The sequence below is a fragment of the Grus americana genome, chromosome 8 (assembly GCF_028858705.1).
Source record: "Grus americana isolate bGruAme1 chromosome 8, bGruAme1.mat, whole genome shotgun sequence".
Lineage (NCBI taxonomy): Eukaryota > Metazoa > Chordata > Aves > Gruiformes > Gruidae > Grus > Grus americana.
The window spans coordinates 19,322,117-19,560,568 of NC_072859.1; the positions used below are offsets into that span (position 1 = coordinate 19,322,117).

The 238,452-nt window shown below is 39.8% G+C and overlaps 3 protein-coding genes and 1 long non-coding RNA gene across 5 annotated transcripts in view; 1 reads left to right on the forward strand and 3 right to left on the reverse strand.

Annotated features, from left to right (window-relative positions):
- LMO4 (LIM domain only 4) overlaps nucleotides 1-10,077 on the reverse strand; it is a 15,674-nt gene extending 5,597 nt beyond the window's left edge. Inside the window, exons 1-2 of one of the 2 annotated variants that reach the window (XM_054833856.1) lie at nucleotides 9,366-10,060; nucleotides 6,825-7,063 (exon numbers count right to left, since the gene is read on the reverse strand). In XM_054833856.1, the coding sequence (XP_054689831.1) occupies nucleotides 6,825-7,060 (236 nt within the window). In that variant the 5' untranslated portion in view covers nucleotides 7,061-7,063; nucleotides 9,366-10,060. Of the gene's footprint in view, nucleotides 1-6,824; nucleotides 7,064-9,365 lie in introns of both variants that reach the window. The other variant, XM_054833855.1, reaches the window with a different exon arrangement.
- Nucleotides 10,078-39,632: 29,555 nt separating this feature from the next.
- On the reverse strand, nucleotides 39,633-81,857 carry LOC129209452 (uncharacterized). The gene is made up of 7 exons (XR_008578082.1): nucleotides 81,752-81,857; nucleotides 78,228-78,374; nucleotides 77,117-77,357; nucleotides 70,943-71,100; nucleotides 42,547-42,801; nucleotides 42,205-42,297; nucleotides 39,633-41,412 (listed from the first exon to the last, which is right to left on the reverse strand). It is a non-coding gene; the product is annotated as an uncharacterized LOC129209452 (long non-coding RNA).
- Nucleotides 81,858-109,434: 27,577 nt separating this feature from the next.
- On the reverse strand, nucleotides 109,435-192,733 carry HS2ST1 (heparan sulfate 2-O-sulfotransferase 1). Its single transcript, XM_054833874.1, has 7 exons — nucleotides 192,255-192,733; nucleotides 130,451-130,689; nucleotides 123,867-123,952; nucleotides 120,166-120,304; nucleotides 116,498-116,595; nucleotides 115,094-115,251; nucleotides 109,435-114,061 (listed from the first exon to the last, which is right to left on the reverse strand). The coding sequence occupies exons 1-7, from the start codon at nucleotides 192,376-192,378 to the stop codon at nucleotides 113,835-113,837; spliced, it is 1,071 nt and encodes a 356-aa protein (XP_054689849.1). The 5' UTR covers nucleotides 192,379-192,733; the 3' UTR covers nucleotides 109,435-113,834.
- A 533-nt stretch (nucleotides 192,734-193,266) lies between these two features.
- On the forward strand, nucleotides 193,267-221,059 carry SELENOF (selenoprotein F). Its single transcript, XM_054833875.1, has 5 exons — nucleotides 193,267-193,427; nucleotides 196,303-196,470; nucleotides 209,552-209,615; nucleotides 217,664-217,713; nucleotides 220,064-221,059. The coding sequence occupies exons 1-5, from the start codon at nucleotides 193,359-193,361 to the stop codon at nucleotides 220,193-220,195; spliced, it is 483 nt and encodes a 160-aa protein (XP_054689850.1). The 5' UTR covers nucleotides 193,267-193,358; the 3' UTR covers nucleotides 220,196-221,059.
- Nucleotides 221,060-238,452: the final 17,393 nt, after the last annotated feature.

Below are 238,452 nucleotides of genomic sequence, written 5' to 3' on the forward strand. Positions count from 1 at the left end.
TCACAATATGAAAAAGTATATTTTTGTGTAACAACTGGTAGCTTCACCCCACCTCGGATGTGGTTACACAGGATTTAATCAGAAATATTGACTTACACCTCTAGAAACACAAACAATTCTGTACGACACACATTTTATCAGATTACTGGGTTCATCATAAAAAGAAGATACAATTCATGACTGGAGTTTAAATGCATTGTGTCCTTGAAATTATATGAAGAACTCTTTTGTACTTTAATCATATCTTGAGATATGAGTCATCAAAAGGGTTAAGAGGATTTGATTGTATATCTAAGAAGACATCATGCTCGGTGTATTGAAACTCCAGTAAACCTCCATCAGTGCAGAGTTTCCATTAGAAACTCTCTGCTATCCAGGTTGATATATAATGTGTATGGGTTAACCTTTTCAATCATGGTGTCAACACTTTAGATTTGCCTCTGCTCATCTCTTTCATCCTAACCTTCTCTCTCTCTTGATAATGAAATGCTTGCTCCAACTTCCCTCTATCTGCTCCTGAGTCCACAATTTAGATTACTTCATCTCTGCTAGCAACAAACTGAATGAAATTTCGATTTGAGCAGAAAGTAATTTACCGGGATCTGGACCCATTTGTCATCATATCTCTCTGGGTGTTTGCTGTATCACTGCAGTTTTCCTATGCAATCAAATGAGACCACAACATCTGCCATTGGGGGGGGGCACACACAGCGGGGGGAGGGGGGAACAGGCAGAAGAGTGGTGAAGAAAAATATATACATAATTCTTCAAATCCGTTTAAAGGCACAATGCATCGATTCAAAATATAATACAATAATGACTATTGAGTTCTACTTTTACAGGCCGCGTTAGCTGGAATTAGAAAACCTTTATTTGCTTTTGCACGCCTCTCTAATATACACAAATATTTATAAAGACTACCACAATCATTTCGCAGTAAAAAAGGAAACTGAACTAGCTGGCAGGGTCACAGACCCACTTTTCTGCACGATGTAAAACATAGTAATAGGATTTACAAATTAGCGTATTGGTGTCATAATAAATATTAATATTTGCATCTCCTTCCTGTCCAAATAAAGTCATAAAATTCTGTTTGTGTCAACCTAGGAGACACATTACAACAGAATACCCGTAATCTGAATGATTGCAGTGTGCCTCTGTATAAAAATAATTGCTTTGAATTTTCAGAATCTGAGCTTGCAGAGGAGGCTTGTCATGTTCAAACTACTAATTTGCTGTCGCCACTTTATTGAAAATAGCCTGTAAGTTGTTATTAAATGTATCGACTGAACGACAGAGAGAGTAGTAAAACTGCCCCTTAAGATGGCTTTTAATAGGAAGCTGAGAAACAAATTTTGCAGCAGCATCGATTTGAAGAGTTCAATCAAAACTCCATTTCAAAACTAATTAGTCTGAGATCCACGACACATTGACACGTTCTTGCAGAATCACAGTGGTTACAAAGGGAAAGCTGAACTAATACATTGTCAGGACCTCCATCCAAAGGGACTAAACTATCTGGAAACTAAGGGTCCATTATTAGGGCATCTTCTAATTCAGGACCAGTTCCGAGTAGTTATGTGATGTATCGAGGTTACTTCCAAAGCTTTACGATATGCATTTTGCTTCCTCCATTGTTACTAGTAATGAAGTTGGCCCGTAGAAAAGGTGCAGGGGAAGCACTGCACAAGGAGGCAGCGAGGCACTGTTACATTTCTAGAGCAAAGATCCAAAAATCCAGGATAAGGGGGTGGCACAAGGGCACTGCTGGGTAGGGTGGAGGCAGAAAGGCAAAGATGAATAGACGACGTTACTTGGCCGGCAGAATCTGAACCTGGAGAGCAGTCTCTCGCAACCCCCCACCGTACAATTGCACCACCCAACTGAAAACACAGCTTTCGGAGTACTGAGCTCATTGTACTACTTGTCTTCATTAAGCATTCGTTATACGATTCTCGCCGACTAGAAGTGGTCGTACACCTTGCAATGTCTGTGAATTCTAATAAATGGAGTCAAACTAATCCAGAGGCTTTCCACACATCTTAGGTTTTTCCCTAAGCGTGTTCCCAGAACAATTCTGTTCTGGGAAGTCACTTCAGCTGAATCTTCTGCTAAAATTCCTAAAAATTACTTGCAAAATCAAAACACCCTTCCGCTGCTTTGTATTATTTACCAGGAAAATTAAGCTTATTTTTCCTTCTCTACTGTTATGAATGGTTTTGTTCTGTAATACCATTAACAGGAAAAAAGGTTTATCTTTTAAAAAAAAATGTTATTCCTCCTTACCAGTAAAAGGAAGCCTTCCACGGAAACTATTCTTTACGAAAAAAGTTGCTTCACATGGTTTCTGAGAGGCTGGAGAGCTAATTATCTAACCAGGGGGACTGTCCCGGACAGTATTTGATTTAAAAGGCTTGAGGCTTTAGGTGCTCAATTAAGTAGCTATCGGTCTCAGACTGGACTTTAATGGGCTCTTTTCTCTTTAACTGCAGCAACGGGTAGAGATACCCCAGGTCAGGCTAATTAAAGCCAGGGGACTCTTTAATTGTGATGACAGAATTGGTTTCAGTTTCCTCTTTGGGTCCTCAGTCCAAGAAGGTCATTAATATTTCAACATTTGGGCAATGCAATCAATCACAAACATCAGGAGGTTCCCTATACGGACAAGGCAGCTCTTCTACATTTAGCAGCATTTTACTGGGCCACCTTAAATTAACTACTGTGTGGTTCCAGCATAGCATTCCCCACACCCCCAAACACACAACCGCTCCTATTTTTTAATTTTTTTTCAGAACTTTCACAAGAGTGGGAATGAAGGCAGCAAGAAATCTTTTCAGCCCAGTTTCCCACCTGGCTGCTCAAAATTCAGTATCAGCAGAAACACATCTCTAGCAACTTATACTAACAAAATAAGGTTCCAGTTGTTTCCTAAATTGTGGAGATAGATTTAAGTGCTCCCATTCTTGCGTAACACAGCGCACGTTTCTGCCCACAAACGTATATCCGAGCCCTAGCAAAGAGAAATGCACATCCAGACCTACTGATCCAGAAGTGATTGGTGTTTCTGTACATTCCCTATATCTAAATTCTGCACCAGCTATATTAAATGTAACAAAGAAAGGCAACACAGAAATTATGCCTGGAGCCAAGTCCATTAAAGGTACTTCAGAATAACTAGAGACCAAGCACCTTAAAAGCACCAGAAGCTATTGATACTTAAAAGGGGGGCTGTGCATAATGGCAAGTGCTGCATTAGAGAAGGGGAAGAAAAAAAAAATACCAGGCAAATTACGCTTGGTTAATTCAGAGTAACAGATCTGCCCCCAAGTGAATTGGAGGCCTTGAATTAATTCTGTTATGACAAATCAAGATAAACGTTCCCCCTAAATTGCATGCGATTTAATTAATTTTTGAGATCCTGGTGGTTTTTTTTTCCTAGCTAATAGTTCACATGCTCCTGTGCTGTCATTGTGCTTGAGTGGGCAGACTTCAAAGTGATATTAAATAACCAACTATTAGATTTACCTAGCACGTCCTATTGGAAAAGTGCCATTTAATTACCTAGCCTGTTCAATTAAAGGGACAGCATTCCCTGAATATAGCAGCTTGCCGCTGATTACCAGGGAAATGAACTGGCTGCCCGGCGGCCCCCTCCCCGGCGCGGCGCACACTGCGGCTGCGGGCGGGCAAGGCGCCCCGCGGCCGGGGTCCGGCGCGGCCCCACGCACCCCCCGCGGAAGGGGCCGGGCGGGCTGCGCCCGCGCCGCGAGGAGCGGGTGCCCGGGGAGGGGAGGGGCCGCGGGCGCTGCCCCTTTAAGAGGCGCCTGGGCAGCCTCCCCCCCCCCTTCCCTTTCCCTTCCCCACCACTCCCCGCTCTCTCTTAGAGGCCAATTTTGTTAATTAAATGTTTTGTTTGCGACGCGGCTCTCATTCATTTCGGACACGTCATTCCGAGCAGATCTAAGCCAGGGACCAGATCTCATTAGATAAAACCTATCAGAACTAAGAGAAAATGGAGGAGACACTAATTAAAGCTTTTAATTGTGCGGGTTCGCTGCCACGCTGCTGCTTTATCTGGCATCTTAAGGTTGGGAGGGCTGCGCTCGGCTCCCCTCCCTGCAAGCGCGCTGCTGGCGGTGGGGAGGGAGGGGAAGGGACTGGGATTTTTGCCTCCCTCTCTTTTCCCAGGAACCTTGGCTTTCAATGAAAGCTACTGCTGTAGCTCTACGGCTAATTTGTCGTTGTTTTTTTTCTTGGGGGGGGGGGAGGGAGGGAGGGAAAGAGGAGTGTTGTGTTGTTTAAACAGCAACAAAAAAACCCCACCACATACAACCTCAGGCGGTTAAAAAGCTCGTTAATAAATGGTCCCGTGGTCTTGGCCCGGAGGAGTCAAGTCCCTTTCACCTGGCGCCTGCCGGGCTGATCAATCCCCTTTCTCATTTTGTTAGTTGTGTCTAGCATGGCCCGCAACTCCGATAAAGAACTGTGCCCATGGCTCCTGCCTGGGGAAGGGAATATGCTGCCGCAAAAGCCCTACAGAAAATTAAGGGGGGGGAGGATGGCAGAGGGGAACCGGAGAGACTCGCTGCCACACGGGTGGCATCGCCTCCACAACCAAATGAGGCCACTTCACGCAAGAGAAGGGCGAGGACCTTGCTCATGCCAGCACGACCTACGTGGAAGCCTGCGAAGTCCATTTCCAGTGGGAAAGCTCCAAGTTAAGTCAGCCCTCACAGGGCCAGGCCGTCCTACCCCACCTTGAGTGTACGGTGTCCAGTTCAAGTTTCAGCAAGCATCTGTCAGAGTTATTTTTGCAAGTCAAATTACACAGATCTAAAGAGAAGTCAGGCGATAGAACAAGGAGATCAATTCAAAACTGTCATCTGATAAAGCATCCTATTCATAATCGCCTACATTAAAATAAACGAGTATTAATTTTTGGCAACACAAAACCAGAGGACTGCGATAAGCTTGCCTGAACTTGCCTCTGGGACACAGTGGACGCATCTTCTCTTTTTAATTAGTAGTAATCAGACATGAGGGTTTGTTTGATGGTGTTGGTCGAGTGATGAATCTGTACTATTCAGTGCATCTTAACAGTAGTGTCAATTTTTCCACTTCAAACGAGACTCTTTCCCTAACACCGTTCTGCTCTATTTAATTACAATTCTGCCAGGCTTAGGCTTGTTGCTTAGAACGATGACTGAAAAGCACCATTAAAAACCCCCCATGTACTGATTTTCTAGCATTTCTCTCTAAAAATAACCCCAAAACTAGCAAAGCTAAGGCTCTGATTCCTCAAAGATACTGAGAGCTGCATTTCATCTACTTAACTGACCGAAGATGCAGCCATGTCTTGGGACAGAGGCTGCACTATCGGCAGTAACCAAGTCTTAACTCCCTCCTTTTTAGACTAAGGAGATCTCCATGCATATGCACATATTCAGTACAGTCCTAATCTTCTCAAATGGAAGTCAAGTTTTACAACATAAGCAAACCTGTAACATTTGGTGGCTGGTGGGTTTGGTTTTGTTGTTTGGTTTTGGGTTTTTTTCAGAAAGGAAGAAAAAAAGTGGAACTTTTTAGCCATCAGGGAGAAGGAAAAACCTGGGTTAACTCTTGACATTTACTGTAAATGAGGAGCCAGAAGCATCTAAACAAAACACAATTTGTTTTAACTAAGCATTTCTGTTATGCCAGGAAGGTATGGGGCTTTTTGTGGTTTTTTTTTTTTAATTACTGAATGTTGAAATAGAACACCTCCTCGAAGCATTCATGTGCATCAGTCTATCAAACCATTTACTCAAATTAAATGTGTAATCCTTCAAAATGCCTCCTTTTAAATTAATGAGTTTAAGTAGCTTGAGTTCACCTGAAAAGATCGTATGGGCACCTGACCTCATGAATTCTTTCTATTAATTATATTGGAAACTCATTGGAAGGGATACTCTGTGTAATCTTACTGTACCCCAACAGATGCGAGATTAGTAAGGCTTAGTTCCCCCTACCCAAATCTGTGGCATTTAAAGCAAACAGCTTCAAAAAAGAAAGAGGTAAGAAATAAAGGGCAAGAACATATCCCTCCTATCCCCTGCATTTTCTACACTGCAAGTTAAGAAAAATACTGGCTCAAAGCTTCTCTGCAACAAGGCAAAGACAAATATTATACCACTGTTTTGGGCTGTAAGTAAAATCGGTGGCCCTCCAACTGATGGTTAATCAGCTCTTTCACAAGAAGAACAGAGAATGAGTCATTCTGTTTCCACTCAAAGGAGTTTAAAGGTGCTTATGTAAATATCATAATTAATCAGATACTAAAGGCAGGCATTTCATTATTTAGCACCTCTGCCACAGCCTTATTTAAGCCCTACGATTTTAACATTTACTGTTCAGATATGCACACTTCTCCTTCAACACTACAACAAAGCAGATTAATTTAGCCTCTCTGATTGCTGTTTATTTTTAGTTAGGACTTGTTTTGTGCTGACAAACCACTTTAAAGTTACAGTCGTCGTTCCGCCCCCCCTCCCACCCAACTCTTCCCTCCACTTGGCAGTCGCAACTGCGCCCTGGGCTAGGCGCTAACATCCGCACCCGCACGTCTCTCCTTCCTAATGAAGGAGCGATCCTGAGCCAGTCCACCCCTCCACCCCGCACCACGGGCGCCCGCCGTCTGCCCGCCAGAAATAAAGGGCAAAAAAGAAAGGAAAAAGGAAAAAAAAAAAAAAAGGCAGGAGGACAGGGGGAAGTGGTCCCCGCCAGCCTGGCCATCGCCTGGCCATCGCCGTGGCGAGGACGGCCACAGCGTGCCGCCGGCGCCTCACCTGATGTAGTCGTTTCTGCAGAGGATCATGCCACTCTTGGTGTAGCAGGAGGTGCCGATGTCCCCCAGCTGGGCCTGGCAGCAGGAGCACTTGAGGCAGCGGCTATGCCAGTAGCTGTCCATGGCGTAGAGCAGGAAGCGGTCGGCAATTTTCCCCCCGCAGCCGGCGCACCTCTTCCACGAGAGGGAGCCCGCCGTCACCGGGGGCGGCTGCGAGCTGCCGCCGGGGTTCACCATGGCCTGCGCGGAGAGAGGGGCGGAGGCGGGTCAGGGACGGGCCGGCGGCGCGGCGCACCCCGCCCGCCTCCCGCCTGGCCCGCGGCGGGGCCAGCGCCGCTCCCGGGCCCTGGCGGGGGTACGGCCGGGCCGGGGGGGACACGGGGCAGGCCCGGGGCCGCGCAGCTGGCGGGGGAGCGGCGAGCGTGGGGGGCAGAGGGAGCGCACCCCGCCGCACCTCCACCCCCCCCGGCTCCGGGCTTGTGCAGCTGCAGCTCACAAGTCAGGAACAGTCCCGGGGTTTGTTTTGCTTATGAAAAGAAAAAAAAGTGTGTGAAGAGTGAAGAAAAAAAAAAAAAAAGTTGTGAAACTGGTTTTTCAGTCTAGGAGAGACTCTGCAGGCTCGGGGCGGTAACGAGGGGCTCAGGACCGGCCGTCCAGACCTCGGGATTTTGGGGGTATTTGTTTTATTTTGGAGACATAAAAACAGCCAGAGAAAACACTCCAGACTGAGGACACTGGCCCGAATAATAGATCACTGAACTTTAGGACGCCTGTTAACTTCCTACACAAACATACTCAACTTTTGTCTCGCTAATCTGCCCTTGATCAGCAGTTTAAATGCTAAAGCTTTGTTACTAACAAAAAAAAAGTTTACCGACCATAGGAAAGCAGCAGAATAATGAAGTGCACCGCTCCGGCTGGAGTTACTCTGGCCGCCCCCAAAACTGCTACTGAGGGCATTTTTCACTTTCTGATAAATGCTTTATTCAAGCAGGACAACCGAGAGGTAATATAGGAATCAATTCATAAAGCTTACTCTAAACCGATTAATTTGTTGCCTTCAATCCAGAGTCCAATAAACTCCCGGTGTTCCTCTAGTCACTTATACTATAAAAAGCTCAAGTTATTTACTGCCAATTAAGCAGCATGTTTTGTCTTTGTCCTTTGTAAGCCGTATGTGCTCATGCCGAGGCATCTGGCTATCTGCTAAGGACCTTCAGACTGATACCTCCAGAGCAGCGAGGACGAACTTTTCCTGCCACTGGCCCAACTCGGCTGCAGGAGGAGAACTGAGGCCGATTTTAAACACACATTTCCTCAGAAAGACTACCTGGAGGTATGTCCAGTGACCGCACAATAAACCAGAAGAACTGCACCAATTAAGCTGTAACAAAAACCCCGAGACTTTGGAAAGAAAACCACTCTAAAAGCCATTAGCATTGCATTTATCCGAACGCATCATATACCTTTATGTAAATTGATTTCTGATGCATTTGTTCAAGGAATTGCCTTTTGTTACAGTTTCCAGCTACAGCCTAAATGAATCTGCATTTCCTGCTCCGAGTCTTTAAAACCGTTTCCCTACGCTTTAAATCACTTCGGATTTCTTAAAAGAAAAAGACTCCATGCCACCACCTTAGCCCGTCTTTGTCGAAGGCAAATATATATAAATATAAAATGGGAAACGTTACACTGAGAAAACCATCCAGTAACCCCATTAAGCTAAAGCTCTTAAGGACAAGCAATACCTTAATGCTGATTAAATCTAAAAAGATGAATCAAGAGGACTGACCAGAAAGTGACTCCCTTGATAACTAAGGACGGGCCCTCATCAAGTTTCATTTAGAGTTGGGGGGAAAAAAGCTTTTAACTTAAATAGGCTTACTCTAGTAATTACACAGCTAAGCAATTTAGGTCCTGGGATAGGAGTCAGTGAAACAGAAAGCAGAGCTGGAAGCTAGAGGCAAAATACCCCCCCCCCTTTTAACAGCGTCTCTGGTGTTTTTTTAATGGAGACCAAGGGAGGGACAAGCAGAGAGCTGGCAATTTGTAGTACAAAAATGGATGCTTAATTCATGTCTTGGTTTTAATTAGGTGATTCACCGGATTTCTCCTGGATTGAAACAAAAGACCGTGTGGGGGGCAGGAAGGGAATTGAAGAGAGAAATAGAGAGCTCACTTTGATCTTTTCTGCCACTGTTTCAGAATAGTGTTTACTACGGGGGAAGCGGGTGCCCCAGCCCCCCCCCCCCCCCACACACACCGTCCCCTCCATTCACAGCCGAGGCAGGCAGAGCCCTTTCCCGGCGGCAGCTGGAAAGGGGGGAAAGGAAAGCCGCCCCGAGCGGCAGCCGCCGCCAGGCTTTGTACGCGGGGGCCGCGACAATGCCCGGGGCCCGCGGCTCCCCCGCGCCCGGGGCGCCCCGCTCCGCGTCCCTCCGCCGCGGCGGGCAGCACGGGACGGCGGCAGGGCAGGGGGCGCGGGCATGCAACTGCACACACGTACGCTGGAAAATAAGGGATAATTACTGGCACTTCTTACCTGCTTCCCCTCTATATTGCAAAAGGCCGGGGAGCAACGTCGCTCGGGGTGCCTGAGGTGGTCTCCTTGCAAAGAAACAAACACAGCGCTCGCCCTCTTTCTGGCTTTCGGGAGCGCTGGAGGGAGCCCCCCGCCCGGTAAGGGGCAGCCCAGGCTGGAAAAATATAGATATTTCTATGAGAGGCGTCTGCCTGGGTCCTTCCTCCAGCTCCCGCTTCCCGGGAGGGGAGCTGCAGAGCTCAGTCCCTGCCGCTGAGCTGCACACGCAGGGCGCCGCCACTCGCTGCTGCAATCGCCGGGTAAGTTTGGCAATGTGGCTTCACTTTGTACCGCTTCCCCCCCCGCCCCCCCACCTCCGCCCCCTTCTCTGGGCTGTGGCGGCTCCCGAGCCTCCCGCGGCGTGGAGCCGGCCGGCCGCGGCCCGCCGAAGCGCCTCAGAGGAGAGGGCGAGAGGCGGCGAGTTTGAGCGGGGCCGGGCGCGGAGCTGCTGCCGGGGATCCTGCGGCGGCGCTGGCAGGACGCGGGAGGAGGCCCCTCTGCCTGCGTGAGTGTGTGAGTGCGTGTGTGAATGCGTGTGTCCCTGCGCGCGCGCGCGTGTGTGTGTGTGTGTGTGTGTGTGCGTGCGTGTACTCCCCACTGCCCCTCACACATGTGTTACTGACAGAGCAGAATCCCAACTACACTCCGGCTCGGCTCCGCCGTCAGCCCGCCGCAGCCAATCCGCCTCCGGCTTGTTCAGGCGGAATAATAAAACCTACCAATCCCCGAGAAGACAAAGGAATGAGTGAAAGGGGAGGAAATAAAAAAAAAAAAAAAAAAAGAGAGAAAGGGAGGGGGCGAGGAGGAGGAGGGAAATGGAGAGGAAGGAGGGAGTCAGGTGGGCAGCGGTGGCCGCGCCGCCCGCCCGCCCGCAGAGGAGAGGCGCGCGCGCGCGCGGCCGTTAGGGCGCCGCCCGCCCCGTTCCGCTCGCGGCCACCAGTTGAGAAACTTGGCGGCGAGGGGCCGTCCCGGCTGCTCCTAAATCGGCCGCCGCCGAGGACAGGCCCGCTCCGCCCGGGCGGCTGCGTCCGTCAGAGCCCTTCCCGGGTGCTGGGCGCTTCCCCCGCCGCCGCGGCCCCGCCGGGCCGAGGCGGAGGCGCTGAGGGGAAGTGCGGCCTCGCGGCTGCGGGCGCCGGTCCTTGCCGCTCTCCAGGCGCCCCCCGCGCTGCCTGCGGGCCTCGTCCTGCCCAGGGCGGGCTGGCACTCGGGCCCCGTGCTGGGGCGGGGAGGAGGCTGTGAGGGACGTGCCTGGCTCGCCCCTCGGGTGGAGGGGGCCGTGTGGAGCCGCCGACTTTTAAAAATTCCCCCGGTGAACACGTCGGGGAGCGGTGCTTAGGGATCCGCGTCCGGATACGGCCCGCTATTATTAGCACCCTGTAAAGGTTTAAAAGGGTTAAACTGCCGCAGTTGGCTGGCAGTTAGCAGCACGGCTTGTCATTTGAGAAGACAACTGCATTTCTGAGGAAGAAGCCCAAGGATGATAGCAAATCAGAAGATGTAGTACTCAGTAGGGACGCTTAAATTTCGGGAAAAAAACCCCAAACCAACCAGTATTAATTGCACATTTTTGAGGCCTAAACGCAGCACGGAGGATGAGGAAAAGTACAGCACCATATAGCTAAAAAAAGTCCCTCGAAATAACAAAAGTGTCTGTAAATGTGCCGTAGTTAGTGGGTGTTATCCCCATGAACGGTTACTCCTGCAAGCGGTGGGGGTTTGCCCAACTGCTGGAATAGGCTCTTGCCTCGTATTGTCTCGTACAGGGCATACGCGGGCCTGTCACACAGCATACGCAAACACACTTCACCAAGCGAACCACGGCTAAAGAGTCAGATAAATGATACATTTCCAGGGTCTGTGAAAGAACAGAAAAACTTCATAATACGAGTTTCTCGATTCCAGACTGCTGACGTAAGTAGCAGCCAATGCAGTGAGGACAGTGGGACTGGCTAGTCAGGCGCCGCTGCAACTGCAGCAAGGCACGGACAGCGGCCCTGTGTGTGCACAGGCTAACGCTGACCTGCGCCACAGGAGAGGGCAGGACAGGGCCTGGCACCGCCTGAGGGGGGTACAGTCAATTGCTGTTGTCAAATAAATATTTAGTAATGGCGGAGTGACTGAATTACGAGTTTGCGTGCGTCCACTGTCTCTCCCTTGTCCAAGGCAACAAAGTATTTAAACCTGTTCCTGCTGGCGGCTAACGTAGAAGCGGTGTACCCGCACAGGCATACAACACTTCAGCCGGGAGTACTTACAAATCAGTGCATTGGTACAAAAATGTGGACAGACTTCCCTCTGACAGGCCGACTGGTAAATCTGGTCTCGGGAATCCCACACAGCCCAGGTGTGCTTTAACCACATCGCCACCTGTGGGCCTCCGTCGTGTCTGCATCCCCGGCCTTGGACCACAGACATGTGCACCCAGGAACAGGTTAAAAATTAAGGAAAAAATGCCTAGCTAGGAAAAAATGTACTTGGGAAAACATAGGATATCGTAGATAGGTTTTGTTTTTAATTATATAGCAAATAAAATGTTAAATTTTAATGGCACCAGAGGTATGATTTAAATGCAGGAGAAAAGTCTATTTCTGTCTCTCCGTAGACTGGGATATGTTCAGAGCCTCTGCATAAAGTGAATTGGGAGCTTGTGGAAAGCTTCTGTGAGGAAAGGGGGGGTAGGACCAGTGTTGTGGTTAAAAGTAATGTATTTTTTTAGCATAGGTCTATGAAATATATCATCTGGATGTAATCTCCATGTACATTTAAACATACTCAGCAGTTTTAGATTTGTTATTTAGGATCTAGTACAATTTAAAACACGTAAAGTAACAAGGCATGCTACAGATAATCAACAGTCACTGTTATTCTAGCTCTCTGACAGCTAAGAGCACAAGAATAGAGCAAATGCCAGGCTAAAATAAAATCTAAGTTGTCTAATTATCTAAGTCTGTAATGGCTGGAAGCTACCAAATTCAGACTCTGGAAGAGCCATCAGGACCTCTCCTGATTGGAAGAGATATTCTACCAAGAAACTCTGCCATAGGCATTAAAATGTTTACTAGTCTTAAAACTGGTAGTGATATGAAAAATGGGAATTACCTTCTCAAGGAGCAGAGTTTTAAATGGCTTAATGACGTCTTCCAAATACCATTACAATGTTCATATCTTTTTCTGAAATCTGATCTTCACTAATTTTTGTGATTAATTTTAACAGAGGAAACCTTAACTGAGAGCATTTTGCAGAGCAATATTTTTCTAATTTTTCTTTTGTGCAGCATCTGCTGTTGCTGTGCTGTCATCTTCGTTATGTTTTTCATTGTCTATGTGCCATAATGTAATTAGTTAGTTCAACATCATCTGTGCTATTAGATGAGATGTTTCTATGGTAAGTTAACATAGTTCTGTGTAATTGGTAGATTTCAGCAGTAGGCATGAATGTATCCATCAACTTTAGGTCGATTTGAGTCCGCAAGATTTAAATTCACTTGGCATACGTTATCCTCAAAGACTGTTAATTTTGGCTGAATGGGTAAAAAAACACAATGCAGAAGAAAATCTGGCTGCTTATATCACGGTACTGTTGGAGTCAGGGAAAGGAAAGCATAAAATTGCTGGCTTAGTAGTTGCAATCTGAATGTCTGGAAAATGTTACAGCTTGTGATCCAAATCATTCTTAAACCTAGACATGCCTGTAAGATAGCAGGTAGTCCAGAATTCATGAGGGTTATCTGTCCATTCATGAAAGGAGTCTTGGTTCTCTCCCTAAATACTGCATTCCTATGGGACCTTGACTGTCTCTTTCTTTTCTCATTAGAGGGAAATGTTGAGGCTGCTGCTTTGTCTTGAGATCTTCCATGCTGCACTTTGCTAGTCCTTGTGTCTTGCGAGCTACACCTTTTGAACAAACAATTAGACTTTTAAAGCAAACCCTCTGACCCCAGTCTCTTTGGAAACAGTGATGAAAAATCAACTTTAAAGTAACGCATCCTTTTACTGCCATAGGAATTTCTGGTTTAGGGCCTCAAACAATTTAAAAATGTGACTGGATTAAGTGTTTAAGTCAGATATTCAATGATACAGGAGAGTACGCATCCTGGCAGAAGCCCGGAAGAATCCTGGATGGCTTTACTCTCAGCATTCTTTTCCAAGCAGTAGACTGTACTGTTTGCCCCAAAGAGCAAGATAATTCACTTTTAGAAATATGTGTATAGATTTTGACTTGCTTATAAATACATGAGTAACTTTATTTACAGGAACCCAGAACCATGGAAGGTAATTAGTAAGCACGGTTTGCTTGGGTAAGGGCTTGCAAGACCCTTTTATCATCACTGTATCCATAACTTAGGACAGGAGCCAAATAATATAAATGTCAGTAATTATAGATATATATTTATATTAACAATGAAGTCCACTTTAGGAAGAGCTAAGGCTATATTTGTAATGACCTCATATGGCTAAAATTACGTTCACTAATTTGTTCTGTGCACATTCCTGTTGGAAGAATTGATATATTACCACAAACCATCAATAGCAGAAAGTCCTGGAAGTGAGTTCTGTGACTAAAGTCAAAGACATCAGAGTTTGAAATTATATGTAATTTATGTTTTAAATTAAAAGTCTCTAGAGGCCACTAGAATCTGCATATGTAATAATAAGTTCACAACATAAAACAATCTCATAAGTCCAATAAAAGAAGGCGCTTTTTAAGCAAATCACTTAAAATTCTTTTGATATTCTTAAACGTATACTGACAATTGATTTTTGTGATGACATTTGTAGAGTGATATTTTGTCACAAATATAAACATGAATAGAGTATTTCTATGATTCTGATGTTACCATCTTTTACAAGAAAAAAAACCCCAAACTTTGACAAATACTTAAAAATATAAACTCATATGGAACTTACCCTTTGAAGTAAAAATGTTTTCCTCACAGATACTTTTATAGAACTTGTCTTAACATGTTGCCTCTATTCAATAGTCACCATAACAAATGGTCAGATTAGAAGACGGGACAGCACAATTTGGTGCTGTTTGAAGGCCCAAATTATAGATCAAAGTAGCTGCTGAGCTACTTTAAATTTACAGAACAAAAAAGATCAACTGGAAAGGAATTTAAAAGAAACCCTAAATCTGACTAATTCAACTGACCAAAATGCTCTTACCTAATGCAGAGGTACATGGTCATAACACCATCATTTATGCTTCTGAACATACATCATATTTTATAACAGTATGGTTTTCTTAGATCACTGTCACTTCTTTTCAGTCAGAATTCAGTTCAAAAAATTTCAGCAGAGAAAGTAAATTTGTCTTCTTTCCCCTCTGAGGTAAGACATCATTGAAACATATTAAATGTTTTCTACTCAGAGCTGCCTATTTTTTTCTTGTAGCCATTTTTTAAATTTCCTTTGTCAAAGGAACATTTTTTTGAAGAACATAGCTGCACTTTGGTATGATTTCTGAGAACAGTCCTGTGCAGAATTTAGTAAAAACAATGTTCTGTAATAATGTGTTACAATGAAAAATGAAAACTTAACTCTAGTCTGTATTATTTAATTAATCAGCCAAGTAAGTTTAAATATGCAGAAGAAATTAGTATTTTGCCCAAGTGAATAAACAGCATGTTTAATATTTTTTGATGGTGTTGTCCACACATAATATCTTTATAATTGCATTGAAATAATTTTCAAAGGTGTGTGTCCAGAAGCAGATCCTATGTCATTAGAATATCTGCCTGTTATGCGTGTATCCAGGAAATGAGTTATTTACTGTAGCTCATTGCCATGGAGGAGTACGTCTGATATCCTTGTGAAGTTCCCATAACCTCTGAATGATGCTGTAATTTACAGAAATGTCCGTGACTGATCTTTACACCTATTTTGCACCTATCCGCAGAGAAGACCCTTGTGATATCTGGCTTGGGCTATAGTAAGCCAATGGAGAAACATCTGCTCGAGCCGTTTTCGCTGTAGGTCTTCAGGGGAAGTCCGCAACCTAGAGTTTCAGAGGATTTTGCTGTATGATACTTCATCGATGGGAAGGCATAGTTTTAGCTAATACATCTAGATGTTTGTGGTGACTGTTTCTGATGGAAATTTGACATTAGCCAGTGTTTCAGATAGCTGAGAGAAGGCAAGGTGCGGCCTCAGAACTGAAGCACACACATTACAGGGATCTCCTGTTGAAGTTGTCTTTTTAATTTAAGGACTAGCAGCACAGTATGAGAAAATGGAGGGTTACAAAAATAAAGAGGAAGAGCAGCCTGGTGACTTGTGTCTGGCAGAAATGCCTCTATCATATTTGATTTGAAATTTACATAGATGCCAGTAGTTATGACACAACTGTCACTCTAAGTTCACTTAACTGGACATTAAACAATAATGATAAACAATCAGAATGACAGTTCTCCTTCTATTCTGCAGTGAGGTTCTTCATATCTCAATTCTGCAACATTCCTTCTGTTCACTCCGCCAGACAAATGTGCTTCTGTTATTATGATTTCTCTGTTTGACTCAACGCAGCCTTGCTTTCAGGAAGAGTTTCTAAGCTTTCTATCCAGTTTTTTAGTCATACCATTTATCAAAGCAAGAGTTTCTTGGTAACAGTTTTTACCATTAACTCTTTAATAGTTACTTTGCTGATGTAATCCATTATTTAAAAACATTTTCTTGCATAAGAATATTACATTATTTTTCATACAAAAATATAGCCCTCTACTTTTTTTAAGTTGTTTTTCAGAACTGGAGCGACTGCTATACTCCATGACCATAACTCTTTTTATCATTCTACTATGATTCAGTAGCTTTTGCTGTCTTATAAACAATCTTACAATTAAGAGCTAATGTTAATGGAATAGATTGTTGTCATAGGATAATGGTTTCCTGCTGCTAGATAAATGCTGTGGCAATGCTAGGACATTTATTGAAAGTAATAGTGAAGACAAAGCTAAGAGATTTATTTTTAAAGCAGGTGCCATGGATCCAGTGACACCATTCTGTTACAATTGTTTTATTTCTATTTCACTAAAAGACTGATGAAGATGGAAGCATTTTGCCTGATGTATGCAAGTGCAGCAAAGTGACACTGGCTCATTTCACTGTTACTGAATAAGCTGCATTGCACTTGGCTCAGGAAGAGATTTATTGTGCAGCTCATCCAATCAGAAAACAGTTTATCCATTAACTACAGCTTTAAAATATGTTGTATTTCTATGAACAAGATGGGGCTTGATGCTTTCTTTCACAGAAGCAGTTAGGCACAGTTCACAGAAAAGGAGGAAAGCAAGGTCCTACAGTGCTTGTTCTGCCAGTCCATCTAGAAGCCCCCTCTCCTCTGTGCCACAGGGATGACAGGCTGGGGAGGGTCAACCTGTCCATGTTCCCCTCCTCCTGCATCAATGGTTCCTTGTCTCCATTCTTCTGCATTGGAGGGTGTTGCCTCAGCATTAGCAGAGCAGAAATGGCAGCATTGTTCTTACCAGCACTGCTGTGCAGGGGGTGGAGAGGAAAGTTTTCAACTCGTTTAGTGTTTCCTCTCTCTTCGAGTTCACAGCATCTTGAGGTTTTGGAAAATATGCCTTCTTCCTTTTCCATGACTGTTAAAATTGGTCACCCCCCAAATCCTCCAGCAGAGAACTGTGAAAAGCAGAGCTTGTAAATCTTCCTAGGCTTTCTATCTGCTCTTGTGGAATTGCAATAAAACACCTTGATTACCTCAAGTATCCAGCTCCTACAGAATTGGAGCTGATTGTCAGGAAGTGCATGGGATCCATTCAATTCAACAAGCTTTCTCTGGACAGGTATGCCCCAGTTACCTGATTTAGGCCCCAACAGGTCTTTTCAATTGTAGAGCAGCTATTCCAAGTGGCAGTGTTGTAGTTACGACAGCTTAAGAATATCCCACAAATAATAAAAAATATGATCACTTCCCACAAACTCTCATCATTCCAAAGCATCTTTAAAGTTATGTTGTAAAACAGCATAATGACTTTATATGACCATAAAGTCCCTGCTAGGATTTCCCTAAGAAACCAACTAATTTTATTATTAAGGCCCAAAGACCTTGACATCAAACCAGCAATTCACTGTCCCAAGCACTTATTCTCTGTAGCTGCTCACAGCACAGCTCTGAATTAACTTCTAAGACCAGAGCTTGAAGGCAGTAAACAACTTTAACCTTTTCTTGACCCCAGACACATCTTACAAACAGGAGTTCAGTAAATGCATGAATTTCATTTTAACCCACATGCAGACATTGTAAGAATTAATTCGTTCTTCATTTTCTGAGTTTTAAGGAAAAAAATTATGCTAATAAACCGGCAAGTGTTAGACCACTCGTGCCAAAGAGCCATCAGCTAAGCCTAGCCTCTGCTGAGCCTGGCTCTTTATGAAAGACAAGCATCAGAGAGAACATCATAGAGAAAAGCAGAAATGGGAGACACCTGTAATCCTGACAGAATGCATCCTGGCAGCTGTGAGGTCCGTCAGGTCATCTGAAGAGCACACAGGCTACAGAGCTCCAGCGAATACATACTGTTCCAACTGGATCTGTGTAGCAGCAGTGTATCAGACTTGATCTTCTAATGCTTGTGCCTTCCAGCATCAGTCTCCTATCCAAAGTTCAGGATTCACAGGAAAGTTCTAGGAGATGGAGAATTTTCACATCTTTAAAGCACTGGAGTCGTTTACCTAAGTACCTTTAAGGATGTGACTGTAAGTATTGTAAAGTCCTATGATTTTCTCAAAATATTTGGTGTATCTATGTAAAGTTCCAACTCTGGAACCATGGTCTTTATGCAAATCTGCTTTCAACATTTTTAATAGGAATTTTGAGTCTTACTGGTTAGGTAAAAACGTTAACTCTTACAGATGAACCAGAAACAAATAAAAAGATTTTCTTGCCATTTAGTATTTTATTTAAAAATTGATTCTTCATTTGATCTAATAAATAGTGAGGAGTTGTGATTTCTGAATTTTTGGGATTGCCAGTACGGTAACCAAATGTCCTATCACTGTATATTGAATCTGCTCAAGGAATCCTCCTCAATTCAAGGAATTATTAAAACTATTTTGTCAGTAGGCTTCTCTATATTGCACAGGACTGCACACAATCAATCAATATTTAACTTCCATACCGCATATTACTCCCACAAAGGGCCAGAATTCCCCATGTCAGTTATCCTATCTTAAAGTGAATCCCCAGCCTCTCACAGCTCTTTTAAGTAAGGCGGCTATGTATATCCCGCCTGGATCTGGCCCAGATGCTTTATTTCTATTGCATGAGATGATTAATTATGTGGTTTCTTTCTGTTTGTCTGATAGACAGTGGGGTAAGAGAGTGATGTTTGCTTAGTGCACTATTATTAAAAAGCTGCTTTTGATAGCCCTGAACAGGCTTGAGTTGCGTGCTACAACTAATCATAAAGCTGCTTACTTGGAAATGTAATGCTTGTTAATACTATATTGTACTTTTATAAGTAAACTCATTTTTGATTGGCTAGAGTTTAACTATAATCAGTAATTAAGGGTCAGCCATCCAGTAAACTCATTAGTTTACACCAATTACATTTGGTATAGTAACTAATGATTTCAAGGATCAAGCCATTTATTTCTAAGCTTTCAAAGTATAATTATTGTGTAAATCAGATAGAGTGTAAATCTTTTCCATACGTTTTGGTTGGTAATTGAGAAATAAAATGGTTTCCAAATGTATTCTCTGTCCAGTTTTTGTTCTGCAGTAGATCTCTCTGGGGACTCTTTAAAATATATGGAAAAGGTGATGTCAACAGAAGTGTACGCTGGGCAAACTGAAACAGGATTAATTAATAGAGATGAAAGAGAAAAGCCAGCCCCTTGCAAATCGTGGTCCAGGCCTCAACTTGGACATCACACCTTAAATGACAGTTTACAATCCTAAGCATGAGTCACACAGATTGACAAGTATTCAAAATAGAAGAGAATTAAAAATCCTTTATGTTTAATGTATAAAGGCCTTTCCAATATGCAGTCTTTAAGATGGTGTAATCTCTGGAGCATTTTGCTTTGAAGTTTAATATGTAGTTCCTCACATCCACATAACATTTTCAACACGTTAAACAAATTAGTCTCTGGTTACAGAGTTTGTAGACATTTACAAGTTGCCGTTTAACTAAATTTAATATGTGCCAGCAAAGTTGCTCATGCACTTGTTCATTTAGAAAAATGCACTTTTGGAAAGATTAATAAATAAACCAGCCTTTCCTATCCCTCAACTTTGGTGTTTATTTGAAAGCAATCTACTTTAAAAAGACATTAATATGCCTAGAATTATTATTAGAATAATTGCTTTTACTCTTCTCGGAACACACATTTTTTCTCATTTCCCTTCAGCACAGACAGCTTTCGACTCGGATATAAACTTCCTATTATTATTCCCCACTCCCCACCCCAAAAATGAAGAATAGGAATTATACACTTTTCACTAAGGAATAATTAATTTGTCTCAAGTATTAGAACAGAGAATTGTAGAATGACTTTGAATGGTAGTCTCTAAGGAGTAGCATTGTTTGTTCTCTTCGGTCTTTAATGAGCTTTAGTAAATGGCCAGGAAAAATTACGTTCTTTCTGTAATATGAGAGAAGCGAAGAATGAAGGAAGCTATAGAACCCCAAGGAGAAAAGGGAGCAGCCACACACACACAGAGAGAGAGAGAGAGAGCCCTCTGTACCACATCACTTCCATTGGTTAGTGTTCTCCTTTGGAACTGAGCACTAGCGCTCCAGTTTTTCCATTACAGTTAAAAAATATAATGTCCTTAATATTTTTGTAGGAGAGAAAATTCCTGGATGTCTCCCACATACTGACAGTTTCTGGCTTATGTTGGGGGACAACTGCCTATAGCTGAGCTCTGGAAGTCATTCTGGCTTCCTCTCCTTTGGCACTGATTTTGTCTTTTAAGATTCTTTGGTCTATTTCTGTGGTATTTCCACCTTTAAAAGCAATTTCCCTTATAGTGTCCTAACCTGCTGTCCTGTCTTTTAACAGACTGCTTTTCCCTCCACCCCATATTCATTGTCACTCCTGTCCAGAATGGTAACTGATGCAGCAGTAGCAGGTACTTGTTTCAGCTCAGGATACAGACCTGTCACCATGGATAACAGAGTGTGTTCAGGATCACCTTTCCTTTTTTTTCCCTTCCTCTAGCCTCCAGATATGTCCTCAGTACCTGTTACCATAATGCGTCAGTAGTGCTGAGGCAGCTGCCATTGCTGTTCTGGGGTATGAGGGGAGCTGAGCAGCAGCCAGGTGAGAACAGCACAGTCTAAAAGGATCATGTGGAACAGGGGCTCTCTCCAATCCATCCCGTTGAAGCTGCTCCAGCTTGTATGGAATAATTAAATATTAACTGGATTGCCATGTGCGCTTGCTCTCAAAGCATTACCGAGAGCAAGAAACCTGGGTTCTGTTACCCCCTTCCAGGGAATACTTCCATACTTTGCATTAAGTATTTATTGGGGCAGGCCCTGGTGTACATGGTTTCCCCACCCAGGTGAGTGTCTCCACTACAAGGCTGACAAGTCAAGTGCAAGCTTCCCACTCAGAGAAAGAACTCGGGTCACGCTCCTTACAGAACAGTGATAATCTCTGGGGTAGGGTGCTAATTCAGGGGGCAAGAGATTCAAGTTCAAATTGCCTTAGGCGGAGGCTGAATACAAGTCTCCTGTATCTTGGCTAAATTGCACCAGCCAGGATACTGAACCACAAAAGCTTGGGAGAGGAAGGGCACAGGGGCAAGGAGGAAAGACGTGCAGAAGGCGGCAGCGCTATCTGTCATTATTCTGTGAGAAAAACCTGGCACAGGTGTCCAGTTCCTAGAAAGCAGCAGAGCAAGCATGGTAAGTAGGTAAAGTAACGCATGGTGTTACAACACCTTAGTCTGATCGTGGCTCTGGATCATGGGAGGTGCTCTCATGGCAGACATCAGATTGCTGAGTTCAGGGTCACGAGGTATGTGAAGGGAGATGATGAAAGTGGGGAGAGCTGCCTGGACCCATCCCAGACATTTAGGGAAAAGATAAAAGTAAAAAGCTGCTGCCAAGGTAGAAATGATTTCTCTGTATCATGGGCCCTCTTCAGTGCAATTGTTAGAGAAGGATAAATGGAGAAAGATGGTTGAAAGACAGATAGGAGACGGTGAGGACAGGACTAGTAAGTGAGGCAGCAATGTTGGAAAGCAGACAAAGAGGAAGAAACATAAGAAAGCAACAGGAGGATTGGACAAAGGAAAAGGAAAAACCATGACTGACCAAGACACTTTACCTCTCATTGCCTCAATCTTCTGGCAATAAAATAACAACAGTAAGAGAATCACAGAGCATTTCAGTGACTTTGAAGTCCATAAGTATTTAGGAGACATTTAAGTGTCATGTTGATCACGATTATGTTAAAAAGAAGGCAGGAAAATTTAAGAGAATGTTCTGAGAAGTCTGAAGCACTGCTATCAGAAAGAAAAAAGGAACAGAACTTACGTGCTTAATTTCATATGTGTAACTGAGTATTAAAATCCACACTGAAGCACACGTATGCTTTTTAATAGTAGAAAAGATTGGGCCTATTTCAGACCAGTAAGAACACATGGTTTAAGGCACACAGCTGCTCTTTCTTCAGTAACAACCTACTGTGACTCCTATAATTTATTCCTCCCAAGATTCATTTGAACATCTGCAGTATCATTATTTGAGTTTGTTATACTATTAGCTTTAAAATTTTATAAGCCATACAGTAGGATAGGTGACAAGTTGAAAAGTTAAGGAGGGTTAATTTAGAAGTTTGAAAGCAAAGCTATTTTTGAGTTATACAAGTGCAAAAAAGCAACTTAATCCAAACCTCCATGGTTACATTTAAATAACTTAGAAACTGCTCAAAGGATTTTCTTCAAACTTCATTCAAGACAAATCCCTCTGGGCTAAGACCAAGCATGAGAATTTAACTCAAAAGGTGATTGTTGTCTAAAGGGAGTTTTTTCCTCCCCCCTCCCCGCCCCACCTTTTTGCTTGTTTTGTTTTTAATGTTCTGAAAAAAATAGACAGCACTGAAAAATAAGGGTCTGGAGTGTAACTGTTTCATTTCCATTTTATCATTATAATAAGATTTTATTTATTTTTAATTAAAACCAGACCCCCTGCTTTGCCTTTAGCCATTACCAGCAGTCTTAGTACCCACCTCTAGTAGGCATTTCATAATGCTGTAACTGGGTGGCTCAACAGAGAAGTATCAAGCTGTACTCTCAGCCCCATCTGCAGCTTCTTTGCATGCCTCAGCAGCTCACTGCAGCTATAATACTACCCTAAATGGACAACTGAGGATTCCCCTTAACAGGAAGTCTTTGGAGAGCAGACAATCAGCAGCTCTATAACACTCTTTCCCTTGCTTCCCATCCCCAGTTCATAGGAGGTGAAGCATACTCTATACCTGTAGGCTGACCTAAACTATATTTTGATTTCTCACCAGTCTGGGATTTAGAAAGCAGAAAGGTAGCTGATAGTCATGCTTTTCTCAGCTCACTGTTAACTTGGTGCATCTGGCAACCTCATTCATTCTTCCTCTTTACAGTTGAGACCAAGGGACTCACCTCCTAGTCGTGTAGCTGTAGGAACCCCTATACAAGAAGAACCTGAACAACAGAAGTGGAAATGTCTATTTTATTTCTCAAAGTCCTTGAAGCCAGTCGTCTTTAATAGCAGCATCATGAGTCTTGGTAGCCTGATTATCTTGATTTTTAAAAAAAAAAAAAAAAAGATACAGTGGATTCCCCCCCCCCCCCCTTCATTTCAACTCTTTCCCACATTTTGTTTTCTACAAATTGTCCTAGGGCAGACAGCCTTTCCCTCCACCTTCTATCCAGGCTTGTTTCTGATTCTCTGGCAGCACCCCCCACAGTTACTCACTCGTTTGTTTGTTTGTTTCACCATTTGCAACTTTTGCCCCCTCCAAAGAGCTGGCTTGCCCAGGGAAATTACAGTAACTTATTTAATTTCAAATGCATTCAGAAAGGCATTTGAATTGTTCCTTTTCATTTAGAGCAGCATCCAAATTTGGAACTTGTGAAAAAATGAAGGGTAAGGTTTGGAATATATTTGCTGAAATAATTCACCACATTTAACTCAGGCAACTCAGACACATGCGGAAACAGCTTCCCTTGCCTATCTTCCATATACATGACCTGGATTAAAAGCTGCTTTGGGCAAGGGCCAACTCATTGTTTGTGGCCCTAACACAATGTGGCTTGCAAGCTGTGGCAATACTGTAATACCTAGGGATTTGTTTCAGGAGACCCTGATCTTGGAAACAAAATACATGTTTCCTGATGACTGCTAACACTGAACAGTGGGAAGTATAGCTGAAAAGGGCATAGAGAGGAACATCAGGAATCCAAAGGCTTAGGTTCAGCTCTTATTTGTTTTAGTTTTGGGGAAATCTACTGTGGCAAAAGAGAGGCCTTAAAGTTGGTATTGAGATGTGGTAGCTTACAGAGGGATAAGCAGCTCCTGAAGGCTCCCTGCTGTACCACCATACAGGAGCAAGCAAATTCTGGCAAACACTGAAAAAATGGAGAAAAATTTTAAAAATATATCACAATATTTAAATAATCAGAAAGCTTTTCCATTCATAAATGTCCCATCTGCTCTCCACCACCAAACTTCTGGGGTATCATTTTTCAGTCAGCACTTGGCACTCAGCACTTTAAGCTGTCTGCTGCTATCTCATTCATACAGCTTTTTCATTGCAGGTCAATATTATCTGACTAGGTTCAGATTAAATCTTAATACACTGTTCATCTAGAAAACTCCAACTCCAAGCGCATTGAAAAATGGCAAACATAAATGGTGCAGTTTCCATCAACGATGACGTACTAAAGTGTATCCCAAAGGGAAGAGTGGAAGGAAAAAGAGGAATGTGAAGTTACAGTCACAAAAAAGAATGCCCTTTTCAGCTGAGATTTTATGTAAGAGTGAGAACGAACATGGCAAAGAGAAGAAAGCTCTGTCTCTTCACTGCTAGTTCTGTAGCAAAGAAGATTTTCACATCGGCCATGGGAAAACTAGGCAGAGAAATAGCAGATCTGAATATTGTAAAGGAAGATGTGAAATGAGGAAGAGTTCAGTGCAGTTCAAGGATGGCAAAGTTTAATGAAGGCAAATGGAAAATAAGAGCTGAAACTGAAAGCGATGAGCTGAAGGAACCTAGTATGAAGACACAAGTTTAATTAATAAAGACAGGCAGAGCAAGCTGAACAGAAAAGACTCATTTAAAATGTCAAAATATATCTTTAGTTGTGGCCACTAAGGTAAAAATAAAGACAAGGTATGTAGAAAAAGCATAAAAGTTGAGAGGTGCAAGATTGGGTTCAAGGATGGGAGTGCTGAGAAAAACCTGAGACTGCAGAGAAGCTCTGAGAGATAGCAGCAGTCTTTAGTGCTTGTTGCTGCCTTCCAAGTACCCAACGTACCGTTCCATTAGCAAAAGAGATCACAAATTACCTCCTAATCTGTTTAAGCTAAGTCAGCCAGATTCATGTCACCTGGTGATGAACATGGATATGAGCTAACCAGGCTGGCTTTACTTGTAGTGCATTAGGGAATGCTTGCTTAGCCTCTTCTGATGGCAAAGCTATGGGGAAGGACCAGGGGCAAGCAGCAAAACATGGTGTAGTTTTCAGCTAGTAAATGGTGGTTAGGCACTGGGGAGGAAATTCGTTTGGTCTAGAAGAACATGTGAACATGTAAGACTGGAATCAATCCAGACATGTGGAAGGATGCAAATTTCTTAAGGTTGAAAAAGACTCAAGGCAAAAGTTATCATCAGCAATACCAAGTGCAAGAAAAGTTCATCTCTCTCCATCTCACTGATATGAGTAAGGAACACTTTCAATATCTTTGCAAGGATAATCTCTGCAGAGGTGTATCTGTGTGCTTGGGAGAAGTAACAGTTACTGGCTGGTTAGTAACACGAACATAACAGAAGAGACTCATGATTTTACTGTCTCTGGTCCAATAGAAAACTGTAATCTATGCTACTTAAGCTTCATATACTCAGCATTTGCAAATGCCAAGTAATCAAAATTTTTACCAACATAAAAGTGAGCAAAGTTGAAGAGCAACTGCACATAAGGGATCACTAGAACAATATACAGTGGCTTTCACTTCAGGGTAATAGCTTAATACCCATGTTCCTTTAGGGACTTGCATCAAGTGAATTGGTACTGTTAGGAAGCACATCAAAAACTGAGCCTGTGTACCATTAATTTACTTCTATTATCCAGAGTGGTTCTGTTCTCCAAGGCAGGTAGATCATGGGAAGTTTGTTTTGCTTCAGCTATTGCTATAACAACTCAAAGAGAGGGAATAAGAATTTTGCTTCTAAAAGTGGATACATTTTAGAAATATTAAAATAATGTCTTAAACTGAAACATGGAAATATCCTTGGTAGCCCCCTCTGTGGCGCTCCCTGTAATTATAGCTGAGAATAATCACAAATCAGCTTTTTGTAAGAGAGAAGCCACCCCTTCTATATTTTTAGAGGGATTGCAGCTCTGAAACCTTTGCAATTACTTTTATATCTATCTTCTATGTTATCATTTAGATTGAGGGTTTTAATATCTGATTCAGTAGGCCTTATGTTGTTTAGTTCTCCACCATTTATCTCCTTATTTTGGGTGCCTGTCATCCACATTTCTGCAAAGTTCAGCTGAAACCATTAGCGCCCTGTTCATGTTACTGGTACTTTGTATTGCAAATATTAAGAAGTAGAATTTGCAGTCCAAGTCATTCATAGAACATCCTTATACAGCACATAATTTGCCAACAGCTAAATTAATCTTGCTTCACAATGTGAGGCTGTGTACATGTGGTTTGTGATACAAAAGGCTCCAGTGAAATCAATGGTATAGGCATCATATTAACTCAGACCCAGCTTTTTCAGGTCCATGAAGCTTAGTCATGTGCCTGTTAATTTAGAACTCAAATGTAAGCAAGAATCTCAGCTCTCCTTTTTGAACAGTGTGAAGTTTCAATCCAATTTACCTTGCGTAGATGAAAACATAAATCAGTAGCTGGTCTCCACTGCACATACTAATTTAATGAGCTGGGGATTTGACCACATGCGTATATACACTCTGGGAACCTGAAGACCTTTCCTTCCATACTGCATTTGGTTTGGATGCATGCCAAAGAACTATCTACAAGCTAAATGGAGAAGGGAAAGGCACCAGGGTCTAGAGCAAGGGTGTAAGCCACAGCTCAAGGGTCAAGCGCCATCCATACCCTCCAACTGATGAGCAGCTAAAGAAATGCATGTGCTGCTGCAAGCAGCACCACAGCCCAGACAGCAGCCCCAAACATGTCCCAGCACAGTGTCTGGGGTCACCGCTGCTCAGCTGGAAGGGCTTCTCCACCCCTTCCCTCAGGAGGGAATCCAGTGCAACACAGATGATCTCCTGGAAGAAAGGTCCAAGAAGAGGGTGACACAAAAGCGTCCTCACACCTAGCTTTTGGCTCATTGCCTGGTGTACTACAAAACAAAGCACATTTGGGTGTTTTGTCTAGTAGGTCTTAAAAAAGGTGTGTAATGACAAGTCTGTCAGAATGCAAAATGAAGCTGATAATAAAAAGACAGAGGATAAACACTCATGCACAACCATCAAGTGTTCTTTGGCACCATTCACATTGCATGACTTTTGTTGATCTGACAAGACTGTGACCTGAAATAGACTTCAAAACAGCAGTGTCTCCTCAACTTCTGTCTCCACTTTGCCTTGTCCGAAAGACCATTGACGCAAAGGGATGAAGCCTTGTGCTTATCATTCTGTGTGAGTTCATTCATAAACAGCTCCCTTCTGCTAAACTAGTCTAAACCAATTCTCTTCATACACTTGTCCAGGCAACAGCACATCAAATCCCAGGTGGTTGTTTCAGTTGTGCAAAATAGTGAAAACACACTTCTTCGGGCAGATGTTCTTGAGCAGGGAATCTCAGAAACATGACTACCAATGCCAGGTGTCTTTGGCTTCACAGAGGAGGTTGAGGTAAAACTCAGATAAAGCAGAATAAAGGTAATGAATAGGGGTGGGGTATTGATAAAGAAAATGCTGCTGGAACATTAATTCATCATTCTACAAAAGCAGAGATTGCAAGACACATTCAGATAGCACTACTACTGGTCACCTCTAGTTAGACTCTTCCCTATCTACTTCCAGAAGAATTAAATCTAGGCCAGATTTTGCTTAGGTGCCAAAGGAGAAAGGAAATTATATTAACCATCTCTGTGAATCTGAACAACAGAATTAGTAACGATCTTTACACTTGAAATTTGTTTTACAAGTGTGTTTAGTTTAGCTTATCAGATGAAGCTTATTAAAATAATAAAAAATCAGAAGTCCTGTGATGTGAGAACAAGTTACATTGAGAGTGAAAAGTCAGCACATCCCCAGCCTGTGGGATGGGAGGGCCATCTGCTATCAACATTTAGGAAACATACTTTGGGTGGAAAGTTTCCTTGCAGCCTCAGGCTTTGTTATAGTAACTGAGTTTAGCTCTTAAGCTCTTGTTCTGTCTGTAACTCTAGTTCAGAGCACCTCAAATCCAGGCCTTGCGGAGGGCCCTAGTATACTGTCTTCTAAAAGGGGGTTGTCATGGTTTAACCTGGCAGGCAGCTAAAACCACACAGCTGTTCACTCACACCCCCCAGTGGGATGGAGGAGACAATCTAAACAAATCAGGTAAAACTCATGGGTTGAGATAAAGACAGTTTAATAGGACAGAAAAGGGAGATGATGATAATAATAGACAAAAATACAAAACAAGTGATGCACAGCACAATTGCTCACCACCCGGAACCAATACTCGGCTAGTTCCTGAGCTGCTCACCTCCTGGGCAACTCCCTCAGTTTTATACTGAGCATGACATCATATGGTATGGAATATCCCCTTGGTCAGTTTGGGTCAGCTGCTCTGGCTGTGCCCCCTCCCAGCTTCTTGGGTGTCCCCAACCTTCTCGTTGGCAGAGCAGTATAAGAAGCTGAAAAGTCCTTGACTGCTTGGCAACAACTAAAAAATCAGTGTGTTATCAACATTATTCTCATACTAAATACAAAACACAGCACTATACCAGATGCTAGTAAGAAACCAGGACAGTGTAGTCCTCTATGCTGGGGTCTCTTGGTGGAGTTATGCTGAAATCAGAAGAACTTTGCACAGATGCAGGAATCCCTGCTGTCAGGTCCCTGATCACAGTATAAATAAAGCTTGTCCAGAAAACACACCCAGGTTTTTTTTCCTGGAAGAAAAGCCAGCAGAAACAATTTGATTATATTTCTTTCCCTCTCTCTTAGCTATAGAGGAGTGTCATTTATTTTTGCATATTTTCATTATGCAAAGTCACATTGGACCCAACAGTGCAAGTATCTCCTTCATTCTGCTAGTGTTTAGCTTCTTATTAGAAATGTTATCAGAAGGTAAACACTACGCACAGGAAGGTTTGCTGTGGAGTAACGAGGTTTTAATACCATATCATGCCATGTTGACAACTCAGAAATGTTTTAACAGGTTAAAACTATTTTTGGTTGTTACAAAGAAGCTGAAAGGAAAAGCGTTCCCTCAAGCTGACAACATACATTTTATACAGAAAGAGACAAGATATGAGACCATGAAAATTGCACAGACACAAATATTTGAGATGTAACTGAGAGGCAGAAAAATATATTAAAATGATCATTGATTGAGCAACATGGAAAGAATTCTCTCAGCAGGAAAAAAACAGATTTTCACAGGTCTCTGAGAAAGCACAACAGGCGCCATTTTTGTGACAATACTTAACACTGCCACCTGAAATTTCAAAGCCCCTTCTGGATATTGATGACAGTCTTTTTTGATATAGCTATTATTGCTTTTTTTTACAGACAGAGAAACCGGGTTTCCAGAATGACTGAGAGACTTTCCTAAGATCAAACAGTAAGTCAGGGACAAAGGCAGAAACAGTCTAGTTCTCCCCAATCTTATTCTCAATCTACCCCATTAACAGATTGTACAGCCATGTGGGGTGAGGCAACACGAGGTTGGGGCCCTGCAGATTCGTGCAGGCCCCAGATTAAGATGGGGCAGGCCAGTGCTGCAACCTCACCAGCCCTCCCGCAGTGCCGGTAAATGGAGGACACTGACAGGATATATGCACGTGCAAGTGTTTAAATTCTTGTTGCTGGGGTCTACAGGAAAGCCTACAATAGACATTTTGCCTTGGGATGTTTTCTCTACCCTATTGCAGAAAAGCAATAACAATATGTGCTACTCTGAGGGCTCTTTCTCTGCTTAACCAGCCACTTTATTATTATCCAGCTTCCCTCAGCATACACCCTTTCTCCCAACAAGCCCGATCTGCTCCAAAGAGCAAAACTCAGGTCTCAGGCAGGGGTTGTCAACACATGCTTTTCACTTGCCTGAGCTGCGCCATCCTCACCAGCAGCCCCGTGGCCCAGCCTGTGGTGCTGGAGGCATGCAGGGCAAAAAGGTTTTCAGGGGTGCTGGCCATCCATGTCCCCAGCAGAAAGCAGTCGGATGAAGCTTGGAAAGCCCGGCCTTTTTATTCTCCGGAATTAAGACTTTGATTAGCTGCTGGCACAAGACCAAAAGTCCGTCTGAGATGCTTTAGACAACCCATCTGCGCTCAGTTTGGGAGTCTGAGGAGCGCGCGCAGTGGCCCACTCCTCACGGGTGCCAGGCGAACACAAGGGGCAAGGCAGGGGGTGAGGGGCTGGGTGGAGAGGAGCACTCGCTGGCCCCACACTCAGGAGGAGCACCTCACCTCCACACCCACACCCAAACACCTCACAGGGAGCCCTTCAGGCCACCCCAGGCCTATCTGCCAGATGGCCTGGCCCAGCCCGTGGTCACAGGCTGGGTCCTGGCAGCCCTGGGGGGTCACAGGCTGGGTCCTGGCAGCCCCCACAGATGGGCTGGAGCCTGGCCTCCGCTGCTTCCGCAGCCGCTGGGGCAGGGCCCACACCCAGCCATGGCCACAAGGCCCTTCCCTCCCCTCTCCCTCCCTCCCCAAAGCCCCATGGTCCTTCATGAGTCCCCGCACCTTGTGATAAATTTCATAATTATTCAGCCCTTACTACCAACACCAAAATTCATCACTCAAAGCAAATTAGTCGAGATTCATTAGAATAAGACATCTAGTAGGCACATGTACTTTATTAGCCTCTTACACCAATAGTTTTAATTAGGTACATATTTCACAGCTCTAGAGCTACTCGAGTGAAGGGCTGCTTTTATCTCTTTTATTTACAGTAACAAGCTATCAAACAAATACCACCATAATTAAACTCAGATTAAAAAAAAACAAAGCTATTTTTAAATTTTTATTAACAGTGACCAACTCAAGCCTCAGGTTTGGTAAACTTGGGATATTTAATTAATGAACAAAATACCCTGCAGCCAGGCAGGACATCAGGGCAGGGCCGCAGCAGCCCTTTCCCCTGCCCCTGGCCTGGCAGGCCCTTCCTCCATGTCACCTTCAGGTAGGGAGGAGAGCTCTCCCTCAGATACCGTCATGATGAGAAAAGTGATTAAAATCCAGAACATTTCTAAATTATTAATGAGAAATTTAAATGATGTTATAAAAGAGGGAAATACAGGCGAAAATGTTACACATTCATGGAATTTTTACTCATGCATAATAATAAGTTGAAAACACTTTAGTTCTAATACTTCCTAAATTAAAGGGCGGGAGGGGGGAACACGATGCGTTTCTCGGGCCCGCCCGCCCGCGTCGTGCGCCACTCGGCGATCAAGGGCGCCACCTGCCGGGCGCCGCGGCGAACCGCGCCCGCCGCCACCGCCTGGCGCAGGGCCGCCGGCTAGCGGGGCCGCTACGGGGAGGGGGCCCTGCCGAGGCGGTGGGCTCTGCTCCAGCCCGGGGGGTGGCGGGGACCCTGCCCGAGCCCGAAGGGCCTTGGGCCGTCGTCGCTGGGGGCAGCGGACGTGGCTGTCGGGAGTCCCACTGCAGGGTGGGCGGCGGGGCTGTGGTGTTACTCCGGCCACCTTACAGTGTCACTTGCTTTCTCAAGTACAGTGTAAAGACAGGTTTTTAACTTTACAGGTGTTAACAAAGCCTACTTGCTTGGAGACAGCGCTGTGTCTGCATACTCCTAACGGCTTTGTCAACCTCCTGGGGCTAGTGCTGCTCTATGCTGTAAATTTGTTAAAAAAATAATATTGCAGGGAATAATCATGTGAAAAGAGCCCCCTTCTGCCCTGTGTACCCGAGTCCGACTTGCACCCTGGGCAGCAGAGCAGGCTGCTGCCACCACTTGTGTCCACCAGCCCCACATGCCCGGCCCGAGGGCCTGTTTGCAGCCATCTAAAACCCCATGAGCCGCTTGCTTGTGGGTTTGCAGCCTTGTGAGTAACGGGCTGTCGGTACCAAGAGAACAAAAAGTTTCCCCAGGTCAAAGCTGCAAGCGGCATGTACCTCCATAGCTATGTTTTTGTCTAAATCTTTATGCAGTCTTTTCTGTAAAGACTTTCCACGCTATCTCTCTAGACTCCCTGTACCTAAGTGCTGTTTGTGTGATCCATAGTCACACAATACTTGAGTGTCCCATCTCTAAGGCCCTATTTAAGGTTTTACATGATCAGGCAGTCATTCATATCATCTGTCACAAATTCCAGGCATCATTTTTCCTCTCTCATGGCAGGGGAAGCAACGTGCAAGCCCACAAAAGTAGCAGTCACTGGAACACAACCTCAGCCACAAAATCTCTTGGACCTGCATGTCTCTCCAGTTGAATTCCTCAGGGACATCCTGTACTTCCAGGTGCCTTTCAGTCCGATAAAGCTGCTTTTGGTAGCTCTGCAAAGGAGAGAGCCACCATCTCATTACAGTGGCAGCAAATAAGGCAAGAACAATTCCAGGCCATTCTGGACTGTAAGGTCTATACAAATGCTGCAAGTCCTGCTGAATACTAACTGGCAGCTAGCAGCAATTACTGAGTAATGGGCTCTCCACATGCCCCTTTACTTAATAAGCAGACATGGCCTGCACTCACTTTTGGAGCTCAGTTGTCTCTGGTTGTAACACCAACTGAATGCTTTGCAGTGGGCTAGCCTCGCAGTGACTAAAGCTCAGATCGTTATAGCGAAGTCTCAACCAAAAGAAACTGCCACACTCTTCTCAATTGGAGCAGATGAAATAAAGGCTCTTGGACACAGTTCCTACCTAGGAGCCTGCCAGAGCCTAACAACTGCAACATGCTGTGATTCTAAAATAGATGCGTCATGGAGAGATACCCCGGCTAATTCTTAGGGAGGTAAATTTGCCTGGGCAAAACTCTTTGTTAGCACAGTATTATTTCTTCCACTGTCCAGCCTTTCCAGTCCATTTCTCCGTGGCACCGCACAGAGCACATTCACTATCATGAGCCACAGATGGCAGCCATGGTCCCTCTGGAGAAAGCAGTGACATTCAGATCAGAAACAAAAATTTGTGCTTCCTTTCCTCTTTGCTTCCTATGAAATCTTCGCTGATCATATTCTCATTATTCCTTTGCCTGGACAGCACTACCTAAAATTTTCGCTGAATTTTGGGTGCATTTTCTGTCACAGGAGAACTCATTCCCTGTCTTTAGCTAGATGGAAATGCGAACACAGTTTCACTGAATGCTCTTGAGTTCCACATATTTTCCCTAGATCTTCAAAGGAATATACTGACCAGAAGATAACAGAGAAGATCCATGTGAAATCATGGTGCAAAAAGAAGTTACTGCCAAATAATCCCAAAGCATCTGAGATAGTTTCCACAAAGAAAGCAGCAGGGACTCCTAAAACACAGTTCCCATACATCCTTATTAGGAATGTGACACCATTACTTTCACAGCTAACACTATGAAAGGCTGCTGAAATGTTCAAAGGAACTTTGGTAGGTTTATTTTTCTCTTTGGAAAACAAAAGTTATCACTACAGGCCTTATAAAAAGTAAGAAACTTTCACAGTCTTAAGTCTCTACAGGCAGCAATTACATGCAAAATGTCATCCGTAGTTTATATCCTTTAACTCTTTTACATTTTTGACACTGGGAGGAGGGCATTTGTAGCCACGTAGTTAACATCAGATTAATATTTAATACAATCAGCTGCATGATTGCAAGGCTGTGACTGAGATTTTTACATGCATGTATGTCATTTAATTCAAACCCATGGTTTATGCAGCAGCCATGGTTTGCACCCCACGTATTATAGATTATCTGACAGTATTTTAGACAACGAGATATCTCTGTGTGTGCCGGAAGAGAGAAACCAGCCACTGTATTGAAGGCCAACTGAAGTTTTAGATGCCCCAAAAGGCACATTAAATTCCAACTTCATGGGTTTATTACTGTACACTAAACTGATGTGGCCATCTTTATCTCAAATTAGTTTCCTCCTAATTTTGTATATACATGTGCAACACAGTGAAGTAAGGATGGCTGTTCCATACTCCTTCCCCTTCATGTATTTTGGTTCTATGCCTTGACATCCTGTTAAATGTAGTTACCAGGACAGAATTTCCTCCAGTGTTAGTTTTAAAGTGCATGTGGGAGGTGGGAAGAGAACCCATTGACTGCATGAGTTCATTGTGTGAACCAGGCAGTAAATACAGATGTGGAACTCCATATTCATGCCTCAGCACGGGTATCTCTTCAGTGTCGCACCTGCAGGTATTTATATGATCGCACACTGAAATAAATGCAGCGTGTGTGGGTGTGTAGAGCTGCACCTGTACATATAATAAGACATTGAAAGAAATCCACTAAGTTTTTTTGCAATCCCACTTGACAAGGTTCTTGTACGTTTTGTCCTGCATGTTCAATAGCCTTATCCCTGCTGCTGAATCTTTCTCTGGACTGCCCTATGTACCCATCTCCCTCCCTCATCCCAGAAAGAAAACCTCCTACTTTGTCACTGCTTTCATTCTAAAGACCAAATCCTGTGAACCATCTGCCTGCACAACTTCTGCTGAGCTTAAAGTTGCTGGAATTGAAACTGGGCGCAGAAGGCAATTTGCACACCCTTTGGGTCTGCTTATTTGCCTGCTTCATGAAGATCATATGGGCTTTCCCTACAAGTCCCTATAAGACTCCCTGACTGGCAAGTCCTGCTCTGGCACAGAAATATTATACATGCTGGGATTGGTTTTGAGAGCCCTCTTTCAGCCAGTGAAAGGACACAAACCTAAAACCTCATGGTTTATGTGCAGTGTAGAACCTAGTACTTAGTATATTAAAACTACTATTACATCAGTCAAAGAGCACAAGGAACACAAGCACGTGTTCTCCATGTTTTTCAGAGGAGGAAACAGAGCTAAGGTATCCAAGTAAATTGCCCAAGTAAGTATCAAACATTAGGCTAAATTTTGGAACATCCCTACTTACCTGGCATTTCAAGCTGTGAAGTAATTTAAAGCTCCTTAAGACTGGATAATTGCCTGCCAGGATGGGTAGGCATCTCATCATCAGTGGTAACATAGAGTACAAGAGAAAACACAGAGAAAATTAAACCATTATTGCTATGCAGAAGTTCCGTAACCACTGGATGTTGACTTAGAAACATTTGGACTTTGTGATGTAATTCAACCGCACTATAAAGACATGAAGTCTGTGTATCTGTACATTTTTTAAGGAAACAGGAATAGTAAGAAATATAAGTTAATCTTTCACACTTTACAACCAGACTCGGCATTTCCTAATGGCAACTGCAGAAGGAGAAAGTACTGCCTAGACTTTAGGCCAAGGGACTGTGAGTAGAGAAAAGAATTCCCCTCTGATTTGTGCTTGTAACTGGTTAAATCAGTCAATCATTCCATGCCTTAGTTAAAACACATCTATGTCACAGCTATGATAATATCTCAAAATATTTCCTTTTACCAAAAAAGAGGTCTCCTTGTCGCCCAGTGGCAGATTCTGTTTTCCCTTCCCTTCTGATGGATGCTTTGGCGAAAGAGAGATTTGTTTTATGACATTTACTCTGTTTGTTGTGCTGACATCACAGAGTCAATGAGAACAAGTATTTATACTTCTGTTATGCCTTCATTGAGCTGAACAAGGTGTTCAACAGGACATTTTAATTATAATCCCACTTCTAACAGTGTGAGTAAAGGTGTTTAAAAAACACAATCAAGCATGAAATAGAACAGTAAACATGCCATTTCAATTACAAAATTATGTATAAGCACATCCTTGCACAGCACAACATTTGAAGACTGTGAGAAATGCTAAAATCCTATCTGCAACCCTGAGAGGTTTTGTGCATGGGGTTGAAGGAGCCAAAATGCTCTCTCCTTGCACTCTTTGTGCACTCACACTGAATTTTTGAGTCCAGAAACTCACAAAGTCTCAAACTGACAATTTTTGTACAGATTTCCATGAAGGAAAAGTAGCCATGAGCTTTTTTTTTTGTGTGTGTTGCAGTGCCATGTCAGACATTTGTTCTGTTTGGGGACCTCTTTTCTACTTCCTGGCCCAATGGTGCTGAAACTGAAAAGCAAACACACTGGCAGATCCTTGCGTTGTTACCCACCACCATCTACCTGTACCGGTACAAACTGCTCTCCACCAGGAATGCAATGGAGCAAATACTATACCATGTTTATAGATACATGTGAGACACCAGAAACTCCCGGACATCTGTGGCCTCTCTGGGCACAGCAGGGTATTGAGCTGCCCTGTGAAGTACTCTAAGTCCTCCGGGCTGCCAGGAGGGAGAATGTCATCCCTCACTCAACACCACTATACTGTGGACTTCACCAAGTCCCTGGTTCAGAGAGCTGATGCAATACATTGTTTTACAGCGGACACTCTGGGGAACATATTGAACTCCAAAGTTGCACCCTGGAAACACCAGTGGAGCTGCCTTCCCATTGCGGAGACACTCCAGGAGCTTCTGAGCAAGTAAATGATGCCTCAATTTGGCAAAGTCCACCCTCTTTCCAGTGAATCAATACACACTGCTTAAAATAATACAACAGAAGCTTGACAGTTATGACAGACTGCTGTAACTCAGGGCTTTTGGCATTGTAGCCAAAAGGGAACATTGGTGCTTCCTGTGGTTAGGGATGGGGACGGGACAGGGAGGCCTGCTCTGTCCGTGTAGGTGCAAGTGTGCACGGAAAGGGCAGCTGAGATGGGCAGGTGGTGGTTGGGGGCAGACTCACCAGCTTTTGTGCAGCCAGATGGGAATGTGGACACTGATAGGTAGGACTTTCCCCTGTCCTTCAGGCAAACTCTTCTCTCCAAAGCAGCAACACAACGCCCACCTGCTTCTCCAGAACTCTGGAAGCACAAATAAAGCAAGCAGTGAGGCCACAATCACTTTGCTGCCCTAAATAATTGCCTGCTTGGCCAATCTGTAGAGCCAGCTCTGATGAGCACGTATCAGAAAGACCTGGGCACAGCGCTGTCCCAGCAAGCAAAAATGAAACCTTTTTTTTCTGCACGTGATGCCACTGGGCACTCTGGGAGTAGGTGGCAATGCCGTGAATATTGTTACCAAAGCATGGCCCAACTACCCCAGCTTATCCTCTGCAGGCCCTGGGGAGACAGTTTCTCCACACAGCTCCAGAGAGGAGAAAATTGGAACAACTCGCATTTCTGCCATGCAGATTAGACTTGAACTAATGCTGGATGCATTAACTTCCCAAAGACATCTGGAGATCATAATGTAAAATCTGGTGCTATCTCATGATCTGGACTATTATCTTTTCCAGAAACTGTAGTGTTCTTTTTTTTTAATGGTAATTAGTCGTCTTCTAGAAAATCTGACCTGGAAATTACTCTGTTATTTGATTTGAAATTAATAACTTTCTCAAGAATTTTATAGTCACTTAGATGAACCTGTAAATACAGTGGATAATTAGGTGAAGTATATAAGAATCAGTATTTAATAATCTGCCAAATATACATGTAAAAGCATCTAATTGAGAAGAAACTATATTGGCATCTGTAGGTATTTAATAGCACAGACAGCATTAAAAGTTTGACTGCTATCCCTTTTTTGAAATACAATTTGTTACTCTTTCACTAGCCTTTCAGAGCTGAAGGAAAAACTCGGCATATTTTTTCCATTTCTGGAAGAACCTGTCTTTCTTAAAATGCCAGAGCACCTCATTAGTGGAAGCCTCGGTTAGCTTGTAGATAGCTAGCAGAGGTGTTTTGTTGTGCTTGTTTCCACTTCGTTTTTCCCCGCTATTATGAGTAAGTAGAAGTAAAAGCATAGTTTTCATTGCCTTTAATGGGAGCAGAATCTGCTTTTACTTCATAGCTATTTTCCATTCTTCTCCTGGCACTACACAGAAACGCATGTGAGGTGAGACGCGGCAGTGAGGTGACTTGGCGGTGAGGGTTCCAAAAGCCAATGCTAGATGCAGATAACATATTTTTGACTAGTTATGCACATTTACAGGCCCTAAGAGAAATTTAAGAGAAGCACATTTAACATCTCTGTACTCAAGCAAATCAGCAAATGGGGCAAGGCTGTGAAGTTCATTTATACTAGAAGAAATGAACATGACACCTACCTGATTCCTGCATCTTCTCCTTGAATGTACCACTTTTGTTACAGGAAAGCCATGCTGCTTTTGCTGTCTTTCAGAACTGCTGGAGCCAGTTCAGGTTCTCCTCAGCTTCTGGATAAATCAGGTTCCAGCCTCTACAATTGAACAGCTCCACAGAAGGCTCTCCATGGGTTTCTCACTACCAGATATAACTCAGGGCATAAATAGAAATTGGGATCATAACTAGTTAGTCCTGAATAGTTATGAGAGGTAATGATGCCTGGGAAGGAAAACATGTCATCCAATGAAGAGAACATAATTTTCAGGGTCAGTTTTAGAAAGCCGTATGGTTTTATCTGTACATTCAACACAGAAGCAAGCATGGAGCTTGGCATTTGAAAGGTCAGATTTTAAATTGAAGCCATTTCTCAAATATCTTCCTTTGCAACGAGAAGCAGAAACAGCCTAGGCGAAGACTTAGTTTGCCTCCCGGCTCCCTGTCTGGCTCCCTTGTGCAATTTCAGAACAGTCTCAGGGCTGGTCTATATGTGCCTGCGTCCAGTAGGCGTTTGTTTCTCTTCCCCAGGCACGAGCATGCCCAGGGGATAAAGCCTGTGCAGGAGGAATTCCTGACCACAGCTGCTGGGCATTGCTGAGCCCCACAGCCTGAGCCATGGCCTCTGCAGCCACCCGCCAGGCCATGTGCACTGCTTCAGGGCTGGGCACCTGGAGCACCAGCCAAGCTTACAGATGGAGAGGGAGCGGAGAGCGGTGACACCAGCTCATCAGCAGGCCCAATGGTTGTCAGGACCGTGCAGGCACGAAGGCAAAGGAGAGTGAAAAGGAGATAGCTGAGAGATGATTGTACTTTGCAGAGTACAGCCACAACAGGAGCTGTAATCACAGAGAAAACAGAGTGTCTGTCTGAAACACTATTTCTGCTTTATTGTGTAAATACAGGAACTATGACTTCATGTCTCACACTTCAAGAGACATACTCTCAGGCTTATTTTCTTCCATATCAGAGCTCTAAGAAATCCAAAATGTGTCTCTCTCTTTCCATTCTGGCTCGAGGTTAATCTCTAGAAACAAGTAATGTAACATTTCCATCTATCTTTTCTACTCTTTTGGCGGTTTTAATTATACTAATATGCTATGACAATTTAAACAAGACACATCTCAGCTTCTGGCCTGCTCTGTAATGGTTCAGCTGCTACATGTGCTCCAGCATATTTTGCTCAGACAGGCTGCTGCTGGAGGCAGGGGGGAGGCAGAATAGCGCCCTTCTGTCATGAGAGGTTTCATTGCACTGATCATTGTATGTTTGACAGATTCTTTGTCAATGTCAAGTGTCTTTTGTGGTTAAGCCCAGTAAAGCTAAAACAAAAGGTCTCCTAGATATTAGATATATAGTGACATTACGGAATTCACTTGGAGGCAGTAATTTTTTGTCAGCCTATGAAAGAAAAATAGAGCTAATGGGAAAACAAAAGGAAGATGCTGGCCTGCCTTTTTAGCTATTTTTGTTTATGTCAGACATTATGATTGACATCTGGCCCAGAACACCCCTTCAACCATTGAGGCTGGTGTCATGAAAAAGAACAAAGAGAAATTGCCAACCAAGAAAACACTACTGGCTCAGAAAGCACTGCTTTTTGTTTGTTTTCTTTTAAGTGTTTCATTTTCAGTAATCAGTATCATTACACAAAAGTAATTCACCCACATGTGCCCCACACTTACTAATTGGACTTTTAAGTTTCCTGCGTGTTTGCTTTCTTCCTGCCTGCTTGAATGGCACCAGAGTGCTGGTTTGGGTGGATGACAGTCTGTCATAACAGTGATGTTTGAGGTTAGTGAAAACTGACATGAAAAATACAATCCACTGGCCTTTAACTGAAATAGCAGCTCTGTTTTTTGTGGAGTTGGCAGGCAGCATTTTCAGACCCCTTTCACGGTGAAGGCAGTTACAACATGTTTTTCTCTGTATCAAGCAGTTCCATCATGAAGTACATTATCTACGTCTGTTGTCATATCAGGATATTGCAGTTTGCTGTTTCTTGTGTGGGCACTTCTCTTGAACAAGTGCCCTAAAAGGGTTAAGGGAATTTCATGGTCATCCTCCAGGGCCAGGTCAATTACAAAGCTTTAAAATTTGTTTAAGAGTGATTTTTGGGAAATACCAGTGACCAGAATAGGTCCTGCAGACACACAACACCAAGGAGTCTTTGTCACCAGTGTTCTGCAAGTGCTGTAGAACTTCAGATACTTGGTCAAAATTGTATATCAGCAGGAGGAAATTATTTCTTACATTTCTGACTTCATCTTGAAAGTATGATGCTGAACATAACAATAACAAAAGAAGACTTTTCACAAGACGAGAGCAAGACAGTCCATCAGCCACTTCTCTCCGTACAGTTATATGCTGAAATAATATCAGAATTTTTACCTTACCTAAAAAAGGCCTTAATCACTTAAAAAAATTCTAAGGAAGTTGGCCCTTGAATACATCACATGTGCTGGAGCTAAGCATGCTTGCACCTTTTTAATAGGGTACCTCCCAGTATTGAACACTGGAGTATATTCTCCTGTAGAGGCACACACTTAACTCCCCTCAGCATTAATAGCAGATATGCTCACACATTGAGTGGAGAATTTCTCTGTCTCTTTGCACAGTGCTCTAAAAAGAACTTTGAAAAAATCGAGAAAAACAGAGAGAGCAGTATATTAATTTTAAGGAGATGAAAGCAGTACATGTCATTCCTAAATTTCATGGAAAATGCACCATTAGTAACAAAGATGAGTAGAAAATTTCAAAATCATTTTGAGCAGCATTAAAATCAGTCTTCCCTGACTTTCTGTTTTCCCCTTCTTTTCAAAGCACATACATTAAACTCATTTTATGCTTATAATATATATAATGATTCTAGACAACATAAGGACACTGGGATTCTTCCTATTTCAACGTATAAAGTGGCAAGCCAATTTATGCAGCTTAAACCATTGCTAAAGAAGATGTATCAAAAATTGCCTGTGATCATTACAAATAACAGCCTGAAATGTTCACAAGAAGCTGTTTGCTTATCATATTTTCATTAAAACATCTTTTCACCTGCTTTGCTTTTCCCATGCCTGTAACCTGCATTGTAATCAGTCTTATTAACTGAGAACATAAATATGATTTATTATGGTCTGATAATGGAAGCTGCATGGACCAAGAGAAGGGATATATTGTCCTTTGATAAAATGGCTCTTTTCTCTCAAATAGAGCTCTATCATGAGAGCATGCAGAATGTAGTGAGTGATTATTTCCTGAGGGTGAATGATGGCAGAACCCTACAGAAAATCTTCTTGTTGGCCATGACAGCCTCCGAGTGTCCCCAAATCTCACCGAGTTTGACAACCTGCAGACACTTTTGATGAACTGTATTCTTCTGTCAGAGACAGCCTGTCTGGGAGGAGAAAAGGGAACCTTTATCGTCTGATCTGCTATTATTGTCTTGATCTTTTATAAGCAATCTCTAATGCACATGAATATAATATCCTTTCACACAAGTGCCAAACATAATAGAAATGTAGTTAAAGGACCCTTTTCCCGGTTATGTAAATGTCCTAATACCATAATTAGAAAAGATGGTTTGTGAGTGATAGCAGTAAGGAAAGGGTAATCAAAATGTTTTAACATTGTCTTTCTGTTTTAAAGACCAAAATCTGTGATAAATAGCATTTATGGTAGATATGGGGAACCAGCTTGTGCTGAAGCTTTTACCTAAAAGAGAATAGTTTTGAGCGTAAAACTGGTGCTATATTTTCATAAAACACATAAATGGCAGCTGGTCTTAAGCCAGGAATGATTACTGGCAGATATGACTTAAAGAAAATGAGTATTCCACACAAAATCCCTCCATGGCTGTTATAGAAAGAACAAAGCGTTATTATTAAATAGTGTATTTGGACAAAGGGGTGTTCAAGACCAACTGAAGTTCGCCAACAAATCTCTCTTTTATCTACATCCAGAAGAACAAGCATAACAAAATCTTTTTCAATTAACAGCTGTACACATTAGCAAAACACCCGTCTTTCTCAGCTCAAGCAGTCTGGCTTATTTATCACAAAAAATGAAATGTTTGGGGGGAAGGTTTCCAAGTTGCCCAGTAAAAGCAAGACACTTAATTTTTCATTAACCTTTTGACATCTGGAGCTGGGATATCCCAATATTAACTACTAATGGTCTTTTGCATTACCAGTTGGTGTTGAGAGAAGTCCCAATCATCAGAGTCAAAAGGTTAATCAGCAATTTCACACCAGTGATGTGGTCAGAGTTCGCATGTTACGGCCTGAACAGGAGGAAGAAGAAAATAAAGTCATTAACAGAAAACTACATCCCAACATTATTAAATCCCGCTTGTATTTTTTTGTTGGAAAGTATTTCATGATCTATTTACTAAATATTCTCACTTTTTAGAGGACTTTGCAAAACTTTTCTGAGAAGTCCAGGTCCAAATATGTGACCAACTTGTTTGGTTGATTCTACTTTTCATAAGGAAAAAAAAAAGAAAGAAAAAAAAAGAAAGTATTTTACTCACCCACCAAGTGTTCAGCCAAGGCCAGTGTGAGGGGAAAAGTCTTCCAGGTCTGTTACCTACGGAGGTTTAAAAAAAACTATCCAACTAGAGTTAAATCAGTCTGAGAGTTGTGTCCTGTCTCCTGGAGGTAAAGCACCTGAATGCCCATCTCATTCAGGGTGAATTTCATAGTGTGGATGCCGTATCAGGGATAAAACACATCCAATAGGAAAAAACTGAGTGTAGACTTTTCCCTCCTGCCTCCTTCTGCTTTGACTGTAGAAATAAGTCAACAGCAACACTCCCTTAACAAATATGGACAGCAATATTATTTCATGTGAAAGTACTCATATAAACAGCCATGCCAGTACCTCAGCTGGTATTATTTGACCAGAAATATCCATAGCATACTTTGACTTGTGGCCCAAGAGCTCTCCTAGCCATAGCAAAACCAGATTTATTTTCCAAAAAGAAAATAAAAAATATTTCTGAAAACATTGCAGCTTGGCATTTGCTACCAATAACAGTGTTCACACAAAATGATTTCTCATTTGCCCTGGCAATATCTGAAATTGTTGACCATTGTCTAGCTTGTGTTTAGCCCTGATTAAAACCCTTCTGATGTCACCATGCAGATCAGGCCAACTGTTTTATGTTTTTGAGACATTCTATCTTTTTCCTATGGCTAAGACAAATAAATAGTGAATCTTACCCTAAACAACATCCTTCATCCTGGATATTTTCTGCATCACATAGTTTCTCTCGTCTCTTTCTCCAGTTCCAAAAAAATCTATGACTAAAATCTTTCTTTTCTTGATTGCTTCAGTTTTAATGGGAAAGGATTTTACTCTGAAATGTTCTGAAAAAAATTATCAATCTTTCCAAGTGCCCTATTACTTAGTCCACCAATTAGCTGACTATGGAGCCTGAGTGTCCTTGTACATCTTCCCAGTCCCCATCTGTATACTTGGCTGCATATGTTTATGCAATTAGAAATGGTGCAAATCTAATAAAATTAGGACAAACCTGAGTGAGCCATAATTCTGTTTAATCTCTCAAACTGGATTGTTGAAAGCTTGCTGAATTCCCCAAACCTCTCTCAGGTGCCAATGAATGAGTCAATATCATACCAAAGATCTCACAGCATAGCAGACGTAAATTGTACTTCCAGAATCTCATACACACCCTCAAATAATGAATTTAATGTCTCTAAAGTAATGTCAGGGAAAAAAAGCCGTTTCCTCCAGTTACCAGCACCGTAATTGGTGACCCAGAATAGAAAAATGGAGCATACATGGCAGATTTGCATTGGGAAGGACCAGTCACTTTAAAGGCTTTTGCCTTCCTATGCCAGTAATAGAGCAACCCAAGCCGCCTGCTTTCAGGGGAGGACCACTAACATTATCACACTGGGCTTTGCTAGATCCCCTAGGAGGACATGAAAAACTCAACAAGATGGGAGAATGAAGCTTTCTTTCATCTCAGTGTGATGCCTCTCCAGACTTTTCTTTTAAAAGCCTGTTTTACACTTTGTTTTCTACTGCAATGGTAACTGATCGTTTGCATAGAAATAAACATCAGTCCGGAAGAATCCCAGACCACTCCGTACCTGTGTCCTCTCATCACCTACCATTTAAAAGAAGCCAGGAAAGGAAGTGAAGAATGATTTTGGCTGAAAGTAAGGGTAATTTTCTTTGAAAGGGAGAACAGAACTATCTACGGTTGAAGCACAGTAGAGCAATTAATAACTCTGTTCTTGGAAGAAAGGCCCCAAGATCTTTTACCTCAAGTTGTGAGGGCTTTGGTTTTGCATCTAAGCCAAACTATGTATTTGTTGCAGAATGGGGCTCTTCAGTTTGGGAAGTAAGATGTAAGGGTTGTGGCCTTAGGTCCATAGCTCAGAAGAAAATGTCTTTCAGATCAACCAGTTCCTTTTCTTCCCCCTCTCTCCTTGTATGTTCATCTTCCTCATAGATTTCATCTCCAAGTACATGCCTTGTTTACTTTTTGAGATCTTACAGAATTTCAGCCAGGAGGTGACCAGGCCAGAAACAGGTCTCCCATATTCACACAACTGAGTACTACTCCCACTCACACACTTTGGGATGCTGAGGTCATAGAAAATAGAGCTGGAAGGGATCGTAAAAAGTCCAATACCTGACAGTATTACCCAGATTTTTGACTACTCTGTCATTGAAATCCTCCAGTGATGGAGACTTCATCACTGCTTGTCCTGGTTTCAGCTGGGATAGAGTTAATTTTCTTCCTAGCAGCTGGTATAGTGCTGTGCTTTGTATTTAGGATGAAAATACTGTTGATAACACACTGATATTTTGGTTCTTGCTAGGCAATGTTTACACCAAGTCAAGGACTTTTCAGCTTCTCATACTGCCCTGCCAGCAAGGAGGCTGGGGGTGCACAAGAAGCTGGGAGGGGACACAGCCAGGACAGCTGTCCCAAACTGGCCAAAGGGATATTCCATACCATGTGATGTCACACTCAGTAAATAACTTGGGGGAAGCTGGCTGGGGGCTGAGACTGTGTATCAGGAAGTAGCTGGGCATTGGTGGTCTGCGGGTGGTGAGCAGTTGTGTTCTGCATCTCTTCTTTTGGTTTATTGTTATTATTATTATTACCACCTTCCTTTTCTGTCATATTAAACTGTCTTTATCTCAACTCACCCACGAGTTTTACCTTGTCTTCCAATTCTCTCCCTCATCCCACTGGGGTGGGGGGGAGTAAGTGAACAGCTGTGTGGTTGTTTTAGCTGCCTGCCAGGTTAAACCACGACACCGCTCCAGTCAATTATCCCAACACATAACTGTCCTTTCCTAAGTGACAAATACAGACTAACAGTGAGAGAGAGTGATTGCTTTCTTAGACATTATATGTTTTACTCAAATACAACTTCAATGTATTTATGCCTTTCACCTTGTTTCTTCTTCATTTATTTCTGTCTCTGTTACCTTTCCTTCACCATTTTTTTTCTTCATTTTTCTCCTTACTACCTTACCATTTTTTCATTTTCTTTTTTGTCTTTTGAGCTCTGTGCTCTTTGACACCCTTGTATTTCTTTTCTTCTTTGTGTTTTTCCAAAAACATGAAAAAACGGACTGTCATGTGCCAGTAGCCTCGCTACAGAGATCCATCTCTTGTCATCTCCCCAGAGGGGAGCCAAAATGCCACATTTTCATTCATTGCATCAAAATCACTTTTCTTAAACAATGAGAAATTATACAGATGTATTCAAATTCAGGTCTAAAGGTGATGTTCTTGAGCTGTGACTGAAGAGCACAGCTAGCTATGGGAAGCACACGATCTGCTCTGAATATGCACATGCAGGGGTAGGCATTACATAGCCTCTAAAAAAGGAAATCAAACCTCCCAACAGTCATGTTAACAGATGTCTGCTTCCTGCTGACTGTTAAGGTATTTCATGTACAAGTTTAGTTACAACACAGGTCTGGACCTACAGGTTCAAGAACACCAGATTAAGTGACTTTGTCCCTAATTTATGCCAGGGAAAGTACCATCAAAAAGAGTTAAGGTGGAGCATCACCATAGGCGGAGAATTGGTTTACTTCTGTCCCCTCAAGTCAGGCCCATCACATTATTTTAATGTAGATGTAATGCATAATAAGTACAGTAATCTCCCTGTGGCACTCTAGGCTGCTTGGCCTAACAGGTATTTGGGGAAGTAAGGAAAAACTCCAAAATTCAGTGCAGGTCAAACACCAGTGTTTCTTAAAAAACAACTGTTTCAATTTTCTGTAAAAATTGAAAGAGTAAGTTATCTAAGAGGCAACTATCCCTGCCATGGCAGGAAGCAGTATGATAAAGGGGAGGGCTAAGGAAAGCTTACTCCACACTTAAGAGCAGAAAACAAGTTTGTTTTCCAACACATCTGTTTCACGGTGCACTGTTGCTGCAATGTAATTTTTTCAAACTGCAGTATTTTCCTATCTGCTTTGACCAGGGTCTGTGCTTGAAAGGGCTGAGTGCAGTGGTCTGAAGCAAGACTATTGCGGGCATCTGATAAAGGAGCTGTTTGCATTAGCACTGAGGATCCACAGCAACAAGATCTCAGGCTGTGCCTTTCCACAGAAGGTCCAAACATAAAGCAGGGAAACTAAACTTGGTCTTGGGAGGCAGAGGTTCTTTGTCCCCTGCATGATCTCAGACAACATATCCTTTCTCCAAGCCTCAATTTCTCCCTGAAATAGAGACTGACAGCTTCCTGTCTTGTCTCTCTGGACTCGTGGCTTTTTTGGCTAGTGGCTGTTCCTGATTATGGGTAGGTCTGATGACTGTGAGTCTGACCTCCAGGAGGCCTCTGGACACTTCTATATTATATTTGATAATGAAGCCTCCTGTCTTATCCAATCAAGACAAAAAACCTAAGTCAGACCAGAGGAAACTGGCTCAGCACAAAATGGCAGCCTCGGTGGAGTAAAGTCAGAGCCATTAGCTATTGACTACTACAGAAATACTGAAACTGCATCAGGGATTTCTTTTTTAATTGCTATTTAGGGATTTAAATGAGATTTTTAAAAAGAAAAAAAGACAGAATGTTTAGTCTACAGTCACTCTTTGCTGCCAATACAGGCTATCATATAAATTACTTAGACACTTTTAAAAATACATTATTTACTCAATAACCCATAATGGGTCCAGAGCTCCTTTTACACGCTATTATAGAAGTACATAATTGCTGAATTTTCAAATGGATATTTCTTCTAGGCAATAGTCTGTAATAGCTCCTTCAAAGCTCTTAGGCTTTTATCATATGAAGGCCTAAGTAGAAAATGTTTAGTTCACTGATCATTGACCTAATAGAGAGCAACAGCTTCTCTGGAACAACTAGTGTCTGCTAGGGCAGATGATGTATGAATGACATTTTAAAAAATTCTTGGAAGTGCGTGCTAGGGAAAAATTACTGTTCATGTGCAAAGCAAATACTGCTGATGAGATCCTAGAGTTCTTTTGTTTGGTTCTGCTTGGTTTAGTTTTTTAGTTTCTGTGCAAGCCCAAGAACAAAAGAAAACAGTGGAGTTCGTGTATGAAATGAGAACTCAGTCTAGGACCCATTCGGATCAATGAGAGACATATCCATGTTCTCACAGGTCATTCAGCTCAATCAAAAATGGTCTCAAATGAAAATGCAGGTATTTGGTACACATTACAATGTGAGAAGCTGGATTCTGAAATCAGGGAAGTAAGGGATGCTGCAATGAGGCAAATCACATTTCTTAAAATCATACTGAACACAGAAAAACCCACAGGTCTATCCTGAACGTGATCCAGAAAGGAAAAAGGCAACTTGACACATTTTCAGCACTGTTGCTATGAATCTCACAATTATTGAGTTGCTATTCTCTACTTCCATTTACCTTTGAAGTATGCTGCTTCCGTTTCAGACATGAAGAAAGGTTCAGGTTCCTGAAAGCTTGGTGTAAGAAAACACATTTTCTTTCCCAGGAAACTTTGGGTAGCAGGGTCCAAGGAGGCACTACTGCTGAATGAATGTCAAATTGCAGGACCACAGAGGATGGACGTGAGCTGAGGCAGAGTCAGGCAGAGACTCTCAGAGAGGCTGAAGGACACCTCCAGCTCTGAGCCTGATGGGCCAGGGGAGAGGTCCTTGCTGGCTGGCCAAACACACCCACACAGGCTTAGGGCTGGTGGCAATGGGAAGTGCAGCTCACCAAAGGAGGCTACTGAACAGCCAGCTCAGGAGCTGGATGTGATCTTAACAGCTTGTGCCATCAAACCAGACCAACTATCCCCAGCATAGCACTGGTTTGTATGTGACCTGACATGAGAAACTCTCCCATGCCTTTTATCAGTGGATTTCTCCAGCCTAGTAAGACAGCCTGGGACTCCTAGTATTCTGGCATGATTAACAGAAAAAAATACAGTTGCTGGCAATTCTAATAGTTCCTTCTGTTTGATGCATCTGATCGGAGAGAAACTGAAATCACAGACCAATATGCAACCAGGCTGCACCAGTTAGCCTCATCATGCAAATGAGGCACACTTGCAGGCGAACTTATTAGAGATCAAATAGTTTTAGGCACCACAGATAATGAAGGCAGAGCGCTTATGTTGCAACAGTCAGAGCTGGGATTTAATCATGTTGTTGATATCTACTGCAGCAGCGAACAAACACAGAAACAGCCACAAAAATCAAGCCGTTAGAATGAAAGGAAGGTATAAACCAGACAAATAATAACAATAAAAAACAACTCAGACCAAGAAACTTAGTGATTTCTAGAAGGAATAATCTTGCAAGTTAGATCTGGAAAGACTTTGAGCCCTGCTTCTTTCAGCTGAGCAGCTGGAAAAGTGGGGGTTGCAAGAAGCAGTTGATGGGGTGTCACTGTCCGTTCCAAGAAAGAAAAGGGTTCTTGTACCTGTGGGGAGGGCCCTGCAAGGGGAGAGGGGAATGCCCCACAGGACAATGCTTGGAAATCAACCACGAGGTGAAACATAGCCCACACTGGGAAGCAGCATCTCCTAGGAAAGAATTCAGAAAAAAAAAAGAAACTGCCTCCTGGGGTGGAAGCTATAACAGAAGTTACACAACTGACAGGCTGGATTAGCAATCTGGTAGACATTAAGAATAAATAAATTCTGCAGAGATATTGCCCCCTCTGTCTCAATAAACCCCTCACATGCTCCCACCATCCATTATGCAAACACCTGGGGAGACCCTGAGCAGACCTACAAAGGTTTTCTTGTTTAAGGAGCAAAGATGAGATCCAGCAGGTGAAAGCTGCAAAATGGAAACATTTGGATTCCTTTTGGCAGACAGAAATGGCTAAAAATACTGTTTGGCATTTCTTCTAATGCCAGTTGGTAGTAGAAGAGCTCCAAAGATGTCAACAGGAAGCCCTAGAGGTTAGAGGGAATGATGTAACCGCATGTGACATAATGCTTGGTGTAGAGATTTCCTGGAATTGATTAGTGCCATTCATGATAACAGCAGCCAGCGAGAGTGTGAGGACTGGGTGAAGGTCCAGGCAGCATTCAGGCGTTGAATATTTTTCCTTCCCTTTTAATGCAATGTCTGGTCTCATTGTTTCAGATGCATAATACAATAACTGCATGGTATTGCCGTGCAGCTTTGTCTGGGAAGACTTTGAAGCAGCACACGCGCCAGCAACGCTCAACTACTCCCACGCAAAAGGTCGCAAAGACAACTGCAGAGGTGGAAGGACAATGAAGACACCTGGATCCTCCTTCCTCTAGAATTTCCCCCCTCTGTTCCTCTCTTGTTCCTTGGAGTGTAAGATGCAGTCAGGTCATCCTCATCAGTATATTGTTTTATGCCTAGTCTATATACAAAAGCTATGAAGTGCCATCTATATTTAACGGGAAGCCTCTGATCTATGTGAGTGGGTGGAAATTGATAGTGAGTGACATGGACGCTGACAATGGTACACAAACTCCGTGGCACTCTTAAAACTTTTAATTGCATTTTAAAGTAATGTAACAAGGCAAGGTTTAATGAGTACTTTGTTTAAGAAATTCTGACTTTATAAGCTAATTAAAAAGAAGGAGGGGTTACTGCACTAGGGCAACAAATTCAGGCTGCTGAATGTCTATACTACAGCAATGCGTAGTTCAGATTCAATTGGCAGCCTTGCAAATCTCCAGCTAGCCAGCATGAATGATTTTTTTTTTTTTACTGGCAAATAAATTATTATTATCATCATGATTATGTTAATAGAAAAAAGTAAAGGATAGGCAAGCAGTTTTTTGCCAGGGCTGGTAAATTTTCATGACACTTTTTGCATAGCTGTCATATGGTTGGGTTAGATGAAACTGGAAGGCTTTATGTGCGTAGCATTTAACTTTAAACATTCTTCATGGAAACTTACATGGCATATAATTTACATATTCAATACCAGTGACAATTTACTTCTCCCATCTGAGCAGGGCTTTCAACTATGCCACTTGAACTAAATTAATAAACAGTAATTAGAGAATGTTGTGCGAGCGAGCTGTTGATGTTGAGAAGATTCTAATCAACACCTTCTTTTAAGGGCCAATTAAAGCTGAATGTATGCAATATAAACATCTTCTTGTATTTAGACATGAACTGGCGAACAAGGTAAAAAATAAAAATCAGAACAATTACAGCAGGTTAGAGATGATCTAATGGAATGATCAATCTTCGTTAATCGTGAAAGCAGCAGTAATTTCTAAAAAACCACTGGCCACCTTCCATGGTGAAGCACTAACAACTTGTGCAAGTTAATTCTGACTAGGATAAACCTTCATGCTTTCATTGACAGGCTTTTCTCTGAAAGCAGCTCTGCATCTGCCTCCAATTTCCACTGCAGTATTCACCTGTCTGTAAGACAACCCTGCATCTAAAGTGAGTCCAGAGCTGCAGGAGAAAGGCGGCTTCCCTGGGGGGAGGCAGTAAAGGTAAATGTACCCATCCCATTAATGCTACCTCGTAGCAGAGCGAGAGGCTCCTGGCAGGTCATCTCGGGGAGGATTTGCACAGCATAGCCCCCACCAACACAGCTGGTGGGAACACAAACATAAGAGTGAGCCTGAGCGAGGAGTAAAGCTGCCCCAAATTGTCTCACATCTGTTATTGGGGAAGAGCAGCACAGGGGCAGAACAGCTAATGAACCTGTTGCCCTTGTGTACTCCTTCACCCCACTGGAAAAATAAGGTGGTTTATTCCCAAAAGGTGAATTTAAGACAACCTTTGTTTCCAAAATTCCTGAAGGATAGAGGAAAGGCCATATTTGATTTAAACAAAGAGATGATCCTTAGTGTACCAAAGGGAGCCTGCAGTAACAAGAGACTTGTGTATCACCATTATGAACTGTCAGTAAGTTAAAAATAAGCGTAACTTCATCCAAACCACAGCTCACTGCTTCCTAAGGCACATCTGAAAAAAAAAAATAAAAATCATCTAAGCTGGTGCAATGAAGCACATGCAAAATTTGTCCTCCAAGTTAGAAGTTACAACAGGCTAATAAAGGTAAGGGGAACATCTGTTCCAATGCTGCACCAGTATCATTTGGAGAAAATGACTGCATCACTTACGGCCGTTTGGTATCCAGAAATACTACCACAGTAATAGGATGTTGTCACCTCAGGCTCTGCTGAAATCTACAGAAATTTTACTTGTTTAAGAATTATAGGATTAAGCACATGATCAGTGTTTCTTCCCTTTGAAAATAAACATTTCCATTTCCCATTTCTATAGCAGTGCGAGATCATTATCTCATGACAGTATTTGGTTCCACTGGCATTATCTCCTAATTAGCCATTTAAAAATATATGTAAGAGGGTGGAGGTGGCGAGTGGACTTGTAAACCTGACAGGTCTGATATGTTCTTACAAGCTCCGCTAATCCCAACCTTTGAAAATATATTAGTAAAGCCAAGCTAGCACTTTCAAGAACAACACGGCAAAAGCCTCATATCTTGAACTCCGGGAGTTCAGCACGCAGCAGAAGGGCTCTCACACCCAGATCAAAGCCCTTGGGCGGGGGAGTGGAGTGGGAGCAGAGAGGAGTGGGAAGCAGCACACCAAATGGGGAACCAGCCCTGGGAAGGGGGGCACCATGGAAAGGCTGACAACCACTGCAGTGTGGCCAGCCCTACAATACAGTGGTGTCATCACCTGAGGTGTTTGGTGTAGGACTTCGGGGGATTTCTGAAAAGCCAGGCATGGAGAAGTATACCAGGGATGAGAAGATGCATGTGATACAAAGAGAAAAGATCTAACAGACTGTGTTCAATATCCTCTGCACTGTCTCTATATCCTGAGAGATTATTGCGTTTATAGGCACAAAATCACAAAACCTTTCTCCAAGATGCTTCATAATATATGAGCAGGTCTGAGATTTCAGTCTGTGGCATGGCAAGAATTAGGAAGATGGATATTCTGGTATGCTGGACTTGTCTTTTCTCCCAAGAGAATGTATTTAATTTAATAATTCCTAATTTATTAATTTAATTTCATTTGGTTTAATAGTTTAAATTCCTAATAAACTCCCTTTGTAAAAAAGAAACTAGGACACATTGTATACAGGACAGGTCATCCTGAAGGTACTCGGACGCACGCAGGAAGTACCCCCTTGGCAACAGTATTCTTCTAACCTTCAGCAGAGCTAAGAACTATGATTTGTTTCTCTTTCTGAGTTGCTTTTAAACCTCAATTCAGTAAATGTGTTGGTGATTTTCAGGGTGTTCTGAGCAGTGGAAGGCAGCAAAGTAAACGTCTGAAGAATGCTGATAGTATGAGACAGGGTCTAAACTGCCATTTACTCCAATATCTGCAGTTCTATTCAATATGCAGCATGCAATATGATTTTTATTCTGATTAGATAGAATTTCTAGGCCTGAATCTGCTTGCAATAACCATGGTCCATCAGTAACTTCACAGCAAACAGGGAGGTGCAGAGGAAAAAACTGATGTAAGCAGGAAGGGAATGAGTCTACATTAATGTCCTCTAAAGATTTTTGTTTTCTATTGAAAGTTTTCTCTTGCCTAAAGTCACTTCTGTCCTTTTTTCACACCTCTTCAAGTCCACTTGGTGAATAAATTAAATGAAATTCCTCACTTGCCCTTAATACTTTTTAAATGCAAGCCAAGCCTCTTGGCTTTTCATACCTGGACATCTACATTTTTTTTAAATGCTCTAGGATAATTTCTCTCTGTTTCATAGGCTGGTGCTTTGGCCCGTATGCACCCTGTGCACTCCCTAAGGCTCATGCATAACTGCAATGGACGATTAGTCCAATTAAGTCTCCTGCAATTTCAATGGCTTATGCAAGGGTAGATGGGGCACAATATGTAATTTCAGCTTTTTTTGTGAGGGTTTTCAATCCTTCCATGAACTAAATCATTTTATCAGTTTCTCTCTCTTTCTTTCTTTTTTTTGTCTTTTTTTTAAATTTGTCCCATTAAACTACAGAACTGGAACATATTCATGAATAGTTTCTTTCTGCTTTAACTCAAGGAGTTCCTGACATAACAAAAACTGGTAATTAACTGGCTCGAAGACTTTTACAATAGCCTCTTTAAATAAGTCCTAGTATGCGGCACTTGTAGCACTGACTCCACATTGCTGATAGCACTGCAATGCACCCTCTATTAAACAAGGTTTCCTACTCTACCTCAGCATCAGTTCCTGGTTGTTCTCTTCACTGCTCTCCTACCTGGAAACACCAAAGTCCTCCCAGCTGGCAAAGGCTAACCAGCTCCTCCATGATGGACTCCTGCTCTCAATCCACTTGGCTTTGTGCTGCTTCCTGAAACACTCCGGTATCAGAGGGCCTCTCGACACCAGCATAAGGACCAGGTGGCGGGTCTCCATCGGCTAGGCACAGCTCAGCCTCTCCTCCTGGCTAGCGTCACGGGCTGCTCATGGCAGTCCCCGCTACCTGCCCCCTGCTCCACATCTACTCAGAGCAGGGAGGGCCTCTTCTGGTAGAAGAATCAGGCTTTGATTTTTCAGATTTCACTCAGTAGTGTGTGATTTGTAGCTGCTGCTGCATGTTGGCTCTAAGCATAGTCAGTTTTGCCTACCCATGCTTATCTCCCCTGGTTACAATACATTCTGTTTCTGATGAAAATATTACTCTGATGAGTATTTCTCAGGCTCCACCATACTTTTATGGTTCCTGCTAACTAGCGCAAGCCTTATTGTTGCAGTTCCCAATATTTTGCATCATTTGTAGATCTAGCAATTTAGTTTGTAAATAGCATCAAAGAAAGTATTAATGTATATCTTCCCCTGGTGTTCTAGACAGGTTGGTTCACTGTGGAACAATTACATACATATGTGCTAGCCTATATTTCTTGTAAAATCAAATCATGTAAGGATGCCTCAGCCAGAACAAGCCATAAAGATAGACAAGTCATGGAAAAAACATCCCCACATATGTACTATTTAAATTACATAACAATAAAAAAATAAAGCAAAATTGAAAAGGGCAAAGGAGACAAAATAGAAACACAAGCTTTTATACACTCTGTGTAATATACAGTGAATGTCATTTTGACGTGCGGGTATCATGAGCTGCCAATGTAGTTCAGAAAAGAAAGGGATATCTCCAGAATTATGGCAATGCTGCTTTCTTGCATCAAAGCCAATTACAAGATCTATGTCAGTGGTTGCCAGGTCTAACTGCCTACTTGGAAACTAAACCAGGAGAAATAATTTCCTAAGTAATTGTATTTAAAGTGTCCAGAAAGATCATGAATCTTCAGAACCCCCCTTGGAAACGCAGCCCTTTTAGTGAGAGCTCACAACCACCCCCCTCAGTGCAACGAGTGCCTCACTGCAGCTGAAAGCTCCCCAAAACCTGCCACACTCCTGCCTTCTGTAGGATGTCAATGAGGCAATTGTAACACACCGCTAAGTTGATTTTGCGCCTTTGAAAAATCTCCTTAACACAAATGCTCCATCACTGTCAGCTGAACACGTTTAACTTTTGAATTAATGTTATTTTCAAGAGGTCAGACATTTGACAGTAACAACAGTCTTTTGCCAAGCCATGTATTTCAGGTCTGCATCTGAATTTCCCCAGAGCCCAGTATTGTTTAAATACGAGTAACTGACTTTCGCTCATCGCTAATGCAAAACTTCTGTTCTCTGGACCCCTTCAGGGCTCCACTCGTGGCTTCCTTCCCCACACAGGCATGGGGAGGCAGATCCATTCGGTGCCCTCTCCTGTGGTAGACACTGCTTAGCGGGTCAGAGGGACCTAGCAGCCAGCAGCTAAGAATAACAGCAGTCATTTTTCCTCCCATTTTCTTCCCGTTCCAAAGACTGCCAGGTGTTTCAGCCGAGGTTTAGATGATAGCCATGTGGTTTGTGAAAACTCATGTCTCCACCAAGGGCCACAGCTGCCAGGCTGTGCTGGGCACTGGGACGGGGACACCTCCAGCGTGGCTGCTGGTCTGCCTGGCACTTGCAGGGTGGCAAAGAGGAGCAAAAGCCTCTGGGAAGAGGGACAGTGGCTGCCTACACTCATGGCTGGGCTCTCACACAGGAAGAGGAAACTGGTTTCCACTCTATGGTCTATTTTATATTACATTGCAATTGTACAAAATACCAAATCAGTGCTCTGTACAGTGTCTTTTGGTGCTAATACAGAGCTAGGTGGAGGCATATGCAGTTGGAAGGTGGCTGGGCTCTGTCTTTGGTGGAAACAAGTAATGCGTCTGCCCCACCGCACCAATCCCTGTGACACTGGCAGCAGTCAGTTAGTTGCAGTGGGCTTTGGGATGGGTTTGGTGCATGCATGGTGCCACAGCCCAGTCCCCATGATAAGTGAAGTCGCAGATTTCTGCAGTACAGTTTCACAGCGAGCCTGCTCTCACCAAATTAACTATTAACAATAGCAAGCAATATTGCATAAATATTAACATTAGTTTTCCCCATGCAGTAATGCTACAAATCCCGCTCTGCCACTGAGAGGATTTTGGAGGCATGGTCTCCCTCTCTGGACCTACCTCCTGGGAGCTGTACATGGCCAATCCCTGGGACTCCTTTTCTCTCTATCTCTCAGGACAGGTGGGGTCCAGATCTTCTGTCAGTTAAATTTTATTTTCCAGCCTGCTTTGTAATTCAGATAGTGTTTTGATTCACTTGGCTGGCACGGAGTATTTTCACCACACCCTTGTCTCTTCAGACAAACAACCTCTTTTCTAACCTCTGGCAGACCTAAACCTAGTGAATAAGAAGAAACAGTCGTTAAGGCATAATAAATAAAGCCACCCTGAAGAAATACCTACACAAAGCAAGATGAATGGGCATCATCTACCTGGACAGTGTTGCTGCTAAACATGGGAAGAATAAATCAGAAATGTCAGGTGCACTAGGACACCTGACAAACAGGGAATGACGTTTCTTGAAACTGTAGTTTTATCTCTGCTCGTTTGGATCAAACACTTGTAATAGTTGTGGATTAATTTCCTTCCCATAGTCAAAACAATAAAAGCCAGGCACCATTTTATTAATTTCCAAACCAGCGTCAGATAAGCAGAATTGCATTTAAAAAAGTAAACACCCTGCCATAGAATTGGAGGATATATAAGTGTTTGGGGCTTTTTTCCCTGTGTCTATAAAAGGGGGAGGTTTTTAGCATTATGAATAGATTTCATTTTGTAAGTTGTGCTACAAAGCACTGATAAGGCAACGGGAAAGCAGCAGAGATTGAGGCAGAGCAGGAAGAAATACCACCCATATTAGGAGACAGCCACTTACTTAGTCGCTCCCATTTGAATAAAGATGCTATTGTTCAGCCAGAAGAATGCACATATTCACAGGACCCGCACAGAATAGCTCAGTGTATCTAGAACTCCAGAAGTGTCCAAATTACAGCCCCAGGGCCAAAACTGCCCTTGAGTCTTTCGGAAGAATGACCCTCTGCTTAATTAATCAGTGCTTTAACTGTGAGTGATCCCAGGACACACTTTTCTCAGGCCTTTTTCTTAGCCCTGCTTGTTCAGAACAAACCTTTAAATGTTCTCTGGCTGATTTTTGACCATTTTTTTCCCCTTTCAAGATTATTATTTCCTGTGTTACTGTGAAAGCTCATTAGAAACGAAGACCAGCATCTAGATGATCTCAGTTCAGTTTACTTGGATAGGGAATGATTGACTCGGGATGGAGAGACACTGGCTCCCTTTCAAGGCCTACCAAAAAAGATTAAGTCTACAGACTCCCAGAATATTGCTACTGCAATTTTCTTTCCATACACTAAGGAAGAATTATAGCCGGGCTGATGAGTTTGTACATGCCATTCTGTTAGTCATATTTGATCCCATTGCCATAACTCCAGCTGTTGTGCATGGGATCCTTACCAAGATCTCTTTCCCGTTTACTCTGCACAAGACAAGTTTGAATTTACAGCACTGAGAACTCCTTCTGGCTGTCACAGTCCAGGTTGTCTGGATTCTCATAAAGCTTTTTTTCTGTCTGGAACAGAACTGAGATACAATGGCAACTAGAAATGCATAGAGACAATGAAAAACACTGTGCAAAACTTCTTTCCAAATTGGACTCCACTTTGTCTACCTAGCTTTGATGATAAAATTCATCTTATTCTAATTGAAGTTAAACAGGGAAAGTCAAAGGTTTTGCTTAAAACAAAACCAGCAGCATCTGTCTTTTTTTTGTAACAGTGATCTTTTCAGTGAAAACCAAATGAATTTTGACCATCTTTACAAACTTGTAACAAAATATACAAACTAAAAAATGTCAAGGTTTTAAAAAAGTCAGCATGAATGTTTTGAAAAGCTATAATGATATTATAATCTACAGCTAGGGAAGCTGGAGCCATACTGTTTGATAGGCCCTATCTTATGATATCCAATATTAAGCTAAGTAAAATGATATGACTGGATGGCCTAACTAAATTTAGTAGTCTGGTGAATTGCCACTCTACTAAATTTAGTCAGCCCATAATGGGCATTAGATATCTACAGTCCAAATGATAAAATCTGTCTTGCTTTTTTAGGCTCCCAGCGAATGCACAATATACTACGTTGCACTATTGAGAAAAAAGCAAATCTGAAAGGGAAACCAGGGGAAGAGGGGAACCAGGACCCTAAGGAAGCAGAAGGAATCGGGGTGTGCAAATCACATCCTCATGCTCGACACTGCCCCAGCAGCAGGGAAAGGTGCATGGGTGCTCTGCAGATATGTGTCCCAAAGAGAGAAGAGGAGGAGGAGGGCTCTGTAGGTGCACTAATCCTCCCCACCATAAAGCTGCCACTCCAAACATAACTTTGTGCTGGAGCCATGGGAAGAGGAGTGGTTACAGGTGGGAGCTGGGGTCTCTGATCTGAGCCTTGCTGCTCTTACAAAACATATGCTCGCTGCGTTTTCATACCATTCCTTCTACATTTTCCATTCTGGGCTTTGTAGTCCTGATGGTAAACAGGGCAATATATTTCTACGTAGATTTCCATGCATCTGTGAGCCAGCTTTACAGCTATGAAAACTGCTAAGTCACTTTTCTCAAAACCATATTCGAGGTGTTACTTACACAGTTCCTGCTGTTTAAGGGGATTTCTGCTTCTCAGTCCATGTGTGCTGTGACCTCTGTACTGGTGTGAAACCATGTAGGACACTTTTTTTAAAAAAATGTGAAATCTAAGAGGGTTAGAAGCTTTTAAAAAATCTGGTATTAGTGAGTACAGAAAAATAGTAATTGGACATGAAAAGGAAGCACCATAACATTATTCCCGTGTTGCATCCTTCTGTCCTCATCTAAGAAGCTACTGGATGCCCCACGTAACTCAGTGATACTTCTTGATTACAGACAAGAAATAGTGTCCTTGTCCTCACTTCAGTTCCCAGTACAGCAATGGAGACATAGCCCTGATATTCAGCAGGTTCTGCAGATCTAGCTGTATACTAAAGGTTGAATATCATAAACTGTAAGTTAGCTTTGATCCCTTCCCTACAAAAGGCAAATTTAACCTGTCTGAAGTTCTGTATGCATGATTTTCTGCAAGAAGCAATTTTATTGATCATAGCTGGGTGTACATGTTCAACAGTCAGAGACTCAAAACAGTAGTTTTAAAAAATAATATATCTCAAGATAATCAGTGTAGAACCTCCTCATTTCCTTAATCCTTTACACTAAAAAGGGAGAAATAGCTCCTTGGAAAAATACTTTGTCCTTTGGCGAGGGCGGGGGGAGTTTCAACAATAGTAGCTAAGAAGTAGGTATGAAAACAAGATTACAGCTATTATCTGTATGCAGTCCGTCCGTGTAGACATGGTGTTTTGGAAACAAGGAGAGGGACAGAGTCTCAAAATTCAGAGCGTTTTGTTCACTTGCAACATTCCAGTTTTCACTCAGAATTTACCCTTTCACAAGATTTTTAAATCTGATCTCACAGTAAATGGATGTGGGAAATGCGATCACCCTCTCCAAGTCCCCTCCTCCAAACTGTTGGAAAGGTTGGCCATTTTGACCCCAGTTTCATTTGGAGGTTGTGTAGGATCTCAAACACACAGGGCTATCAAGGGTATCACAAAGCACGACCCTACCAATGCCCTCATCGAGGCACCAGCCCACCCCCACCCTGGAGGGGCTGTCACACAGGAAACCTATTAGACGCCAGAGAATCCAACCACAGCATCTAAACACACCAGGAACCAGGGTGCCCTAGTTCTGCTGCTCACACAGTAACTTGTTTTTCTTTTTATAATTATGTCTTAATCATTCTTTATGCTGAAATAATCATAACATATTTACAACCAGACTCTATTTTAATTTTTGTCTTCAGATCACTTTCTCTGTGGCCTCATACTGCCATTTCCAGCCCAAATGACACCCTTCCTATCAAAGCCAATTTGGATTTCTTTTCTCAGACTCAAGTTTGCAAGGTATTTTCGTCAAATGATTTACTCAAGTTCAGATGTTACAAATAAACCTGCTGGTGTAAAGAAGCAGAGCAGCAAGTCTGGATCTGACCCAACATGTATTTGGTTTCTCATTGCAGTATTTTGTAACTCTATAACAAAACCTCATTTGTGTAGCATGGCTTCATAACCCAACAGACGTGACGCTTGTCTGCTCACTCCAGTTGTGCTTTTCACTTTTAGAACAAATGAATACTTACTGGCCAGTAACCACTAGTGTAATTTTTCCAAACATGATTAGCTTTTCTGTGGCTCTTGCTTTTTCTTTTCTGATACGACTTTTACCCCATCTGCCATGGTTTTACCAAGCTACTTATAAATATTTGGAAAAATGCATTAGTTTCATATTGCTCTTAAGATGAGTTTCATCTAGACTTCCTCATTTACATATATTCATGTTTTACAAGTTTTCTCCCCCTTGCTTTTTAATCAAACACCTGTTTTCACAAGGCCTTCGCTTCTTCCTAATTGTCAGTCCTTATTATTTTTCCTAAAGACTGATTTTTTTCTTTTAAAAAAGCAGTTCTATTGCTCATCCATTTAAGAATTATAATTAACTTCATCTCCTTCCTCATTTGTTAATGGTTCTATTTTCTCTCCGGTATTTCCTTTTCCCCTGATACACTCATAAAGTCTCTCTTGTTTCTCTTATCCCCTTTGGCTAACTTCAACTCATTCTGCCTTAAGCTGGGGAAAGGGAGACCTTCACAACACAGCGCTTAGAACTTCCACACCGTTTTATACTTTCAAAGTCTTTTGCAGACATCAACTCATTAACTTTCATAACATGCCAGTGAGATAGAGAAGTATTATTAACAGCTTTATTTTGACGAGGAAAGTGAAGGGGAGGTCCTGAATAATCAATGCTGACTGCAGAGGGGCTGCTCCAAGGGCCAAAAACCCCATCTGTGTGCTCAGGCAAGTAGACAAATAAGCCTGGTAGTGGGCATATCATCATCATCATCAAAGTCAGAAAGCTGAGCTCAGGGAAGGGAGTGCAAAATCTCTCTTTCAGCTGCCTTGATTTCAGTTTATTTTTTAGGTGAAGACCCCACAGAGGTTACCCACCTATGTTTCTGTTCAGTTCTGCCGGTCAGATGTTTCTACACGATATTAATACATCTGGTTAAAAACGCTGTGGGAGAAAGCAGTGCAATTGTTTGCCTAGAGGATATTTTTAAAAATCTGTTGTCGCTTTATACAAGTGCCTGACAAACATCTTTACTCTTTGATAGCCATTATTCTTAGAAAAACAATTTCAAAACCATATGCTCAAGGTGCTTGAACTAAGATTTAACTAGCCCCGTTTACACAGGGGCATATCAAGGATGTATATTCTCATGCAAATATGCCAGCCTGGGCTTCCTGCAATTTTCTTTATTTTCGTTATACCCACACAGCACTATACAGGATTCTCATAGTGTTTCTTAGCTTGTTGTCCATGGACCACTGGTGGGCTACAAGACATCAGGAAGTGGTGGATGAAACAACTGCACATTTTCCAAGGAAGACCAAAAGCCTAAGCTGTACAAGCATGTTCCAGTGAGCAAACAAAGAGAAGGGGACAAAATCAAATTAATAAACGAACAATCAGAGCCTATCTTAATTTTTAGCTGGTTTGCAAATGAAAAGCATTGTGGTTAGACATGCAACACAGCCTGGTGATATTTTTTTCATGATCCTGAACAGTGGTTAAACACTACTTTGTGTGTCTGAAAATCTAAAAAGTTAAATGATTTTTATGACACTCTTCTTCTAAGCTGGTACCAGCAACATCTTCATCACCTTTGCTGAACTGTGGTGCATCACAACACTGCTCCCTAGCATGAAGGCCTAGAGCTTATTGTAATCCTGCCCCTTACACTAGCTGACCAAGGGGATCCTTACTGAGAACATCTGAAGAGTCCTCTCCCCTTCCCCTCTGTCCATGCTGCCCTCCATGCCCACCATGCCTCTGTCCCACAGGGGTGCTCCCCTGCAGCCAGGGGCTTCCACAGAGCAAGTAAAGCTGGTGCCATGCTGCAATTTACAGGGCTGGCAGCCAGAGGAGGTACAGACCTGCAATTTTCCTCTCTCCCGGGTGACTTCCCAGGGGTGGAAAGTGAGATGTGATGGTCTAGTTCCTCCACCTCCAGCACCTTTTCCAGAAAGAGGTCCAAGTTAGTTCCTGGATCTCCATTTGTGTGTGTATGGAGGGGAAAGCAGGGGAAGTATCCAGTGTCTAGAAATGACTTGGTTAAGTTCTGCTGAGCAGGAGAGGCTCAGCACACAGCCTGCTTAGCACTCCCAAACTGTGCTGGCCAAATATCCAGTTCAGATATTTATGGAGGTTTCTTTCTGAGGGCTGAAAGCTTGCATCTGTGCTTCCAGTTCAAGTTCTCTCACAAATTTGAACAAAAAGCTTGTAAAGTTCAGCATCTTCCAAATTGCCCCATATAAGTCACTACTGAAACCATATCCAAATGGCTCCCCCCCCGCCATACCTTCCACAGAAATGACCTAAACTTTGTCAGGTTCACATGTCCCTAGAGATGATCTCATTTCACTGCTTCAAAAGAGCTTTGGTCTGCACAGCCTGTAGCAGCAAATTTACACTTCAAAAAGCAGACAGCTTTTTCCACATCTTATTCACTTAATGGGTGAGAATGTAAAATTAGTTCCGTTGCTGATGAGGACCTTGAGCCAAATGAAAAGTGTTCATTTGTCAGCACAGACTTACAGCCTGAAACATGATTATATAGCTAATCCAATAATGGGGTTTGATGCTGAGCATTTATTTATATACAGTATGTCTTGTTATCTGTTGATAATCAGGCTCTACAATTTACTCTTTTGTGTCATTAGACATAGCAACATCTTCCAGACATATTACATATGCGTGTCAACATACAAACACACACAAAACCTTTTTGACCAAAATACTCTCTTTGCCTATTTGCCTTGAAACAGCATTTGAATTTGAGCTTTTTGTAGTTTAAAATATTAGTAGCAAATTAATCATTTTAGACTGAGAACCTCTCTGCATCTTCGAAGTCTTAACCGATTAAAATTTGAAACATAAATTTTGTTTCCTTATCTATAACATCATATGAATTGATTTATTCTTTTTTTTTTTTTGCCTGATGTGAATACCAATATCTAATTATCTCAGGTATAAATTTGTATACATTAAATGGTCCCTGTCCTAAAGTATTCCATGTCCTAACATCAGACAGTGTCTTAGACTTTGCTAACTATGCAAACACCACTATTTGATGTCCGAACAGATTCATCTTTTATAGAACAGAAAGTAAGTATAACTTGTTAATGTTAATATCAGGCATAGTTCCTACATCAAGTACATTAAAATTAAACAGAAAACCAGAAAGTTGTTTGTTTGCTTTTTCTTTTTCAACTTTTTGACTAATTTCTGTTGCTAGCTAATACGCCTGCAGTTCTGTGGATGACTGTAAATATCTAACAGTGAATTACTGGGACAGTTTACTCTTCATTTAAATATAGAATACATAAAATTCAAATATTTAAAATGGGGAGGCATATTAATAGCTATGCTATAGTATGATACATTGTAACATTCACCAGATTATTAAAAAAAAAGTCTATGGGAAAGTAAAATCACTCCAATATTAAACTGGAAGTTAATTGCAAATGTGGGGCACACCTGCAAACTCTGCGAACAATCCTGCAACACTACACAAGGCAATTTCTGTGCTAAAGGATAGCTCTGCCTGCAGAAACACCCAGGAACACCTCTGAGGGTTGGGTGATGTCTCCTCTAAATTTGGCAGTCAGGAACCTTTTAGAAGTAAAGCTATTAAGTAAAATTTGCCTCAAAGGATACTGGAAATCAAGGGTGCAGGTGAGACGCCAATGATGTATGAACCAAACTCGAGCTTTGCCACTGCCTCTCCTATGAGCAGGATCAGGCCTCCCCGTGTGCTTTTGTTTAGCTGAAATTTACTCTACAATAAATACTTATATATTGCTGCAACATGATGTTTTATTGGGCTGCACTAGTTTACTAAAAACAGCAGGCTGGTAATAGCAGTGCTTGTGGTTTTGCCTGTAATTCATTTGTGCATGGTAATGCACAGGGAGAGATATGATACAAGATAATAAGGCAAATTAAAAAAAACCTACTAAATTCAGTACTTGCAATATACAGTATATTAGGACAATGTTCAGACAGGCTGAATCTTTGGATATTTTTATTTTTTGTTTTACCTCAGCAAGGTAATTCATTAGGTATTCGCTTGGGTAAAGAATAAATGAATATAGCATACTTTACATCCTCACTTTAGTTGCTGAAACAAATCTTTCCTGTACCCGCCAATGTAATCTTCAGAGTTTTCGTTATATAAAACACCTCAAGAAAAATGCACCTCGGTAAGATTTACACTTTATTACTCTAATGATTCTACAAACACCGCCACAATGTGATGAAAGGCAAAGCAGTCCTGATCTGATTGAGAGCTAATAAAAATCAGTACTGAAAACTGAAAATAGCACCCTTATCATCTTTCTTTCATTTAGACCTGATTACTAGGGGATTATAATGCAATCACAGCTATGTGTGAGAGGTAGCTATGGGAACCAGTTTTAACTGTTTATCTAGCCAAAGATCTTAATTTAAGTTTGAACACTCTGATTCATTTATATGTAAGACACCAAGGAGACAAAATGCAGAAGAAACAGATGCTCACTTGTTCTTTCCATTTAACTTCATAAGCTACCAGCCAATTTGTCTTTCAGGGACAAAATTAATTTCTGATGACAATGTGAGCAAGTAATAAACTAGGAGTTCCTGTCCTGGGAAACTTGTTAGGGCCATGTAATGTTCTGGAGTTATTTAGAAAAAACAATTTGCTCATAGACTTGCAGGGACATATGTAACAGAGTTTTCTTTGTCCCCGTGCTGTTACTCATTTCTGGGGGCTTTATGACACCTTTTCCAGAGGTTGATTTGAAAAAGTTCAAAAGGAAACATATTGCCCATTATTTCTTTCCTGTGGGGTATTTTTTTTTTAGACTGCTCTTTTTTCCCCTTCATATTCACAAATCATGCAAACCTCAACCCACTTGCTTTGCTACTTCCACACAGCCAGAGAAAGTAACCACCAGCCAGGAGGCCTAACCAAATTAATCAAAAATTATCTGAGGAAAACAGTTTGTCGGAAATTTTGAGGCAAGTACACACCTGAAAACATCTGACACAGCACTGCGAAAAAGTCTGTTGTGCATTTAGATGGAAGGAGCTTTGCCCATTAATGCTGTTAACTCCGTTAAGCTACCATCATTAGCAGGGGAAAAATGCCAAAATGGGGGGGGAGGGGAGAGAGAAAAGGAGAGAGAGAGAGAGAGAGAGATCCACCCTAAGAGCTTGCATTTTCAGTACGGGCTGTGTGTACATGCTCCTGCATCAGTTACTTAACTGAAATGTTATCTATCTTTCATTATCTTTGCTGGCGCTATTTCCCTATTTTGGTATTTATTTCACATGTACAGCTCTTTACTCTGGTAACACTTTTCTATCATTTGGCTCGTTCATTGGGGTTTTATCCCCGCCTGGCAGTCCCTCCACATCTGAAGTTTTCTCTTAGGTAAATTCCTACAGTCTAATGTCTGTCCATTAGCACGTTTAAAATTGCCCCGTCTGCTGTGCTTAACATTTGTTTACAGCTTATGTGCTTCACATGAATGTTCCTTTTCCAGCAGTTCTTTTGAAGAAAGTTTAAAGTAAGTTCCAAAATGTTTCTTTTTCATCTAAACAGGGAAATGAATTTAAGAAAGGAAGAGAAGAGCCTGAAGGTTTAGCTCTTTAAAATTTTAAACAGAATTCAAAACACTGTTGGAACACATCTGTCAGAGAAAGCACGAGAGCACCTGCATTTTAAGAGTGAATCTCTTCACTAACTCCTTCCTTGATAATAGCTTGCACGAACAGCACCTTTAAACCACATCAATCCCAGATGCTTTCCATCCATCCAGTTATTATTTCCCTTGGCACTGAAGTGCAACTACCTCTAGACTGAAGCTTCTCAGCAATGTGCAGCCCACTGTACAACACCACGGCTCACAAGAAGAAGCAATTAAAACTACTCAGCTGAAATTTTAAAACAAGGGGAATTTTAAACACGTAGTTCAAACCAGAGCTCAGCCTGGATACTGCACAGAGCAATACTAACTCTTGTTATAAAGGCCAGATGGTTTCAAATATAAATGATAAGAATGAAGTTTGGAGAGGGAAAAACTAGGAATTCAATGAAAATTATAAACTTTACCATGGTTCTGTTTGTATTTATGCAGCGCGACCTCACCAGCACATTGCCTGAGCACACAGTACATGGCCTGACTCTATATCTGTAGGCAAGGGTGCACCATGGTTCAGCTGTTTCCTACTGCTCCCCTTTACCTTCAGTTAGTTTTCAGTGATCATGTTAGTGCTTTGAGACATGTCCACCCAAGTGTGGTGGCTTGGCCATTACCTGAGCACCAATAAGGGTGTCACTGGCAAGGACCACTGCAAAGTTATCAGTGGAACTCACAGAAAATTTAAGTTCATTGCTTTAATGGTGATTTGTTTTCATACCATCCTTGCCACACAGCTTTGAAGGCTTGTGTGCAAAGGCAGGATACATACCGAGGCCATACAGATGAAAACAGAGCATTAATTCATGTTTCAAGAAAACAGAGTAAGGAAAGTTCACACACTTTAGAAAAAACCACAACATTTTGCAAATTAAATTAGTGCTTGGGAGAGATGAGATCAGCAAGTGCTCTGACATCCTCTTGCACAGACAAGCAGGAGCTGCAGCAGGGACATCATGGCAGTGTTCCTCTAAGGGCGGGAGGCTTATGAAATTTCCCACATAAGACACTCCATGTTTGGGACATATTGATTACTGAGGCAAAATTAATAAAAAAGAATGTATGGATATAAAAGAAAAACTCTGTCAAGAAGGTTTGGGTGGAGGAGGTTTGACTGATTATTTGTGGAGCTCTGCCACAAGTCTGAAAATTTGTGTTGGCCTGCTGGGAAGCACAACAGTTACCTTGGGAAAAAAGAAACCAGTTTTCTTGGCTGTAGGTACAGGAGAGAGGTGACTGGGGTAGGGCTACAGCTTATATAATATTAATCCTCCACAAAGCAAAATGTTAATTAGCATGCAATTAAGGTGGAAAGTATCCTTACTTAGATTAAAAAAATCCTAAACCAATAGTGTCATAAAGTACAAATACCCTTAGTCATAAAGTACAAATATTGGGAAGATTGAGCATTTTAGTCCACCTCAGCAGTCACTCAGGGCCCCTGGCAAACCGGCTTAACAAGAACAGTTGAAGGTGGGGAAGTGCATAAAGGAGAGGGGGTGAAGAGATGAGCTGGGCCAGTTTTGGGAAAACAGAATCACAGCTGCCATTTCGTTTCCTGCAAAGGTCTGAGACCTGACTCAACACCACAGTGCAAAATTTCTTAGATATATAATTTTAAAATTTGCAACAGCATAATGACTTACTTTTAAAAACTTACAGATCAGGAAGACATTAGTAGAACAATGAAAAACTTGGCATCTAAATAACTCCATAATGTATTTCAAAAACCAAACAGATATTTTCCACTCTTCCACAAAACTCAATATAGTATAATACATTACACATTTCTATGCAGAAAGTCTTACATAACCTATTTCCATTTCATTGAAGCTGTAAATTTGGGGGTTAGATATCTGAAATGCAATTTTGATTAAGTTAAGAAGTAGGAAACCCACAGCTGGGCTGTAGTCAGGTGAGTCTGAGAGAAGAGGAGGAGTCCACAGGCCTCTCTAAAAAGCCCTCAACAAAAAATTCACCTATAACACCATCTTTACGGCACTAAGCCCACAAGCCCAGAGGATGATAGACTTCTGTAGAGTGGGAAATGTTGAAGCAGGATGTCCGTGCCCTGCCTAGTTGTGTTTTAGAGATTGTAACCACCGTATTCCTGCTACAACAGGAGCAACATGAGCTCCCTCAGCAATGCGTTAGGGTGCAAATGGACAACAAACAAGGAAACATCTCTTTTAGCTCCAAAAATCAGTGCAAGAAGCGTATGTGAGCTATATGAGAGTTGTGTCACTAATACCTCAGTCTTCAGTGAGATAATCCCAGACTGGGTCACCTCTGGTCTTAGAGAGCATCAATCTTTGGAAGACCAACAAGTCAGCAAATGCTCATCCTTTCTGCAATGCCTCAGTAGAAAACAGATTTTTGTTTCATGGCGCATAAAAGCTGTGAAATCCATGAAGCTCGGAAATCTCAAGGACTACAAAATAAATCCACTCCTGTGCAGTGCTCATACAGGAAATTCCAGCGCAAGGGAATGCAGTCTCTGTCCAACATACCACAACCAGCAGAAGAATGTGGCTTCAGAGGAAAAGACTTTTAACTGGTTCCTAGTGGGCTCATCCATAAGTTGACTTTGCATTACAGTAACAAGCCTATTGATCTATTCAGTCATGGATGTATTTCTGCTGGCCTTGCAGCACAGCCGTGGTGGACAGCCTGCTGGGCATTCCCTGTGGGCAGTTTGCCCTTCAACTGTGAGACCAGGCACATGTGAAACACGGAAAGGGTGATTTTCTTTCCCTGATGAGCTCGTGGGGAGGCAGACAGTACTGTGAAAGTCTTTCCCTTTGAGAGAAATTAGCAAAAACTACCCTGAGGCTACTTGCTTCCCCACTTCCTCATGAAGTCAGTAAAAACCATCAACACCAAACAATTTAACTAAGCAGCAAATATAAATTGAAGCTTAAAATGTATCATGAAAAATGCTTTTCGGTGCCTCCTGCAGCTGGCAAGACTAATAGTTATCACACGATATTGTCTGCGCCTGTCTAGTAGGAACCTGACTACTGAGACCTGAGATTCAAACCACGCAGTCCATACATGGCCTTCAGAGGTGACTATTCTGGAAACGTTGGGAAAAAATGGGAAAAGATAGGAATTGGACCCTGGACCTGGCATAACTCCAATAACAGCATCTTACAGCCTGCCACTCTCATCTTTCTTCTGAGAAACAGGTGGCAACATAAAGCAAAAGATGCAAACCTTGGGCCTGAGAGCCCCTCTGAAGGTGTCCGAGCACAGGGGCATCACAAGGATGGTGGCAGAGCATGTGGTGGGGTGCAGGTCACAGTGTCTGCCCCTTCCTTCTCTTCCAGCTCTACCTGCCTCTGTGGCATGGGGCAGGGACAGCATGGACACACCTCATGCTTTGAATTTCTGACCCAGGAAATGTCCCTTACAGCAATGTGCCAACTCAGCTGTAGTAAATCTAGGTTTTAGGTTGAACCACATTATAAATGTTAGCCAGTAATGACAAAAACAAAATCCCCCCTCTTTTAAAGAAGGGCTCCCTCCATCACCGAGGTGAAAGCTTACAACCTGAGAGTGACTGTTACTGACACGTGAAAGCTTGGTTGTTCCTGCTAGATGAAAGGCACCAAACCTGAGACAAATATTTTGTCAACCCTCATGGGGAATCTTGTAAAGCCATCTCCCATCCTGTAACTGTTCTGTGGTTAAATAGTAGCTTCAGTTCTCTGATGTTGCAATCCAGCACCTTTCACGGGCATTAAATTCCCTCTAAATTAATTCTAAGAAAAAAAAATAATGCATTCTGCTCAGAGTTATTTCTATTGCCCAGTTATTTTATATGAATCTGATAACTAGTTTCCTGCTACAGAGATTACATCTTGAATACTTAATGCCAATTTGGAAATTTTTTAGACAAAACAAAAATAGATCTAAAATATAACACACACAGTTTAGCTAACTGTAGAACATTAATGCAAGGCATGATTGGAAAAACAGCAAGTAAATGGGAGGAGGAGAGCAGATTCAATGGATATCTCTCAGGGTTAGTACATGCTGTAACTGCTCATTCAGGCATTTCTGGTTCTGAAAGTACATTTTTCTTAGCATAAAAATCTCAGAGTTCAACACTTAAAAAAAAAAAGTTAGAATAAAGGATAGAGTGCAGCCAAAGGATAGCCTTTAACAACCACTTCAAAATTAAATCTAAATATGCTTACATATTAGATAAATGTTGGCTTCCAGGGAAGCTTTACAACACTTTAATTCCATGCTGGACTGGGATATATGGAAATGTTTTGAATTTCCATAAGTGTCCAGAGCGATCTGCTAAGCTAACAAGCTGATATTTCTATTCATATAATAGAAGCTATTTTTCTCCCTGAAGTAACTCACTGGGGTCTCTTTGGTGACTTTTCTTTCTTTTTTCTTTTGAGCTGCAGTACAATTTCCTTAATAGAGCTATACAATAATTATTCTTCTCATATTCTCATCAGCTACTGATAACTCAACTGCCCTATTTTTTGCCACATGGATTCCAGTATCTGCATTTTTTAAAGGATTTTTCCCCTCTCGTTTCTTAAAACTCAGCAAAGCTAGTGTGTTGCATATAGGTAGAATATCTTCTCACTGGCCACTCTCACTCCCTCCCACCCCCCATAGCACATTAAGTTCTTTGGAAGTTTTTCTTATCCTTCATAGCCAAATCAGCAGTGGCCAGTCCATGATCCATGGCCCATCGCACACCCCCACATGCACACATGCATACAACTCCTGTAGAACAGACAAATCAAGGCTGGCCTTAACTTTCCTTAGCCCAAGATACTGTAAGGTGAGCAGGGAGACCCAGTGAGTCATCTGAATGCTGCAATGACCCAGGGAAAGTGTGGGCAATTGTACTCCCTGCAACAGATGAGGAAAATTAAACCCTGAAGTCAAAAAGATCAGCCCTAGCTGAGATTAGCAGACACCTGAGAAGAGCAGACTGGTGCCCATTCCCAAGACATGCTAGGCATCCCTCCATCTGCATTTTGTCCTTGTTCATATACAAGTAAAATGAGTAAAAAAATCCTGTATTGGCTAAATCAATCAATGATTCTTAACAAGAAACAATATATTAAGAAATGCCTCTTGACACTGTACCTTCAGGCTGGTACAGGCAGCTCATTTCTCACTGCTTGCCCCGCTGACGCTGTGTCTGGCTCCAGCTCATGCAGAGCCCGGCCGGCCACCGTGGCAGCTCTCATGCAGCAGCTGGCAGTGCCCCATCCTCCTGTGCTGTCCCAGAGCTCCTCGGAGACCTGAAAACACAGTGGCAGTGGTTCCTCCCCAGGCAGGACTGCTCACCCCCTGCTTTCATGGGTACAGCACCAGCAGCTTAACACACAAATCCCTCTTGAGGAAAGTACGGATGCAGAGTCCTAAGGCTCGTGGGTGCAGCCTGCAGTGACCACGGGCACTGGTGATGACAACCTATTTACCCACACAGACTTACAGTATTAATTTACAAGCAACAGACAGAAGCAGGGCTGTCAGCCAACCAGTAATATTTTGTAGAGCTGATGCCATATGTCATATATTAAAAGTCTTACTTCAGCAAAACACATGGTTTAATGCTAAGCCTAAGGGTGTCCCAGTGAAGCCAGTTGCACCTCTCGTGGTCTTCAAGACAGTACCTGAAGAGCTGCATAAATGGGGTTTTAGTTATTTTACTGCAACTTTTTCTTTATATTAGCCTTCTTTTTCAGTCTCTGTATTTAAAGTTGAAAGAAATTACAAGAAAAAGCAAAAGATAATTAAAGTGGGATTCAGAGCAAAGAAAGCAGGTACTTTGATTTGAACTGTACTTAGGGAGGAACTTGAAGGCCAAAGAAAATGGCTGACGGTGCTAAACAATTTTTGTAACTTGTCACTGTGGGTAATGCCTTTAAGCAAGACCATCACTGAAGGCTGTACTCTGTCACTGAACCTGAAACCTTATACAATGTTTTTGTCTGGTCTAGCTTCCCATGGCTAGTGTATCTCAAGGCAGGAGGGAGATCTTACCAAAACAGGAGAGATTAGGAACAGCAAGCAAACCTGCTCAGCAAACAGATAGGAATTTGGAGAGACACCCTCTCCTCACAAAAGCAGAGCCTACAGATATGGGTTAAAATGGGCAAGATGAAAAACCATTTGGCTTGTGCAGACTAAAAGGTGATTCCACACTAACTGCTCATCGGGCAGGGGCACGTGTAAACCCTTTAATACAGCTGCCCGAGCAGTAGCCCAGGAAGAGCAGCTTTCACAATTTGGCAGCTGGATGTGGAGATAATCATGGGGATATGGGCACTGACCTCTCTGCTAGAACAGATAATAGAACAAAATAAGAGGAAGATGCCAAGGAGATACTTGATTTCTTTGGGTAATTGTGACTTGCAGTTTGTTATCACGCTCAAGTGGAACATCAACGGGTTTGGGGGTTTTTGTGAATTTTTAGGGAAAATTGATAACATCAGCAGTCAGCTATCTCCTGTTGCCACTGCCTTGGTTCCTAACACAACTAATAACTCAGACCTGATGAGCTCCCTATGATCATTTGGGTCAAGGTCTAGGGTAACAGAAAACGATTGCAAAAGAAGGCAACTGAGAGGAGGTTGTCGTAGGCCACGGCACTAACCCTTTGTACAACTGAAAACCTGCGCTACAGATATGGTGTTGCTCTTTGTATTCCCTCCACTGCCAAGGACGGTGGCTACCCTGGCCAGATGGCCTGTTCCCTGGATGTAGGAACCTGTTCACATCAGCCCTTGCTTTCTCTCCAGCATCGGGGAGAGGTTCCTTTGCCTTTGAAAGCCTGAAGTGGATACCTCATTAGGCCTTGATTTTCCTCAAGCAATTGCTTAGATTTCTGCCCTATTACCGATCTGCCTTTTTTAGCAGAGGTCGTGGAATGGGCAGTGGCTGTCTTGTCTTCGTTATAATGTATCATTTGAAACTTTTCAATTAAGCTTCAGATCAGGCCACAGTACTGAGACCGCTTTAACGAGGGTGAGTAATGACCTTGTGCTGCACGTGATTTCTGGCACACCATCAGTTTTAATTCTTCTTGATCTTACTGTAACCCTTTGATACTTTGGATCAAGGGTTCTCTTGAAATGCTTTAAGCACATCGTAGGACTTTCAGGACTGTTCTGACATGGTTTCTATCCTACTTGTCTCAACGTAGCCAGACTGTCACCTGTAAGTTTTCCATATAAATTCAAATTGCCAAAGATTAAAAGGGAGCTGAAAATCTGGCCTGTGCACAGAACTGGGGAAATCTAGTGTGGGTCCCCAGAGTGAGTGAACCTAAGGAGGATTCTGCTACGAGAGCAAGGTAACCCCTTTGATGTGCCATGCCCAAGTACAGCAATGCTATGATTAGAACAGAAAGCTACATTATGCTGGAGTAGTGAATTTAATAAGAACTACTGAGAGAAAGACTTCCAGAAATTTAGACTTCCCAGTTAATATCTATCTTTACGTTACCTACAGGTCAAACTAAAACTCTGTGGTTTAAAACACAGTGTAGACTCTCATCCATTTAAGCCAGTGATAGAAATCACATTGGCATCAGCAGGATAAAGATCTCACCTTTACATTAAGGGATATTTGGACCCAGATCCAAACCCAAGCCTTGCAGCTGGAACCAATTTCTAAACAGGTTGTGTGTGGATGAAGCAGATCAAGCTTGGTATTTTCAAGGTGCTTTCCCAGGTCTTGGAGTCTCGTGAACCTGAATTTCCTTCTCTGGTGAGAAGGAACAACACCTAACTATAAAATCGATCTCAGTAAGAGTTCCCTAGAAGCCAATTGACTTCTCCAAGGTTTGTGGGCTTCCAACAGCTGACACAAGACTTCCATGAGCATGAGGCAATGAAACAGATACAGATTTTGGTCATACAAACTTATATAATGCTTCCATAGCTTTTAGGTGTGAATGTTTCACAATGTCTGGAAGCACAACTCATCAAAACACAGAGTCCTTTTCAACATGAGCAATCGGTTCCTATTAACAGCATGAGACCAAGCACCAGACGCACTGAGGGGCCAGACTCAGCATCCACAAGGGAGTGGAGCAGCTACAAGCCCCCAACTCAAACCACGGGCAGCAACTTAGCTATCGAGGTGACAGGCAGTGAGAATGGGACTGCAGCCTATGCCTTGCAGGCAGGTATGTGGGAGCCATCGCCGTTTGGCCCATGGCCCCGGTCTGTCCTGTTGAGGCACCCAGCACGGTGACTACACTTGCTGAGTTTGCCAGAGGTGTGTGAATTTTTAGGTAGATGTTCTCATCTGAAATCTCCCCTCCAGGCATCCCAAAAGCTCCTCTCCTGACTCACTGGGCACGTCCTGGGCTGTTATCCCTGAGCAGGCTGATTTACATCAGGCTGCTGACTAAGTCTCAGAGGCTGCCTACCAACAGAGCAAAGCAATAAGATGTTTAACAGTTCCCCTTCTGCTATAGTTTAGATATTGTCACCCTTAAAAGCAATGCAATAGACTGAGCTTCTTAAAAGTAATAACACCCTGTACCTTTTTTTTTTAATTTTATTTTATTCTTGAAGCTCTTCTTACATGCAGCATGAAGGGGGTTTATCTGCAAGGGTAGCAGAGAAATCCATGTGTTTTATTGCAGTTGGATGGCACCACCAGAAAACTGAAAAAGCTTTCAAACTTGCTATCAATCACTTGATATATGTAGGAGATGATCTTTATTGATATGCCTCTAGTCACCAACTGAAATGGTTTGTCTTTCATTATACCCTTTATAGAAGGCCTTTTTCACTGCGCTTGTCTGGTGGCTTCTGCAGACCTGGTAACAGTGAACAAAACTCATTTCCCAAACTAAGCTTATTGGATAGAATACACATTTTTTTCCTAGGATGTAGCAGGCAGAAAACACTCTCATCTGACACTTTCTTGGCTGCAAGGACAGCAGATCAGCGGTACCATTTGTGTCCTACAATAGCCGGCACAGAAAAGAGGTGAAGGAACTCAATGGATTTCACTCTAGACAAAATTATCATTGCTACGTCAGGATTGACTTCTTTGTTAAACCAACACTGTCACACCTATTAGCATGAAAAAAGGTAGGGGTCATTTAGCACAGCCCTATTTACTGTCTACTGGAAACACACCTTCCAGCTCCTGTGAGTCTTAACAAAGCTGCAAAGAGCAAATTGCAGCCGTGTGCTGCATCCCCATCTCAGGTCCTCTAGGCAGCAATTATAAAATACGGTTGTGTTATCACCACATTTCAAAGTCTGAGTATGGCCATGCTGATGTGTGCCTCTAAACCCAGCAGAGCTTGATCTATTAAACACATAAAGGAGTCTGTGTGTCAAAGGAGTCTGGCCTAATCATCGGACAGAAACCACAAACTCCCAAATTTGAAACCCAGGTTTCTTCGGCTATTTGACCAACACTTCAGAGCACATCCATACATTTTAAATTTCACACTCTAATAGGAATACATAGCAATGCTCCTTTCAGAGGTGTTGCATTGATTAATAAGCTTGTCACCAAGGATGGAAATTGCTACATAAGTGTTAAGCGCTGTTAACTAACGAAAGACAATTCCATACATTCTGGTGGAATCCAGAGAACTTCAGCAAAATTTATTAGTTTCATTTGCATATATACTCTGTCTGACAACAGTGATCAAGCTGGTGAAAGTTATTTCAAATGTTTGTCATGCTCCATGACTGCAGAAAAAATTAGAGTGAAAGTTTTGGCTCACAAGGCAGAATTGTGCCTGCTGAAAAATCTTTAATTTCTGAAATATATAGAGAGCACAAACAAATATTTCTCTCATCAAGTTTGCACACGCCTCAGTGATATTTAGCTTAATCACTGTGCAAAGAAGGAACAGTATTGATGAAGTTAAAATACAGAACAACATTCTGCAGGAAAACTGCTAATGCTTTCCATTTCAGCCACATGTCCTCATTAAGGGCTCAGGCTTCTTGGCAAACTAGAGAACATCTGTTTTAGGCACTTCTAGCTCAGTTTTTCTGTGATTCATCTTTGATGCCACATCACCAATGTGAAACACTATGGACCACCTGAGACTTTCCTGGAACAGGGCTATGGGCACTGATTTTGGATTCTCAGAGGTCAAACTGTGGTTTTCCTCAAACAAAACAATTTGAAGAATCTCTGTATTTCTGGACTGTATCATCCTTTCTATGAAGACTTCCTGCAGCAGAGTTTGGGATTAAAAACTAGGTCCTTAAACTCCCATTTCTATGCCTTTGCCATAAACCCATGGTTTCTTTTGATCAGCTTTGTAAACAACAACAAAATAAAAGTGGTTGAGCAAGACTGCAGGCTTCTTCCTCCAGGACTTCCAGAGAAGAGGCCCGCTGAGTTTGTGAGCTAGCAGATGGGAGGCTGCAAGAGTCTCAGGAACATAGGATACTTCTCTGACACTGGCCTACTCTGTGACAAAGCAAATAATTTTACCCCCAGATCTTTCCCTTTTTGTTTTTCTGGGCCAAGGCTGACTCTTAATTTATGTTGGTGCTGCATTCCCCAGCACAGTGGGATTCGGATGGCTCCATGTGCTGCTGGAGTATGGCTTTCTCTCTGTCTTTTTTGTTCTAACCAACCATTTGGAGATGGAGAGAGATTTATATCAATTCCATTACATTGTTATGGAAAGAAAAAAGAAAAAAACCCAATAGGCATAATTTCCTGACATATTTGTACATTCCCACTTTGCCAAGGGATGTACTGTGCGTCTGCTGTGAATTGCTGAAAATGTAAGGTAACTGTGAAACACAATGTTCTTGTGTTTACCAAGAACCACCAGCCCTTTGCCTTTAACAGAAGATCTGTAGCCTAAACAGGCAGCTTTAAGAGCTCTCCTGACTCAGTTGCAATCAAGATACCATCTACTTAAATAAGCATTTGTACTCCCAGTGATTTTAGGAGATGAATTACTGATCTTATTACCATAGTAAATACCCTTGAGGCAATGCACAGGCCAACAGAATATTGCTTTCTGCTGGTACAGTACCCATTTCCAGGAGAACTCTAGGAGTATTTCTAGCCATATGGTAATAATAAAAGATTTGCTTAGTCTATATTTGCCAGAAAGTCCCATTTGCAGAAGTGGCTTTTAAATCTTTGACACTGTTCATGGGAAACAGCTTGTCAGCTATGAAAATATTCCTACCAGCTCCTGTATATCAGCCTTACTGGTGGGGTAAAGAGATTTGCAGGTGGCATAGCTCAGTAACAAGCAGAGAAAGTTTTCAGCTGATGTGATGACTGGCAGAAGAACATTACCTGGATAGGCAAGAGCGGTTCTTGCCCGCCTGCAGTGGTGCAGCCTGCAGTGCCCTTTGAGGACAGTCCCCTTTCCCTGCACAGCTCTGCATCCAGGCAGACAGCAGGAGCTGGAGAAGGGCAAGATGTGACAGTGTGTGGGAGGCCTCCAGCTCAAGCGCACTCCATTTATTTATCACTGAACCATCATCTGGTCAACAGGAAAAGTTGATAAAACTGTTGCCTCCGGGGCTCCATTCTCCTTGGGAATAACAAAAAGGTGAAGCTGGTTAAGGTCAGTGCACAGGAGGCCCTATTGAAGGTGGGAGCAGGTTGGCCATGAATTACTGAGCATCATCTGGTATCGCAGATAAGCAAAATGGGTAAGAGACTAGGCAGGCTCTACAATAAGGGATGGATTTAATTAACAATTGCACAGAGGGAGCAGACCGTAGCATTTTGGCACGAGGACATCCTACATCTGACAGTTACTTAAAGAGACAGGGAGCACCCTATTATAAAAAAATATATTACTCCTCAATGTATTTTAAAAATTACATGAGAAACAATAACATATTGTATTACCCGTTCTCTCCAGAGCTGCCTGGTTACACCGGCACTGAGCAGCACAGGCTCTCTGCAGATATTCTGCACCGGGGCCTATTTAAAAACATTGGTCCAAACTTGGTTCCAAAAGTACAACTCTGCTGAAGTCAGAGGGTTGTGCAGATGTAACTAAAGGCAGATGTTGATCCATATTAACTAAACTATTAAATACATCAATCTTACCCAACCATCTGATGCCTTGTCCCATTTCCCAATATTTTGTTTCCCAAAAGTTTATTTAAATTCAGCCAGATGACAATTTGCAAGCTTCTGGGTAACCCCTTTGTGGTAATTTCTTGCTGTTTTTCTTCTCTCTCTTTTAAAGTTATTATTTTAATGTTAAGTGAATCTTTGAATTATTTTGAAAGTTAAAGATTATCATCATTGCACAGTTCTAGCTGTTCCTCTCTTCAGTCAGTAAAAAACAACAAAACACCCAAGGAAAGAAGCTGAAACAAACCAGAGTTCAATTCTTATTTCTTTTCGAATATGTATTAGCAAAACAATTAATTCACCAGCTCCTTACCTCATGGGTCTGCGTTCAAAGAAGAGCGGACAAGTGACTTTGATGATCCCAGCCTCATCAGCAGATGTTTATCCACATCCCACAGATCAGTGCAGCTTCAGTGGATGGACTCTCCTCCCGGGGAGCCAAGCATGGGACACACCATTGCTAAAAGGGGCATATATGGAAAATAGAAAAGTACATCCCTGAACACACCTGCCCGAGTAAATAACCTCTGTTCTCCATTCACCTGAATAAAGCACTGACCAGTCATTGGAAACAATCAATGAGGGGGGGAAATTATTTACTAATCAATCTATAGGAAAAAAGGTTCACAGAGTTCAGAGCTTCTCTACCAGTAATGCATTTGATTTTCCATGTTATTACAGTAGCTTTGAGAGCATACAATATGACTTACTCTGGGCCCTTTCACTGATGACAAGCAAGACCCACCACTGTATCTTTGTCCTTTTCTAAACACATCCATTTACTAGAGCCCATCCTGTAGAATTAGATTGCCTTTTTCTGAATCATATTTAAAAATCAGTGCTGTAAATTGTACTCTTAAAAAAAAAAAGGCCATAGAAAAGGTGTGACCTGAATGCATAAGAATTTTTTGAATGAATAGAGCCCTTAATATTTAGTTTTGCCTAATGAAGTAAGGCATGAATGTAAAAGGATTACTATTCCCGTAACGTTCAATTCACACACACAAAGTGTAATTCATGGAATCTGGCTTTAATTTTTTTCATATAAATAATTAATGCTGCATTTAAAGCATGTTAAAATGTTTTATTTCTTAATCAGCTAATTTGACTAAGAAACAAAGATGTCTTTATTTTCATTTTCCTTGACTAGAGTTACTGTAGTAAAAGGTCCCCTCTAGCTTTGGCCTTCACTCTCAAGTTTGCTGCTGCCAATTAGTTTTCTAAAGTCACTATTTTACAAAATGTTTCTCACTTTTTAAAAAATGTAATTGAATGTCTGTACATCACAGAGTTTCTTGTGTTCAGACATGGGGTGTTAAACATTCTTTGGGTTGACTTGGGTCAGCTTTAAAAAATCTCAGACACTGAAACTTGAGAAGCAGTCGTGTGCTATAGTGTTTTCTCCACATCCTGTTAAGTATTAAGTGGTTATTTAAAATAGAGTTGTTATACTCAGCAACTGACTTAAAGTGCTCGATATAGTTTACAAGACGATTAATTAAATGAGAGCATTGCATGTGATGCACATGTATTTCCATAATCATTCACATTGGCCTATAGTTGCCCTTTAATTTTCATACTAATTAAAGTAACACATTGAACTGCAAATTGTAAATGGCTGCATTTCTCAGTAGATGTTAACACTGATGTAAGCTGAATGGTGAATAAAAAACCCCAAGAATTAAGCGGAGTGTTTTTTGACTCTGATCCATTCAAGTTTCCCTACTCATTCCATTACTGGACCATGTCCATATTTTAACAAGACTGCACTTTTTTCTGTGTTTTCAGCCTCATATTTTTCTGACGTACAATGTGCTTATTTTTTTGTATTGTGGTGTCTGGTTAGTTGGTTTCCATCTGATACAACAGAGCAGTTATACAGGGTTCGCAGTTACAGATTAGGTTTTTTAAGAGGTGGTGGGACTGAGGTTTGTAATCTGATGGGCAGAAAGAAAGAAATACAAAATGTGCAGCTATTTCACCAGTAGTTTTACCTCTTAATTACATCTGACCCATTATCCTTGATTTTTGTTCAAATCTTGACACGGCTGACTTGGAACTTGAAATGCAAACTGGAGGGCTGTACTTTCAGGTCACATCAAGGAAGGGGGAAGTTACTCCCTAGAACATTTACTGGGACTTGGAAAAGAGAAGAAGCAGATAGGAACAATTATCCCGTGGCTCACACAGCTGCTGGCATTTCGACTTGGCACACACTCTGATGGGGACCACTGCATCCACCTCAAGCAGACTCTAGCATGTAATGGACATATGGTAATTACTATTGAGTGAGAAGTAACCTTGGACTGTAGGCATATGAAAGACACCTTTAAAAAAAATCCTTGACAAAAAAAAAACCTCTGTCAGGGCCAACAACTCAAAAATTAACAACTAATCACTGCTTTCAATGTGTCCTCCATCTAATTGCTTCCATGATGAGGTGGGTTTGTTTTTTTTTTTCCTTTCAGAAATGAGCATTATAAAAGATTTCTTTTTAATTTAAAATGAAAAATTCCTCCACTCCCAGGTGACCTATCCAAGAGAAATAATAATAAGCACTCGATTGCTCAGAGAGCATCAGCTCTCACACATATTACAAGGCTGAGTGTTCATGCTCTCTTACACCCCCCCACCCTGCTCCCTTCCCACAGCGTGTCCTATCTCCAGATCCTAACTTGGCTTGGCCCAAGATGTTATTTGTTAAAATTAACTTTCAGATCAGGCTGGAGTCAGTGTACTTGGCAAGGAGAAGAGGAACCAAGATTGCAAGACAGGGAATGGTTTTGGGAGGTGGAGAGGCAAGCTGCAGCCGGAGCAGGGGTTTTCAAGGAGGGGAATGGGCCACAGCAGCACTGCAGCAGGTCACAGCAGCAGAGCCAGGTTTGTTGCAGCTGACTTGAGCACCATGCTGTCCCCAAGTCCTGTCTTGTGGGCCAGGCAAAGGCTTCCCCAACATCTGCCCCCAGCCACAGAGGGCTGAGCCCCTGCTCCTGCCTTGGTGGGGGCACCCCAACTTTACTGTTCCTGTGATATGCTTTATTCTAGCAAAAGTCTTCTGCAGTTCAGTGGTGGCAATGCTGAACAGCCACACATTGCAAAATGAATGGAGTCACGCTGAGGGAAGACTGATAGACGATGGTAATAACGCAAGTCCTTTTTTTCCCCTCATAAACCAAATTTCCCATACATTTCTGGAAGATTAATTTAGATTTAGGGAGGTTTTGAGTGAGGTATTGGAAAAAAGACTCTAAATGCAAGGCTGGTTTCTTCCTGACCTTAACTACTACATCAGCTACCACTGCTCCAGTACATTTATATATGGAAATGTACACACACTTCAGCTTAATTACCTAAGGACTCTACAAAAGAAAGCCTTTAAAATGTTTTAATTGCAAATCTAGTCTTTCCAAGAACTACACAACAGTGGTATCATCCATTGACTAATTAACCATATATGTGAGGAAAAATTAAAATAACTCTCAGCTACATGGACAGTCCTGCTTGCCTTAACTAGATGATGCATGTAAACATGTGCATATACAGAATTAAGTAGTAATTTGAGTTTCTTGGATTTTTATTTTCCTTTGAGACTGGTTGCTATAAGTGTAATATTGGATTTATTTTCAAGTTTATTCTCAAACTCTGTTGTAAAAGGAAATGGTTATAGAGGGAAAAAAAATCCTAAAAGAAAAAGCTCTTGAAGCTTTCTGACTCCCGTCAGACTCCTGACACAAAAGGACTTGGTACCTGCTATGTTTCTGAGCGGTAGGTCCAGCTAACTCTTCCACTTGGACACAAATCTCCTCACCCCCTCCACTAACTTTCCTTTTCACTCACCTACTGAATACAGCGTGGACTTTCTCTTCCTCTCTTGTAGCCTGCAGAGATTGCCTCAGATGGGATATGGCCGGCAAGGCGCAGTCAGGCGATTTCAGCTGCTGGCAGGGCAGTTTGCTTTGCAGAGTGCCAGGCTGGCACTGCAGCCCCTGCGGGACCATGGAGCAACCCAGAATAAAAGCAGGGCTGAGCAGAACTGCTGTAGCTCAGCAGGGTGCTGAGCATCCAGGAAGGGCGCTTACACAAAAGCCAAGAGCCTGGGAAGTCTTTCATCTTTCCAAAATCAAACCCTTTTCACACAGACTCATGACAGCTGGTTATGATGAGGAAATTAAAACTAATTTCAAAGTTACTCATGGGCACAATTGTCAGGCTTTCATTCAGGAAACTCTCTAAACAAGTGCTTAACTTTAAGCAGGTGCCTAAATCCCATTGAACACAGTAGGATTTATACACCTGTTTTAGTGCTTTCTTGGGCAGGGATGGCCCTCAGCAAGTGGTATGTCATATCCCAGGAGTCCCAAAGTCCAGGTGGCTTATTCTCATCCAGGTTTAATTGCCAGTGCCCAGCCAGCACTGGGATCACACCACCACTAACCAGATTTTTATTTTAGTGCATATCCTGCCATACTGCAAACCTGCTGGAGCCCTGCAGGCAGCTCTCCTGCTAACAAGCTGAAGTACAGAAATCTGAGCATAAGAGCCATCTAAGAAGGTTCACAACCACAAACTGCCACTGTGGATAGCAATGCTACCCTTTGAAGCTACGAATAGCACATTAGAGCCATTCATTGGAGTTGCAGCTAGGGCTTTTTCACCTTTTTTATTCTTCTGAAGACTGTTGTCGCTGTCCTGGAGCAGACAGGATAATGCTGGGAGCCCCAGCGCCAGAAGTCCTCTCCTACCACAGAAGCAGAGCGTGGAGAGGGTGCACATTTGCAGTAATCTCCCTTTTACAAGATACAGATGAGCCTGCTCAGTGGCAAAATTAGCATGCTGAGAAAAGCTTTTCTCACTCTAGAGCAGCAAACTGCAGAGCTGGTGGGAGGAGAAGGGAAAGGAAAAAGGGGAGGTTGGCAATATGACAAGTAGCATGAAGTATTTTTTTTGAGCATTAACACTGACCTAGGCAAGTCACAAAGTTGAAAAGTAGCAAGCATTTTCAATGAATAACCCTCCATGTTTCATAAACTTCCACTCATTCTTGTTACTTAATTGGAAAACAAAACCAGAGTTTTCATTTCTCTTCCTCTTTCTCTGCTGGCAAGAGGAGGATGGGAAAGGAAACAAAGAAAGAAAGGGTCACCACTAAGATTTCTAAGGTCTTTCCTTTTGATACTGTGACTTGCTTTGGTTACTTTTTCATTACTTATTTTCACTAAAATAAAAGATCTCCAGAAAAGCATTTGTTTTGGTTAAAACCAAAATTAAATCTGATCTACCATTGAGGGAAAAAAACAACTGGCTCTAAGGAAGACAACCGCTGTATCAGTGTGCTTACATATTAAAGAGGGCATGTGCGAGTCAAAAATGCACTGACAGACTAGCATAGGTCAGATCCGTGAAAAGAAAAAAAAAGGATTTTTAACAATCTTTCAGCCCTCTCTTTATTAAACCTTAATTAAATCAATGGGTCAAAGCAACAGAGGAAAAAAATGGTTCAGCTAGGGGACACTAATCAACCCCTTTCAGCAGACTGAAAGATATCTCTTAAGTAAGAACTAAGCTTTAAACCAACATCTGCCTCATGTAACACATAAACATAGACGTACATATAATTTCTTAAGAAAAAAGTATTTGTAGGACTACCTTTTCTTGAAAATAAAAAACTATTTATAAAAGAAAATATTGCTAATATCACAAGGCACATCAGTGAGCATGCTTGAATGAGGACAATCAGGCAAATCTTTTGGGTTTTTGTTGAACACCATCCTTACATGTCGTGAATTTTAGTGCTGAACTGAGCACCAGCTCTTGAGTCGGTTGGTGTTGTTGGATTCAGATGATAACACAGCTGTGTTGACCATTAGACCTGTGAGTAGTAACTGAACCATTTAACTGGATTAATCAAAAGTCTGGATTTGCCCTTTTTTTGTCCCCACAGACTTTGGCTAGAAAGCTGAACACTCCCTAAGATTCAACCTTTATGCATGACAGAAAGAACAAATTCAGATACATCAATGCAACCTCAGTAGTGTCAGGAAAATGGAAAGGCTTCATCTCTGTGATGGAGGGTGGCACTTGAGCTACAGTGGCCAACGTGACTGACAGAGTAAGTGCTGGCAATACTCAGCAACAGCGTCTGGCCCCCAAACCAGCATGTAACCCCGCTGCAGGAACTGCATTGTAAACACAGACAACGCAGGGAGAATATATTGAAAGAAAATGGTTAAGATGAGCATCCTGCCTTGAAGACATAAATGATTACTTGTGAGAATATTCAAACACAAAACCACCATCCCTGTTCTTCACAGCATACGTACAGCGTGCTCGCCCTGCAAGAGCCAAGCCAGTGGCGAGGCCAAGCCAGCACACAGCATGGCTGCGTCCCTCTGTCCCAGCACGATAGCAGGGGAAGGAAATGTGACTCAGAGCTGGAGTTTTCTCCCCTGCTCACTCCTGGCTGCAGGGGGAAGTCAACTTCCCCTGTGCCTGGGACATGGCTGGGGACAGGGAACGCCCCCCCAGTTCTTGTCCCTCTCCTGGGTTTTGTACAGATCAGGGACATCTCGAATACATTTGTCTGATTCTTACCCTAAACACAGACCCAGGATCCAAGAAGCTCCTGTTAACGGCCCTCCAAAAAAAAAAAGACTTATTTATTGCCTTCTTGATCTATGCCACATTAGGGGACAATCTTACATCCTAAAGATGAAAAAGTAGATTTTAACTGAACTATAGCAATCAGCAAAGTCTGATTCCCCATATTTATCTATTAAATAACATATAATACCTCAAATTAACTTACAATTGCAAACCTGCTGGTTCAGGTACTGTTGGTCGTGGCTGGTTCTGTAACTCTACTAGGGGAACTACTCTCTCACCTGAGGAGCATTTGGAGCTGTGTCACATCCGCCATTTAGCCAAAGAAAGTCGTGGTCTCTCCAAACGCCCAAACGGCACTGTGCACTTTTCATGACAGGATGCATCCGGGAAATATCACCCAGTTGCCATACAATATCTTGCCTTATTATAATAATAATAATAATTATTTGTCTCTACTCTTTAAACCACTGTTGCATGTGAAAGTTAATATTTCCAAACCACTGGGTGGGATACCTTTCCTGGAAAACATACTCTCAACGGGAAACCCAAACACAGTGCTATAGAGTTATCTTAAGTAGATTTAAATAATTAAATCCAAAATTCTCAAACCACTTGCTGTTTCAAATTTATTTCTTTAATAACAAGCTTGTTTCAGCAACACACTGGATTAGGGTTTCATTTATTCAAAATTTAAGGTCTGTCCCACTCTGAGTGTTATTTTAAGTATTTAGGGGAATTTTTGTGCTTGTGAAAATGAAGAGATTGTTGCATTATAAATTCATTTCCTCTGTTATTGCACAGGCCACGCACAGTGCAGCTGTGAAAGTGCTGTAAGAGCCCCAGCAGTGTCCTCAAGCTCAACCTAGAATGGTGAGCCTTTGTTTTCACACAAAGCTGAGCTGGCCCTTTCTTATGTCTTCAGCTACAAGTACTTCCTAAACAGCCATGCCGACACCGCTTGGTTGTGCTGAACAAAGAGGGGGAGTTTAACGATGGTGATGACTGTTGACTGGGGAGGCCGCCCAGGTGTGAACAGCCGTTTTTGCGCAGGATTTCCAAAAGGGGTCGAGCCCGATGCCCGCAGTGCTGCACCAAGTGGCATAGGCAGCTCCTCCAGCAGGTGTTACCTCGTAAGGAAGGGCTCAGCGGCGCTAGCCATCCGCATGAGCAATTTTACAAACAAGCGAGTTTCTTATATGTTCTTCATCACCTCCAGGCATTCATATTCTTTTTAAGTACAGGAACATTAATTAGATTTTGACCACAGACCCCGGATTTGACTTTCCCTGACAGGGTTTCCATTAGTGTAATCTGTAGGGGAATTCACTGTTTTAACATCTGTGCGCCTAAGGCCTATCTCACATTTACTGCCGCAGTCTGAAAAGCCTCCCTTGTATGGCTGTGTGTTTCTTCATGCTCCCAATTTCACAGAAGTCATTTCAGCACCAAACGGTAATTAGCAAAGGGATGGGCCTTGGCTGACATGAATGCAATTTATTGTTTTCCACAAGGCCCTGAACCAAGCAAACAAAGAATGCAGTCTTGCTGTCTGGCATTTTATTAACTTGTATTGTGCGGCGTACCTTACTGAAGGGAGATCTCCAAGTAAATGCAGCAGCTAGTATGCAGTAACATGCGTGCTTTTGAAGAATATTAATTTCAGTTCAATTAGGCAAGTTTTGTGGGACCTCAGCCTCTAAAATAGGACAGCCACTTTTATAATTATCTTCTGTATTAACTTTATCACCACCCGACTTTTTACATAAATGCAACCTTTCATCTTTAAAATGCCAACACTTCTTCAATTTTGGCAACCGTACAGCATTGCTAATTATTTGCTCATTATGTGTGGTTAACTGATGAATCATTAATAAATGAATGAATGGCTAATATATTTTTATGGTAATTGGAGATATAACTGATTGCAGACTTCCTTTGCTTCTCAGAACTGCCCTGAATGAGCAGTAGCAGCTTAATTGTTTACAGATTATATTTATGCCACTGACGAGCACTTCCCATCGCTGTGGTGTATCAGAGGTGAGCCCTCCCTGTGCCAGCCACCACGGGCGCGGAGGGGAGATGCTCTCCCTTCCCTGCAGCCTTGCAGCAGACGGGCACATGCACACGCACACATTTCAGACAGGTTTCCCACCAGCTCTCTGCAATGGCTGGGAGCAGGAGTACTGACACCATCACATTTATTGTTGGCATTTCCAAGTAATACCATACCGTGACATGGAAACGATACCTTTCTGCAAGTGTTCTCCCACAGTCTGGGTGTCTGCAGTGAGTACCACAGATAGGGCAAAGAAATCAGGCTCTGGTGACATTTTAACTGCATACCATGCATTACAGTAAGTGGCTTATATAAGCTCTTGCTGCCAGTGTGCAGTTAATGAATTCAGAGATAATTGCTGGATTGATTTCTTTCTTTTCTTTTTTTTTTTTAATAATCTATCTTTCCATAAATCATTCTTAGGGTATATGTTTCCAAAACACAACATTTAAATCTGCTTGACAATTAAAAAAAAAAAGAAAAGACAGTAAGATGGCCAAACAAGGCTCCTTTAGTTATGCACACACGTCCTGAAGATCAAGTTAAAAATGCAAAGGAGATTACCAATTCTTAATTATAATTATTTAACCAGGTGGGTAGTTTCTCTAATGAACATTTCTATGAAAACAGAATAACTAATGATGGTCTTAAAGAAGTCTTTGTCTTCCCATGTACTAATGATCACATTTATAAATATGCAGGAAGGCCCCCATGTACATTGCTAATGATAAGTAATTAAGCACCAGGCGTCAAAAGCTATAGAAAAGGGTCAGGGTAATGTAAGAGAAAATTAAAAATGCAATAAAATAAGTTGTAGAGCAAGATTAAATTTCTGGCTTCTGCAGGCCTGGCTATAAAGAAATCTTTTCCCCCTTCAGTATAAACCAGGGCTGCTGTGGGGTATCAAAACAAAATCTTCTAAGCACTTTCATTAGATTTTACTTGCCTCTGTGCTTGTACTCGTATTAAAAATAAGTGAACCACCAGCCATTTAAAACAGACGCTATATTCAGTAAAGCTGCAGTTTCTCTCAATGTTTATGAGAAATCACTGTGGCTGAGATTATGACTATCACCAACCTCCTCAGAAGCATTTCAGAACTTCTGATGAAAGAAAACAGGGACAATATTAAAATTGAAACCTGATTTTGTTATTATTTCTTTAATCCAGAGGTACATGCATGAAGGGCCTGTGTTCCGATCCCTGGCAGGGTCCCCACGAAGGAGAACTCAGACCCAAGAAGCGCAAAGGGCTGGCTCGAGCCCACACCTTCGGTTCAGCCACTGAACCCACATCACAGCCCGTCATGAAGCGTTAAAGGCAGCTTCCAAATTAAAAAGAAACAGGTCAGCTTTAGTAGCAAAGATGTGTTTGCCTCTAAATGTAAAGCCGTTAAATTTGGGTAACTAGTATTATTTATCACTGAAGGCAGCATTAAACTTGTTTATAAAATTGTGTTGAGGAAACAATAAACTGTAGTCAGACGGAGAGATGGAGCAAAGGGGACACAAACAAGTGCCATCCCCTTGCTGTGCACCTCACAAAATGGCGTTTCTGTAGCTGCTACAGCCCCGCTGTGGCGTGGGGCCACGGCCTCCCTCACCACGCTCCCCCATGGGTGACAACTTCACTTAACAAGATTTCTTGTTTCTCTAATTTAACCAATGGGTTAGATTAAAACACAGAGAGGCCTATGTATTTAGAGCTTGTGGAAACCATGGCATTAACTGCAAATAATGCTGTGGCATTTCTTTCAGGTGAAACCAGTGAGTCTCCCACATTTCTAGCCTTCCAGGACTTCTTTTTGAAAATAATAATATTTGACTTCCAAACTGACCTTTCATTGCCTCACACTGAGGCCAGGCTCAGGCTCTCACATGAAGCATCATGACCAGAAGAGCATGCAAGCCCTCACTGGGCAGTGTGACACACACTGACAAGTCAGCTTGGTTTTTGCTTTTATGGGCTATGCAGGCCAGCCTGCCTGTTCAAGCTGTTTCATTTTGTCTGCAGCTGAAAATCAAATAACCTGAAATAAAGCCTTGACGGTGAGCCACTGTGGTACAAGTGAGCGCACTTGGCCCTGAGAGGAGAGCATGTGCTGCTGAGTCGCGGCAGGCAGCCAAGCTCCGCCCGAAGCTGAGGCCCAAATCCACCCTCTGGAGGTAACTGTCCCCTGCAAAATGTCTGAAGGGACATCTCCAAAGTAGACATCCTCAAGTAGTTCACGATCCCTCAACGCTGTCGCCTTCTTCCCTCAGGGGCCAAGCCCATGTGCGCGGCTGCACTCGCCCTGCCAAACGCCAGGCAGCCCCACGCAGCTGCCCCACACAGCCCCATGCTGCCGGGACCGACTGTGAGGGACAGCCCAAACCGCCACCATGTTGCTTCCACAGCCGGGGTCTGCAGGGAGAGGGAACGAGTGTCTGTGTCGCTGCTTGCAACCGCTAAAATACAAGAGGGATTGGAAAAGCAGGTATTGAATTACAGTTATCTTCAATTAAAAAAATGTTTATCTTTGAAAATACATATCTGTTACTGACAAGCTCTGAAAACCACCGCTCCAAGCCCGTCAGTAAAACCAAATGTTAAATGGAAAATATTTGCCAGGATTTAAAATTAGACCTACACATTACTTACAGATGTTTCAATGAAAAACACTTGAAACTCAACCACATAGAGTAATAAACCCCACAATGGTGTGTTTTTTTTATACTTCAAGTTAATTTTTATTATATAAGTAGCCATACGAAGAAGCCATTGCATACTGCTTAAATTAAATGTGGAGGAATGAAATCAGCAGTATCCCTTTACAGCATATGGTCCAGCAAATCAAATTACAAAGCTTTCCACATCTCATTAACTGCAATGAGTACAGTGAGATTTCTAATAAGTCACTTCTTTTTCATGTGAGAGGTGAGCAGTGACTTATTGTAAGTATTCTCACAGGATGACCCTTGCGCTGAAATTAAGAACTAATCTAAAATGGGAAAGGTCATTTGGTCAAGTCTGATCATAACATTTCCTCGTTATTGTTTTAGTTGGCATTGAAGCACATGCTTTCCCGGTGCACCAGCTGAAAAATGCCTTTGATAATTTCACTGACAGCAAGTAACCCACACACTGCCATTTAATGAGTTTGGGCAGGATTAGCTGACAATAAAGAATACAGTATAAATGTTTTTATAGAATGAATTTTTCAGCAGAAAAATTTCATACAGGCATACTTAACTAATTTATTTGCATTTACCACTGAGATGTCAGTCTGAGTACGGCTCTGGTGAAAACTCCCAGTCCCCAATTAGACAGCAGCCTCCTCAATCTCAGCCTCCCCTTGGAGGGAACCTGCTCCCCGCTCCCGCTCACGGCCCACCTGTAGCTGCAGCTTTGGTTGCAGCGGGCACGCCAAGGAGAGAACCGCATTCAAACACTCACTTCCTCCTCTGCACAGAAAATCAAATCATCGTACAATTGCTCATCATGTGGCTTTGCTTTATGTGGATTCCTGATTTAGTGGCAGATCTGGTCCAGGAACTGAGGCATTCCTGGCTCCCCGCCCTGGGCTCAAATCTCTAACCTGAACCCAATCTCCCTTCCGCCATCAGCCTGAAATTGTTTGCTATAGGATATGTTGACCATAAAAATACAGCACAGTGCACAATGAGAGAAACATCTCAAGACAGTGGAAAAGAGAAAGCGCAGCCAGGCCAGCTGAAACACTTGGGAGGAAAATCAACAGGCTGTTTTTAGCAATTACAAAGTTGTTGGCTGATCTGATGTAGCTGGGCAGGAAATTCCATAGTTTTTGGAAATCATTGACAAAAATGTTCTGGCACTTGTATTCTCCATTTTGTACTTCAAGAAGAGTTAATGCACTGTGCCCAAGAAGCTCAGCATGCAAAGGAAAATGGGAGAAAGCTTTTCAAATAAATATGGAGACGCATCATCTTCCATGGTAGAAGAAAAATACCGTGACTTACTCGAAACCTCCTGACGCATGTCTGGGCAGTAGCGGGAACGTGATCGTTCCCACCAGGACGTTTCACTTGGTTATTAACCTCGTGGAAAATTCTGGAGGACTGTAAACCAATCCTCAAAGGATAGATTTCTTATTTGGTCTAAAAACACTGCTTACTTTTGTGCAGCCACTACTGAGAAGTCTGAAACCAAGCTACTGTTTAGATTAATTTAATTCCCCCTTAATGTTCATTAAATACTAAGTTGTTATTTTAGGGCACCTCAAGATGAGTTGCTAGAGCTAATTTTTGGAAAAAGCAGTGGTTGAGTGCAAAACCCAGCATGCAGGGGATGTTTGCATCATTTCCTTTGAGCTATTTTAAGCATCTAGCATCGAAATTGTTCAGAGGCCCTGAGGTCCTCAGGCCCATGCGTGGGGACAGGTGGGCACCTGCACCCACCCCAGGCTCTGGGAAGAGGGGGCAGGGGGGCTCAAAGCACCTCCATCAGATGGCAGGCAGCCATGGGATTGGCCTGAGTGGAGGCTAAGCCCGGGATCAGCTGCCGCAAGGAGGTGAACAGAAGGAGAGGGAGGATGGGCACCATGAAGCTGTTTGGTGCCACCGTGCCACGGCTGCACCTGCAGGCCACCAGCTCCACCACCAGCTTGTGCTTCCCACATCCCCTCTGTGACAGCCAAGCCTGCTCTCACCCTGCTTTCCAAAACGTTGGGTGGGCTGGGTGGTGGTTTTTCTAAGTTGCATCTGAAATTTCAGGGGGTGGGGAAGCCTTAAAAACACAAGTTGGAGCAGTGACACTCAGACTGCAGAATGCCTGAAACAACAATTTTTTTTGGCAAACATGGACAACTCTCACATATCTCACTAGAATTAACTTTTGACCTCCAGACCTCAGAGAGTCAGAGTTTCAAAAAATGCAGCTTTGCACGTGTGCACTGAATTATTGCAGTTCTCATGTGCATACAATTGGGTAATCATGTATGCAAAAGTTTAAATTAATTAAGGCCAGAACAGACAATGTACTTTAAAACAACCCGAGTTGTTTTGCTGCAGTGTGTTAAGCTGAATGCAACAAAGAATTTACTAAATAAAAACTCAGCCTCTTCCTTCATGCAATGGTCACACTGTCCAGAGTAAAGTCCTTTGGCACCCCCAGTTACATGCCACTGTCCTGGCACCTACTGAAGATCCGCTGCAGAAGGAGGACAGCATACAATGGCACAGTTGCAGTGCCTTCAGTGACAAAGGATCTCATTTAAGAAGTCATTTGCCCCTCTCCACTGAATTCATCTGAGGCTCTTGATTGTGCCTAGATACTACATTTATCTAACTACATATTGACGTTCTGGGCATATGGGAAAAAACTGAAAAAAGCCGAAGTGATGATACACTTGAACACAGCACCCTGCAGCTGTTCTGGAGGGATTAATTTTCAAAACATGGGGAGCCTTTAGTGAACTTTTAGCTCCTACTCCAAGAGCTTGGCCAGGCTGGTCTGCATGAAGGTTCAGGACATACAGCATGGACGTGAGGTCACCCTCCCAGGCTCATCAGAGACACAACTGAGCGAAGCTATCACTTTCCAAGCACCAAATGTAGGCATTTGCTATTAGCATTTCTATGCATGTTTTACTTTAAATAGTTGCTGGTTGCTCATCCTTCTCGTGGCTGAAAATTACCTACATACCTAAACGCATACACTTGTTATGTGCCTGCATATATTTATTTTAAAATAGCTTATGCATATATAACATAGAGACACAAAAGTTCTCTGATGGTTGTTCCTGTAGGGGTAATAACACAGAAATATTTAAGATGATTCAACAGTGGACGGCTCGGCAGATGTCTCCAGCATGGTGCAAGACATTAACGTCTGCTGACTCATCATCGGAGTTAATTCCTGCCTGGCTCATGTTCCCGTCATCTCAGCAGCAATTTAGTACTTGGTAAATTTTCTCTCATCAGGAGTAAATGTTATCACAGACTTGTGATTATGTGCTATTTGAAACTGGTAGAGCTAAAGCCATGTGTTATAATAAAAGGTAATTGTTTACCTTTGAAGTTGATATCTACGGCCTTTGCTGTGCTCTGCAGGAAATTGGGCCAGTCCACGACCACTCAGGCGGCCAGGCTGCGTCTGACACTCCTCGCCAGGGCGTGAAAATGAGGTGGGTGCACGTGCAGAAGTTGAAACAAGCTAGCGGCACTTTTATTGACTTGTGTTCCTCTACTGAGTGAAGCTGAACACAAAAAAATCAGTAAGGAAAAAGTTTCCCTTCTATTTAACGTTAATGACGTTGCTGGCTAGTGTGGAGTAATCAAATTTTCTGCTGGTGGAAGGATGAGTGATGCAATACCATTAACGTATCCATAAGCATACCTGAGCATAGATCCAAGTGTCATAGTCATGATGGAAGGCACAGGAGTGTGTCAGCATGGGGGTGCCCGGTGGCTCGAACCCAGCCCTTCACGGGGTCTTGCCACACTTTGGCTGTGAGCAGTACCCGAACACCTGAGGCCACAGTTTCCTATGCGTACAGCCACCATGTCCTGGAACACAGCGCAGCCATCGTTCCACAGCAGCATCACCTCCACATCTGGGACAGGTCACCCCAGCACCCCTGCAGCAGACGCATGCCAGCTGATGGACACCCTGCAGGAGACAGCATTTTGGGTGCTCCAAGGGCAATTTCTCCTTTAGCAGGCAGAAGCTGGGGTGCAATTTCACACTGACCTTAGGAAGAGGAGCCATCAGTGCCCAAACCCGGCTCTCCAGTGACCAACCTGGCTGCAGGCAGCCACAAGCTCCAGCTACCATGAATTCCCTGATCTAAGAAACAGGGAAAGGTGTAAATCAGAAATACCAGTTGAAGGGATTTAGTGTTTGTAACATATGCTATTAACATGCTGTTAGCTTTCACAACTCATTTTCAAGGGATTATAACTATTCCTAACAGAAATGGCCAGGGAGATGAGAGGTCTCCACATTTTTGCCTGCTTTTCCTTATTTTGCCTTGTCCTCCCAAACAATCCACATTGGAATTCATAAATAAAGACATATGCACATTTGGAGCATGTTCAGATCAATTATCCCTCATCTTTTTTTTGGAGCTGGGAAGAAGGTATATTGCCTAAACACTAATGCCTATGGATCTTTAATATTAATGTGATGCTCAAGAGATAATTACTTCTCATGAACTAGAATGAGTCTGGCCAAAAAGGTTGAACACATCCAAAATTCAGCTGATTTCAGTGCAGTTAATTCTGGTTGAGTTTTTTTTTCCTCCCCCGCTGGACACACTGCCAGATGTAATAGAAATAAGCCCCATTGAAACTGGCTGAGGATACGTATCATATTCTGATTGGTAACAGATTTGCAGATTATTGGAGGAGAATTTACTAAAAACCAAAAGTCAGTTAAAGTACCATTATGGTTCAGGCATAACCCCCAGTGAAATAAGAGTCTTTTCCAAGGAGGATCCTCAGATGGAAACATACCTCCTGCCCTGGCACAGGATCCCAGAAGGAAGTGAGAGGAAACCATTTACTGTAACCCTGCCCATGGCTGAACACAAGAAAACTCTGGCGCCAATGGGACTTCTGGAAAAAGAAGAAAAGATTAGGTCTGGATTGAGCTAAAACCTAGAGACAGCAGACCTGTAGCAGTATGCTTTGTGCGTAACCTATAGGGAATGGCAAGGTTCAAAGCCAGAGTGAATAAAAGCTGCCTCTATCACTTTACAGAGAGAGAAGCACCTCAGTCTCTTGTATCAAGGCACAGGAAGGGGATAGCCCGCCTGCGCCTGCCCTGCAAAGCGACTCTGAGCCCAGCTGCCATGTGCACGCAGAGTTAATTCCTGTAGTCTGACGAACGGCTCCTCACTGTGGGACTGCCTTCCAGAAAGCTGCCCAAAACAGGGCTGGGAATCAGGGAAAGGAGCTCCCAGGCAGCCCAGCTCTGCCCTGGCTCCTCCATCCTGCTGTGGATGAGTCATGTATGAGCCGGAAAGGAAATAAATGCAAACACATGGCAGTCAAAATGGCTTTCACAGAAAAGAAAACATTGTGCTGGAGCTGCTGTAGGTATGCAGCACGGAGTTGGTCCTGTGTGGGATGGGCACCTCTCAGCACGCAGCTTTGTGCGGCCATCTGCCATGGCATGGGGAGTTACGAACATTTCCTCACTTGCTAAAGCTGTTTGCAAAGTTTGGGCTAAATACCTCCTTTCTTCGTAGCTGGGTTTTAAATGTTTGATTTACATGGTCCTGTTTGACATGAGAAAGGCTGGAAGAGGGAAAAAGGGGCAGTAGAGCAAAGGAAAAAGACAGCAACCCTGGATACAACAGGAGTAGAGGGAGGTGAGAGGAAAAATCTAGCTGGAAAGAATACATCTGTCCACTTCTAGTATTAAATGCAAATATACACTTAAACATATAGTTACAAATTAAAATTACATCATATACTTATCCCGTGCCGCTTTTGACTTCCTCATACAAGGATTGTTTAATAGTTTTTAATTGCACTATCGTATTCTGTCCTTTTCATAGCACTACTCTGCAAAAGAAGGTGGCAGCTGAGAAATTAACTATGGTGTAGCAGATCCCTGCTACAGGACCTCCACTTCCTTTGCTTTTGAAGAAGGCTTTCAGCTGACTCTGGTCTTGCTTCTCCTCAAAAAGTACCCCTGCAGCTGCTTTTGCTGAGCTTTCTGCTCTGATAGGCACGTAAAAGCACCCATAGAACATCCCCATAATTTTTATTTCGGTGTCCTGACAGCATCTTCCCAACAAGTTAAAGGGAAAAGATGACTATTTTCAATGAAAGCTCACAAAATTTGATGGGACAATGGACAAAAAGAATTTAGTCTCCTGGCAGACTTTCTCTACTCCCCCTCAGAATGATGTGACTTTTTACAAACCATGCCGGTACTGCAGCTTCCTAAATAGTCATAACGCTTTTTCTCTAAGCACCGTCAACATAATGAATTTTACCAGACTCCTCTACCAACGCAGTCTGGACCTTGCTGTGTGTTCTTGGGCCTTATTCCTTTTACCATCTAGGAAGACCTTCCCATTAATAAAGAAGATGCCATGTTTTAATAACACAACGTGTCTCCAAAGTCAAAGAAAACACTCATGATGAAAGATACTCACAAAGCAGGGTCATGACTGTTTAAATGTCTGAGTGAAAAAATATTTCAACCCATTAATATTAGCACTTCAAAACTGACAGGAATTCAGTAGTTATTCCCACAATTACTTTTCATACGAATAGCGTACTCTTGGATCTCAGGTTCTTATTTTATGACGCATACACACATACATTTCAGGTGTAAAGGTGTAAGGGAACAGTCAGCCATTGCGTGTTTTGTTAGCATGAGGCAAGACACTCTGCTCAGCTTTTGCATAACGATTCAGCCATGATTTTAAGTATTCAATTCTACTTGTATGAGTTCTTAAAATTCCCTGCAACATAATTATACTGATGGGAATGCAGAAAGATAATTGCTTTTAGAGAAAAGTTTCTTTTTGTTTCACATTCATCTGGCTTCCATAAATAGAACAAGAGACCTTGAACAGCAGCAATATGCATCCATGTGTCTCTAGCTATTTATTTACAATGCTAGACCTTGACAAATGTAATTTGTTCAATAAAATTAAAAAGGATGCACAATAATTCATTTAGACAAAAAGGCTTGAAAAGGAACGTCACCGGGAGCGTGCCTCATCACTGGAAGTGATCAGCTGATTCCTGAAGAACTGGCAGGTGCTCTCCTTTTGGAAAGCAGCAGTGAGGTAGTACTTAGGAGAGGACAAAAAGTGAGCTAGGAATCGGAGCAATTCTTTATTCAGGCAATAATTATACAAATTAGATCCATGAAAGCCAGAGAATGACTGTGCCTTGAACCCTGTCTGTGTGCATAGAACAATGGAGAAATTAATAATTAAATCTATTACATATGCTCATAACTCAGCACAAAAGATACTTCACTAGCTCAAACAATTCTGCATTTTCATTTGAATAAAGCTTTCACACATTTTTTCTCATTATATATGTATTATATTTTAAATTTAACAGCTTATTTTGTTGCCTTTATGTCTTGAATTAATAAGGCCACACTTTAATGCACTAATGTTGAATAGCATTAGCATGCTTTACAGTCATTACTTGGGGGGGGAAAAAAATCCCTTGTTTCCCAGTGGTGAAATCAATTTGCCCATAACTTCCTGTCTCTCATAACCTCTGCTAGCATAGCTCGAAACTTTGTGCTGCTTTTCTTACCAAAAGACTTGTTTATTATACGTTCTGGCTGCGGACGAGGCAGGATCTGAAGGTAACGCTATTCTGTTAAGTTTGTGCAAACCGTTCAAGAACAGACAAAAATCTTTTCTGCCAGTTAAAGCAATTAGCAGGCCAGATACACCGACCTAATGCTATTTCCCTTGCAAGAAATAATTTAGCCTCAGAAACACAGATGGCTCAGTGAGTTCTGATCCAGAATTATTTTCTTTTGGCCGGGCAGGGGGACACAGACATCCGTGGGGCTGGCGGGGGCACAGAGGAGGGCAGGGGCTGGAGGACTGGCTGACTTTGCCCCTTCCCAGCTGGGAATAAGGACCGGCTGCAGCATCTGAATGCCGAGGGTGGAGGGAAGAGGAAATGGGGGAGAAAAACCACTGAGAGACTTCAGATGTAAAAATTACCAAGAGTTCCTCCCAAGTCCCGCTTCCTAGACGGAGGCTGACTCCAGGCCCTCGCAGCCTGCAGCCCACGCAGGCCCTCCGAAGGCTGCCAAGTCAAATAACGCTAATTGCATTACAGATTGCGAGCAGAATTCGCTGTTCTTTTCAACTAAACCCAAGACTTTCCATTTCCATTTTGTTTGGGGAATTTAAGCGGCGTGCTTATTCCTACTGCCAGCCGGGATATGGGGTTAGGAAAGGGGTGGCAATCACTCGCTGAGACACCAGAAGTAGATCTGTAAACTTAAGAAACCAGAGGGTAACTGAGCACATTAGAGACCGACAGTTGTGGAAATAGCCGCCTTGGCCGAGGCTCGCTGCCCCTCGCACACATTGGCCCGATGGGGGTGGCTGGACCCCGGCCCCACGTGGGGAGTGGGGACACTGCTGTGGCTCAGCCATGGCAGGTGCCTGCAAACCTCCCGCTCCCTGACATGGGGCACCTGCACCCACACCCACGCTCCCCAGCCCCCCACGGGAGGCACTGGTGGGGTCAGCCTGTCGGGGACACTAAGCCACAGCACAGCCCTCACCCACCCCCCAAAAATGGGAACCCGGAGCAAGTAGCGCTGAGGCTGCTCCCCAAGCGCCAGTGGGGGCAAAAGGATCCGCTGGGAAACACCTCATCTTTGGGGGCACAACCACAGCTAGTGGTGCTTCCTGTGGCAGATCACTCAGGAGTGATTTTCAGGTGCTGTTAGCATCACGGCACAAAATTCCTCCCATTCCCCAATACATTTTTTTTAGAAATTTAAAAAGGTTTAAAAAAGCCAGTAGGAAAAACAGATGCCCACATTTAACTTAAAAACTTTACATCACCTGATTACTTCCTCACAAATCTATAATACAGAAATGCATGCATGTGTCCTGTCTCTTTTTGCTTAGTTGCACGTCACATTCAAAATCCCTAACACTACCCAGTCTTGAAGTACTTTGCAATTATTAGGATGGCTCCCGTTATCTGGCAGCTCCGAGGAGAAATGAACTCAAATTTTTGGAGTGAACAGAAATTCTGACAAACCCTCCCATCATTCATTTAATATGGGAAGACTCTAGTCCTCTTGAAAACCTCTTCAGGATTGCTAACCTCACTCCATCAGCTGCAATGTAATATACATTTCGCACTGCAGCATCCCTTTCATTGGTGTTTCAGCTGAACAGAGATGTTATACTGTCATGCTTATTTAAGCAGAAGGGTTATCACTGTTCCTTCATACAATACTATATAGCTCAAAGGTGCAGTAAGAAGCCGAGAAATATGCCAAAAAAAAGGTTTGGGAAAATAAACAACGTCAATTTGCTCCTTTAAGTATCATCATGACAAATTTACCAGGCAGCTGCTGAGATAAAATGCAGCACTTTAAATACCTAAACTAATCAATAGGGAGAACCGAGTGTGCAATCCATTTTCTGAGAAGGGCAACCTTTTAAGGTTAATTCTTCATTCATATAAATACAACGCAAGGCTTATTATTTAACTTAAATCAGCCCTTCATTATATTATAATAATTAGGCTCAATTTAGCACTAAAATTAGCCACCAAAAAAGCCACCTTACTTAAAATAAAGGCTACGCCCGGAAATTAAAAAATAACACCCGTATTTATCGCAGAGGGAGTTTCCGCCTGTCCCTCGCTGCGAGCACGAAGCACCACCACCTTTGCTGCTGCCGAAAGCCGCCCGGTGGAGGTGCCGGTAGCGCAAGGGGCGACCGCACCCGCGTCCCGGGCGGCCTCGCGGGGCCCGGTGGAGCCCGGCGGAGCGGGGGTCGGGCGGCGGCCGCGCCGTGCCGCTCCTTGTGCACCATCTAGCGACGGCTCGGCGGCTCCGCAGCGGCTTCACAGCGGGCGCTGCCCCCAGCTCCGCAGTTACTAACCCAGGGGTTTATATCCCACCCCTCAACCCCCTCAGGGGTCGTGCAGCTTTTGCTGTACAGAAGCCTCGAAAGGAAACGAAACGATTAAGATCCGTTTTTTCTGTTGCCTTAACGCTTCGGCGTGCTCCCAGAAGCGAAGGGTGAATGGTGGGGAGGCAGGGGCAACGGGTGTGGGGGGAAAGCATTGAATTTGTCACTGTTGAGCTCTCCTGGTTCCCGAACTTGCAGCCCTGTGGCTGCCTCCTGCGAGCGGTGCAGAGCCTGATAATGACTGAACTTAGCAGCTAGTGGCTTATCTGTCCCTAAGTTCAGCACTGAACGCCATCAGATTAAAGAGCAGGCCCTTTGGCAATAGTTAGAGTGATAAAACCAGAAATGATCTTTCTGATTACTGGTCACATCACTGTAACTGTACAATTGCTGCTTCCTAAAAAGGGGAGAGGGATGGGGCAGGCAGCTCCCATGCAGGGGTCCCACACACAAACCCAGGCGCAGGCAGCACCCCAGGTGCCTACAGCCTCCTCTGCCTCCCCACGCCCCACCCAAGATCCCACAGCAGCTTGGCACAGGCAGAGGTCCCACTGCCACCCCTGGATTTGGGCAGCCACATGTAGGTCCCTGTTTCCAGAGCAGGGGCTTGGTGAGGAGTAGGTCCCGCTCAACACACCACGCTCCCGGAGCTCTCTGGCAGCACAGGACTTCAGTTATTTGTTGGCCAGATCACTCTGTATATTAGTGCCAACAAAAAAAATTTCTTGTATGCCCTTGGGGAAGCCACTGGATCTTGCCATGCCTCAATTTTCCCCTTTATAAAACAGAGCTAAGTACTTTTTTTAAGTGTATAATAGCACCATAAAAATCCAGTGCTGTTTCCATTATTCTCATCTCTGAATATCCCTCCTTTTCTAACACATTATCTGATTTCTGTCCCCTGATGGGCTCAACTGCTACTCCATCACCTTTCAAATGTTGCTAAGAGAACAAAAAACACAAAAATGCCTGTGATTAAACAAACAAATGAGCTTTTTGCTAACTCTTCCCTGGAATATTCTCCACTGTGTCCTAAGTGACACTGGGAGCACTGGTATCACCATCTGCTGAGGTACAGCACCCAGATGGGGACAAATACAAGCCATCCGCACAGTCCTGGGGCAGACAGATCTGTTGCAGCCACTGACCAACCACGCTGTTGGTATTCATGCACATTCAGCTTCACAAGAACGAAAAGGATTAGCAGCACTTCTGGTCAAAGCAAAGGAGATAGTGCGAGTTTAAAACGGCTTTCCCTTGGCCACACAGGAAATCTGCAGTGACACGGAGGGTTTGATCGGAGACTTGCGGCCGTGGCTCATGCTGGCAGGGGGCCACCCCTTCGGCAGCGGTGGAAGGGCACACACACACACACTTCTGAAATATGGATATGGAGCGAGCTTAATGCCTTTCCTAGGCATAACCTATCAGCAACGTGGTGCAATTGGCCTAAAAGGTGAATTAAAAGTAAACTCCCTTTCAGCATTTGCATTGGATTTCTTTGCTTTTGTTTCTCATAAGCAGAGCATTACTTAAATCTAGTGAACTGAACTTTAAAAAGAAAATAAATGGTTATATCTATTTATTAAAACAAACACAAAACAGGTCTTTTGCCTTCCTTGAGAGTCACCTGCAACACGCAGCCACGGATGGTCTGTCTCCTGCACGTGCTGAGCACTGGTGGCGGCCAGCAGCCATCCCATGCAGGAACTGATTGCACCGATTTCCCGAATGTGAGCGCATTAGCACAGATCCCTGCCTGAGAAGACCAAGAAATCAGAGCAAACACAGGAGACACATGACATCTCCGACAAGGAGGCCGGAGGAGGTGGCAGAGCCATGGGGCACTGCTGGGGCAGCGAGGAGGGGATTGCTCAGAATGGCAGCATGCTCCTGTGGTGAGCACCACACGTCACATACCCTGGCCAGAAAGATCCTTGTATCCCCATAAAAATGGAAAAGCTTCTCTTGAAGGTGGGGGGGCAAAGAGACATAGAAACCCCCGGGTTCAAACAAAGTTTTATGAGGTGAGTGAGAGTGCACTCAGCCTGTAAAACAGCCTAACAGTAGTGGCAGGCCACCGCGTGATGCACTGCCTGCTATCTCATGGCAGTGTATAATCAGGATATGCTGCAAGTTTTATGAGAGGGATACCACTGTCAACAGGTGCTTGAATAGCTTTTCACATAAGGAGCAAATGACAGACCTTGCCAGGAATCAGCAAGGGGAAAGACAGCGACAGCCATTTACCTTGACATGTTTCTTCCACACAAGCCAAACTAATTGCACACGTCAAAAGGAAAAGGCAACGCATGGCTTTCGTCCGCTCCCTATAACGATCAGATAGGGCTCTTCCTGTCTTCCCCAGCAGCCCTTCCTCCAGCAGAGCATGCAGAGGAGGGAGAAAATACCGCTTTGAAGGTCAGGTAATGGCCTAATTAAAGCAGAATTCCAACTCCAACGCTGCGGCCCTGCCCTTTTAAAGCACAGTGCTGGGTCAGGCTGTCAGTTGTGGTTTAGTGCACTGGTGCTGTTAGTACACCCCTAGTAATATGCTCTTTGGCTTAACGTGGGTCCTTTGACATGCAGCAAGTTAAATAATTGCAGCAAGTGCAAAGAGACACATGTTAATTTTAAAGCAGTTATTGTCCTGTGAAGGGCGCCTACCCCCAGTCCCTCTGGAGATGAGGACAGCTTTCAGAGGCCATGAGAGCAAATCTCCCCTTCAAAAACCAAACCGCCAAGTGGGTGATCGAGGATGGGGAGGACAGTACAACAGCCTTTGCAGCAATGGTTGGGCAGAGTTTAAGTCTGTTGTTTGCCCAGAGCCCCAAAAAGCGTGCAGCAGTCCTGTGGGCACAGAAAGCCCTGGGGGCATCCATCGCTCTCTAAAGCGGATGTGATGTTACAGCCCTCTGCTTGCACAGGCACATATTTATGGCCCAACAGTATTTCTTCAGAGCGTAGGGGAAGGTAAGATTCCTTTTGACAGCGTTACTGCATGGCAAAGGCACAGGTGCTCTTGGGCATGTTTTTACTTAAACATAGGCCTGAATGTATAGCAAAAAATTAAAGGTTATTTTGGCATGATCTCAGTCCAATATCCTCGTGCTTTCATTTTCTGTGACTAGTTCTTGCTGGGCCAGGGGAAGACGCTTGCTTTCTTTTTCAGAATGAAGCAAAAATAACCTGTCTTTATCCTGATAAACATTAGTACAGTTTGGGCAAGAGGGACATTGGTCTGGGAATACAAGTGGACAGGTTCTATACAATAAGACGTTTTCTACATCTCCCCAGTTCCTCCCACTGGCTACCTACTTCACCACAAGGCTATCTGAAGCATTGACTAGATGACTCTGAAACACCACTGTTCTCAGTGGCTACAGATGTCTAAAAGGATCAGATCACCTTCTCTGACCTTTTTCCCCTTGGTTTTTGAAGCGGTTAATATAGTGGACAAATGAAGAAGGTAATCATGGCATTTCTTTTCTGCAATCACACCAAACCTCAGAAGCAAGAATCAGACTTTGGGGGAGAAAAGCAGGCGCAATTGCTACACTCTAATCCCCTAGCGCTGCCAGCACAGCTGTTCCTGTTCTGACCCTTTTCCAAATGAGGCAAAGGAGTTAGTTCCAACTTTCAGAAAGTTGCTGTATGTTGCTTTATTTCCCACTTCAGGGGCTAGGATTCATTTTGGAGTCTCAAAGAACAACATCTTGTACCCTGATATGGCTTCAGCCAAAACCAACAAGTTCAAGGGATTCGTAACTCATGACCAGCGCTGCAAATACAGCGCTCCCCAGACACCCCCACCTGTTCTTCGACCCTTCCCAGGGCCTGAAACATGACAGGCAAGTACAAAAATTAAATTCCGTATTAAGACATAAATTATTATTTCATTATATTAAAATGCTAGAGGTTAGTACTCATTAATTGGGAGCATTAGTCATGCCAAGGTAGAAAGTTATATGGGAAGATTAGCAAAGAGGCATAGGAGGAGCCCTTGCAGGGCTCAGGAGGCCTCAGCTGAATTCCTGGCTCCTCCACAATGTTCTTCCGTAGCTATAGGCAATTCACCTATACCAACATCCCTGCTATATTTGCAGGCACCACACTCCTGGCTTAGGAGTGCAATGAAAAGCCCAGTCTTGCTGTTCTGTCAGCATAAATCAGTATCAAAACACCTCAGCAGGCATACCCACCAGGGCAAGGCCCCGTTCCTCAAAACTGTTCCTGTTTGCTGTACCCAACGGCTGGGAGCAGCATTCTTGCTGCCAGCAGGAACGGGGAATCCAGCTGGGCCATTCCCTCCCCTGCATGGGACATCCCTGCTGAAGCGCCAGCAGGCCCATGCCATAGCTGGGTGAGGGGTGACCCTGCACACAGGCAGAAGGAAGGATTGGAAGATACCATTTCTCAGGACAGATAAATCCCACCTGTGTTTCAGTGCCTCACCTCTGATACAGCGTAACAGTACCAAAAACATTGCAAAGGATAAGACGACTCTATGCAATACTATCTGATAATGATTGGAAATTATGGCAGCCACATGCCAATACTGCTTACCACCACAGGCTTCCTTTTGATCTGCAGCACTATTGGTTTATGTGCCAATAAAAATATTTATGTGCAGTAATACTAACACAGCTTTTACATCAAGTTATCTACATAGAACAAGCATCTATACTGCTCCCAAGTAGGAAAAGAAAGCTCTTACCTGATGGAGAGGATTTTCTCTACTGGAGAGATGATGACGACAGATGCCCAGAGATGAGTAGAGAGATGAGAAGTGCAAGATGTAGAAATTCACCTGCTCCATCTACGTTAGTCTATTTGCTTTGCACGTGCAGGGTGAAACGTCTGTCTCTGATGAGTGACTCTGGGGAAGCTACTTAAACTTCTCAGTTGTGCTCAATGTCATCTGACAGACTGGACAATCATCACTTCTAAAACTGGACACCAATATTCCACACCTAACCTTCCTCCTGTGTTTCAATAGGCAAGTCTTCGCCCAGCAGCCAGTTTTGCCCATCACCTGCATATTGTTCACAGAAATTTGAGACATGAACAAATGTTGCTAATAAATCTTATTATTTGATGCATTTATAGACAGGTGATGTATTGGCAGTTGAAGCCTAGAAACCAATCTGCAGAATCCTAAGAAACACTCCTAATCTGAAGGGACACTGAGAGCACGGAATGCTGTCAGGTTTTGAAGTGGTGTGGGTGGGGTTTTTCCCCAGCTCTGGGCAGGTGGAGAATTTAGCTTTGTTTTTCATTTACGTTGCTTAAACACTGTTTCTCAAAATCTCTCAGATTTTGTTGCTGGCCTGTTTTTTATGGCGGCAACATCACATGAAAAACAGCTATTTATTCCTTGAGGGTTCCTCCTGCCCCCACCTGATTTGGGAAGAACAGCAGTATGGGGGTTTTTTGATTTATATGGAAAGAGGAAACCACCCTGGGCAAAAAGTCTACAGTCAGCAGAAGCAGCACTTTGTCTTCAAAGACTTAGACACAAGGCTCCCAAATGATTAATGTTCCTAACTCACATTTTTCTTGCAGATGTGATTACAGAAGAGAATATGAAGAGGAAACGATATTTTTAAAAAATTGTTAGAAATGTATTTTCATAACAAGGAACAACAGAAAACAATTTTCTGGGTGGTTTTAAAAGAATTAAGTCAACAATTACAAACTCAGATACCAAACTGTTGACAGATGTTAATACTTTGGCACCAAAACTAGATATTCTGCTTTCCTAGAAAGTTATTGATACTTGCTCACCCCCGCCCAAAAAAAGCAACCCATGAACAATTAGTAGTTATTAGATAATAACTACATATTAACATAAATACTTAAATTCAGGCTCCACATTTGAAAAACTGACAAATATTGGTATCACAACACTAAGTTCGCATTGCTTTTAGCTACAGAATATCACAGACTCCAAGAAATTTTAGAATATCCTGCACGGCATTTCCTAGTCTTTTGCAGTATCTTTGGAACTAGACAGTAAGGCTTCGAGTTATCAATCATTATTTGAATCTGGGTGAACAAAATGAGATTGGCATGGGGGAGAGTCTACCAATGCAGCTGTAGAGAAAAGCACATTCTTTTGGATTTTGAACACATCTTTTTCATGCATATGAGAAAACACAAGAAAAAAAAGAGTTTAAATCAACACAGATAAGCAGAACATAAAATCATGAAATACATTTGAATAATCATCTCAATGTCTATGATAAACAATGGCATCAGAGTTTCTCCCTCCTCTCCATCTTTGTCTTGGAAAACACTGTTGTTAAGGAGTAATAAGCTTTAATATCAGGAACTTTCATTGCAGAAACCTCTTTAAAATTTATTTCCTAGGTACTCAAACCAAGTAAAGCCCAAACTGGATGCTCAATAGATGCTGATAGGCCATTTCAGATACACAAAGAAGCTGGGTTTTGAAAGCGCATGCGAGGGTCTGCCTGGGCATGCTTTGCTCCCTCTGACTACTGACAAGGTTTTCAAACTTGGCTTCCAAAGCTGTCTTTGAATCTTTTTGGCTTTCTAATTCACTCTCGATTTATCTCAATATGATCAAGTGATGAGAACTATGACTATATAGGTGTAGACACACACGCACACATATACATGTAAGAGGACGTTCCTGTATGAGTTGGAAAGGAGGGGGTATGGAACCAAAGTTACACATGAGCTGCCTGCAAAGCTTTAGTTAATAAAACCTGTTGATTGCAGCCCGATTCTCATCTTGTCATACACTTGTCCTGCACAAAAATTTTAAAAAACCCAACACACAAGTTAAATACCCTTGCTAGATGAAGTGCCTGTCAGATACAATGGGTAAACGCATCCAAACTGTTGTACGCACAGTCACTAGCACGCACAAGCTAATTCAGCACAACACACAAGCACTACCTCTGACACGGAGGACAGGGACCTCTATTGCCACCAGACTCTCAAAGGTGATCCTGAGTAAACACCACATTTGATAAACTCCATTTTGGAGTGTGATCTCACATCCTACAACAATACCTGCAAGATAAGACTTGTCCTTTGGAAGGCTTGTGAAGGAATGAAACCTATTACGCTATCTCACAGAGCCAGCTGAGAAAAGGGAGAGGCTGAACACACGTCATCCACTCTCACACATTTTTCCATACACACTTGGTGAAAAAAAAAGGCACTGACAAAGAATGTTTGCTGGGTTGGGGGGAGCACTGATGCTTTCCTGTTTTGTTCTGGTTTTAAGGGCAAAAATTCCGCGTTTGTCTTAAGAAAAAAACACCCAAAACCTTTGTTGAAAAGTTTTGTGGAAAAACAATGTTTACAGTAATTTTTGCTAAAAGTAAACCTCAGGTTTCCAACCATCTCTCCGAAGTAGCCTTTAGCATTAACAGATGTCTGGTTAGAACCTGCCTGAGCCAGTGAACTCATTCTGAATGGACACCAAAAAAAGCGCACAATTTTTGCTCCACATAATCTGAGCATAGGATGCTTTCTCTCAGACTTCACGGATTTGCCTTTTATCATGCAATTACTGACTATTTTATTTTCAAGAAGCATGGATCTCAAATACAGGGCAGACAAGCCTCCCAGTCAATGTAATCTGCTTTTCCAGATCTATAGCTTAGCTATAAGTAGTACTGCAGCAAAGTGCTGGAAGTAGGTATTTGGTCTGGGGTTATAAATAGGAGAGATTTCATTTGTCGATGTACAGGCCTTGCTTATAATAGCAGGGGCCTTGATGGCTGCAACTTTGAATTCATTAATTCAGTCAAGGGAAGGCACTGAAGACACAAAGCAGATAATTAGGCCAAAGACAGCCATCGTAGCTGTTAACTTCAGGAATTACTACAATCTCATATAGTGGTTTATATTTCTGCCTGCACTTTCCTCTGCGTTCTTTACATACTGTCTTCACAGATGCATATATACCCTTTATTACTGTTACCGACTGCTTTACGCAACGTTTGCCCTTACATTCACTCATCGTTACACACTGCAGCGAGGCAGTCTTGACAAAGCCAGCACAAGTCTCCAGCAGTTAAGCATTCCTTTCCCCCTTGCCAGTTCTCCAAGTCACGCAACATTTTAAAAGTTATTAAATTCTAAATAAAGGAGATTAAGGATGCCAAATTCTATTCTGTGCTAAAAATGTCAAGACAATAATGTCTTCAGGGCCAGAAGACCATTATTCTCTAAGACCCATTTTTTTCTTTTTTTGGTAAAGAGACAGTTCACAATATTTTCCAGTAACTGCTGCATCAAACACAGAGTCCTGGTTGAGTTAAAGCATTTAAATTATCACACCAAATTAGGTATGTTTCTCTCTCAAAATAGAAGCATGATTTTCCTTATTAATACTGAATTTATGTTTGAAATACAATGCTTTTCTAGTTGAAAAAACCCCCACAGATGAGTTCATATCAATAGCAGGATGAAAAAAACACATGCATGTACACAGCAAGGTAGTGAACCATTTCTTAAAGCATCAGCGGAATGTGATACCTGTATACTTGAACTATAACCACAGTTCCCATAAATCACCATTTTAATCTATTTTGTTCCAAGATATACTTTTTTTTTCCCCTCAATAGGAAGATGGATAGTTGTTCTTTGTGCAATTATTTTGACAGTCATGTTTATTATGAGAAGTTAATTTCTGTGTGCAGCAAATCTGAGAGTGGATTCAGGACCAGCCTTGCAAACATGCAGAAAACGGGCAGAGAATGTTTATCACAGTATTTTCCATTTTTATGAGGATGCAGTTGGTTATTATGACAAGGTGAAAGGTCTCAAAGCCTTCATTTTTAGGCCACAGGTGTTCTTTGTAGAGGTTTTTTTTAATAAAGAGTATTATTAGTCCTTTAAATTAGCTCTTATTGAAAGTTACCACATCTGCGTTATGTGGTAATGAAGCCGGGGGGAGGTCATAGCAGGGGACTTGTGCTTGAAGAAAACATCTGGACATTGCTTTGACATTCACTAGCAACTTCTTGTATTTTATTAAGAAGTAAGGAAATTATACTGAAATCAAATGCAAGATTCAAACAATAAATAAAATGAAAATACAGAACCTAAAAAAAAAAATCTAGCTTTGAGCAAAACACCCCTTTCCCTTCTTTCACTCCCCTCCAACTGAATGAGATTAATGAATTCCAACTGATGAGATTAATTACCTGTGCAAACGGCAGCATCAGTTAAAAAAAAAAAGTTCAACCAGTATTTTAAAAAACCCCTCTATCTGTAACACTAGAGTCATTCTGCCTTTCACACGAGAAGCTATTGTCATTTTAAAGAAAGCATTTTTTGTATTGTAACTGGTTTTGGCTGTCATTTTGTTTACTGTATCATTTCAGAAAAAGGTACAGTGACCTTAGGAAGTCCTGTACCTTTATATAGGCAATTTTTTCCTCCACTTCCCCCTGGCTGATAGAAGCAGAGACTTTGTTTCCTGTGCACAATTACACCCATCACTTCCACTGAGGGAAGTAAGGAAATGGCTACTTGCAACGCAAGGGGGATTTAAAAGCCATCAAAATCCTCACGTGGAAGTTGCTGAGTAACTGCACGATGGTTCTTAATCATGGAGGCTGACAACTAAATATTTAGGAACTCTCGCATTAAGAAACTTGGCTGGGCCAGATGACTGTTCAGCTCCATAGTGCACACAGCAAGGAACTGTTACAGTATGCCTCAGAAATCCTAAACAGAGTAGCGTACCCATCTCACTATATTTTCTTGTTTAAATGCTTGCTTACAGATGCAAACGACATTTCCGCTCTACTCCAGTTCTTATACCATACTCATCACTGCAGTAACTGAGCATCTCCTGGTACCACAGCAATCGGTCAGGTCATTTGTTCCCTCAGGCAGGGAAGCACATATGGACCAGTGCAGTGTTCTAATGCCAGTTTTCTGTTCTTACAAATTTTGGGTTTAATATTAAGAACTTTTCATTGACACTTTCAGCACAGCGTATACCCTCTGCAAGTTCATTACATTTCTGGCCAGAAAGCCCAATGCAAATTCTAAAGGCCTAAAATGCATTAGGTTACAGCTATATGAAATTATTACAGATGAGCTATGCTCCAGCTCACCCCTCCCCTCCAAAATCACAATAGCTGCAAATGAAGTTCGCAATATTGCATAACAGCATCTTCTAGAAAAAGAGCATTTAATGTGAGTGTGACACGCAAATAGTAAGACAGGACACCAGACTTCTTTTCTTTTCCCTTCCCACTGGGTGTTTTATTTTATAGCATTTGCATTAGGTAATCAACTGAAACACTTCAACAACAGAAAGCTGGCAGCATAGTAAGGAAAAATGGAGATTATTTCCCAAACAGCTGTGACAAAATGGTTTCAAGTTGGAATAATATTGCACAAACGAATCAATTTACGGAGGGTGAGTGGGAGCGAGCATCTTCAACATGGATTGTGAGGAAAAAAGGCACTATTTAGCTGTGTGTGTGTTTAAAAAGAAAAAGTCATGAAGCACAATCCATGTTTTTCAAAATTACATTCAGTACTGCTTTAGAAATGCTCACAAACCTGTCTCTTTTTACAGAAGTTACAGAAAGCTGCTGATGTAAATATCAGACAGTACAAGTGTATGAACATTTATAATTACGCTCCAGAAAAGTCTCAGGAAGAGGGCTCTTTCTATAAATACTGCTGCAAAGGTTACGTAGTTGCATAGGCTTACGCAGTAAAGGAAGCATCCACGCAACTAAGCAGCCTTACAGTTTCCTTAAGTTAAATCTCTAGTAGTCATAAAATATGCTCTAATTTTGAAGAGCAAAATTGGCAGTGCACTTGAATCAGGCTTTTCGACTGACTGCTTAAGCAGCACAGTTCAGACAGTGTCATCCATATACCTTTTTGTCATATGCACATTTAGCAATGCCAGGTAAGCTTAACAGAAAATTTTAACAGAATTATAACAGAAAATAACTGAATTTTCCCTGACAGAAAATAGAATTGCTCTGAGACCATAAATAAGCAAATGTTTATTCCTGGAAAGCAAAAAAAGCTAAGTGTCTTCAGAAAAAACTATGTACCCGAAAAAGGCATTTCAAACAACCAGGACAGGCTGCTTCTTCCTCTCCCGTATTGTACAGCTATAAATTTTCATGCCTGTTTGGAAATGAAGCCATGATCAGTGTACCATTAACAGAGAGACCGCTTGAAAATCAACCCAGAGCAAGTGGAAACGTGCACGTAGCACATTCTGCACCCTAGCCTTGTGTCTGCTTGTAGATGCACTAGCAAAATTAAGAGTGAAATTCTTGTTGCACGGCTGCAGGATTATTAGGGGAAGGAGCTAAAACCACTGTTGCTCTCCTGTCGACACTGCCCAGTGCTCCAGGCATGCTGTGGTTATGGCTATGTAGTTACCAGCGCCGCTGGACCTAGTGCCGTTATGCTGACATCAAGAGGTTCAACAGGGCTACAGTTTTGCACAAAATCTGGGTGTTAATTTTGTACAAAAAGTACAGAACAGCGTAACAAAACCTACTCTCACCTATATATAGGTGTGTGTGTGTGTGTGAGCATTTCAGCACCTTTCAAACAAACTTAGCCCTGCAAAAAGCCAATCTCACTCCTGTGCAGAGACTACAGTGACTTCAGTTAAACAATCTGTGTTCAGGAGGCTGCATAGTAAGTTTACTGATCATACAACTTGCAACAACAAAAATACATATATTGCTGCTTTTCACTATAAGTCAAAAAGGGAAAATACACAAGATACATTCTGTTTATATACTGTAAAATATTTTTAATACCAACAATTTGGATTGTTTCCATTTCTGGATAGAAGATGAAAAGAGCAGGCTATTAAAAAATCTGTAAAGCTCCTTTACCTAAACTGTCTTTTAGGAAATCCAAGTTTGATAGTTCTGAATTCAAAGGATTCTAAAAAGTTCACAGTTGACTTAACGGTTGCACTAGATATAAAAGTAGACAGTCTTGATTCCTTCTGTGTTCCACAGACAATAAGATTTTTAGAGTTTGTCTGGAAAGAATACCTCTCCAATTGTAACTAGTATTTTTAAAAAATATTCCTAAAATTCTTCTTTGTCTCAACCCTGTCAGTTCACAACAAAGAACATGAAGTGGTATCTGATTAAATGTGTTTTCTTATATGAACTATGAAAAATATATTGCTCTTTTAAAACTAAAAAAAAAAAAAAAAAAAAATTGCTTTGTTCTATTACTTTTGTTACTGAAGATTCATAATTAAGAAATTCTAAATCTTGGAAGGAAAAAAAGGAAACACAACATTTAAAATTGTTTACAGAATAGAAGAGGTTTCTGTAGACCTTACTGAAATCAGTAGAAGTTTTGCCTATTTCTTTCTTTGTCTGCATACCTATTTTGTTACTTCGATGCATATTTTATGTTTTCACTTAGTAAACTCTTTTGTTCTCGTAGAGGTGCTCTTCTGAAAATTCTGAAGGAGACTCAAGAAGATAAAATGATCTGAATTATTCTGAAGGAGAACAACATAGTCAAAATAATATCTAACGTAAAACTATCACTGAGTGGATAATCTTTCCTGGGGTTATAAATATTCATTTTATTTCAAAAAAGTTACTGCCTTGTTACGGAAATTTTTAGATCTTCCTTAGCTACTTCTTGTGTATGACTCCTCAGTTCATTTCTTTAGGTAGGAAACACGTCTTCATGTGTGAACTAACACATCCTGTTCCCAAACATGTTGGCATTATTAATGACGTCAATAGACAAGAACTAGAACAGGAAATCTTATGCATGGTTCATGCTATATAAATGGTAAGCTATCAGAAGGGACTTCCCTGATTATTTGGGAAGAACAAAGAGAGATCTATTTTTAAAATTCACAGGGAAAAGTCCAAGAAAACAAAGAAAATGCAAGATGTACTTGATAGTTTCTCCTTATCCTCTCTAATTGGGCTGTTGCTTTTGGCTGCAGACATCCAGTTCACAGACCATTTTCCATTTCCTTTGTTTTCATTACCAGAACAAGCTGGTTAAAGAAACTCCACTTGGTAATTTTAAACTAAGCCTTCAGCATCATCCCTTAGGAATTTAAACCTTTACCACCATTCCCTACTTTGTCTCCTCAGTGCCTTCACCCATCAAACCCTCTGAAAAGCACTTTAAGAAAAGGCAGGTGTAAGATGTGTAAATACTCAGATCTTTAAGAAAATTCAATAGGAAACTAATTCTTGTAGTTCTCCACTGCCATTTGCTCTAACGCAGTGGCCCCAAACATCTGTTCTCAAATTTCAATTTACTTCATCTACCAGGTGTTTCACATTGTTAATAATGGCAACTCACAAATTTACAATAGTCACATAAATACAGTTATGTCAGTCAAGTTCACTGCAACTTTCTCAACCAGACTACACATGACATTTTTCTTCTTGTCCTCTTACCGTAATAAAAGGATGAAGACTACATTTCTGTAAAGAGAATCCCTGGACAACATTCTGGTATCGAAGTCAGAGAGGTCACTGAAGTGCATTCCAGCAATGTCCAACAGTTAACTCAACCAGGAAGCAGATGTGATGTTTTTCACTTCACACATAACAGAACTGGTGCAAAAACCCCACTTTAAACTAGTTACTTAAAACCTTTTGGTCCAAATACATAAAATAAGCAGTATTTACAGCATTTTACTCTTGTAAATGCAATGCTTTAAAACACATTATAAAGCACCTTAGTAAAAATATTCTACAGGTAAAAGTATCGAAGTAGTAGGAAAACCCTAACCATACCACAGCTCACTAATGGAGTCATAATATGGATTCACCAATACCTCAGTTTACAATTATTACAAAGAATCCATGGAGAAACTTAATACTGAATTTACGATTTTTATACCACTGTGTAAGGATCAACTAGAACTGCAGACAATACCCACTTTCTTCGTCGTTTTCCCAACCTCAGTCAGTGGTGGTGGGGATAAAAACCAAACCAAAACCCCCACTGCTTTGATTCTTTAACTTTTTACAATATTAACGTGGAAATGATGTTTTAACATAAATGATTAGTTGTAATTTTTTAATAAAACCACATATAGAAATATGGGCAATTTCAGCAGCAGCATTTCTCAGCAGAACATGATTAACCATCCCAATTAATATCATGTGACGTGATTCACAAAAACAAAGCACAGATGTCAACCAGTTATTAACACTACTCATATTGTATACAACCAAAATTTCCATGTTGAAAGCTGGGAAAAATTATTTCCTCTTCACAGAAGTATAAATGAAAATAAATTGCTCTGAAAATTAAAAAGAGCATCAACAGAAGCATTTTTTGTTTGTTTATATTTTCAACTAGAACTGCTGTGTATTAATTGCTCCGAATTAAAGTGTAGATTTCTTCAGGTAAAGGATATTAAGTCCCACTGAAAGTATTAGCTAGATAAAAGAAATGAAGCCTTTGCTTCTGGATTACCACCATAGTTAGCCAGTATCCAACACTCTGGAGGTGATCCACAGCCCGCTTTTCTCAGATCTATAAAGAAATGTCTTGGAGGTCTACAAGCAATCTAGTTTCCATGGCTGAGGACTAAGATGACGATGTGACCAAAGATTTAGGTCCATAGATCTAACAGTATAGTGTTCTTAGTTTGATTTAGGGTAAATCTTTTCATAGAAAAAGTTTTGAGCCAGAATATACAATTCTCCATCTTTTTCCCGAACTGCATGTGCTCTGACAAACTGAAATTGCTCCAGTGCAAATTCATAGAACTCATTCTCCATTTTCCAGATTTCAGACTGTTGTAGCTTGGCAATAGTTTCTTTTGTGGGAAGTTTTTTCTCAGTTGTTTTCCTAAGATGAGACTTCTTTCCTAAATGCAAAATGAAAGCAATAACTTCACTTTAAAGTTCACGTGATTAAACAATGTTTACGGTCCTTTATTTATAGAGTTTTATACTCTCAGCATGTTGATAAACTGCATTAAAAGTGACAGAATTTAATCCAGAATTTATTAACATAACATGCAGGGTTGGCAAATTGCAGTCTCCCTCACTAAATATTAATGAATTTTGCATCAGTTCTTTCAATTCTTTCTCCTTACTCTAATAAACCCAAGGAATGAACACTTCATTTAAGGAACAGGATTACTCCACATAATGTACTTGGAGCAAGATTGGTCTTTCCAAATTAATTATTTAAATGTTAATCTGGTATCAAATGTTAAAAATTTTACAAACTGCAGAGCAAGAGACTTCTTTCACAGGACAAAGTTGACCAGAATGATGACAGCATTTTCCCTAAGAAGTGCTATCTGTTGCTTTACAATAAACTTGTTAATACTACACATTTAGGCTCTATGCATGAGACCCTTTTCTCCCTCTATTTGCAGACAGAAACCCTGTTAAGATGGACCTTTCCTTCATCAGAAGTTGCATGGCCAGCTCCTAGAAACGGAGCTACTAGCTATATAACAAATGTCTTATTATGTCCCCAGGAAGATAAACATGTACTTGGACCTTTGTATCCCTTGGGCCTTCTTGCACAGCCAGCCAGGTTGCATCAAGCACAGTTAATTTCATCAGCAAGGTTTCTGAGGAAATGGAAATCTGCCCCTGCAAGACCTTTCGAAAATGTTCTGATGAACATCTGTCATCATTACCCCAACCTTAAATATTTATAATTTGTGTAAGGCAGTACACAAAGGTACTTGGGCTGCCCTCAAAAAATTGTACTGAGAGTCTTTTAAAGAATTTGTCTCTTCTGTAGGAACATCAGCCAACTGAGAAGCAAACCTGGCAGAGACTCAAAACTGTTCATCTAGGTCTAAAGAATTCACATTAAAAAAAAAGTGATAAGATGATGAAAAATCCATGGAACCCGTGGAAATCAACCATTTAAATACCTGTACGGTACAGTTCTGTGGCACCCCTGAAGAACCGGGGCAAAGCTGCCTCCAATAACATGATAAAGTCTTCAAGCTCTTCAGTAACTCCCACTAGGAAGTATTCATTAATCAGATTGTATTTGGCTTGTTCCAAAGCCCATCTGCTTCCCACATTCCTAGAATGACAGAGAACAATTACAGTAAGTTCTGATGTCAGCCAACAATCTTTGGTCCCTAGATGGAGATTACTTCATAACAGGCCATTTGTATAGGAAAGGCAAGACTTATTTCAAGTTATAACTATTCCTAACGTCATTTCCCTTTCCAGTTTCTCTCATCTGTGTTCTTATCTAAAAATTTCACTCTTCCAGTTATTTTGACTAATAACTCATCTACAACAAAACATGCGTGTATATGGTTCCTGTCTCTATCAATGTAATTTCTGGAGGATTTACATTTTCTCGATGTCAATACTCAGTCTCCACTTTCACATTACATACCAGAAATGGTTCTAGAAAGAACACACCTTCCCTTTTGCATCCTACAAGCACAATTCTGAACTAGAAAGTCATTCTGCTTAATGGGAGGACTTCTATACTGAATGACAGAAATTAAACAGACTTTTTTTTCCTCCTTTTTATAGTTTTAGACAGGGTTTAAAGTTAGATAGTTTGACAGCTTTACATAGGTTCAGCGTTCTTTCTTTCTCTCCTTCTCCATCTAGCCCACATGTAGATAGGTCTGACCAACAGCCACTGAAAGAGGAGCTCCCATGTGGCCATTTACTTTGCTTATTCTTGGATGAACAGTACCTTTGACAAATAATTGCCCTTGATTTCATTCCGAATCCTTCAAATAATCTGTGTCCCCCCCCCCCCCCTTTTTTTTTTTTGTTTGCTAAAGAGTTTTTAAAGTCTGTGCCATTGTTATAAAACATGCTGCATTGACAGATGGATGCTGTTTACTTATGTTTCAGTTTCTACTAAGTAGCATTGACTACTGGATATCTGATGAAGGTTTAAGAAGATAAATTTATCCTGATCTCAATTATTTTACTCTCCACAGAAACTCTAGGAGCTTGAACAAAATATCTCTATTCAGAAAGACAGATATTGTAGCCTGACATAAGAGAAAAATGTCAAGACTCCAAATCTACAAAAAATATTTTTCAAATTGAAAACATCTGTTTTCCCCTCATAGCACTGCTGATACAGAATCCAAACATATTGCTTGTTTGAAGAACTACAAGACTGTTTCAGTAAAATGCATCTTCAAAAGAAAATACATTACTAAAGTACCTGCCGCTTCACTCTGTCCAGTCCCTCACACTTTCCCCAACTGTGCTACATATTTGAATTTGTTCAGTTAGATTTCATCGTTGATATACTTGATGAACAACCTAAGCTACGTTTATCTCCCTACCAGCATTCGGAGCTGTGGCCACAGAAGAACGGAATTTGAAGCCAAAGTTTCTCTGGAGCACAGTCTGAACCTCCAGCTGCCACACATTCATCAAATGTCTGGAACAAAGACAAAATTGAGCTGACCTTTAAAATCTAGTATACATATTGAACATCTCAACCTGGTTAGTGGCTAAATGTAGCAGGGACAGAAAAACACAAGATACGATGTGAAAGAAAAAAAAAAAGTAATTTTTGCAAGACTTGCTTTCACAGTGTTACTAGGAGTACCTATTTGTCTCAATTAAAACAGTACTTGGACAGTCCTTTATGATTAGAACTAATTAACAATTTGATCTTACCCGATACATTTGATATACCTTTGATATATCTTTGATAAAGGCTTTAAGTCAAACCAAGCAAAACTAGTCAATAAGCATTGGTATCATTATTCTTGCCTTACAAAAGAAGTCACTAAAGATACAGCGTCAAATGCCATCAGGATTTGTGGATATTGAAACAGCTGGATCTTTATACAATAGAACACTGCATTTTGTGTTTTACTTTAAACAATATTCTATTACATTTTAAATATTGGGACAAATAACTGCCATTTCAGAGGCTAATTTATTTTTGGCAATCAGAAGATGTGAAAGCAAGTTGTTCCCTGCATAACAGAATACTCCATCCATACAACATAGCTCTACGTCAATAGAAAGCTGTAGCAACAGAGAGTTTCAACTGCAGTAATACAGTTACAATAAGAATTCTATTAGCATCGGAAAGAATTTGTAAATATTTTACCGAGTCACCATAAAGTAAGTATTTATGACACTTCTAATCAAGATATAAGCCATGTATCTAGGATAGATTTTTTAAAAAAAATATTTAATAACAAATAAGTGATCGCACAAAGAACTTTTTAGACTGTTTCTTCTGTATAATCACAAGTTTCTGTTCAAAACTATGTAAAAATACATTTATTTAATTATTCGGTGTTAGAACAAGGACAACACCCTTGGCTTCTATTTTGAGGTGAAGTTCCTGAGATAATCTGAAAAATTTACTGATATCAGGTCAAAGCAGGGATTAACCTGTTGTGTCTTGGTCCACATTGCACTTTGAGTTTGGAATACCTCATGCATGTCACGTATGACAGATAAAAATGCAGCTTAACTAAGAAAACAAGACACTGGTATGCTTTCTCTAGCATAGTTCTCTACAGAAATTCTGCACTGATCTATCATGAGTACTTTATAACATCAGCATTACCTAAAGAACTAAATTGTTTAAATGCACCTCCTAATTTATGAATGTGTATACTAAATATGAACTGGCACCTGTCAAAAGAAAGACTTCTTTGCTTTTACCTGCAGGTTATTTTATAGTTAATATGCAAGAGCAAGCAAGTAATTTTCTAAGATGAAATAGGACAGGCTTCCTTCCCCACTTCCTCTTATATACTTACCTTGACTACTCCATCCAGAGATTTCACTATAAGAAACACTTGTCTTTACAGACTCTGTTCTTGAAGCCAAGCTATCCATAACTTTGGAAGCACAGGGATATAGAAAGAAAATTAACGAAGAACTCTTCCATAGAAATGCTGTAGTATGGACTGGGAGGGGGTGAGGGTGTAAAGTATTTTGAGATTCCTTTCCATTTAATAAAGGCACAATTGACTTCCATTAAAAAGATTGCATTTTTGACCTTCCCTACTTTTCATCTGAAGAGCTCTTAGTGAACCTACTATAACACAGATTAGCGCAGATATCAGTGTTATAGATGCTGCGATTGGGTCAATCCATTGTTGAGCTTACTGAATTTTATATCAAATGTATTTAAAACTGACATCTTCTAAATATGTACAGTTCTCTTGGAAACACCATGGAAAAATAGCATCACCTGATATAAATGAAAGAAACCCTAAAACTTGGCATATCAAATCAATTTCACTTCAAATGAACTAGAGATGTTTACACAACAAGTTAAATCTATATGGCAACAACTAAGTCTCAGACCTAAATAAAGTGGTATGTTAGCGACAATATGAAAAAAAGCATCGTAAATAGAAAAAACATAAAATTATTAATGTAATGCATGACAAACATTATAAAAAGGAATGCATTTCAACATCTTCCAGCAAATCAGAACTAAAAGTGCAGTCTACCAAGCAGTAGCATTTGGGATTTTGGCTTAACATTTTCCAGTGACTACCTAACGAGTCTGTTCGGATTATAATTCAAAAATAAGCCAAAACTTTTAAATTTCAGTCTTTTTAATAAATATTAAGTCCTATAAACAGCTTGAACTACGTAACACACTGAACTTTCCACCTCATTCATCTTTACCACAAAGGAATTCCACTGGCCAAATCACGCGCCTCGTGAAAAGGTTACAAAGTATGAGATCCTGTCTCCCTTTTTAAAAATGCCTTTATGATACCATAACACCAAATCATCTCTGCAGTCAGTTTATGAAGACACATTTTTTTAAAGCGTAATTTCAGTTACTGTTCTGCTTGAAGCTTTCCTCTGCCTATGCTGTAGGATGTCTGGACAAACTGAAATGCAGTAGCTGAAGATGGCGCCAAAACCTAAATAACAGAGGAGCAGTTAGTTATCAAGTGGAAAGCAAAGCAGATCGGTCTCTTCCCAGTAGTTAAAAAACACTATTTGGATGGCATGGCAAGGGTCATACAAAATGATTAGTCATGTTTATTAGTTGTAGTGTTTACAGACTAAGCTGTATTTGATGTGACTTTTGTTTAGTTAATTTTTCAATGCCTCTCAGTATTCACACAGTGCTACACTAAATCGTCGACATTACAGAAAAATTTCATCAGTTTGAGAAACTATTGCCACTGAAATTTTAAAAAGTGTTTGGCTCTGTAAAGTACAAAACCCCCTTACATTTTATAAAAGCTTCCACACTGCTCTAACTATAGTTTTATAAACTATATGAATATACTTAATACCCTATTTTTCTTCCCGATTTAAGAAAAATCCAAAGCAACATGTTCCAACAAATAAATGTCTTACTGCAAACCATGACAGTGGATGCATAAATTATTTCCAGAATAAATATATAATGGAGCCTAAATGATGTTGCCATTCTGAAACTGAATTAGTCATCAAGGTTTGAATATGCTAACCTGAACTACTCCTATAGACACCTAAGACAGATGAAGGAAGTATAGAAATGTATGATTTATACTCCGTAGTTTTCATGCAGACTCTTTATACAACTCCACTGTAATACTTACATTTAAAAAAAATAAATTGGGTTGCTAATTATAAAAAAACAAATATCAAAGCCAAAGCATCAGCAGTTCTACAGCTTTTGGTGAAAGATGTATCTCTCAGTCTTCAAGAAGAAATGTAGATTTCTTACACAGGAGAATAAGCTTAACTTGATACTTAGGACTCTGGATATCTGAAAACATTTTTTAAAATTTCATTTAATTTTTTTAACAAATTGCACCATAAAGTGAATTTATAAGGTTACAAAGAACATAATTAATGTTACACTCTGGTCCAGTATGGACAAGAAAGGGAGAATAGAACTTACAAAGCCACCATCATCACCAATGCTGATACAAGAACTATTCAGCCTCTATCAGGACATTTTTTTAAATTGTTTTCACATTAACTTTAGTAAGAACAACATATATAATAAAGTGTACTTTACCTTTTTATCCCCCTGTTTTCGCCTCCGTAGCCCTGGTCTGTAATCATCTCCAAAGCGCAGAAAGTAATAATAAGAAACTAGTCGTTCTATAGGATCTCTTATGACATTTATGTAAATTGGTTTCTTTTTAACACCAAATCTGAAGTAAAAGAGGAAAAAATGTCTTTTAAAGGCCAAATCAAAGCTTCTCATCTACTACTTCAAAGCTTGTTTCTATTGATACAACTGAAATATATATAGAGAGATGATGATGGTGAGGGGAAGTTTAATGATCACTTCCTCCCATCCATATCCAGTGTGTTACGTGGACGTGAAAGTCAGTTCAAATTCAGTTTTCCCGGGATTCTGATTTTAGGGTTTTTTTATTAGAGAAACAAATTAACCCAAAATATTCTCACACAATAGATACCAAAAATGTTAACACAACCATCCAGACTCTAGAAATGCCTTAATTAGTCTAGCAGCCACATATGTGTTAGCAATAAGTACAAGGAAGTTTGGTACTGAGTTCCTGCCCTCCTGAACTGTGCTATTCAATGCTGCAAGTGGTTTTCCTGGCAGGTCTCCAGTTGTCAGAGACATGAACTCCTACAGAAGGAAGACAGGGCTCAGAGCCCATCCATTACCTGGGTTGGATCCATATGGCTATGCTTATTAAATATAAGCCTAAGATAGTATCTGTAACCATATTAACTTCTTTATCTAAAGATATAAATTTTTTCCTTAGACATTTACCCTAAGCAAATTTTGATTTACTGTGGTACAAACAGGAAGCTTGATGAAATGACGTGGTAAGCTCATGGGACACACGAGAAAGATTTAAACCACCAAAACTGTTTTGTGCAAATGCTACCCTTTAATGATCTACATTCTAGACAGCTTTTACAATACATTTCTCGGTTTTATTTTCTTTTCCATTTGAAACATTACTGTGGCAAATAAATATGGTATCCAACTATTGAAGAGGTTATATCACAATGGAAATTGCAAGTGTGTCAAGTGCCCTGAAGTAAAGCTAGGAGCTGGAAAAAAAATTCTCTTCTGTTCCCATGCAAACTGGGAAAGTGTTCCGCATTGACAGAGGGCCATTCAATCCTCCTAACTTGGCTAAAACAGAAAGTGCTCGTAGTTTTAAGATGCAGTACCATTATGGTTAAAGTGGTACTCTGTAAGTTATAATACCAGATACTGCTCATATGAGGAATCTTAAATTGAAAAGCTGAAGAACAGAAACACAGAATAAGCAGCAGAAAAGAGGAAGTTAGAAACAATTAAAAGGCATTACTTTGCAAAAGACCAGTGCTACAGATACAGAAATTGTTAAAGGCTACAGAAAGACCAATTGATTCTTCAGATGTTGCCAGCAGAGTACCAATGAATCAGACAGTGGCAGTTAAAGGCAGCATTGCCGACATCTGTCTGTATGCCAGCTCTTACTCCCCAAAGTCCACAAAATAAGAGTGTGTGAATGTTTCAACCACTTTGATGCAAAGTCCAGACTTTGGACTGCACTCTCTTTAAAGGTGCACTAAAGTGCCTGACACATGCACATGTGTCTCCTTGTACAGACTCAACTGCAAATGCTGTAGAAGGCTATAACAAAGCATTTTGATATAGCAGCAGCCTCAACCAGTAATATGTATCTGTGGGTTAAATAATGGTGTCCAAGCCCTTGGAAACGTTTGTGCTGGATCGTACATTCATATGGATTTGCACATGACCTCGCAAAACTAGCTTCAGTTATGATAACGTAAGCCAGTTACTATGGTAACTTTATTAATAATGATTTGGCAATCGCATTGTCAAAGAGCTTTTTTCCAACCATTTACCAGGGAATAAGGGTGGATCATAAATTAAAAAGAGAGAAAAAAATATTAAACTTTTATTACTGTAATTTCTACATGGATGGGTTATGACAACCTGTCCTCAATACTGTAAGTCATTGATTGAATCCAGTACTTCAGGCTTCAGCATAATTTAAGAGGTACTTCTGATACTTGACAGCGGACCTAAGTCCGATGTCTGCATATAAGCAGGCATAGAGTTTTCTGAAATATTTTACACTTCACAACTACAAGAATGTTCACTACAAGAACATACCTCACAGCCTTAAAAGTGTGGGCCTTGGCAAGCACAACCAGAGTATTCAAGATATTATTTTAATAATGAAAACCTAAAGTATGAGAAAGCAAGCTGTTGTGGGAAAAAAATAAATCGTTTAGGTGAAAGGATAACAAACCACAAACACAAGGATAACACAGTCCTGGAGGGAAGATGCGGATGAAAGAAATCTGTGAAATTGCTTATATGCTTTCTAGATGCAAAATAATTACTTTAAAAAGTTTCAGTATCTGAAAAAGTTTTCAGCTTTATGAAGTAATGTATAAAATAACATTCACCTTTGCTGTTCCAGAAAGCTGTTACTCAGTTCAAGGGTTTATTAATGTTGCAGCATTTGAACTTTAAAAAGGCAGAAAGGAAGCGAATGAAATTTGATACATTTTATTTGATTGATTGAATTGCAGTTAAGACTTCTTGCCTATTACTTTTTGTAAACGTCAAGCTTTTACTTGGTGACATTGGTAGTTTCCAACTACTACTGTAGCTTTTAGCATTTTCTATTATATAATACACTGTACTGAGAAGCTATGAAGCTCTCATTTCCCCTTCTCGTTCTTTGTAATAAAAAGCTAAATTAAAAAATCAGTGTACATAAAGTGAATAATTAAAAACAATGACTAAACAAAAGAAATTCTTACATACAAGAACTTAATTTCATTAAATGTTTTAATACAGAAACATAACATTACTGAGGACTGACTATCAGCAAGAGGTAAAAATAGTGGTTACTATTGTTTGTGCAGTCGAATATGCTGAGATCTGAAAATTCCTCTTTCAATTTTAAACCATTTTCCCATGCTGCAAGTGAGTGAGGCAAGCTGAAGCACTGCCTAGCAAGCACCTTAAGCAAAACTGACTTGCCAGTTCAAGGGGAGGTTTCACAAGACTGAGTTACTGAGGATCACTGCTTTAGGTCCAGAAGCAAAAATAAGACAAGAAAAGAAACACATGGAAGCGGGAATACAGATATGATCCTGAACCTTTGAAGTCACTGGGAGGATTTTTACTTCATTTTCTTTTACATTAGTTTTAGAAGTAGCAAGATTTAACTCCACAAGAATTATTTCAATGCTTTTTACAGCAAGTCAAATTACTATAGGCCAGAAAACTGCTTTACATTTACCAAATATTACAAGTTATATTTTAAAGGGATACTCTGACAGAGAAGAACTACATAATTTAAGAGGCAGGTGGTATTACTTGTTATATGAAACATATTTGAGAAGATGTATCTTAAACATCACAGAACGGGAAGCCAATCCTAAGGCAGAACTGCCAGTGGTCCTGAGAACAGCCAAGAGTTTCAGTAAAACAAGCTTGTAAAATTCAGACAAGGACTACTAAACTTAGCACATAAACAGTTTTGAAATGAGAGTTGGCTACATTTTATCATGCAAAAAGACAAGAGAAAGCTGTGAAATATCAAAACCTAATATTGCCCATTATAGGAATTTCAGTGTACGAATTTATGGAAACTGCAGCTGTCAGACTTTTTTCACTAGAGGGCACTAATATCCCAGCTGGATCCAAGCAACTGAAACTACCATGCTACTCAACAGATAAATCCAAGGGTAACATACTTTGCAAAGTCCAAATAAGATATATGTCCATGGTAAAATCCTGGTTTCATTTCCTTCCAGGAAGTCACATTCTTCACAAATCGGACCTGTAAAAGTAGACAGCAGAAAGTGTTTCTGTCCAGCTGGCACAGATTAAGTTTCCCCACACATGCTGTTTTCTGGTTTCTAAGTAAAATGTTGTAATGTATTAGAAAAAAAGTCTATTTTGAATATTACCAAAGAATTTGTGCCAGCTAAAATAGACTTCTCTGCAAGCATACAGATGACTCATTTTAGATCATCACAATTTAACGATCAGAAACTTAACAAAAGCAGAATACAGCAATCAGAAGGGCAATTCAAGGAAAGCTACCACAGAATCATTCGCAAGACAAACATTTAAATTTTCATCCATTCATTTTATTTGTAATTTGAAAGGAATGCAGAATTCCCTCAGCAATAAGTAGAAATTCAAGTACAATTTGATGGAATTGTCTGATCTGTATTTAATCCCTCAAATAAAAGTGTATCAGATTTACAAGCATGTTTAGACCTGTTTTACCTGGACATAAGAAACAAATCTGATGGTTCATTTGCTCCTCCATCCTAAAATGCAATGCATAAGTAATCCAGAAATTTTATAAAATGTATACAGTGTAAATTAGATCTATAGCTTACTATTTTGAATAATTACCTTAAGCCTAACATTTCAGTGAAACTTCCATGGTAAAGCATGAAGTAGCCCTTAAACAAGGGCTGATAACTGTTTTATCAGCCAATTTCACAAAAATAGGAATAGCTTTACATTTCAAAGATAAAACCAAAATAAGATACACGCCCCAAACCAGAAAGTATGATCAAATTAAGTGGGACATGCAAATCCTGATATAGCTTGGCATTATTAGATGAACAGAATATTTTAACATCAAAGCATTTAACTCTGAAAGTTATTTCAAAACTAGTGAATTGGATAATAAAGATGATAAATTTGTACTGCCTGAGCTGTCTGACAATGATATGCCATTTCTCAAGCTGAGAATTAGAAGACAGCGTTCCCTGCACATCTACAGTATCTTTTCTGTTATACAGTGACATAGATAACCACAAAGATACTGAAGTGAGTGAGACAAGACAGTCAAAAAAGGAAAGTTTGAGAGCTCAAGACAACACACTAATATTCTGTAAGGTGTAATGGATTGTGAGTGTCCTGAAACATGGTATTTATTATTTATTATAACCAATCAATGGAGGATTTTAAGAGGCAAGACTGGCCTGCTGCTGTTTCTTCAAATGTGCAAAACTTGCAGTCTAGGATTTAAGAGATTGATAACCTTTACTTATTTCTTCAAACACCAGCTCTTGGACTCTTAGGTAAAAGAAATGGGTATTACTTTTTAATAACAGGCAGCATTCATTTTTTCAGTGTACAAGTTTCACAGTCTGTGCCATTTCACAATTTTAACCATATATTCCACATGAAAATTGTGGCAAATTAGTTGAAAAGCTCTGCACAATGTTATACAATGGTGTTTCATAAACTGCATTGGCTTTCTGCCTGGTTTTGTCCACAAAACAACCTGATAATATATCTATGAGGCTTTGAATCCAGATGAACTATCTTTACTGCTACTGAAACAAACCACACTTTCATTGACTGTACCTCTCAAAGATTAATGACAAGATATTTTCAGTGGAGAGCCTCAGCTATGAATATTTCTATACCTGGGAAAGAAATTTCCTAAATGCAAAGTATACATTATCCTCCCTTCCCTTACCCCCAAACCTCAAAATGTCACGGTTGGTTGATACAACTCCACAAGTAAACCAGTTATGCTACCTATTGTGCGTAGTGTAGCATGCATATTAAAGCGTACATTTCAGTTACGTTTCCATGAACAAGCTTTCATACTCCTAATAGACTAGGACTAGACACAGGGAAGCGTTAAGTGCAAAATCCCAAGGTTTGGTTTTGTCTTAGATCCCTACGCCACCACCTGGCATCAAACCTCAGATGTTCCAGTAATAGTTAAAAAAAAAAAATCCTTTATTGTCTTTGTCTTACAATGTCGTTGTCTGCTAATAATTTTTATGAACATAAGATGAAATAATTTTTATGAACATAGGATGGATGTTCTAGCCTTTTATTAACATTAACATCAGGCAAGCTAAGAGAAGGCTAGAAAGGGTTTTATAAGACAGCTGTGACATTTACACCTGCCTTAAGACAGACCAGCAACACGCTGTGCCCCTGAGAATTTAAGTTTTTAACACCTATAACTAGCCTGCAGGCAAGAGATCATTTCCCCCCCCCCCCCCAGTTTGCAGCATTCCAAAAATCATAATTGTTCCAGGTCACAGACAGCCTAATGAGCCTGGATTCACGCGTTTTAGGGCAGAGATGAATATTTCTTGCTGCTTCGTACTGTTAAATATGATCAATTTTACCTTTCTTTTCAGGGCTTAGCAGATACTGGAGCTTTTAAGAGACCGAGCAAGCTTCTCCATCTGAACCCAACTGAATAAAATTTGAGGTTACTTTAAAAGTTCAGATAGACGTGAATGGAATTCCTGTGAAGTTGGTTCATGGTGCTTTTATATAATCAGCTACAAAGTTGCTTCACAGCCTTTAGTGAGTGAGAAATCAGCTGAGCTTCACTGAATTAAAAAGCCAGATCAAACGTACTCTGGGGGCGTAAGATGTCCTGAAAGGTAAGTTAAATACATTCAGTTTCTAGGACGATAAGAATTTAAAACAAGTCCCAGTGAGTCAAAGGAAAAAAATCCCCCAAACCAGCATACTTGGTCGGAGCAAAAAGCCCTGGGAAATCTGTGCATGCAAACCAAAGTACTGTTGTAAGCTGTCACCTCTGTCCACTAACAGCTTCCATCAATGCCTCTTCTCTACAGCCTGAACACACACATACACACCCTCTGCCCCCAAAGGTGGTACGGTCATTACCCTGTGGCCTGGTATCACATGGACTTTTGGATACCAAAAAAGCCTAAGCTTTTCATGTCATTATATTCTAGTTTTTTTCATCAGTAGCTAAATAACTGACTTAAAATTACAAATAACTGGGGGGATGAATATCACAAGACTAGCCGGGTGAGGACACATGAGGATTTTCCATCTGAGCTACAAAAAAAGAGCTCTCGAGTAAGACTGAAAACTGACACTGTGTCAGAAATCTGAAATTCAGATTTAAAGACCAAGCCTGATGGGATGACTGAATCTGAATCCCTCTGCAGAAAGGCACTGGTAGCAGAGCTATCCAAGCTGTCATACAAGCTAATAACTTATAGTTAGATCTAAATCAGAGGGTCAGGAACGCTGGACACAGACCCGCAGCACACCTTTGGCTGCATGCCATGAGAAACCACAAGCAAGCTCTTGGCAAGGGCAGGCAAGAAGCAATTTTGAGATGGTGAAAAGAGAGTTCACCAGTTCAGCCACGGTACGGCCAGGATACCCACCTCGCATGAGCAGCTCTTTCTCAGAAGGAAAAATACAATTGGCACATGTACAGCAGTGGACACTAGTACTCACTAGGCCATCTAACTCCAAGAGAAGAATTCTTAAGTGTTCAGGAGCACATGACACTAGTTCCACTTCTAACAGAGCCGCTGCAAACTTTTACTTGTTCCATTTCTGACAGCCATTGAAACCTTCACCGCCAGAGGAAGTAAGTACTACTAAAGTCAGTATGAGTATGCTGTCCTCTGAGAGGCCACTGTTTTAGAATACATTTAGAAGCAAGATTATATATTTTCAGGTTGCTCTTTTGAGAAAAATGGAGAGAGAAACTGCAGGAGAAAAAAGAACAAGGAACAGAAAACAGCAAGCTGAGGGAGTGAAATGCTGGCTAATTGTACCATGGCTTTTCTATGTTCACAACAGCAGCACAGAGAACATGTTCTCATACCCCCTTTTCTAATAATATATCAAGAATACATGCTGCAAAACAGAACAGTAATTTTGTTTTAAATGTTTTAGATGACAAATTCACCATGTAACAAAAAAGCTAAAGTTTGTGTGGCTGGTATGCCACCCAACTAGCCATAACAAAAGCATACTTGTAGGGACAAAAGGTATCAGTACTGAAACACACAACCAACAAATAAAATCCAACCAAACAACTACTCTGATTCAATGAAAGCAAGTGTTTTTGTTACAGACCACACAGGTCAGAAATGCAACATGGGCAACATGGCACTCAGCTTGCTGCAAAGAAAAGGCCCAACCTGTGCAAAGAGGGGCAGTTCCCAGGATCCTGCTGTCAGAGAAACTGCAAAAGAAAGGAGGGCTGCTGGGACAAGTTCTATTCGAAACTAAAATGGATGTGTTAGGGACTCTTATTGGATTATCTCAAATCAGATACAGATTATATTTGGAGTAGATTTTAAATAGGGAAATAGGGCTTTTTTTTAGATTGCATTTAAGAAGTAAAGGTTTCACATATGGGCAGAGAACTCAAAATCTGTTACAGAATTAGTTTGGGAAATGTTCAGCAGAAGTAGTGCATAACAAAGGGTTCGCTATTTTACAAATTTATGTCAGGCCCAAGACAATCTTCACCTTGCTTAGGGAGATTTACTTTCACAAACAGTATCACTGATAAAACAATTTTGTCTCTATGTTTATGTATTTTACTACTGGTGCATATACACTTAATGCACTGAAGTGAGCTATACTGATGAAGGTGGCATGTGAATATTTAATGCAAATCCAAACCCACAAAGAGTAAACCTACATCAGCTACTACTCAGCACTCCTGCCATCTCCAGAATTATGTGTTATGACTTCCAATGGCAGGTTGCTATCTCAATATACTAAAGATAAATAATTATTTCTTCTTCTTTGAACAACTATGCAATATATAAAGTTTTTCATTGTCAGCATCTCCCAGTTAACGGCCACTGAAGAAGAGGAGTATCAATTGTCTAATTAAACAGCTTAATTTACCACCTTGGACAATAGCATAGTGTCGAATGAAAGTAGGACTGCCAGTATTGCATACATGCTCAGCATTAATGGATTTTCATTTTTCAACAGGTAATTATTAGAGGGAAGATGAGGAGGAGACTTTCTCTTAGACAAAACTAAGCCAGTAAAGAACAAATTTGATTTGAATGAAATCCAAACAAAGTAGAAATGTAAGGCAAGGTTGCCTATGTTTAATTTATACGATCAATGACTAGCTCTGCTATCCTTCAGGACAGACCACTACAATTCAGAGAGACACCTTGACAGAAACAGAATCTGTGGTTGGAAGTGCAGCACTAAGTATGACTGACTTGAGCATGATTTTTAATTAACATATATAGGCTTGTTAAACCTTTTGAAAAATCACTCTGCTGTTGGTGCATAGATCTGTAGTACTTGTTCTATGCAATGACCAAGATCATAGGGATGGCTACCAGATTTAGTAATCTCAGTAATTGTGTATGACAATATCACCTTCATATTTAGGAAAAGATTTCACAACAGCAAAACCCCAACAGTAACACAACCCCACTATCACAAAACAGGTTCCCAGTCCCACCCCAAGTACACTCTATGTTCCCTGCACTAAGATCCCTACCTCCATCTTTCTCCCACATACAGAAAGGGAAGTGGAGGGCCCTTACGATCTGCTTCCCCTCGCCCCACCCCAGCAGCTGTGCTGAGCTGCTTCTGCATGTAGGCATGCACTTCAAGGAACTGGAAGCCTCAGCGCTGACACGCTGCAATGCAGAACAGTTCTTGCCTCTGCTGCATATTAACTTAAGATAATCCGCATATAACTGGTAGTACAAACCCCGGAGTTTGGAAACATTTGTTTCACAGACAGGGATGATGACATAGTGATGTTTCAGACTTCTGACCTGGATTCCCTGCATGTGCACTCACAACAAGCAAAGAAATATTATTTTAAAAATTAAAACAAAAATTCTATTCCCTCACCACACCCCACACCAAGAAAAACAGAGCATTGATCCTTCATCGTCTTCTTTTAATACTCATCATGCGATGCAGTTGTAGTTATGTTCATTTCTAGCCTGGGACTACACCGATTTTAGTGACAGCTTTAAGTGGATGCAAAGTTCCTTTAGAGTGCAGGCTATTTACAACCACTTCTTTCAACTGGTTTTTATCACCTGTGAGACCTGACCAGACCTAGTACCAAAGACAGAAGTACAGCCCTGACAGCATGGCACAGCGCCTGCACTACTCAGAGAGGAAAGCACATAAGACTGCATGCACTGCAGATGGAGATGACAGACAAATATTATTACACAGCCAAAAGGCAGACAGTTAACAATACCATAAACTTTACCAGTTGTAACAACAAAGGTCATTTCTGCCCTAGCTGTGTCCCTTTTTAGCTTTGTTTTTGTTCAATAAACAGATACTTACCACCTCCAGTAGCACAGCAAAAACCTAAACCTATTTAACAAATAATATTAATTCTCTACAAAGAAAATATAAACACATTATAATTCATTTATATTGGAAGATGTGACATAAAACCCAATTCCATCAGACCACAGAAGTTTGCAATAGCAAATAAGTCTTCTGTACTTTCCCCTTGTTTAATAAATACATCCCAAATGCAGCAGCTTACCTGATCTTGCAGAGACATAACAGGATTATTTTTGGTTGTATTGATATGTAGAACATGATATTTGTTCTTCGCACAAAGATCATAGGCAATATTTGTGAAGGATGTGCTGGCAGTCTTAGGTACTCTGTTGTAAATAATCACCACATCATCTTCTTCATCCAGTGTCACATCTTGTCGGGGGCCATCTACTGTATGACGTTGTTCTATTTCTCTGACTTCATGTCTTGCAATAGCCCTTTCTGTTAAGGATGAGAAATATAAAATTTCCATATAAATGTCACCAATTTTGAAGTTCAAACCGTAGAATGCAAATAACCTGGTGAAAAGCAATAACGGAAACATTTGCTGTCATACATATTTCTAACACATCTGAAGCAAAACTTAATCTATAAAATGTATGAATGATTAAAGGTGAGTTAGTCTGACAGAGAACACAAAGACTAGAAAACAATATACTTAGGGAACACATACTGTATTCTATGACTCATGCTAATGTACTGAAAGTCATTGTCTCTAAAGAAAAATGTCTATAAAACGCTATCAAAATGGTGACATTGCTAAAATATCCCAAATAATTTCTATAAAACATCTATTTAAAATTATAATAAAAGGAATAACTCAAGCAATTTGGAGAATATGAATTTTCTGAAAACAGTAGAAATACTAACACTAGCGATTTAGTCAATTAACTGTATAGAGGCACTGGAATTCAGATGAAACCATTGTTTTTTTGTTTCAATTGATACAAGCCCCAAGTGTAAAGCATTACAATAAATGGATTTGCAAAAATTCAATTAAATTTATTAATTTCAAGTTTAACAAGAATAGGAGCAAGTGGTGCTTATGAAACAGTTAACATTAAGGTGAAGAGCAATCTCTGAGTTCTGAAATGTATCAAATACATCAAAAAGAAAGAAACATGGAAAAGCAAGTTATGAACAAGACGTTTTGGCAAGGTGAGTACATCGCAAATAAACCATTTCTCCTTTTATACAAAGGGCAATACTCTGAGTAATTGAACTCTGCTTCAAGTGCTAAAAGTCTATTTGGAAAATAAACCCCACAGTATCACAGCATTTTATTTATTTTTTTTGCTGCTGCTGAATATCAAATATTTTGTGCTGATTCAGATACAGCTTTGTTCTGGTCTAGATAAGTATATACTTTAATACAATTTGCAATACAGATGTCAAAGCATCTTTTCTGATTCATTTATTGTGATATCACCTTTAATAATGTATTCAAAGAAATCTGCATTGGCCAATAGTGCAAGCTGAAGTCAGTACCAGAAGAGTAACATGTAATTCTCTGTATTATATTCTTACACAGGGTATAGCTCTTTCTGGATGACACGCTTGTAACAGCGGCAGCTCTTGGCCTTTAGTCCCCTTGCTTCCTGTAACCCAGCTCCTTCTATTCTCTTTCACCATCTCTTTAATTATAACATAAAATCACTTTTAAAGCAGAATCATTAAGCTGTGAACACCAGTAGCCTGTAATTCTACATAAATTGTCTTCAACCACAAACTTCCATCTGTCTGAAATGCTTCAAAGCTTAAACTCACTCACTCACTCATATGCTCGTATCTCACACCCCATAACTAAGTTACATCAGTATGAAAATGTTTGTAGAAAATGCTTATTGAGTATATCTCAATTTTCCACATGACATCTGTTGCTCCCCACTACATCAGTCACAGTTTTTGCTCCTTCCTTTCTCATTTGCTACCTCTCCCATCACTGCTGGCAAACGTCCTATTTTGGAAAGAGATGAGGCAACAGACTCAGGTTTCATCCATCTGAAGATGGCTACAACAAAAAGGGAACAGCAACTCTCCCCTTCCTGCCAGTAACAGATTAGAGGAAGCATTTGGTAGGGGGCATAGTTAACCACATGGCTGCCCAAGGCTACATGGAAACTGAATACCATCGAGAGAGGCTGAAATGAAATAAATTTAATTTGTGTTTTGTTTTCTAAACCAGAGTAGTAGATCTCAGCTAGATTTGAATCGTAACTGCACAGAACTCCAGGGCTGATGTGGCTGGCTGGTGCAGAGGGAAGCTTCTCCTTTTACATCTAAGAAGTAAACATTTGTGAAAAACAGCCGTGATTTGCAGGAAGAGTGATGAGAAGTGTTCCTCTAATGAGGAATTTAAAACCATGATGATTCAAGAATTAATGTGATAAGTGCACTTTAAAGGCTATGCATAAGATATAAAAGATGTATGATTAGATGCAATTTGCAGAAAGGCTATTGCATACAATCACCTTCAGCTTCGTACGGTGAGGGGGAAAGCGAGAACCTATGCAAGGAGGAGAACCTTCACAAGTGTGAAGTACACACAGTTCTATTATCAAAGAGTAAGTGGGCTTTAAATGTCAAATTAAAATGAAAACTAATCTTTCTGATGAAGAACTGAAATATTCTTTCAAATATTCTCTTCCAAATAACCACAATAGTTAGAACCAACAGCAAGGATGAAGTGCAGGATAGAAACTGCTCAAGTGCAAGGGAAGCTCAAGCTAGCGAGAAGCAGATGAAGCACCTGAAAGTGTCTAACCTGGTCAGCCATCCTAATGGCCTATTTCATTATAGTCTATTAATAGGACACCAAGGAAAACTGCAAGTTTTATAAAAATGCATGGTTTTCCCCAGTCATGAAGTTTGCAGTTTTTCCTGTGAAGTGAGGAAGCTTTTTTTTCTAATTCTTTGAAAATTCAGTTTAACTGTTAAATGGCACAATTTATTTATTTATTTATTATTTATTTATTTATTTACTGGGGGGGGGGGGGGAAGAGGTCCAGTAATGGTAACATGCAACTCTGACTAGTCTTTGGGTAACTATGTTAATCAGGAGTTAGAGAATTTGAGGAATTGATGAGCATTTGATTAACTACTTCATTTGCTCTTCTATAAAATTGAAATCATCCTGGAAGTAAAAGCTGTAATGGTTGAAAAATGAACATTGCTGATATGTTTTTAGAACTACAGTAGAAATGTAATGTATGCTTTAATGACTTTTTACATGTGGAAGACAGGGAGGAAAAAGATGCTAGGTATTTATTAAGTATATTTTGTTTAGCAAAAATCTCCTTAGATGACATCCCTGCAAATTTAACTTTGATTATGAGAACTTGTCTATGTAAGGTTGGACTGTTTTCACTGAAATAAATAAAAAAAAAATAATCAGGTTAAGTCATTTCTTTCCTATCAGAGAACCTGTGGAAAAATGATGTCCTACAGTCTCATTGCTTTCATTGCATTCTATTTAACCTTGGTTTTGTAAGAAAAACATCTAGGCAAAATTATTAAGAGGCAAGTGTCTAAACTGGGTTAAGACTGTCCACACTAAGTTTTATACTAATTAACTATATCAATTTAAAAAGCTATGCAGCATTTAAGCAAGTGGTACGTTGAATACAAGGCAGTTTTTTGTAGTAATATATGATAATTTTAAGGCATGAAATACTCTATCTCACATTTTTTTATTACTGTCTGTTTAGGTTCAATGTAATGAATAATATAATTACTACACAGTTGGGAAAAATGCTGTTCTGTCATCTGCAGTTGTCCTACGTGCAAACTTTCATCAACTGCAAGGACAATTTGGACGCAGGCAGTACCATATATGATCAGCATAATAAAGGCTGCTACACTGGTTCTTTACCAGCAGATTAATTATTTGCAGCAAGTCTTCAGGTGGCAGAAGTGGTTGCTAATTTCCCACCCACTTGTCTACATGTTCTTTGAAATCCTCCCTTATCCCATTTCTGTAACTGCTAGCATCTTCCCATGACTTATGTTTCTTGAGCTATCCTCTTGTAGCAAAACTCCAGGAAATACCATGGCTAGCAACCAGTTGGTTTGCCAGTCAGATGCTACCAGAGAATACCATATAATGGGCAAGTTATGTCTTCTCCTTCAGCAGAAGCACTAATAGCAGCATTCGATCTGTAGGCCACCACTGATTATGGAAAAATTTGAAATTATTTATCTTCAAGATTGCTGCCCTTTCAAGTCAAGACAGTTTATCAACTCAGACAGAAATGGACAGACCAAGTTTGACTGCTTAGCTCTATTTTGTTAGGGTCTCAACTAAAAAAATCACCTGTGAAAATGCACTAGACACATATGTATCTATAAAAAAAATATTTGAAAAAAGCAGCTGAACAATATTTAAATAATTATAGAAACAAATCACTGCGGTCATAAGTAGTTATTTGTCTATACTCCTTGCACGTTCAAACAGATGAATGTCTTAAATAAAACAAGTTTATTAGCATTTACGTCAAATCCAAGTGTTAACTGCATACAAAATATTATCTTCCCAATCAAAATACAGTGATATGGATTTTAACAACTTAAAGGTTAACAAAAACAAATATTTCAAATTCCTTACATTTTTCACAAAAGCACAAGAACCTCCTGGGATTTCTTAACAAGAAAATCTACCGAAACCAGAAATTCTTCTTTCCCTACAGCTTAGCACTTACCACTCTTGATGAAGGATACATTTTGAGCCTCGCTGACTGTCAAAGTCAAGTTAACTGAGTATCTGAAAGAATAATTCAGAGCATACCGCCCTACTTCCCCAAACTATGCTCTTTGTCCTCTATTTTCCTTCTGTATGTATCTATGGATATTATTTAGGCTCTCTCTTCAATATGTCTTATGCGCCTGCCATGCTTCCTTGTGAAACCTCCCACGCAGATGAGGAAAGGCTCAGTCTTAAAATAAATTTTAGCTCAGCAGCCTTCAAGTGTTGCCCAACAGAAGAAAAAGATGTGGATTCAAACTTCATTCATACTGTGTCGACGTGAAGGAATGGGACAGCTAGTATTGATAGCACCATCCCTGAGCAAATGGTTGCTGTACATCTACGACACTGGACACCACTTCAAACCAATAAGCAAGTTTCTTCCAGTTGGGAACAATACTGAAGCCAGCTGACTTGGTGTCTCAGCTTTCTTTCCACTGTGCTCCCAGGGCAATTAGGCAAGCAGCTGGTAGCCTGAGGCACTGAGCAGCTCTCAAGCTGTTTCCCTGCCCAAAGCTGCATTAAACACGATTGGCCTAAATACTGAACCCGAGCAGGACCGAAAACCTACACACTATTGACTCCGTTCTTCTCTGATGAAGAATGAAAACTGAACAGCAGCTTAAAAGTGAACCATAATTATGTAGCAAAGTTAATGTCCTGATTCATTTTCAAATTATATACACCCACCATATACATGTAGCCTTCATCTTTCACTGAAACGCAGCCTCCTCTGGGAGCTGTTTAGCAGCATGCTACTTATAAACCAGAGCAGTGCTGCTGTAGGTGGATATCAATACTTCGGGATGCACAGGAGGACAGAAAGAATCAACAGTGCTATGACAATTTATGGACATGGAGGATTTGTGTCACTATACCCGATTAAAAATGTAGAAAAAATATAGATTGAATTAATAAAAAATGCCTAAAGTTAAATTCATTCAAGATATCAGTATTAAAATACCAACTCTTTCAAAGACCTTTAAGAATAACAACTCTATTCTGCTCTAGTTTTAAGTCTTACTAACAGCAGAACCACTACATCAGTTCTTTAGCAATTGCATACATGTTAAAGACCAACATGTATTTTGGGCAACCCTTTGGTTTCTCCTACTTTCTTTTCTTCTGTGAAAGTATTCCATGAAGCCTGCCATCTCTTTATTGCTGGTTAATGAATGTTTACTACTCTTAAAGGCAATTCTGGGTGAGCCATTAGGCAGAGGGGAGTCAATAAGGTGCAGCAAACCCTGCCTTCCTGCTCCAGTAACTACAGTGCTTTAAAACCAGTCCAGAGGACTTCAGGTTCTCTTAAGTGTGACTCCTTACCACTATCTCTAAGTGACCATCCATAAAATCGTAATTAACTATTCCATTTCACCATTAGCATATGTAAATATAGATATTACAATCAACATTAAGAAACAAGGAAAGTAAAATGCTGGCTATCTGACAGAACTACAAACTGCTAGTCTTGCAACGCCTCTGTTTATCAGAGCTGAGTGACTTTCTACTGGTAAAGCAAATACAACTTAAGTGTGAAACAATACAACACTGGCACTCTTACCCCCATTGTACCAAACTCACTTTAAGGATTGCTAAGAAACAAACCTGCAATTTTAGTTAAGTTTCAGTCCCCAGTGAAACCTGACCCCATTGAGAACACTGGTACCCAAGCAGCAGGCTACTGCCCTTAGAGCCTAGCTAGTCCTCTTGTGTTCCCGGCCCCACCACTACTCTCAATCACTTCACATCTCCAGCAATGTTGGTTAACAAAGATACCATTTGGGGAACCACACTCATGGAAATCACTGCTAATGCCATACCCAATAGCCATAATTTATTCTAGTTAAAAATAATAACTCAGACATTTTGCTTTCTTCTTTTCTTAGATATTTATCTGTGCAGCCCAGAACAACTTAACTAATTAAGAACGTCTTAACCCTTAAGATAATTTAGATATTCACATTTTAGACAAAAGAGACTCTTGGTCTCATTTGCAAAATCTAGCTATCTTTAATCAGCCTATGAAATATCTACTAAAACTTTAATGTTTGTCTTTAAAAAGTCCTCAAATTCTAGGATAGCCTCAGCACATGTGTGCTCTGAGCCTAGTTCTAACCTACAGCAAGTGAAGATCATGTGCAAAGCACATACAAGGATGGAAACAGAGCATAAAACTTAAAATAATACCAGAAAAGTTATTTTAAGTTTTTTCAGACAGGTAAAAAACCCCCATCTTTTCCTTCTCCTTTAAAAATTCAGTTGCCTTATTGTCAAGAGATTCTAATGACTAATTTTAGAAATTTCATTCCAGCTTGTTTTTTTTCCAGTAAGGGATAAAAAGAAACAGGTATAAAAGATCTTCTGTAATAAAAATCAGTAGTTTAATGAACAATTAAAAGTCACTAACATTGCCAAAACATTTGCTTTAATAGTGGTTAATACATTTGCAGAACAGAAGGAAAAAGAATAGTCCAGACAGAAGAGAATTGTTTTCAAACTCCAAACTTTAAATTACAACAAATGCACACTGGAACTAGTTAAAAGCAAAAATACACGCACACCCCCCAAATCCCCAACACGGACCAGCAAGGAGACACCTCCAGCTAGGCACTGAGATCATTAACTAAAATCTAATGCAGCAGCTGTCTGAAAATTAGAAGTAGTGGTGCTGAAAAACCTGCTATGGTTTCATTAGCATTTGATACTCGTCATTTAATTTCAAGATAGCATTTTTGCCAGGGCTTTATTTTGAACACGTAAGTAGAATTATATTGATTAATGTGTAATATTGTTAAGGGTTTGATATTAAACTAAAAAAATGAAAGTTAAAAGTGTTTGCCCAACAGTAAAATCACTGTCCCACATATACATCCACAGTTTTTTACATCAGAGCCTGCATTTCTCATTTTTCTGCAATTTTTTTTTAGTTGATCAACTACATTTGAAAGCAATAGAGCTCTGACCAAGTATTTCCTTTTTTATCTTTTTTTTTAAAACCAAACAAACCCCCATACAGTTAACATACAGCCTTACACATTTTTCTTCCAGTATTTTGTAGGGCAGAATATTTTAATGAAAGACTATGTTGTGGCCCTTTTTTAATACAAGGCCAGACAAACCATGCATCTACTATAAAGTCAGTCTGTGTTTTAGTTACACAATACATAGGACAGAGGAGGGTCTACATGTCAAGTTGCCCCAGGAAGGTCAAAGCTAAACAAAAACCCCACAAAAAGTCACAGATCAGATGAATTGCATTTACAGATCAAAGCTCAGGTACCGCAACAAGCATGGTTACTTCCATAAAAAACATGGCTTATAGCAGACATTTTTGTGTAATAACATCCAATAAAACAGAAGAAAGGAGGTTTCACTCCACCAAATATGAAATTTTGAAAAACTTGTGAATGCTTGAAGAGACATATACTAAACACACATCTTCAGCTGTAACTACAGCATCACTACTATGACTCCTGAATATTGCAAATAACACTAATTACAAAGTTAAATAAAAATTTACAGAAACATTTTAGGCAACATGGTGTTCTAGTAAGATTTAAAAATAAACATATGTCAAATAGCTCCATAAGCTCTCAACCTTCAGACTGAACAGTTTTGCTTGACAGAAGCGTTGAATTCAAGTTAATGAATTAGCATGAGAGCAAACACAATAGACACTCCTCATCTTTTTTTTCCTCCCAGTCACTTGCAATTTCAGGTTTCTTTAGAATAAGGAAACTTGAATAACAGATAGCTGTAAAGAGAAGGATGCAATCACACAAGTAAAAGGTTTGTGGCTTTTCAGAACCCCAAAACTGTCAGTAAACTGTTATGAAGCACTACGACTACGATTAATGGCAATGAAAAATACTTGCAAGTCAGGGATTTGTTCTCTAAATAATAAACCACAGCCAAGTATGTAACAGCAGGGCTTGCTCTTATTTGTAGTGCCTTAATATTGTAATGCAGGTCTTCAATGTTAGCAAGAAAAGTTAATGGAACTGTTTTATACGCAGATACAGTTGTCACGAGCATTTCACTATACAAATGTGTATGTCACTCCTTCAAGCAAAACCCAATTGAAATAATGAAAGAAAGCAAGACCAATATAGATCATCTCACTGCATTTAGTAAGGCAGCCTGGAGACTGTTTTGCTACTTTATACAAGCTTTCTCCAGACATACAATCATTTACTTTTTCTAAAAGGGTACTGGCTAGCATAAAAGCAAAAAGGATCACTAAACCGTTAAAATCACTGAAAGACCCATATGTATGGACAACGCTGTATTACAGTAAGTCACCATCACATTTAATAAAACTAAATGGTAAAATATACCATTATTTCCAACATATTACACTTATACCCCAGCTTGCCTTTGCACTTCTTGGCTAAACTAACTAATCTGGAAAACAAACTCTTGCCAGTTGGTCTAGCAGCCAAAAAAAAAAAAAAAAAAAAAAAAAAAAAAAAGGAAAACAGCAAATAGCATTGCCTTCTGATTAGAACGGCAACTGATGTGGTTATGGTAGCAGATCTAAATATTTTATTAGGAATCTTAGGAACTTTGAGTACTAAGAATAAGCTTAGGATAACTATGTATTACCAACAGATACAGCATGATATTTGCTTAATTAACATCAGCTGTGTACAGACTAAGCATTTACAGTGATAAACATGATTTCTAACTTTAATGTAGTTCTAGAAGTTTGTGTAAAGTCCTTTGAAAAAACAGAAATAAGTCTGCATGCTGAATGAGCCCCACTGTTAAGTCACAGCAGAATTAATTTTAATTATAGTTTTAAAATACTGACTAGATAAGCTCTTGATTATAGTTTTTGTTGTCTTTGTGAAAACCATTTATCTTGTTCTTAGCTTCATTTTAAGAACTTCAATTTTATTCTATACCCTGCTTGCTTTATATACAAATCAAAAATATGTCTTATTTTTCCCAAAAACCTGCAAATTGTTAATCAAGAGATTTGCTATTTCATGTAGCTTAAATAACAACATATATTAAAAAAATACTGCCTTATCTTTTATTCCAATCTTAGGCTTGCAGCCTAAAGACCTCATCTGAGATGGAGATGAAAAAGATGAGCATGAATAAAGATAAGCCCTAACAACACACAGACCACTCAAAAATTACATTTCGGGAACCTCAAAGCCATTTTAAGTAAATAAAAGTACAAGAAAAACTCTTTTTTAATTAAATGCTAGAACTACAATGATCACTAAATTAAATAGTTTTTAAACTACCTCTGGAAAACTCTTCTTGCTATATCCTACACCTCTTCACACCTGGGAGTCCAAGCTCTACTCAGGCAGAACGAGGAAAACAGATGCACGCAGCATCGACCTGGTTCCCTTCTGAATAAAACAATCACCTGCTTTAAAGGTAGCTTTTCCTCTCTGACTTTGAGAGGATTAAAAGGGGCAGTGGCCCAGTGGACTCAAGGAGTCAGTAGAGGGAATATTACAGCTGGCAAGTCCTTGCAATGCGCACCCTCCCCAGTCCTACCCTGGAAGCTCAGTTGGGCTTTCATGACAGAAGCTCAGATGAAATCCTCGGGATTATTTTGAAATCATGCATAAGAGAACACTTGAGGCACAACTAGCCAGCTAATGCAAACCTTTCACGTTCATTCTCTCCATGCTAAGAAACAGTGGCAGACATAATTAGTTCAAATACACTAGCATACCAACAACACTACTATAAAAACTCTTTGCAGCAGACATTGATTAGCAAAATCAAAATTGCACAAACAAGAGCTTTATTTAGTTTCATGTCAGTGTGATACAGAGCTCCCTGTCCCTGGTAAAAACAGAAACAGTCCAGGATTTGCGAGGTGTGCAGTAAAGTGGTTTTGTGCAAAAAACTTCCCGCTGGTAGGGGAGCCAGCTGCTCATTGAAAGCCTCTGGGTGTTAATCCTGATTTAGATTAGATTAAGCTTTTTAATTAAAAAGAGTTCTTTTCCTACATGCATGAGAGATATTTTTTTGTTCCCCCAAATCAGTACTTTCTTGAACAAGGAGGACTATTTGATGAAAATTTGACCAGAACAAAAGGGCAAGCAATTCCCTCACTGCAACTTAGGTAGCTATTGCAAAAAGGTAAAAACAACTCCAGCCCCTTAGCTCAGACTTTTGGTCCCACAGCATTAAGGGATACAATAGATTTGTATTCATCAATCTCTAACAATCCTTCCTGACTAAAATACAGCATAATTATTAATTATTAGAAGGTACATCATCACTGAACTTACTAAAAGTCATAATTGCAGAAAGTTATGCTGGATAATGCAATACCACTGAAATAAAAATCAAAAAGAATTCCTACAGATACCCCCCACTAAGACCACAGAAAAAAGAAATCAAAACTCTCTTTTTAGTATTTCAAATTCATTAAAACATTCATTTTATAAAGGCCCCTGGAACAACAAGAAAGTTAATTTAGCTTTACATATCATTTTGTTGGCAGTTGATGTAGAATGGCACAGTATTTAAAGAGCTGACTGGTCTTAAAAAAACCCACAAACCAACCCCAAACTAACCACCAGAAACACCCATATATTTGGTCAGATTATCTTTTTGCAGACATTAAGACTTTAAATTGTCAGATTTTATTTTACACAAGCGAAGTAATCTGCTTCCAACAATAGTCAATAGCCTAAAATCTAGCATTAACCCATTTCTAATATGGCAGAAACCTGTAGATCTCTGTAAAGCAATAATCCTTTTGCTGTCATTCAGAAAGGTAGTGTTTCGAACTGTCAGTACTGAGCCACTTAAGATATTTCAACTTGATTTTAAAGAATATATTACATGCTCAGCACAGGTAAGAGTAGCAATGAAGCAAAGCTTTGTTGAAGCCTCACAGCCCATGTTCCCAAAGACAGACAGGTGTGAGGTTGAGAACTACCCGCTCTCACCAGAGCTGCGGGGATCAGTCTCGGCTCGGCTTTCCCCAGAGAAGCCGTACAGCCGTAACACTTCCTTTCTATGCCAGTATTAAAGCTACTGAAGAGTCATCTCAAACAAGCTTTTAACTCTCTGTTCTTCACATCCCCATACATGAACTCCAAATTTCCTGAGCTGCTTTTGGTTTAAGTCTCCAGTGACCACAGATGGCTCCGTATGTATAATTTCAAACCGCCTTGCTGTTGCATTGAGTCACCATCCTCTAATTCCATTAGTCTCAATTACTATTTTTGTGTGTATGAACAGTAAGGTTGAAAAGTCCGTTTTTATGTTAACAAGCTGTAACCATGTAAGGATATATATAATATTTTAATATCTGTTGGTAATTCAAATAAAGCATGTATGGAAAAACACACGTCTTCCTTGTTGCTATATGAAGTGGAAGTTACTTCTTCGGAGTGTTAAGTCAGAAAGATATTTTAATCCAAGCCATTACTCTGTGGGGGGTGGGACTATTATAAACTTCTGTGGGAGGATATGCCAATTGATACAGTGTTTTGTAAGAAATAGCTTATTTATCTGGGGTACTTCAAAGCAAAAACATCACTGGTGAATTCTGTTTCCAGGGAGATGACATATTAACTTCCAGAAACATGTCACACACTGAAGTTATTCTTCAGATTGAGTGAGCAGAGCAAAACATGAAAACAACTTCTTTGCCATGACACAGACTCTCTGGCAACATTGTTATATAAGGAATAAAGTTAAATAAAATAAAATACAAGGAACTTTGACTCACGTCAGCAAATGGAGTTACAGTGGTTAGAGAGGGAGCTATCCACGTATCAGCAGAGCTCTAAAGACATCGTACCATGGTAGGAGCAATTCAGACACAAGTTTCAGCAGAAAATAAGGGGAAAAGGCAAGAGGCAATAGTCCTTTACAGTACAACTTAAGGGAAGCTGCAGAATAAGTAATAGTAAGAATGTGCATATCCCCACCCTTCATCTCCTCAAAGTCACTGCTCTAGATCCACCTGATCTACAATTCTTGTCAAGTTTTAAGGCTATCCTCATTGTTTCATGCCCCTTTCTCCTCATTCTACTTTTCTTAAAGGAAACATCATCCCTTCTAAAAAGGCGATACAAAGGAACCAAGCAGCTTTGTGGGGGAAGAAGAATGACAGCTCCCACACAAGGAGTTCAGAAAATTGGTACTTAGAAATAAATAATAGACAAACTTACACTGTTTGGTAACAAATAATTTAGCAGTACAGTGTGTCCATTACAGAATAGCATCTGCATACCAGTCTCCTTCAATTGCATTATCTCATGTCTTCTTAAACCTTTCAGGTTTTTGCCACATCTTCTTCCTCAGAGCCTTTCAGATAGCTACAGCCTCTCCTCATGTGCTCCTGGCACCCTGCTAATAATCATGCGCCTCTGCTCGCAGTTTCCCATGAATCATTTAGACTTCTAATGCCCTGTTAGGATACAGCAAGGATCACATTTCTACTGCCTCCTTGGAAAGTTAGCGCTAATGCACTTCTCCCAAATCCTGACATCTACAAACACTTTTTCAAAGACATATACAAAAGCCATATTGCTACTGCACATTTTTAAAGTGCAAAGTCACTTAGCCTTTTGATTCAAGGATGGGAGTTTTTTGGTTGTTATTTTTTCCCCCTTTTTTTTGTTTTGTGGGGGTTTTTTTGTTTGTTTGGGGTTTTTTGCAATACACAATTTATCCTTCAAAAGGAGGAAAGACTTTGGCTGCACGTAAGCTGTAAACAAATACCTCCCTTGCTCATACTTCTGAAGTCTTATCACTTTTACATTCCCAGATAAAAGTAACTTCTCTTAGTTTCTGATAAGCTGCCTCAAAATGTTTTCACACCTCTTTTGACACCTAGTTCATACCTTGCTATCTTCTTCTCAGGAAGGAGAGGGTATCATGGCTGACGTCAATATGCAGGATTAAAATTGACTCAGAGTAAAAATTGTCACTATGTTTCAAACATTATATCAATAGGAAAAATGGGTCACTTTTCATCAAAAGAAAATTCCGTATTGAAATTGTTATAGATCAGGACTTCACACCTCTGTAGCCTGTGGCCAACTGAGAAGATAAGAGAACTGTCAAGCAAGATGCAGAGCTGTACTTCAGTACATATGTATATCTATTATTTTCAGCACAGTTATGTTAAATTTAAAAGAGGTTATTCTGTCCAAGTAGCCTCCCCTCTATGTTCCCAAATGTGGGCAAATTATCCCAATAATTCAGTTAAACCAGTAGCCTTTTCTTCCAGAAAAGGCTCCCCTCTGTAGTCAATATCACAAGCCTGTAAATTCAACAGGTAGCAGGAATTTCATTGAATTTACATGAGCCACTTAACAAACACCTGGAACTTCAGTAATTTTTGCATGCCCCATAAACTGTTTTTAACCTGTTCTTTAACTGAGGTATGATTTTTGCAGTATATTAATTTCAAAAAACCTATATTTACAAATGTATATAGTAAGGTTTATTTCAAAATATAACATGTTTCCAAACAGCAGGTTCCTGCTGCCACAGGTCTGTTCTGCTTTTGTGTCTTCCAACTGCTCAGAAGGGGAAGAAAGTTGTTTTAAGTGTTGTGGGGTTTTGTTTTTGTTTTTAAATCATGGCTCTCAACATCTTTGAAGCAAAAGCTGCTTCTCTCCGAGGAGGCAAACATGACTCTGCACCAGAACACAACAGACGTCTCTCCTGACATCAGAGGAAAGATGTTGCAAGCTGCTGTGATGTGACTGGCAATGGGGTAATTGACAGAAGTTTAATGGCGCTGTCTAGCCCAACAGAGCTGTGGGACTCAGACTAGCTGTCTCTGCACATCTGTTGTGGATATAAGCATTTGAGAACAATCCCTGCTTTCAGCCCAGATACTAACTCTTTTGATATATTCATCAAAAAAGCAGTTGAATCCAATGGCTTTCATTTTACAAAATGATAGATCCATAATCCCTCATGACTACATACGTGAACAGCTCCAACTTCTGAACTTCAGATGGATTACTACCTCCCCCTCTTCCAAGGGTCACAGGAAACAAACCAAAGGAAATTAGCTTATCTGTAGAGAACATTTCTGAATTGATAACAACTGAGCTGCAAACCCCACAAAAAAATCACATTCATGCCATTAAAATGTCTGCAACAAACCGTCTTGGTGAAAGGAAATCCAACATGGATACAAACCATGTATCTTTTTAGGAAGCGAGAGCTTTTTATAATAATTATTGAGGCTATTATAAAGCTGATCTCCTCTGGGGGGAGCACAGCTCTCCTGCTCAGAGGCACTTTCAGCCCAATTCGGAAGTCACAGGCAGCATCCTGGCTCATTTAACACACAATACAGTTGTCCTTATACTAGCCCTAAGCAGATAAATATTAAAACAATTTTCATGTTAATTTTATTATTCAGATTATCATTATATGTGAAAGATGGAAACTCCCAAGCAGTAAAGATATTTCAAGGCAACTTGATTACAAAGCTTACAAAGAAAAGCAAGGATAATTTACCATTTGTCACAGCACTGCCCACCCCATTGAAGATTTAGTCAGTTGTACAAAAATCAGGACTGACAGGTGATGAAGAACATAAATAACACAGGTAAGGGGTTTTTTTATTTGCCTTTTTGTTTTCCCACCATACGGATACACCTGGTTCCCATTACTGAGACTTTCTTCCCAGCTGTGAAGGATGGAAACTTTCATTTTATAACATATGCTGACATACATCTTTCAAGAGCTAGCGCTTTAACAATTTTATCAATTACTCTTAATACTTGAGGAAATTACCTGAGTTGTCAAAATTAAAATTATATCTGTTACAATAAATGCTCTTTAATCTAGTTCTCACTAGCTGGGAAACACACCGCAGAGATCCCTAAAGTTAGTTTTCTGTTTCTGCTGCCTACTTTTTCTTTCCCTCTAAATCTAAGGGTGCATTTTATTTTCTTATTTTACCATGGTAGTACAACTATTGAAACCTTTCTTTAAAAAATACTGGCACTAGAAAAATGAGGCACTATCTTAGTTAATTAGTGGAAATTTTTGCATCAAGGAAGCTGTCTTTAAAATGAGTTACTTCAAAATTAAATGAAGCGCTCATTAAAAAAATAATTAGTATGTACAACAATCACTTGAAAGCCTATCTCCTGCTATAGGACATTTCTATTGGGCAGCAATCTGGACTGCATTATAAAACACTATTATACATGAACAGATGGAAATCATAAAATGATATTTAGCTACAGATTTCCTGTCAGAAACTTATATAAAAAGAAGGGGGGTGGAAAATATGCTCAACATTTTCCATTAGCCAACATCAAATCACTGAAAAAAATCAGAGGAATCCATGTAATGCCTATGACACAGCAACCTATTTTTAATTCATATTTTTTCAAGTCCCTTGCATATGAGATAAACATAAATAAGACTATGTTTTCACCTTTAAGCACACAATATAGGGTCAAAACCAATAAACTACCCAACAAAGAACACACATGAAAATGCATTTCAGTTACAGTTAAAAATTAGGACTTCTCAGGTTCAAATTCTTACTTTTGGCTGAACATCAGTGGAAGTCACTGAAGCTCTGCAGAGCTTCACAGATTTGTCAGAAGAACTGATTATAGGATCCTGGCCCAGAAACGTATTAAACTTTCCCATTATAAGCTGTAATGAACTGTCTTGGCTAGAATAGCAAAAGCATTGTTTACTTCCTTCAGATATGAAAGTTACTCCAGTTGCAAAGATCAAGGTGCATAACATCAACTTAGTATGAAAATAAACTGCTCCCTCAGTTTCTGGGGAAAGTATTACCAGCTGCTGCAATCAATACAACTACTTTGAAATACAGTCTTGTCTTGGATTATACTTAATCAGAACCTTTTCCTTTATTGCCAAGACTTTAAAAAAAGGTAAATATTAACACTATTAAAGCACAATACAGAGATCATCATAGAAAGGTTATAGTAAAAATCCGATGTCAGAATAACAGTTGCTGAACATGCCATCCACGAGGAATGTGGGGGTAAGGGAGGTAAGATACAAATGTGAAGGGTGAGGCACTCCTTGAAATACTTAGCATACCTTATTAAATAGATTGTGTTCAGTTTATCATTCAATATAAATCAGAGTTGTATTTCACAACTGATAAAGCTACCTGAAAACTAGCAAATCTCCAAAATATTACATCAAGACTTCAGACCACATTAAGTACTACACAAAAGTTTCTGTTAGCCTGTAAGTCAATAGTAGCATAAGTTTTTAGTCTGTACATAGACTGAATTTGCTATTTTCTTCCTAGAATCACCAATGAAAGCTTTTACCGTTACTTTTCCATACATTCAGCTTCTTTTGTTTCTGCACAAACGCAATACAAGTATAGGAACATAGAGACTTCCTTCTGCTTCAATGGTCTCAAAGACAAACCAACCTACAAGATCACTGATGACCTCCAAAAGGATTTAAATAATGGAGGGCCTTACTATTAATTACTCCAAGCTAACAACAGTTTGTGCTTCAAGCACATCCAAGACAACATTCTTTCCCAATTAATGTGGAGAATTCAGGAGGTCAAAGTACATTAAACATGGGGAGGAAGGAAAGGAATTGGAAAGAAAAAAAATACAAGTTGGCTATCAATTAGAATATGCTCTATTATTCCACACTTGACTAAAAAGAGCAAACCTTATATCCAGAATTTCTTATTTGTGCATACAGTTGCACAAAAGTTCAAAAAGCCTAGGTTAGTTTGTTGAGAGCTGGGAATAGTCTATGCAGAAAGTGAACCTGGCAGCTCACAGCTATCTCAAGCTTACCATTGGGAAGGGCATCAGAATTCTGCAATATATGTCTGGACACAGTTAATAAGGCTGGTTGTTTATAATTAACAATGTTCTTTTATTTTACATTATGCAGCTGAATAACAACTCTCCTGTTAACCCAAACCGGAAAGAAGGAGTCTTAGGCTTTATTGAAAACCACCATTAAAACAGAACTCTAGTTCTAGCAAGTGAAGTTAAAGAAAAGGTAGCCAGAAAACCACTAAAAAGGTGGGAAATCATCTCAGAGAGCAGAAAAATATACCCCTGTATAGTATGATGAAAGAACACCAGACATCCTTTAGGTCTAAACAGGTGCACAGGAGGTAAAGAAATAGTGCTAGTTCCATACAAAAAACCCCTGGCAGTTTCACAAGCTTTTAAAGTTTTTTAGGTAGCTTTTAATAGACTTGAATGAGAACAGTCTGAGGCCAGGAAGCAGTGAGAGGCCTGTGGATCCCATCTTCCAACCATCAGGCTTATGCAATCAACTGCCTCAGCCTTTTTTCTGTGGTTGTTTTATCAAAGAATGAACACAAATGCTTCTTTATAAAGCCTCGGGAATTTGAGGGGGAATGGACATTTGACTTTCTCTATACAGAAGAATGATAGTCTTCATCTATCTTTTTATATGTAAGGCAGTTGAGATAACATTAGGTCTTGTCTTAATGGATTTTGTTTTAGTATCTTCCAACTCAGGGGTAATACAACATGACATACAAAAGGCTTGTGAAGCAGGCTGAAAACACTAGGGACATCGCTTTAGCTCCCCTTGAACTCCCTCCAAGCACAAACTTCTGCTCTACAGAATGTACCTATTTCTATAAAAATAATCAAGACATTTCTTTGCCCATTTATTAGAGACTGAAAAAAGAATCAAGAATACAGAGCCGCTGAGCTGTTCAGAGAGAGTACACTAGTATTCAGCAATATATATCAAAGCGAGGAACCACAGGATCTTTCAATACACTTGGTATTTGTGCTGGCAGACCAAAGTAAACAAGTTTTTTGATTGCAGACCCATAAACTAAAGGGGAGGAATATATCATCCAACTCCTTTCTTCTCAAAGTTCTGCCAGTGGGAAGACAGAGCACTTCTTTTTTGGGGAAAAAAGATCTAGTACTCAATTATAGTACCTCCTAAAACCAAACGAAAACCAACACCCAAAATAATTCCCTGCCACCAACACCAAAATCTGCTTACCAGAACACAATTATGCCAAGCACTTTGTAATAAAGTCCACAATTGTGAGTTATCAGCTACAATGGCTGTATTTGTGTTCTGTGCACAGCTATCAGTGTCTTCTCAAACACACCTTGCCCCCCTTCCCTGGCTTCATTTTAAGCACCAAGCCTCTAGTCCTTCAGCTCCCAGTGTAAAATCTCCCCAGTATTCCCAAAACTCTCCTGCTTCTTATTGAGCACACTGAAGCTCCAATGCCTCTGTCTTAAATACTCCCAAATGCAAAGGAGCCCGCATCCAAGTTGCTGTTGCTAGTTTTCATTTACAATTAAAAACAAAGCAACAGAAATAAAGAAGCTAAACACTTATGGATAGAAACATTATTCTTCTCATCTAAGAAAACCCACACTTTATCTACTGATGCAGAAGCAGTCCCCAGATTAAGATAATGGCAGTTGTAAGATAGCTCCCCCAGGATAAACACACCTACAGGAAATAAACAAAAATTATGCTTTTTTGCAGTTAACAGAAGAGTTTTGTTTTACTTCGCATTTCACAAATTCTATCCCATAGCCAACATTTGCTACCTAAACTTTAATTTTTAAATGTTTCATTAGATATTTATCTTCAGTAATATATGGATGCTTCCTGGAAAGATTTCACTTTCACTCTGAAGAAGCTGTGAACACTAGACAAACAAAAATCACTTGGAAATGTTTATTCTTAAGCCCTCTGATATATGTCAAGATCTGGATAATCACTACACTGTGACAAAAGGAACTATTTAGGATTTTTTTCGGTTGTTGTTGTTTTCTGCTCCATGCTATATTTTTAGAGATTTATCTCCCAATCCAAGTTAGCCATATGCATTTTTATGCCTATATTTTACTAAAAAAGAAAAAAAGAAAGAGAAAGCAAAATTCTTATACAGAATAAAACATTGATATAGCAAGCATGCTGATGACTAATATACAGACTAGATGCTTGAAACTGGTACTTCAATCATAGTTTCCCTCTTCAACTATTCCATCAAATGACACCAACACTTCACTGACAAAAAATACAAAAACGTCAAATTAAAATTTTTCAAGTTTCAGACATGTAATATTCTGCTGCTCGTGCTGGTGGTCTATAATTATGCAGCACAGATATAGCATACTTATGCAAATGAAACTTATGCCAAGGGATCAATTTCTCCATCCTTGAAGTGCAGAGACCCAGTGGAATATCTAATGACACCAAAATCAGAACTTCCCTGAGTGGAAAAAATGTTGCCAGTAAAAAAATTAAATAGTGCTCATGTATATTTGAAAGAATGAGTTAAAGACACTAGACTTCTGATTTCAAAGTAAAAATACTCAATCACTCTTCCTTCTCTCAGAAGGAGAGTCCATTGTCAATATCTATTTTGGCAGCAGCTATTACACATCAGCTTGCAATGCTCTTCCCAGCACTGAATGAATTTAAAGATTACCCAGACCCTTCAAAGGTTCACAACAGTGAATGACTAATTCATTTCCTTTCAGAAGGAACCTGGACTATCAAAACATTGCAGTTCCTCTTCAAAACAAAATCTTCACATTACACACCATCATATTCTCACTATACAACTTCAGCTACTGTGTACACTTCATAAACCAGTCAAACTCTCTGTAAAATCAAAACCAGTAATTGTTTTTACAAGGCTGGTCATTAAACTTGTGCTTTACTACCAGAGTGTATGCTTTCACCAAAGTATTTGTAGTAAAGGTGATGGCAGACATCACATGCTTTTGTTTGGCTTTCTTAAGATTCCAGATGTCAGTGCAATATTTGTCAGTTCCTTTGGACTCTCAATTATTGTACAGCAGAGCTCAGACACAGTAGTGGCTGGAAAGTACCACTCCATACCAAGAATGAGGAACAGGCCGTGTGTCGTCTGCTCCTCCTCAGCCCTACCTCCCATCTTAGCCTTTTACCACAAACCTATCTCCATCGGTGGCTTAAGTCAGTGTGGTAAATCATAAACAAGGAGCATTACTTTCAATGAAGACCCAGCAGAGCTGAAGGAAACTGAGGACTGATGCACTTTTTCAGCAGCCACATCAAAATACAGCAAAATTCATCTACCAGGACCAAAGAGTGATTCTCAATTCGATTCTCTTATGATTTTTGCTTCGTCTGGGAAGCAACACTAGAGGTGAAGAAGTTGTTCTGAGAAAGGCATTTTGTCAGGACTGCCTGGCACTAAGGAAATGTCATAGCCATTTGGACTAAAAAAAAAATTTGGGGATGGCATAAGCCAGATCACTATTTGTTTTGCATAAAGGCAGTCAAGAGAAAATTCGAAGTTTTCTCCGTAAATCCATGGGCTCTAACCAAACAATTCACAAGAATAAAGTCACCGGATATAGATTAATACTATCAAGAGAAAGTAGATCATCTTTGTTTTGCTATTGCCAGTATTTTTTTCTGCTGTTGTCCTACACCTGTACACACAGACGTGCTATTTTTCCAAAAGAAAACAAATTCTGCGAGCTTACTGTAGAGTAAAAGGTGCAGCCTGAAGCTCTATGTTTTAACACTGATAATGGATGATTTATCTCAGTGAGAAGCTGACAGAAATTAGTGGTTTCTTCCTGTGAGAATCAAGATCAGGGACATACCGTCTGCATATGATTTTTATGACAATTAAACACTGGGAGACAGTTGGATTACTACATGAACCGATACCTGATTCTAGTCATATTGGAACCGCACTGACATTTCAAAGCAGGCCCAAAAGAACCATTAGGGGCACAATTAGTGCTAATAGATGAAAGATGCCGCCACAGAAGCACTAACAACACAAGCCTGTGCTTCAAATGACTTGCTAAACACCATTCAGGAATCCAACAGATTACACAGTGCATTTGTACTGCTGATCATCTCCCTCATAATCCGATTCTTACTATATGCCTGAAAGCATACAACTCCCTGTAGTCTTCTTCCGTTTGCCACTGAAAAATGAGAAAAGCACATTTTAGCTGATTCTGAAAGATGGGGCGGGGGGGGGGGGAAGAGGGCGGAACCAAAGAGAGAGAGAGCATAATATGCTTTGCTATTTTTTAAACAAACAGTACTGAAGAAAGCAAAGCAGCAAAGTGGTTTTGGTTTGGTTTGGGTTTTTTTTTAGTCTCACTTCTTTTTCCTATATTCTCATCCTTTACATTTTTCACCTTTCATTCGACTTCCCTGTGCACTGCCACATTATCTTTTGGGCAAAAGATTCCATTCTCACAATGGGAGCCAACATACATTTCTCTTAGCTCAAAATCTCCCCCTGACAAGAAGCTAGAATACCAGAAAGGGGAATGCTAACTTTTGAGTTGCCAATCAATAAAACTGTTAAATACATGATGCTCTTGGAATAGGAAGAAAACACAAACAAAAAAAAGTCCCCAAAGAAACCAAAAGGAGGCAAAAAAATATTACGTAGTCAAAACAGATTGCCAATGGTTGCCATTTTCTTTTTCAACCAAAGTGTCACAAATTATTTTCATCATTTTTAGACAAAATACCATTACCAGGAACAGAAGAAGCAAACAAATGAGAACAGGCAATACCTTGTCTATAAATAACTCTTTCTAACTCTCTCTATATTTCTCTGTTTCTCTTAACTTTAAGCTCATTAGATTTCCACTTTAAAATTGAAGAAAGGAAGGGAAAAAAAAAGAAAACAAAACAAAAAACCAGCCTCCTGTAGGCTCCCAGACAAAAATCTTTAAAAACGTTTTTTAAGCACTTGTTATTCTCTGGTTCCAAAGATGAATTAGTACCAAACTAGCAGAAAAGAATTATCACTCCATGAATAGCTAAAAATGGAAAGTGATCATCTAAATTAAAAAGGTTGAGAAAGATTAGGAAAAGTTCAGGTAAGATTTATGTCTAGAGAGCAAGCAATAGGAATGAGTTATAAAATATCAATCTATAAAACATCTTAAAAGAACATTTAATATAGAGCTCGTAGAAGGGATAGTTAATATCAGTTTTCACTGTGACAGCAACTTGTAGTTTAAACTAGTTGTTAAATTTGTGTTAGAGATATGCACACGCTAAAAATTAAATTTAAATCCTGCCCTTTTCCAAATGCTAAGAACAAGTGCTTGATTAACATTATGTAAATATATTCCTATTTTGATCATGACCAAGCAGAAAAAGTTCATTAAGATGCAAACACAATATGCTGAGAAAGTGTCAGTCCACTTCTTTTGCAAATTATTCATTAGGAGTCAGGCACTACATTAACACAATTAAATTTCTACGACAATAAATACACATAGATCTGAAGCTTAATGTGGGGTTAAATGATGGGAATACTCGCATTTTGAGATCAACTTTAATTTACTACTACATAAAGTTTCACGACTGGTGATGGTCTCATTTACATTTTGTGAAACAGCACATTAGATAAGACAGAATTTTTTGGCTCTTTCCCAGGAGTGTTATGAATTTAGTCAAAGGTTTTTAAAAAATGTTTTGATAAAAACTGCTACATATTTACAATTTTTATACAATATACTACTACTGCTACACTTCGAGTTTTAGTCTCTGTTTACACTGCACTGGAAAACAGAAATCAAAAGTAGTGAATAAGCTTATACGATGTGCTTTTTCAGAGTTTTAAATAACATTTAAAGAAGAGAATAAATGCCACTTACGGAACAGATATTTCAAAGTAACAGAAAAATTAATACAGTATCTGGTTTGACATTTTTTCTTGTAAAAATCTTCATAAGTGTGATCAGAGAAGCCATTTACCATGTCAAAGGAATCTACATACGTGCTTTTAAAAGCAGCTTCACAAGGATGGCACAAAGTTTTCATATTTGGCCGAGCCTTGCATTGACACAATGTAGAGAACCGATTCCTTCCCTGCTCCTTCTTCCCGCTACCCTGCCAGATTCCACGACTGGGAGAGCAGTCAGAGGGAACGTACCTGGCTTTACTCCTTGCAAAACTAATTCCCATCTGAGTTTCTGATAGCTCACAGTGCTTGATTGCCCAACTCTGTTCCTAAAAACATCTCGCCAAATCTACAGTGATTTTTTTCTCCCCTTTGGAGTACCACAAAGGGCTGGAATGTTGCAATGGAGCTGTTCTTTTCTCCCTGGAATATGCTCTAGTTTCCTCTCTTTCACTTCTGGTGAGAGGGGAAAAACCTACCACAGTGTAATTACCAAATTTAGAAATGAGTGTAACTATTTACTAAATGAATATTGGCCTCAAAGCTTAAATTCCTAGCAAGGAAAGTGGTTTTAATGTTGTACAGGGACTGTTTCATAGAAGTAATGAAAAAGAATAACACAGCTGATGCCAAGAAAATGTCATTGTATTTATCTACAGCTATTTGATTCCAAGCTGGTATATTCCTAAAGTGAAGGATCTTCTGTATAAAAGATTTTTATAAGAAGAGAAAAAAAGGAAATATTTCTAAAAAGAACCTAACTAGTACACAACGGTCCTTAACTTGACCATAGCATATAGAATGTTTTAGTGCAGGGTGGTGCTTTCTAGTATCTTAGGAGTTTCTGGAAGGACCACAATGGCCTCATCTGCCATGAAATCTGCATGCCTCCAGAATTTATGGATTTAATCTCCCAAAACTCCTTTGAGATTGGAATATGTATCTTCCATTTTATAAACAAGGAGGTGTAGCACAAAGAAGCCATTTGTGTACATGCACACATATACCCCAGAATGTAAAGCTAGACTGCAGAAACCTTGGGTTCAGACCTTGATCATAGTATCAGCTTGACTTGTCATAGTTCTTTGTAGCCCTGATTGATCCAAAAGAGCAGCTGGTATTTCCAGCAAGGCATCTTGAAATTTTATTCAAGTTTGTTTCTCAGAATAAAAACTTCAGCTGCACACCAGAATACACATTTTGTTTTCTACTTCTTCACCAGAATGTTTTGCCAAATAACTAGATAGGATTTATTTTGCTGAAGTATCACCTTATGCCTTATTTTGCTACTAATGCAATTCTCTAATACGCATAAAATTACCTGTTTGGGCACTTGACACTGAAGTAGCTGGATTAAAAAGACATATTGTGCTAGGTTTGAATCTTGCATACTGCAGAGAGTCAAGATAGCAATGAAGCTGACACTCAGTGCAAATAATTCAATTACATTATTGCATGAAGTGCAATAACTTATGAAAATCAGTTAAGCCACTGGTGTCCTTTGAGGATGACAACAGACATCACACAACTATCAGGAAAAAAAAAAAAGTTTTGTCATCAAAAATTTACCTTTCCTTACTCATTTCTCTGGTGCACTTCAAATTACACAAAATTATATACTTGAGGGGGAAAAAAAAAAAAAAAGAGGCGGGCAAATGTTCAGTCCCTGAAGTGTCAGGACTGACAATAAGTGACACTTTCCAAACTAATTACAGTTTTAGAGAATTGTGCTTAGTTAAACTTAACTATACTAATTAGGTCCCTTGAGAGAAAAAGGATAGCTGGCTTTCAAAGAGTTTGTTAGCATGGGACCAAGTTGCTAGCACCTGTAGAAAGAGACAGAAAGATTGCAGTGTACTGGTTAGTGAAGCGTTAGTGGGGGAGGGAAAAAAAGCAATAAAAATCAGTGTCTCTATCAAGTACAAGGTTTATTCAATGAAATTCTAAATTTCAGTTCTCAGACTTATCTTACCTAGACGTCTTGTAGTTTTCCCTGGGAATAAGCCCAAGACATCACTGATACAGTATTACATTGCAATTAGATGTTTACCAAGACATTAAATGAGAGTTTGTTCTCATATTTTAGTTCCACCAACATGGTTTCCATGTGGACACAGTATCAGACTAAAAATATACAGTTGCAACTGTACACACACAAAATTCATGCACTTTGATGTATTTTTCTGAATGCCCCTTGAGACTTGCAAGCTTTACAGTTATTGCTCTAGCAAGGTCTGGTACCATGTGATGTTTCTTGCTCTCTATCAGTAATGATTTAGTAGAGTGGTTGAGCCATTTGAAAGCTAGGTGAAAGAAGTTCTGGCACATTGAAGATGTGTGTTCCTCCTCCCTCCCAATACAAGTAGTAATTGTGTAATGATTTTTTTGAAGAGATTACTAATTAGGGAGTATGTGACTATTAGATATGAATATTTGGGAAAAGGGCATTTTTCTCTTTAATAGTAAATTTGTACACAATATTTATTTAGCTTGTTTTAAAAGGGAGCTTTATTTCCCTAAAATAAGTCCTTGTTAAGTGAAAGTCATGCCAAATTGTCAACGAGAATGTCAGTAGCGTTAGCCTCAAAATTAGATGCAGCACCACAAAAGAATCTGGCTATGTTCCTCGGCTTGCTTTGTGGATGACAGCTAGTTCTGTAGAGGTAGGTTTGCCGGGCTTTGTAAACATCCCACTTGTTAGACTCAGCTCATTACTGCTTTGTTTTTCCACATTGATACTCAATGTTAAAATTGATCTTAAAAATACTTCAATCACTTCTTTGTGCTTCTGGAGATGAGAAAATTCTTTGCATCTTGCAGTTTCCATGACCAATATTATTATCTGTCCTTTCTATCACATATTGTGATTTTTTGTCTTGGAGGCATTGGGTAAACACATATTCTAAGCATTAAGCATTAGATTCATTGAAAAAACCTTACATACCATTGTATGTTCACCCTTTGCGGAATTAAAAACTGAATTAAGAGCTTTAATAAAAATTTTAAAACAAATCTAATGCTGACCACAGTTTATCATCAATCAGTTGGTTTCACTTGCTGGCTAGAATAAGAAACCATAAATCCATAATCTAATCTACCCAATGAATTATACAATATTAACTAATCAGAGTTTTAGAAAATGAAATCACAGAAGGTTCTGGAAATACATGCTCTCTCTCAAACTATATATTTTATCATTTGAGATACTCCAAATTCTAGTGACGGAACTAGAAGATAACCTACTCCACCTCTTCCCAGCTTCCATATTCACTTCAATGCCTGAAGAGCTGTGTAATACTTACAGCTCCCTAGAACAATTACTGCTTTAAGAATTTGAAAATCTAAATTACTGTTTTAAACTATATGCCCCAAAAGTGGATTTTTCTCCTAATATCCTTACATTTAGAGGAATGTAGAAGTTTATGACACATTTCCCTATTTGCAGGTTTTTCTACAATCCCAATAAGAAACATTTACACATAAGAATCAATAGTCCCACAGCAGACCCAATCAATGAGATCAAGAACTATAATTTATCTACCTGCGAATTACGTTCTATACCTGTGTGTTGGGTTTGTGTGGCAAGGTTTTGGTAGCGGGGGGGCTACAGGGGTGGCTTCTGTGAGAAGCTGCTAGAAGCTCCCCCTGTGTCTGACAGAGCCAATGCCAGCCGGCTCTAAGACGGGCCTGCCGCTGGCCAAGGCCAAGCCAATCAGCGCCTCTGTGATAACATATTTAAGAAGAAGAAAAACACTTAGAGGGAGAGCTTTTGCAGCCGGAGAGAGGAGTGAGAAGATGTAAGAAACTCTGCAGACACCAAGGTCAGTGCAGATGGAGGGGGAGGAGGAGCTCCAGGCGCTGGAGCAGAGATCCCCCTGCAGCCCATGGTGAAGACCATGGTGAAGCAGGCTGTCCCCCTGCAGCCCATGGAGGAAGGATGAGGGGGTGTAGCGATTCCACCTGCAGCCCGTGGAGGACCCTGCGCCGGAGCAGGTGGAGGCACCTGAAGGAGGCTGTGGCCTGTGGGAAGCCCACGCTGGAGCAAGCTCCTGGCCGGACCGATGGACCCGTGAAGAGAGGAGCCCATGCCAGGGCAGGTTTGCTGGCAGGACTTGTGACCCCGTGGGGGACCCCACGCTGGAGCACTTTGCTCCTGAAGGTCTGCACCCTGTGAGAGGGACTCCATGCTGGAGCAGGGGAACGACGAGAGGAGTCCTCCCCCTGAGGATGAAGGAGCAGCAGAAACACCGTGAGATGAACTGAACGTAACCCCCATTCCCCGTCCCCCTGTGCCGCTGAGGGGGGGGAAAGTTGAAGCCGGGAGTGAAGTTGAGCCCGGGAAGATGGGAGGGGTGGGGGGAAGTGTTTTAAGAGTTGATTTTATTTTTCTCATTCCTCTACTCTGTTTTGCCTAGTAATAAATTAGATGAATTCCCTCTCTAAGTTTGGTCTGTTTTGCTCGTGACGATAATTAGTGAGTGATCTCTCCCTGTCCTTATCTCGACCTGCAAGCATTTCGTTATGCCTTTTCTCCCCTGTCTAGTGAATGAGGGGAGTGAGAGAGTGGCTCTGGTGGGCACCTGGCCTCCAGCCAGGGTCAACCCACCACAACCTGGGAGTTTGCACATAATTACCCATTTGTTGTTTAAAACAAATACAGCCTTACTGTAATGGATGTCATCAATCAGCATGCAACCTCTGTCTATGCAAATCAGCCTCAGTTGACTGCTACATATTATAGACACCTTATTTACATTAATTATTTTATTAAGGATTTAATGGTATTTATAATGCACTATACCAACAAATGGGCACAACCAATATAGTTGGAAATACTGCCATAAAATGTACTGAATTTTTCTGGCAGCAAAAAGAAGCTGAGCTGGTAATGTCAATATAAAAACCAGGCCTTAATTCACCACGAGAAAATATTGTTATGACTAGTTTGCTGTACATTTTAAAGTAACAGAAGATACCCCAAGGAAAACAGCAAGCATTTTAGCACAGCCCTGTTGATGCACTGAAGAACCTGTCAATGTGTTCTGGAATTTCATTAAAATTTATAGTAAAACAAAAGATCTCCTCATCTCATTTTGTGCAAGAAAGATAGCCACCTAATTTAACTTTATAATCCAAAACCCTGTGAAGAATTTAAATGTTACTACATACCAAATATGATCTGAATGTTCTTATTCATCTCTTCCCTCACATGAATGGAAAGGAGGGTAATATTTCCATTTATATTCTATAATATATTTTTAAAAGAACTTTAATTTCTTGCACTTTTTCTGGGCAAATCAATTGTGAATGTGTCAGCAGGAAAAGCTGACATTCTACATCTTAAATTGAAAGGAATTCTAGATTTTATATAAGTCACAGAAAAAAATGAGAGAAAGCTGCAATAGGAGTCAGGGGTAATAGACTACTCATCTATTTGGAGCAAATATCTGGGGCATCTGTTTCATAAATACTTTCAAACCCTAGCACTTAGTCACTTACCAAGTGGTTCCCTACCAGGGATTTCCTGTTCACCATTGCAATAAAACAGTATTTATAGCCATAAATTGGAGTTGTTTCTCTCATTCTTATTTTACATTATGTGGTGGTGGTGGTTTTTTTTTTTTTCCCTGGAGATAACTTCAATGATTTCTTCAAGAGCTGTTTTGTTTCCCTTGTGTCATATTGTTTTTTACCAATAGATGCATCAGAGAAATTCCTGTGTAACAAGATGGGATGGGGCACTTTTTTCAAAATACCAAGGGAATCAGTTAATATGATATTAAAACCAACAGTCAGTAATGTGATACCTAAAGGAAATGCAGAGCAATAATTAAAAAAAAATTATTAAGTTTCCTCCAAGGGAGGTGAAGTGTCCTGAGGTCAAGGACATTCCCATTACTAATATATTAAAGATAAAAACAAAAGCATTGTCTTGCAAATGCAGATACTATTTGCATCAGGCTATTTCCAGAATTTTTATATCTTTATTCTTGTAACCAAATGTTGAGGGCCATTCTTTGTTATTGTTACACTACATCAGATGAAAGTAGAGTAAGATTTGATTGCAAGTACAGAGGAAAACCTGAGTTAAGTAAAGTATGCATTAGAACATCGTCAGGATCACTAGCACCAGTAATGAATACCAAAATGCATTTACCATCCAGATGAACATACAGCACTCAGCAGCATACTTTTACAGGTCAATGGGTTTTCTATAGAGCTAGTACTGAGAAATATTTCTAAAGTACCTTCTCAAATACGCTTGTCTAAGTCTATATGTCTAACTGCACAAGTAAGCTGTCGGGCCATAAATAAAGCAGACTATTTGGCAAGCTATTTATTTATTTCCTCAGACGCTGTTTATACTGTTACATTTCCTTTTAAAGTGCTGTACCTTTAAAGGTATTTCAGGTTATGTATGTAAGGAAGTACTATGTGAAGTATCAACAGTTAAATAGGTTGTTTTCTTCTTTCAATGGCAGTCACAGTATTCATAGACCTTAGGAAGTTTTAAAGCCTGAAAAAAAGACTGATGCTTGGGGTATGAGGGTCTTGGGGGCTGTGGTATCAAGCGTGTATAAAGAATCCATGAATACCATTTCCACGAACCATTTTCAGCAGCTGCAAATTCCAGATACAATCCCTATAGTCTTCTATTTTTACTGTTGTCATAACCGAAACCTTATTTATTAATAAGTACAGAACTTCAAATATTTTCAGAGGCTTAAAAATAGTGCAGTTCTAATCATAAGTAACTGCAAGACACGCTACCAGTTGCATGATGCAAAAAAAAAGAACTAAGGAAAATCTGTTTAAGCTAGAAAAATGTAAGATGGGAGGGATCTCAGTAAGCAAGGAGGCTAAAAAAAATTACTAATCCACATAAGACAGCTCAGATCAATGTATCAAGACTTGGAAATGGTAAGATTCGGGCTCTCATGAAAAGCAGAATGGTCTTAACTGGCTGGCTGCTAGTGTGCCCACATATATATCAATATATGCCCCATAAAGTCAGTCTTTGGGTACATGAAACATCAGATAATCAAATGCTAAGCAATTCCAAGAGTAAACTTGTAAATAATGCAAAATACAGCGCATGTTACACTAGCAAGCCCAATTACAAGCAGTTTCACTTGGAAATGCTGATTAGAGCAAAATGCCAGGCATAAAGTATGTAAAGAAAATGTGTGCAATAGTAATAAAGTCTAAAGATGACAAAGATGGATACCTGCAGTTTTGTTCAAATCCTCAAAGAAAAGCTGCAATCACTTGGCCAGCTGGAAACAAATATATTTTCCTGGCTACCCAGACTATCCAAAGAACAAGCAGTAAATCTCTCGCAACTCAGACAGCAGTTCACCTTCACAATTGAAAGCCTTATGCCTTCAAATCAAACTGCATTTACCAATCTAGCTAATTTCTAAAACCACTGCACCTTCTGCCCAAAACCATCATTGTCTTTAGCAAAACTAAAGTGCATATCAATTAGCTTTTTGGCTCCCTATCTTTTCTAGATACTGGGAAGACAAAGAATGCTCAATGAATAGATGGAGAAGTATTAGTAGAGTATCACTACTGACTTCCCAAGGAACAGTCACCATGGAAGATGCAGATGAAACAGGGACTATGGAATAACCTACATCTAACGCCAAAGTGAAAACATAGTAGAACAATGAAGACTCTTTCCCAAGTCCTGAACTGCAATCTTCCATCTTTTATGAAGTCTTGATTCCAGTGACTTCCAACATGTCAATGTAAGACAAAGGAAAACTAGAGATAAACATCAATCCTTATTACTTTTCTGTCCCCTTTACCTACCGTTCTTTACTCTTCATCAGTGCTCCTATACAACAGGATAAAACACACCTTCAACCATGCTTTCATTAATAGCTTAACTGTACACAGTGGCAAGGGGGAATTTAATCTTACAGAGTATACATACTTAAACCAAGTTACTTTTGGGGTATATTTTTTCATCTTCTTCCTGCTACTCCTACTGTGAGATCAACTTTGTAATTTCCTGTTCCAATGTACAGCAGCAACACCTCAGAAGCTAGCTTCTCTCTATGTCGATGTATCTATTTTCAGAGAAATAAAGGAGGGAAACAGAAACACCCCCCACCAATATACAGATATTTAAGCAATATCCACATTCTCCACTGCTCTTTCTGTCCTTATGCCTCCCAGTACCACTTTTGCTATGTGGTAAAATAAGTGTCTAATTTAGTTTACCACTGTATCCCACAAAGATTATACAAAATTTGGAAGAAGCAGCAAGGAAAGGAGGAGTGGGGTATGCCTAAGTCAGCATTGCTGCCAGAAATAATGTATGTCAAAGTACATCCCTACGACATCTAGAACATTGAGGAATGAATAAATAATACGTCTGGATTCTAGACTGCCTTTCAGAAAAGCAACATTCTTCTCAAAGCCTCTTCACCTTCAGTGTAATATTAAATATAACTTATTTAATACCTGAAAACAGAATATAAGAACAGTTAAGATGTCTTTAAAAAGCTAATGAAAAAAAACCCACAAACAACAAAACAAAAACCAAAAAAAAAAAAACCAAGACCACACGATTTTCCAATGAGATCTTCTACATTTCAGTGTAATGTGACTTAGCTTTCAGGAAAAAGCCTTACCAAAACCTAACAGCTATTTCATGACATAAGTGACAAACATTTTAATGGAAAAGTAAGCAAATTTAAGTTGTATATTTCAAGATGTTTGTAGTATTACTTCCTAAAATTAGAAATTCTAAATCATTAACAGATAGCTAAAGCAATTTTGCAAGCTACACTTAATTATCCTAATAGAAAAAAGGCTCTGCTCAGTGTTCCATAAAGGCAGGAGAGCCCAGTTAGACAGCACATTCACCAACAATATGCCCCAGGAGTTTAATTCTTGGACCTTTGCATGTAAGTGAGATAAACATCTAATCATGTACTGCTTGAAGATACCGCTAATCGCTCAGTTTCCAGTTCAACATAATAATTAGGCACATGAGTATTTCCACTCACTTGTGACAGGACTTGTCACACTTAAAATGATTTGTTATCAGAAATCTTAGGTTTCTGGGGCTTTTTCATTTGTTTAGGGGGTACTATTTTTTTATTTTTTATTTAATTCTTGTATGATGGAGATATTTATGTATCCTGTGCATCAAAGAAGCATTCATAATAACACCAAAAATGTTCTAAGACATCTCTATTAATACACTGTATAATAGTTAAACACTTTGCTTGGAAAATCAACATCATTTTGTCCATCACTACCAAAGCAGAGACCGATGTTTGATGTGTTTGTTCAAAAACAACAGTTTACTGTCAGAAATATTGCTTATATAAAGAGCAAGGCCAAAATTCACAAACATAAAACCCAGAAATGTTATCACTTTATCTATTAAACATGTAGGCCAGCACCTACTGCCTCACTGAAGTTAAAACAATTCTAGACTTGAGAAATCATGTAACTTAACTCCTATCTAATTAAGGGAATCATCAAGTTATATCTGCACAATCCTAACATGCAAGTGCTTCTCTCTATAGAAATTTCTTAGGGTCGTTTTCCTCAGGTCATAGACCCTGTCCATACCTTCCAATTCTTGACCTCTATCAGCCATTACTCACTTCCTTTCCTCTAGAAAAATCATGTTTAAGGATTACGTGAGCTCTCCTAAAACAACCTCAGGCAAGGTCAGGTGAGTTAGCTCATATCAGCCTTTATCACCAGTTTAAACTACCAGCCTAAAGCAGGCAAGGAAGCATGCACATAATCCCTTTTTTTCAGCAAAACAGTGAGAGGAATAACCTCCAGCTGGGCAGCAGCAACATCTTCTATAAGCACAGCTAGATCCAGAGAAGGACCGCTGTCCCAGGCCTTAGACACAAAGTCCTGGCTGGGACTCTCAGTACTGATAAAAAAGTTTGAAAAGCTGTCAAAATGCATCAAGAGAAGCAATGTATGTCCTTGCTTAAAGAGTGCATCTTTTCAGTACTCATCCATTCCTTCTCAGCATTGATATTGATTGTATGTATTTAGCTACTACCTTTCTCAGGGCAGAGCTTACATTCCCTTTTTTCTAAATCAGAGCTATAAAGCTATGACTGCCTTGTGATTTACTACATACTCCAGCAGACTTTGTATTCTACTTTTAATGGTAGAGCTTCTCAGTGACACCTACTAACATACACAAAGCCCCGGACTCTTACCCTGTGTGAAAACATTGAAAATTTAAAATAGCAATACAGTTTAAAGTAAATAGCATCTGGTTAATTTATATGCATAAGGCACTTGTGAGGACCACATACCTCTACACCTCCTATTGCTCCCTCTCCTCCACCTCCACATCATTATACCTCATTGAAACAGGAAAACCACTTTCATGACAGGGTTCTAGCTCTTTTGACTAGTTGCCCACATAAAGACATCTATCCCTGTTTCAGTAACTGCAACTAGAATATATGCTCTACCCTATACAAACACAGCACGAAGTCTTAAATACTCTACAACGTGTATGAATCAACATTATAACCAGTGATACTCCACATGCTGCTTACCATTGAGTCATGTCATGCACAATTAAGAAAATTACACTAAGCTTTCAAGTAGGCTTACAAAATCCACCTGACAAGTGCCTTTATGTTATACTAACACTCCCAATATTGAAACTATTTTCTTGTATTTATTCAGTATTAACTGGGAAACGGTTTCTCCTCCACACATCAAAAGTAACTTCCAGATCTCAAACTCCTTTTGTCACCTTTTTTGCTTGCAAAGACTTGCTATAACCCTAGCTACTGTAAAGGAATGTTACAAATGCTGAATAATCAAACTAATACTAATGGGAAAAGAGTTTTACATTAAGGAATTGTTTTCCATATTATTCTGGTTTAAATCTAGACTATACAGAATCTAGACGCTTAAACCATGAGAAACAGATCTAACCTCCATGAAAACATCTGTGCAATCTGAAAATATTATTAGGGAAGTACATTCTGAACTCAGTTAAATTGAAAAGATATTTCTTACTCTTTCTAAAGCAAAAAAGCCACCCAAAACTAACTGAACGAATCACAGTAAGCAAGAAACTCTGTTTCATATTCACCCAAACTCCCGTTTACTAAATTGCATCGAGGGAGAAAATATAATCACAGTGAATTGATTATGCAATTATGATATGATTATGTTGCGTTTTCCCTCTTGGTACAATTTGGTAAATGTATGTTGATGCAAATGTTAAGCAATATTCCACAGGTAATGCAAGTTACACTCTTTTTTATATCTTTAGTGGAAGTATCACCAAAAAACCAGGAGTCATGAGTGCACATTTAATGCCTTACTATAGCAGATTATTTCAAATATACATGACTGTGAGAAGGCATAAACTGTCTAGATCATTACTATTACATCTTGGTAAATTTGTGCTTGTTTTAATTTATGTGTATGGGACATAAAAAGCTGAAATTCACAAGTCTGCTATAAACTTAGTCAGAAATGTAACAACAAAGGAAGACCACAAAAGCAGAGGTGAGAGGATGAGTTGGGTTTTGGTTTGGTTTTTTTTTTTTACTGGTAAGAAATACACAAAATTGTTTTTGTTAATAAGCCTGTCTGGTCTGCAGGCAGACATAAATGCCTATTTTTCCTCATCTCTTTGCTTCTAAAAGCACAGAGACACATAGTCAGCACCATAGAATAGTATGAAACATAATAAAGTATCTTCAAAGATCTGAAAAGCACACTTCACATTTTCAATTTCTGCTCTTAAAAGAAAGGGAAAAATAATCTGGCAGAGAGTTTTCAGGATAACTACTTTGCACTATCCTCCTTTCCAAATACCATTAATAAATACTTGTTCTTTGCTCACAAGTCTTTCTTTTCTGTACTAATTAAAACCACTTTCTAGACTAGTCAGGGAATGCTTAAACACTTCTCAGCTGAATTGTGATCATCTTTGCTTCATCCCTTTCCTTGGACAATCCTTATTTAAACTGATATAACATAATACCAGAGCTATGAAGCATTAAGTTTTTTATAAAGGAGATCCTAAGTCACAGTACCACATGTTCTTACATGATCCTGACATAACACATAGACCAATTAGTTACAATGGTTTAACTAGTAGTTTGAGTCTTTGCCCAGAAAGTAGGAAGCTTCATTCAACCTCCTCCTCCCAGATATAAGCTCAGATGGGCTAAGGGTACAGTCAAGTTAGTGCATTATTTAGATGGTGATCACCATTAGAAAACAACTCACAAAGCATAAAGTTGATCTTGATCGACCTAGACCGTTATTAGAAACCTCACAACTTGTCACTGCATTAAATATTTCATTATTCAACCCCAGCCAGAGGAAGCCCCAGGCTAATCTTGCCAAGATCAAATTGCTATTTAAAACCAGCATTAGATCATATAAGTACTCTAAGATATTTCAAAGTACTTCCCGTGCAGACTTCCAAATTCCAAAATACAACTGACAGCTTAGAGCCATTATACCAGACGATAAACGAAGCAGTTAGCCTACGTCTGTAGAAAGAATTTTATTTAGCAAAAAGCCAAAGATTACATCCATTTACTTTTTTCCACCAACTTGCTTCAATATGTAGCATTCACTATTTATGTGTTCTAGTAAATTATTTTTCAATTATTCACCTAACCTTGACTTGCTTTGAAAGTAATGAATCACATTATCACCAGATCTCTGCTCAGGACTGAAGCTTGATGGACTTTATTGAAAGAACTCTTCTAAATAAAAAAAAATAAAATTCTATTCCTAGTAGTAAACTACCAAGCACTGTGATCCCACAGCGTATTCTACTTACCTTTCAGCTTATAATGTAGAAGACAAGTTTGGAATCCAGACATCATGCACTTCCAAACCTCTAACAAGCAAAAATACAGTTTGATTTTAAATATTTTGGCCAGACTTCACTAACACCAATTAGAAAGCTATGGATTCTGAATCGTACAATGATTCCTCATATTTAGTAACACCCTGAATGAGGATGTGCAAAGTTTAAGAGCCATTCTCATTTACATTCTCCCCCAGGCAAAAAACCCACTCTTTAGGAAATGCCTAAAAGCAACTGTAATTGAACGCTGCAGTTGTTAAACAGTTGTATTTCCATAATTAAAAACCAAAACAAAAATAATAGGAGGATGTGGAAGCCTTAAAGGTACAAAGGGGCATGGGATACATAAAGAAAAATTTTCTCAGGAGAGAAAATTTGATATGCCAGAGTGGTGGTTTGTTAAGAGAGACCTCAGAAAAGGGAAAATGCTGCATGTACAGAACTTCAGGGACAGAAGGTTCAACCCAATACAGTAACTCGAGCCCATCTATGCTTCCAGTACTCAAACGCAATGCTAACAGTCTTGTCAATGGCAATTACTTCTCTCTCGCCAACCCTCCTCATTAGTGAATTAGGCTGGGTAAAATAGGATTTGCCTCTTGCTAATCAATGTTTAATCATTTTAACAAAGACACTTGAATTCTATATTTAAAGATTACTTTCAAATGAAGTTTATCAATTATATATATTTTGCTAAAAAAAAAAAAAAAAAAGACCATAAACTATTCTCAGAAGACTTTTGATAATAAAGTGGAGCCTGGGAAACCAGTTATGAAAAGTCCACTTTGATATCTAGCAAAATGTAATAAATTTTGCCATTAAATGAAAACAAAGAAGAGAAAAAAATATGCTCTTCTATACAAGTATCTGCAGAATCATGACAGATGACAGAGCTTGCACAATCTAAAACCCTATGTTGCTCAGAAAATCTGCAACTTTGCTGTGATGTGGTCTCATGTACTTTACTGAAATTGAGGAACATCACCTGAGCTTGGAGGCAAAGAAAAACTGAAGTGAAAAGTCATATTTTCCAGTGTACTGGTTCTGAAAATAGTTTTTAAGAATTTTGGTTCAGTGGTATCCATGTTCAGTCTGTGACACATCTGTAGCACTTAAAGAACCAGAAGAAAAATGTTACATTTGGGTGACACTTTTTCCAAGAATGCCATCCACAAGTTTGATTTCAAAACTTGATGCATGAGTCAAGACTTCAATGACAGACGTTAAAGCATATTCAATTATTTCAAGTAATAACAAAAAATGTAACCGTAAAGTCATTTGTCAGGAAATACAGCTTCAAATACAGTCCTCAAAAATCAATGTCACTTAAAAAGCCGACTTAAAACTTCTATTGCAATCTTCATACATAACATATTAAATTACAAGGGTGCCCTCACTGGTAACACAAAGCACTGACTTCAGGAGAATGAGGGTAAGTGGCATTGTCCACAAATCTTTTCCAAATTGTGGAAAGCAGGAGAGAATCTGTTGCTAGGCATTTGCTATTTTTAATGGCTTTCTTGTTATTTATTAATAGAGCGTTATTAATGAATTCATATTGTATTTGGAAATTTCTACTCAGTGAAGCCAGTCAGATACTTTACGTGGCCATGCCCTGACTGTGAAGCCTTTCTCTACCCTCACCTCCAATCCCCTCAAATATGCAGTTAGTGATAACATTGCGTGAATGCCTCTGAGCACCCAAGCCCAAGGCACATGTACTATGCTGTTCTTTCAGCCAAGAGACTCTGCTTCTGGTCTAGCCTAAAGTTCATGTCAAACCTTGAGGGACATCAGTGTAAATGGGTCCATAAGCTGGCACAAAGCCCCTTCTACCGCCTCTGCCAAAGAGCACCACTACCTTTGGCAGATGGGAAGGTCAGGCCCATGAGGCAGGGAATCACTTAAACCAAGACAGCAAAATCCATCTGGGAATATGAATCAGAGCTCTTTTATGAAGGAGAGGCACCAGATTTCTAAACACTTAGCTTCAATCTACTGTGCTAACATTGACTGCCAACCACCACAAGCTCAGTTCTCACGTGGATTTATAACAGCACATTTGGAAAGGCTAAGTTGTATCACCAGGGGATTAAATTTTCTTGAATTATTATTCCAGAAATATGATGACCAAACTCGATTACTGCCACTGAGAAACGTTAATAAAGAGGAGCCAAAGCAGCCAAAAGGAACAATTCTATTATTATACAGGCTGTCCCAGTAGAAATGGTTTGAACTCTTCAAATCAAAGTAATGTCAACCAGTTACAGGAATGGGGTTATTGAAAGTTCAATTACATTTTTAAGAGTTTTCATGAAATGAAAGTGTTACTTCTTAAATGGCAAAAAAATTACAGTATGTTGTTGTTGTTATTATTATTTCTTCCCTTTTTAAGTAATAGGGCTTTTGTTCAAAAATAACTAAAATGTCTAGATTACTCATTTTATAATTTTAAAATAAAGATGTTAGATGAAATTGGAGACTAGCCAAAAAAGAAAAAGACTCGAAGTATTTGCTTCAGTTGAGTAAAATAAAGCTTCGCTGCTGCGTAGCCTGGATGAAGGAAAATGACTTGCAGAGAGATTTGGTTAATCCACCCGTGATTGATCTCTATGTCTGGATACTCAAAAAAAGGGTAAATAGTAATGAATCTCACAAAATTTCTGTTCCAGTATCAATCTAAAATCTGAATTAAACTGGAGTTAACCACAATAAATACACCAATGCAACCCTACGGTGACACAGAACTGGCCACACGTGGGATACTGGTTCATTCACTTCACTACCTTGACTAACTGTGGCCAAGACTCACTTTTCTTATTTTGTGAAGATGTGAATAATTAGCATCAGAGGGAAGAAAAATTAAATTTCCACCTGACATGACTGAAATATAGTGGCACTACAGCAGAAAATTTGAATAGCGTGATTTTTCCTGTAATCAAGATCAGAGAGTCTTTGCACAGAAAGAATATGGTTATGGGTATTCACATAAACAATTCAGATTAGCAAAAGCTGCAATCAAAGCCCTCATCATTCCCCACCCCCAAAATTATAGATAGAAATGCTCCTATTTTCCATTTAAAACTCCTCTTTGCCAAGGTGGTATTACTTCTTAGTTTGCTATTCCCATCTGCCACATGTCAGACGTATCAATTAGATATCATAAAAACACTCTACTCCCATCAGCGTGTTTTGTAGGCAGTAGCTGGGAACAAGTGACACTCTAAGTTACAAGTGGATACAAACATAAATAGCACCTCCCTGGAGATCTATATGTGGACCCTAAAGCATCCTAGCAATCAGGTTCCCAGACTCTGAACTTTAGCTGCGCGTGGCTGCTGTCTTTATGAGAAGAACTCTTTGGCTCAGCTACAGTTGTCATGGAAACAGCAACTTTGATTTTTAGATCTTTGGTATACGTGATATTTCAGCCATATGTTGCACGCATTTAAGTTCTCTACACATTCCTCCTCTTTAAAACCGAGGGAAGTAAGAGAAACTGAATGATTCCAAAGTTCAAGTAAATTCACGCAATGTACTTCTCAACGTGGAGAAACATACTTGCAATCCAGAATAATCACAAATTTAACCTACTACAAGCATACTTGATCTGTGTTTTTTCCTCTGTCCCAAACAGTTCCATTTGTGACAAGACTGCACATGAAAAACGAAGCCTCTGTTTTTCTGATAAAGCCAGGAGATGGGCTTAGGCTCGCTTCTTAACACAGCAAGCTGCTTGGTGTGCATTACTCCTGCACTAACAATGTCTGAGAGAGGTGCCAATACCAATCACACGAGGGGTACTGCTGGGCTGAAAACAAGCTCTCCGATACCCCAATCAGTTTGCCTGTCTCCCTCCAAACTAGGACCAGCATGGTGCTTCACAGCACCTTGGGAGGCACAGTAAATGCAGTCTTGTCCTGATGGCATGTTGATGCTATAGTAAGCGTCATATACACGTGCTCTTCTAAAAAATACCCCCCAGTATCCGGTGACATACAAGATTGAGCTATGGTCTTGACTCCAGAAAAACAAAGAACAGAGATAGCAAAATACTGCTTAGCTTTTGAAAACCGATTACATAAAGCAGTGCAACTGCTCACATCCTGGCATTACAACCATGACTGCCTGTGCTTCCATATTTTCAGTTTAAAAAAAAAAAAAAAAAAAAAAGAACAGAACTATTATAGCTGCTCTATTCCTTCATCATCCAAAAAATCTGGATAGGTAACCAGAGAGACAAAGAGTGCACACTCCTCTTATCACTCAGGGTACTCAATAGAGGCCCAACATCCGTCCAAGCAAAGAACACTTTAACAATACTTCTTCATAAAACAGACATCACTTGTTATAAATGAGCTGTCAATCATTTTCTCAGCTACATTCAAACTCTTCACTTCAGAAGCCAGGAACACAGATACCTGATCAATGATTCTAAAAGTCTACATCCAAAGAAACAATAATTAATTTAGGAAAACTGAGAACCCAGTGAATACTGAAGGTCAGTATGAGTAAGAGCCTTTGCAACAGTTGAATCGAACACCGTACTGCAGCTAACTTGCAGCTTCCTAGATTAAACACAAATCCCACTCTCACAACGTATATATTTGAACTTTAAAGAGATGCCCTTGTTTTATTTTGCACATTTTCATTAGTGAGGCTCAGTTCTAATTAAAACTATATAAATAAGCCAGACCCAGAGGATTCTGGTCTTTTGAACTCAAATGCTATTAGGAGGCAATCAGCATACTCCTAAATGAAGGCTTTTCCACTCTAGATTTCTTCCTCCCCACTCCTGGGGATAAGGAAGCAAATGGATCAATCAATAGTGAAGAAAAAGACAAGACAGCAAGTTACTTTGCCATGGGAACAACTCTTAAAATTCAAAATAGATCACTTTCTCCTATTTAAATATAAATGCAGTGTAAAGTAGCTGCTACAATGAATGACATGTTCTCAATGTAGAGCTACTACCACAAGGGCTTCCAACCTCTAATGTGTGGCAGTAGCAGCTACAGAACAGAAATACAAGCTACAAACCACTTTATCTCCAGCTTAAGCACATCACAAACAGAAATCAGAACACTGTTGCTCTCCTCTCAAGCAGAAGAAATTAAATTTCAGATATTTAAGGTAGTCAAACAGCAGAAGTACCATTTGTCAATTATGAAATCCAAAAGCCTAACTACTTTCTCAAGGAAAAACTGGGGAAACAGTTTTCCTTAAGGAAATACAAACAAAAAAATACCCGAGAGATAAAAGCGTGAGTGAGCTGCTTTCTCTTTCACTGTACTATTACAAGTAATAAAAAAGAAACATGTTATCTTAAGATCTGTTATTTATTCCACCAACACACTCAGACTGTAATACATCACTTATCCTTAAACATTTATCATGTTTCATACTGTTATAACACTGAAAATCTATGCAGTGTTTCAAATAAATACTAAATTCACACACATTTAAACACTTTCCAAATGCTACTTAGACCTTTAAAATTAAAATCTGGGTGGGGTTTTTTTTTTCCTGATTTGCTTTCTGTAAAGAAATCCTACTGAATACCTGAGTATCAGGTGGATAAACCTGAAACCAGCTCAAAAATAAAAGCAGCACAGATATTGCACAGATATGGCTCCATGCAAGCTCAACTGTAGTGTTTTTGGACTGGAACTAGAAACTCCACCTTACATATATTCACAGTATTTGATGTACAGTAGATGATAGATTTTTGTATCAGTAAAATCAGTAAATACTGCAAGTATCAACTCTTCAAAGTTTGGGGAAGTTTTAGCTATACTTTCATCTCCATACAATAAAAGCTCTGTATTTTTATTTATAAGCTAAGTTGCAAGTATCTAGCAAATAAATTGAAACTGAATATTTGTTGGCATTTTTAGTTTGAAGATATTATGATAAATTATCTGCTTTCAATTTAATATAATGCTGCTGTTATCAGAGTTCTATCTACTATTTGATTTCCGTAAAAACTGAGAAATGCTGGAGCATGGCATCTGGTTAACACAACCAGCCACTGTAGCTGTATCTGCAGCTGAGTAATGCCATCGATCAACCGCACACACAAACGGCATCCACAGATGGGTCAGGAGGGCAGAACAGAGGAAAAACAACGGAGTGCATGGCAGGGAGGAGGCTGCTACTGAAACACGGTGCAGTATTTTTGTCCACATTTTAAAGTGGTTGGTGGAAAACTAGAGAGGGTGCAGAAGTGCCATAAAAGTGATTCAAGTATCAAAAAGCTACCTTACAACGAGAGGCTTAGGGAATTCAATGTGTTTAGTTTTTCAGAGAGATTGAGAAGTGAGATGATTACAGGATATAAGTACTTTCACAGGGAAAAATACCACAGGGTGGAGGGGAGAGGAGTACAGAGAACATAATAACAAGATCCAGCAGCTGTAACACAACACCAACCATGACTGGATTTTAAGAAATTGAGGCCTTATTTCAAAATAGTGAAAGGCTCCAAAGGTCATTCATAAATGAGCAAAGAAAATGCTCCATTTCTTGATGATATTTCAAAGCCAGATTGGATGCCCTCCTGGAAATGGATTAGCAAAACTTTTGCTAGGTACCACTTGAAATTTAAGTGACTAATGACAAACAAAAGGTCAGTCTAAGTCTTCAATTGCCTCCTGAAGAGGCAAAAGCTATGAATCTACACAATGCTGAAGAACTGTCAGGCAAGTCCTTTCATGAAAAGGATGAATAGGATGCATTAAGGGACACATGGTATAAGGGAAGTGGCCTGGTGCATACATTACCTAATGGGCTTTAGTGGCTCAGACCAAAGCTCCAATGTCCCGTTTCTGACAAAGGCCAATAGATGTCTGGAGAAGACATAAAAACAGGTCAAGCCCTTGGTGATATCTTCCTGATGTATTTACCACTGTTTACCTACTTGCAATTTAGTAGATTAATGAATTTTTAGATCAACAACTCTTCCACCCCTAGTTTGTCTAAGCATTTCAATAATCATTATATGCTGTGGCATTGTGTTCTACAGTTCACCAGCTTGTTTCAGTATTTTTTAAGCTATCAACCAATAATTTATTTTTGATCATTTCCTACACTTGTATAATAAGCATTCCTTGCTTACTTTTTCCATACTACTCATGATTTTACATGCTCCTACCTTTCATTTCCTAACATGTTTTCCCAAGTCTAATGAGCCTTGGTCTACTTAATCATTCCCTTTATGGCAGATGCTTTGTTCCCTTGATTATCCTCACCAGTCATATATCTTTTCGAGCTCTGCTATAACCTTTTCCGAGATGAAGGGCAAGAAAGGACAACACAGTAGAATTGCTGTACCCAATGGAAAAAAAAAAGTTCTCATGTGGTTCTTCATTTGTTTTTAATGGCTTCCAGCATGCTACATGCATTTGACCACTGTTGAGAACTGATCTCATGTATTCATAGAGCTAACTTCTGTAACTCCAAGATATCCTTCCTCAGTGAGGATAGCCAGTTCAGAATCCAACATATGTAAGTTTGGGATTGCTTTTCACCAAATACATTCAGATATGACAAAATTGAGTTTCACTTGCCATTACCCAGCCACCTGGTATTGAGAGATTCTTCCCCTGAACAGCTCATTATCATCAGTGTCATCCCACAATGCACAATAATCTCTAAAACAAACAGAAATGTGCATATCACAAGTTCAAACCATGAATTAATGCTCAGTAAAAAATACAAGTAACAATTCTAATCACAATCCTCAAAAGATTCAGACTTTTTTTTCAACTAATTAACAGGACAGAAAGGCTTTTAAACAGCATTACAAATCTCATTCAGCTACCATTTAGCCCTCTCTCTAAAGCCTTAGAAGGAGCAGGAATCAGATGTAAAGGAGGAGATACCTGCAGAGGTCACACCATGTGGTTATCTTTTAAAAACCCACACAGGCCCCAACACTCAATGACTTAAACTCCACTATTCCAAAATACATTAAAGCAATTTCCAAGCAATAGAGCTTTTTTAAATTTTTGGTTTTTAAACAGACTTCTCCAGAATTTAAGTTTAAAGATACGTATGCATATACACTTAAATAAAATGTAAAGGCATTCCCTGGATACCGCTGTATCCAGTGTGACTATATTAGAAACTTAAGAAATCTAAATGCAGGAGGACACTCCAGATTAATCAATTTTACTATTAACAACTGTCTACTCACAAGACACCAAAACCCCCAGATTTAAACCAACCTTACCACGTGGCTTTATTAAAGACTGGCAGGGCAATCAGGGTTTTTTTTACTGTTGAAACTTTAGCTTAAAAAACTTTTACTATTTAATATGCAAAGTAATGTTACAATGTTGAGACCATAACAGTTTCAGTTAGAACGGATACTGTCCTCCCTAAGTGAAAGTGTTGTGAAACCATACAATAACAATTCCTGGTGTGATGAACATGAGAACAGCTCAATGGCAATAGGGAACGGGAGGAATATTGAATTCACTATCTAGCTCCTATCTCATTTCAGTAAATCTGTGCCTAACAGGACTTTATAATTTCTGTGCAACAATACATCTGCTTAGTATTTTATGTTCTCTTGATAACACCACTTTCTGCAAGAGTTTATATTACACCAGAGTGCATCATCCTGAATTAATTTTGTTTCCAATCATTTGTGACATTATTAAACAACTGGTTTTCCTGTGCATTGGATAAGAATAAACATTTTGGACATTTAAAGTTTTCAAAACTTCAAACTGTGTGTTTTATAATGGGTTTTGTTTGTTTCATTTGAGGCCCATTTTACTGGCATAAATTTCACTACAGTAGGATTTAAAAAACACAGTTCATGCAGACATGTCTTCAGTTAAATTATTTGTTGATTTAATGTCAAATGTATATTGTGTGGTTTCCAAACCAGAAAAATCTGTTCAGAGACTGTAGATTTAACAGGCTCAGTTTAAGTTACTTAGACCTATGGGGTTCCTATTCTTCCCTAAAGCCAAGCTTGCACAGACTCTTGACATCCTTCAGTTGTCTATCCTCACCCTGCAGATTGTTATGTCTAAAAATAAAGTAATTCTACTTTTTCGTATACAATGTCATAAGTTTGAATGGCCAGGCTAAATTAGCTTAAGATGATATTTGCTACTCTCAAACTTACATAACTCATCTTTAGTTCCACTGAGAGGTTACAAATACCTTGCCATGTTCTGAAGCAACAGGCTTATGACAGCGGAGGTAAAGTAACATGTGAGGTTGGAAAGCACCAAAAATTCAACACTCTTATTCTGACCTTCTGTACTTCCTTTGTTTCCAGAACCAGACTTCAAAAAAATCACCACAAGCCTTTGCATATATTTTCTCAGAAATTTTTTCCCCCTTTATTTTTTCCACAGAGGGAAAAGCTCTCTCATTAACAGTAAATCCCACACTTTTTCAAACTTCCCACATTTTTAGAGTAACAGCAAGACCTTGCAACAACAGCTAATATAGTTATTGTGGGGAATAATTAATATGCAGCAGCTTTTAAATTCATCATCTGGCAAAGGGGGTAGGAGAAAAGGAGAAATTGTCTTGTCCCTTGTTCTGAGGGACATAAGTTTTCTTATATTTATCATATAATTGAGAAACCTAAATTTGCACTAATAAGAAGTGTGTTGATTAGTTAGGCTGTGAAAAGCGGAGCACCAGGCCAAAAAGAAAACACAAAAATCTGTATTCATACAGGGGTTACTCAACATCTCTTCTCTCCCATTACTGTATTCTGGAGCAAGTTGGTGGTATGCTTCCATGAAGCACGACTAAGGAATCACTTCTGCAGAAGCCTGCTATCCATTCACAGATGTCGGTGAAGTATTCCATTTGCAGTATCTCATACGGGATTTTTAGAAAAGTCCCTCACTGACTGTTCCACAAATTCTAGCAACAGAAATACTGCAGCAAGTTTTCCACTTAAACAGAAGGGCCATATATTGTCATTAGAGAAGGAACACTGTTAAAATATGACCAATTTCAGCTGTGTGGTTTCAGATCAATATAGCAAGTCTTCAAGGAAGGAATAAGACTCCTTGAAAGACTACATTTCATCTTTGCAGACGGGGGGGGATAAAAAAAATAAGAAAAAAAAAATCAATACATGAGAGGTTGTTTTCCAGAATGTTATGAAATGTTATCATCTTACAAGCAATTTTACATGTCTTTTCTGTTACCAGCATCATTTACAGTATGCTGCTCTCCCTAGCTGATTTTATTTAACTTACTGCTGAGTAAGTGGTACTCAAGCTGCTCACAGGAAGAAACCATGGAAGTGTCAAACCAGGTAAAATTCTTGACATAGCCAGGGAGCTCCCAAGGCCGACAGACTACTGTTAATTTAAGGAATAGAATAATAGGCATAACACATTTGTCCATATACACATTAAACATAGGGAAGTCTTTAATAGCATGATTTTATTATGAGGTACTGTGCAGAAATTATATACTGTCCCTGAAACAGTCATCGGTCTTCTAAAGATACACTCTCCTCTGAAACATTAGTTTAATGAGCTTAATTCCAATTAATCTAAACAGTAACTAACTCTATAAAGGCTTTATTTCAATGCCTACTGAACATAGTTATTTAAATAATTAACAATCCACACAGGGTAATAACTAAAAATATTTCAGAAAATCCTTTAATCCCAACTATAAAGATTCTCTCAGCACTAAGATGGGTGCAGGACTCCAAGGGAAAAAATTGTTCTATATTCTGTGTGATGTACAATGGAACAAATGGCATAGAAAGAAGAGAAGATCCATAAACCTCTGTTTTGTAGTAACTTCAGGGCAACACACATCATGAACAGACTGATGCTTAAATCTACATCATAAACGCAGCACTTCAGAACATGCAAGTGAGCTGAGGAACCAATAGCTGGGCAGAAACACACTTAGAGAAGCCAAGTTCATGTCTTCAAGAGAGGCTGCAGTATTTTAAGTGTAATGGCTCATTCAAACCTAACTCATGTAGTTTTAAACAGTATAAGGGAGACTAAGCAGTTCTCTGTCAGGTGACACAAGGATATCAATATGGTTTTCTATCCATAGCAATATTTCTCAAATTTGTATGGATAAGTACCAAGTTTAAACTTGAGTATAAATACAAACAGTGGGTTTTTTGTACATATACAAGTTTATAATGTCACATACCTACAATATACCTGTGAAGGCCATGGATCAGACTGTATCAGTTCTGTAGGGTAGTCCCTATGGATGTTTTAAAAATTACTTTCCATCTGAAATACAAAGACTTTTCCATTTATCCCCCCCCCCCCCCCCATAAACCAATCACCTATATCCTTGGGACTCCACAGATGGAGGAGCAGAGGCAGAAGTGTTAGTGAACATTTCCATGCTTGATGGCCATTAGCTGCTCACACCACTAGTACTAACCTTCTCCCATCCCATTACCTCTTGTATTGCTATGAATCATCACAAGACCCTACAGCCCCAACCTTCCCCCTGCTCCAAGTACAGATTCTTTAAAAAAATGCAGGAAAATTACTTTCCCCAACAGACTCTGGTTTATTTGATTGTTACTCCATGTTACAAGGCTGCACTTTATAGTCTGTAAAAGTTGTTCTCTTCAGTCAGCGGTTCACAAATTAACCTGTAAAATGGCAAAAAGCTCAATAAAAAATGTTCTTCATTCTAACATCGTAGCCAAGGCTCAAAGAGCGTAAAAGGGAAAATTTCCACAAAACACACAAACAAGGAAAGCCATATGCACTTTGTTGATCCACTGGCTACACCACTCAAGGAAAGAGATCTTAAATTTTCATTAGAAAATGTCACTCCAGCAGTTGGCATTAGTAAATGTTTTTCTTGAATGTTCCCTTTAAAAAAAACCAACCTCCCCCACCCCCCCCAAACCAAATAGTTACTTCTATGCCAAAAGAAAGTTTAGATCTTTAGCAACCAATCATGAAAGGTAGTGTCACTGGATAGTTTTATTCCAACTTTATTTATATTTAGAGAATAAACTATATTTATAAAATAAAAAATACTAGACACAAGACTGCCACTGGAATTGTTAATATGTGTTAATATGAAAATTTTCAAGTACAAGTTACACCAAAATTTTCTGGTCAAAGCAATCCCTTTATAAAAACAAAAATCCAAAGCAATCTAAATTCACCTTAAATAAGCCTGCAGTTAAAACAAACAAAACCTCTGAAAATCAAATTTAGAATGCTAAGCATCTAGTTAATGCTTTAACTACTACCTACACAAAATTGTGTCTGGTTCTAGTCTGGAAACACAACTACTTCATTTAACAAACATCCTGTGATGCCTACTGGAGGCTACAGTCACAGAATGATTAGTAAGTACTAAAGTGCAATTTAGGAAGTTTGCTTTAGATCAGAATATCTTTTATTCCAAAAAAAAGGAATCAAAGCATAACTAATTTTTACGTTTATAAGAGCAGTACTGCTGTCAAGTCAGAGTACAATAAAACAATAGCACTAAAATGTGTAATTACTGCAGTAAGCTCAGTCACAGTTTGGAAAAGTGCCAACTGTTACTTCTTTTCGAAAGAAATTGTTAGAGAAAACCAGCCACCATTATCCAAGAATACTTTTGGCAACTAATTCATGCGCTCTTTGACATATGCTAACAGCTCTTGAATGATACACCTCCTAAATTATTACTAAAGGCAAAGTTTTTAAGTGCCAGACTTTTCAAGGAATGTTGGGATATTTTTAGCTAATTTTGACCTTGCATTTAGATCAAACAGGAAGCAGCAATAAACTTAAAAAGAAAATAATTATCTTCAAATCATTAAGTTCTTTCTGTCTACAAACTGCCTGAAACAAGGATTCTTGGCGCTGAAACCAAACCAAACTCCCAAAACCTGTATGAGGGTTTCCCTGGGACAAGACGAGGACACGTACACAATCCATTAGCATAACTACGTTCCCATATTCCATCTTGTACAGCATGCAGTTGCTTAAAATCTTGTCACCACGAAATGACGTATATTAAATACCACAGAAAGATTATGAAAGGTGCTGCTGAAATTACACAAGACGTTTAGTCAAGTTTGAAATCAATGCATTTCCAATCCTTAAATATAACAGGTTTTTTTAGCTCCCCAAATTCCTTGTAACAAAGGTTTTGAACAAATGAAAAAGAACAATCTCTTTTTACATTTTTATATCTGTACTTGGTTAACCCTTATCAGTTGGTAAAGCTTTAAACTACCTGGTAGTTCTGCCTGATTTGTATTTGTGAGGTCCAGACATTTTTCTATAGAGAAGCCAAATATTCTTGTCAATTTAGGTCACTTTAATTGTGGAACCTGATACAGCAAAAGTTGAAGGATTAACAGAATTTGCGGAGAGTTTGTAGATATGCAATTCCATCAAGGGCAGAAAACTCATCCCAATCAATTCCTGGATATCTGAGAGGATTTTCATATAGGTTTCTCTCGCATACTAGTTAACTCTAGAGTGCCATCTCATGTTTACATTTACATGCACATACTTAATATATATTATTAAGTAAAGTAAAAGAGACGTAGGAACAATCATTGTATTTCATGTTCCTGCTGCTATGGGAATCCTTGACAGATTTTGCTGCTTAAGTGTCATGTTGTCAGACATTCAGTAGGTTTTTTTCATACTTAAAAAGCACCTGATGTGCTTTTTTTATTTCCACATTGTTTTAAGATGGCATAACAACGAGAAGAAGCAAGTATAAAAAAAGTTTACCGTTTTCCAACATTCATTCTTGAAAACTAGTATTTCAATCTCAGTTAGCATTTAAAACCTCTTCCCATCATCTCCAGCAAAACAAATATTTTGTATGCAAATTTTATAGCACCAGTTTAAGAAATTTAAGTTTATTAAATCCCATTACTTATCACAAAACAACACATGCTTTTAACTGCAACCTTGACACAAGCTTCCACCAGTCAAAGAGTGCACATATTTAAAACTTACACATAATCACCACTAAAGCTCCTGGAAAATATCAAAATGTTCGTTCAGATTCTAAGGGCTTTTTTCTACGGCTTAGAACAAGGAAAAATAAAAAAGAAATTTTTTTCAATATATTCATTCCTCCTTCACATGTGTGTTTTTTCTTTAAACTTGATATGTGAATAATTTATCATCTCTTTCTCTTTCCTAATCCTCACATTAAGACTGCCTTGCCATCTGCACTATGCAATCACACATAAGTGGGCACATAAAAATCACTAGAAACAATGTTTGGGTTGCTCCAGTGACCACAAATATTTAGAAAAATGCTTCCACAAACATGTTAGCAAGACCATGTTTTTCAGAGTATGGTTTGGAAAGCATGGACAGGAAAACCAGAAGAGGATACATATAAATGTTTTACTATTTGATTTACAGTTTCTTTCTGCTAAACCACCACCTCAGTTTTATGCTGGCTTTTCACATCAGAAAGAGAGGAGGGTTTAATAATATTGTAGAGGATAAATGACAAAGCAATAGGAATTAGAAGCAAGTACATTTTCAGATTGTTAAACTAGAGTGAAGCCAGGCTTGAAAGTAAGTGTATTCCCCAATACTCTCTGCCTTTGTGTTGGGATCAGACAGACTGTGGATAGCTCACACATGTAAAAGTCGCACTGATCCTCACATACACATCCTTTCTACTCCTCGTTTCCCCGCTTCCAAAGTTCATCTTTAATATTCTCCTCTAAGCTTGACCACGCGCTTACAAGATAAATTTGCCTTTAGGCCAAATGCATTTAACATGCCTCATGAATAACTAAGAAGCCTGACAAATATCCTCTCCCAATTTCTGCTGTGTTGGATGAAGGGGTAGTTGTCCTTTCCTGTCCAGAAGCAAACATATGCCATCTTTGCAGCTCAAAGCCCAAAACATTAAACTAAACTGAAATCATGAGCGCTTTAACTTCATGCTCCATGCTCTGATCTCTGCTGGCGGAGGAGCTGGGCACACCTCTGGTTACCACCCTGGCTAGCAACGGGGTGATGCTCTCCCACTAGAGTGTTGGGCACACTGCTGAGGGAACAATATTTTATGTGCCCACTGCTAACTGCGCCAGCTCATTTGTTGGGTCTGGTGACTTCTCGAGCCCTCTCATGCGCCTCCACGACTGGCTTCATTAACCACTCCAAAATCTCTCCTCAAAATTCAAAACTTTGGAGTAAATGTTGCTCCAACTGAATTGCGTGGAAAAGCTTCTACGTAACCCTAACTGCTCTGGCCATTAAATAGTTTCAAAGATAAAATTCAAGTTTGTACTAGACAAGACAGGTTATGAACACTGGTATGTTTAAGTGTAAGCTTAGACAGGTATTTCTGGTCATTCAGCCTTTGCTTTTGGCTCAGAAAGCATGTTTGTGAGGCAGTACTAGAAAAAGTACTTCTAGCCTACTAGAAAGTAAGGCATTCTGGTACTTCTCATAGCAGAAAACATCTAGACTACTGCATACACACTAGACACACAGACTATAAGCCCTAATTTAGAAGTATAAATCTTCTAGAAGTATAAAGTAGTAATTTAGAAGTATAAATCTTCAGAAATCTTCTAGGTTTGTTTTTTTTTTTTTTACAGCTTGATCAAACAAAAACATGAAGTACTCTCCTGTTGAAGACAACTTTAAACCTTAAACAGGTCCTGCTAAAACACTAAAGCTACTGCAAGTTTTGTCTTCGCTCAAACCAACAGCCTTTGCGCAAGTAGCACGTTAGGATTAACAACTTAACGAAGGGAAGGAAGTCCAGAAGTATTTAAAAAATAAAATTTGTTTTAAAAAAAAGTAGGAAGACAGTAAAAATAGAAAACATCCCAATTCCTACCAAATGACCATACTCCAAAAGGTCATTTTGTAGACAAAAACAGTCTCCAAAAAGCAAATATACATCTACTATTGAAATGCTATCTCTGTAAGTAAAATGGATTTCAAAAACGTACTCAGTCCAATCCCACTTTACACACTTTGAAGTCATCAAATTGGACAGCAAGATCTAATAGCTTCATTGTAAGAGAGCAAACTATTTATTTGGTACTTATCTTCAAAAGCTTCCCTTATTGCCAGCATCACCAAAGTTAATACAAAATTGTTAATTTGCCTAAAAATCCATTAAAACAGCCTAAATTATTCTCAGATAAGCACAAGGGCTTTGTAAGCTTCTTTTGTTTGGCTCTTAAAAAAAAAAAAAAAAAAGAAAAGAAGAGGGGCAAACTATAAGACATTCAATATTCCCAAAGGTACTAACTTGATTAAGGGAAAGCATTTTAATGCTATGGTCACCCCAGCACAGTTCATAGGATAATGTATCGAGAATAGTATGCAATTATAGATATTTTGCCAGGAAAATATTTTTTCTCACTTTTAAGAGCGCACACTGCTGAAGGTTTACTGACAAACGAGATGCTGAAAAATCTTGGTTCCAAAGCTGTCAGTGGGAGTGCAGCTGAAACAGGATTCTACCTATGAAACACTTCATTCAACACCAAGATACAAAAAATCCAATATTATGACTTCATTTCCAAAAACATGGATCCTCATACTCATATTTTGTGTACTGGGTGCACAACCACATCTTCAGAAAGCGATCCAAGTGTGTTTGTAAACACCCTGCGCTCAAGGGTGTTTTGCTCAATAGACAAGGTGTAGTATTTTTGTCCTTATCCTTCATCATGGGAATAAAACCCTGCAAGATACTACTTTTACCACAGACAATGGAAGGACATGGCTGGACTCAGCTTTCGTAAAAATGAATCCCCATTTTTTTGAAAGAATAAAGATTTTTGAAATCAGATCTTGTAAAAAGTTATTTTCTCCTCCTCACTTTACATCTGTCATTCAAATGGTAAAGGAGTCAAAATCTTAGACTGCTCTGTTTTGTTCAGGAGACACTTTTTGGTCTATTTAATGTGTCAGAATAAGATTCTATCATTTTCACATCCTACTTTTTGACTTTATTCCCTTTTACTCTAAATTTGTAAATCCTTCTCAGCATCACAGAAATCCTTTGCTCAGAATGAATTATCAAAATCAACTCCAATATAATACAATAAATTGCTGATTAATGTTTTATTTATTAAAACCCACTGCAAATGCCGCATGTTGCAAAAAGACTTCTACTACTGCAAAACCTCTTTCACAGCCCCCCACACAATCAGTGTAAAGAAATGCAAATATTTCAAAGATATGCTGTTTATGCAATCTTTCTGAATATGTTCAACAACAACATACCCAGAAGATAATAGAAATATTGAAAATGGAAAGATACAAAGGAAAATGATTCAGGAGGAAAAAAAAATAATTAAAATTCAATGAGCTGGATTTCCCTCTTCACTTTGTAGAAAGTGAGAGGAACAAGCACAATCTCTGTTCACTTGCTCTTGTACCTTCAAGTTCCTTCATGTTCTTAACAACCTTTTTGCACCTTTTTCAAAGTGAAATGAAATGCTAGTGCCTTTCAATCTGTTGTCCAAGAACGATCAGTCCTATACTACAACATTGGAAAATATATACACTGGGGGTGAGGAATCTATATACACATAGTTTTTATATTTATTATAATTATATACATTATAAATTTATATATTCCTTACTCTCCCTTCTGTATGTATTTTTAATATATATTAAAAATATAGAAGAATAAAATAACGCCTTCTGAGAGAAAAATCACCACAGAAGTAAATGGGGAAGATATGCATTTTAATTTAAGGAACCTAAGATCCCATCCCCACACTCTTTACAGTTTTACAGCAATTATGCACAAGGTTTGCATAAACACTTCAAAATCATCAAAAGCTGTTTTATCAAAACAGCACTTAAGTTTTACATATGTTTCAACACAAATTAGTATTCAGAATTAAACAGTGAGTTGATAAAAAAAAAAAGGATGTCAGCTGTCATTTTAAACTCTAACCGGATATAGAGAGAGAACGGACATAAAGGCAGGCCCACAAAGACTGGGCCAAAATGATAGATAGCTTCTTTCCAAATACTTTTTGTAATTTAATTATCTTACTAATTCTCTGACTGCTCTAGACTCCTAGCTACTCATGATGAATTTTATCACTACCAGAAAGCTTGAATAATAATTATTATAGCAGTAATGTTATTGGAACCATGATGACACAAGGATATTGCAAAGTAAGGACAACAATAATACACTGAATACTAGAGACAAAGAGACATGCAGATGTAGCTGGGCTTCCTGCGGACACATTTGCAAACAATACCTCTACGGTAAAAATATGCTCTTAATTTATAGCCATAAAAAGCTAAATTACAGCAATGAATTAATTACTTGGGAACATGCAGACACTCAACATGAAGCCAGACCCTGACGCTCAAGGGCACATCCTGCAATAACACTGATGTCCTGACAGCCAGCATATTCCTGACACAAAAACATATACATGCAACAGGAATGCTTCTACAAGTTTTGGGAATTTATACCTTTAGTGAAGTGCCTAGGCATACCAACTGTAATCAGCACTAGCAGTATTTTTAATACAGGCAATTACTGATAGGAATACCAAATGGCGGGACTTCAGCTCTCCAAAACTCAAAAGGTCAAGTGGAGAGGAGTTGGGGCGTGAATAAAGAACCAACTGACCCAGTTCCAGGAAGGAAAGAGGTTGGCTCTTCTCTGCTAAGTGACTGAAGACTTCTCTGAATGCCACCTTCCTCAAGATGCTGGGCTTTGAACACAACAACTTCACGGGGCCACAAGTTGTTAGGGGAGTGGGCAATTCCAACAGAATTGATGGGCTTGAGCATGAGATGAAGCTAAGGGTTTGGCTAAGACATTGCCTGCCCCTGTCTAGATAGCGAGTAGGACAGATTGCAGTTGAGAGTCTGTACATATTTATGAAAGGCTGCAGCCAGCTGGCCAAATTTCAGATGCCTCTCTCAACACTGGACTCCTTTCACTCAGTCTTTCATCTTTTATTTCTGGTTGAAAAAAATAATGCAAATACACGTAACGGTTCAGCTATTTTTCTACAGCATGGCACTTTCATTATGCTTGCTAGGCTAGTATTTCAGATATATAAACAGATAAATAGCACCACATTTCAAGCAAAGCACTTACCACTATTTTAATACTGCTTTGACAAGGTTTAAATACACTTCAGATAAGCGACAAAAACTACAGATTGCACACAATTACACAAAAAAGGCTATCTTTGACCCAATTAAGTGATAATAAATGGAGGATTCCATACGCAAAAGCCATCTATTTCCTAAAGAGGAACAAGAAATTGAGGGAAGGCATTCGTTACCAGAAGACAAGACAAGTCTGGCCAGAATAAGCCTAACAGTGACTGACTCACGGTTCCAGTCAGTAGATATGGAAATTACTTGTTCATGAACTGTTCAAATGTCCCTAACTTCAACAGCCAGGGGCAATACAAAGCTGTGCAAAAAAAAGAAGCCAGCTGCAAATATGTCAGTTTTCTGAAATAAGGAAGAAAAAAAATCTTAAGATTTATTTCCCTTCAGATGTACATGATAAAGTGGAACACAATGGTTTAACCCGTTATGCTAACTCCAAAATTTAAGCAGTTTAACAATGGCTGGTTTAGACTTCTTCTTTTTTTCAAATATATATACATTTTATATGTATTTATATACATGTGTACACACATATACATACATAAAACGCATAACCAGGAAATTCTAATTTAGTGGAGTATTTCAGGCTCTCTGATTTTGTTAGGGTTTTGCTGTGTTTTAAACCAGTTTCTTTGATAATAATTTCCAGTTAGAACTAAAAAAAAAAAAAAAGACATAGTAACTTCCAATCATTCAACTTCAAAGGCGCATTGCAGGTGTGAAAATTGTAGTTACTTTCTCCATGATCAGAAGTAGAAAATTGACAAGAAAAAACAAAGGGAGCATTGGCATGGCATTAAGCCATAATGTCATTGTTTTAGTTGCTTTATCATAGAGTAAATAAAGGTATTAAAAGTAGCTTTTTCTGATTTCCAGTAGTGCCACCACTTTTCCTTTTACAGTGCCAAGCACATTACTGACACTTGCTAGGTATTTTATTATTGAAATAACCTAATCTCCCTTCCTTTGTAGAAAAACAATGATATGGAAGAACAGGAGCTAGAACTCCTTTAAAGACTTTCTCCTGAGCTTCTCAACCTTGAACTGATTCCCTCCCTTGTAGCTACCATTACCAAATCTGTAATATTGCATTAATTCACAAAGATGATGATCATGGCACTTGCACTTCTTTGGCTGTCCAACAAGCCGTTTCTATCCTAAACTGCTGATTGTAATTGTGGCTTTTCCAGGGTTTCCCTGGAGGATGGTATTGTAAGTCTTTGTGCTCTTCAGCTTAAATTTGTGCGTTAAAAAGTAACATACACAGAATCTAGAAAGATGCAGTCCCTTACCTGGCAATTACCTCACCCACTGCAGTACATGGTTGAAGGACTGGAGGTGAACGCTTCATGATTTCTCAACTCTGTTTCATCTCTCAGAACTGACCTCAACACATCTCTAACCAAAACATCCCCTTGCCAGATAACTCTTCACAACAGCACCTGCTATGAGAAGCAAAGGCACAGCTCTCACCACATCACTAATTCTCAAACCCATTTCTCTAAAAGCATGCGGCCTGCAAACTACATACAACAATATTAAAGTTTCTCATGTGCAGCCTTCCAGAAGGGGAAGGCAATTTTAAAAAGTTGTGCCTCTTATTTCCACTGTTAGAAACAGAAGCTGGAGTGCCAGGGAGAAGGGGTAAGATCAAGCCTCAGAGCCCATTAGCAAGTCTGAACTGTCTTGGTACATGCTTGGGAACACACACACTTCTCTGTTAGTCAAAATTCAGACACTACCAATTTGACAGAAAATGCAACAGCAGCAACTGCAACATTTATTCCCCCAAAAAGTTATAAATAAATATAAAATCACAAAGAAAAACGTAATAAATAATTAAATATATACAATTGCTCTATATCGCACTTCTCAATGGGAAGCACAAGCATAGTACGGGAGTAGTTTAAAGTTTATTCTGAAAGTGTCTGGAATGACCGGGGGCATGGTGAAGGGGAATGGTAAGGGGGAACTAAATGAGGAGGTATGATAGAATCAGCAAGGCAAAGTGGAAGAATGACTGGAGATATACTGAGGAAGCAGCATTAAAACTCTTATTTCAGGAAACCTGGTACACAAGAAAACAGCTTCTGAAAGAATGCCTCTGGCTACTCAGTGGAAAACAATAACTATTGCGCAACAGAGCTATATTTAAAAGAAATGCTAGTAAATTATTTGCATAGCTGTGTGCAGCCAGAACTGCCAACAAACTACTCTTTATAAATTAAGTTCAAGTATAAATAATATACTAAAGAACCACGCGTGCTATATTATGAAAGACAATTTAAGAAGTTTTCTGAGGGATTTTCCAAACACATGCAACTGGCAGGCCTACTGACAGGAGATTTTTTTTTTTCCAAATGAAGGAAACATAAGTTGCCTATTATTTCAACTTCCCCCCAAAAGTAGAAACTCCTATATTTCTAGAAAGCACAAGATTTAATCATTGGGAAGTTAAATCATTTAACTTCAAAGGAATAGTGGTTTGTTAGGTACTTGCACAGTGTAGGATACTACCCCAACAAAGGCCACAGGTGCTAGGAAACCACCTTTACAAAAAAATAAAGATAATCTGGCAATCAATTAATCATCAATTAAATTTTCTTCCCTAAACTTAGAAAAAGAGCCTTAGCCTTTCAAATTATTCATGTATTTTCAAACAAAAAAAAATTAAAAAGTAAAATATTAAGAATTTATTTCAAATGACAAAATTCAAGGTGCTGAATTAACAGATAGGAGCCGGAAGTTTGTTTATGACTTGGCAAAAGAAATACTCCCACAGTACAGCTAACCAGTGTTTCAACCTGACATGAAGCAATAATCTGAAACAGTAATAAAGGTGTTCAATCCTTGCTCTCCCTGTTATGGTATATTATGTTACTCAGACATGGACTATTTTCAAAATCCAATATGTAAGTATCACTAAACAGCTAGAAAGTAGCAGCATTACTTTACCTCCACCCCACCAAAGAGTAATCCTCCCCGCTCTGCTCTCTCACCTTCTCAATCCCACAGACTCTTCCCTGAATGAGGCACTGTCTTCCCCTACCCCTCTGCCCAACCTTGAAGTGCTCCTAGTACTTACTATTGTAAAAGAAAATTAATTTAACAGAAGAACTAGAACATGTACCAACTTCCCTCTTCTCTTCCTTCTCCCCACTAATGCATTAGAAAATTTTGGGGAGGGGAGGGGAAGAGAGAGAGGAGATGGCTGGATTACTTCCAGCTGGGTCAGTTTTTTGATCCAACTCACCACAAACACTAATGGCAATGCAGGAGATGGCATGGTACATATTTAATGCTAGGTCAGTTTAAACCAGAGGCAGAGCTGCATCCACCAGGCCTCCAAAAACCAAAGGGGATGGTCAGACATTATTTTTGTTCTGGGAGTGACAGTGCAAACCTCAACATTTGCCCTTCACATGCAACATTCTCTATTAGGGCTGTGCATTCCTAGAGCTAATGGTCAAATACCTACATCAGGCTTAAATAAAAACATTAAAGTTCTCACTGGCAACTAGGGACAGCTTAGTCTGGAGGGAATGCCAATTTAGCTGCCCTTACATGTAAACTTGAAAAATATAATATAATAATAATAATAGCTGTATGTACAAATGTCACCAAAAAAGTACTTGAAACTGGGTTCTGAAGGCTCTGCTTATGATCTCACCACTACAAACTGTTTGTGAAGAGCTTAAGAAGTCCAACAGCTGCAGAGAAGTTACAATGCCTATTTTTGTTTATTTTTTTTTATTAGAGAGTTATCTTTCATATGATGAAGAAACCCACAGGTTTACAAATACCTTTTTAAATGATATTAGGATCATCATAGAGAAAAAAGCAACATCAGCATTTGTGATGGTCATTTGCTTCTATCTCCTGTACTTTTCAACTTAGAAAAGTTTGCCAGGGTGACTCAGTTTTACCTATATAAAGTCTTACAGGAAGAAGGAGGTTCCCATTATTTTTTTGCCCAGAAATGCGCTTCAATTTCATGTTATAGGCAAGATATTTTAAGATGTTGAACTGAAATTAAACCCCTCCAATTGTTCAGTACAGAAACGAGAATCACTCATATGTGAAGAAAATGGATAAAATGCTTTCTATCAGAAAGTATGACTGAGTATTATTAGACCTGCTGATAAGATGGGGGAATTATTTTATTTGCTATCAACTCTGAAGTCATTCGGTTTTCCTAGTCATAGCCTAATTTTTACAATTACTTTCCAAGATGACAGTTTACCATCTGACATATCAATGCAAGCTACAGCATAGTTCAAAACCCAGTACTCAAACAATATGCAATGTGGCTTCTAACATAAAGTGCCCACTGAAACACAACTGAAAGACCGAAAGAACTACTTTGTCATTATCATCAAATCAAAGTATCACTGCCTCTTCACAACCCCCCCCCCCCACATACCCACACCCCCCCATTCTTTCAGAGGGCAGCGAGAAAGATTGGAATTCAAGTGTGTTAGGCCAACTAATTAATTTGTTCAGAAAAAAACATTCTCCATATTACAGCTCAGTAGAAATATCACCAACCACAATAGTAAAAAAAATCTGTAATGAAACCTTATCATTTGCTAGTCATAAAATACATACCAAACACGGAAAAAGGGAGACATTCAGACAGCTAGAAACCTTTTAATAAAGCACACTCTCCTGTTAAAAAAGCAGAACTTGAGTTCAAAGCTGCTGCAGGAAGCCCCTTTTTCTCTCCTTACACAGGTTTCAGAGAATCACTAGTAAGTTGCTCATAAAGCAAATCTTTCCATCATACTTTTAATAAACTTTACAATAGTTTTCCCTTCTCCTTAAGAAATAAAATCAGCAGAACATAGTAATTAGATTCTTGTCCCAAGCAGCATGAGCTGTGTATTTTAATCCTCTAAACATGTAACTTAATCATGCCCATTGCGTATATATTAAGGAGGAAGAGAAAGTTTTCCAAGCAAAATTTTTTATTCTCACATGCATTATGTTAATCTTTTCATGCCAGGAGGTAGATTTCCCTAAAGTAACATACGCTGTGAGCAACAGAGGCACTGAAGCCATGGGTACCAACCAGTTTAAAACAGATGGATACAAAATTCCACTGAACCTTGAGCGCTATGTTAACACCTGCTTGAATTATCTTCTAATTTCTTTCATTTTCTTCTTCAAATTTTTGCTTACAGTGATTGAGACCCTGCAAAAATTATGCCTCGATTATAACTGGTATAAACTTTCAGTTGAAAAATATGCAGAATAAGAGCATCCCGTAACTCAAGCAATCAACCACTGCTATTTCCAGGGTCCTGATCTCTAATATCCAGTTCAGAGAGAGCAAAGTGAAAAAGAACGCTGAGAAGTAAAATCCCGATGGCGTTCATACAGCTCAACACTGTTATGCTGACTCTGACTCTGTTAGAAGCTCACTGTTAAACTTCCCATGTCACTCAAAGTCCACTTCTAGTTTTAACACCAGTAGGAACAGGACGTGCCCTTTTCTTTCTACAAACCTGAAGTGTTCATAGTCTAATTATCTTAGTACAGTCAAATAATATGAGAAAACAAATAAACAATGTTTGTAAATGAGCCCCTGCACTCGTATACACCAGAAGTCTCAGTGCTCTGTTTTTACAACTCCTAGGCACCACAAACTAGGTTCAGAATGGTATTTTTTCACACCCCTGAGACCCTTAAGTGATGTAAAATCTACACAAGTTCTGCAGCCTTACGTACAATAGACAAAGTAGTAAGATTTTACCTACCAGGCAGATACTACTCTAAAAAGGTCTTTTTAACACAGGAAAAGCAAAAGAAATCTTACACAAGAATTTTCAAGTTCATCATTATTCTGTTTAACTACGTCTCAGTGACAGTCTAGGAGATCACTAAGTACACTCAGTAAACTGTAGAAAATAACACCTTACGTTCAATGAGAGTAAAACACATTACCCATTTGTCATTAAGAACAATGTCTTTAGCTTTTTCTTTCTTTTTTTTTTTTACTCTGTGCTTTCCTTTGCAATGCCAAGCGTTAGTACATTTGAAGCAGAAATTACCTGTGAAGACGACAGTAATTCGCTGCAGCAGCAGGCAGCAGAACTAGACTCACTTTCGGCACCACTGCTGCTTCTCTTCTCGCTCCCCAGGTGCCTGTCAGAAGGCACAGGCAGGCCAGCCACTGCTCCTAATAGCTTTGAACACCGTTGCTCTTTTAAGAGAACCCATTTAGACACACTACAAAAATATTTACCTTTCCAACACCGATCTCTCCTAGGTCTCATGATCTCGCAAAACACACACACAAATGAACTCGAAGGCCAAGGCTGCTGTCTCTGCTGTTGACAGCCCCCCTTCACGGAGTCCCCAGACCGTATTGATCCGGTCCTTTACCATTTCGGGCATGTAAACGCAAGGAGCCATACGGGAAAAGTAGCCAGCGGTGCGTGTCGCCCCCCCGCCCCGGCCCGGCGGCACACCGAGGCGGGCTGAGCCCGGCTGCCAACCCTTGGCACTCCCGCCGCCGGTCCGGCCGCCCGCGCTGCCGTCTCCCCTGCCTCCCCGCACCCTGCCGCGGCCCCCGGCCCGGCCCGTTCCGCCCCAGGCCCCCGGCCGCGCCCCGCTGCCGCTCACCCAGCTTGCCGCGGGACTCCTCCAGCTTCTGGATCTGGTTCTCCAGGAAGAGCACGGCCACCCCGAAGATCAGCACCGCCAGCAGCTGCAACTTGGGCGGCAGCATAATCCTGAGCAGCCCCATGAGCAGCAGCAGCAGCGCCGCCCGCCCGGGATCACGACATAACGCGGGGCCCAGCCGCGGAGGCCGGCGGGAGCCGCCGCCGCCGCCGCAGGGACGGCGCGAGTGAGGGGAGGCGAAGGGAGCGCGGCTGGGGGCGCGCGACAGGGCCCGCCGCCGCTCTCACATCGCCCCGCAGGGAGGCAGGCAGGCAGGCAGGCAGGCAGACAGACAGACAGACTGCCCGCCCGGTCCCCACCGCCCCCCGTGCCCGTCACCAACGGCCGCGCGGCGGCCACCAATGCGCCCCTCCCCCGCCTGCGTGCGCTGCTCAGCAACCGAACGCCCAACCGCGCGCCCGCCGCCGCCGCCGATTCCCGGCGGCGGGACCCGCCCCCGCGCCCTCCGCCATTGGGCGGTGCTACCTCCACCCCGCCTCTCCCACAACTGGATTGGCCTCGCTCAGGCGACGCCCCGCCCACAAGGCGTTTACTCCTCCTCCTCCCCCCTCAGCTCTGAGGTGCCGGACCGCGGCGATGTCCCGCCTACATGCGACCCTTCGTGATTGGGAGGCCCTTCTCAAAGTCCCGCCCTTCTCCCCACTCTCATTGGGCATAGGCACCGCGGCACTTGGGAAAGGCACAATAGTATTGCTCAGACCGGCTGTCAATCGCCGGGTCTAGGGGGTTATATGCCGCTTTGCCGGTTGGCACTAATTCTCTGGAACGAGAAAGGACCTTGCTTAGGGGTGTTTCCGTAGTGCCTGACTAAAGCTAGGGAATGGCATCTCCTCTAGCCTCGCTGTGAGGCGCTACTCTGAACAGACTGAAATACCTTTGCTTTAGACTTCCTGAAGAGGTTCTGGGTTAGCTGTTTCTGCTTGTGGTGTCGGGGTTAGGAGTAAATCTATCCTCTCCCGCATCAGGCACGTGTCGGGCATCCCCGATGAGTGAGGTTCTTCAGCGGCCTCTCGGCGACGCTGGCAGGAGCGTTCCGGCACCAAGATGGCCGTGGCCGCCGAGCTAACGGCCCTGGGGCGTTGCTGGTTCTGGTTGTTAGTGGGGCTGCAGGCGGTGAGAGGCCGTTCCGGTTTATTCGCGCTTGGGGCTGAGTGCTGCTGCGATTTCCTGAGAGAAAGAGGGTTTAAGGGAGGGTGGGGCGGGAGTGAGACGTGTCCCATAGCGGGAGGCGGAGGAAGCGGGCCTTGCCCTGCCCAGCCCATTCCCGAGGCGTCGTCCCGTGCCTCGGCGCTCTCCTGCCACCGTGGCCGCCTCTTGCCCTTTGTCGGAGGCTGTTCTCTGCTTCTGCCCTCTTCCCTCTTGCTGTCGCTGCTTCTACTCGTCCAGACTGCGAGAGCGGCGTCTTGAAGCCTAAACGCCCCTCCGCCTTGTCCCTCGCCTCGGCCTTGGTTTGCCCTGTTAGCTTAGAGAACGTGGCGATTGGTGTGGGTGTTGCAGTGACTTGAAATAAATTTACAGGCTTCCTCGCCCATATTTAATGCGGTTTGTGTATTGTCATAAACCTCATGACCCGGGTTATCCTTAATAATAAATTGAGAACGGGTTTGGAAAGTGAAGCTGAGTGGCTTTTGATTTCGAACTGAAGGTTGTCCTGGGAAAGGCTGTCCCTCGAGACTCGTCCGGAAAGCCAGCTGTCTCTCTTTAGTGCACCTGATGCCCTGAAAGTTGGGACCCGCCTGAGCTCCAGAGGCATGAGGTTATACAAAACACCTGTTGAAGTGTTTCACTCTAACAACTATTAAGTACTTCCTAAAGCAATTTGTATTGATGCTGCATTTGCTTTACTGTATTAAATTATCTAATGTGAAAGCAAAGCAGTCATGTAATAAGTATTGGTAGTCAAAGCTTTAAAGGAGAGCATGCTGCTGAAATGAGGTGCATCACTAGCTAAGTATCTGAAATTATCTTGTTCTGGTAGGAAATTAACTTCTGAAATGTGAGGGTTCTTTTCTAATCCTAAATAGAGATGTTTAGTATACTTCTTATTTCTGGATAGTACAATAGTTATGATACTGAAAACTGAAGAAAAATAGTAGGGAGAGACAGTTTCTTCCTCTTCTTTTTTTCTTTCTTTTTTTTCTCCTCCCCTTCTCTATGATTTTATTCTCAAGGTGTTTTGAGCTTGCTGTGTAACCAGATCTTCTGAGAAATTCTGTTGTAATGGAGACTTTACTTGCTTTCATATACTGTTTGTTTTTTGGTTGGTCCTGCCCAAAACCAGGAGAGTATTGGCTTTATATACGCAGATGCTCTAGAGCTCTGCTGGGGAAAAGTGTGAGGAGTGTTGCTGGTGGAAGCAAAATGGCAATGCCAGTAATACCATTTTTGCCCCTAGCTGAACAATTTCGAAAGCGAGGAAATTATGATAGTAAAGCATAAAAGGGGTAGATGGCAAGCAGCAAGGTGCGAGAAAACTGTTTAAGCTACTGTTATCATTAATAAGTGAACAATGATGTTGCTTTGGCAGTGTTTGGCATCCACCTTAGATTTTCTGTACTACCGCAGTGGTGTTACATTACTTAATGCTAGTGTCCCTCAGAAAAGAAAAATAATAGATTATTCCAGTAGAATAGGGTCCCATTTTTGCTTGTCTGCTGTCATATATAGAAATTAATTCAGCAGTGTCCTGTACAAAGAAGAAAAATAGCTTTCTGGATGGTAGAATAGTAAGTTCAAAATAGTTTTCTGTATATTATACTTTTTTAGCAGATATAGAGAAACAGATTAATGAGTCACCTAATAAATTTTCTACTGATTCCTAATCCATAACACTTCCTATCTGTCACATCAGTGACATGTCTTTGACTATAGGTCACTTCAGGAGAGGAAATAGATTTTGTTTCTACTTTACTTCAGTGTGCTGTATATATTAAATGATGGGCAAATACAAAGAGGAGTCTGACTTGCTGAAGAACAACCTTAGTTTTTCTTTATTTTTCTGTTTGGCCCAGCGTAATTCTTCTGACTCTGGGCCTGTTACCATCCAGTCTAGAGTTTGCTGGTATCACCTCTCTTCTCTGAGCATGGAACAGTTTTGTTGGTGTTTTAGATGTTGTAGGTTTTGCCCAGGGCCTTTCACCCAGATGCATCTGAGAGAACTTTCCTTTCTCTCCTTCCTTAATTTCTGTTCTCACTTCCCCCTGCTCCTCAGCATACAGCTAGAAGGAAAGGTTTTAAGCTAGGCTGTGAGAAATCCCTGTTTAGAGAAGTGGGAATGTAAAAACAAACCCCAAATATCATTTAAGTGCTGGGATAGTTGGTAAAATTGGTTTTGCTGCTCATTAAAAACAGAGCTGGTGTTTTACATAGAAGCCATGTAATTGAGTTGCCTATTTTAATGTATTGCTAGTAAATCAGAATTGCAGGTTTTTATCTATGCTTCCACTTTTAGAATGCAATTTTCCTGTAACATTAATGCAAACATGAAATTAAAATTCTACTTGTATGCCTTGTTGAGCAGTTTGGTCTGTTTTATCACTCCTTGATTGTGGTTTTCCCAAGCTTAGCTGTTATACTTATTTTCAGAGTGTGTCTTTGGTGATATGAAATTTGCTGAACTTGTTTTGAAGAAGCAGGCTTTAGAGAGCTGTAGCCGTGTGCATTTCAGCTGATTCATTATGTTTGGGTTTTTTCTTAATTTGAAGCTAGCAATAGGAAAACAGTAGAGTTGTCAGAAGTGTATATAAATAAACTTTGACAGGTCTGATACCTTGAAATAGACATATTACGAGTGTCTAGAATTCACTATTATCTTAAGACCATTCTTCAAAATAAGGTGGTGTCTTACAGTAATGCCTAACAGTCTGCCCATAAGTGTAAAATGGTCACAAGAGACTTAATTGTTCATCCTAATCATTAAAGCATTTAAAATCTTCCTTTTTTAAACAACTAATTTAATACTAAAGTTTAACATTGTATTGATTTTCAGATAAGTGTATATGGAGCACAGTTGTCATCAGAAGCTTGCAGAGAGCTGGGCTTCTCCAGTAACTTGCTGTGCAGTTCTTGCAACCTTCTTGGACAGTTCAGTCTGAATCAGTTGGATCCGTTCTGCAGGCAGTGCTGCCAAGAAGAAGCTCAGTTGGAAACTAGAAAGGTGGGTTGTAGAACAAATCCTTTGTGGAATAATTTAACACATTGTGTTACGTTTGTGAAACTTCCCATTTTAAAAATATATGAGAATCTGGATTATAATCACAAGAAGAAAATGCAATATTTCTTTATAATCCAGTATACTTAGGGTCTAGATTTGCAGACTTATCATACTGCTCTAAAACAACATCCCTGTATAAGCAGAGGGACCTTTGGTTCTGTGACAACCCTTCTGAAATGTGAAGTGATTAATGGGAGCAATGTCCTGCTTCTTTAAATTGAAGGATGTGTGGGATTTGAAGAGGGCAAAAAAAGAGGATAAGGAGACTAGTGTTCTTGATCACAGCTATTGCTTGGTCCTTGACTCATAGTATAATGTCCAGGATAGTTCAGTCCCTAGGAACAAAAGGCTGGTGTAGGCATCAGGTCACCTCCTGAAGTGGCATGAACCTGGCAGAAGCAGGACTGCTCAACTCTGATCTGCAGCAGCTAGGTTCTAACAGGTAGAAATATTGGGAATGATCTTGCTCAGAGCCCATGCTGGGCTTCAGTCAGCCTAAGGCAAAACTGTTCCTTTATCTGTAGTAAATAAATATCTATCTTCAGGTACATCAGCAAGGAAGAATTTTTACAGAGCCCTGGAAAAGAATACATGCTTTCAAATATGTTGTAGTTTAAGAGTACTCTAGAATACATTGAAGACCAATGAATTATAAGGAAAGTAGAGATTTCAAGGAGAAGAGATGCTGAAATTATTTTTAATGGCTAGGAGATGGCTAAATAACTGCCAACATGAAATTAGTGAGGAAATGTAGCAGATTTCTCCTGTCATTTAAATTCAGCATAATATTAAAAAAAATCTGCCTGTAATTTTTAACAAAATCACTGATTAGTCTTAGGTACAGTGTATTAAATAACAAGAAGCAAGTGTTTGAGATTTGCAGAGAATTAATAATTAGTAGTTCCTTAATATTGAGAGACTATTAAGGTAAGAGGTAAGACTGTAAATTGTACTGTTTCATATATTGACAAAAGAAAGCTTACAGTAATATGTTGGTACAATCCTTATGGAACTTGATATCTAAGATTTTTTTCTTTGCTAGATCTATGAATCTTATAAAGTAAAGTTTGTCTCTGGCAAATGCTCTAGCTCTTTCATATATATGTATGTACATATCTATACATATACGCACACAAAAGCTGAAAAATTTCAGAATAAAATCTAATGAAATGTACTAAAAGGGAATGGAAAAATAGGAAAGGGTGCCGTGCTGTGGTTGTGTACCACAACCAGTAACAGTTGTGGTGGCAGCAGCAAGGCTTCCTGTACTCATGTAACAAGCAGATGCTTTTATTTGTTCAAGTAACATTCTTAGCGTTGCCTCAGTGTGTGTAAGATGTAGCACAAGAACTTGTGGAGCAGGGTAATTTCTGTTGTCATTTGTTGGGAAAATAAGCTAGGAGAGTTATGTTGCATTTCTGTCAATGCAACTTTTGAGGAAGAAAAAGATTATCAGTAATTTACTCAAGGATGTAACTTTGTATTGTAAACATTGCATTAATAAAAGTTGGATCAAACAACAGAATTTAAATCAATAGATATTTTTTCTGATTATCCTGGATCAGACCTAGAATTCACTGTGTAGATAATTATGCTTTTTGTGTAAGACTAATCAAATGCTGGTTTTTTGGTCTGGGCTTTACATTGTAAATATCTTTAGTCTCAAATGTTTTTCTACTTTAGTCATGTTGAATGTAGTAGAGCAAATAGTATAGGGCTGGACAGAGTCTCAGATTTGTTCAACAAATCCCATCAGTGAACCAGAATTTGTTGTATATTCGTAGGAACCAAGAGATTGTTTATTATAAGTTGTTTTTAATCTATTTGTGTTGGTTTACCCAGTTTTGTTTTTTGCTTGTGCTTTGTAGTAAATAGGAACAATTTGCTGCTATAGCACAATTCAATGTACATCTTGATTATTATTTTATCTTTTCTTCTGTGACAAATGATACTTGAGATCTGGAGCTAGCATGTTAAGTATCGGCTTGAATTATAGGAGTGATTATATTATTTTTATGCATTTTCATATCTGGGTTTGAATGCAGGCTTTCCCTCGTATGTGTGAATAGAAGTATTGGATTGTTATAACATTATGGTTATGTGGTTGAGTGCTAATTTATAGCATCATTTCTAATATTCTTTCAAATGCTGTTTCAGAAGGTAGAAAATTTTTATGCTGTTACCACTGCTTGGAAATGTAAATTTTGGAGTTTCTGATTGTTGTTTTAATTTTTTTAAACTTGTACTGAGTAACTTCCCTTAAACTAGCCAGTGGAAAATTAGTGTCAAGAGAAGTGACCATGAATATTATCTTAACAGATTGTATTTGGAATCATCACATTTTTGGATTGACTTGTGTTTTAACATAGTGCTGGTTGTAATAAGTGTCTGTAATTGGGCTTAAGACTTTACTCTTACCTAAAAATTAACAATCTAATTTATAGTAGTTTCTTGCTAAAGTAGTATTTTCATGATATGTGTGCAGAATAGAAAAACTGGATATGCTGCCCTTTACTATTTTTTCTCTTTCCCTAGGTTTTTCCAGGTTACCATAGAAATCTTTCTAATGGAAATTTGATAGTTGAGAGTGAATGGATGTTGAAAGTCTTAAGTTTTTTTCCTACTCTCTTGCTTGAAGAATTTTTAAATCTTATTCTAAAAACCTTCATATGGATGTAAGATGTCTGACTTGCTGATTAGCAGCCTTCTATGTTGCTGAGATCCAGAGCAGTGGTGCTCTGGGTTTTGCTAATGATGTAACTACATGCTTGAACATAAATCTTTTTTTTCTGAGCCATGATTCCAGTACACGACCTAGCTTGTTCATTATGTGAGCAGATACTTGTTCCCATCATATGACACAGCATGTTGGTAGTCTGTGTGACAAAGACTTGCAAACTATTAGAATTCCAGGACAGACTTCAGGATTTTAAGTTAATTCTTAAAGGGGATAGTGTGCGTATCTGAGAATTTTTATGTATCACTGCTACTTTTCACAAATGATGTGTTAAATATGCCCAGTCCTAAAAGTACTTTGTGCTGCATAGCATCAGTGCAACCTCAAATGAGGTGTTTACAGATTTCAGCTCTTTCATATCCTTGAAAGATGTTTATCAATCCTGGTCTTGCTATTGGTCCAGTATTCTGTGAGTTGACATTGTGGAAAGTAGCTGTGAGGTACTCTTGTTACCCAGTATTTGTCTTGCTCTTAATATCTCCTGACACCTGTCCAGTGAAATATATTAATTACTTCATAATTGTACTGTAAAATGAAAAATTATTTTTGCTATTTCCTCATTTTCTAGATATTTTTGTATTCACTTTCAGACTAATTCAGAAGCTAGCTTAAACAGTATTGCTTTAGACAGCTGCAAGTTTTAAGCCTCAGTCTGTCAGATGCAGAGTACTGCTGGTGTGTAAAACGTAGAAGGATGAAATGGAGGTGAAGCTAACTGTGCGTGAAATTGTAGTAGCAGGAGAGATTGTCCATATTTTGTGGTAGCTGAAAATAGCCGCACTCCATCTGCAGCTTCACTTATGCTGTGTGATCATTTCAGACATAGCTATAAGCATATTCCATTAATTGTTGAGATAAATCTAAGATTGCAATATACAATATATGTGTGTCAAAATTGATATTAAGAATCAACTCTGAAATTTGCAGTACATTAATCTGCACAGTTGCACTGTGCAGGGTTGCTACAACCCTTAGAAGTCATCAATGTTTCTAAACAGAGCTTTGAAATATACTTTGCTCACTGTGTTGAATGCCAGCATTTTAAATTTCTGTTTTCAAGTATTTGTCATGTTGTAATGTCATGGTGTTTGAATTAGGTAACATCAGGTGGAAGCAAAAGTTGGCCAGGAAATTCGAGACATGAAAATGGATGGCTTAGATGGCAGGTTGTCGTGGGTAACATCACAAGTGTCTATCATAAGCTATTTCTAAATAGTTTGATTCTGCTGTAAAACAAGACAAACATAATGATACAGAAGTTGATATGCATACTTTTAAAGTTACATAGAGGTGGGTATTAACTGCTCCACTGTACTAATTTAAGCAAAAACATCCTGAGATTTTTAGCAACTTTCTTGTGTATGTATTCAGGGTTGTCAAAATATGATAAGCTATCAAAACATGATTTAATAATTTATTGGAATATCTGATCTCAGTGCTAAGATAATGAGAAATTTAGGATTATTTTTTGCCAAACTTATATTGTTACATCTAATACAACTAATCCATTTTGAGTTTCTGAAATATTTCCTGTGGTGTAAGAGGGGATGTTTCCAACTTGATTTTCTTCCTGCACTAGTAAATATGAAAGCTTCCTTCAATTTTGACATGAAAGTATTGTGAAGATTAACCTGAAATAATTGTGGGCAGCTTAAACTTTGACTATTACCTTTTCCAAAAAATCTTAAAGCCCATCTTAAGGTTGCTTTATGTTCAGATCCCCATTCTACATCCTACCTGAACCTAAATGACTTTCAGTATTTGACTGCTGTTTGAAAGTTAGTGCAAGTTGATAGACATAACACTATTAGCTGTAGACAAACAGAAGGGGTGAGATTTTGCAAATAGTGATATTTAGTGACCTTTAAGTGTTGTGTTTTCTCAACATTTTGAAAAATGCTGAAAACAGAACCAACTGGGGAGGAAATCCTAACAATGCATACTAAAACACTCTGGAAAATGGGGAGAAAAGTCAAAGTACATCAGAGGAACCTTTCTTAGAGTTTTATTATGGATCTCCACTGGCCAGTCAGGTAATCATGTCTTTATTGCAGTTAGATTGATCAAAACATGTGGCAGCTGGGCATGGTGCAGACCTGTTCCCTAGCTGTTTTCATTGTAACTGGTGCTGTACTTAATTAGGTACTTGAATGTTTCTGATGGAAGATCATACCATGTTTTCCCTGCATCAAACTGAGATTCTTTTCCTTGCAAGTCCTTGACACTTGAAACTGTGGGAAGTCATTTTAAGACATGAAGGATTTGGCCTGCTTGAACACTGCAAAACCACAGAACTTCTAGTCCGTTGAAAGTAAAGACTGGGCTCTGACCCTTTCTTCCACATCAGCCACCTGTTTCTGCATGGCATCACACAATTTGAGAGGTTTTTGTGGGTGAAAAATATGGAGGTGAGGGATGATAGGCAAAAGAAGAGTGAATTGTATCTGTTTAGCCCATGTAATAAGTAGCTGCTAACATTCGGCTTGGTCTAATCTGGAGAAAAGATGACTCTTAATTTCACTGCAAGGTAAAAAAATATGCCTATACAAATTCAGTTTTCTGTAATCTACCTTATCTGTCACTAGAGCCTTCAAGCATTGTAGGATAGGGGATGAGCACATATGCAGAAACCATTCTGCAGAATGGGTTATTTTAATCCTAATGAATAATACTTGTGGTCAAACTACATCATACAGAGAATATAACTTAAAACCAATTCTTTGCATGGAGTTAGTGTTACACTCCTCCTGGAAATGAAATAAATATTTAGTGTAATATTAGTAAAAAACATGTCCCCTGTAATTATGACTGTGGTACTTTTATTAAAAAAAAATCAAATTGAAAGCACTCTCAGAACTCTACCTTTTTACATGTACAGACCTTTTAAATGTGCTGTTATGAATTACAAGGAGGAATAAGGTGACATTCTTGTTCACTCTTTTTAAAACTCAAAATAGTTTACAAAACTCACAATAATTACTGAAACTGGAATAACTTGAAATGCTTTTAATGCTTTAGGCTACTGTTGTGTGACCCAATTTAGTTTCATTTTTTCAGGGTTTTTTCTTTTCATTTCACTAATTAAAGTGCTACACTCAAACTACTGTTGGCTGCCTGCATGTTCTGCCAGAGGCTCTTAATATAAATAGTTCCAATGAAGCAGTCTCATCTCTGGGTTTTTAACTCGAGAAAATAGAGAACTATTTAGAATTCATTGACATATCAGTGGTGTAATGTAAGTGTAAGTCATAAATACTTGTATAAATGAATTAGAATTTTAGTTTACTTATAGCTTTTTCTGTCTTTTGATATGTTCTATAAAATCCTTTGTGTGATTTGTAAAAATCAAATTGTGCTTTTACATACCTGTACTCCTTATTTCTAACATGCTATGTAAAAATGGTTCCTGTTCATTGTTTGTTTCAAGTGTGACTTAAAAATAGCATAGTTCAATGACAGCATATTTTACTTAACAGTCAAGTAAATAATCACAAGTCTGTAATTAAGGCTAATAAACGATCTCCCTTCAAAGCTTGCTTTTAACTAAAAAAGTGTCCCATACAGTTCAGAGGGGAATAATTTTATGGAGAATATTGATAGGGAAGTTGAGGAATTGAGGTGGTTGTGTTGTCTCTAATTGAGACAGTCTCTTATCAGAGTAGTGTTGCTTCAGAATATTACACACAGCTGTGGTGGGTTGACCTTGGTTGGAGGCCAGGTGCCTGCCAAGCTGCTCTATCACTCCCCTCAGCAGGACAGAGGGGAAGAAAATAAGATGGAAAAAAACCCTCATGGGTCAAGATAAAGGCAGTTTAAAAGCAAAAGTTGTGTGCAGAAGCAAATGAAAAGATTTATTCTGTATTTCCCATCAGCAGGTCATGTCCGGCCACTTCCCAGGAAGCAGGGCTTCAGTATGTATAGCAGTTGCTCTGGAAGACTTAACAAATCCCCCCCTGCCCCTTCCTCCTCCTTTCTCTTAGCTTTCATTGCTGAGCAGATGTCATATGTTAGGGAATATCCCTGTGGTCAGTTGGGGTCAGCTGTCCTGGCTGTGTTGCCTTCCAAGATCTTGCCCCACCCCCAGCCTACTGGTGAGGGAGGAATGTTGGGGAGACAGCCTTGGTGCTGTGCCAGCACTGCTCAGTACTAGCCAAAACACAAGGGTATTATCAACACCTTGCTTGCTACCAATACACAGCACTGAGGGCTGCTGTGGGGAAAATCAACTCCATCTCAGCCAGACCAATACAACAGCCATTCCTTGTACTAAACGTGCTGAAGTGCATGTCCTTCTCAAGAACTCTACCATGGTCACTCTTTCCCTTCCTTCTATACCTGATGTTATCAGCAATGAAAATTAATGTTGGCAAACAGTAGTCCTAGATAAGGAAGGTGCAGCTAGTTAGTCAATGCCAAAGACAGAAATTTACCATCTTTTGTCTGGAGCAGATTCACCAAAGGTTCATGTCTGTCAGATAAACAAAGATAATGTATTTATCTGCTTGTAGTAGGGCAAGCCTTACCTATGGAAGACCTCTTTCTAGTCTTATCAGTGAAAAAGAAAAGGTTAGGGAAATTATAAATGTGAATTTGCTGAATGTGAGTTAAAGTTGTTGATGTGCATCTGTGCTGGCAAATGGAATATGTTTAGCTAATTAAGTCCGACCACCTTCATCTGGGCACACATCTGGATAAAATACTGGCATTTGACTCTACATTGGTTGAAACAACTTCCAAAAGTACAAAGTCTCCAAATTACTTAAATGCACAAAGTCAAATAAATAGTCGAGTTCTGTTCTCACTGTTTTCTTTGCAACTCTAAGATGCTCTCTTTTAGTAAAAGCACAGATTGTGGAGAATGAGATGTTCAGGGATTCTACTTCTAGAGGTAAGTAGATGGTTAGATAGTGAAGTTAATTGGACAGTATATGCCAAAATTGGAACTTAAACTGTAACTTTTGCTCTCTACTTTTTAGCATATGTAATTCTGTTCACTAGGTCCAAGTGAGAGCCTGTACATAGGAGCTCTTTTTCCACCACCCTTCTCTATTCCACTCTGTCTGCCCAGCTGCCTGCCCCCCTTCCCCTTCCCCCCCCCCCCAAAGAAATTGGGCATTCATACCATCTAATCTGTGCTACAGCTACAGAGGTCTAACATTGATGGTTGCTCAGCGTCTGCATTTTCTGTCACCCTTGTGCCAGATCTCTTGCTTACATGACCTTACACCAAACCATTTCAGAGAGCAAAGTTAAAAAAAAAAGTCTGCCAGGAAGGGAAGTTGTTTTGGAGCTTTTTGGAGGTTTTTGGATTTAAAGAGCAAAAGTGTTTACATAATAGTGCAAGAAGGAGATTGTTTAACACCAAAAATAAAACACATGGATGACACGTTTTCTGTATGCTGAAGACTGTAATAGTAATGCAAAACTGTTATGTACATGCAGAATAAAGTTGACTCTCCTACTCAAAGTAGAACTCAGTTACGAAGATCTTCAAAGATACAGATTCTACAACCTTTCTTATTAAATTATTTCAGTGTTTAAACACCCTCATTGTGACTTTTTTCACCCTTATGTTCAGTTGGAATTTCCTTCCTTGCAAATAAATGAGAGCTTAGATTCTGCTTCAGCTTTGTTCAGAGGAATTTGCCTGGAATATGTATCACTAATTACAGGAATAGCACTAATTCAGATATCTGGTTTTTGACTGTTTGACTCTTTGTTTCTAAATTTAGAGTTAGGCATCTCCCTTCAGAGGATAATGAGTTGTGAATGGGTGCAGTTTCTTTGTTGCTAAATTTACTGATGACATCAGCTCTGAATGATGTGTGTGTAGCAATGACTTTATTGGCTTTCTGTATTACAGAACAGTAATTCATAATGTTCCTGGCAGTGAGGCTTTCTGTGTTAACCCACAGATTCTTGCTCATTTTCTATCTCCAGGGAAGGGAAAGACTAGAGTGATTTTGAAAACTTCTAACTATCCATACAAATACCCTGCATTCTTTCCCCCATAGAAGAGAAAATATTTTATAGTTAATATCTCAGTATATATTTCTTTATTCTTTAACTAATCTAGTTTTCTAGTAAAAGTAACAGATGAATTGGTAGCTTTAAGTTTAGGAAAGAGCAGAAGACTCTTGCACCAAAATCTCTTTTCTTTGACTTCATTTCTCAGAAGAACAAATATCAATTAACTTGTTTTGCTTCCTGGGTGGGTGGGACATGCTGAAAATTAATTGCATGCCCTTCAAAAAAGAGATCCTGCACCCTATTTTAAAATGATACCAGTTTGCATATACAAAGCAACTTTGGCCAATAACAATAATAATATCCGTATTTTTCCCGAGTTTTCTTTGAAGTAAAACAATAGTATGAGTTAATAGAGGATGAGGAGGTTTCTTTGCCAGATCTGCTATATAGTAATATGAAAATTACAGTGAGTTTCATAAAAACAAATACTGTTTGAATTGGAAAGAGTTTAGTTGTTGATAAATATTTTGTGGAAGATTGTCTTGTACCTGAGGCAAGTGAAAATTCCAGAGTTTTAGCAGTAATTGTAACTTGTGTTTTACTGCTCGTTCTCAGAGGTTAACTTTATTTTTTTTAAACTGTTTGATATTGAGAGAGAAAAATATGCAGATATCAGAGAATCTAGATGCTATAAGATAGCTACTTACCATTGTGAGGCTTTATCTTAACAGCTGTTTCACTGCATGTTGTATATCATGATGGTACTAGAATTGTTTTCAGTTGGTTGCAAACAGCTGTACAAATCCAGTTTGAGTGACACTGTGTAAGTTGTGCAGGGTCAGACTTAGTAGTTAGAAGAAACCAGTATGCAAAGTATAGGTGCTATAGAAGTAAAATTAGGGACAATTTAGTGTATTTTACAAAACTTCTTTTTGTCACCTTTCATCTAACACCATTTTATTGTGATCTAGGAGCAGTCTCTGTTAAGTACCATTTTTTCAGTTTGTTTTGATCTGAATTCCTGTTTGGTTGTAAAAACTAACAGTTACATAGCAGCTTTGTAGCAGGAATGTAATTTTTCTTTTGAAGTCTTTGCCATGAGTAACTGTGATAACAATACTGTATCTATTTATAAATGAAGCACTGCAGGAATTTTGTCTTGCAGAAATTACTTCAATTCCCCTCCTAATAACAGGTGAAATGTTTTCTTTCGCCTAAATTAAGGTTCCTCATTTTTAATTGCTGGAACAATTATTTTTACAATACATATTTTTATCTGACACTATTCTTGTGTAAACAGTGGTTTATTATGTTATAATTACCAGTTTCCTTCATCATTAAAGCAGACATGACTGATAGTGTGGTTTTCCTCCTCTCAGTTCTGAAGAGCCACCTTCATTACATCAGTGTGAACTGTTACAAGACAGGTGCTTACAAAAAGCTTTTAAATGAAATTTAACTCAAGTTAAACTCAACTTAAGTTGATGCTTTGTAGAAGATGAGGGAAAAGTTCAGATTTTGTCACAATGGTCTTAGCATACTATTAGAATGTTTTATAAAAAGCTGTTATTTTTATAGATGTAGACATGAATCAGCCTGAAAATCATAACAGCACTTGTTTTGCATGTTAAAATGGACACTAGTTTAGAGAGTCTTTATTTCATTACTTGTAGTACTGAACTCACTTTCATGAGCACTAAAACAAATGAAGCATTATGTTAAAATGAACTAACTTATGAGTTAAGCATTGTGTAATGAACTGACTCATCGTGTTGTATGCCTTCACACAGAGTGATACATGTCATTTGTAGTAGTACTTGAACACAGTAAATGCCTTCACAAGGAAGTTTGGAGGACATCTGCTCTGGATATGATGGGATGGTAGTAGCAGTAGATATGAACAAGTATGCTTTTGTTGTGGGCTAAGTGATGCAAATAAACCTGTTTCTTGCAAAAGACACCTTTGTTTAGAGTTACAAATGAAGCCAATTGATTTTTCTTTTTTCTTGTCTAGCCATCTAGAGAGCAGCTGCTTGTCCCAGCATGAATCTGAACTTTTTTGTATCAACACAGCTGGGCTTCAGTTACACCAGAGTTATAAGCTCAAAATACAGACACCAACAGTTGAGCTGTTTTCTTTGGTAAACTTAACTCCTAGCCAATATCTGATAGAAGTAACAAACTGGGAGTAGTTTGTAATTACAAGTTATCTTATGTATTTTAGATTCCTACAGTGATCTTGTTCCATAGAAATCCTTATTTGAAAGGAAGAAATAAACCATAAGAATTATTTGCAGTAATAAGAATTGAAAAATGCTCGTTTTACCGTTGTTCTAAATTTAGGTGTACTTAGGTCTTTATACACAAATAATTAGTTAACTAGATAGAAAAAGTCTATTTATTTCTCTGTCTACTTCTTTATCCTAACTTCTCGACAGAAAAATGCAGATAACTGTCAGTAGCAGAGAACCAGTATAAATGTTCAATGTATTAAGTGTGCAAACTAATATCTAAATCTAGAAATGCTGATATAATTGTTGTTGAATGTTTTTTAAAGAGTAATGAATAGAGACAAGGTAAATAAAGTTTGATCTCACTATTCCATGTTTCTTCCATCCTTGTAATTATTTCATGTTTTAAGTCCAGAGGAACTTTAATTATGTGAGATAGTATCTAAGCTGTTTATCAGTGCCTTTTTTAATTAAAATCTTATTTGGGTGGTGAAAAAAAAGCTTTTAAATATGGTATTTTTGATCTCTCGAGCATTGTTTCGTGGCAGTTCTGGGTTTTAACAGTCAAATCTTAGTTTTTATCTTAAATCTAGTATCTAGTTGAAAAAGTAAACGTAGTTAAGCAAATTTCTGAGATGCTGTTGTGAACAGATAATGCAAAGTAACATTTCTAGTTCTGTTTCCTGTGGAAGTAATGATTACTGATTAGTTCATGTCAGGAAAGAAATTGTAATTTTCCTGCAACTGATTAGAGTATTTCTAATTCATGGTATTTAGGCAGATATTGAATTGGACCTTGAATTCAGAAGGTTAATATTCTGAAATGAAGATGTATTCCTGGTTGTCCATAATGCCTACATAGATAGGTGATGAAGTGTTAATAAAATTGCCTTTGAGATTTTTGTCATATCATGTGGTTTGCTTTTATGACTTGTCACTCCTTTTTCAGATAGGTTAGTACTCATTAAATTTCATAGTGAAAGGTTATTTTTAATTACATGTATTCACAGTTCATATTTTAAATGCAATGTGAATTTACATCATTTCAGTAAGGTTATATTTTTTCCATGTCCTGACTTGCACGTTTGTCATGAAAACACTGTCTAAAAGAAAATGAAAGCTGAGGTCTTAATTGTTTATAGAAAGTAATGAATTAAAAAGTTTAACTGACGCTTATTCTGTCAACTTCTCTCTAAACAGTGGGGTTTGAAGTTTAGGACGTGATTTGGTATACAGTATTGATAACTGTGTAAGATTAAAATGCCTAATTTTACGGTATGAAGTTCTATTTTAGTAGCCGGAAAAAATCTGTTAATTTATATTTAAGATTCAGCAAACTATAGAATCAATTGCATGTTGCCCCAAAAAAAGTTTAAAAACATGTGACAGTGTACAAGACTGGTAGGGGTTTCTATTTAGATACTACATAAAATTGAAATGAACTTGTATTTTGCTTTAAGAACATTGAATCTGAGTATCTTGCATAGCTGACAGAAGTGATTGACATAAGTGCAAGCATCAAAGTTAGCTCAGCCTGTGTAATTACTTCAGCTAAGGCTTATTAATGTGATCTGTCATCTTTCTGCAATCTTAATTAACTACAATAAACTACTAATAGTTAGCCTAAGTACAAAGCCTAAAGTCACTGCCTTAACTTGGACAGTGAAATACTGTTTATTGTAAGTTAGGTTTAAAATGGAAACTAAAATTTCACTTAATGAGACTTTCTTGGCATCTTTGGCGAGAAAGAAATAAAGTTTTCCTAATCCATAATTCCCATTCTAACATGTCCAGTTGCATTTTTAAATGAAACTTTGTTGCAGCAACAGTATATCTCAAATGATCTTCTATTTCATGTTTTTACATTTTTAATATAATGAATGGAAATTATCATGTATCATGAGCGAACAGTCAATTGTTGCATAAATCGGACATGTCTGGAATTGTGATTCTGTTTAGGATCTTGTTTGTACGTACCATCAACACAATAGCATATTGTCTCCTCAAAAATAGTTCAACAGGTAACACCAGTAAACTAGCAATTTAGATTTTTTTTGTCATTAACAGCTTCTGTTTATTATTACAGCTTTATGCAGGAGCTGTCCTAGAGGTATGTGGATGAAAATTGGGAAGGTTCCCTCAAGTCCAGGGTAAGTGAAGCCACTACTGTTCTTTCAAATTTGAAATAGTCACAGCTGAATGACAAAATGTGCTTTTAAGGACTACCAAAAGTAGTCATAAATTTTGTAGATTAGATCAGGAAAGTTGCATTGACCTGAGACTCCTGGAACTGGCCTCCAGTAATTGATGAAATTATATTGTCCACTTATGAAACTACTTTCCTTTCACAGATCCTGCATTATAATTGTTTTGGCAGTGGATAATGATAGTCAACTAAAGTGAATGGAATACAGTAGTGTAAAAGGAAAATCAGTACCATCAGTGTGTGGTGGGAGGAAGCTGCAGGAAAAACGTGAGAAATTTCAAACAGGAATTTTCTTATAAATGGGGGAAGAGCTTAGGTGATAGCAGTACTTTGAATTTTTTTCTGTAATGAAGATCCTAATACTGTACTGTGGACCTAGCTTGACATGGAGAAGAAACATTACTCTAGCTTTAGGCATAAAATTGCATGTCTCCGTCTACCATGGCCAGTGTTAATACCTCTCTGTTCGAAGGCTGACTGAACAATTTAAAAAAAGGTATTTTAAAACAGGTTACGACTAACCTAAGTTATGCTGGTTTTAGATCCTCTCCTGCCACCTCTACCTACACACAGTTCAGTTAACTGACTGCAAGACCAGAGCAAGCTATTTTCTCTCTCCCACTGTTTATAATCCAAACCAAGAATTGTTTAAATGCCTTGTCCTACTCCAAGAGCGTGAGGAGATTAACTTTGTTAGTACAGGAGTCCATATTATCTCCATGACCATTCACATTTAGCAAATGTAAAAACATTCGCAACTGTTGTTGCCCATTCACTCAGCTTCTTTATGGTTGTGAATTTGTCACAGTTAAGTGCTCTGTTGAGCACTTCCTTTTTGAAGGAAAAGGTCAGCCTGTTAGCCTGGCTCCAGCCTGCATTATGTCCTCAGTTATCTTCATGCGTAGGCCCTAAAATGGAATGGCCCTCAATTTCTGCTGTGTGCACACCATGAAGCGTGTTCCAAAAGCTTACAGTACAAAAAGAAAAACTTGAAAATCTTAAAGATTTTTTCTTTGCAATCCTTGGTTATCTAAACCTGCTCAAAAATTTACATTGTATTAATCATATAGCTTGCTTTTTAAAATGACTTAATAAATTGAAGGTTTGTAAAAGTTACACAGTTGGAAAAACCTGTGCATTGCTCGTGGTTACTAAATGCAATATTCTGTGGTCCTTCTGTATGAAAATTTCTATGAAAATTACTGGTTATATATTTTTTTAGCTACAAATAGTTGCTGAATACACCTGCGTGCCTGAAATGTGAGAATCACTACATATGGAATGTATTTCTAGATGCTGGGAAAGCAAAGTGACAAGTGATGAAAAAAATCCTAGCCCTTCAGCAAGAGGATGAAAAAAATCTAGTCTTCAGCAAGATTATCTCAATCTTAAACTGAAAGTTATTCTTTATAATATCATAATGAACTACTAAATGCTTTTGTGAATATGGGTAAGGATGTCTGTTTTTCAAAGAAAACTTCTTGTGATAAGTCAGGTAAAAGACTGCATTTCTGTAAGTCTCAAGTTCAGTACTGAAATTTTTCCTGCTAAGTTTCCCTTAAAAATAAATTACTCCATTATAAATGCTGTACTATAAAATAATTTCCCACATTACATATATTTTTAAATTGTTCTATACAAAACTGTTCTTAAATATTTATCATTTAAAAGCACTCTATCAAAGTAGAACATTGAAAACATAAGTGACAAGATTCATAGATGAAGCAATATTTTATTATACCAGGTGACACAGAAAATGTGACAGTTTCTATAACACTAAGGCTGTGAAATAGAATAATAAGTTAGCTGGGTCAGTGATTAATCTAGTGTATTTGTTGTAAGTTGACTTTTCAGTGGCAGCTGTGTTCTGTTCCTGATGAGATAGGAGATCATAATGTCTAGGCTCCTATGTTCTTTCCAGTTTGACAAAAACTGGACTAGGCTGGGGTTTTTATTGAACATTTCTTTCATATTTCTCTGCATTCTTTTTCATCAATAGAATAACTCTCATCTCTCCCTGTGTGACTGTCTTGGTTAAGAAATGGACATGCTCCCAGCAAATCTGTTACAGAAACAAGGTCCTTAATCCTTGAACTCGTGCAGGATGCAACTACGATAGATCCTCTGACTTCAGAGTCAGTAAGCACTCTATTACATTGCCCAAGTTCTGCGAGTGTGAGGGGGATTCTTTTAGCTAAGATCACTTATTTCCTGGTTATTTTAATCTGTAATTCTTAAATACTGTTGAAAGAAAGTTAGAAAGTTATATTAACCTGAAATCTTGCATTGGTAGAAATGTTAGTAAAACTCTTGCTAAGAAATGTAGGATATTGTAGTGGGAGACTTGCATCGTTTTATCATAATCTTTTGTAAACACATAATATGCAAACTAAGACAATATTTCTCTTCAGATTTAGAAATGTCTCTTGCCCTACTGCTTCTACAAAGTACCCTGTCTGTGGGTTTTTTGTGAAGTTTCTTCAAGCTTGATTGGAACTCTGTCATGGATTTGCTTTTGAAAGCATGTGGTGCTTTGTATAAAATCATGAACAGCTGCATTGTAACTTGATTAATAGACTACAAATAGTAGTTATTGATGTGCTATATAAATTCTTAAATTTAAATTCTTACCCCAAACTGAGGCCCCAAAAGGTAAAGAGCTATAGCCATTAAAATGTAAATGAGTGCTTGATGCCTGCTGTAGCTCTATCTTTTTGCTAGGCTCTCGTGGTATCTTTTGAAGCAGACTCACGCGATCTGCAAAACTGCAGAGCATGTGTTTGTCCCCAAAACAAATTATTTAAGAGTCTGAGGAAAGAATTTAATGCTTTTGGTTTGCCTGTATTCCCAGTGATTTACACATTCACATTTTTAGCAAATATTGCCAGTTGTCTTAGCAATGCTTAGATATTTGTGACACAAATGTTGGGTTTTCCTGTCTTTGTAAAATATCACTCTGCTACTTTTCCTTTTGTTTTGGTTCCTTCACTTTTCCATAGGTTTAGCACTTGATAATTAGCAATGCCTCAATAAAACCATTGTTTTATTTGGGTTTGTTTCAGGTACAAAATTATCAAGTCCGTGGTATGGTCAAGTCCTTTTTGCCTTTTTATATGTACAAATGGTGACATTCTGCACAAACTTGTTTCAAGTAAATTTTTTACTTTCAAACTGTTTGTGTCTTAATTTAGGGTGAAGTTAAGCAAACTGCCCTTTATTTCATTGGTTTATGCTAAGTAATATTACATTTGCTTTCTGTATATTTAAATTGACTCAGAACAACTATATATAGAAAATTTTAGATGTACTTTAATCATCCTCTTGTGTTAGTATTAGATCACTTCAGTCATTTCCTGTAATGCATCTTGTATACATTTGGTGTTTCTTACAAATGATTTTTAAAACTCAAAAGTATGTGCTGCACTGAGTTACACGAAGTACCATGCCTACTGTTCGATAAAATGTCTTTTGAAAGATATTACTATGCACTCATGTGCTTCCTATTGTTATTTCAATGTGTGAAACATTTAAATGCATCACAAAAAGACTTTAAATATTTCTCTAAAAATAGATCATCCTTTATACTAATTTTGAAACATTCCTCCTTATGAATGATGAGGAAGCATTCCTTTCTGATGTTGCTCTTGGAGCACTAACAATTCTTTGCCCTGATCACATAATGGGCTTTTGCAGTGTAGTACTGAGGGATGGGAGGGATAGTCATGTTCCTCAAAAAAAGTCCACTGCTGCCTTTCAGTGCACGGTCAGCATTTTTGATGAGACTTATCTGTAATATGAAGCTGTGTATCTGTACACAGCATCAAGAGTTTAGAAGAAGCTAAAGGGTTCTGTTTACTAGAAAAATAACATAAATTGAGAAGGGTATGTCCAGTTTAAAAAGTTGGATGAATCCCCATGGGCATACATAGTCCTTCTAAGTGTTACAACAGTAAGCAATACAATAAATTTAAACTAAAAGCCCAGCTTTTTAAGTAACAAAAGGATTAGAAGTTTGAACAAGTGGACTTTTCCATTACTGGCAGATACTTAATCACATTAGATTCTTGCTAGAAGACATGCTGTAGCTTACCAGGAGGAAAAATTGTGCAGTAAAAATTTATTGCTGACCTTGTGCTGAAGATTTGACTAGTTCTGACTTGTGCTTTTCTGCCATTAAAATCTGAAACTGATATAATAGAGACAGTAAGGGGTTTTAATGTCCTCTAAGCCTTTCTGATTTGAGGCCATTATAATCCTTCTGATATGTGTAGAGACAGACAAGATTAAAAATGCTTGTCTGTGTGCATAGTTGCTTGAAAACTAGCGTCTGATTTTACTGCCATTGTATATTGGCTCTCATTCAAGTCAGTTATAGATCAAGCAGGAGATCTTTGCTCCTAAAGCAGGAATCTAAATAATCTGAATATTCCTGAATGTAGATATCCTTGGTAATCTGGATCATGCCCTTAATATATAACAGTAGATGGTCAATTCTGTTTACAAAGAAGTTATGCCTACATATAGATCTGCAACTCTGCTTGGACAGATGTGGTGTCATGCCTGGTTTGGATCAGGAAGCTTTCTTAGTGTAACCTGCTGTACCTCAGAATAGCGTAGGTGTGTGCATGCGTAGACGTGCTGTTTGGGCATGAGTGATTCTTAGATTTCTTAGTAATCTCCACTTAGGAGTCTAGGCTTTAATTCCAACAGACTAGTTTTCACTTTCTCAAAACAAAGGGGGGTTATATATCAACAAAGACATTATAATGATAGCAGTGAGTTTCTCCATTCTACTGTGCCTATAGGCAGATGCTGCTCTTATAAGGGTCTTTAAAAGCACTGTTTAGTGTTACCTCTTCGCAAAACAGTTTGCTGCTGGGCAGGCTTTAAAATGCCCGTACTCACCTGATCTTTTTCTGACCTTTTAGTTGTAGTTGATTGCATGGCAATCAAGCCTGCTTACCTCAGGGTTGCCTTCAAACAGCAGGTATATGCTTTGGTATTGCATGTGTTTTATAAGACCATAAGGTGATTTTCTTAATGTTATGTGAAAGGACAGTTGCAAAGCTGGCAGTAGAACAGCTTTGACTTCTGGTCTGGTGTTTAATTTACTGGAACAGTGTCATGGCACCAAGCTCAGAGTTCATCTTATGGAAGTCAAAGTGGAAAATGCCTTCCTTGCTCACCCATGGTTGGATTACGTAAATGCTTGTTTCTCTGCAGCATGTCATTTCTAAAGCTGCTACAGGGAGAAGAAAATGAGATAGCTAGAATTTTAGTATTCAGCATCAAACTATTAAATAGCAGTGTAAAGATGTGCAAGTAGCCTTCAGACATAGGATCATAGGAAGCAACAATGTTGATGTCAGGGTATAGAGGGGAAGCTGCTGGGGCAGTGCTGGAGGTGGAGCATGTGCAGCACTTCATATAAGCCAGCAGCCCTGTGCCTCAAAATGTGTGCTGGAGGTTCAGCTGACTTCTAACCCTGTCAATTCCATCCAAAGGCTGTTTATTCAACTTAAGGCATGATTTTGTGGAAAGCAAAAAGGTGTTTGATGGGATAACATGTATTTTTAATGCATGTAAGTGTATTAGTTTCTCACTTTAGCTTCCAAAATTGAGGACATACCAAGTAAATTATTTGTACGGTGAATGTTTTTCTTTGTTGCATTGCAAATTCAGGTGACTAATGCAGAAAGTCACTATGATCAGCATTAGAAATAAATATGCCATTAACAGAAACCAATTTTGTTCCAGCTGTCTAAAATTTCAGGAAAAATGTTCTGTAGTGCTTCAGCTTTCAGAAGATTTAGACATTGACATTGATACAAGTGTGTAATAGCTACTTTTAAAGTGACAAAATGTAATACTGCCTATAGAATACTTTTTTCTTCCACCTAATTCTGTTCCCATTTTATAGGAGCTTGTTCAGTCCAACACTGCAGCCAGAGAACAGCCACTCTTGTCCAAATGAGCTTTCATCTGTCACTCAAGTCACAAATCCTCACACCTGTTACAAGCTTAAAGTGCTGTAACCTGAGTTAACCCCCAAAGGCTATTCTTTAGTGCAGTGGGGTTCCACTGGTCAGATTTGCTTCTGAAACTTTATCCATTTTACTATACTCTTGCAGTTTTTTGTTTAACTATTGCAATTAAAGTTACCCACTATACTGACTGCTGCTTACAACCTCCTTTTCATATAAAGCACTAGAGACTTATTTCAGCTTTAGATTTAAATTGAAAAAAATGTGGAAAACTTCCCCATGAAATAGTTCAACATACTGTGGACTTAACAAAGAATAAGAAATATCTTTGCCACTTTTTTGCATATTACTTACTGTTGATGACAGCAAAGACAACTAACAGGTCACAAGGACATGGGAAACACTGAAGTTGAAAATTACAGCTTTGTGAGTTTAAATCAAATTGAACTGCAGTATGTGAGCAAGTACTGGTTATTTAGTGCTATTTGAAATTGTTATAAAAGTACAGCTTACAATATGACATTAGTCTGTAGTTCTATAGATAGAATGAAAACAAGCCTTATTTTCTTTTTTCAGGGGTCTAGTATATCTGGCAGCTCATTGGGCCATTGGTATTTTTTAACTTGTTTATACTGTGTAGTGGTTGGTGCAGCAGGCAGAGTACAATGATTTTGATCTGTACCAGGAGCACAGCAGAAGACGGAGGAAAATAAATGCCAGTCTGTATATACATACTGAGAAAGTGTTGAGGTAACTGTCTATGGTAATATAAAGATAGGTATAAAAATGCCAGGGGACATCTTCACAATTACTGAGGAAAGCGCTACACTTCATGTGGCAGTATGAAACATTAGTCCTGAGGCTGCACTCATCTCTATGCACCAGCACTGCAATTTGTGACACTCACTGTTGTCTAACCTTGAAAAAGCAGCTTTAACATGCAGCTGGCACCTCTGTAAGAGTCAATTCGTACTGACAGGGTTCATCCTTGGGGAGGCTACTGGCATGCTACAGGAGTGTGCTGAATCCACTTAATGTCAGTACAGATACTAAATTCAGCCTTTAGCATAACCTGAATGTGAGGAGGAAGAATGAAGATTATGCTATTTTCTAAATAAATTTTAAATACTTCTACAACTCACATTCATTAGGCTAAAGTGTTTGGAAGTAGAGGATTATGCTCGTACTTTGCCCTGAAATAATTTGTATCATCTTGTCGTCTTAAAGTTAGTTTTAACCCAAGGCCTGGGTTGTGCTGTAGGGATGCAGGGACTCTGCTGGTAATGCTTGCTGTGTGCTGACCAGCACTTCAAGCAAAGAACTGTTCATCAGCAGCCCACCTCAAACCTGACCTTCTCTCCATGTACATGACAGGCCATAGAGTCCATCTTAAAGCTGATCGCCTTTGGGAGTGTCAAGAGAAGAGGAGATAAAAGCTTCTTGTTTTCTGCTTTTGTTTTCTTGCTGGTTTTCGACATGTAATCTCAGAGATCTGTGCAAGACAAGATTGCCTGTCTTGTTTGCAAGAATAACACTTCTACTCAGTTTCCTCTGTGCCCTTTTACCTGCACTGCTGCAGCTTGTGTGGAGTGTGCTGATGGGATGTGTTGTATTTAGCCTCCCTCACAAAGCTTATCTTCAGCCAAATTTTGATCGCTTTAACAGTTTTCGTCTCATTTGCTTATTGCAGCAGCATATGGGCCAGTCTGCTGAAGGCTGTCAATTGTACATGGAGATAAACTGATGTAGACAGTTGCTGTAGTGTTCAAGAAAAATCCAAGCAGATATGAAGCTTGTTTTGGAATATTAGCAAAAATAGGGTGTTCCTTAGGCACAATAGGTTTAGTAGTATTAATTTTGTGAGGATATTAAGAATTTTAACATTAAAATACCTTCTAGAGCATCATTCCAAAAGAAGTAATTCAAGGAATACTAGCTTGAATGTAAATCTACTTTATGCAAGTGGAGAATAATTTGATTATATTTCTTTCTTTTCTCTAAACTACAGCTTTTGTCAGGAGTGATAAGCCAAAACTCTTCAGGGGACTGCAAATCAAAGTAAGTATAACCTTTTTTATTTGGGATGTTAGGAAGAATTAAGCCTGGTGGAGACAGTAATTTTGTGGACTGTTCCTTATTTGTTGATTGACGTATATTTGCAGAGGATGTATATTTGCATTGCCAGTATAAATTTAAAGTTCCTGCTGCTAATATTAATTAGTGGTAGTTTGGGGGGTTTTGTTGTTTGTTTTTAATCCAAGGAAAAAAAATATACTGGAATCCATAAGTAATAGCAGATGACAAAAGAATGTGAGGAATGCTTGCATTCTGTCCTTACTTGTGGATATCTTGGATTTACTCATGCTTATTCTGCCATAGTTTCCTTTATTCCTGTTCTGGTCTCCCCTCACTTTCTGATGGAACTGCCATTTCCATACATTCAGTGACTCAGATTTTTCTCCTCCCTTTCAGAATTTCCTTGCTGTGTTCATGATTCTTTTTTTTTCTTTATAGCCTTCAAACATGTAGCTTTATAGAAATGTATATACAGAATGGTGTTTCTTATGACTTGCATATATACAAAGCTGCATAAGCTGCACTGCCTTAAGCTCAAACAATTCTTTGGTTTCCAGATCTAGTGTAAGACTTCACCTTCCTCTTAAACTCCTGTGTGAACTTCCAGCATACTTCAGACATACATCTTGTTTCTCATGTGATGTGCTCCCATCTCTATTCACCAAATGGCACCATCTGGAATCACTTCATAGCTGTGCATGGCTGCAATAAGTGATTTGTCTTCTCAGCAGCAGATTCCATCTAAAACAGATTTCCTCTGTCTCATGCATTCATGTCTGTGTCCTCCAATTTCTTTCAAAAGCTTTCTCTCCTTCTGCATGTCTGTTTCATTTTTATTTTAAACTCTGTAGCTGTATTGAACATCAAAGCAGTCTAGACTACAATTGGTACAAAGCACTACCAGAAAAAAATTAGTGCAAATGGATCTGAATTTTATAAGACTTTTGGAAAATGGATTAGAGATGCCACTAGTTTCATTAAGTAAAACCAACTAGGTTAGCTCAGTAGGGCAAAATAAAATACTCCTGGGGAAATCTTTCCATAAACTTAAATGGTTAGAGCCTTCTAATACTGTTAAAAGCTTCTATTTGCATTACATATTTTGTGAATTAGTCTTCAGAAGCATTAAAGTATTATGTTACTAGCAAAGCCTAGTGGGCACAGATACAACACAGCAGGAAAGAATGTAATTACATTAGAAATTCATAGTAGAACTTTGAGCTGTTAGTGACCGGAAATTTCTAAAATGGTAAAAAGGCTATTGATTATGTGAGAAAAATAATCCAGCTGCTTGATTTAAAAATCCAACTTTGGTAACTGAAAACAATTGAAGTAGAATACCATCTTTCAAAGCTAGGCTTATGGCACTGCTCTGTATATGCATTAGCATGTATAGTGGACCAAGGAGAACAAGTAGATGTTTCTCACACACACACACATCTCTTCATTTGACTTGTTCCTCCACTGTCCTCTCTGATGTTAAATGCAAGTCAGAAGTCTGAACTGAAGCTGTTTCCTACCTGTTTTACTTCAGGTAAGTAACTCTGTTCTGGATCTCAAGATGAACATTTACTGCTCTTAATGTGTTTCAGTTTCCTGTGAAATGAGGCCTCTTTGTCCTTTATGCTTCCTTCTTTTCTCCCACCCTCATTCCTTAGGACTAGGCAAGAAAGCATCTAATCCGGAGCTGCAAACACTGACCATCTGCTGCCAGGGGAGTGTGCAACCTGTAGCATCTCTGTCTTTAAAGCTTCAGTGTGGTGTCTCCCCTCTTACGGGTTCTTCCTTGCATACACACAAACTTTAGCTTTGAACATCTAGTTCTCCTTTGAACCCACACAGTAGGTAAAAAAATATTGGAGGAGAGGATGTAGCAGCATAGGAAAGAACAATCTGAAAGACTGATCTCATAGCTTAATTTCATGTTTATAGATCTGTTTTCTTCAACAAAAGTAGAATACATTGTTGTTAAACATTCTAGTAATGAAATTCATAAAATCAGAACAAAATACATTGCACTGGAATATTTATAGCATTGAGCATTGTCAGGAACGACCAAGCTTGTCTGTTTTTTAAGAATTCTAAGCTTTAAAAAGCCAAAGCTTAGGTTGATTTCTTAGCACAAATTGTGTTGCCAAAGTTTGCTGGCAATACTCTGATTTAATTTAGTGCTCTGTTCTTAAGTATTCATACTTCATGGTGTCACTGTTTGGACTTTTTGCTATTCTTGCTTTGACATCTTTTTAACTGATATAAATCACTTGAGGGGAGTGTTAATATGGAGAATGCATTTCCCAGCCAAAGGTAACTGACCTTTTTTTTCCTTCTGCAGTATGTGCGTGGTTCTGACCCTGTACTAAAGCTGCTGGATGACAGTGGGAACATTGCAGAAGAACTGAGCATCCTCAAGTGGAATACAGATAGTGTGGAAGAATTTTTAAGTGAAAAATTAGAACGTCTATAAATCATTGCTTTCAGTCCTCTTTCCTTCTCATGTTTTGTCATTGTATCTTGTCAGATGTAGTGTGCTACAATTGGAAAAAAAAACATTGCAGCTTCTGTATTAATTTCAAAATACCTGTTGGGCTATACTAAACATCTTGTAATTATAAGGGGAAGCTTCAGCACACATCTGACAAGCTGACAAACAGAATAGCTTGTCTTAATATATTTCAGCTCTTAATGCATTTATCACTAACAAAATGCTTTGTTTCAAAGTTAATTATGCAACTATCAGTTCGATCTAATTGGACCTGTTTTTACAAATTCTCTTGAAACGGAAGAGCTTCAAATAAGTGAAATGATTACCATGCTTTTTGTCTGCTGCTGTTTGCAAGAAAGTCAGAACCAAATGCAATGTACTATCTCCCAAAGAAACTTGACTGCTAATGCCCTCTTGTATTTGACCGGTCCTTTTTATAGAAGCATTGTTTACAGCGAGTATCTAGTTCACAGGTTTTGAAGTTGATGGAGGAACTCATGCTCTGGTGCTGTGAAACACTTAATAAGTACACTTTAGTGAAGACTACATAGAAAACCTCTGAGGTGTATGGAAGTCAGATGTCAGGTGTGCTTTATGTTAAGTGTTTTTGCTTCAGAAAACATGAGATGTAAGTCTTGGAAAATGTTTCCTTCTAACTTACACAAGTTTATTGGAAGTCTGTTTATCAAATGAATTTATAAACTGTTCTTTTAAAATGTATATTTTTCTTAGTTGAAGTTTATGTGAACAGGGAATATAGACAGTATGTATGGTAATGAGTCAAATCTATTATGACTTGTCAGGTTTTTTCCACTTAGACTGAATAAATATGGTAAGCAAGAATAATGTGGGTTTTGTCTGAAGTCTAATTAGCAAATAAGTCTTCTCTTTAAGTACTTCATGCACACCACTTTTTGATTGGATGGCTATTATGCTATGGCCTGAATTGGTACTCAGTTTTTCTCTTCATGTATAATTTTGTATCTCAAACTTCTCTACACTTTACAGATTTTTATTCCCAAGAAATCATCAGCTTCATAGCAGAACAATAAACTTAGGACTGAGATCGCACAAAATCATCAGAACTAATACACTAAGGTGATTCTGTAAGCATAGCCTTCTAAGTTTTTACTCCAGAAATATAAACTCTTAGAAGGTGCCTTCAGCTAGGTCAGGTGATCCTTGCTGTTCCTGCTCTCATTCTATGCCTTTCACTTCTATCTTTGTAGAGCATGCTGCTCATCTCCCAGATGACTCAGTGTGGGACAGCTACAACAGTGGTCACCACTGTCTTAGAGAAATAGGAACTCTATACAAACAGCACAAATCTTTGCAGCTTGTGCTAACTTATCAGTGTCAAATGTGGATTTGTTCTTGGGACATGTGATATACTAGTCAGCAGATGAGCTACAACCAAAACATGTGGCATGACAACCCAGTATTTTGGTAGCAAAAATATGCTGCCATCCACTGGTCTTTTAATATACTGACTCTATCCCATACTTATTCCTGTGTTTGCCAACAAGGGATTTCAGTTTCTGTGTTGATGATTTATCATGCTGTTCTACCAGAATATTTTAACCTTGTCCTTCTCTCCAGCCTTAGGTCCTCTTTACCACTTGCAGAGAGATTGGTTGTTTGCTTCATTTGATACTTATGAAGTATTTCTCTCTGTTTCTCTATTTCCTTCCTCTTCAACATGAGGGCAGGGGTGGGTTTCCGACCTTCAACCTCCCTTTTCTTTCCATGTCTTCCTACTGCCAGCCCCCTATTTCCCCACACAAACTTCCTTTGCCAACACCATGTCTTTCACTCCTGTTCTTGTTTGTCTTTCACTGAAGCAAGGAACTTAGTCTTGTACCAGGAGATAACCATCCCATAGTAGAGGAGGATGACAGGCCAAAGAATTTCCCCTCCAGCATAACTGGGATTTATGACTGCAGTCTCAGTACTGCTTCTGCAGCCTCTTAACTTTCCCAGTACTGGTTCTCACTTATTTTCATCAAGGAGACTGGAAATTATCTTTTCTCCCAGTTTTCCTCCTAGGTTCACCATTTGCTGATTTCTGTTTTGCATGCTAAACTTGCCTTGTAGTACAGAGACTTATTCCTTTAGCTTAAAAGCATGCACAAAGTACATCCCTGTATTTCCCTACATATAGGAACATGTCAAGAGTCTCCCATGATTCTGTTACCGAGCTGCTGAGCCCTGAACCTACTTGATCTCTTAGCCTCTAGCAACAGCTTAATTACCTGTGCTTCTTGCCCTGTTGACTGTTCTCCATGCTGTTCTCAAAAGTGTCAAATTCATACTGTCCTTGCTTTGTTCTTTCTCATTCTATCCTGTAGCTGATACTCAGGTTCTTGGCTCTACAGACATGTGCTAGGCACATTTTAACATTCTGGCAAAAATGAGCTGGGCTTTGTGCTAAAAGAGGCAGTTGGAGAGAGGAATTATTTCTTTTGGAGATTCTTAAGTTCCTATTTATCAGTGTGGGTTTTTTTCCTCCAGTCTGCAGCTGTGAAAATTCATAGGGCTCAAAAGGTTATTTTGGCTATTTTGGCTTATGGCAATCGACTACACAAAATACAAGATTTAAAGCTCCTGTTTAAAAAGGAAATTATTCATTTTTACTTATAGCCATGATAAGCACCCCATACTTCATGAAAGGCATTCACTCAGATTTATGTAAGAGTTATTTAGTCTTATATAATGCTCTTGTTGTGCCAGATCTTGAGTTAATGAAAGGAGGAATAAAAGCAGCAAGCATGCATGACTGAGTTGAAACATGAAGTGTCCATCTACCCCTCCTGTCTTTTTAGAGGGGAAAAATGACAACTCATCTTGCAGGAAAGAGTGATGCTTTAAAAAAAAAAAGTGTTGTACATTCTATTTTGTACATAGATATGTTATGTAGGTGAACTTGAAGCATAGCGTACAAGCTACTTGGGTTTCCTGGCTACCTGCTTAGTCGTGGATTCCTGCAGCGTGAAACAGAACAAAATGATTGTAGCAGGCAAAAACCCTGAGAAGGGTCCACCAGATGCTAAACCACAGAATATTTATATCAAAAGCAGCTAAAGAAAACACCATTGTCCAAATTTGTGTGGTTTTTACATTAACTGTTAAGGCCCAACCCAATTACTTCAAAACAAATTTGCTGTCATGTCTAAGATGAAGAACCCAAGGGACAAGATAGCCAAGGACACAAAGAACAGCCCACTGATACATTGTTACTGAACAGCTGTGGTTCAGACCACCAGCTTCCCTCCTAAATGCACTCTCATAAACAGTCTAAGCAGAGGGTAGCTGGAGACTATTTTTAGTAATTTTTTTTCCTTATCACTTGTCATAAGGGATGGACAGAAGGAAACACATGATGCAATTACTTAGCTAGTGAGCTCAGACAGGAGATAAACTACAGAAGCAGTCAGAGTATTCTTGCATTTATTGATTCAAATAGGAACCATGGCACCAGGGGAGCACAGACTATCTCAAAGAGTACCTGGTTATCTGTTACAGTTTAAAAGGGATTCCTGATGCTGAACAAGGGCCATCAGCTTTGTTGCTCTCTGAGAAGCAAGGTATCCAACTATGCATTTCAGTTGCACCTCCGTACACTTGTGCCTACTGACATACAAGTTAAAGTTTCTAAACACTGAGAAATGGAATACATCTCTCAATACTTACCACTACTAAGGCAACCAAGCTCAAAAGAGTTGACCATGATTTACCCTTGCACTGAGCAAGCACTTCATAGTTCATTTTGTCTGCTCTCAGGCTGTGCTGTCTAGCAGATTTGTTCCAAAGCACTTGCAGTAACGCAGTGGTCCCAGATCACCTAGACAGCCTCATGCATAAGCTTCAAGTAGACAGTGGTGACATAACCACTCTCATATGGGTACTCCCACCAGTAATTGTTTTCCTTGAAAATACGCACCACACGTATATTCTATAGGCACCCAGTACAAAGCTGTATTAATGACACGTTAATTGTGCATCTTTTGGAACTTTCTAGCAATGTTAGTGTTGTATCCTGACAGCCTTCAGAAGCCATATGTGCCTAATACAGTATAAACATTTTGTAGAAAGGGAATTGATCCTAGTGCATAGGAGTTCAGTTAGAGTTGCAGATACCTGCCAGGATGAGCACTTTGGTGGTTGTGATAAGCGTGGGTAGGTCTGTACCACTTCAAAGATAAGTAAGAGCACATGTTGTGTCTTGGGAAGTTACAGTCTGACTAGCTTCACAAAAATAAGACACACTGCAATGAGTATCATTACAAGCTATAAATACAATGAGGGGATCTTAAGAGTATATACCACAGTTGCCAAGCCAACCTAATTCAAGTTTAAGCCACATCTTTGCTCCAGCGTGTTGCAGTTGTGCCTTCAGTGCTGCTGCTTTGTCTCCCTGAGGGTTACCTTTTCACTGCTTTCAGATAGAGAGTGAGATCAGGTCACTTGTCTACATGTTATAAAGACAAGTTATGTCTTTATCCATTTCTGAATACGAAGATGCTCTTTGCTCTAAACACCTCCCCCATGTGACAGCAAATAAAACAACATATTAGAAATAGAGTAGAAAACAATTCCATATTTTCATAGGAACACTTAATGGTGTTTTATATTTAGTAGGAACAAGGACATGAACTTAAGGCAGGAGGACTATAACAACTGAGCAGTAATTTGAGTAAGAATAAAAAGTTGTTTAATAAAAATCAATGGATACTACAAAGCTATGAAACAACATAGTATTTTCTTATAAGTAACTCGGGGTTTCAATCTCAATAAAACAACAAAGATTTGTACACAAAATAGAGCACCTTAATTTCTTAGTTTAAAAGCTATGCTTAAGTTACTGCTATATTAATTACAAAGGCTTTCAACAAGTTATTCTTCTAAAGAAAAGCAGTTCTATGTTCATGTGCCATACAAATCACAAAAAATTAAGAGTTAACATTCAAACTAGCAGAATCAAACTCCATACACTGGGATACTTCTGCTTTGTCTTAGTCTAAAAGTGCCTGATTTACTCAGCAGCAGCAGGAAAGCAATCACTCCAATGAGTCAACATTGTAACAGAGCACAGTAGGAACGTGTCTCAGTTCTCAGTACTCTTCCCAAGACTGTGGTGAAATCCCACGGTAAGTCATGCTGGATGCAATGGGAAGGAATAAATCTGTCTTGTTGTAAATGCACAAATTCATCTAAGAATATATTTCCTAGTTTCTGTATAATGGCAATCCTCAGAGGAGGCTATGTTGGCATTTGATATATAGGAAAAACTAGATAATGGCTTTACAGTGTAGAAGTCTTAACATTTCTAAGATGATTCACTAGGGCAGTTCCATACCTTGACCTTCTTGACTAGCATCCAGCACTGCAGCACAGTACATATCCTAGAGCTGGGAACGCATTCCTTTGGGGGTGAGCACATCAAGCACAAAAGAAACCATTCCTGAAGTTGCCAGCAAAAGCCATGTCCATGGAAGAGACATTCCACAGCACTTTGCTACCTACCAGGTAGGTGGGGCCCAAGCAGATGCCTGGTTAGGAAGGGCATAAAAGAACACTTCTTCATTTCTTTTAGAAAGCTGTGCATGGTAAGGTAATCTACATGGTATGTCTCAGTAACCGTAGAAAAATGGTTCCACAGCCAGGTGACAGCTGTACAACCTGCATGCCAGGGTGCAACCACTATTTGGGAATCCCACAAAAGAAGGAAGAAGCAGGAAGACATTGGGAATGCATAGCTTTGAGGCTTAGAGCAGCGTGATGGTCTCTTGCCAGGTACCCTCAATTGGTCTCCAAGAAACACAAAATCAGGAACAGGGATGGGTAGAAACTTATCAGAAGAGAAGCTCAGTGGTACCTAGAAGTGGAAGACCTCTGGTCTTTGTTTTCTGGGATATAATCTTGCAGGTCAGCTCAAATTCTTTTTTTAAAAGTACTTCTAGATGTGTCCCTCAATAATTTTAGTACCATTATTTATAAGTTTTCTGTACTGAAAAGATACTGGAAGATGTTCTCTTGATAATGATCTTTTGAGGTTGAGGTTGGATTTAATTTTGTTAGCTAGGAGCCTTTCTGACTCCCCCCCCCCCAATTAAAGTGAGACTGATAGGAAAAGCACATAATTTAGTATTTGTTCTTGCATGCTTGGGGCCAACTCATGTTTTGGTATAGTCTTTTTAACCCAGTATTATCTTCATGTAGTTATTTCAGTGGAACAGTGGCTCAAAAACACAGACTAAAGCATTCCTCAATTTAAATATATGGCCAGAGAAATTTTTTTTTTCCTCTGTTGTAGGAAGTATGTAATTTTAAGGCAGGATGTCTATCAAACCTATCTCTAGGATACAGTTCCTGACTAGGCTGGAAATTCCATGGGCAAACACAGATTTTTGGTGCAGGAGGATAAGCAGAGAACAGGATAGTTAAGATAATTTTTCACTCCGCCTTTTCCCCCTGCACGCAATGACTTGGTTTCTCCAGTGTTACTCTACATTTTAGGGCATCTGACCCAGTTTCTGGAAGACACTGATCTTCAATAAGGAGAGGTCTTGAGAACAAGACAGACACATCTTTAACTAGCAGGTTGGGGTGGCTCATGGCGAAACACCTCAGTGCAGCCAGGCTCCAACCTGCGGAGTTTCCAGTCAGACTGTATGACTCTTAAAGCTGCCAGCTTGTTTTCTCCTCCTGGGTCTGACAAAGCAGAGCTGTAAGAAGGTGACAAACCGCAGCTTCCCTCCACTCCCAGCCGTGAGGAAACACCCACATTCACACTCCAGTGTTAGTCAACCACGCATGCCCCAAACTAAGCAGCCGTGTCTCCAGAGTACAGTCTCACTAATGCTTTTATTAGATTATCTGCATCAGTCACAGAGTATCCAGTTTTATGACTTCATGTCTGAACTCCACCGCCCCCCATGCCACAGGCGTCCCTGGGAGCCCAGCCAGGCTTTCCCCACGTGGGACGCTCAGCCTCCCTGTGAAGGATCACTGCATGCAGCAAGTCCGCAGGGGAACGGCCAAGTGCCACCTTTGACCTTGCTGAAAGGTTGCTGAAGGGACTGTGACAAAGAAGATCCATAATATGATTTTCCAGGTTGTGTGGAATAGGCAGAGGTGCATCAGTGGCTGTGGGACAGCCTCCTCGTGATCTCCCAAAGCGGCCTGGATCTCTGCAGCCCACAGCACCTCCCTCTGGAGTCTGTGCTGGCACCCCATTCCTGTCACACCAGAGGCCACAGCCCATCAGAACTGCAAATCTGGAGAAACTAAATCAAAGCAGAGCTTTTACTTCTTAATCCTGGCTGCAAAGATTGAGGATTTCCCAAAGAAAAGCATGGCAGCTGTCACTGGCCCTCAAACAGATTTGCCAGGCCAAGAAGTAAGTCTTACGGATCATTTCTGCATCACTGGAACAAAAGGCAGATCCTGCCATCAGGCAAAGCACATATTGCCATGAAACAAATATTAGCAGACACTTGACACCCACATGGAGAGGTGTGTGCATATATAAAGGGAGAGAGCAACTTATCTGCACTCTTGAGCAGCCGGTGCGGCCCCGCTGCAGGCTGCTGGTGCCATCTTGGCTGCCCTCACTCCCGCCGGCAGCACAGACCACCACAAAGGGGACTGGTCTCCACAGCAACTGAGGATAATGATTAAGGTCAGCTGGCATTGGGGCATTTTCCTAAGGCAATCTGAGAGATAGAATCATGTAAGGAAGCGGGTGTAAGAGCTGGCTTTTCTTATTTTACTATAAGAAAAGGCAAGTCTAAATGGACATTGTTTGCTTGTCCTAAGCTTCAGAGCTGTGCCTTCCCAGCTCAGCTTTTCCTAGTTTACTGACAGATCCTTTACCATGAAACTATTTTATTTATTGTCATTTATCATTGTAACAGCTGGGGATTGCCATAATTTATTTCAGTGAAAGTGAAACTCACTCCTTGGCCTAACATGAGTATTGCTGCTGTTCACCATCCATGCACGTACAAGCACTGGAAAGCCACAACATTTAATAATACCAGGAGCATCTATCTGTTTCCCTACTTCTCCCCTTTTCTGGGACTGGGCCCCCAGCTGGGTCCTGCTCAGGATGGGAGTGTGGTGACAAGGGCCAACCCTGCTCTCTGCCACCTGCTGCTTAGCGCGCACTGGCAGTGCCATGGCTCTCCCCTCGACAGTGCTCTCCTCCTTAGAAGTTTGGTGAGCCTGAGTTTCTTTGGGCTTAAGTTAGATACACATGATCATATCCCTCCTCCTTTTTAGCAGGTAATTACTCCTTTAAAATGTACCCACAAGAAACATCACTTACACACTGTCTGTGTATTGCAGTGAAATGCCTGTTACCAACCTCTTCTTGTTCAGGCACTGAGCAGCACCCAGAAACCTCACCCCTGTGGAAGAAGCGTGTGTCTGACGGGTCTTCTGTTCATATAGGAGCACAGTAAGAAGATGCTGGCATTTTAAGTGGTTTTTAAAGTGCACTAGTTGTGGTAATTGTCTGGGAGGAGAAGGGAGGCTGTTTGCCTATGCGTCAAATGCCAGTGCTTGTGAAACAAGCAAAAGTTGTGATCTTGCTTAATGCAGTATCATTTCAAGAATGACTTAAAAACTCAGGTAAAAAACTTCACCTAAGCTCAGGAAGCTGTGAGACCTTCTGAAGAGAGTTTTCACCGCTCTTTGGTGCTACTGATCCCCTCTATGTACAGTAGCATGGCACAGAGGGAGAGGATTACAAAGCAAAAGAGCTGGTGCTGAGAATCCAACATTACACAATGGCACATTCCAGGTGTGCTCCTGGGGAACATTTCCCACTTTCATTTCCCATTAAAAGAATCCAGACCACATACTCCCAAGACCATGATAACGTGTACCAAAGCACACTAAGCAAGGACAACTGGGAGGTTCACATCAAAAGCATGCTCCCATTGTGAACCAAAACACTAATGCAGATAATCATACCGTGTTCCTTCCCAACTCCACAGTCCAAGTCTCCCTTTCTCTGAGCACAGCCATTTGACAAAGAACAGCGCCTGATCCCTGCAGATACACATTTAAGGATGGACACCTTTATCACCATTGTTCATGATCCTACTACGTGGATTTACAAATTATATTTAGCACATTTGTTATACTGATTTTTGGTGCAGAATTGATCGGATGAGAAGTAACTACCAGAATCACCACTGAGACAGAATCGGCATTTGGCAGCTGTGCCACAGAGTGGGCTAAAATAACACACTGATCTCCACTTTTTTCCAAATGGTTACTGCTGCAAAGCAGCTAGCATTTGATTCCATCCAGCAAAAACTTTCCAAATGTACATCATCTGAATGTACAAACCATCCCACTCATATAGGCACATTCAAAGGGTTTGCCGGACTTGCAAGTGCAAAGAACAGACACATCAGCATTTATTTAAACTAGAACAAACAAAGGTTAGATTCAAGATATGCAGGATTTTGCATAAGCTGAGAGCGGTTCAGTGGAGCACAGAAACTAATGCCACTAGGTCCGGCCAAAGCAGCAGGAGCCTACAGGGGTTGTTGGGACAAAAAGCATCTGGAAACATCCAGTCTAGGAAGAGCTACCATCTATACAAGTCTCTCATACATACTGATCAAAGTTGTCAGGAGAATTAAAGGAAACTACGTGCACAACCGCTCAGTAGTCATCTGGCACCAAAACTTAAATACCTCTCCAGTCAAATTCTACAATGCTTTAATGACATTAAGCTACCAGTCTAGCCCATCGCACCCTATCCATGAACTCACATTCAACCAGCCTCCCCTCATTTCTAATCTTAAGCAGTTTCCTTATTTATTCTGTCAGCCATTCCATGCCAAATTTAACTGAACACTATTTATCCTTAAGCATGTCTTAAATTAAAAAAAAAAACAAAACAAAAAAACAAAAAAAACCCCAAAAAACCACCAAAACCCTGTGCAATCCACAAACTTTTTTTACAGGATTAACACAATTTCAAAAAGCTTTACATTCCTCCCTCGTTACCACAGATTTCTTCAAGCCTCTCAGCATATTCACAAACACATGCTACCTAATGACCCAACTGGGACTCCAACTGGAACCACAGGGCTTCCACTGGACACTAACAGGTGGAGTTTGGATTTTGGTTTTCTCATCATTCATTTCTCACCATCTATAGCCCTACAACCTCTTACCTTCTTGCTCACCAATAATGGCAGGGTTTGAGCCTGTCTGGGAAGCTGGAGGGAGGAAGAATCAGCACTTCCAAGAAGCCATCTCCTACAGCACAAATGGTGCAGAGAAACTACAGGCTCCAGTGGTACAGCAACAGAGCAGGTCTGGTGGAAGCAGAACCCAGCCTGCCTTTTGGTTCCTGTCATTCACAGCCACAAGCTCAAGTGCTACCAGCTGTGTGAGCTCAGTCAATGCTACTAGGAAAAGCCTTAGGGTAGCCATGGTAACTTGTAGATCTTCACCTGATGCACTGGGAGTCACTGTATACTGCTTTTGAGAAAAATACTCGTCTCTAGAAATATCTTAATATTAAAGTCTCCAGATCTAAAAAAGCTAGAAAGTTCTTAATTGACAGGGAGGAAAAAAAAAAAAATCACACCCTATTAAGTGACACTAGCAGTTATTCTATTAGCACAGGGCAAACATATCTGTTCTGATCCAGGTTGCACCCTATCTACTTCTGTGTTCCCTGAGTGGCTGCCAGACCTTTTCACAACTGCTGCTGAACAATTTATTTCTTTTTTTTTTTAATTATTATAATTCTTTTTTAAACAGGCTGTCCAAGAACCAAAGCAACAGAGCAAAATGAAAGTTTGGGAAAATGATAAAATAATGTCAGGGTCTCCTTTCAGGACAACAAATAAGAATGAATTCAATCTGAAGTATTTTTTTCCCCTCTTGCTATTAATACAAAATGTCAGCACAGCCCTTGAGAAGTCATCTCTGAGCCAACCTTTACAGGAGGATATGACTAAAGCACAAGCCATCAGGAAACAGCAGGCTCAATCACCACATCACTAAGACAAGATGGATGAATCATCTCCTATTTCTGTGCTGCAGTTTATCCTAGGTAAACAATGACACTCACCTTTGTAAAGGAAGTTTATGATCAGCAATATGGGGGCATTACACTGAAAATAATAGATAGTTTCTCTGCAGGGGGAACAGGATTAGAAACCTAGAAACCCTCCTAGATGCTCAATATTCCTAATGGAGAAACACCAATGCTATTTCCACTGGATGGCATGTAAAGGTTGACATGGGAAATGTGAAAGTCAGCATCAGTGGCACTGGCCTTTCCCTTCTTTCTATGCATAAAAACATAACTCCCTAAAAATCTCCAAAAAGGGGATTTCAACATTTTGCAAACTTCTAACATACCAACCCCCCCCCCCCCATTTGTGAGACTCCTGATGTATATCAACATCACTGTTGAGTATCTAGAATTAAAAGCAATTTAACTCAGAGAAGTAAAATTGGAAGATTGTTTCTGGTTTCAAATGTTTCTCCTTTCAAAGAAGCAATTTCCTAGCTCATTATTCCAATTCCAGTACTTTTACTGTGTAAAGACATTTTAAAGCTTTAATTCATTTTGCAATTCTAAATAGCTTCCCTTAATCGCTCATGTCAAACACCTATTTCACATTTTAAAAAAAATTATAAAACAATTCTGTGCTGTCAGGAGGAAAAAATTTCTTAGCATTCAGATTATTACCTGCATGCAGGCTCCCCATGCTAATGTGTTTCCTATCATTCACTTCTCTCAGGAAACTATTTATAAAAGGCATAACATTCATACAATAATTTAGTGTTTGCATTCATGGTACATTTTCTTGCCATTCCCTCAGCTAAGGTACAGAATTCACCAAGCCACCCAATTTGTTTGGAGAGGTTTCCCACTGCCAGATACCATGCTGAACACTCCGCGTCACTGAACAATGGTAAGGGCAGGAGCACAGAAGATGACGGAGGTTGTGTCTGTCAGCTTGACTGACGTCTTTGTATTTTCACCAAACACAGAGTCTCACGGCTAAGTTAAAATAACAAGCTTGCAATGTACTGCCTTGTACTTCTATTAATAGCTGTGCAATTAATTGGTTACAGCCCATTATATTAGAACATACACAGTTAGGAATTCTTATGTTAAAAAACAGAAATGGATCAGGATTCAGCTGCAGGCCAAGTTTAGCAAGGATTTTCAGCAATTCATAAGTTCTCAAGGTGAATGAAATGGAGCAAAAAACTAAAATGGTTTCAAGTAGGTCTGAGATATGGGGATTCAACTCTAGTCTCACTGGACTCAGTAGACCTTGACCCTAAATAAATACATACATTTGGCAGTCCATGGAAAGTAAGACAGCCTAATTCTGCACTCCTTGTTTAGACAGCACTTGTAACCATAGTGCCAGAAAGGCAATGACTAACTTCCCATCACCTCATATACGGACAAAGTCATCTACTAACTCTCACAGGAGTTTTCGTTAAACAAGATTCCAGGACATAGTTTATTTATGGCTGATGGATATGGCTTTGATAACCCTAGTCCTTTTCCCAGAAGTATTTATTTCAGACCAGATGACTGCTCAACCCTCTAAAAGATTAGCTTTGAATTGGGATAAGGGAAGCCACAAACATATTATCATCAACTACTGATTAGCCATTTAAACATTAAATCCTTTTGCTCTAAGTTTAATGTGGAGCTGCATGGCTAGGTGGAGACATCCCACAAATTCTGAAAGATGGATTAAAAAGTACCAGGTTGCACTGCAGAATTTCACAGGGCTTCACTACCTTCCACCAACAAAAAGTTTCCACTTTTGGGGAACGTAAACTCTGTTTCTCTTTACACTCAAGTATTTTGTTCTGAATACAAATGGGAATATTTTTGCCTGTTCCTTCCAGGTGGCATCATAAAATTACTAATGGGACTCCCACTAGAAATTTGCATCAGATAAATAATATTATGTCTTTTGAATGGAAAACTTTGTTTCATAAGCCTTCCACATTTGTGGGTTGTCATGAGTGCCCTTCTGTGTACAACATTTAAATGGCAAATTCTTGGGGCTTTTAAAACGAAAACAAAGGAAGTAGCAGTCTGTTGCTGTTCCCATCAATTCCACAGTACCTGGCTTAAACTGCAGACCAATGACCTATCCTACAATGTCAGTTTTTAAGCCTTCCCAGCTTTCAAGGGGTAATGGGTTTAGGGCTGAAGGAGGGTCGATTTAGGTTAGATGTTAGAAAGAAATTCTTTACTGTGAGAGTGGTGAGGCACTGGAACAGGTTGCCCAGAGAGGTTGTGGATGCCCCATCCCTGGAAATGTTTCAGGCCAGGCTGGATGAGGCTTTGGGCAACGTGGTCTAGTGGAGGGTGTCCCTGCCCGCAGCAGGGGGGTTGGAACTAGGTGATCTTTAAAGTCCCTTCCAACCCAAACCATTCTATGATTCTATGAAACACAGTTCAGCTATTCCAATCAATTCTGATGGTATCATGTGGACACCAGTACTAAAATTTTTTACAGTGCATTATAGTTTTGATTCTGAAATCCCAGACGAGGTGTTTGCACAGTACAGACACAGCCAACGTAAGTCCTAACTAGTTTCATATTTGTTCTTATGTTTTCCAAATTGCAATATATTCTTAGTATGTTCGATCATTCAGGAAGCCCACGCCAGCTCCTTGTAAAATCTGAAGTACCCACATCTTCCTTGTACAAAATACAGATGAGACCAATCCTGCCCAATTTGCTTTCTTAAGTCATCATATATAAAGCCCTGGCTATGATGCTACATGCATGAGTAAAGATCAGGTCTACCACAGTTAGACTATTAGTAAGCTACCAGACCATTTCAGTCCTTGCCAAAGCTGACAGGAGTCCTTTAATGTACCACAAAGTCAGTCCTAAATATAGTTTTCCTCTAGGTTTGACCTACAGAGGAACTTTTTGTACTATACACTGTAAGGAAGAGAAGAAATTTATCATTCACATATCTTGCTGATTGGTGCATGTGCACCCGTCCTTCACTGCTCTGTAAAAAAAATCCACAACAGACTGTACTCAGGCTTTCTCCCAGTACTGCAGTCTTCAGAAATTAGCAATTCCTGCCTTCTTGAGCTACTTATTTACTTCTAAATACTTAAACTTGTTTGGGGGGGGGGAGTTTTCTGAAAGCCTTGATGGCTAGTTTCATAGCAAGAGTCAGACCTGGGAGTAAGCTAAGAAAGGAAGACAAAGCAAGCAAAAATATAAATTCAAGGCACCTCTATAGTCAGTACCACCACATACAGAAAAACAGAAGAATTATTCTAAGACAGATGAGAGAGTGTGGCCAGATTCCTAGAAACCCAGACCTTGGGCACCACTAATCTAAAAATACACCACTAACTTGATTCTGTTCAATATAATATATCTTAAATGTACCTTCCAGTGATTACTGGCATTATGCTACAAAAGTTATACGCAAAGGAGACGTTTTGTCATACTAAACCTTACATTTTAATATGGACATCTTAATATTTAAAGGTATAATGACTTCTGAAGAAAAAGCAAAACCATTATGAAGCAACTCATATCCCCAGCAGATTCTGCTAGGGTACCCTCTGTAGTACCTTGTATTTAATAGAACTGTGTGATTACCGGTACTTGTTGGAGTCAGCAGGTATTCTCAAATGCCTATGCTTAAAAGGGAACATCATTATAATGTCTGTGTTGTTGCCAAGTCTAAAAGCCAGACGGACAGACTGCTGACACCAGAAACTCATTGCTGGAACCAAGCAATCATGACCATAATCTTCTGGCAAAAGCAGCTACATACGTTGTATTTCTGAATGCTTATTTTGTGGCATGACTGAGACAATAGTAAACGGCATTGTCACAGGATATTAAAACGACAATTGGTGTTAAAAGTGCATCTATGGATGCATCAGTGCAAGTATTAAGGATGGACAGAAAACATCTGTCAAACAGAATGAACTTTAATGAAGCTGCTTGGTAGAAAGCATTCTTTTAAGAGGAGACTGTAAAGGCCAAATGTAATATATGAAAAGCCACATTCTACACAGATGCATTGAAGTTGCATATAGTACATCAAGTTTTTCTATTGCTAATTATTTTGAAGCACTATAGAGGCAAATTAACAATTTTTCCACATATTATCACACCTAGGCTCCTAGAATACACCTCAGGTCACTCTTGCACAACCTTCTAAAAAGAACTGAGTTGAGATCTAAGAGGCCATTATTCAGTGCTGATAATCAAACACTAAAGAATTAATTGATTTCTATTTAATCTCACTTAATCTATTTATGCCTTATAATTAGTTCCCAGGTTAAACTCTAAATGTATAGCAGAACCTGTATGATATGTAAATGCATAGCAGAACCAAAACAGTTTTAATGCTATCTCTTCCCTGGGCCAGATTTAAAAGTGGAACCGTCATATATGTTTCTTCTACTGAGAGAGCAAATTGCAATCATGAAGCAGCATCCCGTGGCCAAACTTAGGGTCCAATTGTACAGCTACCTACTTCCAAGAAATTCAAACTACAGCTACCATATGCAAGCATTTAATCTGAATCACTCTTACGTATTCTGCCAACATTTTGTTCCAGAATACACCTATACAGTAAGTAACTGCTGAAAAAGTAAACCATATGCTAAGCATAAACTCCAATAACTTGCATGGTTTCATCAAAATATCTTTAGGTTTCACATTTGGGCATTGCCCATTTTGCTTCTCTTCCCCCAGTACATCACAACCATCTTCTGGAAGCTTCTGTTGGATATGGATTTCACAATCATTGCCCAAGCAGCTTGTGAGTAATTCTCTCAGGTTCTGTTTTAGCAGAGCACCCAGAGTTATTAAACACTGTATTTTTCAAATCTTCATATTACTGCTTTAGTCTACTGCTACAGTATCTGCATTGTAACAAGAACAACACTCTCCTTACAGTGTTCCTTAAAGGTATGGGATATTCTGACAACTAGAATATACAGGCTTAACTCTATCCTTTTTTGCAACTTCCATCAATTCACATTACAGAGGTACCTGAGCTAGTGACACCATAAGAACATGGCAGCATACTAATTCAAATACTGTATGTGAGATCCAGAGATGTTCATTCCAATCCCAGAGGCAGCAGGCCTATAATAACAGCGTTGTCTGTGGACTAACTGTGCTTGCATTTCAGAAGACTACTACTTTGGGCAGAGCTCTATACAAAGTTCAGTATCCTTGCACAGTGATGTACTTCATGGATGTATTTCTTTCCTTCCTCCACCTTCCCACACACATCTGCCTGAATTAAGACACTATATACTGATGGTTTTACCTGTGGCCAAAATTTCCATATGGTAGAGAATTCTGCTCCAAGATACGCTACTCTAGAAAGAAACAGAAGCAATATAACAATTATAAAAATTTCATTGTTTGCAAAAAGTCCAAAATAGGATTTCTCTTAAGAATCAGCAGGAGTTACTTTTCAAGCTTAGCCTGACTAAGAAAGCATTAAAACCAGCAATTGTGGTAGAAACTATTTAAAGCTAGTATTTAGTTTTCTAAAAGCATTCATTTACTCGCACTAATGATGCTGTATATTATCCCATCTGCCACAAAAGCCGATAATGTTTGATGAAACCTCACTCAGGCTTGTTACAGAGTATGCATGAGGTGGCTCTTCTGGTTGAAATTGTCCAAAATCTTAGCATTCATTAGAAAAATGAAGTAAAATGTCAGTAAAGACATATATTAAAAAAAAGGTATGCATTGAACAGCAATGGAAGTATCTACCCCCCCACACACATACTTAAGCATCAATTCACAATGCACTTATCTTGCTAAACCAGTTATTAAATATAAGGTAATGCATATTCTATGATTATTTTTTTTCCATGTTTGGAATCTGATTTCCCACATCTGGAACCTTCATAGGTTTTTTTGGCCTGGTTTACCTATTTTCCTTTCTTTCCACCAATAAAGCTTGTTCTAAGAAAACAGGGAATTAACCGAAGAAATGAGAGACCCAAAGCCAACTTCAGTTACTTTTGTATTTGTTACAAAAATTATTGAGTTGGAAAGCAAAACCAAAGAAGTCTAGTCAATTTTTGTTTGAAAGTTCCTCACAAAATGACATTTAAAGAGGTTGAGTTTTGGGACTACCTGCAATAAAGTTCTACTCAATTTAATACTAGTGTTAAACAAGCACTTTTCTACTAGCTTCCCTTGTCAATGGTACAATGGAGACCACCACCACTGTGGTTAAAGTGTTCAGTCTTTTTCCTTCAAAACCACAGGGCTTTATCCTCCTATTAATTTTATTTAATGCATCATGAATTATCCATGGTTATTTCTAATTCATCAGTAATTATTACTATTGTTTCCTCTAATCTTTGCATTTAACAGACCAAATAAATCTAGGATTTGCTTGGTAGTTACCCCAAGAAGGTTACAATTGATAAACCAACTCAATATATTTATTCTAATGTAACCTCTGCACCCTAAAAATGAGAGAGACTATTTCTAGAAGTGCAATTCAAAAATAAAAATCATCACTGTTTAATTAAAAATGACCACATCACCTAAACTAATACAATTTTATCCATCCCACTGAACTAATTTGTATCACTGAAAGTTTCATCGCTACATGTTTGCAATGACAATGTTAAAAATTCTTTAAAGAATTGTCATTGCAAACCATGTTGCTGATCAAAAGCAGTTAGCTAAGCACCTGGTACTAGGGTTCCCTGAGAGTTTAAGTGGACTTCTGTCAATGTTGCATCTTTTGCAAGGAGAAAAATTTCCTTCTCAATGGAAGGAATTTCCTTCAACCAGTCCAAGCCAATTAATTAAATATACTGGAACTTAAAAAAAAAGAAATACCCTCAATCTATCCTTTTAATCTTTTTACAGCCTTAAAAATCCGCTATTTCTAAAACATTAAAAAGTGCAATGTTTAGAAAAAAGTTGTTATTTACAAATAATACTACCTTTGTTAAAGCCATTTTTAGGTTCAAAACTTTTTTTTCTTTCCACATATTTAAAAGAGGTCCTCTTGCAAAACAAAAAAGTGTAACGCTAATTGAATCCAATTAGAACATAACAATAAACTGTTGCATAAGAATTGTGAATGCAGATTTTCATTAAAACCTATAATCTGAACAAATGTATGCTCATCTATAAAGCTACTTAAATGTAGAGAGACAGTGCATATTTGGTTAGCAA

Excerpts from the sequence above, each read along its gene's own strand:
- HS2ST1 (XM_054833874.1), bottom strand. The coding sequence starts at position 192,378 with ATGGGGCTGCTCAGGATTATGCTGCCGCCCAAGTTGCAGCTGCTGGCG. Across the intron at positions 116,596-120,165 it reads GAAAACAGGGGGATAAAAAG|ACATTTGATGAATGTGTGGC; the intron begins GTAAAGTACACT and ends TCTTTGTTCCAG. Across the intron at positions 115,252-116,497 it reads GGCCACAGCTCCGAATGCTG|GAATGTGGGAAGCAGATGGG; the intron begins GTAGGGAGATAA and ends CTGTCATTCTAG.